The sequence below is a fragment of the Eumetopias jubatus genome, unplaced genomic scaffold (assembly GCF_037043125.1).
Source record: "Eumetopias jubatus isolate StellerSeaLion01/CBP00866 unplaced genomic scaffold, mEumJub1_p1.0 scaffold_2, whole genome shotgun sequence".
Classification (NCBI taxonomy): domain Eukaryota; kingdom Metazoa; phylum Chordata; class Mammalia; order Carnivora; family Otariidae; genus Eumetopias; species Eumetopias jubatus.
The window spans coordinates 141,645,012-141,909,214 of NW_028274808.1; the positions used below are offsets into that span (position 1 = coordinate 141,645,012).

At 41.3% G+C, this 264,203-nt stretch overlaps 4 protein-coding genes, 1 non-coding gene and 2 pseudogenes across 6 annotated transcripts; 5 read left to right on the forward strand and 2 right to left on the reverse strand.

Moving 5' to 3' along the window:
• Positions 1 to 10,734: 10,734 nt before the first annotated feature.
• On the forward strand, positions 10,735 to 102,799 carry CCDC158 (coiled-coil domain containing 158). Its single transcript, XM_028100695.1, has 24 exons — positions 10,735 to 10,776; positions 17,915 to 18,057; positions 22,868 to 23,085; positions 27,328 to 27,437; positions 27,551 to 27,878; positions 28,460 to 28,536; positions 29,340 to 29,450; positions 30,740 to 30,854; positions 37,166 to 37,285; positions 39,058 to 39,255; positions 40,358 to 40,840; positions 43,763 to 43,952; positions 45,916 to 46,068; positions 48,154 to 48,266; positions 50,257 to 50,415; positions 51,369 to 51,461; positions 52,285 to 52,410; positions 89,810 to 89,970; positions 91,514 to 91,573; positions 92,456 to 92,515; positions 96,220 to 96,287; positions 97,928 to 98,086; positions 99,821 to 99,928; positions 102,723 to 102,799. Exons 2-24 carry the CDS (start codon positions 17,988 to 17,990, stop codon positions 102,797 to 102,799), a joined length of 3,357 nt encoding a protein of 1,118 aa, XP_027956496.1. The 5' UTR covers positions 10,735 to 10,776; positions 17,915 to 17,987.
• LOC148164904 (U6 spliceosomal RNA) lies at positions 46,731 to 46,838 on the forward strand. Its single transcript, XR_015767815.1, has one exon. It is a non-coding gene; the product is annotated as a U6 spliceosomal RNA (small nuclear RNA).
• Positions 102,800 to 105,134: 2,335 nt separating the features above from the next.
• Positions 105,135 to 109,610, reverse strand: STBD1 (starch binding domain 1). The gene is made up of 2 exons (XM_028100744.2): positions 108,919 to 109,610; positions 105,135 to 107,050 (listed from the first exon to the last, which is right to left on the reverse strand). Exons 1-2 carry the CDS (start codon positions 109,121 to 109,123, stop codon positions 106,191 to 106,193), a joined length of 1,065 nt encoding a protein of 354 aa, XP_027956545.1. The 5' UTR covers positions 109,124 to 109,610; the 3' UTR covers positions 105,135 to 106,190.
• A 12,747-nt stretch (positions 109,611 to 122,357) lies between these two features.
• Positions 122,358 to 154,174, reverse strand: FAM47E (family with sequence similarity 47 member E). The gene is made up of 8 exons (XM_088021339.1): positions 154,131 to 154,174; positions 150,853 to 151,222; positions 148,603 to 148,742; positions 142,602 to 142,752; positions 140,505 to 140,708; positions 134,288 to 134,443; positions 124,802 to 124,879; positions 122,358 to 122,423 (listed from the first exon to the last, which is right to left on the reverse strand). The coding sequence occupies exons 1-8, from the start codon at positions 154,172 to 154,174 to the stop codon at positions 122,358 to 122,360; spliced, it is 1,209 nt and encodes a 402-aa protein (XP_087877465.1).
• An 8,498-nt stretch (positions 154,175 to 162,672) lies between these two features.
• LOC114206722 (centrosomal protein 15 pseudogene) lies at positions 162,673 to 167,802 on the forward strand (annotated as a pseudogene).
• Positions 167,803 to 183,204: 15,402 nt separating this feature from the next.
• On the forward strand, positions 183,205 to 262,882 carry SCARB2 (scavenger receptor class B member 2). 2 transcript variants are annotated; one of them, XM_028100698.2, is made up of 12 exons: positions 183,205 to 183,622; positions 204,438 to 204,595; positions 218,478 to 218,625; positions 219,768 to 219,956; positions 228,152 to 228,243; positions 237,317 to 237,436; positions 240,518 to 240,687; positions 250,999 to 251,117; positions 252,448 to 252,521; positions 255,196 to 255,247; positions 258,253 to 258,411; positions 260,121 to 262,882. In XM_028100698.2, the coding sequence occupies exons 1-12, from the start codon at positions 183,506 to 183,508 to the stop codon at positions 260,163 to 260,165; spliced, it is 1,443 nt and encodes a 480-aa protein (XP_027956499.1). In that variant the 5' UTR covers positions 183,205 to 183,505; the 3' UTR covers positions 260,166 to 262,882. The 2 variants fall into 2 exon arrangements, with proteins under 2 accessions (XP_027956499.1, XP_027956500.1); XM_028100699.2 differs by having other exon boundaries at positions 260,127 to 262,882.
• LOC148164905 (transcription factor BTF3 pseudogene) lies at positions 201,282 to 201,766 on the forward strand (annotated as a pseudogene).
• Positions 262,883 to 264,203: the final 1,321 nt, after the last annotated feature.

The window sequence follows — 264,203 nt, forward strand, 5'->3', positions numbered from 1 at the left end:
GCTCAGTTGGTTAAGCATCTGACTCTTGATTTCAGCTCTGGTCATGATCTCAGGGTCCTGGGATCGAGCTCCGCATCAGGCTCCACACTCAGTGGGGAGTCTGCTTGGGATTCTCTCTCTCCCTCTTCCTCTGCCCCTCCCCCTACTCGTTTTATCTCTCTCTCTCTGTCACTCAAAGAAATAAAAATCTTTTTTTGTTGTTTTTTAAAAAGAGTGACCACAAATTAACCTTCTAGGTAGGTGGAAATATTCTACATTTGATTGGAGAGCTTGATACTAGGTGTATACATTTCTCAAAAGTCATTAATCTGTATATTTAAAATGAATGAATTCCATTGTACATGATGTATATACCTCAATGAGGTTGATTTTTTAAGAAAGATTCTTTGAGAGAAAGATAGAGAGAGAGATTGAATGTGGGGAGGAGGTGATGCAGAGGGAGAGGGAAAGAGGGAATCCCAAGCAGACTCTTCAATGAGTGCAGAGCCTGACACAGGGCTCAATCCCAGGACCCTGAGATCATGACCAGAGCTAAAATTGAGAGTCAGATGCTTAACCACCTGAGCCAGCCAGGTGCCCCTCAATAAAGTTGATTTTAACCTCAATCAACTCTAAAGAGTAGAAACTTCCGTGCACTTAGGAAGGTATATGAAAGTCTTCTTTTACAGCTAGTTTCAAAAGAAACCCTTAATTAGAAATTGTTCATCTTCTTAGTCCACCCTGCTGAGAAATGTTCCTAGAAATCTACTCACATCTATTCCTGGGAAGCAGGGGGGTCTTCCCTCCTCTATTTCAATTTCCATCCATCCCACACAACCTCTTGCTTGCTTCCACAGCACTTAACCCCTTCTAATATGTTAACTAGGTTATCATGATTATTTATGACCTGTCTCTTGCAACTAGAATGTTAAGTTCCATGCGGGCAGGGTTTGGTCTGTTTTGTTCACTGATGTTCCTGATATAGAGTTGGTGTTTAATAAATATTTGTTGAATGAATTTAGGCTTTCTCATTAAATGTATTTCTTATGTTCTGAAGAATGTCAGAACATTAACTATATGGTCTTTAATATTCTATACTCTATCAACTTGCAAAAATTATTGGAGATGATTTGCCATTTATTTTCTCTCCACTGTATACTGAATCCCTTCTTTGTGTCCACATTGTACCAGGCACTGGGGAACTAAGGCTGTCAGATAAGACTTAACATAGAAAATCTTAAACCATAATCAGAAAGGGAAAATATCTACACTAAAAATCCAAGCTACTCTGTCACTCTGGTCTAGCACTGCATTTAGTTTTGAAAATCTTTTGCAAAGATCTTTTAAGTTCAAAGTCATAAAGGACCACAATGGTTAAAAAAAAATTAGATAATCTACACTACATATTTTTAACTATCACCTATTTACAAAACTGTGTTTTAGGAAACAAGATCTTTTTTTTAAAATATATTTATTTATTTATTTATTCATAAGAGTCAGAGAGCGAGAGGGAGAGAGAGGCAGAGGCAGAGGGAGAAGCAGGCTCTCCACCTAGCGGGGAGCCTGATGCGGGGCTCGATCCCAGGACCCCGGGATCATGACCTGTGCTGAAGGCAGACGCTTAACCATCTGAGCCACCCAGGCGCCCCAACAAGATCTTTTTTAAAACTAAGCAAATCATGAATTAAAAATTTTAAGTGACCCTACATATATATCATGATTATGATGTATGAAGTACTTTTCTGGTACAATTTTAATAAATGCTTTTTTTCAAAGATTTTATTTATTTGAGAGAGAGAGAATGAGAGAGAGAGCACGAGAGGGAAGAGGGTCAGAGGGAGAAGCAGACTCCCCGCTGAGCAAGGAGCCCGATATGGGACTTGATCCCAGGACTCCAGGATCATGACCCGAGCCGAAGGCAGCCGCTTAACCAACTGAGCCACCCAGGCGCCCAATAAATGCTTTTATACTAAGATTAAGTTCTTTGATTTTATAGAATCATAGTTCTTTTTTTCTTTTAGTTAGAAAAATGTCTTGCAATAATTTCTACATCTAATATTTGGCAGATGAAAATACTAATGCTCTAAAAGGTTAAATGGCTTGCCTAAGGTTATTTAGTTAGTGTCAAAGCTCAGACCAGACTGGGTTCCTTATTCCTGAACCATCCTTGAATCAACCCACCCTTCTTAATTGTACTTCATAAAGGCCAGCAGCCATTTGGATTGACAACAATAAGAAGGGTACTGTCTCCTTGAAGGCAGAAACTGGAGCTTTGTTATAAACCAACACCCCCCCTCACCCCAATGCCTAGCGCAGAGTCTGGTCCAGAGTAGGAAGCCAGTGAAGGGAGACAAATAACAACCCTGGACCCAGACATGGACTCTTACTAAAGAACTCTTGGTGACTTGGGCCCTATGTGACTAGAACCCCAGCCTTCTCCTGTTGGTGCCCTCTGCTCAGGCCTCACTGGCCTCTTGGCTGATTCTCCAAATACACCAAGCATGTGCTTGGGAAGTTCCGTCTACATTATACATATGGCTTCTCCCTCCAGTCCTATGTCTCTGCTCAGTGTCACTTTATCAATGAGGCACTCTTAGAGCACACTATGAAATGGCACCTGATAAAATGTTCAACTTTTCATGTTTGTGGGCCCTGCTCCTGGGCTCCCAGGGAAGCTATACTTTAGCATTACCAAGGTGAAAATGACTCGGCAAAACCTCAAAGCATGGGCTCTATTTCTGCCCCACACCACACACTGTACTTCTGTTTTGTTAAAAATATAACCATAAAGGAGCATTTCAAACCTAAAGATAAGAAAAAGAAAAAAGACTTCCTGGTTCCTGTAAGATTAAAGTCATACGGCCTTGCACATACTAAAAACATAACATAAAGCCTGTAACTTTCTGGAATGTCCTTCATCATGATGATTTGCAACTCTTTATGTGAAAAAAAAAAATCCATATATAACTCTGTACTAAGCGTTCTTTTCCTGGAGCACTCTCTTCTTTGTGAAGATGGTGCATCCCAGGCAGCTGTCTTAACTTGAGCTCGAATAAAATTCTTTTCCTTTCTCTTTATAATTTTAAAAAAGACTTGTTCATTTTGCATTGACACACCCCACACTCCCTAATTTCCTTACCCCGTCTCCATAACAATATCATTGTCAGACATATCTGAACTTGTCCCTTTGTCCCTTGGTGCATTGTTCATCTTCCTCTAGAAGAAGGTAAACTTCATGGGGCACCTGGGTGGCTCAGTCGTTAAGCTCGGCTTAACGTCATGATCCCAGAGTCCTGGGATCGAGCCCCGCATCGGGCTCCCTGCTCCGCGGGAAGCCTGCTTCTCCCTCTCCCACTCCCCCTGCTTGTGTTCCTGCTCTTGCTGTCTCTCTCTCTGTCAAATAAATAAATAAAATCTTAAAAAAAATAAAATAAAGAAGGTAAACTTCATGAGGATAGGGACTTTATCTGGTTCATGGCAATATTTTCAACACTTTCACATGGCATGTGACAAGTACTTTATGAATATATGTGAAATGTCTGAGTGAATGTTAAAGGAAATCTGGACACCTTCATCTTTAAATTCTCTATTTGAAAAGCTAAGAAACTTTTTAATTCAGCATAAAAAATATTGAGAAGTAAAACTTCAAGACACTTCAAAATGCAGAGAATTGTATAAGAAAATTCAGTACACATAATCTCCTACATATATGTGGTTTTAAATAGGGGTTTCTTTAAGTTTATTTATTTTTCTTAGTAATCTCTACACCCAACGTAGGCTTGAACTCAGGACCCTGAGACCAAGAGTCACATGCTCCTCTGACTGAACCAGCCAGGCGCCGCTAAACTGTTTTATACAGTTCTAATTAACAAATTATGTTAATTAAGGACTTCAAAAAGACAAGAAAAAGGAACTTAGTTCTTAGGGTCCGGCATACAAATATAAACATAAGACTCCAATGGAAATCCTGTATTAGTAACTAAAATATTTTCTTGCCATAACACTCATGCTTTGATGGAATAAGGATTAAGACAAAAAAATTTAAAATTGCTTTCTGTTTAGCTACAAAACTTAAAGCATTTAGGGGCGCCTGGGTGGCTCAGTCCTTAAGCTTCTGCCTTCGGCCCAGATCATGATCCCAGGGTCCTGGGATCGAGCCCAGCACGGGGGCTCCCTGCTCGGCAGGAAGCCTGCTTCTCCCTCTCCCACTCCCCCTGCTTGTGTTCCCTCTCTCGCTGTCTCTCTCTGTCAAATAAATAAATAAAATCTTAAAAAAAAAAAACCTTAGAGCATTTACCTTTCCACTTAATACGGCTGCATTCTCTATTAAAATACTTAATTCTACAGGTAATCTTAAATCTCTCTGGGTCAGTAAATGAAATAATTTAAATTATAGGTCTGATCAAAAGCAATCTTTAGTGGCACTTAATACTATTTTATTAAAATCCCTAGTTACATTAAGTAATGTAAGATTTATTATTTCCAATCAATTTAGACAGAAAAAGTTATTCGCCGTAGGTGTCTGTGTAATGTGACTGCTAATAGTATTAACAACACGGATTGCATCCATCACACTCAGGCCTTTTGGAGTCCTTCCGTTTGAGCACTGATTTGGGCAGGATTGAGAGGTTTGAGTGTGCAATCATTTGATCCCATAAATTCTATGTTAGAGATGACGACAGAGAGCAACTGAAACACAGCGGAGGAAACAACTCTCCGTAGGCCAGAGGGTCAGCTATCCTGGGAACACACTTGAACCTTGAAAGCCGTTCCAGACAGAGGATCAGCATACGCAGAGGCAGAGCTGCAAAATGTGAATTCTGTTAACTTGAAATGGCCAAATGGGAAATGAAGGGTGGGAGCGGAGAAAGGGTCAGAAGCTGAGGCAGGGTGAGGGTGAGGCCGGGTGAAGGCCTGACAGGCCCTACGGCAGGGCTGGGCTTGACCCTTAGCGATTACGCAGACGTAGGATTTGTGTGGGTCTGTAAGAATTTGAGATTTGCGGGACAACCGCGGGAATGGTCTGGGGGCGTTGGGGTGCACGTGTTGGGGGGGAACAAGAGGAGGACGGGGAGACCGGTTACGGGGCTGAAAAAAACAGTGAGAGGCCTTGAGTAACGGAGAGTACAGGTGGTGGCCCGAATCCAGGGTCGGTGCTGGGGCAGGACTGGCCGGGTTTGACGTACGCAGCCCCCTTAGTCAGGGCTCCGGGTGGAGGCGGCCCGGCGGGTGGGGGCGACGGCGCTCGGTTGCCCCGGCGACGGCCCCTGGGGGGCGGAGTCGGGGGGGGGCGGGAGGTGCCCAACGGTCGCCCGCGCGGCTCGCGTGGAGCGGGTGGAGGCCAGAGCCCAAGCGCCGCGAGGGGCGGGCGCGGAGGTGGGGCGGCAGAGCGCCCCGCGCCGCCGCCGCCGCCGACGAGGAGGAGCCGCCGCCGCCACCGCAGCCGCCGGGTCGACGCAGGTGCGGCCGCCGCGCCGCCGGCGCCCCCCGCGGGGATGCGGCCGGTCTCATAGAATGAGGTGTTGGTTGCAGGTACGGGGGCGGGGCGGGGCGCGGGGACGCGTGAGGGGTGGGTCGTGCTCCGGAGGACCCGGAGCAGCGCATCTTCATTTCTGGAACCTTCCAGGCTTTGTGCTCGTTTCGCACATGGCAGATGCCCAATAAATTGTTTCTTGAACGGAAGGCACTGCTGTTGTGTTCGGGGATCGCAAGACCTCCGGGGACAGCGGCTGTAACTCTGGGACCAGAGGGCCTTGTGCAAAAAGTATTCCACTCTTGGGGGTAATAACCGTGGATCCTGTCCCAGCATTACCCGCTAACTCTTGTTCCTACTCCGGTTCTCATAGACACGGGGATGGGTTGGGGAAGACATGGAGATAAAGAGGAATGTCTAGCCTTGGACAGGGATCAACCTGGCATCCACAATGGGATTGTAATAAATGTTGTGTAAGGGCTCTGTCCACTGGAGCCCTCCCTGTAAGTGACATTAAGAATTTGGCTCTGCCCCATTATCAGCATCAGTTAGAAACGCTGAGTTCGCAAATGAGTCCAGCCTTTTCCACAAAACTCTGTCCCACATCAGCACTCAAGCTGTTCCAGGATTTGTTCCTGCATCTTGGTGTACCTTAAGGTCAAGGGAAAGTAGAAGAAAAATGAAGTCTGTCACTATTTCTCAGGGTTTTTTGACTTGGCAACCACTTCTTGCTTTGTCTATCAGCTGATGATTCAGGAAAGAAAGGGCCAGTGCCCACCATGAATCACAGAGACTAGCTAGGCAGGACTGTTTCTGGGTGTAAAGTAATGGGGTGGGGGTCCTGGTCCCTGGTCCTTCCAACCTCCTACCACACTTACTGTTTTTAATCTTACACAGTTATCTATTTGTGTTGTGCATAAGATGTTTTTTATGCCATAGAGATATTATACTCTCCAAATAAATTGAGGGCAGAAATGGACAATTTATTTGGTATGTGCAAAGTGATTACTATTGTGTTTTACAAAGAAGACTTGGTGTTGTCTAGTATGTTAGAATCACGCACTTTAAAACTGCACAATTTATTAAATCGGGCCTCTGTGAACCACATATTCCCAAACCAGGTGACCCCAATCATATGGTATCGTAGGTTGAGTAAGAGCCACTCAAAAATATCAGGTCCTGGTCCCAGGAACCTGTAAACGCTCTAGGGAGAAAAGAGTCTTTACGTATAATGAAGTCATATAATGAAGTCAAAGATCTTGAAATGGGGAAATTATCCTGGATTATCTGGGTGCACTTTTTTAAATGCAGACACAAGTGTCCTCACAAGAGAAGGACAGAGGAGATTCGATACAGAAGAGGAGACTAGAGTACCACCACAGAGGTAGAGGTCAGAGTGATGAGACCATAAGTCAGTTTGTAATGCCAGCATCCAACAGAAGCTCAAAGAGGCAAGGAATAGATTTTTTCCTAGAACCTGCGGGGAGAGCACAGCCCTGCCAACAACCTTAATTTCAGTCCTATGAGACTGCTTTTGGACTTCTGGCCTCCAGAACTGTGAGAGAACAAATGGCTATTATTTTAAGCCACCAAGCTTGTGGCAGTTTGTTACAGCAACTACAGGAAACTAATCTATATGTTAATTGTTATAAATCACATAAAATCAATCCTGTATTGATGGAATTTTAAAGCTCTCCAGCTGGGGCAATGACAGGTGTAGTAGTGGAGACTACCAAATATCTTCCTGAACCCTGTAAATCTCAAGGAAAAGACTTGAATAAGGAATTTGGCTAGAAGTGAAAATAAATTAGGTGCATAGGAAAGAACTAGTCTAACACTTAAAGCAATTTTTGGACTCTCATTTGTATTCCTATTAATATATCACTGTATTTGCTCTGGTTAAGAGAATAAAGGTAACTTAAGCTTGGTTCTTAGCTAATACATTATTGGATATCCATCTTATGTATGTTAAATTACAGTTGCAGACACCTGGGGATTGAGGTCCAAGCCTAGGGAAAGTAGGCAATACAGTCGTGCTTCCATGGGTGGGGATGTTAAAATCTGGCTAAAAGTAACCTCTGGTCATCTTGAAATTAACACACTTTGAAGTTTTCATGGTGTAGGAAAAAACCAGTGTTGAGGTTTAATTGTTTGACTTCCAGGACCCAGGCAGCTAATATGCACCCCCACTCTTACTCCACAAAACATAATGACAATGAACCTACAATGAGTAGCCAATCTGCTTTCTTTCTGACTTGCTTTTCTGAGGTGTAATTTATATGCCCTAGCATTCACTAATTGTAATTGTAATAGCATTCTCAAACCCAGCACCAACCCACTTTTGACCCCTGGTGCACTCTGGAGTTAGGTTTTAGTCCTTCTGCTGGGCTACTCCAGTGGCCTCCTAACTGGCCTTTACTTCCCCTCAGTGTGTTTTTCACTCGCCCCTGATTAAAATCCTCCAGTGGCTTTCCACTGCAATTAAAATAAACCCCAGCATCCTTTTCAAGGCACCATGAGTTCTACCCCTTGCCAAACTCACCAACACCTTCTCAGGATAATTTAGGAAAGAAACTGATAAGAAGCACTCCTTCGGGCATGATACACATTTGTCTGTCCATAAGCAGGCCTCTCACCCCCCTTGTCTACGTGGTAGCCTCACTGCTTCCTTTCTGTCAGTCAGCAAACACTAATCCCTTTTCATCTCAAGGCCTTTGCATGTGGTATTTCCTCTTAGGAGCTTCCCCAGTCCCCTGTGGGGGTGACTCCTTTTTGACATTCAGCTCAAATATCACCTCCTCAGAAAGGCCTTCACTGACCTACCTTAACTAAAGTAGCCTCAACTCTCTGTATACCACTCCCTGTGCTATTTTCCTCATTGCACTGAATCCCTCTCCAAAATTATATTTTTGATTTGTTTGTTTTTTTTAAAGGTTATTTATTTATTTATTTATTTATTTATTTATTTATTAGAGAGAGAGAGAGCACACAATCGGGGGAGAGGCAGGCAGAGGGAGAGGGAGAAGCAGGCTCCCTGCTGAACAGAGAGCCTGACATGGGGCTCAATCCCAGGACCCTGGGATCATGACCTGGGCCGAAGGCAGACGTGTAACCCACTGAGCCACCCAGGCACCCCTGATTTGTTTCTTTAGTGTCTCTCTTTCCCCACTGTAATATAAGATCTGTGAGGGAAGAAATTTGATTGGTCTTGATCTTAGCTTCATCTCTAGTATTTACAAAAGCACTATTCATAGCAGCAGTACATTTTTAAGCTATCAGAATGCCAGCAATGGTAAGTAATAATTATTGAATGCTTCCTATGCGGCAGGCCCTGTGCTGAGTGCTTTGTATGCATGAATAATTTAAGTGAAGCTTATTACTTTTGATGTAGAAAGAGTAAGGAGAGCATGTCCTCCGAATATAGTAAATTATTGTTTTCAGAGGCATTAGGCAGTTTTCTTTCTCTTATTACTGAACACTGATTTTAGGGACTGGATCAATGTACATTGCTACCAGCAATATAGTATTGAACTTCCACTCCCACAACCCTAAAAACTGAAGTGGAGGTTTTTGCTAAGAAGGAGAGGAAGAGCTAAGAGAGGATTATAAATAAAAGCAGAATCCTAGAAGAGCAGTATACACTCAGGACGTAGCAGGTAGACTCTAGTGGAGGCACATTATGTGTCAGGGGAAAGGCAGGAGATGAAACCGGGAGGTTGGTTAGGCCAGATCCTGAAGGGCTTTGGGTGCTAGTTTTAGTTCAGACTTTAGATTTTGAGTAAGATAGGGTAAAAGGATCTGATTTTAAAGGAAATTCTTAAAGATTGTAAGAAACTGACACTAGAAAGATCCCTTTGAAGTATTCTGTAGTAGGTCTGGCAAGAGCTGATTAAAGCATGAAAGAATATAGAAGTAAAATTAACTAAATTTCATATTTGAGCACTCCTTCCTTGTGACTTGAGGATGACACTTAAGTTGTCTTTGCTGAGTTAAAAGGTATTACAGAGATAGATTCGACAGAATGTGGTGACTGATTGGATGTGGGGTTTGAATAGATGATGAATAAAGACATGGAAATGTCTTAACTTGGGAAGTTGGGTTTATGGTGTCTTTATCTGACAACACCTTAGAAAGCAGATTTGGTGGGAATATGAAGAGACAGATGTGGGATAAGATGAATTTAAGATGACTGTAAAAATATATGCAGAGGTGGTAAGGAACAGCTCTATTCATTAAAATTTATCCAGAGCCCCAATTTTTTTTTTACAAAGTTGCATGAAACCTGCTGGCAGGATTGGCCCCATCTGGCTCTGCTGTTGACTAAAATCACTTGTGAGAAATCATTATATTTTTGGTCCTTTCTCCGCTGAATGTTTTCCATAGGAAGGCATATAACGTCCAAGTTGGAGAAGATTTTAGAGATCTTCTAATCCAACCCTCTGCCCTTGAGAGGGTACCCAGTGTCAATTGTCATCCCAACAAATGCTCATCCCCTCTCAGCTTGAATACCTCACAAGGAAGTTCTCCACATATTCATTAAAGGTGCTGTAGCCTTTAGAAAGTCCATCTCCACCTTGTACTAGAACCTGTCTCCCTCTGTTGATTAATCCTAATTCTGCACAGAGGATATTGTCATTTATTTTTCCAACATGGCAACTGTTCACTTAGTTTCCCCTGAGATATGCCAAAAATTCTGGTTGTTTGTCATCTCAGCTTCACTGCTTAAAATTTATAGACCTATTTCTGACTCACCAGATAGGAATTCTGCCTAGCAACTTTTCTAACCAAGCTCAAGAGCTGTTGCCTGGTCAAAGCATCTCCAAGCATTGAAAATCAATTTAAATGGTCAGAAGACATTCAGGTGGTCAATTTAAGTCAGCTTGGACTATACCTAGAAAGGTCTGGTCTGGCAAGGTCTGGGCAGGGTTTTACTTGGTGTGTTATCTTGAATGCCAGTGAGATCTGTACCATCAAAATTAGCATTGGACCAATAGGGAGCATGTACTTGCACGGGTTCTGTTGTACAAACACAGCCTAGGTAAGTGCCATAGGCTATTAATTCAAATATACTTTCATATATAAGATAAGCCCAAAGGAAAAAGAACTTAAAGGCTTTTGTGGTGGTGGTGGTTATGTATGTGTGTATGTGTGTGTTAGGTATTGTCAGGATCTCAGGTGATGAAAATGAACGTGTGAACTAAACTTTAAAAAATAATACAATTTAGATAATAAAGTATGGTTATATGTTAATACACAAATTTTGAAATATTTTCTTTTGCAGGTGTTAATAGGATAAGTGAAAATAAGAATATCCATATATTAAGGTATCTCTTGTTTTACTTTGAATTATATTTAAGAATTGTGAACATATACAAATGATATACTAATTTATTATATCTATGCCTATATCTAATTTATTTTAGAGCCTGAAGCCTTGAGCTTGATGAATGCCTTGGCTGGAATATCTAAGATAATAAAGCTACAAGGGCTTTCTCTCTGTGGTTTTCAAACTCTGTTCAGCAGAGCATCTGCATTCCATAAAGGTGTCTCTGGGGCAGAGAGGAGGGTGTGTAGTTGGGGCTCTGATAATATAAAGAAAGGCTTCGTCTGCTTCAAAAAAGTTTGGAAAACAACTGCATTCTCATTTAGTAATGGTGGAAATTGAGGCTTAGAGATATGAGAAGATTTGCCCCTGCTCTCACAGGTAACCAGTGACAGAATTAAGTTTCCCAATTTTAAATCCTGTCCTTCTTTCATACTGCCTCTTTACAAGATAGTATTATGTACTGGTGAAGTATAGCTTAAATAGCTTACTTCTCTATTAGATGATAATAGTACCTGTGTTTACTCAATGCAGTTTAAACCCACTTTCTTTGATGTTAGTGGACCTATATGAAACTTAATAGCTTCTTTCTAGATGAATAGGAAGATATAGCCATTTATTATGGGAAAGTGAGTTAGTATACACTGCCTAAATTATAAAGACAGTATTGTTCATGTTTTACTATCCTGTTATATGATACTATATGCATACAGATTGAGGCAAGTACTATATAGTAAGGCTGCACACGAGTTATCTTTTCCTGTTCTTTTGAGGTGCACACTCTTTATTTCCATCTTACAGTCTTATAGGTTAAATACTGTTGTCACAGTCACAAAGCCAATAGATCACAGAGCTAGGATTTGAACCCTGATAGTCAAGGAACAACATCTAGAGAGAAAGAATGTGATTGAGAGAGCAGACATTAAGAGCCATGTGAAGTTAATGAGCACTTCACAGTAACTCGAGCAGGGAAGGCAGTGTTAGCATCAACTGTTCTCATTGCATTTCTGAGATTGCACCAGCGTACGTATGTTGTATTCAGGTCAATGTGGGAGTGCCTTAGAAATTCCTAAGGAAAACATATCTTCAGACTCGTTCTTTGAGAGTATGGACCAATTTTATAAAATCCCCAGTCTCAGGCTTCTGTGGAAAGTGGGATGGTTCAGCAGCCTAGGGGCTTGAGTCATTAGTTGAGAAATCTAGGAATCCTCCACAAAAGTCTTTTTGTGGTCTGTGGTTTCTAAGGCCTTTTCTGCAACACTCCAATCAAATAACCAGAGTAGAATCTTTACCTAGTTGTTACTTGTCAGAAATTCAAGGCTCTTTTCAGTGTGAATCTATTCATAATTTTAAATCCAGCAGAATTGTTGGTAGTAAGTGTTGGGCATACCCAAAGAGGCCAAGATCTCAGCTTTGTACTTAGAGATTTAATCAAACATATGTAAGTTATGTGTTATGATCCCCAAATCAACAAAATGCAGCATTTTAACAACTTTATGTCTTATTGTGGCCAAAAAAGCTTTCTTTTGCCAGAAATCCTTAATAATTTAATAAGCTTTATGCCCGAAAATAGGAAAAATGTTTCAATTCTTAGTGTCATGAAAGTAGAGAAACACTGAGTGATTTGACCAAATTGAGGATATGGTCAGTCTAAAATTATAAAAATGTGAATTGCAAATACCTTTTTAAAGACAGATTTCATTAACCAGCAGCATTGGCAAATTGAAGTACTAAACATCTTTAAAAAATAAATGTTCATTTAAAAATTCTTGCTTAAGTAAATAAACCTATGCTGTTTTCTTTAAACTAGTAATTTTCTTTTCTTTTTTTAAACTGTTAATTTTCTAAGAAAAAAATTTTTCCCCTGAAGGGCTGCCACTCTTCAATGGCCTAAAACCTATCAGGGGATACTGAATTAATGAGTTTATTACATTCATCATCTTATCCAAAATAAACAAATGGTTGGGTTTTTTTTAAGGATTTATGTATTCATTTTAGGGAGCGAGAAAGCACAAGTTGGGGGAGGGACAGAGGGAAAGAATCTTCAAGCAGGCCCCCCACTGAGCACAGAGCCCACATGGAGTTGGTCCCACGACACATGAGATCATGACCTGAGCCAAAACCAAGAGTCAGATGCTTGACTGACTGAGCCACCCAAGTGCCCCCATACTTGGTTTTTTATATCAGGTTATTCTAAAGTCAAATCTCCTCCTTTCTTCTCTTATCTATTCTCCAACTTTTAGTTTCAGTTCTGCTTACCTTACTCGTGGGTTCTGTTTCCCAGAAACTTTGGTATCTAGCAGAGCAAATCAGCGTATGACTCCCAACACTGGGCTGTGATTCTCCCGGTCCTGCTCATTCCTTCATATTTTTGATCTAGCTGTATTTTATAATATTAACAGTACTCAGTAATTTGAATTTTCTAAGTGTCTTTCATCATCCTGAAGAATCCCCAAATGCCATTTTAGTGTGTAAGTTATATCATACAGCAAACATTTGTGATAAAACTTGTTTAAATGAGAGCTTCCCCCCCAACACACACACCATAGCAATCTTCTATTGAGAACATTTGAATTGCCTAGCAATCTTGATTAACATTCCATTTGTTCTAATTCTATATGGAATGTCTCCCTACCTATTACTTATTTCCTAAAAATGATAGTATGAAACACGTTAAGGTAGAATTTATCTAACTGTAGTTTTGACAGATGGCATCTCAGTAATCAAAAGGGAGAAACTGTGAGTGAAATAAAAAGGAATTCTGTTCAATAAAAATTCTCTTTAGCTCACAGGGTTTAAAAAAATGTTTACCACTGTGCTTACAATCATGAATTACTATAAAAATGATAAGCAATATGTCATATGTGACCTTCCTCTTTCCATCACGCCTTTGGTTTTTTTAAAGAGAATCAGGATTCTGATTCATTACTTTGATTTATTGTTTTTCTGTTTTCTACCTCATTAATTTGTTTGTATCTTTATTATTTCCTACCCTGTGCTTTCTTTTACTTTTTTTTCTTTTTGTGTTAGAAATTTAGTTCACTTATCATCATTCTGTCATTTTTATTGAAATAGGTGTTTAAGGCCAGGAGTTTTCCTTTTTTCACTGCTTTACTGTCTCTCAGATGCTTATGTAGTGTGTTCATTGTCATTATTTTTTGGAAGTTCTTTAATTTCCCTTTATATTCTCTTTATCACACAAGTTAATAGGAGGTCTTTGAATTTCCAGGTGGAAAGGCCTTTTTGCTTTAGGGTTTTCATTTCAAAAATGAAAAATGGGGTTTTCATTTCTACTTTTATGACTTTGTGACCAGAAAATGTTTGTAACATTTTTACTTTATGAGCCTGCTGATCTCTTTTTTTTTTTTTAAGATTTATTTATTTGATAGAAAGAGTGCGTGTGCACGGGGGCGTGGAGGCAGAAGCAGAGGGAGAGGGAGAGAGAGAATCTCAAGCAGACTCTGTGCTGAGCACTGAGTGCAGAGCCTGGTGCCAGGCTCGATCTCACCACCCTGAGATCATGACCTGAGCCGAAACCAAGAGTCCCATGCTCAACTGAATGAGCCACCCCGGCGTCTGTGGAACCTGCTGATCTTTTATTTGTGTCCTAGAATATCGTTGGTTTTTGTCAATGTTCCTTCCATGTGTGCTTGAGAGGAAGGTATATTCTCTATCATCAAAGTGTTGTGTTTGATGTATATTGAGAAGTCTACCTTAGTGATGATTTCATCTAAATCTTTTATATCCTTTCTTACTTTTTGTCAGCGTGACTTATCTCATACTGAGCAGTCTGTTAAAGTCTCCTCATCACTGTATTTCTCGTCCTTAACGCATCTCCTGTAATGTATGTTTTATCTAAGGTGGGTGGTGTGTTAAATAGTACATAGAGTCAGTTGTATCTTTATTGTGGATCGTGGCTTTTAACTTTAAGTGTTCTTTGTCTTATTTAATACTCTGCCTTGAAGACTACCTGGTCTGGTATCAGGATTTTAACTGGTGCTTTCTTACTGTTTTCATTCTCCTGGCAAATCTTTGTCCATCACTTTACTTGCAGTCTTTTTGAATCAGTGTCTTTAAGTGTCTTCTTGTATAGAGACGGAGTTGAAATTTTTTACGAGCCAATTTGAAAATCTTTTTTTTTGAATAGGCAAGTTAAGTCCTGTGATGTTTATTGATATGACTTTTATGTTTGGTCTAAATTTTGTCACATTATTCTTACATTATCTTCTGGTGATAAAATTACTATATATTATATTTACTGTGGGGTTTTTTTATGTTTCTTCTTTTTCTTTAAAAAATTTTTTTTGTTGGGGCACCTCGGCACTCAGGGTTGTGAGATCAAGCTCCCAGTCGGGCTCCACCTGGAGCCTGCTTAAGATTCTCTCTCTCTCTCTCTCTCTCTCTCTCTCTGCCCCTCCTCCCTGATCTCTCTCTCAAAAAAAAAATTTTTTTTTGTCACTTGAGAAGGTTTGTATTTTTATTCTAGTGGTTTTCTTCACATTAATGCTTTTTGTAATACACCTATAGACAGACCCCTTTTCCTTTTACTTAACTCTTTGCTTTCTGTCAGTTTTAAATGATATTTTTTGACAACCAGTGGTCTTCTACTTTTCCTGTTTTTTATCACTTATCTTCCCATTTCAAGTTACATTTGTTCTCCTTTTTCACACATGTAATATTTATATATTATTCTTCAGTGTCACCTCTGTACCCATGTTTTAGTCTCAACTTTACAACTGACTAGGTAATGTTCACCATCAGACCTTTTGCACACTTTCCCCCCCTTTTTTTTTTTAAGATTTAATTTATTTGTCAGAAAGAGAGCGCACAAGCAGGCAGAGTGGCGGGAAAGGGAGAACCAGACTCCCTGCTGCAAGGAGCCCAGTGCAGGACTCGATCCCAGGACCCCGGGACCATGACCTGGGCCGAAGGCAGACACTAAACCTACTGAGCCACCCAGCCGTCCCATGTTTTTTTTGTTTGTTTGTTTTTAATGCTCATGTTCATCTTTTTTTACAAATTTTATTTTAGAAAATTTAAAGCCTACAAAAAAACAGAAGATTTTCACCAGTTGTTCACCCTTTGCCATATTTACCAGTCATCTTCTGGTTGGATGAAGCCTCACCTCCTCTTGCAGATTCCTCAGAAGGTGCACATGTATATAGTGTTCTGGCACATTCTAAACTGTTTTTCTATGGCTTTGACTCTTTCAAAAATCTTAGCAGGATATAGCTGGTTTGTACTTTCTTTCCTTGTGTTTCTTTAAAATGCTGGCTACTATTGCCTTGCTTTGTATGTTATTTTTGAATAATATGATGCCATCCTGACCCTCTTGCCTTTGTAAATTATTTCATCTTTTTTGCCTGAAGGCCCTAAGGACTTTTTCATCTTTAAATTCTAAATATGGTTTTATTAGGATATGTTTCAGAGTTGATCATTCTTGGTCGCTATTCCCTAGTGTGAAAAATGTGTAGTAGATTCAGGGCTTCCTTTATTCCTAGGAAAGTTTCTTGGGTTATAGTTTTAAATAATAGTTCCGTTTCAGGGTTTTGACTTTTTTTTCTTCAGGGACACCAATGATGTCCGGTCTCCTTTGCCTGTCTCCCCTCTCATTCACTTTCTTTTTCAGCCTTTTCACTGGTTTTCCTCCGTTTTCATCTTCTGTTCTCCTGATTTTCTTCAGGGCCTTTATTAAGGTTTCATTACAGTCTGCCCTCCCCTGGCCTCCTCTGTAATTTGGGCTTCCTTTCTGATACAATATTGTCCTTTTCTTCTCTTTCTTTCCTGATTTCGGCCAACTCTCCTTTCATTCCTTCCTGCTTGCTTGCTTATTTTACGTGTGTCTTGGCTTTACATTTCTGATTCAAGGGTGATTTTTCATATGCTCAAATGCTTGTTTGCGGATATCCAGTTTGGTTTGCAGTGTTGTGTTACAGTTTTCTTCGACCTCATGATTGTCAGTGCAGTGGGAGGGGGATACTTTTTATCAGCAGAAAAGATTTTATTCACATTTTCTGATATCTTGTAATAGTTTTGTGTGGATGTGGCCTGCTTGTATCTATTCCTGTTCATCTTGTGGACAGGATTTAGTTTGAGAATGCCCTCTTCTGGGCAGCTTCTGTCATGCGTGGTGGTGGAGGAGTGGGAGGGGTAGAAAGAGGGTTGGCATATCTTGCTGCTCTTTGTTTCTGCTGGTGCCTGAGTTGTCCCTACTCCCTCCTTTGTGGCCATGTCTGCTGGGGAGATCATCTCTTCTTCTCCAGAAACAGTGCTTCTCTGAGGCTGCTACTTCTGGCCCCCCTCACTTTCGAGCTGTTACCGGATAGCCAGGGCTGTGGACTACCTAGTTGCAACCGGAGCCTAACATCTTGGCTTCTCCTGCTCACTTTCTGGGGTGCATATGTCTGTGCTGCCTCCAGCCCTCTGCTCCCCCTGCTCCTTTTCAGTTTTCCAGTGTCTCCTCTCCCATTCTGCATACCTACATGCCCACAGGGCTGGCGGGTGGACGGTAGGAGCAACTTGGGAAAACATTTTCCCTCTGCTAACAGATAATTTGAAGGTTGTAGTAATCTCTGTCATCTAGGGATGCTGAAGGCATAGAGCCCATATGCTTCTATGCGTTTGTTCTCCTTGTTGATTTTATAGTTGTTTTCAGAGGATGAGGGGGAGATTTGGGATCAGGCCACCACTATTGTTCTCCAAACCCAGAAGTTTTCTTGGCCTAATCCAGAATTATGAGCACTGTTTGATATTAAAGAAGTTTTTCAGCTTTTACTAATGATTTCCGATTTGCTGATTTCTGAATTTTTTAAAACTAATTTGTGACTTTTCACTAAGGAGATACTTTCTACCATTATTTGACCATGTAACCAGAGTGCTAATCATCATCGTAATTAAAGTATTAGTTTTTGATTTTCAGTTTGTCCTTAATAAGCTACTTAGATATTAAAAGCAACAATTTCTACAATAAGATTCTATTCACTCATTAATTTTATGTAGTGATAAAATATTTCTGTATAAATATTTTCCTGGTAAAGAGTTATTACTAAATTTGAAATATGAACAAAGTCAGTTCCTCTTCTATGAATTTTGTTCTCATAATACCTTATTAATAAAGATTGAATCCCTGTCTTTTATAGATAAGAACTAAAAGAACCGAACAGGGAAGCACTCATATTTCAAGATCTCTAAGAAGAGGTAGCAATATTTAATATGGAACAAAAAGCTGGTGAATCAAATAATGAAGATCTTTTATCAAGTAGTGGTGTCACATCCAATGGAGGTGCGTATTCTTTATCAAACAAAATAGGAAAATTGGAATTAAGCAGCCTTCAGAATATTCATTCAGGCTGCTGGTTTTTAGTATGTTTTGGTTTTAACTGCCGGGCACAGACAGTGGTCATGAATGTTTATTGTTGAAAATTCTACTTTTTGAGGAAGAAACTGTTTAGTCTTTTAAAAATAACATATCTAGGGACGCCTGGGTGGCTCAGTTAAGCGTCTGCCTTTGGCTCAGGTCGTGATCTCAGGGTCCTGGGATCGAGCCCCTCATCGGGCTCCCTGCTCCTGGGGGAGCCTGCTTCTCCCTCTCCCTCAGCCTGCCACTCCCCCTGCTTGTGCTCTCACGCTCTCTCTCTCTCTGGCAAATAAATAAAATCTTCAAAAAAAATGTTTTTTAAAAAATAAATAAAAATAGCATATCTATTTTTTTTTTTTTAGCAAATGTTTACATTACTTTTTTGGTTTAAAAATTGTTTCCGTGTTGAGGGACTACAACGTGTTCCATGTTTCCCTAACACCTTCTCTTCCCTGGTCCACTCGCAGCCAGATTCCTGTGTCATTTTGACTCTTTTTCCCATGCCCACCCCATCCAGTCAGGCATGCTCCTTCTGGTGTAGGCAGTGGCTCTCGAGTCCATTCTTCCCTCTTCATCTCTACTGACCTAGTTCCGGCCCCCTCCCCTCTGCCCGAACCGATCTCAGTCCAAGGATAGCCAGCAGGAAAACGGTAACAGGTGGGATAAATCGGCGGAACAGTGCAGGGAATTGGCAAGGAGTTGGTGTCGAAAGAGCTGAGAAGCCTCACAGGGGAAGAGGCAACCCAGGGAGGCACAGCCTGGGGCTGGAAGGACAATGAGAAGAGGAAGTGTTCCCAGGGCAGGAAAGCCAGAGCTCACACCTCCAAGAGGGCTGCCCGGAGGGAGCGGAAACCACCACTCACAGCCAGCCAGAAGCCCAGCTGAGGCAGGTGAATGGTCGTGCCATGTGCAGCTTCTCTCCTCCTCCGGCCGGCCTCCAGGTCTTCCCAGCACCTCCCATGGTGACCTTCCAGGAGACAAGATGGGAAGGGAGCCTGGGAAAAGTAGTTCTCTGCAACACACTGCAGACTAGGGGAGAGCTAGGGAATTGACTTTCTGACCATCAGGCAAGTGGCCTGCACGGTCCCTGACTGCTTTCCCTGCCTGTCTCTCTCATCTAAAAGAATGCACCCAAAGTTTATTCACAATTACAGATCTGTTGTTTTACTGGTCTGCTTAAACACCTTTATTTCAGCACAATTACTTTGAGAAATCTGCTTTTTAGGATGCTTATGCCATTCTGAGATGCCTCTGTCCCTCCACCCTGCTGTACCCGTCTCCCCTGCCCACTCCACTCACCCACCTCCCCACACACTCTGTCCCTCGTACTCATTGGGGCATCAGCACTTAACTCCTGGGTTGTCTCTCCCTCCTCAGGCACATCATCATCCCAGGATATCATTGTCCTCATACATGACCCATCTGAGATCTTAGAGTTTCTCAACTTTTTTAGTTCTTTTCATCTCGACTTTGACTTTAGCCACCCCACTTCTCTTACTTGGATCTTATTACCAAGAACTATTAGACTTCTGAAATCCAACCTCCTGTCTTCCAGCCTTCTCACTCCCTTATTCCTAGAGCACCTGTTCTGCCTCATGAAAGGAGTGATTCTCAACCATGGCTCCATGTCAGAATCCCTTTTGAGATTTTAAACATTTATATGGCTTAGATCCACACCTAGAGATTCTGATTCAGTAGGTCTGGAATGGGGCTTAGGTACCACTGGATTTTTTTTTTTTTTAGACTCCCCAGGTGATACTGATTTCCAATATGGGTTGAGAACAACTGCTCTAGCTCTGCCATTTTCTCCTAAATCAATACCTCTTCTTATCCTCACTTTCTTCTTTGTATCATTTATTTTTTCAGCCAACCACTTGCCAATCTCTTCAACTTCCTTTTTCTCTTATTCTTCTGTTGCACTCTTACAGGAAAACCTCCATCTTTATCAGGCTGACCACCTTCTCCATTTTTGTACTGGGCTTCTGGAAGATTCTGCTAGAGAAAATACACAAATTGTGGATTTTCCATCCGTTTGTCACCTCACAGTCATAGTGTCCCATGTCATCTGTATCCTCGATACCGCTAGAGGAGCATTCAGTGGATAAAGTTTCAAAATCGATTTTTTTTTATCATATTCACATGGATAACTCAAATTCAAATCCAGAACCATGGAGCTCTTCCTCATCTTCTCTCATTCCATATCTGCATCTCCCCTACAGTGAAATTCTAGTTTCCAAAACCTTCAGCGTATTTGTTCATTTTCTCTCTTGCACAGTCCATACAAAAGCGTTTCAGAATTATAACCATGCTACCACCGTGAACAACTTCCCAGCTAAGTGAGGCTCGTGAAGACCACAGAGTACTATGTTCTAAAGTTATTTGAGGGAACTATTTTCTTTGTGACATTATTTTACAAACTTTCTATACCTTTAGGTTTATTTCTGTTAGTATTCAACTTCATTTTATTTTTTGAATATGTATAACATGTATATGTCTCAAAAGTAAAAACTTAATGAAAACACATATTCAGTAGAGTTTTGCTGCCATCCCTCTCCCTTCCACTCTATTTCTACCCATCCCTATACCGGTATAGCTAACCATTTTCATGAGTTTCTGTTTATTCTTCCAGGGTTTCTTTTTGTAAAAGTGAGCAATTGCTACCTCTCCCCCCAACGTACATGTGCACACGCTTAACACATTCACTCTTACTTCTCCTTTCTTAGAAAGAGGAGGGAAATTAACCTCTACCTATTAAAGGGAGGACTATCAAAGAATTTAGGAACATATTTTCAAAGCACCACAGTTTGCCCACCTCTGGTCACAAATTACTTACATTTCTCTCACCTACAAAGTACATTCACTCTCTCCCAAGAAGGCCTTTAACAGTCTCATCCCATTACAGCATCCATCCATTCAAAGGCCAGAATCTATTGAAATTAGATTCAGGTATGGATGAAGCTCCTCAGTTGTAAGTCCTTAAGTACAGCTCCCTGAGTCGAGCTCCTCTTCATCTGAAGACCTGTGACAGCCAGCGTACGGTGGCAGGCCCACATCTATCAAAACTCCCATTCCAAATGGGGAAAACAGGAGGCACATGGTCCATCACGATTCTGAAATCTAGCTGAGCACAGGTTTCCCATTCCCTGATTAGGACGCAGGCCTGGGAATAATTCCTCATGGTTCTTGGAGCCATTCTCTGGACTCTTGGGTCTAACTTTGAGACCTTCTTCTTCTTCTTTTTTTTTTTTTAAGATTTTATTTATGTAATTGAAAGAGAGAGAGAGAAAGTGCATACCCAAGCATGAGCAGGGGGAGGATGGGGGCAAAAGAAGGAGAAGCGGGTTCCCCACTGAGCAGGGAGCCAGATGTGGGGCTCCATCCCGATCCCAGGACTCTAGGATCTTGACCTGAGCCGAAGGAGGATGCTTAACCAACTGAGCCACCCAGGTGCCCCATGAGACCTCCTTCCTTTATAAGAAAGATAGCATATGTTTTCAGCTGAGGGATTTCTCAGCCTGCTTATGGGAAGGCCTCTTTTCATCTCACACTGTCTCTGTCCCTCAGTCCAAACCAGTGGTGTTTCTTGAATATAATTCTCTAATATCTCTGTGGTTCTTCTGTGAATCTTCCTGGGTTTTACTTTCTTATCTTCCCTTTAAATATTGGTATTTCTTCAGAGTACTCTTCTTGATCCTCTTTTTTCACTCTATACACTGCCTCTCGATGATCCCATTGACTTCAAGGATTCACTAGAATTCAAATGCTGATGATTCCCAAATCCTTATCTCTGAAGCAACACATACTCCTGAACTCACAAATCAAACAGCATTACTTGGATGTTGAAGCTCAAAACCCAAGAGAGATCTTTGACACTCCCCTGTCTTTTACTTACCACATATATTTCTCAAGTCCACACCCTTTGTGTCTGTCACCACTGTCTCCGCTCTAGGGTAGACGCTTGCCATTTCTTGCCTGCATCGTCGAAAGCCTTCTCTGACTCCATTCTCTACTTCAGTTTTATCCCCATCCAGTGCATTCTCCACACTGAAGCCAGAGAGCTTTTTCAAACCACAAACCTAGTTAACTACTACTCTCTTACTCTCAAATCCACTAGTGACTTCCCGGAGCTTTCAAGATAAAATTCAAGCTCCTTGGCATGACCAAAAGGTCCTTCAAGATCTGGCCTGTATCTTCATTCTCATATCTGGCTACTTCTTTCCTGTCACCTGGAATATCTGTGCTGTTTTAAGCCTCCTCACCAATAATTATGGTGCTGCCACTGCCTGCAATGCCCTTCCTCTTCTCCTTAATATACTTCAAGGCTCATTCAGCTCAGGTATCACTTGATTGCTATCAAGTAAAACTCCCTCCTCTTCCCTAATCTCCTTTTTACCTAGTGCTCATCTCTCTCAGAGCCCTTGCCAATCTTTTACTCGTCTATTTTCCCCCTGAGACCTTAAACATCTTCAGGGTTCATTAAAGAAATCACCTACGATAATTTTTTTTAAAAGATTTTATTTATTTATTCATGAGAGAGAGAGAGAGAGAGGCAGAGGGAGAAGCAGGCTCCCAAGGAGCAGGGAGCCCGATGCGGGACTCGATCCCAGGACCCTGGGATCATGACCTGAGCCGAAGGCAGACGCTTAACCATCTGAGCCACCCAGGCGCTCTAGGATAATGTTTACCCCAAAATTATTTTATTAGTAAGTTGATTGATTAATTCTTTAATATTTAGGTTCTTCAAGTCCATTTTTTATGTCATCTATTCGTGGTACAATAATTGAAAACACATCTTCAGCTGGGACATTGACACAAATTCCTTTTTTCCCCAAATATGAAGTGGAACTTGATTCTCCTAGAAAAGTCATCCCATACCCTGGAAAGGAACACATTGAACGTGTTTTGGAAGAATATTCACATCAAGTCAAAGATCTGCAGAAAAGACTAAATGAAGTGAGTTGCATTCTTTTGTTCTAGTACTTTATGCCATTTGGGAATGACAGTGAGGCACAGTGCCTTGGAACAGAATCTAAACTTATTAAAAGAAACACTTAATGATGGATTTATTGGTTAAACTTGTTAATTTGGCTTATGCCTTGTATTTCAGTATTAAAAATTGGGCACATGAAGTTTATATACCGATTTTTCTTTTGTTAATAGTCAGAATGCCCTGGTTTCATGGCTAATTTTAATTAAACTTGAATAGCTCAAAATGTTATAATTAATGATGTTTATCTGTAATTATAATAATTGGTTCAGGCCTGCTGTCCGGCTATCATGATACATTGTTTTTCTTTTTAAAAAAATGTTTTAAGATTACTTATTTATTTGAGAGAGAGAGCAAGAGAGCACACAAGGAGCAGGGAGGGGCAGAGGGAGAAGCAGACTCCTTGCCCAGCAGGGAGCCCAACATGAGACTCAACCCCAGGACTCCCAGACCATGACCCTAGCTGAAGGCAGATGCTTAACTGAGCCACCCAGGTGCCCTGATACTGTGTTTTTCTTTACAAAGCAGTTGTGGGGATAGGTTTTTAGATGTATGTGTATATATGATAACTAAATAGTATATTGAAGTTATTTGCTAAAAATTTTTAAGTAGTCTGTAGTCTGTCTAAAAGTGAAACTTACCATTGTACACGAAGCCTTTCATGATATAACCCCTCTCTGTACATGTTAGCTTCATCTACCTGTTCCCCAAATGTACCCTCCATTCCAGCAATATTTAGCTATTTGCTCTTCCCTGGAGATAGCATGTTTTTCTAAAGCTTCATGCTTTTGCCCAGGCCATTTCCTCTTCTTTAATTGTCTGCCTGGCAAATTCTTATTATCCATCAAGACTCAGCTCAAGCATTTCCTTGTCTGGAATCCTTTGCTCTAAGCAGCATGAGGTATATTCTCTGTACAGCTGCTGCCCTATGTGCACATGTCTACTGTAGTATTTAGTTCGTGTTGCTGTATTCATTAACACCTTGTTCTACCTCATTCAGACTCTGTAAACACATTTAGGGAAAAAACTACAACTTTATTAAGTGCTAAAAGTCATGTACTATTGTATCATGTACAGGGATACAGAGATGAATAAAGTAGGACTCATAAGGGGTTCACAGACTTGAGGATCTGGTATATAAACAAATAGTCATAATACCTTATGATAAGTTCACTAATAAAGAGGGTAGGTGGGTTGGGTGGATGGATGGATGGATGGAGCGAGCACAGAGATACCAGTGAGGGAAAGAAACAGTGTCTTAATTCATTTTCCCTGTCTATCCTCTGGCAGAGTATCTGATACTTGATTGGCTCCCAGTAAATATGTGTTAAATCTCTAAATAAATAACAGGGCTATTTGGATACTTGTAATATTTAGCATGAAGCTCGTATGTAACACGTGCTAGGTACTGGATATATAAAGCTGGAAAAGACACGGCCCTTTCTATGTACACATTTACAGTCTGTGGCTGAGATATTTATTTATTTATTTATTATTTTTAAATATTTATTTTTTTATTTTTTATTTTTATTTTATTATTTATTTGACAGACACACTGCAAGAGAGGGAACAGAAGTGGGGGAGTGGAAGAGGGAGAAGCAGGCTTCCCGCTGAGCAGGGAGCCCGATGTGGGGCTCGATCCCAGGACTCTGGGATCATGACCTGAGCCAAAAATCAAGAGTCAGATGCTAAACTGAGCCATCCAGGTCCCCCAAACCTCATTTATTCTTGATACCTCTTTCCTGGTGTCACTTTATCACCATGTCCATCCATTGTTCCTCATATGTATTTCTCAGATCCGTTTCCATTTCCACTGTTGCCATCCAAAGTTCAGACTATACTGTAGTCATTCTCCTGAACTATAAGAGGAAAAGATAAAGGGCCTTAACCTTATATTGGCTATATAAACATTGTCAATTGCAGAACCAGCTAGTATCCTATCACACTTCCTTTCCTGTGTAGTGTTTTTTCTGGTGGTTATTTTTTTCTTAAGATTTTATTTATTTATTTGAGAGAGAATGAACGAGAGAGAGAGCATGAGCTGGGTGGGGGAAGGTCAGAGGGAGAGGGAGAAGCAGACTCCCTGTTGGAGGGAGCCTGATGTGGGACTTGATCCCAGAACCCTGGGGTCATGACCTGAGCTGAAGGCAGACGCTTAACCAACCGAGCCACCCAGGTGCCCCTTTTCTGATGGTTATTCATTGCCTTTCTTTTTCCTAATGCTGTATGCCTTTATCATACGCTCTTTTTTTATTTTTATTTTTTTTAAAGAACCATCATGTAGATTTTCTCTCAAATCCTCCTTTGATCCTGGACTCTTCAGGAGTCTTCTGTCTTATTTTCCAGTCTAGGTGAGTTTCTTAGGTCTGTGTATAATTGTTTTCTTCTTCTCATTGCTTTCCTGATTGGATCCATGATTTCCAGAATTCCCTGTTTTCTGTCTTCCTTTTTCTTGATCTACTTCTTCATTTAGTCAAAGCATATCTTTAGAAACTTAAAGGGTATATGTGCATACATTTTAATGGATCTTTGCATCCTGAGAATGACTTTAGCTGGGTAAAGTTGAAAGTCATTTTCTCTCAGTCCTTTGAAAATATTGTGTCCTTGCATTTCGTATTGCTACTGAGAAGTAGATGTCTGTCGGATAACTTGCTCCTTTGTGGATGATATGCTTTTACTTAATTTAGCTGGGTAAAGTTGAAAGTCATTTTCTTTCAGTCCTTCGAAAATATTGTGTCCTTGCGTTTCATATTGCTACTGAGAAGTAAATGTCTGTCTGATACTTGCTCCTTTTTGGATGATATGCTTTTACTTAATTGAGTTTTGTCTTTGGAAGCTTTAGAGTCTTCTGTCTCTGAAAATTCACCATAATGTGCTTAGGTGTGGATTTTAGTTTTTTCATTCATTGTGCTGGGGATTCAGTGGATCCTTTTGGTCTGCAGATTTGTACTTTTCAGCTTTGAGGAATTCAGTTGTTTTTTCTTTGATAGTTTCATTCACTCTGTTTTCTTAGGTGTCTCATTCTGTGGCTCCTATTAGTCATATGTTATCTCCTAGGTTATACCTCTAAGTCTCTTACCTTTACTTTCAAAAGTTTTACCTACTTTCCTACTTTGGGGGGATATTTCTTGACTTCTAACATTTTACTGCAGCTTTTTAGCATGCAAGCATATTTTTAATTTCCAAGAACTCTTCTCACTTGGTCACTTCCTTGGCATAGTATTTCGTTCTTACTTTACAGCTGTGATGTCTCTCAAATTTCTCTGCAAATACAAGTTTCTGAAAGTGTTCTTCTTTGCTGCATTACTTTGCTTCTTTGGATCCTTTTTTTCTCATGTTTGCTTCTTTGTATGATCTTGGTTTCTGTTTTTTATTTTATAACCTTTCTTCAGGTGTCCAGTGGTGTTTGTTGGTTGGTTGGTTGGTTGGATCATTGGTTTTTGTTCATACTCAAGGATGAACAATAAAAAAGCTGATGGCAAGCTCTCTAGCAATAGGGAGAACTTGATGGCTTTGCTTTGGGATGATTACGTGGTATCAATTTTTATGCTGGGAGGTCTCACAGTGCCTGATTTTATTTTATTTTTTTTAAGATTTTATTTGAGAGAGAGAGAGAGTGAGAGAGAGAGCCCAAGAGGGGCTAGAGTCAGAGGGAGAAGCAGACTCCCTGCTGAGCAGGGAGCCCAATGTGGGACTCGATCCCAGGACTCCAGGATCATGACCCGAGCCGAAGGCAGTCAATTAACCAACTGAGCCACCCAGGCACCCTCGCAGTGCCTGATTTTAGAGATCTTAGTGAATTTCTCTGTAGTAGAACGCCTTGACTTTTGGGTGGTGGTTGTCTGCTGTCAAGTTTTTAAGTGGGTTGGAAGTGGGGATTCACTTTTCTGTATACAGAATTTTAACCAATTTTCCTGTTTTCAAAAATAAAACATTTCTATCTCTATCTTGAGGTAGATATCTGATTTGTTTTAGAAAGTGTTTTGGTTATTAAGTAAAGAATAGATTTGAAAGGGGCCAAGCTTGAGACAGTGATACAAGTTAAGAATGATTAATTAGACCCTGCAGTATGTTAAAAGAAGAAGGAAGTACACATAAAAATAAATTAGTAATATGTGGATTTTTGGAAATTATTAGGAATTTCCTAATAATTTAAGGAAATATGTTCCTCTGATAAAGGCTGATTTGCATGACATTTTTTTTTTCAGAGCAATGAATTGCATGAGAAACAAAAGTTTTACTTAAGGCAGTCAGTCATTGATTTGCAAACAAAACTTCAAGAGATGCAAATGGAGAGAGATGCCATGGCTGACATCAGGTTGGGCATCATTACCTAAAATTATTTTAAAGTTTTACTCTTTGTAGTATAAAACTACTTGTGTGAATATGAATTTTATCAATATTATTTCTTCTCTTTCATTTATTTCATAGACGAAGGGAGAGTCAGTCCCAGGAGGATTTAAGAAATCAGCTTCAAAATACAGTTCATGAACTTGAAGCTGCCAAATGCCTTAAGGAGAACATGCTGAAAGATAGCAATGCACAAATAGAGCAGCTGAGAAAGATGATGCTTGGCCATGAGGGGGTGCTTCAAGAAATCCGATCAATCCTAGTTGACTTTGAAGAAGCCTCAGGCAAGAAAATATATGAACACGAGAGCGTGTCTACTCTCCACTTCCGCAACATGGGCTCGGCTATTAGTAAAATCCTAAGAGAATTAGACACAGAGATTTCTTATCTTAAAGGGAGGATATTTCCAGTAAGTGGTGAGAACACTATTCAATTTTATATTAAAATTCATTAAGAGAATAGTATTAGGTATATAATTTTTTAAGTTCTTAAAAGTAAACCAGGTTCTCATTTTTGTTCTCTAAAGTAACAGTTATTTCTACAATGATGTCTCAATACATTAAGGGAACTAGCTTGATTTGCCTGTATGGCTTCATGAGAGTATAACCAACCAAAGTAAATAATCTAATAAAATACAGTGATAGAATGTATTCGGTTTCTATATTACTTTTATTTGCTTCTTTCTAAAGTGTTCCTTTAGGGATGCCTGGGTGGTTTAGTCGGTTAAGCGTCTGCCTTTGGCTCATGTCAGGATCCCAGGATCCTGGGATCAAGTCCCCCATAGGGCTCCCTGCTCAGCAGGGAGTCTGCTTCACCATCTGCCCCTCCCTGCCACTTGTGCACACAGGAGTTCTCTCTCTCTCTCTGACAAGTAAATAAATAAATAACATCTTTAAAAACAATAAAGTAGTCCTTTATTTGGAAAATCTCCAACGTTTCCAAGAAGTAGATTTACCAGTCCCTAAATCAGCACCTCTTTTTTATAACTAGGTAGAGGATCAGCTTGAAGCACTGAAGTCTGAATCACAGAATAAAATAGAATTGCTTCTTCAACAACATCAAGATAGGTGGGTTTCTGACCGAAGTATAGAAAGTCATAGTGAACTAAACCATAGGTTTACAGTCCCTCATCAGCAATTGTGAAATTGAAAATGTTCTGAAACAAAAGTTTTCTTCATTGGTTTGTGGCAAGTTCATGTGAAAGGGAAAATTTTTCCGACACTTGTTTAAAAGGTTCAGGAAGACTTTACTCAAGGCATTTGCAATAGGGATTCTGTGTTAGGGGAAAGAGGTGAGACTCAGCTCTCCCAATACAACCAAGGAAGTAGGAATTTACAGCCAAGGAGCAGGTGAGTGGGGCAGTGGAGACATCAAGGGTGGGGGGATTCTCATTAAACTGACTTAGCAAGATTCTTACTAAGCCTGGGCAGGCCAGAGCGGTTGGGGGAGGGGTTGATGGGTGCCAAGGTCAAGGCCTACAAGAGGACTCAGAGGAGCCTGACTATAGTTTGGTCAAGGAGAGAGTCTTGTCATTCATTTGTTGGCAAAACCTGACTTGAGCTTAATGTAAAGCTTTATGATATAAAGTCTTTATGATTTAGTGTGAATATTTAAAAACCTGTTGTATTTATAATATGTTTGGCTTATAGGAACTTCCCTACGTGTGTCATATAATATATAGTACTTGTAACTTATTACCATTGTAAAATTAAAAAAAAAATCCGAATTCCAAAACTTAAAATGAGAAGCATATTCAAAGTCAAAGCAAAATACTCAATTTGTGAGTGTTGAAAATCATTAACTTTTGGAATAACTCATAATCAAGGAAAATCTTATGTATCAAATAACAAACACCACATTCTTTTTATAGGATCGAGCAGTTAATAAGTGAACATGAAATCGAAATAACAGGACTTAACGAGAAAGCTAGCAGTGCTCGAAGTCAAGCCAGTAGCATCCAGAGTCAACTGGAAATTATTCAGTATGTATGTCCTGGTGGTTTGAAATTGGTATCATTTATCTTCATTTTAGAGATACTATTTTCATTAATGTTCTGTCCTAAGATCTTTTAAAATTGGCTTTAAAATCCCACAAGAAAGTAAAACTTCTCTAACATTTAAATGAATGGAAATGATTACTTAAAGATAATATTATATGATCAGATAAGTATTATTGCCGTAAGTGAGAATGTATTCGCGCCCCTCCACCCATCCAGCTTGTTGTGGGGGGGGTTAGGGTGACAAGGTTGGCAGCAGGACAGGGCTCCACGCGTGAGTCAGGCCTACCCTAGGAGGCCAGCCAAGCCCACGGCTGAGGCCCGTTGTGATGGGGGGAAGGGGAGCAGGAGGTATTTCCTTCAAGACCAGCAAATAGGAGAGTGACTAGAAGTTCTTTCTTTAGGCTTTTCTCCTCTTTTATGCAACAGTACTTTACACAGCAACTAAAGGGATGTCACTGTGGTGCCTTGTCCACGTCTCTCTCCCCCACTGGTGCACTGAGTATGTTGTGACTGCCTTTCTAAAGGCCCCAGTCACTAGGAGTAGCATGTCCTGTTGGCCCATAAGCTCATTGCCTGTCTGAGAGGACTGGGCACGGGCATGGTGGGCTCAGTCTTCCCTGATCCTTCCCAGGCAGCGGGCTCAGTGCGCACGTTGTGCTCAAGAGCAGTGTGACCGGAGGCCAGTACCGTCTGCACGCCAGGGGTCAGACACGTATTCCCTGTAAGGCTGTCCTCACTGGCCAGGGGGCAGACAGGAGTGCTGCGCGTGGGTCCGTGCTATGTAGCCAAGGCCTGGGGCAGCGGCCGCCACAACCCCCCTCCCCCCCCACCGACCGCCCATGTTCTCCCTTAGGGAAAAAAAAGTATTGCAAGTATTTAGGTCTCTTGAAATTGGATGTTTTAAATATTGTTCATATTACAACTGATAGGATCAATCAAAAACACATATATGTGTATGTGTAAATATATATATAAAATGTACATGTATACATATAAATAATTTTATAATTTGAGCTTATATGTATTGAAACCTTTTATTGGGACATTTTCAATCATATACCAAAGTAGAGAGAAAATAGTACAAATGAACTCCAATATACACTCTCTAGTTTCAGCACTTAACATGGTTGAACTGAAGCTTTTAAGAAGAAATTTTGGAAAATAAGACTTTTGACGTAGTTATGCCATATAAAAGAACTAGTGGCAGTTCTAAATCACACTTATTCTTAGTTTGCTGTTTGCTTTTATTCCCCCTTTTAAACTCTTCTTAGAGAACAAGCAAGAAACCAAAATTCAATGTATATGCGCCAACTCAGTGATCTGGAATCTACCGTTTCTCAGCTACGTTCTGAGTTAAGAGAAGCCAAAAGGATGTATGAAGACAAGGTGAGGTTAGATTTGGCTGCTCTGCCTCCCCACACTATTATACACAGATTTAATTACAAATTTTTTAATAGTTTATTTGAAAATGAGGAATCAAAGTAATGTCAAATTAAAAGCAGTTTTTAAGATGGAGTAGGAGGATGCCAAATATCTGTATGTTAAATTATAAAAAAATTTTAAAGGGGGCATGTGATGTAATGAGCACTGGGTGTTAGACACAACTGATGAATTATTGAACACATCTGAAAAAAATTATAAATAATTTTAATTCAAATGGTTTGCCCAGATTAATTGTTTGTAGAAAAAAAGTTTTGCATACTTCAAGTAAGTTTCTAAAAAAATAAGTTAAAAATAAGAGCACTTAAATTTTTTTTACAGGCTTAGCTCTAACAAATATTTTGGAACCAGGCAGTCTCTCCCTACCACTCAGTACTTGAGGGGCCTACCTCTTAGGTTTTACTTCAACTCCCAGTTATTAATCACTGTGTGGCTAGCAAACCGAATTAATAAGATTAGACTAAATAAAAAATAATTAGGAAGATAAATCTTCATCTTTCATCACACAGTTCCTCTTAAACCCAGATACTCATATTTGATATCCTGTTATTTTTATTCTCTCACTTTCCATAGCTAAAGAGGAGCTGTTCACTATCATTATCAACCATTTTTCCAGAGCTTATGTTTTCATTAATCTCAAGCATTTGTAAAGCAGTAGAGACCCTAAAAAACCAGCAGAGGGCTCCCATTCAGAGGAGTTCAGTTTCTTCATTCCCTGTGAGAAGGGGGGCCCACCATCCATGCCTGTTTGCCTGCAGCAGTCCAGTTTATACCTGCTATCCCCGCATCTTGTTTTGTGAACATCACCTTTCATCTCCAAATTGACTCAGTTTGGAAGACAAACTAATAAGTCATCCTACCTATAAGAGAACCTCCCGTTTTAACCATCGCTTTTAGCCAACTTCTCACGCCTTAGCTGATTGGGAAGAAGTAGAATATAAGGAAGTTGCCAGATTTCCTCTAAAAAATAGCCCAATTCTACAGGGTAACAGTACAAGAAAAAAAAAAACAAAAAAAACTTCACATGGGAAGAAGCAGTTAAACACTGCAGCTCTAAATCTTCCAGACATTTGCCCTCCTTTGGGCAGCCCCTCATTTAGTTACCCCTGTCACCCCTCTGTTGGCCACAGGAGGGGGCTGTTCCCCCTTGGTTCTGGAGTTCAAGTGCAGAATGTAAAAACCTCGACCTTAATTCCCTGTGGCACAGCTAAAATAAGAATAGAAAATTTAGACATGGCTTTACTAAAGTCTAAACAATAAAGAGTAACGTGAAACTACATAATCTCGGTTATGAGATTTGGATCCTTTACCGTAGTGGCTTTCAAACATTTTTGATCACTACCCACAGTAAGAAATAGCTTACTTTACGATCTACCACACACATATGACTGAAACAAGTTTCACAGAACAGTATTTACCAGTATAGTAACCGATAGTCATCACTATTCAACCTATTTTAAAAAGATTAAATATTCATTGTTTATTGACAAACCCTTTGAAAAGCTATGAAGTCCTAAGCAAAACTCAACTCACTTGTGTCTTACATAATTTGAAAGTGCTCTAGCTTTCCGTTATAATGTTGCTTGGAAAAATGACCCCGCCATAAGCTATCACCCGTTGTTTGCTAATTCACATACAGTCTATATACAGCACCATGCTGCTCAACTTTAAATTTGAGCATGGTGGGAAATTTTAACAAATACTGAATACAGTACATTTAAAGAATACAAAGAATACAAAAACTGCTTTTGAGTTTTTATAAATATTTATCTCTTTGGCATTGTAGAAGCATAAGCATCCAGATGAATGACTGCAGACTTTTTCATATGAATGTTCTGAGGCCGTATGGATATATAATGATACATACAGATATGATGTTAGAATCATTATCTTATTTTGCCCTAATGTAAATAGTGGATCACCAATAATTTTGTCAGTCTTAAAAGGTCACTTAATAAAAATCAGGGGGACATACTACCTTAGCTAATTTTAATCTAGATCAATGAGATTCATGACAACATATTGAAAATATGGAGTTGGCACCAAGATGGTGGTTAACTAGGCTCTCTTATTAGTAACTCCCTTTAGTCAGGGAACACTGAGAACTGATTGTCTTGTCATGTTAATACAGAGTTGAATGTACTTTGGCCTGAAATGTCATCAGTACATGGTGAAAAATCAAGCTAGTTAACAAAAGGATTTCATTTGGGGGTCATGAAATATTCTATTGTTATGAAACGTTTTTGTTGTTGCATTTGAACTCTAAAAACCACAAATCCTTGCTTTATTTCTTTCATTTTCACATACCTTGACTTTACATTGCTAAAGCCTATGAAAAAACTTTAAAATCAATTTTATTTTCTACTGTTTTTGTGAGCATATTACTATATCCTATCCAAATAACACTAAGGAAAAAAATCAAAGAAAATAATACATGAAAGCTATGATTAAAAGTGAGATTTTTGTGAGAAGAAACTTTAAAGAGTGTGTTGATACTGCATATCAGGATACTTTATGAGAAACAGTATTAGTATTTTCACCTGAGGTCAGACCCTTCAGAAAAAAGTCTATTATTTAAAAAATTTGATGACATGATAGGTCTGAAAAAAACTTTTCCAACTAGAAAGCATAAATTGTCTTTTAGGAGGACAGTGTGTGTCTTCAGATTAACAAAATATTTTCATACTGATGGAAATAGAAACTGTGTTTCAAAGAAAATTGTAGATGTAGTTTTGTAGCTTACAAAAGTGTTCTACTGTAATGCTTTTTTCTATTCTTCTCTTTCCATTTTAGGAGAACCTCCAGCATTCCCCTTTACGAATTTGGACCAGTAGAAGCTGTCATTATTGGCTCTGTAGATTTGGCTTTACTCTTAACTTTCGCTTTTTGACAACAAAAATATCTCATGATCTTGATTCTAAGTTTATTTTTCCTACTTTGAAAGCATTTGGGGCTGAATTTCATACTCAAAAAGTAAAGATTTAGTAGCACTGGCTGGAGCTCTATCCTGTGCAGGACGCGTCTGTGCAAACCTCTTTGCGCAGTTCTGCCAATGCACCCCCGTGCTGACCCACAGCACCCCTCAGTATCCAATGTCTGTGTCGTCTTTCTGAGCACAGAAAACCAAAGATAGAATTCGGCTTGATTGGTAACGTCTCTAAAATCATTGTAAAGATTCGAATGAGATCCAAGTACTTGTCCAGTGATCCAAAAGAGCAAGTAGATTCATAGATGGTGAAAGGGAAAACCAGTGCTGCTATTGGAAAAGAAAAGAAAAAGAGAAAACCTTTGATATATCTCTCGGATGTCAGTATTTATTCTGGACATTTCAGAAGGCTTTGTAGTGTTTTGTACAGCTGTTTGTTCAGCTCAGCTGCTACTTCAGTGGTTTTCCCTTTCACTCTCCATTTCTCTTCTTGATTGATTAAGTAACAGAAATATTTCTCCTGTAAAAAGTGAAAGGTAAAAGCAGAGCTATAGCAGCTGAGTCAGTACTGACAACTACAAAACCAGTGTTCCCGCAGGGCGCTGGGAGGGGGGGCAGTGGAGGCAGTACTGACAACTACAAAACCAGTGTTCCTGCAGGGCGCTAGGGGGGGCAGTTGAGTCAGTACTGACAACTACAAAACCAGTGTTCCTGCAGGGGCGGCGGGGGGCAGGGGCGGCGGGGGGCGGGGGCGGGGGCAATGGAGTCAGTACTGACAACTACAAAACCATTGTTCCTGCTGGGCTGGGGCGGGGGGCGGGGGGGGGGCAGTTGAGTCAGTACTGACAACTACAAAACCAGTGTTCCTGCAGGGGAGGGGCGGGGGGGCTTCTGACGCTTCATAGGCCTAGACGGAAACATGAGACTTGGCTCTTTCTTTTTTTGTGTTCTTTTCTTTCTTTTCTTTTTTAAATTTTGGTCTCCTGAAGTTTACCATCCAGTTTGATGTTATCAAAGGGTGATCCAGGATATTTAAAAAAAATGAAAACGGACAAAATTGCAGGTCTTAATTTAAGCTTTTAAAGCACATGAACAAATACTTTGCTCAAAGAGAAAACAGTTTATGCCAAGCTTGGACTAGAAAATGTTTTAGTCATATGAGTAACTCTTCACTTTGAAAGTGTTCTTATTAAATTTATAGCTCGGAAGGTTGTTTCTTTGACCATATTTTGTTTCCAAAGACAAGTGGAAATTCTAGAATTTCAGCTTTATTAATACTGTTCTTATGTGAAAAAGTATTAGACACAGAATTGAAAGGACTTCGAAAGATTATCTAGAATATTCTTTTCAAATTATAGATTAAAAAAAAATTGAGATTCAGAGAGGTCAGGTGACAGAACTGGACCAAACCTAAAGTGTTTGACTCTTAGCCTGATCATGTTCCCTCTCTGATTGCATTTGTCCACCCACAGTAAGTCTGTGGGCTTTCTCCTAAGTATTCCTAATGCCATTACTAAGTGTGTGCTGATTTGGTCTTTCCCAATAATAATAGAGCTGAAAAGATTATATCAACTGACACCATTCCTCCACTTTCCTTAGGAAGCTACTCATGCCACAGAGGTTGAGTTGTTGTATGGCTTTTTTCTATATATGCCCCCAAATGAGCACAAGAGTGCAAGAATTCCTTTATAGGATTATTAGAATCTTTTAACGTTTCTATTGGTAGCCTAATGTTCTATGTACATTTAGTTCTTATGAAATACTTGCTTATATCTAACATACAGTCAAATATAGTCATTTTTAAAATATGTCCAATGTAAATATTAAAATGTGTATTCCAATCCCTGTAGGCTGTGATTCTCCTCTGTAGGTAAATGTGAAACTGTTTGATGATCCTATATAAGTAGTTTTTAAAAGTCATATAGATGTATATGTAGTTAAAGGTATATAAATTCTATGCATTCATACTTAGCATTTATCAACCGGTAGTTGCATATATGTGTGTTTATATAGCTAGTAAATATGTGCTGAATTAATAAACGAAGGTCTTAAATGAACGTGGTCCAGAAAAAAATAGAGTCACCAAGAAAAAATTAGTCTTGCTCATATATTTTGTAAGAAATTTTCATCACAGTTTGTCCTCCAAACCAATCAATAGATTTTATTCTTGACATAGTAAATCTGGAAGCCTGTTGAAGTAAGAAGGAAATGTAGCATTTATGTAGATAGGAAGGATTTCTTATTACTGGTTGATGAAATAGTATTTTAGTGATCACACTGAGTATCAACATGTTCTCATTATTTTAATATCTCTGTATCTAAATTATGAATTTGTGGGGTGCCTGGGTGGCTCAGTCATTAAGCGTCTGCCTTCGGCTCAGGTCATGATCCCAGGACCCTGGGATTGAGCCCCGTATCCGGCTCCCTGCTCGGCGGGAAGCCTGCTTCTCCCTCTCCCACTCCCCCTGCTTGTGTTCCCTCTCTCGCTGTGTCTCTCTCTGTCAAATAAATAAATAAAATCTTTAAAAAAAATAAATTATGAATTTGTGTGGCTCAGCTAAAATCCAAACCTGGAGTTTCCATCATCTGAGATCCTAACCTCTTCGCCTACCTTGCATCTACAGGACAAGAGCTGTAGGGATGCTATTAACAGTGATGGGCCTTCTGGCATATTGACATACGGACACGCATAGTCACACAGGTCAAACAGCTGCCCTGTCAATGAGAGAAAAATGCACCTATACCAGTCCTTTAAAATTGGTATTCACCCATTTTATAGTTGAAATGAGGATTGAAACACATAATACATAAGTATTTTAAATTAACATATTTAATTTAAAATAATTTTAAATTAATGTATTTATGTACATGTAAGTTCATTCATCCTTTCCAAATTGACTAATAATGACAATAATGAAAAATTTGTTATTACCATTCATTCTTTTATATTCAATGCCTTTTGTTACTGAAACTCTGATAGTCTTAAACAAAATAGCTCTTCTACATATAGGTCTTTTGTGGGGGCTGTGCAGAATGTTATTTATGCCTCATCAAGCTTCCTTAAATACTGAATGACAACACATTCACAGAAGGTAAATCTTGAATAGTGTGAAAAGGATTACAGACAATGCCCATATCTAATGGTATCAAATATTTCATTTTGGCAAATTTCTCTGGCTAAATTAAATTCTATATAGATCTTAAGTTTAGAAAACTTTGCAAAACATAAGCTTTTATTTTTGCCCCCAAAATAATACCATTTGTTTCCCAAAGCCTATTTATTTTATACTCCCCACTAACATAGTCAGATTAATTTGTGCTTTTCTTTTAGATAGAAGAGCTTGAAAAGCAATTAGTCCTTGCCAACTCAGAGCTAACCGAGGCACGGACAGAACGTGACCAGTTCAGTCAGGAATCTGGAAATTTGGATGATCAGCTTCAAAAGCTGTTGGTAAGACTATGATCTAAATATGAATACGATTAATTCTGGGAAGTTTCTCACCAAAATATTTCACAGACTGGTTTTATTTATAAGATTACAAATTTTACATAATATTTGTGTATACATACACAGTAGACTGTCTTGACATTATTCAAGTTTTGCGTATAAATAATATTCTAAACTTTACCTATTTTTTTTCCTTAAGCAGTGATAGCTTGTAAGTTAGGTGAAGTTAGTCTTCAAACGACCCGTCTTTCAATTAGATAAATTTGTTCGACTAAATTGAGGTAGTACTGTTTATTTTAAAGCCAAATAACATTCAAAACACTGACAGTTTGAAAGGAAGTTTAAAAAAAATTTTTTTTTAAAGGAAAGAAGATTCCAATAATAGTGAAGCAGCCTGTGCCCTGTTAGAGGTACTAGAGGCTGAGAAATTTAGGAAAGGAAACTCCTGGCACTCTTTTGTGTGGTATTAGCGGTAGACTAGAATAAATGCCTCTCTCACCCCCAGCCCCTCCGCAGGGTGTAGCGCCCTCTGCTGGTAGAGCCGTCCTTCATAGGCTGTAGCGGCGTTTAAGGGGCAAGCGCTAAAGATAGAGCTGGCGACTGTGTGTGACAAGCTCCAAACCTTGGGATAATCCTTCACTTCTTACCCTCCCACTGGGTGTTTCCTAGGGTCCTCAGATCGAATCTGAAAATCTTGCAGATTGTCTGAAAGACCCTGAAAGACCCCCTTTCTTTTTCATCTTTACCACCACTACCCCTCTGACCAAGCCCTTCATTAGACCTGGAGCAGGGCAGTGTCTCCTTACGAGGGTTCCTACCTCCTGTCTTTCCCCTCTTCAGTCTGGCCCATAAAGTGCTGCCATGCTCGTCTTTCTAAAATATCACTCTGATTATGTCATTGAAATTCAAAAATTACATTCCCCGTAAAAGTCAGACTCCCTACCTTTCAACACTGTTCATGATCCAGCCCCAGTTTACTGTTCTAGCCCTTTCTCTCTACATATGCCCAACTAAACCACACAAATCCCTTTCCAGTCCCTTCTTACAGATCTCTGCACCTCCCAGCTGTTCGCAAGGTCCACTCAAATGCCTTCTCGAAGTATTTTGATCTCCTTAGCGATTTCTCTCCGCTGTTGCTTAGCTCTGTCTCTTTAATGAAAAACCACTTCCAGTTCTTTGTATCTGTGTCTTACCTTTCCCTTTGGGTGATAGGTCCTTTGCAGATCTGTGTGTCTTTGTTTCTCCTACTCTATTTAGTTTTTGCTAACAGTAAACACTCACTATGTTTTTGTTTTTGTTTTTTAGCTACTAAAGGGGGAGGTAATTCAATTCACAGCCAACCACTACTCCACTCCCAGTACCAAACACTATTCTGTCATTTCTGAAGCAGTTAACCACATTACTATTGCTATTCTTTCAAGCTTTTGAGCATTTCTTTATTACAGGAGCACACTTGATGCAAGGCATAATGCCTTTGCTAGAAAGTCCAAAATTTAAAAACAGGATGACTTTAAAAATCTATTGTGTTTTTCTTTTCATTTTATATTGTTTGGGGTCTAGTCCATTGAGATGTACTTGTAATGCAAGAAATTATAAGTAAGCAAAATGTTAACTTATTTATATAGTAAATAATTGTTTTTAAGCCATTAAAAAGTAAGATTCCAAAGTCAGAGGCTTCTCAAATCACATAAAACCTCCAAAAATGATATAAGAAAAATAAGAGTTTTACTTTAATTATTTAATACAAGTTGGGGAACATACCTCACTTCTTCTAGGCTGATCTACATAAAAGAGAGAAGGAGCTGAGTCTGGAGAAGGAGCAGAATAAGCGTCTGTGGGACCGGGACACAGGCAACAGCATCACCATTGACCACCTGCGGCGGGAGCTGGACGACAGGAACATGGAGGTGCAGCGCCTGGAAGCCCTCCTCAAGGCCATGAAGAGCGAGTGTCAGGGCCAGATGGAACGGCAGGTCAGGCAGGACATGGATGGTTTCTACCAATAGTGTCTTTAGAGGAAAAGTATATTTTATGTGTTATTGGTAGAGTTTTTTTTAAAAAAAAACATGTATGGGCCTAAAAATAACTTTGAGCAAGTTATAAAAACCTGTTATTTATTTCTGTATTTTTGACCACTGATTAAATAAAATGTTCAGCTTCATCTCAGTTTTGTTCGTTGTTGAGTGATGAAATTGCCATCCAATTGCCTTTTGGTTTTCACCTAGAAATTGGTAACCTAATAGTCACTTATTTCAGAAAAGCATTAAGCCATAGGGAGATCTGAGGAACAGGAAGGTAGAAGGTTTCCAACAGATGTTTTTTTTGGTTTTGGTTTTCCCCCAGACTGATTGAGACTGCTAGAAACACAAGATGGATGCAGTCCATTTTAGCGCACCAGTGGCAAAATGTGGAACGCTTTATTAACAGCCCTGAACCTTAAGTACGGAAAGGACACAGTTCCAATGCTAGGTGTTGTCACAGAGACATAAACAGCATTCCACAAAAGAGTAAGCTTCCCAAAATATGAAAGGAAACCAAAGGGACCAGTCTTGGCTTAGAATCCAGGCAAACCACTTTCCTACTCTTTGGCCCAACCTGGGCAAGAAGAAAGGTGAGAGGAGCAACTGGGAGTTAGATTCTTACTCTCTTCTGGACAAGGACCTGAGAATGTGAGTATGTGTTGGATAAAAGCCATTATTCACTTTTCTCTCAGAGGTAGAATTAAGGGGCAAGTTGGAGGGAAATAGGAAGAGCAGCTTCTTCAGTCTTGTCACACTTCTCCCTATCCTAATTTAAGTTGGTACAGAAAATACCCTCAGAGGAAACTTCCCAAGCTCTCACACTACAATGCCATTCTAGGGGAGCATTATTATTTAGTTAACGTCTCTCCACCTTGGTCTAATTAACTTAAGTGGGTCTGTGGTCTGTACAGAGATCTGACAGCAAAACTATTTGAGTTAGTCTAAGTGATATCAGATTCATGATTTCATGTTTGTGAGCTACCTTGTTAAACTCTTGAGGTTGCTTCTACCTAACTGCCCAAATCCATGAAATTTTCTTTTCTTCAACACTCAGATGGCAGCAATTCAGGGAAAGAATGAAAGTCTAGAAAAAGTGTCCTCCTTGACTGCTCAGCTTGAATCCACCAAAGAGATGCTCCGCAAAGTGGTGGAAGAGTTGACCGCCAAGAAGATGACCCTGGAGAGCTCAGAGAGGACCATATCGGACCTGACCGCTTCACTCCAGGAGAAAGAGAGAGCCATTGAGGCTACCAATTCAGAGATCACGAAGCTGCGCTCCCGGGTGGACTTGAAATTGCAGGAGCTACAGCACTTGAAAACAGAGGGAGATCACCTCAGAAATGTGCAGACCGAGTGTGAAGCCCTCAGGCTACAGATGGCAGAGAAGGACAAGGTGATCGAGATTTTGCGACAGCAGATTGAAAACATGACACAGCTGGTTGGCCAGCATGGACGAACTGCTGGTGCCATGCAAGTAGAAAAGGCTCAGCTCGAGAAGGAGATCAATGATAGGAGGCTGGAGCTACAGGAATTCAAGGTCTGTAGAGAGTTTTTTTGGCAGCTTAGCTTCTGCAAAATCTTTCCCCTCAGGAGGAAGTTGACTTAAGTCACTGAAGAGGGGCTCTGTGAACACGGTCTGTGGACCCCAGAGATTGTTTGAAAGTATCTGTGCATCTGTGTGTTTTTGTGAGATAGGATTCCTACTTTTATTAGATTCCAAAAGGAATGGGTGGCCCCAAAATGGTTCAGGACTAGTGATACGAAAGAGAAAAAATCAGAAAATCCAGTTTCCTCAGAAGTCATTTCTGATCCCACAGTTTGAAGTATTTTCTCCCTCTCTGTACAGACCTCTCATTGAATCCCATCTCTCACCACTCAGTGACTGTGAAACACTGCATTGTTGGCTCAGTCTTGGCTTCCGTATCTGTGGAAAAAAAGAACAGTTAACATAGTTTGTCATATTAGTTGCAGGTGTACAAGAGAGCAATTCAACACTTCCATACAACACCGACTTGGACTTGGACACATAGCATAGAGAAGACGCCCATCTTCAACAGGTGTTGGCAAGGAAGTGGAGAAAAAGGAACACTCGGGGTTCCTGGGTGGCTCAATCAGTTAAGCGTCTGACTGTAGATTTTGGCTCAGATCTTGGTCTCAGAGTCGTGAGTTCAGGCCCTGCATTGGGTGCTATGCTGGGTGTGGGTGTCGAGCCTACTTTAAGAAAAAAAAAAAGGAATACTCATGCACTGTTGGTGGGAGTGCAGCCACTGCAAGAGCACTCTCACCTTCACCCCTACCACTGTTTATGCTTCACACAGGAGCCAGAATTATATTTTTAAAGTGTTACATTTTATCACTCCCATATTCAAAACTCTCCAATGGCTTCTTATCTCACTCAGGATGAACTTTCACATCCTTACATTGCCTCTGAGGCCAGTCTTGCTCATGACTCCCTCCCTGACTTCATCTCTGACTACTTCCTCCCCATTCTCAGTCCACTCCAATGTAGAGGAGGAGAAATCCTTCTCCCTCTGTCTTTCTAAATTCTCAGTAACCAAGACACATCAACAAGAGAAGAGCAAAGAAGTTTATTAATATATCTCATAGTGGGTGCATGGGTGGCTCAGTTGGTTAAGCATCTGCTTTGGCTCAGGTCATGATCCCAGAGTCCCAGGATTGAGCCCCACTTCAGGCTTTCTGCTTGGTGGGGAGTCTGCTTCTCCCTCTGATTCTCCCCCCAACTCGTGCTCTCTCTCTATTTCTCTCTTTCAAATAAATCAATCTTAATCAATCTCATATATACAAGGGAGAAACCCAGGGAAATGAGTAACTCAGAGAGGTGGCTTAGAATTCAGGCTTAAATACCATCTTTAGCTGAAAGAAGGATGTGGGAGAGGCAAGTCATGGGAAGGTGACCAGGAAAACTATGAATAAAGGAATGAGGTTTGTTTTGCAGATTTAAGCCATGCTTTCCCCATTGATAAGTTTCTCTCATAATTTAGAGTCATCCTTCCTTTCAGAGGAGGGAGACATCAGAGAGGGAGACATCCTTATAAATGGAGACTTCCTTTATAAATATAAGTACCCCTTAAAGGGCACCTTCTGTTTTCAGACCTTCTCCTGTGTCTGCTATTTCTCAAAATAATCAGCTCAAAATAATCCTAATGCCAAAGAGGCATGTTTGGGGTAGCATGTTCTGGTTTCCACCAGCCATTCTGATGGACTTGCTGTTCCCTGAACACATTAGCTATGCCTAGAGCTGTCCCCAAGCCTGTCACGTGGCTTGCTCCTTTACTTCCCTCTTTGTGGTTTCTGCTCAGCAGAGAGGGTCAGGGTCCCCAGGACTACCCGCAGTTTCAGCCATTTGCTAGGATGACTCAGAACTCAGCATATAGTTATGCTCACGGGTATAGTTTATTACAGTGAAATAATGTAAAGCAAAATCAACAAAGGGAAAGTGTACATGGAGGAAGCTAGGCACAGGCTTTCAAAAGTCCTCTCCTGCAGAGTCATGCAGGATATACTTCACTCCCCCAGCAACAAACTATGACAGTACATGTCACATGTTGCTGACCAGGAAGCTCATTAGAGATTCAGTCCCCAGGGTTTTTATACTGGGGACTGGTCACACCGACACCCATTGCCTGGCAACTATTCCAGTCTTACAGAAGGAAAGCAGGTACTCTGCATAAATCATTTTGATTGCAGAACTGGTTTAGATACAGTGAGCTACTCTTATCAGTTGGAGTGGTGGGAACCCTCCCAAATCCAAGTTCCCAGACACCAGCCAAGGGCCAACCTCCTTGCAGGCTTTAATAAGAATAGCAGTTGGGCTCTTTTCTACATACCAACTGACTGACCTCTTACATGCAGAGCCCCTCCCCTGCATTCATCTTCCACCCCCCACCTTCTTTTATTCTTTGTTTTGGTCACTTATTATTACCTGACTATTAAATATTTGTTGTTGTCTGTGTCCTCTCACTGGAATGTAAGCCCCCTGGGGACAATGACCTCGCTTCCTGCTACTCATGCCTGGGACGGGGTAAGGTTAGTGAGGCACCTAGGACTCAGAACTCAGGGAGGCGCTCACCTGGGGTCTCACTTGCCTCACCCCAGTCCCTGCCCTGCTGCTCTGTCCAAACATGTAAAATAGTGCCTGGCACAGAGTAGGTGCTCAGTACCTTCCTCTTTGAAATGAAAAAAAAAGTAGGAATAGGAATAATGAGTTATTGCAAACAATACTAGAAATTGACATCTAAGGTTAAAGAAAGGTAAAGTATTCCATTTGCTTTCCCATTTACTCTTGAGGCTTTATAATAAAATAGAAATTTAATATTCTAGGAAATAGTGAAAAGATATTAAACACAGGGAGGACACTAATACAATGTCCACTATAAGTATTTGTACATATTTTTTTTTTACTTCTTACTCTGTCCTTTGTATTTATCCCTATATCTAGATTTTAAAAGATAAAAAAGATGCAAAGATACGGGAGCTTGAGGCCCGAGTAAGTGACCTGGAGCTGGAAAAAGTGAAGCTGGTCAATGCAGGCTCTGAGCGGCTCCGTGCAGTGAAGGACATCAAACAGGAGAGAGATCAGTTATTAAATGAGGTGAAAACTAGTAGGAGTGAGTTAAACAGTCTTACAGGTATGTTACTTCAGTTCAGATTCTGCTGACAACTCAGAGCACTGTCAGTGAAGTCCAGCATGGATGCTAGGACTGTTGCAAAAAATGGCCGCTCATCCCACATCATAAACAGGGAGAATTATGCTGCCCCAAAATCCTGCTTCTGCTTAGAGAGCTCCCATATCTTGTACTCATTAACTGTTAATTTTAGTCAACCCTCAGAGTCCATGAAATTCTTTACTGAGGTGTTTTTTTTAAAAGATTTATTTATTTATTTTAGAGAGAGAGTGCAAGCTTGTGTGTGTGTGTGTGTGTGTTTGGGGGAGAGGCACAGGGAGAGAAGTAGACTCCCCGCTGAGCACAGAGCCCACCAGGTGGCTCCAGTCTCACAACCCCAAGATCATGACCTGAGCTGAAACCAAATGTCAGACGCTTAACTGACGTAGCCACCTGGGTGCCCCTCTTTATTGAGTTTTCAAGGAAAGGGTGAGGGAAGTGGAAACCTTGAGTCCTTTAAGTCAGTTAGCTTGATTAGAGGTTTCATAATGAAGCAACATGTGTAAACAGACTTGTGTAGATTTCTCGAAAAATCAATTAAGATTTTAGATTTAAAAATAAGTTCTAGTTCACGATTGGTGTGGTGCAGGTATCATTTACTACACGCACACACACGCACACGCACATGCACACTGTCAAGGATTCCTGAGCATTTACTAGGCCAGATACTGAGATAGGCCCTAGAAACACAACACTCAGGTTCCCCGCTAGCTGGGAGCCAGAACTCTATAGAATGGGTCACAGGAAGTGGGTGAGGCACAGTGTGCTGGGTGCAATTGGAGGAGAGTGTAGAGAATCAGTCTCCTATAGGATTCACACGTCCTCTGCTAACTTTGAAGGAAGAAAAGGGATTTGGCAGGTAAAAAAGAGGTGGAAGGGCAACCCAGGCAGAGAGAACATTATGGGCAAAAGCACAAGGCATGAAATAACAATGTAAGCTCAGAAGTATGTGAGTAAAAGTTCAAAGGAACAAGGGCTAAGAAATGAGGCAGAGTAGATAGGCAGAGCCAGACAGTACGGAGCCAGCAAAGACATTAAGTAGGAGATTATTGTCATCAAATTTACATTTTGAAAGGACAGTGTCGGCAGGTAAATAGAGAAAGGCAAGACTATAGGGCCAGAGGCCAGCCAGTTAAAGAGGGTGTTGCAATGGCCCCAGGGACCTATGAAAACTTGAACAAAGGCAGTGGCAGTGAGAATGAGAGAAAAAATTTAAGAGTATTTTGATGATTGAACAACAGTACTTTGTGATTGTAGGAGTTGTATGCGGCCTTCAGGTTTTAGGTCTGTGGTATTGGGAGAACGGTGGTCACCAACAACTGAGAGGGGAAACCATTAGGAGGGGCAGGCTTGAGGGCCAGAGGGTGAGATATAGCCAGTATGAGACAGTTGGTGTGGGTGGTGCCGGGACATGCACATGGAAATGTCTGGGTAGATAGTTACATCTCAGCAAAGAGGTCTTGGCTCTGTTTGTTCCCTTTATATATATAAATCTATCATATATAAATATATAAAAATGTAAGTAGGTGTGTGTGTGTGTGTGTGTGTGTGTTTGTATAGAATGATGAATACACGCCAAGAATTTTAATAATTACTAGAAATAAAAAGAACACATGGCAACCTCAGGTTACTTATCATGTCTTGGAGATTCACCTACCTACAGATGGTGGTGAGATCTGTTGTGGTGCATATGACCATCCAAGAAAGATGCAGTTCATGTGAGCCAATTACACTGGCTGGAAAAAATCAGTGAAGAGTAAAAGGAGAGTAAAATGTGACTGTACATCTAATTTCAATAACAGCTGATGATGTAGATAAATGAAGCCTCTTCCAGCTCTGAAATTCTGTGATCATTAATTACAAATAAAATACACTTAATACAATGGGATAGACAAAAGTAACCATCTATTATTATCACATGGTACAGAGGACTATGAAGTCTTAAAAAGGAATTTTCGAAACAAAACTGAAGAAATGGAAGCTACTACAAATAAACTGAAAATGCAATTAAAATCTGCACAGTCTGAACTTGAACAAACAAGAAATACATTAAAGTCAATGGAAGGATCCGATGGTCATGGTATGCTTTACTGGATTTTATTCTTCTGTTTTTAATTCCATTGGTCTAGACTTATTAAAACACAAACCTGATACATCGCCTGCCACCTCTCTCAGGTGCCACCTGATGTGAGAGATACACAGTGATAGGCACCAAAGACGGGTGTTAGATAGCAGTCATTCTACTCAGGGCTTTTTAGGGAAAATGCCATATGCTTAATATAATCCCTAAAGTATCTGAGTTTTTCCTGTGGCTGTTTCAGTAATTTCTAACAGATCTCAATGTCTGTAAGTGCCAATTAATTATTCTTAAGGAAGTGTTGATAAAAATACAAATTACCAATGATTTTCATTCAACCCCTTATTTTTCACATGTTCATTATCTACATAAACCTTAAATTTCTGGTTAATTGTCAGTTCCTGATCTTTCTCTGTGATAAAAATGGGATGAAGCCCTGGGAATTCAACTGTCAGGATGAGTGGTCCCTTGTCACCACTTAGACCTGTTCCCTTTGCCCCTTGCTGCCCATATTAATTCTGAGAGAGAAGGTTATCTGCTGTTTTATATTAGTCATATTGTTGTTGGTATGGCTATATTAGCTGACTGTAAGAATAAATATTAATCTAAGTAAAGTCTATATTTTTTATTTCTCAATATTTTTTAATGTCAAAAGATTTATTTCTGTGCCCGCTTCAGCAGCACATATACTAAAATTGGAACCATTCAGAGAAAATTATTGCGGCCCCTTGTCCAAAGGCCACACACAGATTCTTGAAGCATTCTGTATTTTGTGCAGTTCTTGCAGGTTCAGCTCTTTCTTTTCTGGCTAACACCAAGAAAATGGTGGGGTTTGGAGAGGTCACTCAGGAGGCCCATTTGGGGTCTGTTCCCTCCCCCCACCCCCAGAGAGAGGGCTTTCCTTGGTTCCCTCCAGGCATTCCGACTGCAGCCCCAGTCACCTTACAGTGATTAAATTAACTAGGTAAACCTGTGTTTGCATTCAAATGCTTATTTTTATTAATTAAAATTATCTTAAAATAAAAGAGATTTAAGAAAATAAGCTTTGAAGGCCAGCCATGATGCACTTAATGAGACCAGAGTTTTTCCGAGTGCTTGGATGTGGTGACTGGTGAGCAAATGATGTCGGACTGTCGCTCTGTTAATAAAGCCCTGTGCTCTGCCTAATCAGCCCTGTTTTGACAGCTTCGCTAGAGGAACTGAATCTTGTTAGCAAGAAGTCAGACCTTTCATCCTCTCTGATAGTTTGTTTCTAAAGAATAGTACATTTTCTCTTTTTAACCTCTAAGCGCTATCTGGATCTGACTCAAAGCCATGGCATTTTCAAACCTCTTTCCTCAGCTACCTGTGGGAAACAACACTGGGTCTCTGGCTTCATAGATCTTTTCAATGGCCTGCCATGTCTGAAGTATTCGGTGTCTCCTACCTGCTTTGAACATTCTCATTCCATCACTAGTTTTACTAAAATAATTCCATATATATGCTTATGCTGCCAAAATGACTGTTGAAATAGTAATGAGTGCCAAACACATGCAATAACCATGGGAATAAAAACTGAATGGTTTGTAGTATCACCGGAATCTTCAAAAAGATCACTTAATAATAGATGTCTTACACAGTCACTTATGACATGTTCATAGGATATCATATAAACAAATAAGAGATGTCTTGGGTATTTTAAATATGAATTTCTAGAAAATCATTTTAGTAAAAATACTACATATGTTTTTCAGTATATGACTATGTTTATGTATATGTTTTCTATATGGGCAAGTATAAATTTGATCAGTATTCTATAACCATGGGAGATAGGGCAAATTATGATAGTCGATGAAATTAATACCAATAGGAAGGAAATCAAAACATCATCGATCTCAGCTCAACATCTCTGAGTAATTGCTGAAAATTGTTATATCCCAATATTGTGAAATCTGAAGACCTTTCTCCATGATCACTCTCTTGAAACTGCCCAAGTGCCCTGGAGAATCTTGTCGCCTTCTCATAATGTTTAACCATCAGTTTATAGTAGCCTCTCAAAATTTAGAAATTTTAAAAACTAAGGCAGTTTACTTCCTTTTTTTCCCCCAGCTATGAAAGTGGCAATGGGAATGCAAAAGCAAATCACAGCTAAAAGAGGTCAAATAGATGCCCTTCAGAGCAAGATACAGTTTCTGGAAGAGGCAATGACAAATGCAAATAAGGTGAGTCCCTGACCTGAGAGTGGAGGAAGCCAATCTGTTCACTCTTTTATAGGAGAAGACAGAGGAGTTACAAATTACAACAGAGACATGAGGTTATTTCCGACCAAGAGAATGAGGGAAAAGCTTCTGAAGGAACATTTGAGTAGGATCTTGAAAGAGCTAGTATTTTAAATGCAGAAAATGGGCAAAAGGACATTCCTGGTAGAGACAGGAAATGATTTTATGTGACGTGTGTGTTCTTAAAGTCACTGTGCTCTGCCAAACTGTGCAGTACAAGCCCCGGGGGTGCTGAGAACAGTGGGATTAGGAGTGCCCCACTAACAGATTTCATCAGTGACATACAAAAAATAGGAACGGAATGAAAATGGTAGCAGTTTTACACATGTCACATGTTAAATGGTGAAGAATACATAAATACTACAATAAATATTGTCCTTTAACTTGAAAAAGACCTGAAGTTTCCTTGTGGAAGTGTGCATCAGAGGGTTGCAGCTTGTGAGGTATTATAAGGGGGCAGAAGGGGGGTTTTCTGTAACACCAGATGTGCGTGGATGTGACTCCTAAAACAAGGTAAACTGAGGTAGTGGTAGATGGGTGTTTGAAGAGTGTGCATGTATGCTTTTTGTGTATTCCTACACAGCTCTGTTTAGCTGGGCACAGTTTTGTGTTGACTTAGTATAAATGAAACTGTACATAACAAGTGTGAAATCGGTTTTGTGCTCAGATGTTCCCTGATACACAGTCACTTTGGAACAATTTTCAAAAGAAGTTATTACATCAGAACTGACTGTAACGGAGGTGAGGCAGTAATGAGCTTGCGCAGAAGACAGGTGCAGTTCAAGTTAACTGCTCTCCCCGTACCCCAAAAGAGCTGCTGACATCCTTTAGAGTGAGGCTGAACAGTCCCGAGTATGGACAAATGCATGTGTTTGTGCACACCCCTCATCATATGGACTTAGTTATTTCCGTTTTTGGGTTCTTTCCTATTTTTTTCTTCCCTCCTTTTCTCTTATCCTAAATTTGTTTTTTTCTTTCCCTTCTTCCATTATTTGCCCATTTGGGGTGTAAAGCAGTGCTTATACTCATTCTCCCTGGGGACTCTTGGGGCATAAGGGGTCACTGCCTGCTGTCATCACAGGTGCCTGTCCCCACCCAGAGGAAGGGATGTATCAAAACCCATGGACGTTCCCTTCGAACAGAAAGGAGACAACTTGTAAAATTAATCTTTCTTTCTGAAGCCTTTTCTGTCTAATCAGAAAGAAAAAACAATTATTTCCATCCAAAAACTTTATTACAGTGGCAATACCATCTACCTTTTTTACATTAAACATTTTCTTGAAGAAAGAAATTTATAAAGAAATACAGACTCAGTAAGTTGAGGTAACTTGACTAGTATGCATTTCTTTTTGTCTCCCTGTCTCATGATGCTTTTTTAAAGGAACGTGAACAAATTTTAATGAAATTTTGTTGAATACTGAAGACTCTCCAGGAGTATATCAATAAGCTCATTCTTATCACTGGACCTTGAGGGCAGGAACTGTGTGTCCCATCTTTTTAGGGTCTGCAGTAGGCCTTTATGAAATGAATACTCAACCTTGAAACAAAATAGAAGCCCACAAAGCTTCCAAATAAAGCCATCTTCTTTAAATCTCTTTTGTCATCTTAAACAAATTTCAATAAAATTTAGTGTATGATTACTCAATCTCAATTCACCATAATGCCATCTCTTTTTATGCAACATAGTTATTACATGTTTTGTAGGTTTTATCAAGATTTAATAAGCCTAAGAAGAAGTAATAATACCAGTAGTGATAAAAATAAAAGAGTACGTGGTAACAATTCTAATAGCTCCCAGCTCCAACTCAAAAGCAATTAAATGACATATGAATTAAACTATAGTTCAGGTCTTTATAAAGTTTCATATTTCCATCACGTCTGAGCATCTACGTCAGCATATTACTTCTGATATTTTTTTCCTTTATAATTATAGGAAAAACATTTTCTAAAAGAAGAGAAGAATAAATTGAGCCAGGAACTGAGTACGGTTGCAACAGAAAAAAACAAGATGGCTGGAGAGCTGGAGGTCCTGAGATCCCAGGAACACCGTTTGAAAGAAAAGGTTGCTAATATGGAAGTTGCTCTTGATAAGGTAGTTATTAACCAAAAGTGTAATTATCAGCTAGATAGCTATGAAGTAGACTTGTTTTGAATAAAAGCTCCATGTTGATAGGAACCAAATCTCCATTACATCACAATCACCCGGCACAAAGAAAAACCGCATCCTATAGAGAAGGCTCTTCCAAGCTTTAAAACATAGTTATAATGCATACATTTTACAAAATTCTCTTTTTCAGGCTAATATAGTCACAGGAGCGGTAAGATAGATGTCAGATGCTCCTGATGTCCTTGGTGGACTGAATAAATTAAAATGTCTTCAGTCTAACTTACTGCCACAGAATGACTTGGACACTAGGTAGAATACAGTCTGTTAATGATATCAGTAAAATGATAGCATAATCCTACTGTCTGACATTTGTTGGGGTCCAGAAAATGCAGGCAGAAAACACAGCTTAAAGAATGAGAAGGATTAATAACCCTGGATTTGTAACTGCCATTTATCATAGAGGAATAAATCCTTCTTGTCACCCGAGAACTCTGGAAGGCTAAAAATGTACCCAGGCTAGTCCTTGATTCTTAAGAAATCAGAGCCTTTATGGTTAGGTAAAATGACCTGTGATCCCTCCTATGTCAACTTTGATTTTAAAACATGAGATACTGACTCAATGAATTTCAGTTGTTATTTCTCTGTATATTTTTCTTATATTGCTAAAGCTATGTGCTCATTTCATCCTTAGCTTCTTCATTCTCTTGAATGCCCTTCACGTACTAAATGCTGTGTAGATGCTGGGGACACAGAGAATAAAGATGGCCTCCAATTGTTCTAAGTTTACTGAATAAAATAAATTAATAGGTAAATGCAAGTTAGTGTGCTGAGAGTGGGGGAAGTTCCCTTGAAGAGATGGCAACTTGGTATTTATAGATTAATAAAATAAAATTGTATAGAGAATGGAGGATAAACCACATGTGGTTGCTTGATCGTAGGCATCTTTGCAGTTTGCAGAATGTCAAGATATCATACAGCGTCAGGAACAAGAATCTGTGCGCCTAAAACTTCAACACACTTTGGATGTAAAAGTGAGGTCTTTTTTTTTTTCATCATAGTTTGAGCAAAAAATAATGCCATTCTTTGATATACTTATATATTTTCTTCCTGTTCCTTAGATACATTCAAGTGTACTTTCAACATTATCTGATACTAGCAATTATAGAATCTGTATAAACATCCTTACATTCTGTACCTATCCTTTTCCTATGGTAACAAATTGAAGCACCGTACTTTGTATTAAGTTTATGATAAGAAAGGCAAACACCTTCTTCAGGAATGCCTTGAGGCTACCTGAAAGAAGAACTGTATATATACAGAAGGGGGTCAAGCAAGTGCAAAGCCCCGACATGCAAGCATGTGTAGCTTGTTTGGAGAATAGCAAAAATGATTTAATCTGCAAGACAGAAACATGTGTTCTTTAAAAACGGTACATTTTCCATTGAAATATATGTCTATGTTGCAAGTATATTTTAAAGCTTCAGACATTCATTAAAGTCTTAATAATAGATACTTTCACAGGCTAGAGCACTCATAGTTGTAGAGGATCTTTCTCGGTAGTTAGCCAGAACTATGGTGGAGTCTGCCAAAATTAGAAACCAGTTTACTGGCCCACCATCCAAGGTGTTTTCACGCTTCAAATGCTTTTTACAATTAGCAGTGTGAAGGCATCTTCCTAAGCATATGCTTCGTCTTCAAAGAGTAACTTAGAAGCATCTTGCTTGATACTTTGGTTTCTGACCTTGTAGACGTTCAACACCTGAGACTGAGATTATGTTTGCAAAATACACTTGATTTCACAATTCTAGGTGTAGGTCAACAATTGTTTTTGCTTCCCTCTGTATTGCTTTCTAGGAACTTCAGGGCCCTGGATACACTTCAAATACTTCTGTGAAGCCTCGCCTTCTACAGCCATCCTCAGCCGTGCGTTCTCATTCTAATGTACCGTCATCCCAGTCCACAGCCAGCTTCCTGTCTCATGTAAGCAACTAGCCTCATAATCCCTGAGGCAAATGACCTAATATGCAAATAATTTTAAATTGAGAAGAACTTTATTGAAAAATACATCTGTAGTTATGACATTTTCAATTCCTAGATTTTAGATTTATACAGACCAGATGAGTGAAAATGTTTACTTCATTATTTGGTGTTTCCTCTGGGGAAGACAGATGAAATGGTCAGTGGGATTAATGTTAACAATACTTGTTTTTTTTTTAAGTTTTCATTTTAATTCCAGTGTGTTAACATACAGTGTTCTATTAGTTTCAGGTGTACAATATAGTGATTCAGCACTTCCATATATCACCTGGTGCTCATCACAAGTGACCTCCTTAATCCCCATCACCTATTTAACCCATCTCCACCCCCCCAACCCTGGTAGACATCAGTTTGTTCTCTATAGTTAAGGGTTTGTTTCTTGATCTCTCTTTTTCTCCCTTTGCTCATTTATTTTGTTTCTTAAATTGCACATAGGAGTGAAATCATATGGTATTTGTCTTTGACTGATTTTCACTTAGCATTATACTCTAGCTCCATCCATATCGTTGCAAATGGCAAGATTTCATTCTTTTTGTGGCTGAGTCGTATCCCATTGTGTATATACACCACATCTTCTTTATCCATACATCAATCGATGGCCATCTGGGCTGCTTCCATTTCTTGGCTATTGTAAATAATGCTGCTATAAACATAGGGGTGCATGTATCCCTTTGAATTAGTGCTCTTGTATTCTTTAGGTAAATACCTAATAGTGCAATTGTTGGATAATAAGGTAGTTCTATTTTTAACTTTTTGAGGATCCTCCATACTGTTTTCCACAGTGGCTGCAGCAGTTTGCATTCCCACCAGCTGTGTACAAGTGTTCCTTTCTCTCCATATCCTCACCAACACCTGTCGTTTCTTGTGTTGTTGATTGATTTTAGCCATTCTGACAGGTGTGAGGTGATATCTCATCGTTTTGATTTATATTTCCCTGATGATGAGTGATGTTAGGCATTTTTTCATGTGTCTGTTGGCCATTTGGATGTCTTCTTTGGAGAAATATCTGTTCATATCTTCTGCCTGTTTTTTTCATTGGATTATTTGGTTTTGGGGTGTTGAGTTGTATAAGTTCTTTATATATTTTGGACACTAACCCTTTATTAGATATGTCATTTGCAAGTATCTTCTCCCACTCAGTAGGTTGCCTTTTAGTTTTGTTGATTGTTTCCTTCGCTGTTCAGAAGCTTTTTATTTTGACGTAGCCCTGATAATTTATCTTTGCTTTTGTTTCCCTTGCCTCAGGAGACATATCTAGAAAAAAGTTGCTTCGGCCGATGTTAAAGAAGTTACTGCCTATGTTCTCTTCTAGGATTTTTATGGCTTCAGCTCCCACATTTAGGTCTTTAATCCATTTTGTGTTTATTTTTGTGTATGGTATAAGAAAGTGGTCCAGCTTCTTTCTTTTGTACGCTGCTGTTCAGTTTTCCCAACACCGCTGGTTGAAGAGACTGTCTTTTTCCCACTGGATATTCTTTCCTGCTTTGTCGAAGATTAATTGACCATATAGTTGTGGGTTTATTTCTGGGCTTTCTATTCTGTTCCATTGATCTATGTGCCTATTTTTGTGCCAATACCATACTGTTTTGATCACAACAGCTTTGTAATATAACATGAATGCCAGAATTACGATGCCTCCAGCTTTTCTTTTTCAGGATTGCTTTGACTATTTGGGGTTTTGTGGTGCCATACAAATTTTAGGATTGTTCATTCTAGTTCTGTGAAAAAAAATGCTGTTGGTATTTTGAAAGGGATTGCATTAAATGTGTAGACTGCTTTGGGTAGTACAGATATTTTAATAGTATTAATTTCTTCCAATCATGAGCATGGAATTTCTGTTTCTTTGTGTTGTCTTCAATTTCTTTCATCAGTATTTTATAGTTTTCAGAGCAAAAGTTCCTTTCACCTCTTTGGTTAGGTTTATTCCTAGGTATCTTGTTATTTTTGGTGCAACTATAAATGAGATTGTTTTCTAAATTTCATTTTCTGCTGCTTCATTATTGATGTTTAGAAATGCAACAGATTTATGAGCATTGATTTTTGTATACTGAAAATTTACTGAATTCGCTTGTCGGTTCTAGCAGTCTTTTGGTGGAATCTTTCAGGTTTTCTATATATAGTATCATATCTGCAAATGGTCAAAGTTGTACTTCCTTCTTACTGATTTGGAGGCCTTTTATTTCTTTTTGCTGTCTGGTTGCTGTGGAAGTCAAAGACTTCCAATACTATGTTGAATAGAAGTGGTGAGAGTAGATATCCTTGTCTTGTTCCTAACCATAGAAGAAAAGCACTCAGTTTTTCCCCATTAAGGATGATGTTAATTCTGGGTCTTTCATCTACAACCTTTATTATGTTGAGGTATGTTCCCTCTAAATCTACTGTATTGAGGGTTTTTATCATGAAGGCATATTGTACTTTGTCAAATGCTTTTCTTACATTTTTTAAATGATTGTATGGTTCTCATCCTTTCTCTTATTGATATGATGTATCATGGTTATTGACTTGTGAATGTTGAACCACCCTGGCAACCCAGGAATAAATCCTACTTGATCATGGTGAATGATTTTTTTAATGTATTGTTGGGTTTGGTTTGCTAGTATTTTGTTGAGGATTTTGCATCTATGTTCCTCAGAGATATTGGCCTGTAGTTCTCTTTTTTAGTGATGTATTTATCTGGCTTTGGTATCAGGGTAATGCTGGCCTCATAGAATGAATTTAGAAGTTTTCCTTTTCTATTTTTTGGAGTAGTTTGAGAAGAACAGATTAACTTTTCTTTAAATGTTTGGTAGAATTTACCTGTGAAGCATCTGGTCCTGAGCTTTTATTTGTTGGGAGTTTTTTGATTACTGATTTAATTTCTTTGCTGGTTATCAGTTTGTTCAAATTTTCTATTTCTTCCTGTTACAGTTATGGTAGATTATATATTTCTAGGGATTTATCCATTTCTTCTATGTTGTCCAATTTGTTGGCATATAGTTTTTCATAATATTCTCTTATAATTGTTTGTATTTCCGTGGTGTTGGTTGTTATTTCTCCTCTTTCATTTGTGATTCAATTATTTGAGTGCTTTCTCTTTTTTTCTTGATAAGTCTGGCTAGAGATTTATCAGTTTTAATCATTTTTTTTTTCAAAGAACCAGCTCCTGGTTTCATTGATCTGCTGTATTGTTTTTTTAGTTTCTATGTCATTTATTTCTGCTCTAATCTTTATTTTTTTCCTTCTTTCTGGCTTTAGGCTTTGTTTGTTGTTCTTTTTCTAGCTCCTCTAGGTGTAAAATGAAGTTGTTTGTTTGAATTTTTCTTGCTCATTGTGGTAGGCCTGTATTGCTATAAACTTCCCTCTTAGAACTGCTTTTGCTGCATCCCAAAGGGTTTTTGACCATTGTGTTTTCATTTTCATTTTGTTTCCATGTACTTCTTTATTTCTTCTTTGATTTCCTGGTTGACTCAGTCATTGTTTAGTAGCATGTTATTTAACCTCCATGTGTTTGTGGTCTTTCCAAATTTTTTCTTGTGCTTGACTTCCTGTTTCATAGTGTTGTGGTCAGAAAATGTGCATGGTATGACTTCAATCTTCTTGAATTTGTTGAGGCTTGTTTTGAGGCCTAATATGTAATCTATTCTGAAGAATGTTCCATGTGCCCTTGAAAAGAATGTGTATTCTGCTATTTTAGGATGGAATGTTCTGAATATATCTGTTAAATCCATCTGTTCCAGTGTGTCATTCAAAGCCATTGTTTCCTTGTTGATTTCTGTTTGAATGATCTGTCTATTGATGTAAATGGGTTGTAAAGTCCCCTACTAATCGGTTAGTTCCTTTATGTTTGTTATTAACTGTTTTATGTATTTGGCTGCTTCTCTGTTGGGTGCATAAATATTTACAATTGTTAAATCTTCTTGTTGGATTGTCCCCTTTATTATTATATAGTGCCCTTTATTATTATATAGTGCCCTTTGTCTCTTGTTATAGTCTTTGTTTTAAAGTCCATTTTTTCCAGGGCGCCTGGGTGGCTCAGACAGTTGAGTGTCTGACTCTTGATTTCAGCTTGAGTCATGATCTCAGGGTCATGGGGTTGGGCCCCACATCGTACTCCATGCTGGGCATGGAGCCTGCTTGGGATTCCCTCTCTCCTTTTCCCTCTGCCCCTCCCCCCCCACTCATGCTTGCTTTTTCCTCTCTCTCTCTCTAATAAATGAATGAACGAATGAATGAATGAATGTAATCTGTTTTGTCTGATAATAAGTATTGCTACTCCAGCTTTCTTTTGACATCCACTTGCATGATAGGTATTTCTCCATACCCTCACTTTTCAATCTGCAGGTGTCTTTAGGTCTAAAATGAGTCTCCTCTAGGCCGCATATAGATAGGTCTTGTTTTTTTAATCCATTCTGTCACCTTGTCTTTTGTTTGGAGCATTTAGTCCATTTACATTCAATGTAATTATTGGTAGATATGTATTTATTATCATTTTATTATTTGTTTTGTGGTTGTTCCTGAAGATTTGCTCTGATTCTCTCTTGTCTTTCTTTCATGGTTTGCTGGTTTTCTTTAGTAATATATTTGGATTTGTTTCTCTTTATTCTTTGCATATTTATTAGTATTTTTTGGTACATGGTTACCATCAGGTTTGTATATAACCTCTTTTGCATATAACAGTCTATATTAAGTTGATGGTCGTTTAAGTTTGAACCCATTCTTTATTCCCCTCCGCCCCATATTTTAGGTGTATGTTGTTATATTTTACATCCTTTTATTTTGTGAGTCCTATGACTGGTTTTCTACAGAAATATTCATTTTTACTGCTTTTGTGTTTCCTACCATTATACTGTTATTTTTGGTCTCTTCTCCCCACTCAAAGACCCCCTTTAATATTTCTTGCAGGACTGGTTTGCTGCTCATGAACTCCTTTAGTTTTTGTGTGTCTGGGAAACACTTTATCTCTCCTCTATTCTGAATGATAGCCTTGCTGGATAGAGTATCCTTGGCTCCACAGTTTTCCCATTCAGCACTTTGAATATATCATGCCACTCCCTTCTGGCTTGCCAAGTTTCTGTTGAGAAATGTCCAGCTAGCTTTATGGGTTTTCCCTTGTAAGTTAAGGACTACTTTTGTCTTGCTGCTTTTAAGATTTTTCCTTTTATTACTATATTGCCAGTTTAATTACAGTATGTCTTGGTGTGGATCTGCTTTCGTAAATTTTTATGGGAGTTCTCTGCGCCTCCTGGCTCTGGATATCTCTTTCCCAAGATTAGGGAAGTTTTCAGCTATTATTTCTTCAAATAAATTTTCTGTCCCCTTTTCTCTGTCTCCTTCTTCTAGGACTCCTATAATATGAATGTTATTGCATTTGATGCAGTTGCTGAGTTCCCTAAGTCTATTCTCATTTTACATAATTATTTTTTCTCTCTTTTGTTCAACTTGATTACTTTCCATTACCCTGTCTTCTAGGTCACTTATTCTTTTCTTTGCTTCTTCCACCCTGCTGTTCATTCCATTAAGGGTGTTTCTCATTTTCTTTGTTATACCTTTTATCTCTGGTATGTTATTCCTTATCTCTGGGTTAAGAGTCTCACTCACGTCTTCCACTCTTGTCTCAAGTACAGTGAGTATCCTTATGATCATTGCTTTAAATACTCCATCAGGCATGAGACGTATCTGTTTTGCTTAGATTTTTGGATAAGTCTTGTCCTGTTCTTTCATTTGGGATAAATTTGTCTGTCTTCTCATTTTGTCTAAGTCTCTGTGCCTATTTCTGTACATTAGGAAAGTCAGCTATGTCTCATGTTCTTGAGGGTAATGGCCTTATGAAGAAGAGGTCCCTGTAGTGCCCTACCTTGTAGTATCCACACTCCCCCAGGTCCTGGTGCTTCCCGAAGTATCTTCAATGTGTCCTGTGTGTGCTCTGCTGTTTTGTCCCAGCCACTTTATCCTTCAGGCCAGTCATCTGCAGAGGTTCTCTTTTCCTATTGTGGGTAATATTTGGTCTAATGTGAATGTGGCGAGTATTAACTAGGTGTGCTCTGGTCTATTTGTGAAATGAGACTTGTTGCCACCACCGCCGGAACCAAGGCTCCACAAAACTCCCATGTTGGGAGACACTGTGTGAGTAGTGTTTGGGGCTGGTATTCTGGGGGAGGTTTCCCACCACACCAGGATTGAAGCAAGCATGACTAGGAGAGGTGGTTACACTGGAATGTGGAGGGGAGGGTGATGGGCTTGGTGTAAGCAAGTTAGGTAACAAGTGTTGGTACTGAGTTGGTTCCCACAGGTGGCCCTGTGCTTATGTTGAGGGGTAGGGAAAGGAAATGGCACCAGCCAGTTCCTTTGTTCTCAGAGGGTCCTCTCTGTGGATGCTGTCTCTGGGACACACTCTAAGATGAGCAGATGACATCCCCACTGTATGGCCCAGGTGTTCTTCAGACCACTGTTTCCATTCTGTGTGTCCATAGGTGGTTTGCCTGCCGTCTCTCCAAGAGCAGCGCAGTGCCCTCTGGTCTCTAGCCCAGCCAAGCCCATTGATCTTTAAAACTCCAGACTTTAAGCCCCACTAGTTGCTAGAAGTCACAAAATTCTGCCCCTTTTGCTTTTCAAGCCAATTGCTATGGGGATTCATTTTACCTGTGCACTCCCCTTTGTGTAAGTCTGTCACTCACCCTTTTCCCTCCCTCCTGCTGTGGCCAGGATCCATTTGTCTCTTAAACCATGTCTCTAGATTTTCTGCTTTTTTAAATGTGGTCTCTTCTCTACCTTTAGTTGTGGAATTTGTTCTGCCAGTCTTCAGGTCAATTTCTGGGGTATTTAGGATGATTTGATAGTTATCTTGTATTTGTGGGATGAGGCGAGCCTAGGATCCTCCTATTCCACCGCCATCTTCCAACCCACCAATAATAATTGTAAAGTATATTATTTAATAGTCTTATATTCAGTGTTTTCCATCACAAGCATTTCCAGATTACAAAGCGAATGTTGAGATGGCTAAAATAAGCATCACTTCAAATGCCAAAGGCAAATTAGTGGTATATTTAATATTCTACCAAGATGAAAATGATTTGCTGTATATTGTTTCTTCATGAATGAATTTATCTATAATCATAAAATTTTAGTAATCATAACATGTTTTTATTCCCTTTAGTTAAAACTTTAGAGACTTTGGAAAATTTTAGTTTTAATTTTTTATACTTTTAAAGCTCAGGGGAAAACATGTGCAATGAAAAATTCAGGCTTTGTCTCCTCTGAAGATATATATTTATGGAACCACTAATCCCCTGCAACCAATATTCAGCCCCAACTCCAAAGAAATAAAATTTACCCCATAAATAACATAAAAATCAATTTCATTAGTTAATAGTATATCAAGAGGATCACCAGTGATCTGTGGTTATCCCACCTGTGCTTTTAAATGAAGGCATGTACTGTGAAATGACTAAGAGTGGAAAAGGACTTCTCTCACACACTTCAGATATGTGCACTGAACAAGCTGTCACACAACAAATAAGAAAACATCCTATCAAACAACAGAATGATAATATTAGACGTTAAACATAGTTCTCTCTGGAGACTGGAATTTGGAGGTGGGCAAAGAAAGAGCAAGAGACTGCTGCTTTTTGGTTTTAAGTGTTATACAATTATCTTTAAAATTATGGACATGTTACATTGATAAAAATTAAATTAAACCACCCTCCCAAAATAATCAGAAGTCATTGGTGTGTCTCTCACTACTTTTGTAACCTTGGAAAGCCAAATATATTGTGCCTTGCTCTTTTCATCTCTAATGAAGAGTCTGGACTAGATGACATCTAGGGTCATCTAGAAACATCAGTTCTAAAATTACATGACTTTTTATTACCCAAAAGCCAGCCTAGGAGATTTGTCTAATTGAGCAAAAATAAACTCTCCTTGATTATAAAGAATCTCATTCATCACTGAGAAAGTACAAGTCATGTCTATTGAATCAAAATTTTAAATAATTCTAACAGCAAAAATGAACTATATTTCCTAAACAGACTGTCAAGCATGCTTTGTACAATTTCTTCTCTTAAAAATGTTTACTATATCATTTTATACAATAAAAGTAACATACATTCTTCGTTTTGTTCATTGATGTCATCCCAAAGTACCTATAACAGTGTCTAGCATACAGTAGATACTCAATAAATATTTGTCTAATGGGTGAATGAATTGAATTCATTGTAAAACATTGTATTCTGGATTCTATTGTTTCTACTGGTAAGTCAGTTTTAAGTCTTCCTATTGCACTTTTGGAGGTAATTTTTAAAATTTTGCTTATTTATGTGAGAGAGAGAGAGAGAGTGCAAGCAGGGGGAGGAGCAGAGGGTGAGGGACAAGCAGACTCAGCGCTGAGCTTGTAGCAAGCCCTGGGGCTCGATCCCACAACCCTGAGATCATGACCTAAGCCAAAATCAAGACTTAGACACTTAACCAACTGAGTCACCCAGGCGCCCCTCTCTGACCACTTTTAGGACTTTCTCATTGTTTCAGTTTATAGCAATTTGACTGTGATGTGCCTAGGTGTGGTCTTTGTATTTATCTTTCTTGAGATTCACTGATCTTAGTAGATGTCTGGATTGATATCTTTCATTAATTTTAGAAAATTTTTATCCCTTACCTTCTCAATTATTATTTCTGTCCCATTCTCTTATTTCCTTCTGGTACAATTAAAACATTATTTTTTTTAATTGGTATGTGATAACTCCATTATCTAATCCCTTATGGGCCTGTGACCATTGTTTCTCTCGGTTTTCAGTCATGTTGTCCAGTCTTTTTGCTTTTTTCCCCCCATTTTTTTTTTTTTTTTTAGTTTTAGGTTCACAACAAAATTGAGAGAAAGGTACAGAGAGATTTCCCCACTTGTGTACAGCCTCCCCATTATCAACATCTCTCACTGGAATGGTATGTTTGCTACCAAGGATGGATCTACATTGACATAATATTACTCAAAGTCCATGGTTTATGTTGAGGTTCACTCATGGTGTTGTGTATTTTATGGACTTGGGCAAATGTATAATGACATAATATCCATTGTTATATGAAGTATTTTTACTGCCCTCAAAACCCAAGCTCTTCTTATTTATCCCTCCCACTCACTTCCACACCGGCAACCACTGATCTTTTTACTGTCTCCACAGTTTTGCCTTTTCCAGAATGTCATATAGTAGGAATCATACAGTATGAAGCTCTTTAAGATTGACTTCTTTCACTCAATAATATGCACTGAAGTTTCCTCCATGTCTTTCCATGGCTTGATAGCTCATCTTAATGCTGAGTAATATTCCATTGTCTGGATGTACCACAGTTTGTTTATTCATTCACCTACTGAAGGGCATCTTGGTTGCTTCCAAGTTTTTGTAATTATGAATAAAGTTCCTATAGACATTCATGTGCAGATTTTTGTGTGGACCTACATTTTCAGCTCCTTTGGGTATCAAGGAGCGTGATTACTGGTCATATGATAATAGTATGTTTAGTTTTGTAAGAAACTGCTGAATTGTATTCCACAGTGGCTGCACCATTTTGCATTTCCACCAGCAATAAATGAGAGTTCCTGATGCTCCACATCCTGGCCAGTATTTGGTGTTGTCTGTGTTCTGGATTTTGGCCATTCTAATAGGAGCATAATAGTGTCTTGTTTTGATTGACATTATTCTAATGGCATATGCTCTCGAACATCTTTTTATATGCTTATTTGACATCTATATATCTTCTTTGGTTGAAGTGCTTGTTAAGGTCTTTAGCTCATTTTTTGTTTGCTTCCTTTCTAAATAATTGAGTTCTGGACATTGACTATGAAAAATTAGATAATTTTGGTTTCTAGGTGACATTATTTTTCCTTCACAGAGGACTTACATTAGCTTCTGGCTGGGAGCTAAAGTAAAAGCACTAACAATCCCACATCACCTTAATTCATTTGAGGATTGAGATGATTCAGTCTAAGGCTCTTATCCTGAAGCCTGAGGTTTAGCAGTTGCTTTATCTTCCACCTCTTGGCTAGAATTCCAGTTTTTATCCCTCTAGCATCTTGATTCTGCCAAAAGCTGATCTCATCTTCCCAGCCTCTCAGCTAGTTCTTTTAGAATTGATGAATACTTCTAGAGAAAATGGCTTTAAATGCCTCCCTTTTCTGGATTCTTTTGTTCCAGACTTTGGCCCATATTCTTTACTATGTTGATAGCTCTCTAATGTCAGGCAGACTTAAAAATTTTATGTGTATACTTTTCTACTGAATTTCTGAACAGAAGGATTGTTCTACCATTACTGGAAAAAGAACTCTTCTACTGTTACTCTTTGCCCATACAGTTTTAGATATTAACTATAAATCTATAATATAGAATATAAAAATTTACCTCTTTTAACCACACATACATGCACACATATACACCTTTCTTTTCCCTGCATATTCCCTCTTATATAATCATATCATACATTTGGTTAAGTTGCATTGTTCAGATTATTGACAATGTAAACATTGTTCTCTAACTGAACTGTACAGTGAACTGTGACTATATTTCCTTTTTGCCCTTAAATTTAATAATTATCTTGTTTTATTTTGGTTTGTTTTCTAGATATCTAGAACTAATTATCCCTCAAACATTCTCTGAAAAATGATTGTAAAATTCCTTTTAATATAAGCAGAGTAAACAGATATTTTATCAATTCCTTGTTCATATATTCATGTGTTATGCATCATCCTTCCAGAGACCTCCGTATTCCTGTTCTGATCTGGAATGTTCGCTCTCTAGGCTTGCCACGTAGTTGCCTTCTTGGATTTACCTTCTGTCACAATCCTGAGAATTCCCTTCACCCTTTTTCGGTTTTTTAGTTTTAATTCCCTTTCTTGGTTTCTTTCTTTCTTTTGGTGGAGCATATGATGCAGAGGCTAACTATGAAAGGGTGTATTTCCTCCTTTAAGTGTTTTAAAGCTTTTCATGTCTGAAAATACCATGTGATTGATACTCAAAGTTTTGTTGCTGTAGTGTCATTTTGACTCCAGGGTCTTTGCCTGTGACTTGTTTTTGTTCTTTTTCTTAAAGTTTGTAGGGTCTTTATCCCTCATAGATTCATTTCAAGATGATCCCTGCTGGAGGTCTTTTTCTTTTCATTGTGCTGGGTACTTAGCAGGCTCTTGCATTCTTTTGTTCTCAGAAATTTTCTTGTATCATTTATTTGATCATTTTCTCCCTCCATTTTTCTCAGTTCTTTTTCGAATTCCTGTTAGTCACCTAACTAGAGAGTTGGATCTCTCTGGTTATCTTTAATTCTGACTTCTGCGTTCATCTCCTTGTCTTTTATTCCCACCTTTTAGGAAATTTCCTCAACTCTGTCTTCTAAACATCAGTTGAAATTTTTTTCTGATATCATATATGTGTGTGTATATATATATATATAAATTTCCAGGAGCCCTTTTCTCTTTATATAGTTTTTTTTAAGATTTTATTTATTTGTCAGAGAGAGAGAGAGAGAGAGAGCACAAGCAGGGGGAGCAGCAGGCAGAGGAGAGGGAGAAGCAGGCTCCCTGCTGAGCAAGGAGCCCCAATGCGGGACTTGATCCCAGGGCCCTGGGATCATGACCTGAGCTGAAGGCAGACACTTAACCAACTGAGCCACCCAGGCGTCCCTCTCTTTATATAGTTTTATGCTCTTTTGTGATACAATACTTTCTCATTTCTGTTTAAAGATAACTTCAGTTCTTCCTGTCACCTGAATCATTGATGTTTTTTCAAATTCATTTTTTCTGTTTGTTTTGATATCTGTCATTCATGTTAAAGATTTTCCTTTGATGTTTAGTGGTCATTGGCTCTTCATTCATATTTAAGATTGAGGCCCTAAAAAGCTGCTTAAAAGGTCTTTGTAAGGTTGACAGGATTTGTCAACCAGTAGATGGTTAGGTATTGTTTGAGGTACCCCAAAATTACTTGGAGGTCTTTTTTCTTGGTCCTGTGAGTTCTCCTACAGAAGGATTCTCTTATCACTGACTTATAGGTGTAATTCACCTGCCAGTATTCTGAGAGGTGGGTTGGGTGGGGGAGTCTGGGGTGCCTGTCTAGCTATACAATCTCAATGCTCATGTTTTCAGTTCGCAGCCTTACTCTTGCTATGCCACATGTCCCTTTGGAGCCTGAAGTCCTGTGGTTCAACGTCATGCAGAAATTAAGCCTCTAAATTCATCTAGGGGAAAAGAATGAGTGATTACCTGACTATGTGGGGAGAGCATCTGGATTTCTAACAGCTTCTCCCATAGACTTTTAGCCAATCCTCCCATTTTGCCGCTCTTTCTCCTATCTTGGCCTTCAGAAGTACAGGAGGCCTCCAGTTCCTGAGCCTCTTTGGAACGCTCTCATGCCGAGCAGCTCGCTTCTTTTTTTTTTTTTTTTTTAAGATTTTATTTATTTATCTGACAGAAAGAGACACAGTGAGAGAGGGAACACAAGCAGGGGGAGTGGGAGAGGGAGAAGCAGGCTTCCCGCGGAGCAGGGAGCCCGATGCGGGGCTCGATCCCAGGACCCTGGGATCAGGACCTGAGCCGAAGGCAGACGCTTAATGACTGAGCCACCCAGGTGCCCCAGAAGTACAGGAGGCCTCCAGTTCCTGACCCTGTCTGGAACGCTCGCCTCTTGTCGGCTGCTTCTGTGCAGCTATTTTTCAGCTTTCTTTGTTCTGCTTAATCAGTTACAAATTATGCATCTGCTTTCCATCTCCTAAAATTTCATTATCCTTACTCATCTAATGTTATCTCTTTTTTCCTCTCTATCTTTATTAATTCCTTTAGTGTCCTTTCAGTTGGGTAGAGTAGATAGAGTGATGATAAATCGAAGTATCATGTTCAGAAGTGGAATATTACCATTTGCATCGTTCTGCATTGGCCTTTCATTTATCTTGCTAAATTCTAGTCTGCCTGTTCAGTAATTGTAATGGTAGCTGATATATACCGAACACCAGGTACTGTTCAAAGTACTTTCTGTAGATTATCTGATTTATTCCTCACAACTGTCCACATAAAGTAAGTGCTCTTACCATACATATTTTACAGATGAAGAAACTGAGGCTTGGAAAAGCTAAGGGACTTACATAGAGTTCACATGCCAAAAACACAGTTATGCCAAGACTTAACCAAGGCAGCCTGAGTCTAGATCCTGTGTTCTTAACCATTATTCTGTACTGCTTCTCTACAATACACTGCTGAATGCTGTTTATAAAAAAAAATTTAAATAGTTGATGATGTAAATAGATTATCTGTCTGAATCAATATTGCATTTCATACATGCATATATACATACACATACATACAAAAACACACATGTATTTGGTATCTTTACATAAGAATTTTAATGTTTCAGATAAAGGCCACTTTGCATATAAAAATAAAATATTTTCAGGATAATATAATTTGTTTTATTTGTATATCAGAATCCATGCACATGTACTATATGGAATGTGTATTAGCTATGCTTGATCTTTGCCACCAAAGTATCCACAATGTGGGCAAGATTTTTAGCACACTTTATTTTTGTCTTGTTTCCTACTCACCCATTCTCGTATACAATGTAAATAATATATTTATATTCTAAGTAGTATATTCATATTCCACTTTTATTATAGTCTTCTAACAGAAATACAAGTATAAGAGATAGATTTGGTCAGACATTCTCAAAATAGAATAGTCTAATTCAAACTGAATGAGATCAAGCTTTTATTTTTAGCTTTTCCATTTATCTTCTATCTTTGGAGAATGGAGCTAGGACCAGTTCAGAAGCACATAGTCTCCTTAGACATTACTTATCTTACATCATAACTCATACATTTGCCTGTAATGGACTCAAGGCCATTAGAGAGAACCATATTTGGAGAAGATGGAGGTGCATTAGAGATATAATTTAGGAATCATTTTGGCAACAAGTATAACATAAAATGTTTTCAAGAGTCAAAATGTAATAGGAAACTAACCTAATCACAAAATAAACCTTAAGTTTAACTGAAGAGTATAAACTTATATTCTTCCCTTGAAACCAAAAGCTTGTGGAAGTTTCAACCTGAAAATGTATATCCTCTAGAAATAGCCTTAATGTGTATCCTAAGGGTCAAAAGATTGGAGTCGGGGGAGAGCACGATTCTTTAGTGGGGTCCGGTAACTTCAGGAGGCACTAAGTTTAGTTATTTCTTTACCAGCCAGAAAAGAGTCGTACATACACAATGTTCCCAGCTATTTTCTAATTTTAAGAAGTACTTCACTCACATTGTAAATCAAAATATTTCCATATGAATTAAATAGCGGTGTATTAAAAATGAATCAATATAAGTATGGCAAGTTGTACAAAAGATTGATGATTTTGACTAAATAAAACTAATACTGACTATGACTCACAAAAATCACAAACCACCATAAACAAAACTAAAAGGAAATCACAAACTAAAAAATATTTTGAATAGATAAAAGGCTACTATCTATCATATAAAGAGATTTTACATATTTGGAAGAAAACAATATATACTCTAAAAGAAAAGTATACTGAAGATAAAAATTTTGTAGATACAAAATTCATAAATAAAGGCCAGTATCCAATAAACATGAAAAAATGTGCAAATTCATTTATAAACAAATAATAACGACATATAAAAGCAAAAACAAACTACCAATTTTGCATATAAAATGGTAAAGTGGAATAATGGGGAGGTTGTGGCATAATGGCCACTCTTGATCATACCCTGCTGATAAATGTATGAATTGACACAATTTTTTGTTATTTTCGCTTCCAAAGCCCACATCTCTTTCTTCTCTTTAAATGAATAGACTCGATATTTCTAAAGTAGTTTTAAATTTACAGAAAAATTGAGCAGAAGCTATAGAGAGCTTCCATAGACTCCCTTTGCCCCAACCCTACAGTCTCCCATACCGTTAACATCTTTCATTACTGTGGTACATTTATTACAAAGGATGAGCCGATATTAATACATTATCATTAACTAAAGTCTATAGTTTACATTGTAGTTTACCCCTTGTGTTGCACATTCTGTGGGTTTTGACAAATGTATAATCACATGTATCCACCCATTACAGTATCATTAAGAGTAGTTTTACCACCCTAAATTGCCTTGTTTTTGACCTAATCATTACTCCCTTCCTCTGCACCCCTGGCAACCAGTGATCTTTTTACTTTCTCCATAGTTTTGCCTTTTCCAGAATGTCACATAATAAGAATCATTTAAGATTGTAGTCTTTTCAGATTGGCTTCTATCACTTAGTATTATGCTTGCAAAATTCCATGTCTTGTCATGAATTAATAGCTACTTTCTTTTTGTCACTGAATAATGTTTCATAGTATGGATGCACCACAGTTTGTTTATCCATACACCTATTAAAGGACATCTTGATTGCTTCTAAGATTTGGCAGTTATGAATAAAGCTCCCATATGCATCCAGATGTAAGGTCTGCATCTACATTCATTTTTTTTTTTTTGCATGTGGATGTCCAGTTGTCGCACTATTTGTTGAAGATACTGCCACCATCTGTTGAAAATACCGTCCTTTCTCCATTGAGTTGCCTTGCTGTTTTGTTAAAGATCAGTTGACTATATTTGTATGGGACTATTTCTGGCTCTTTATCCTATTCCACTGATTATTTGTTTATTCTTTCACCAGTGCCACTCTTATCATGGTAAGATCTGACATATCTTGACATACAATTTTGCATAGCGTTGTCAATTCTCCAACTTTGTTCTCCATCAATATTGTGTTTGCTATTCTGGGTTTTTTGCCTTTCCATATAAACTTTAGAATCAACTTGTCAGTATCCACAAAATTTAAAAATTACTGGAATTTTGATTGGGATTGCATTAAATTCATAAATCAGATTGGGAAGAACTGACATCTTAACAATAGTGAGTCTTCTTATCCATGAATATGGAATCTCTCTCCATTTATTTAGATCCTCTTTGATTTCTTATGTCTGAATTTTATAGTGTTGCTCAAATAAATCTTGTACGTATTTGGTTAGATTTATACCTAAATATTTAATATTTTTGGTACTAATGTAAATGGTATTGTGTTAATTTTTAAATTCTAGTTGTTCATTGCTGATATGTAGGAAAGCAATTGACTTTTGTATATTAATCTTGTATACTGCCATCTTGCAATCATCTCTTATTTGTTTCAGGAGTTTTGTTGTTATTGTTGATTCTTTGATATTTTCTACATAAACAATCATGTCATTGGTGAAGAAAGACAGTTTTAATGTGCACCTTTTATTTTATTTTTTTCTTTTTGAATAGCTATGACTTCTGGGATGATTATTTTTTAAAGATTTTATTTATTTGAGAGAGAGCACACAAGCGGGGGCCGGTAGAGGGAGAGGGAGAATCAGATTCCCTGCTGAGCAAGGAGCTGGACATGGGGCTGAATCCCAGGACTCTGGGATCATGTCCCGAGCCTAAGGCAGATGCTCAACTGACTGAGCCACCAAGGTGCCCATGGGATGATTTTGAATATAAGTGGTGAGAGGGGACATTCTTGCCTTGTTTTTGATCTCAGCAGGAAAGCATCTAGTTTCTTACCATTAAGTATGATGTGGGGCACCTAAGGGGCTCAGTGGGTTAAGCATCTGACTCTTGATATCAGCTTTGGTCTTGATCTCAGGGTCATGAGTTCAAGTCCTGCATTGGGCTCTATGCTGGTTGTGGAACCTACTTTTTTTTTTAAAAAAAAAGAAAAAGTATGATGTTAGCTATAGGTTTTTTGTGGATGCTCTTTACCAATGAGGAAGTTCCTCCTCTATTCCTAGTTTGCTGAGAATTTTTATGATAAATTGGTGTTGGATTTCGTCAAATGCTTTTTCTGCATTTATTGATATGATCATGTGGGTTTTTTTTTTCTTTAGCCTGTGTTATAAGCTGCTTTAAGCATCTGTGTGCATGTTTTTATGTGGTTATAAGTTTTCAATATAATCTTATAATTAACTGATTTTTGAATGTTGAACTAGCTTTGTTACATGGGATAAATTCTCCTTGATTTTGTTATATAACTTTTTTCATAAATTGTTGAATTATATATGCTAATTTTTTGTTGAGTATTTTTCTATACATGTTCATGAGAGATATTGGTCTTTAGTTTTCTTTTCTTGTAATGTTTTTGGTTTTGGTCTTAGGATACTGCTAGCCTCACAGAATGAGCAAGTAAGTAGTCCCTGTACAGCTATTTTCTAGAAGAGACTGTAGAGAATTGGTATAATTTCTTCCTTAAATGTTTGGTAGAGTTTACCAGTGAACTCATTTGGGCCTGGTTCTTTCTGTTTTGAAAGGTCATTAATTACTGATTTAGTTTCTTTAATAGATTTAAGTATATTCAGATTGTCTGTTTCTTCTTATGGAATTGGTCTATTTCATCTATGTTATCAAATTCATGGGCATAGAATTGTTAATAATATTACTTTTTTTTCTTTTTTGAGGCAGAGTCCGATTAGAATTTTTTTATACTTACTTGAAACTCATATCTAACACAATGGGGATAGTTGTATTCTGTGTCTGCCTATTTAAAATTTAATCTAAGAACAGGCTCCTTAACAGATTTCCTTGGAGATCAATCAGATTTGAAAACGTGATCTAAGAGATAGATTGTTAAATCTAACCTAAGAGAGATTTTCTTAGAACCATTTTGGGAAGGAGACAATGTTTTCTTGTGAACATTCTATCTAGGAGGAATTAAGCAAAAAGTGAGTGGTTTAACATATTTCAATTTTTACAGTCTGCTTTAAAACTTTTATGTTAAAAATAAAAGAAGATAAAAGCATGACATCGGGGTGTGTGGGTGGCTCCGTGGTTAAGAGTCTGTCTTTGGCTCAGGTCATGATCCTGGGGTTCTGGGATTGAGCCCCACATTGGGCTCCCTGCTCAGTGGGAAACCTGCTTCTCCCTCCCCCACTCCCCCTGCTTGTGCACGCTCTCTCTCTCTCTGCCAAATAAATAAAATCTTAAAAAAAAAAAAGCATGACCTCACTTCCAAGCTTTTCTCTACACACACTCAAGCACTTACTCATTTTGTGTGTCTGGCAGGATGGAGTTTGGTTGTGGTCAGTCTCTGCCTTTTTCAACACCCCTGGCACAGAGGAGTGAGGGTAAATTAGTCAGTGAAATGCCACCCCACCCATGCTGCACTCTTCCAGAATGAAAAAAGACTGGAGATGTGACCACTACATGCAACACATGATCCTAGATTAGCTCCTATAAAGAAGTACTAGTCTTTATCTTTTTAATATTCTTGGGATTTGCAGTGATATCCCCTCTTTCATTTTTGATATTAGTAATTTGTATATTCTCTCTTTTTTTCTGAGTTAGCCTGGTAAGAGCTTTATTGATTTCACTGATCTTTTCAAAGAATTAACTTTTGGGTTATTGATTTTCTCTGTTCATTTCCTATTTTTAATTCCATTGATTTCTGCTCTAATTTTTATCACTTATTTTATTTGCTTACTTTGGATTTAATTTGCTCTTCTTTGCAAGAAGAGAATTTGCAAGACATTTGGATTATTAGCTTTAGATCTTTTTTCTAATATGTGCATATGTTATAAATCCCCTTCTAAGCACTACTTTTGCTACATGCCACAAAATTTGGTAAGTTGTATTTTCATTTTCATTGTGTCAAAATATTTTTAAATTACTCTTGAGATTTCTTCTTTGGTCCATGTGTTATTTAGGAGTGTGCTGTTTTATCTCCAATTATTTAGGAATTTTCCAACTATCTTTTTGTTGTTGGTTTCAGGCTCAATTCTATTGTATTCCTAGAGTAGATATTGTATGATTTTTATTCTTTAAAAATATTGTTAATATGTACTTATGGCCCAAAATGTGGTCTATCTTGAGGAATGTTCCATATAAACTTAAGAATATGTGTTCAGCTGTTTTTGGATGAAGTAGTCTATAGATGTCAATTATTCCAATTCATTGAGAGTGTTGTTAAGTTCGGCTGTGTCCTGACTGATTTTCTGCCTGCTGAATTTGTCCATTGTTGATAGAGAGTTATTGAAGTGTCTTCAGCTATAATAGTGGATTCATCTTTTTCTCCTTGCAGTTTTTTAAATTTTATTTTATTATGTTTTGTTCATCGCCATACATTACATCATTAGTTTTTGATGTAGTGTTCCATGATTCATTGTTTGCATATAACATCCAGTGCTCCATGCAGTACATGCCCTCTTTAATACCCATCACCAGGCTAACCCATGCCCCCACCCCCTCCCCTCTAGAACCCTCAATTTGTTTCTCAGAGTCCATAGTCTCTCATGGTTCATCTCCCCCCCGATTCCCCCCCTTCATTTTTCCCTTCCTGCTGTCTTCTTTTTTTTTTTTAAACATATAATGTATTATTTGTTTCAGAGGTACAGGTCTGTGATTCAACAGTCTTACACAATTCATAGCGCTCAACTATATGTAATCTTAAAAGACTCCTTCTTGCCTATCTACCTCCTATTGCAAATTGCCTCTTTTCAGGGTTATGAAGACTTAGAACCTTAGAATAAGAGAAAACCTGAAGCATCACTGAATCTGTTATTTTATAGTCAAGGAAACTGAGCCCACATCAGTTTTAAAATAGATGGTGGTGGGTACCAAGTTGCCTTTATATTAATGTGCCACTGGAAATGTAGATAATTGAAGGCCAGATGGAGAGGTAGGGGTAGGGTTAGGCATGCAAGCTGGGTGTCCTAAATCACTTTTCCCAACCCAAGGATGACCATAGAGCCTGTTGCCTGCAACAGTCCTGGTTTATTTACATCTGTTGTCCTGGCATAATTACTAGCACCCTCTTTTCTTTTAAAAGGTCCCTGGTGTGGACAATACGTTCTATCCTCACATACCACACTGTCCTCCACTTCTTAGCAATAAAGAGGAGCAAGGAGCTAAAGCCCACTCAAGCTGGCTTCAGAATGATTGGATTTTTTTTTTTTTTTTTTGTAAAGCTGGAAGAGGAAGCTCATGGGAGTCTAAGGGTGAGAACCACAGGCCAGTAAGGCCTCCTGAGAGGACAGTAGAAACTGGAGAGTCAGCAGGACCCAGGCATACTCTGTATCTCCCACTCCTTCCTCTGTTTTTCCCTACCAAAGTGTTTCCTCTGTTGACTCACTGTCAATTGTCTATAAAACCCAGTGCTCCATTCAGTACATGCCCTCCTTAATACCCATCACCAGGCTAACCCATCCCTCCACCCCCTCCCCTCTAAAACCCTTGTTTGTTTCTCAGAGTCCATAGTCTCTCATGGTTCATCTCCCCCTCTGATTTCCACCCCCCTTCATTTTTCCCTTCTTACTATCTTTTTTTTTTAAACATATAATGTATTATTTGTTTCAGAGGTACAGGTCTGCGATTCATCAGTCTTACACAATTCACAGCGCTGACCATAGCACATACCCTCCCCAATATCTATAACCCAGCCACCCCATCCCTCCCATACACCATCACTCCAGCAACCCTCAGTTTGTTTCCTGAGATTAAGAATTCCTCATATCAGTGAGGTCATATGATACATGTCTTTCTCTGATTGATTTATTTCGCTCAGCGTAATACCCTCTAGTTCCATCCACGTCATTGCAAATGGCAAGATTTCGGGTTTTTGATGGCTGTATAATATTCCTGTGTGTGTGTGTGTGTCTGTGTGTGTGTGTGTGTGTGTGTGTGTGTGTGTGTGTGTGTATATATATATATATACCACATCTTCTTTATCCATCCATCTGTTGAAGGACTTCTCGGCTCTTTCCATAGTTTGGCTATTGTGGACATTGCTGCTATAAACATTGGGGTTCACATAACCCTTCGGATCACTGCATTTGTATCTTTGGGGTAAATACCCAGTAGTGAAATTGCTGGGTCGTACGGTAGCTCTATTTTCAACTTTTTGAGGAACCTCCATACTGTTTTCCAGAGTGGCTGCACCAGCTTGCATTCCCACCAACAGTGTAGAAGAGTTCCCCTTTCTCCACATCCTCACCAACATCTGTCATTTCCTGACTTGTTAATTTTAGCCATTCTGACTGTTGTGAAGTGGTATCTCATTGAGGTTTTGATTTGGATTTCCCTGATGCCAAGTGATGTTGAGCACTTTTTCATGTATCTGTTGGCCATTTGGATGTCTTCTTTGCAGAAATGTCTGTTCATGTCTTCTGCCTATTTCTTGATTGGATTATTTGTTCTTTGGATGTTGAGTTTGATAAGTTCTTTATAGATTTTGGATACTAGCCCTTTATCTGATATGTCATTTGCAAATATCTTCTCCCATTCCGTCAGTTGTCTGTTGGTTTTGTTGACTTTCCTTTGCTGTGCAAAAGCTTTTTATCTTGATGAAGTCCCAGTAGTTCATTTTTGCCCTTGCTTCCCTTGCCTTTGGCGATGTGCCTAAGAAGAAATAGCTGCAGCTGAGGTCAAAGAGGTTGCTGCCTGTGTTCTCCTCTAGGATTTTAATGGATTCCTGTCTCACATTTAGGTCTTTCATCCACTTTGAGTCTATTTTTGTGTGTGGTGTAAGGAAATGGTCCAGTTTCATCCTTCTGCATGTGGCTGTCCAATTTTGCCAACACCATTTGTTGAAGAGACTGTCTTTTTTCCATTGGACATTCTTTCCTGCTTTGTCAAAGATTAGTTAACCATAGAGTTGAGGGTCCATTTCTGGGCTCTCTATTCTGTTCCATTGATCTATGTGTCTGGTTTTGTGCCAGTACCATACAGTCTTGATGATGACAGCTTTGTAATAGAGCTTGAACTCCAGAATTGTGATGCCACCAGTTTTGCTTTTCTTTTTCAACATTCCTCTGGCTATTCGGAGTGTTTTCTGGTTCCATACAAATTTTAGAATTATTTGTTCCATTTCTTAAAAAAGTTGATGGTATTTTGATGGGGATTGCATTAAATGTGTAGATTGCTCTAGGTAGCATTGACATTTTCATAATATTTGTTCTTCCAATCCATGAGCATGGAACATGTTTCCATTTCTTTTTGTCTTCCTCAATTTCTTTCATGAGTATTCTATAGTTTTCTGAGTACAGATTCTTTGCCTCTTTGGTTAGATTTATTCCTAGGTATCTTATGGTTTTGGGTGCAATTGTAAATGGGATCGACTCCTTAATTTCTCTTTCTTCTGTCTTATTGTTGGTGTATAGAAATGCCACTGATTTCTGTGCATTGATTTTATATCCTGCCACTTTACTGAATTCCTGTATGAGTTCTAGCAGTTTTGGGGTGGAGTCTTTTGGGTTTTCCACATAAAGTATTATATCATCTGCAAAGCGTGAGAGTTTGACTTCTTCTTTGCCGATTCGGATGCCTTTATTTTTCTTTTTGTTTTCTGATTGCTGTGGCTAGGACGTCTAGTACTATGTTGAATAGCAGTGGGGTAGTGGACATCCCTGCTGTGTTCCTGACCTTAGGGGAAAAGCTCTCAGTTTTTCCCCATTGGGAATATTTGCTGTGGGTTTTTCATAGATGGCTTTTATGATATTGAGGTATGTACCCCTATCCCGACACTCTGAAGAGTTTTAATCAAGAAACGATGCTGTACTTTGTCAAATGCTTTTTCTTCATCTATTGAGAGGATCATATGGTTCTTGTTCTTTCTTTTATTAATGTATTGTTTCACATTGATTGATTTGCAGATGTTGAACCAACCTTGCAGCCCAGGAATAAATTCCACTTGGTCGTGGTGAATAATCCTTTTAATGTACTGTTGGATCCTTTTGGCTAGTATTTTGGTGAGAATTTTTGCATCCATGTTCATCAGGGATATTGGTCTGTAATTCTCCTTTTTGATGGGGTCTTTGCCTGATTTTGGGATCCAGGTAATGCTGGCCTCATAAAATGAGTTTGGAAGTTTTCCTTCCATTTCTATTTTTTGGAACAGTTTCAGAAGAATAGGTATTAATTCTTCTTGAAATGTTTGGTAGAATTCCCCTGGGAAGCCATCTGGCCCTGGGCTCTTGTTTGTTGGGAGATTTTTGATGACTGCTCTCTCTTTTGTTCATGATTTTATTTATTTGGGTCGTTTCTCTTTTCTTTTTGATAAGTCTGGCCAGGGGTTTGTCAATCTTATTAATTCTTTCAAAGAACCACCTTCTAGTTTTGTTGATCTGTTCTACTGTTCTTTTGGTTTCTATTTCATCCATTTCTGCTCTGATCTTTATTATTTCTCGTCTCCTGCTGGGTTTAGGCTTTATTTGCTGTTCTCTCTCCAGCTCCTTTAGGTGTAGGGTTAGGTTGTATATTTGAGACCTTTCTTGTTTCTTGAGAAAGGCTTGTATTGCTATATACTTTGCTCTTAGGACCACCTTTGCTGCATCCCAAAGATTTTGAGCAGTTGTGTTTTCATTTTCATTTGTTTTTATGAATTTTTTTAATTCTTTAATTTCCTGGTTGACCCATTCATTCTTTAGTAGGATGCTCTTTAGCCTCCATGTTTGAGTTCTTTCCGACTTTCCTCTTGTGATTGAGTTCTAGTTTCAAAGCACTGTGGTCCGAAAATATGCAGGGAATGATCCCAAACTTTTGGTACTGGTTGAGACCTGATTTGTGACCTAGGATGTGATCTATTCTGGAGAATGTTCCATGGGCACTAGAGAAGAATGTGTACTCTGTTGCTTTGGGATGGAATGTTCTGAATATATCTGTGAAGTCCATATGGTCCAGGGTGTCATTTAAAGTCTTTATTTCCTTGTTGATTTTTGCTTAGATGATTTGTCCATTTCAGTGAGGGGGGGTGTTAAAATCCCCTATTATTGTACTGTTGTCGATGTGTTTCTTTAATTTTGTTATTAATTGGCTTATATAATTGGCTGCTCCCATGTTAAGGGCATAGATACTTACAACTGTTAGGTCTTCTTGTTGGATAGACCCTTTAAAGTAAGATATAGTATCCTTCCTCGTCTCTTAGTATAGTCTTTGGTTTAAAATCTAATTTGTCTGACAGAACGATTGCCACCCCAGCTTTCTTTTGATGTCCATTAGCATGGTAAATGGTTTTCCACCCCCTCACTTTCAATCTGGGGGTGTCTTTGGGTCTAAAATGAGTCTCTTGCAGGCAGCATATCCATGGGTCTTGTTTTTTTATCCAATCTGATTGCCTGTGTCTTTTGATTGGGGCATTCAGCCCATTTACATTCAGGGTAACTATTGAAAGATATGAATTTAGTGCCACTGTATTGCCTGTAAGTGACTGTTACTGTATATTTTCTCTAGTTCTTTCTGGTCTATGTTACTTTTAGGCTCTCTCTTTGCTTAGAGGACCCCTTTCAATATTTCTTGTAGGGCTAGTTTGGTGTTTGCAAATTCTTTTAGCTTTTGTTTGTCCTGGAAGCTTTTTATCTGTCCTTCTATTTTCAATGACAGGCTAGCTGGATATAGCATTCTTGGCTTCATGTTTTTCTCGTTTAGTGCTCTGAATATATCATGCCAGTCCTTTCTGGCCTTCCAGGTCTCTGTGGATAGGTCTGCTGCCAATCTAATGTTTCTACCATTGTAGGTTACAGACCTCTTGTCCCGAGCTGCTTTCAGGATTTTCTCTTTGTCTCTGAGACTCGTAAGTTTTACTATTAGATGTCAGGGTGTTGACCTATTTTTATTGATTTTGAGGGGGGTTCTCTGTGCCTCCTGGATTTTGATGCCTGTTTCCTTCCCCACATTAGGGAAGTTCTCTGCTATAATTTGCTCCAATATACCTTCTGCCCCTCTCTCTCTTTCTTCTTCTTCTGGGATCCCAATTATTCTAATATTGTTTCATCTTATGGTATCACTTATCTCTCGAATTCTGCCCTCGTGATCCAGTAGCTGTTTATCTCTCTTTTTCTCATCTTCTTTATTCTCCGTAATTTAGTCTTCTATATCACTAATTCTCTTTTCTGCCTCATTTATCCTAGCAGTTAGAGCCTCCATTTTTTATTGCACCTCATTAATAGCCTTTTTGATTTCGACTTGGTTAGATTTTAGTTCTTTTATTTCTCCAGAAAGGGTTTCTCTAGTATCTTCCATGCTTTTTGCAAGCCCAGCTAGTATCTTTATAATCGTCATTCTGAACTCTAGTTCCAAAATCTTACTAATGTCAGTATTGATTAGGTCTCTGGCAGTCGGTACTGCCCCTTGTTCTTTTTTTTTTTTTTGAGGTGAGTTTTTCCATCTTGTCATTTTGTCCAGAGGGGAATAGATGAATGAGAGAACAAAATGCTAACAGGGTAACAACGACCCCCGAAAAATATACATTAAACAAATCAGAAGAGACCCGAAACCAGGGGGAAAAGAAAGGGAAAGAAAGAAAAGAAAAAAAAGAAAGCAATATGATCAGGCTGGTGAAAAGATCAGTGCCACACACTAGATTTTGGGCATATTTTGGTCTGTTAGAAGAAACTGCCTCCCAAAATTTTAAAGAAAGAAAAACTTATATATGTAAAAAAAATAAGGGTAAATACGATGAAGGGATGGAATGTATTGAAATGTATGAAAAGAAGAAAATTATAAAAGGTTTTATAAAAGGAATTGATAAGTTGGTTGAAAAAAGAAGAGAAATTAAAAAAAAAACAAAAAGGGAGAGAATGTGATCAGGCAGGAGACTAGAACAAAGCCATACACTAGAGATTTAGGGTATATTTTGGTTTGTTAGAAGAAACTGTATCCCAAAATTTTAAAGAGAGAATAACTTATATACATACAAAAAATAAGGCTAACTATAATGAAGGGATAGAACATGACTCTAAAAACGAAAAATGAAAAATAAAAAAGATTTTTAAAAATGGGATTGATAAGATGTTGGTTGAAAATGGGAAAAAGAAAAATTCAAAAAAATAGAAAAAGAAAAAAAGAAAATTAAAAAAATTAACTTTGAAAGACTAAAGAATCAGGGGGAAAACCATGAATTCTATGTGCCGTATTCCTCTAGTGCTGGAGTTCTGCCGTTCTCATTGATCGCTAAACTTGGTCTTGGCTTGCTGTTCTTGCTGATCTTCTGGGGGAGGGGCCTGTTGCCGTGGTTCCCAAATGTCTTTGCCAGAGGCAGAATTGCCCTGCCCCTGCCGGTCTGGGCTAAGTAATCTGCTCGGATTTGCTCTCCGGAGCTTTTGTTCCCTGCAAGCTTTCCAAACAGCTTTGGAGGACGAGAGTGAAAATGGCGGCCTTCCAATCTCCACCCTGGAGGAGCCGAGAACTCGGGACCCCACTCCTCAGTGCGCCCCCAGAGAAAAGCAGTCAATCACTCCCATCTCCCCAGTCTCTGGCCGCACTCAGTGCTCCCCCGGCCTGTGACCGAGTCTTTCTATCTCTGGCGCCCAACCCCGTGTGGAGTCTCCAAACCCAGCACATCCCTGCGGTGTGCTCCTGCGCCGCTCCTTCCAGGGGAGGAAGGAGAGTCTCCCCGGATCTGCCACTTGTTGGGTCCCTGCTGGAGGGGCAGTGGCCCGACTGCATCGCGGATCGCGATTTATGGCAACCCCGAGCTGAGAGCTCACTCCTCTGCTCGCCAGCTTCCCCGCTCCAATACCTGGGAACTCTGCCGCACTCAGGCGCCCCCTGTCTTTCTGTGACCCCGAGGGTCCTGAGACCACACTGTCCCGCGAGGGTTCTACCCCCCGCTTAGCCACTAGAGCGACGTCCCTCAGCAGAGCCGACCTCTAAAAGTTCCGATTTTGTGCTCCAAGGCTCTATCACTTGCCGGTAGCGGCCGTCGGAGGCCCCCTCCCCCGCCGTCTATCCTCCCAAATATCGCCTCGGATTCACTTCTCTGCACACACATCCTACCTTCCAGAAAGTGGTCGCTTTTCTGTTCAGAGAGTTGTTGCTATTCTTTTCTTCGATCTCCTGTTGATTTCGTAGGTGTTCAGAATGGTTTGATCTCTATTCAGAATGGTTTGATCTCTATTCCTGACACCAGATGAAATCCAGGTCTCCTACTCCTCTGCCATCTTGCTCCTCCCTCTCTCCTTGCAGTTTTATCAGTTTTTGCCTCACATATTTTGATGCCCTGTTGCTAAGTGCATACACATTAAGGATTGTTATATCTTCTTGGAGAATTGATTCCTTTATCATTATGTAATGCCCCTCTTTTCTTTGCTGTGAAGTTTGCTCTGTCTGAAATTAATGTTAGCTACTCCAGCTTTCTTATTATTAGTATTAGCATAATATTCTTTCTCCATCTCCTTACTTTAATCTCTATGTGTCTTTATATTTAAAGTAGGTTTCTTGTAGACAACATATAGTCTGTCTTGTTTTTTGTTGCATCCTGACATCTCTCTTTTAATTGGTATATTTGGAGCATCAATACTTAAATTCATTATTCATATGGCTAGATTAATAATATCATGTTTGTTACTGTTTTCTTCTCATTGCTTTTGTTTTTATTCCTATTTTTGTCTTTTACTCTTTTTCTGTCTTTTGTGGTTTTAATTGAGGAATTAAACGTATGTTCTCTCCTTTCTTAGCATATAAATTATATTTTCTTTTTTCCTTTTTTAAGTGGTTGTCCTAGAGTTTGCAGTATGCATTTACAACTAATCCAAGTCCACTTTGAAATGACCCTATACCATGTCATGGGTAGTACAAGGGCCGTATAATAACAAAATAATCCTATTTCCTCCTTCTTGTCCCTTGTATCATTGTGGTCATTCATTTCACTTATCCCTAAGCATGTATATATACACATATATTTTGTGTATATTATTATTATACTATGTATACATAATTGGATGCAGTATTCCTATTATTATTTGAACAAACTGTTAGAGCAATTAAAATAAATTTCTTTATTATCCTCTGCCTTGTTTCTCAAATTCCGCGTATCAGTGAGATCACATGATAATTGTTTTTCTCTGATTGACTTATCTCGTTTAGCATAATACCCTCTAGGAAAGGAAGGGAAAAATGAAACAAGATGAAACTGGAGAGGGAGACAAACAGTAAGAGACTCTTAATCTAAGGAAACACACTGAGGGTTGCTGGAGTGGAGGAGGGTGGGAAGGATGGGGTGGCTGAGTGATGGACATTGGGGAAGGTATGTGCTATGGCGAGCACTGTGAATTGTGTAAGACTGATGAATCACAGACCTGTACCCCTGAAACGCCTGTACCCCTGAAAAAAACAATACATTATATGTTATAAAAATAAATAAATAGAACCATTTAACACTGCACATTTAAAAAAAAATAAAGTTCTTTATTTTACCTTCCTTTATTCCTTCTCTAAGGATCTTCCTTTCTTTGTGTAAATCTGAGTTTCTGACCTATATCATTTTCTTCCCCTCTGAAGAACTTCTTTTTACATTTCTTGCAAGGCAGGTCTACTGATAACAAATTCCCTCAATTTTTGTTTGTCTAAGAGTCTTATTTCTCCCTCATTTCTGAAGGGTAATTTTGCAGAGTATAGTTCTAGATTGGTGGGGGTTTTATCTCAATATTTTAAATATTTCACTCGAATCTCTTCTTGCTTGTGTGGTTTCTGAAGAGAAATCTGATGTAATACTCATCCTTGCTACTCTGTTTTTTCCCTCTGGCTTCTTTAAAAACTTTTTGTCCTTGATTTTCTGCAGTTTGAATATGATATGCCTATGGGAAGATTTTTTTAGTGTCTGTATTGTTTGATGTTTCATAATGTTCCTGGATATGTGTCTTGGTTCTGTCATTAATCTTGGAAAATTCTTGGCCATTATTATGTCTGTCTCTCTTCTATTTCTTTCTCCCTCTCTTTTCCTTATGGTACCCCCATTATGGGTATGTTACATCTCTTACAGTGGTCCCACGGGTCTTAAACATTCTCGTCCATCTTCTTCATTTCTTTTTCTCTTTGCATTTCAGTTTTAGAAGTTTCCATTAACATTTCTTCAAGCTGGGGCACCTGGGTGGCTCAGTCGCTTGAGCGTCCAACTCTTGGTTTCTTGGTTTCAGCTCTGGTTATGATCTCATGGTTGTGGGATTGAGCCCCATGTTGGGCTCTGTGCTCAGTGAAGAGTCTGTTGCAGATTCTTTCTACCTCTCCCTTACCCTCTGCCCCTCCTTGCTCACCTGCTCTCTTGTGCACTCTCTCTCACTCTCTCTCGCTCTCTTTCTCACTCTCTCTAAAATGAACAAATAAAAACCTTAAAAAAGAAAAACACATTTCTTCAAGCTCACTGATTACTTTCTTGGCCATGTCCAGTCTATTGATAAGCCTATCAAAGGCCTTCTTCATTTCTTTATAATTTTTTTCTAGAATTTCCTTTTCATTCTGCCTTAGAATTTCAGTTTTTTTGCTTACATTATCTGTTTTTGCATGTTGTCCACTTTTTCCATTAGAACCCTTAGATATTCATTATAATGAAATTCCTAGTCTAATAATTCCAAAATCTCTGCCATACCTGAGTCTGGTTCTGATGCTGGCTCTGTCTCTTCAACTGCATTTTTTTGTCCTTTTAGTATGAGTTTAATTTTTTGTTGAAAGCTGAACATGATGTACTGGGTAAAAAGAACTGAGATAAATAGAACTTTAGTGTGAGGGTTTTGTGTTTATTTGGCTAGGGGTTAGACTATGTGTGCTGCTGCTGTAGCTATCGGTGTCAAAGGCTAAAATGTCCTCTGATGTCCTTGTTTTCTCTCCCCTCTTGTCTTTGGGTTTCCCTAGAGACTTCTTTAAATAAGGTCTTTGACATACATTTTTTTCTGTTGTAATCTCATTATTCTACAGAAGCTTTATTGATGTCATGTGTCATAAAGGTATGGGGAGAGGGGAAGCATTCTATATAGTCCTGTGATTAGGTCTCAGTCTTTGAGTGAGCCTGTGCCACTGGGCTGAGGCCCTCCCAAGTTCTCAGTATTGTTACCCCCCACCCCACCCCACCACCTTTAGGTGAGACAGGAAGGAGCTGAGTTGGGTATTTCCCTTCCCACTTGGTCAGATTCTGGTATGGACCCAAGGTGTTAGGGGCTCTGGTTTAATAGTGTCCCTTGAGGGCTGGATTTGTTAAGAACAGAATGCTCTGAACATATTTCAAAATACTTTTCCCCTATTCTGCCAGAAACACGGGGGGTTTTTTCTCCGCCCTTCACCTTAAGAACCCGTTGGGCTCCTGGAAGTAAAACTCACGGAAGTATGTGGCCCCAACCTGGAGTTTTTAACTCTTATGTTTGTCCACACTGAGCCTCCAGCAGTTCATCAATTAAAATTTTTCTCCCCATTACTGGCTTAAATGAAGGGTTTCTGCTCCTGGACTTCTGCTCCAGTAAGCTGTGATTCTACCATTGACCTCACTTCTCAGATGAACTTAAGAAGAGTTGTTGATCATTAGTTTGTTCAACTCTTTTCGTGTTGTGAGGACAGAGGCAACAACTAACAAGCTCCTCACATACTGCATCGGACTGTTAGGACTTCTCTAGAAGATAGTTATCAGAAGTCCTAAAAATGCCCTTGGATTCAGTAAGATCATTTCTATAAACTGGTCTTCAGAAAATAATCAGGGGCGCCTGGGTGGCTCAGTTGGTTAAGTGACTGCCTTCGGCTCAGGTCATGATCCTGGAGTCCTGGGATCGAGTCCCACATCGGGCTCCCTGCTCAGCAGGGAGTCTGCTTCTCCCTCTGACCCTCTTCCCTCTCGTGCTCTCTATCTTTCATTCTCTCTCTCTCAAATAAAAAAATAAAATCTTTTAAAAAAAAAGAAAATAATCAGAGATAGGTACAAAGGTAAATACATGAAGATATTCACTGAACATTATTTATAATAGCAAAAATTGGAAATAATGCAACTGACAATAGGGCATTGATTTAAAAATTATGAAACATCAATGTAGCCATTAACAGTTATGGTTTTAACTAATGTTTAGAGGGGAAAACGTTCATGGTATATCAAATGACTAAAAATCCAGTGAAAAAGTAGTGTATACATATATAGATGGCCTGTCTCTCAGTTTTGCCTGAGGCCCCAAAGCCAGGAATAAGACACAGACATCCTAGAGCAAGGTACTAGACCACTTATGCAGCACCAGCTAAGATTGTGAAACCAGTTTTACTACTTTTAGCTGGTCAGTTCAAGGCTTTATAAGGAAGGCCAAGAGTTGACGAGGCCTACAGAGGAGTGTTTAGAAGAGACTTGCCAGTATGGTATGGTCCCCCTACTCTCCCACACCTCAAGCAGAGATGGAGGAGCTTCAGAGAATACTCTTCCAGGGCTGGGCAAGTGTCCCCTGGGGTTTGATTTCGAGTCTTTTTAAGAAAAATTCATAGTCAAGTGCCTCTCTCTAACCGGCAAAGTAGACTGCCTTGGTGGCATATGGCACTTCGCCTGTGGAGGGCAAAGATAAGGCATGTGCTTTCTATGTCCCAATTATAGGCCCTAGAGGGAGGGCCATTTTTAAAATGGACCTTAACGTGATCTTCATCAAGGTATAAACTGCTGGGAGACCAGGGCTGGGCAGGGCTCATAAGCCAGCTCACCTGCTAGTGAAGTCCCCAGACAGCACCCCAGGGACCACTCAAATGGGACCTCACCTCCCTCCTCTGCTTTCCTCACCTTCTTTTTGTCCCCAACCCTGGAGGGGCCCAAAGCAGCAGCTAACAAATGTGGCTAGAGTAAGGCAAAAAAGGAAAAAGACTTACTCCTCTTCACTGAAGTCTTCCAAGCCTGAAACAGTCCTCTCCACTCATTCTGTAATTTTATACATTGCAAAAAGACAAGAGAGAAATACCTCAAAATGTTAAAGTGTAAGCAGGGTTTATCTTCTGGCACACAGGATTTTTTTTTAATTTTTAAATGAAAATTTAATACCTATATAATCAGAACAAAACATGTATATATATTCAGAAAATATAAGTGGTTTTTTTTTTAAGATTTTATTTATTTATTTGAGAGAGAGAGAGAATGAGAGATAGAGAGCACGAGAGGAAAGAGGGTCAGAGGGAGAAGCAGACTCCCCGCTGAGCAGGGAGCCCGATGCAGGACTCGATCCCGGGACTCCAGGATCATGACCTGAGCCGAAGGCAGTCGCTTAACCAACTGAGCCACCCAGGCGCCCTATAAGTGGTTTTTTATAATAATCCTTCAAGAATTAATTTGTTGTCTATAAAATATATATATTAAGCTATTAATTCCTCAGAAATATGTTCTTGCATCGTATAATCTCATTTGAGGCCTTGTCCTCTAGAAGAAATCTTTTATAATTTGCCAAGTTAGGAATTTAAAATTGTATTATTTTTCATCAAAATGGTTGATGTCTTGATTAAAAAATAATTATTGATTTAATACTGACAATAGGCCATTTGCTTTACATACATTATTTCTAATCCTCACACTAATCCAGCAAGATAGATTGTATTGTCCCCATTTTTAAAATGAAGAATAGTGCACTTTAGAGAGGTAAAGTTGCCCAGGGTCCCACAGCTAGTACACAGAGGATCCAGGATTAGTACTCAGGTCTGTTTGTGCCATGCTGTTCAGAGTTCCCAGATAATTTATATGTCCTTTCTCTGTGCTCTTCTGTGTTTGTATGAAAGAAAACTTTTGGTTCACACACTGCACTTTTACAGAATTGGTCCATAGAATTGAATTAATCATAATCCTTGGTTGTATGACACACTCTTGTGGTTGATCCCTACATGGCTTTATTTATTTGACTGTTTAAAATAACGATGAACACAATTGAACACATTGCCCAGCCCAAGAATTAGCTTACCAGGGTGCTCCTCCCCATTCCACCCCCAAGAAGTAACCATTCTCCTATAATTTTGATACAGTAGTAATATATAAATAAATCTTCAATGTAAAAGTAGCTAAATACATGTAGAGATTTTTAATATAAATGAACTCATACCATACATATTGGTTTACAACTTGCTTTTTTTATACTTCATATTTCTTGGAGGTTTTTCTCCACAAGATACCCCTAAGGAACCAAATTCTCTAAAGTTTATTGATAAATGAGGACAGTGTCTGCTTTGGTTCCACAGCCTCTAGGGGATCTTTGCCACAGCCTTCAGATTCCTTGGTTTGAGCTAAATGTATGTAATATCTGGAGGTAGTTCCGACACCTCCGCATGTAGCAAAATCCTTTACATATTGCAGGACTTATGTATGCACACCGCCCAACCCCCCCCGCCCCCCCCCACAGCTGGACAAATATCATTGTTAAATGGTTAGCATTTGTTATAATTGTGTCAAGTTCCCCTTTCCTTTAGTTAAAAGTAACAGTGTAACAATGTTGTTTGCATAGAAAAGTAATTATACTTTTTAAATAATAGACATACTTTATTTGAACACACAGTTATAACAAAGAAATATTTTCTTTAAGTGGTAGTTATAAAATTTACTGAGATGTAACTTTCAGACTCTTCACTTTTACCCCAATTTATTAGCTATTTATTTTGCTTATTGCGTAAGTATTTAATTTTCTGGGATTTTAATTTGAGCCTCTAGAATCCTGTTTTATCCTGTGCCTAATATTTCTTTCCATGGCTCACTTATACTAACCTTACTGGGAAGACTCAAGAGAGAAAGAATTATCTTCTTCCAGGCTTATAGTAGGTTCAATTCTGGAGCCACCATATTACCTTTTTTGAATGTCAATGTTGAAGGTATTAGTGTAAAACCACGAAGGTAAATGCTTTCCTCCCTATATGGGTTCCAGAAAAAAACGTAAGCTATTGAACATGCCCCCCCCCCACCCACTGACAAGAAGCTGTTCAAAAAACTATTTGAAAACAAAAAGGAGATAAGTTTCTGACTGTGACCATGTAACTTTCCCCCGGCAACTTGAAAGAATGATAATATCTCTACTTATATCAAGGGGAGCATAGTTAGCTAGAATGCACAACTAACCCTGATAACTTCTTAGTAGTGGCTCTACCCGGGTACTAACATGCTGCACTATAAGTTATAGTACCTTTCTGGTGATTCTAGATCAGCAAATACAGAGCGTATAAAATATGTTTCTATAAATTTCTATACTAAGGGGAGACTGAAGGGGGAAACAGACTTTCTTGGTACTTACTGTGCACACATTAGTAATCTTGTTTTTTATACTATCCTTGTAAAGTAAGAGGTATTTTCCTCCTTTTTACAGATAAGGAAATGGAGATTAAAGTAAGCATTCCTCTTGTTATGAAATTATCTGTTCATCATGCATTTCCCTCCTGTAATGATCTGTATGGTCTCCACAGGCAGGGACCAGATATATTTGTCACTTTACTTCAGTTTCTAATGGAGTGTCTGGCACATAGTAGGTGTCCTGCAAAGTTTCTTGAAGTGTGAAAGGTAACTTGCTCAGGATCCCATGATGAAAGAGTGGTGGTGCAGAAGCTTGTGACCTTTTCCACTGGTACAGTGGTACCACCTGCCTCTCCCCTCCGGGAGGGTTTAGGGAATGGGCCTGGCATTGGTGTTCTTACCTCTTTAGTGGTTTTAAAGATTCCCAAGGTGCATTTGACTTATAAATCAATCCTTGTTTAAGGCTTCTGAGTTTAGGATAATTGCCCTCATGTGATTTGTGAGTTACTTTCAGTAATAACCAGACTGAATTACATCGAGGCCAGTTGCTCAGCTATATTATTTAATCTTTCTCCATATTCTGTAATTTTGTGATCTTAAATTTGGATACTTCATAGCATGCCGATCACATTTCCTAATGAATTTATCCAGTGAGAATCAGTCATTGTACCACAGTGGGAAGATCATGGGCTCTCAAGTCAGACAAATGATCATCTTTATTCCAGTTTGCCATTTACCCCTTTTGACCAAATTATTTAACCTCTCTGTGCCTTGGTTTTCTCATTTCTAAAATGGAAGCCATTATTTCTACCTTATTGGCTGGTTTGAAAATTAAAGTTCAGATGAGATAATATGTAGAGAGCCTGATGCATGGCAAGCACAAATAAATGGTGCTTCTGTTTATTCAGAATGATGAGCCAAGTCTATGAAGAGGAAGTTTAGTTAGAATAAATGTTGTCTAGAACTTGGTACTAAATACACAAAAATACAAAGTGCAGCAAATGGGAGATGTGGCTTATCAATAAGGGCCTACAGAACCTCAGTTGACTGCCTGCTCAGTCTGAGTCAGCAGTATTATGTGGCAGCCGAAAAAGGTTTTAAAAGATAGCATCCAGATCCAAGAGGGGGACAGTTCTCCACACTGCTCTGGTCAGACTCTCCCTGAACTTTGTGTTTTGATGTTTAGGCAGGGAGAATCACTGATTAAGCAGTCTGTCAAAAGAGACACTACCAGAGTGGTGAGAAATGGTGAGCCCATGCCACGTGAAAAGAGTAGATGGCTTGAGGAGATTTAGCCTGCAGTGTGTGTTACAAAGTGGAGGTAAGGGAGTGGAGGGTGAAGGGATAAAATAAGTATCTGTTCCTAAAGGGTTATGTTCCACTTGTTCCCTATGACTCTAGAAGGTAAAAGATGACCAGGGATGTAAGTTTTATGGAGGAGATTCAGTTTAATAAGGCTTTCTCTCAAAAGATTAAAGGTGTATAAAAATTAAACTGCCTTCCTTGGTTTTTGGTGATCATGCAAAGGCCAGATAAGTCTATTGCTAGGGTGCCATAGAGGAAATTCATCATCACTTCTGTTTGGAGATTGGACTAGAACCAAATGATCTTCAAGAACCCTCCAACCTTGATATTTTTGTGATTTCATACCCAAGCCAAGTGTACCTTATTTGTAAAGGAGTATAAAAAGAGTGATAATCAAACCAAGTCCTTGCCTCTATAAAGCAGCTTACATTTTAATTGGAGGAGAAACACACATTTCAACGGTTCTTAAAAGTATTACGATGAAGTCATAATATGAGAATGTCATAGGGCTGATTATAATTATTTGCTAAGTGAATGTTGGAATTCAATGCTTTTCAACCTTTTTTTATTATTTCAAATTTTTATTTAAATTCTAGTTAGTTAACATACAGTGTAATCTCAGTTTCAGGAGTAGAATTTAGTGATTCATCACTTACCTATAACACCCAGTGCTCATCACAAGTGGCCTCTTTAATACTCATCACCCATCTAGCCCATTCCCCACCCACCTCCCTCCAGCAAGCCCCCATTTGTTCTCTCTTGTTCTCTATCATTAAGAGTCTCTTGTCGTTGGGGCACCTGGGTGGCTCAGTCATTAAGTGGCTGCCTTCGGCTCAGGTCATGATCCCAGGGTCCTGGGATTGAGCCCTGCATTGAGCCCCGCATCGGGCTCCCTGCTCTGTGGGAAACCTGCTTCTCCCTCTCCCACTCCCTCTACTTGTGTTCCCTCTCTCGCTGTGTCTCTCTCTGTCAAATAAATAAAATCTTAAAAAAAATAAAAATAAATTTAAAAAAATGAAGTCTATTAAAAATTGTTCATGTCTTTATGTATTTTAAATTAATGGAGCCAAACTTAATAATTAAATGGAGTCTAACTTATGAAACTCTGAACTCTTGGCAATTTCCATCAATAAACTGGAAAGACCATACTTAACCACACATTCAGTCAGAACTCTTGACATCTTCAGCTGACTGTTATCTGTGGTTTGTCCACAGGGTTAGGAAGGGAAGGGGGATGTGAGGATTATATCAATAACATCAACACTTGTTTGGAATAGACCCTAGAAAAGCAAAACCAATGTTCATTCAACAACCAATGTATATGGCGGGTTTAACTCTACATTGGGACAGACACCTTCAGCTAAAATAGCTTGGTGATGATTGATGACTTTCTAGCCATGAGTGTCCTCCAACTAAGACCACCTGCTCACCAGAGCAACTGCTAACTATCAGTTGGTTTCCCCTTTTGAGGTGCCTATTGGGAACATCTGTAATTTTTATTATAAATATTCATAAGGGAATACTTATATATCTGAAAAGCATTTAAAATTATTCTCAAATACCAACTAACCCAGTTTGAAAATATTGAGGGTCTCTTTCCTCATAAGTAAAATGGGGGAGTAAATTAATTCATCTCTAAAGAGTTCCTTACTTCTAAAGTTCTGTAGCTTTATAAAATTCAGCCCTTAAAAAGTACTGGAATTATTTTGCCTGGACATAGTTGTAAATATTTAATGACATAGTACACTATTCCTACTCCATTGTTAAAATTTTTTTAAAAATGATTTAAAAATAGATGTGTATGGTTTGATCCTATGTGTGTATCCTCTAATTTATAAATATGGATATATAAAGAAGTATACACACATTTATAAATTAGATACAGCACTGTGTTCATTATTGATTGGTTGTTATTGATTATCCCTGAGTAATAAGATTATAGGTGATTTTTGTTTTTTCTTCTTTCTCCTTCATAATTTCTATTTACCAGCTGAATTAATTTTACAATAGGAAATAGCATACAAATCTAAAAAAAAAAAACTAAGGTGTTTGTTTTGTAAATTGTTTTAAATACAGCACTCTATGAAACCTAACACATTGAAGGAAGATCCGACAAGGGACCTGAAACAGCTTCTCCAAGAGTTGAGAAGTGTGATCAACGAGGAACCAGCTGTGCCCCTGGGCAAGCCCGAAGAGGAAGGGAGAACACCATCCCTGGGGGTCTCCTACGTAGCTGTGTAAGCCTGGGTGTACTGCAGGATGGGAGAGCTTCTCTCAGCATGGTTCCCTGTGGGAGGGGGAGGTTTAACTAACTTCGGAGACGATCTGACCTTACCAGGGAAAACAATATGAAAGTGAAGGAACTAAGCAAAAGTCAAACAACTTGGTATCAAGAGCAAATAATACAGTTATTCTGTTCAGAAAGAAGTCGTCAAAGCAAGGTGTTACCCAAAGTTACATTCATAATTTATAGGTCCCGACAGATTTTACATCCATAATCTTTTTTTTGATTATCATAATAACTGTTTGAAACAAGACAGGGCAGGATTTATTTAGCCCATCTTAAAAATGAGAAAAACATAAGTTTCAAAAGGCTGACTTGCCTGCAGCCACACAGTTCAATGGTGGAGCTAAACTAGAACCGTGAGAATTACATGACTCTCCAGATATAATCTAGTAGGAGAGTCCTTGGTTCTGTAGGTATTCATGCCAATGACATATACCAAATTAATAAAAGATCACACCCAAAAAAGATTCAACAAGTTCACCAGCCCTTCCCTGTATATACCTGCAGAAATCAATGAGATTCTCATATTCTTCTCAAATACTGTTTTAAAATTTTATTGTGTTTTATTATTAAATTCACAAAACATTTTAATACAGTACACACTGTATTTTTAGTATTATAATTCTAATTATATATTAGTTGTTAGTATTACAACAACCTGTTGTAATATTCATTTTCTGGTTATATGACAAATATCTAAAATTAATACTCTCTGAAATAATACCTATATATAAACAATCTCTAGTTTTTAAGATGTTCAATTAGTATATGTTAACCTGAAGTGGCTAAATATTAGCTGAATATATTTAATGTTTATTAATAATATTATTAATAGTAATAGCAAAATAGTAAGCGCAGCCCAGTTACATAGCATAACATTGCATTGTCTGAATCACATGTTGGAAACATTCCATTGGCCACCCCAGTGAGGAATGCATATATGTGCAAAGCACTTTCGTTTTTATGGGAACTCTATAATAGGCCTTCTAAGCCAGGACAGCACTGATTATTAAGCTCATTTGACAGATGAGTAAATTTAGGCATAGATTGATTTGTCGTCTCCTATGAAGCAAAGAGGCAAAGCCAAAAGTAAAAGTTAGCGCTGGCTCCCAGCACTAATCATTCCACAAAGATTACTATGACTTCTCTGGTCAGGTGATTTCCATCACTTTAGCCACTAATCGTGGGCTTAAATTATATTGGACTGTATTGAACATGAACATATTTGGTCCCTGCCTTTAAAGAATGTATGTTAATTTGCTATAATCCTACAAATGACCTTGTCACCAAAGTCTAAATTCGGCCTAAAGATTTTAAGGGTCTATGAAAGCATTTCTGAGTTGATGAATTCCAGGGGCAGCCTTCTGCAAAATTTGCTTGGAGGCCTAAAATCTACTGTTGTGCTTTAAAGAGCAATGGATTATTCTAAAAATACATGGAATCTGGAAATTGTTCTTTGTATAAGTAACTGAGAGTTATATTTATCTATATAGAGATGATAGAGTAAGAGGTTGCATTACTGAATCAAGCCTGAGATTAGAGAGATGCCTTAGGTAAGAAGAATCTGAGATTCTGATCTAATTAATTGTCCAAGAATTTTTTGTGTTTCCAGGTAATTTGGGAAGTCTAGACAGTTTACATAGGAATCAATGGGCATTTGGGCATTGAAGGAAAGCTGTTACATTAACTAAAACTAAAGTGGATTTCAGTGTAATGTATTTTCTAGAAATCAACAGGAATCTTTTTGGCTTATTTTAAATTTTGCTGCTGTTTACCCATAGGAAGATTTTTACATGGTAGGCCATACAAAAATGGAAGACTTTTTCTACATTTCACACTCATTTATAATGGCTTACCTAACTTTTGAGAGGAAGGTAGTCCAGAAGGAAAGTCTAACACCCTCAATACAGGATTATAAGAACCCCACAGAGAACAATCCTATTTCCCTCAGTAACTGAAGAGCTAAGTTTTTAAATGAAGTCCTAAAAAGAGCATAAAGAAATGAAATCCATAACCCCTCAACAGAAACAACCTCTTTTATTTTTAGCCAAGAAGGAAAAGCTAATATTAATCTGTTATCCATGTAAGACCCAGAGGGCATTGCTCTCAGGCCTTCATCAGCTCCTCACTGTCTGCTGTGTTAGTGACCTGGTCTCTCAGTCTGAAGTTGAGGGAGCTCCCTAACTTGTCACCAGCCCGCTTTACTCCCATAGTGTGCTCTAACCAAAACAGACTACTCCTCGTTCCCAAAAGGAGTCAATTCCTTTTGTCTTCAGGCTATTCTTCACATTGTTTCTCCACCTGGAAAAGCCAGTGCCCCAGTCTCGCTCTGAATCAGCGCTGGTGTAAAGCAGTGTTCAGAGGAACAGGCACTTTTATCATTAAGTAAAAATAACACTGTGTACTCTTTGTTTCTCCCACCCTTCTGCCAACAGAAGCAACAACTCATTAAGGGACTCCACTGAAGGTAGTAAATCCAGTGATACTCTCAGCAGGTAAGAAATGATCTTACCAGTCCCTGACTGCATGAGTCCCCATTTCTACTCTTTACTCACTAATTCAGTAGATGGTTAGCTGCCCATTACATGCTGCACTCCACGCTAGGTCTGTAGAATGTAACAGTGGGCAAGACAGACATGGGCTTACAGTTTTAACATGTTTATTGACTGACTGCCTGGAAAAAAAAACTTACTTTTATCTTTTCTATTTTTACCACCTAAAAAAAAAATAGAGATATCAGAGCCTTTCTTATATCCTAAGACTATGAAAATGAATTCTCTTTAAATCCTGTTAGGTGGAGGCTAATTCATTGCTGTATATTCAGCACCAGAGTAGTCATTCAGTAAACATTTGTTTAGTGAATGAATTAAGATAGTATTATAAATATTTTCTTACTGTCTCCACTGCTTGATCAATATATACAATGAACTTGAATCTTTCTAAAATGTATCTTTCTTTTAAATGAGTTTTGATTTTCTTCTCACGTAGGTATGTGACACTATATAGAACCTATTAATAATATCTATAGCTATTTACTGCATATTTTTATTTTTACATTTTCTGGATGCTTTAGACTTATTTAGTCTATCTAACTTAATCTTTGACTTAGGCATTATTATGTCCATATATGGGTTAGAAATGAAGACTCAGATTGCTTAAGCAACTTGCCAGAGTCATACAGCTTGTAAACAGTGAAGTCAGATTTGAACTCAGGTCTTGCTGGCCCCTGAGCTCAGGTGTGTGACCACGTCTGTGTACCTAGACCGAGCTCCCTGGGAAAGAGCCCAATCCTAGGCGTGGAGCACAGAGGGGCTACTCCCCTAAGATATGTAATGCTCTGCTCTAGTTTTCCTATGACCAGAAAAACCTGTTTCTTTCAGCCATGATGTGTTTGTGAAGAGAGAGATTGGGGAGGAAAAGCTGGACCTGTCCCCTTCCTGTGTTCAAATGGGAAGAAGAGGCTGGCTTGCTTGCTTGCTTGCTTGCTTGCTTTCTTTCTTTCTTTCTTTCTTTCTTTCTTTCTTTCTTTCTTTCTTTCTTTCTTTCTTTCTAAGATTTTATTTATTTGAGAGAGAGCATGCACGTATGGGAGCGGGGTGGAGGGTGGGGAGGGAGAGAGAATCTGAAGCAGACTCCCCGCTGATAGTGTAGCCTGAGGTGGAGTCGATCTCATGACCCTGAGATCATGACCTGAGCCCAAACCAAGAGTCAGATGCTTCACTGACTGAGCTGCCCAGGCGCCCCGGGAAGAAGAGGTTTTCAGATATTTTATAGAAGCTCTGAAAAGTGTGAATCATACTAGAAAATTAAAGAAGCATTTGAATGCTCTCTACTGTGGCAAATTGGCCATTTTTAAAACTCACACGTAAAAGAATGAGAAAGAATACCACAGTTGCTGTTTTACTACAACATTTCACTGTCATTGCGGCATCTTTGCTTTACTCAATATCTTATGGCAATGTTTCTTCATTTAGAAACTTCTGCAACCTTTTAAGTTAAATCAGTATAGTCCGTATACCTGGAACGGAATAAAAAATTAAAGACATGAACACTTCTGTACGTGGATTTGTGCTTGAATTACTCTGAGAGCCACATCTCTCAGAAGTTTTATAGAGAATTGACTTTTCTTATTTTATGTTATTATAACAGTGAGCAACATTATGCCCTAAGGGAGGTTTCCAATAAAGGCTTCAAAACATCTAGCTCCCTTTTACACATCTCTAGATGGATATTTCAGGAGCTGAAACATACTGACCTGAAGATCATAATGATCAAGACGAAACAAAGGCCATCATTCCACAAAACCATCCCCCCATCTCATCTTCTGTTTCTGTAAATGGCACCCTGATTTCCAGGGCACCTCTGCTTAAACTCTTAACATTATCTTTGGTTCTTCTTTCTCCTTTGTCTCGTTTCTCTAGTCACTAAATCTTATTAATTTTGACTCTAAAGCAGGTCTCAAATCCATTTTCTTCTTTGTACATCCTCTCGAACTGCCTGTATTAATTCCCTATGGTTACTGTAACAAAATTAGTGGCTTAAAACAACACAAATCACATTTCCAAGGAGGCGCAAAGTCCTCAGTCAGTTCCGTTGGGACAAGTCATGATGTTGGCAGGGCCACACTCCCTCCAGAAGCTCTTGGGGTGAATCCATTTCTTACCTTTTTCCAGCTTCTAGAGCGTCATTCCTTGCACTCTGGCTCATGGCTTCTCCCGTCATCTTCAGATAGCAGCATAGCATAGCATCTTCAAATCTCTCTGTCTGCTGAGATTGCCACATTGTCTTCTCACTTCCGAATGAAATCTCCTTCCTCCCCTTATAGATGCTTGGGCTAACCTCCTGGATAACCCAGAATAATCTCCCCATCTCAAGACCCTTGATTTCATCAGATATGCAAAGTCTCTGTAACACTCGTAGGTTCTGGGTATTCAGAAGCAGATACACACGGCAGCCATGCGTCAGCCTACCACACTGCTTAGGCCTCACTCCCTTTCCTACTAGGCTCTTGTGGTGGCCTTGACAGTGTTTATTGTGGATGTTTTGAAATCTCCAGTCTCTTGCACATTCCAGTCACTTCTGTACATCATTTTCAAATTGATCTGCCTAAAAGCACACCTCAGCCTATGTCCATTTCCCAGCCCCAAAACTTTCAAAGGCACCCCACTGCCTACTGCAGCAGGAACAAACTGCCCTGAGAATTAAGGCTATGCATAATATAGCCACGACCTTCCTTTCCACAGCTTTTCTCCTAATACAGCTATCCTTAAACTTTTTGGTCTCAGGCCTCCTTTGTAGTCACAAATATTGAAGATTCCTAAGAACTTTTGTTTGTGTAGGTCATTTCTATTGCTATTCTAAATATTGGAAAATAAGTTTTTATATTAAGCATTTTAAAAATTTAAAACATTGTGATACACATTTAGAAATAACTAAGTTTATTACATGTTAACATAATGGTTCTTTATTATAAAAAATAATTTTTCCAAACAAAAAATTGTTGGGAAGGCATTGTTTTACAATTTAACATGTGGCTTAATAAAAGACAGCTGGATTCTCATATCTGCATCTGCATGTAATCTGTTGTGACATCAGATATCGTGGAGCCTCTGGGAAACTCCACTGTATACTTGTGAGGGACTGAACATTAAAAAGCAGATAATATCTTAGTAGTATTATAATGAAAACAGTGTTGACATCACAAACGCCCTCCAAGGGAACCATTACCATCCTATTCTTACACCATTACCCAGACCACAGGGAACACTGTGGTTGATTTCAACTTGTTGATTTAAGTAAGTCTGATAGTTTTGTAAAGTGATGCTACTGTTGCCAAGAGAGGTTCCTTTTTTTGTCTTTTCTTTTTCTTTTTAAATAAGTTACTAGGATTGTGTCTCTTAGAATCCATGAGAGAAATATTTGGGTTTTATAGCTATTATTACAAAAAATGAATCTTCTAACCAATATTATTACATTTCTATTCTGCAAAATGTTCATGGGTACTGAAGGCATAAAGATAATGTAACTTTGGATCTCCCTCTTAGGGTATTTTAGGATTTCTGCAATTTAGGATCATAACTGCCATCTTTAGTTTATATTTTAAGTTATCACTTTTATGTGTGTTAGCTTGCTTCTTCCATAAATCTTAACACTGTGTTTGTGGAATGGAATGTTTGCATGACCATCCTTATGCTTCCAGAGAGCCCGTCACATTACACACAGGAGAACTGGAAGATCCATCTAGTTGCTTTACATTCCCATCCACAGGTGAGTATTCACTGAAAGTACAGAAATTGCACCTGTCTAAAATTCCAGTGGCTCCTCATTTTCATGAGAGTAGAAGGCAGGTATTACAGTAGCCTGTAAGTCCCCATTAACTCTTCAGGCTCACTTCCTCCCCCCCCCCCAATCATCTGCTTCATCCTCCCTTGAATTGTTCCTTGAACATTCCAGGCAGCTTCTATACTAAGGCTTTTACGCCACTGTTCCTTGCATGTTGCTAATCTCTCAGCTCCGTTAAAGCCATTGATTAGGTGTCACTTACTCAGTGAGACTACTCTTACCACCTTCTGTAAAAATTGTAACTCTGCCGTACTCCCAGTCACCCTGTTTCTTTTTTTAAATCACACTTAGTATTTTTTTAATATGTAAATTGCTAATTTATGTTGTTCATAAACATGACTGTGTCACCTCCTGCTAGACAAAAGCTGCACGAGGGCAAATGTCTTTAATTGTTTGGTTTCCTGATATATCCCAGGGACATAGCAAGTGCTCAGTAAATATTTATTGAATGGATGAAAAGAGAAGAAAGAATGGAGACAGATGGTTCTTTTCATAATTTCCAAAGACATATAATCCTGTCTGTAAAATAGGAAGATCAAGGAAGAAAATGGAAGATACCAGAATCTGTTGAAAAACAAAATGGCATAACAGACTAGAAATGGAAAAGAATAATAAAATCATTGCAGGGGAAAGCCCTGGAGAAAATATAAATAGGATAGGCATGACTGAAATCACATAAACTTGATGGACTTCCTAGAGAAAATTACACAAAAAGAAAGATGAAAAATAATTACAGAGAGTATATTAGATTTGAAAGGTATAATTGGTCTTCCTATAGAAGAGAATAAAATGAATGGGGGAAAGAATGAAACTAAAAATGATAGTTATTCAACAGAAGTTTAGCTATAAATCTGGACAATAATAACATAAATAGGGAAAAATGAGGTGTGAAGTAAAAGAGATAGGAGAAAGATAAGTTTCTGTGGTTTCTTGTTTTTAATGGAAGATTATCAATCTATATCTAAAATCAAAACAATAATTTTAAATAAAATAAAAGCAAATTCTTAATTTTTAAATAATCTTTAACCTGAGAGAAATCTTTACAAACTAATATTTTGAAGAAAAAGAGAATTTATTTGAAGTTAATGCTTTTTACTTCACTTACATGTTTCTACTGTGGTTTTAATAATTACAAGAGAATACAAACATATATCCTTGCCTTATTAGATTAAATGAGTGCTTTTACTTTTTTGCCTGCGTTGGGAGTACTTTAGAGCATGTTAATTCCATTCACTATCCTTTCAAATTACATACAATTGTTGTCACATATGTATTTTAATTATAAAGGTGAATACCACAGTGGATAATTTGCATTGTTTTTATAGTTAATATCCATTTAGATATGCCCACGTATTTATACTTTACTTTCTACCTGGTATCATGTTACTCTTATGCCTTGAATTTTTCCTTCAATGGAAGTCTGCTGGTGATATATTCTCTCAGTTCCTGTTTTTCTGCAGGAACTGTTTGGGAACATTTTCTCATGAAAGTTTGACTTTTTAAGAGGTGCAATATACTATTTTTAGTTAATTCTGTCCTTTACTTTTGTTCTTGCCAAATTTTAGCAAGTCCATCTGTGAAAAATTCAGCTTCTCGTTCATTCCATTCTTCTCCTAAGAAGTCTCCAGTTCACTCACTCCTAACTAGTTCGGTTGAAGATTCAGTGGGTTCCACATCACAATATAGATCCACCAAACCTGTTCATTCACCTGATCCTGTTAAAGGTAAGAATGATTTGGTATCACTGATGAGATTAATTGATTTCCTGCTCTGGTGAATTGAAAGTTCTTTTCCATAATCAGAATTAATAAGATTTTACATGGTGTTCTTATGTGCAAGCTCTAACTGATGCTGTGTAACTTGAGTCTTATTTAAATAAAATAGCTATTGTGCATGCACACGTGCACACACACACACACACACACACTCTCACACACTCTCTCCTTAATAAATATGCAGAAATATTATATGTGAATATTTTCTCTTTCTTTCTCTGACATGAGTAATTAACTTCCCCCCCCTATTTTACTATAAGGTTTTGGGTCTTTTGTTTTAAATGCTGTGACTTATCTTATTTACATTCTTTAAAACCATGGCTCTCTTCAGTCTCTGCCTTTGTAAGTACAAGTATCAATCATACAAACTTGTCAAAATGTTCTCATTTTTAAATTTTTAAGTTCATTTGTTATTTGCTCAGACAGATGAGAAAAATGGTTTGATTTAGATTTAAGTGGACATTAGATATATGTATGTATATGTTGAATTGAATGTGAAATGTTTTTCCATCTATGAAAGCAGTGCAGGCAACCCCAGTGCTCTCAGGCAGCGTCCCCTTTGACAAGGGATAAACTAGGCAAATTGTTGCATCACTAGTCAGTCAGCTTTTAGTCTTTAGGAATTCTCTGCCTCACACATTTCTAGATTCCCCCCAAAATATGAAAATCACAACCTAATCACAGATTTTAATACATTTTCTTTTTTACCATCTTTTTTCTGCATTTTGTCCTCCTTCGTCTCTTACGTTTCTAAGTTATCCTTTAGTATTTTTAAAAACTTTAGAGCAGCAAATTCTTTAACTATTAGAGCAGTGACTTGTGGGAGTAGAACAATACTTCTGGTCACCTCATTATTAATTTGTGATTACATAATAGCATGGCATTTTTTTCTATTGTCAGATACTCATCAAACACCATATATTATTTATGTGAAAACTATCTCTCTCAGGAACTGTTTTTCATCCTCTTGAACTAGAATAATTCTTAGATGATTGCCTTTAATACTAATATCTGCACAGAAAAGGGGTTTGTTTTTTTTTATAGGAAAATGAGCCACCAAAAAATATTTTCAAGATTATACAGCAAGTCAGGGACTAAGATCGAAATTAAAACTTCAAGATGACCAATCAATCTCTTTAGAGATTGGCAAAACTGAGCACACTTATTAGAGTTTAGCTGGCATGCTTCTAGCCCCCGTCACCTGCCACTGCGACGTTCATTCTAGGCTCACTGCGGCCATGTCAGCGTCCGCACCCTCTCCCCCACCATATAACACTGTCCTCACTCAGGACACAGCCACCAACACAGGCACTTGGTCTCATGCACATTCAAAACTGTTGCCAGTGTCAGTATTAAATCCTGCTCTTCCAAACCCTAAGTTAACGGAGCTACTCAGGTTTGGTATGAAGAGCTGTCATTTATAATGCAGAACATATCATTAAATTTAAAGTATTCCTCTCACTCATCCCATTTAATGCTACGTAGTTAAATAATAATAAATCAGATTGGTTTGAAACAATCAAATAAACTAGTATTGCAATATTTAGTGAAAACATTTTTTTATTTTTAAATAGTGTTTTAAAGTTTCCATTATTTTAAAGGAAAGGTTGCTTAACCTGTAATTGGAAGATTTCTAAAATACCGACAGACTTTTAATATCACATCTAAGCAATTTTCTAATAGCTTCACAGTCTCAGCCAATAGAAACAACAGGAAAAACATGCAGGAAGCTTCAGAACAGACTGGAAAGCTTGCAAACTCTGGTAGAAGATTTACAGATGAAGAACCAAGGTACTGTGTCCATTTCAGAGAGATCTTCCTTGCTCAAAAGAATACCCACCTTCCCTTCAGGTTAATCCTCCTATCTATAGAGCCGCTGAAGAGGATATGGAATAAGCAATTCAGAAACCTTAGTCAAAATATGAAGGTCTTAGCCATGACTAATCCCTGAATTAATTATTATTAAGTAAGTACAACCCTGGGCAGGTCACCTAAGCCCCACTCTACTCTGTCATCTAATAGGGACAAGAACACTGCTGACCAACCCTCAGTAGCACACGTTTCAAGCAGTTTTTCACATGAGACTTTCCCACACACTGTCTTTCTTGTCCCTGTGAGGTCTGTACCAAGCATTTGTATGACAGTAGTGAGGATAAGATTGCAGTTGATACCTAGAAGACAAAATAACCTTATTTCACCTTACACAGGATTTAAATTAGCATAGGCTAGAAGAGACTGTGCCACCCAGTGAATCACTAAATAAAAAAGAGAAACTACTTTTAAATGTACTAAAGCTATTGGATTGAGAAACTATAGTACTCTGCAGATGGGAGGCAACTTTTGGGGCATAAGTTCTAAGTGGGTGTTCCCATGGATGTGGGAGGGCTATCATGTTTTATGCTTTTCTGGTATAAATTCATGAATCCAGGAGCCTTTGTCAGAGAGAAATAATTTTGGAGTATACTTGTTATTCTTAGTCCATCTTCCCATCTCTAGGGAATATAAGTTGCTAGATGAAGGATAATAAATATTTTTCTAAGAACAATTCCTTCTCAAGTAAATTTAACCTTAGTAATAATAACAGAAATAACAGCTGCTATTAGTATTTATTGAGCACTTACCAGCTATGTGCCAGGCGCTGTACTCTGTGCTTGACTTACATTTTCTTTATGTGAGCCACACAACAACACAGGGAGGTGGGTACTAATATCAGGTCATTTGAAAAGGAGGAAACTGAAGATCACATCACAATCAGTAAGTTCAAAGTCACACAATGTGTAGTAGAGCTGGACTTGATCTCTGCAATTGCTGATTCCAAAGCCCACTTTTTTTTTTTTTTAATATGTTAAGGCTATACCAAATTGTTATTAGGGAAAACTCCAAATCCCTTCTGATAATCCCAGATCCCTATGGATATACATCAAGAAAAACATTCGATTTTAAGTTTATTGTGATTTTTTTAAAGGATGCATTATCTTATTGGCCCCGTTTTTATTCACATTTTGACTTCATTTCTGAGTATATATCTGAGTATACACTCAGTATAATAATATAATAACCTAAGTGGGAGACATGTTGTATCTGTTTAAAAAATAAAGAGACCTTTTTATTTGATGCATTGTCTGGATGGAATGTCTCTTGGAAATTATGAAACAGATATTCTGGAGAGAATTTTGGTAGCATTTATCAAAATTTAAATTGCACATATGTTTTGACCCAGCAATTCCACTTACAGCAATTAATTCAAGAGAAGATTGTACAAAGGGCGCCTGGGTGGCTCAGTCGTTAAGCCTCTGCCTTCAGCTCAGGTCATGATCCCAGGGTCCTGGGATCGAGCCCCATATTGGGCTCCCTGCTTGGCGGGAAGCCTGCTTCTCCCTTTCCCACTCCCCCTGCTTGTGTTCTCTCTCTTGCTGTGTCTCTCTCTGTCAAATAAATAAAATCTTTAAAAAAAAAAAGAAGATTGTACAAACACATAAAAGCCTGTTTACAAATGGCATTGTTTATGAAAATTAAGAAAGCAACTTTTTTATTTAAATCTAATTAGCCAACATATAGTACTTTATTAGTTTCTGGTGTAGTATGCAACAATCCATCAGTTGCATGTAACACCCAGTGCTCATTCTATCACGTGCCCCTCTTAATGCCCATCACCCAGTTACCCCATCCCCCCACCCGCCTCCCCAGCTTGTTTCCTAGAGTTAAGAGTCTCTCATGGTTTGTCTCCCTCTCTGATTTCTTCCCATTTAGCTTTCCCTCCCTTGCCCTATGATCCTCTGCACTGAGAAAGCAGCTTTTTCTACTGAAGTGTAGTTGACAATGTTACATTAGTTTCGGGTGTACAACATAGAGATTCAACTTCTCTGTACTTTATGCTGTGCTCACCACAAGTGTGGCCTCCCCCCTGTCACCCACCACACAACACGATTACTATACCACTGACAATACCATTCCCTGTGCTGTACCTGTCATCCCCATGACTGATTCATTCCAGAGAAGCACGAGAAATCCACTTTTTAAAATTTTATTTACTAACATGTTGGTACATCCATATAATGGAATACTGTGCAGTCGTAACAAAACATGAGCTGAACTGGAAAAATGTTGACTTTTTTTAGGTGAATAAAGCAAGCTACAGAACAGCTCATACCACATATTTCCATTTGTGTAAAGCAAAATGTGTGTGTGTGCGCGTGCGTGCGTGCGTGCACACGAATATATTCACCAAACTGTTTTCCGTGATGGCCTCTGAGGGGGCTTCCGCAGATTGGGGGAGCAGAGACAAATACTGACCTTCACCTTCGTCTCTCTTTGTGCCCTTCTGAGGGGTTCAAATTATTTACAGTTAGTATGTCTTACTTCTATAATAATTATGTTCATTTAAAACAACTGAAAGAGTAAAGATTTACCCTTAGCTATTTAATATCAGTCTTTTCAAAAATATGCTACTTTGAAATGTTTAAGAACTTCCTGAGTCAGAACGTATCTATTCTATAGTAGCAAGCTGACCTTTTAAGAAGCACTTATAGAATTTAAAGCCAGAGCAGATGTTGCTAATCTAACTTTATTTTATCAACATTTTCAGCAATGTCTTCAATGATCAGAAATCAAGAAAAGAGGATACAGAAAGTGAAAGACCAGGAAAAAATGTTACTAAAATGATACATTGCTTGCCTCTTCTTTACAGAGGGATGAGGCCCAGTTAATTGTGGTGGTGCTTATAGTTAGTGCCCTGTGTACTTTTTTCCTTTTTATGTGAAAATTTAATAAAAGATACCCTGTCCTATAAACTCTATTTTGAAATAAACTATTCTTGAATGCTCTCACAGTAAAACTTTAAACCGTTCTAGCTAGATGTGAAAGAAATGCATATCTTATAAGGTATTAATTGGTGCTAAGACTAGTGTGCTGGAATAATTATATGTTTTTTATTATCTTTACTGGTGCTTAAGCAATACTCTTTTCTGCTTTAAAAAACAAAAACAAAAACTTCACATGCAAGTAAAATTTGTGGTATAATGCCCAGAACAAAAGGACAAACTCCAACGTACTAACAGGGATTCCTTTTGTGACCCTGAACTCACTGTTCCATCTTTACCAATGAATGTCATCAGATAACAGAACATTGGGGCCCCTAATTAAAACTTTTGGAAAGGTTTCTCTATTACAGGTTAATAACTACAAAGAAAGAAAGGAAAAAAATGTGTTCTTCAGCCTGTGGGTAACTTCTAGATTGAATGGATAAAGTCTGCCTTGATTAGATTTTCTTAGATTAGGGGGTTTTTGTATGTGGAGTGTTTTCTAACACCAATAACCAATTCTCTGTGGACACCAGCTAGGTGTCCTAGGAGTCGATTAAATTCTAACATTAACTACCTGGTGTTATTATCAGAGTTTCCAGGTTTAAGGGTTCAGTCCCACAAGACTGCCCCCACTTCAGATGCAATTGCATATTCTGGGCTACCCATACTTCTAACTGACCAACTATGAATTGGAGTTCCCCCCAACCCCTCCTCAGTGTCACTAATTTGCTCGAACAGATCACAGAACTCAGGAAAGTGCTTTACTTACTATTACCCATTTATTTTCAAAGAAACAGCTCAGGAACAGCCACATGTAAGAGATGCACAGGGCAAAGTAGGACATTGTGGTACATGAAGCTTTCATGCCTCTCAGGGCACATCACCCTCCCAGGACCTAGATGTGTTTGCCAACCTGGAAGCTCATCCAATCTTCTTCTGTAGAGCTTAATCTGCTGCCCCCCACTCCCCTTCTGAGATCGGTGGATGGGGCTGAAAGTTCTAACCCTCTAATCTGTCTTTCTGGTCTTCGTGCCGGAGACAACAGGACAATGTGGCAGGACAGCTGTCCAGAAAAGTCCATACTCCTGTTGCACAGTACAGATGCCCCTGTTGCATGGCTGCCCTGCTCGAGGCTCTCTCCCAGCCCTGCCTCCCCCACGCCTCCTGACCGGTCCTCACTAAAGACCTGCAGATGGAGCCATGTGTGGCACTTTCTGGCCAGAATAGTAAGCGTTTGTGTCCTTCCTCACGTAATTTCCTCTTCCGTGAGCCGGGTATGGTAGACAGTGAGGTCCTGGGGGTGGCAGAGCCCCAGGACAGAAGCAGCCTGGGAGACAGTCTGCAAGGAGAGCCGCCCTTGTGCCAGAAACAGCCACTGCGGGTATTTAGTGAGCATGGAACAGGCTTCTGGTGCAGCCTTCTCAACTGTATGGTGTCTGTGAGAGCAGATGGCCTTAGGCCCAGCAGCGCTGATGATCAGCGAAGTCCTCCGGTTTCTCCTCCAAATGGCAGCATTACACTCTAAGCCTGTCGGTCTTACAACACTCTTTTAAAATACAAAGTTTGATATTCTATGTATCTCTTACATCAGTTGGTTTTACTGAAAGATTAATTTTTATTTCATCAGGTAATGATAAGATTGCTAGTGAAAGAACTCTAAAGATACTTTTATTGTAAACTGTTTTACCTTTAATTTTACCAGATAGAAATGTTGGGCATTCTGTGAAGTAACAGTAAATGCCCTCTGAAGACCTTACTGGTAGAATGTGAAATTCATTCTGAAGAATATAAAAAGTATATGTGAATTTAACATACAAGTGCTGCATGAGCCAAAAACTGTCCTGTTCTTTTCAGTACTTCCTAATACCATTTTCCATTGGGTTTATGCTCTTCTCAGCAAAGACCACCTGTAACTAGGCTTAAACGCTGTGTTTCGCCAAAAGATGTTATACTTATTACAAGTTGTTTTAACATAAAAATTCAAGTACAGGCACGCATAATGTCCTTCCAAACAAAGGCAAAGTTTGTTTTTTTAAATCTAAAATGTTTTCTCCAAAGAGAGGAGAAAAATGGACCCCTCTTGCCTCTGATGTTTGCTTTTTTTCTACATGTCTGTTATTAGTGGAGGAAAATATTTTATTTTACATCTAAGCTATTATAGTACTAAGGTTTAGACAAGTAATTCAGACACTGAATAAAGATAGTAAAACTCAGATTTTATTTGTTCAGTTATAATAAAGTTTAAATATTTTATTTCTTCTCAGAACAAAGATGTACTTCTGTATCACTGTCCTGTTATAATTTTGTTGCCCAAGATAGCTACTGGTCTGAAAGGAGAGGGCAGGAGAAATGACTGCTATGGACCAGTCCATCTGTCAGTCCAGACCCGTGAGAGAGGAGGGGCAAAGGGAGAGACGGTCCTACAAAGGCCCTAGACATAAATTACAGCTGTGTCCCCCCCTGCAGTCAGGCTGCACCTGGACCTCCCAGGCCTCTAGGAGCATCACGCAGGACACCTCACGCAGCCTACACCTTAATGGCATTCCTGTTCCCTCTACTTGTGGGCTCCTCCCAATGACCGACTCTGACTAGGCCTCTTGTTTCTACACCAGTTTGCCATCATTAAGACAAAGACTTACTTGCTACCTTCAAACCACAGCTAGCAGGTAAAATCAAGCAAAAAAAAAAAACAAAACAAAAAAAACACTGGGAAGTCTTCACATCCTTGCTATTCATATTTGTGACCAGATATTTCTGATCACAGTTGCATATGGCATTAATTATTTTTAAATATAAAGTGTGCATGTAGTAAAGAGAGAGTTTCTCCAGTTGTACCAATAGGAAAGCAGCTCTTTTCAAATGAGGCTTGCTTCACTCCCTGGGCTTAAAGATCAGCCAGAGGCTCAAGCTTGAACCCTGTGCAGCTGGGTGGTTTGTATGTGTCCTGGCCAGTCCACACCTGAGGTGTGGCCAAGTCATGCCCCAAGAGGACCAAGCCCTGAAGTAATGATGGATCAGCAAAAATCCACCCATCAATGCCACGGGGGAAAAAAAGGCCACGCTCACTGAAAGCATTACCTACATATATATATACTTCTGCACATTAGACAAAAACCACTGGCAAATTTGAAACAACGCCGATGGCTAAATTTGGAGTTCTACTTCCTTTATTTAAAATTATTCAGTGTGCTCTGCAAACTTAGCTTTTTCCAGATTCTGCAACAGCCTCTCTGGTACTTTGAAACACTGAATCAGTGAATCCCCCACCACTTCTGAACCATTTTATCCTCATGGCCAGTGTCGAGGAACCTATTGTTGCATTCTTCCCAGCGGGTAATCTCCCCATTGTCTACCACTACAAACTTCCATTCCACCACCGTATCTGCGGGCAGGGGCACAGAACGAAACCAGAACCCATCCTTGCTACGCTGCAGTATGATGTAGGCCTTCCACCTCCCAAGACTCTCGTGGTCTCCGGTTATTGCAACGAATTGCGTGCCAGTGCTTGTGATATAATGCACCTGGAACCCGACACTGACTCGCTGAGACCCTGAAGACACCGCTGCTACCTTTTTTCGGCTCACATCCACTTTCGGACCTCTTGGTTCCATAATAGTGCTTCTGCCACAGTCCATTCCCTGGTTTGGGCTTAACACTGGAGCCTCAAGACTGCCACCCAAACCAGCATCTCCCCAAGATGAGGGCCTGGACACCGTTTCCCAGTCCTCATTGTCGGCCTGGTCCTGATTGCTCAACTGTGCAAGGCTCACTTCTTTGGCTCTGTCAATGACCAGGTTGCTAGAATACAACTTTTCTGCAAAACAGGAAGCTACTTTAGCAAGTGCCTCTTGTCCTTTCTGGAATCCCCATCCTCCTATAGGAGATTCAAGGCTTTCATTTCTTGAAACTTCAGAGTAACCCCGAGAGTTACCAGTCTCCGATGTAGCTAGAGATTCTGTGTCTGGAAACTGTCCAGAAGGAACATGCTCTCTTGAACTGTCACAATCACTGTCTTTTCCAGAAGGACTCTGCAGTCTCCATGCTGCATCCTGCAAGTTACCATGGCCTTTGATCTCCGAAACCAAACATCCATTGCTTTCTTGAAGATGCTCTAAAAAACCAAAGGGAAAATGTCAATAGTGTTAGGCAGTTCTTGTGAGAAACAAGGCTGCGAAAATAGGTTTAGTTATTGAAGACTTTACCACTAATCTAGCTGCAGCTCACAAAATCCGTCTTGATTCAAAATAAGTACTTAATTACGGAGTTCAGACACTAACTGAACCAACAGTGTACTCTGAGAATATGCATGCATACCCAGCAATAAAAGGCACATCAGGGTGCCCCACAAGAGTGTAAATGAAGTGGCAAGTTGTGGAGGCAGCCTTGTAACCCTGTGCTGGTCCTCGATCTCCGCAGTCCAGGCCATGTTGGCATGAGGCCATGTTGTTCAGCTTCCATCATCAAAAAATGCTGTTCCACTGTGGGGCAAAGGTCCTCATGGCTACCCCACGGACCCTAAGAGTACACTTGTACTCCTAGGAACTGCATGCAGACCGGGGATCAGCTCTCACACATGTGGGCAGATACAAAGCACGGCAGCAAATCACTGGGTAAGAATTGGGAGTGATGGTGGGAAGAGAGGGCTGGTTTCTCCTTGCCAACCCCATATGCAGCAGGAACCTCTTCAACAAAAGGTAGGCTTTTTACATCGCCTCCCATTTTACACTTTAAAAAAAAAATGTTCTTACAGTGCACAATCCAAGCTCCCTAAAGGGTCAGTTTCCTTCTTGGCCACCTTACCAACAGTCCGAATAGCTCCCTACAAGATCGAAATCTCCAAAGTCATACAGTCAGCACAGATGGGGGTTTTCTCTTGGGGTTGGGGGTTGGCCTTGTTTAATATATTACCTCTTTTTAATGGTGGCGTTGTGAGACATAAATATTACCCTGAATTCCCAGTTTTCCAACCTAAAACATGAGGCTGGCTTTCAGAAGAAGATAAATGAGCTCTTCGCTCATCTCAAACCAATCCCAAGAAAAGCACAGAAGCAGATTTTCAAATGGTTACACGTGAACACATACTCCACTAAAAATAAAGTTCCCAGATGTCATTTTCACCGTTCGGCTGGAGTCCAGGCATGGGCAGCTGGCCAAGGGAGGGCACTGGAAGCTAAGGGTTTCTGCCAGTGCTCTTACTTTGGCTAGTACACAGTCGCTGACATGTACACACATAAACCTGGATGTCAATTCTACTCATCGGTGTCGGGTCCCCTAATACGTAGGTCCCTTCCCGGGGTATTAGACAACCCTGCGCTGTCGGGGCCCACAGCTCTGAAATGGGTGGCCAGCATGCAGCCTTAAGGCTTCAGCTGAGGCCGTCATGACCAGAGTCCAACCTGAACTTCCTGACAGAAGCGTCCAGATAGCGGGAGGTGCTCACAGCCTGGGTGTTCCCAAACCGGGCTCTTCCAAGGGGTGAGGGATGGGAGGACGTGAGGCTATGGGATTGGGACTGAGAAAGTGTCCCTGCTCGGTCGGAGACTGAAGAGGGTTGTAGGATCCCCCAGAACCTAAGCACTCCTTTTGTAAGGCCCGGAAGGGGCGCCGCCGCTGCAGCCGCCCGCACTGCGCCAAGCGCCGCCAAGCGCAGGAGCCCATCCCCCCCCCGCCCCGCCCCGACCCGGCCGGAGGGGCAAGACAGGTCCTCCTGGGCGGGCGCCGGGCGCAGAGACTCTGCCGGGCGCTGCCCTCGGACGATGGGCCAGGGAACCTCCGGGGCTTCCGTGGAGGGCGAGTAACCTGCCCGGCGCGTGCGCTCCGGGGAAAATGCGAGGCGTGGGGAGGGTCGTGCCCCGGGCAGGGGAGGCTAGTCCGCGGGGAGGGGCCGCGAGAAAAACTCCAGGTGGGTTTTTTTTCCTCTCTCGGTGAACTTCAAAGCTCCCTGGCAGATCTGCCCTCGAGACGTGGGAGGAAGAATACCTGGTTTGGTGACCAGCTCCCGCCTGGAAGGTCCAGGGCTCAGTCCCCCGGCGCCACCCTGATCGCCTCCCGGAGCCGCAGCGTCCCCAAGAGGGGCGTCCTTCTGCTCCGCGTCGCTCTCCTTCCCCGTGTCCCGCAGCAGCCACACGAAAATCGCTCCGGCCAGGCCCCCTCCGACCAGCAGGGCGGACCAGACGGCGCCCATGGCTGAGAGGCTGCAGCTGCGGGAGGCAACCGCGACCGGGACGGGGGCTCGGGTCACACAAACAGAGCCACACCTACCCCGCCCGCCCCAGCCTTCTACGGTCCCCGCGGCCGGCGCTCCTGCGCGGGGCCCAGCCCTCGGCGACTAATACTCAACTTTCCCAGCCCCGCCCCACTGCCCGCCCCGGGGCTGCAGTCCCAGGCTCCCGCCGGGCGGAGACTCGACCGCCTCCTTTTCCAGCATGTTCATTCCCGACCCCGCCCGTGGCTGGCGGGTGCGTGGGTGCTCCGTTCCCCGTGTGGCCCGCGCGCGGAGAGAGCCCAAGTGCGCCCCGCTGCCGCGCGCCCGCCGGGCCTTGCCCCGCCGCCCTTCCTTCTCGCTCCAGCTGCCCGTAAGGCCGGCTCCGGCTTCGGCCTGCGCGGGGCACCTTGGCGCCTCCTCCCTGTGGACTGTCAGCCGCGGCGCGGCCAGCGACGGACGGAGGCTTCCGGGAACTTAGACGCGGGAGAGGCCGACGTGCGTCGGGGAGGCGCGGGCTTGGGCTCTGGCTGGAGGGGTGGCGGGCCGGGTCGGGTGGGGCAGGCGGGGAGCGCAGCGGACTGCGGGCGGGGAAAGCCCTTTTGGCCGCGAGTTAGCTGCGCCGAGCTTCCCCCCCAGCCTCCGCCACTCCCTGGTAAAATGAAAGGATTGGCCTGAGACCCAGCCATCTATCCGTGCCAGTCACCTCAACCACATCCAGCCGTTGCTTCTTCCTCGACCTCTGGGGGGGGGGGGGGGTTGCAAAACGCGTGCCCTCTTGTCTGGACTGGATGTTGCCCAAAGACAAGCTCCTACAGATGGGTTTATTAATAAAAACAGCAACCCGTTCTGTTAAGCGCTGTGTGCCAGGTAATGTATGTGTTTCATTTGATCCTCACAAGTCACCCAACATGGGAGCTAAGTGAGAATTAGACACAGCTCCTGACCCGGTTCCCGGAGGGCTGGTGCGAGCCTCCCTCGGGTCACAACTCCTACAGTCCTAAGGGAGGGGGGAGGGGGACGGGGCCTCTCTTCCTGGGCGCTAACAGATAGCTCAACCCCAGCTCCCTGAGGCCTGACTCCCTGTCTTCTCCCCAGGCCCGCTGCTTGCCCTGCCTCCCTCATCTCGGAGGAAGTGGCGACCACATCCTTCCCCAGGGCTGGCACACCAACAACTTGGAGTCGTCCTCCGCTCTCCTTTCTTCCCCTCTCCCAGTAGGCAGAAAGTAGCAAACTCACACTCCTTCTTCAAACTACTGTATGAAGAATTCTACTACTCTTCTGTGACACCCTGGTCTGCCACCAGCATCTCTCACTTGGATTACTGCCTTCATCTCCCTCTGCTCTCCCTGCTTCCACCCTGGAGACCCTACAGGCTACTTTCCAAAGCAGCAGTCGGGATGATTGGTAAAACATCCCCTGAGCCTCTGCCCAGGACCGTCCAATTGCTCTGTAGCTCATGACAAAAAGACCTTGTTAGTTCGAAGCTTCCTCAGGAGCTTCTCAAGTGTGATCTGAAGCCGGCGCTAGTGTGGCTTGGAGACCCAGGCAAACCACTCCAGATTGGTAGGTGGCAATTTCAGTAAGCAGGGGAATTGGGGGCTTGTCTTGGGCCCCGAAAGTTGAGTGGATGAGTCTGCAGACATGCATCCAGATAGCTATCCTTTCTGGCTCACCCTCTCCAGGTGTTTGCACAAGGCTCATCTGCCCTGTGAGCCCTTCCCTGATAATCCCAATTTTAATTACAACCCCCTCCCCCCATAACCTTCTTTGCTTTATTTTTCTGTAGCATTTAGGGCATCATTTCTTTTTTTTTTTTTAAGATTTGATTTATTTATTTGAGAGGGAATGTGAGCCAGAGAGAGCACAAGCGGGGGGAGGGGCAGAAGGAGAAGCAGGCTCCCCGCTGAGCAGGGAGCCCAATGTCGGACTGGATCTGATCATGACCTGAGCTGAAGGCAGACGCTTAACCGACTGAGCCACCCAGGCGCCCTAGGGCATCACTTCTAATACACTGTAAAATCCATGATTTGTTCTGGTTGATTTCTTTCTTTATCCTCAGATAAACTACCTGAAAGGAGGGTTTATTGTCCTTTGTCTTCTGCTAAATTCCTGGCACCTAGAGCATTCCCAGAGTGGTCCCTCAAAAAGTACAGGTTAAGTGAATGGATTAAAAGCTCCATGTATTCCCAGGCTGGAGCTTAATGCCATCTTCTTCATATAGGTTCTATTTGCATTTTTTGGCACAATGTAGATGCTACTTCTTTTCTGTCAAGTAGGTTTCATGTCTTAAACTAATTAGAATCAATGATGAACTTTTTAAAGACCTCGAAAATTTAAAAACCACTAGCAACCACCCATTCATCTCAATCCAGGCAGCTTTAAGATAAAAAAAAAATCTTGTGGTAAGTTGAAAATAATAAAAAGTGGTATCAAAGGTATATTTTTAAGAAAGTGAATGTCTTACTAATTCATTCGTAAGTCATAAGACTATTATAGATCTATTTTTAATAGAATTTTGTAGAAAATTTTAGAATTATTCTATCTCCTTTTGTCAAAATAAAACTTGATGTCATAGGACATGGGACAAGGACGTAGGACGTCCTTGAATTTTACAAATTCTAAAGCCAATAGAGTGGTTTTATGAATTGTATGAAAATTCTTGAACATTTTATTTCCTCACTGATAACTTTATGAGCTGCTCATTGGTCAAAGTTTCTTTATCAATGTGCTCACAAATGAAATCCCAGAGGATCTGTAAAATCATAGAGAGCAAACCCCACTATCCATTTCTAATAACTAGAAGGTTCTTAGTAAAGATTTACTGTTGTCATCAATTGCTATTTATTAAACATATAACCAATAAATGATGCAGTTCTTTCCACCCATCATAACTCTTTTTACTTTGTATCAGCTTTCTCATGCAACATTTTAAAAGAACATTATTTGGCCTTCCTTTTGGCTTTTCTAAACTTAAATGTTGACTCATTGATCTCTGTGTTGCTCCTTTAAAAAGAAAAAAAAAAAAAGCAGTACTCCACTCACTACCGTATTTCTTGGAAGTCTGTGGCTACATAATCTAAAAACATGCTTCCTGCACTAATAGTACCATGTTTATCACTATACGGGTGCAAATAGTGTTGCCTTTATGTGGAAGTCTTTGAGCCTAGGGAGAAAGAAACAGAAAAGGAAAGCAGATTCAGTAGAAGCGGGAGGAAGATGATCCATTCTGCTGGAATGTGTTAAACTTGAGCCAAGAGCAGGCAGCTCGAACTGGGGGCATGTTGTTTAATGAGAGATTGGAAATTCCTCACAGAGAGGGGACAGTGAAATCTGTGGTAGAGATTAACGTTACAAAGGGAAATCAACGTGCTTCAGCCATTGGCATAATTTCAAGAAGACAGATTGGAAAGCTGCCTCCCTATGGCTACTTACATTGCTATTATGTCTTTATATTACATTTTAGGGGTCATAATGTAATGCCCATTTTCTAATTGGTTACTATTCTATTAAATAGAGTAGAAATAGATAGATATAGATATGGATGGATATTTGAAGGTTTTATATATGTCATATATATATATATATCTCATATATATGTAACTTAAAAATGTCCAATATGCATATTAGGGAGGCAGTGATGGACTTCTAAAGGCCACTTATATTTATATTTATTTTTACTTATATATAATGTTAATATTTATATCTATATGTATGTGTATACTTTTATGTAACATTTTTTTCTTTAACTTCATGCAAGAAAAGATTTCTCCCTCCTGTGTGTGTGAAGACAAAACAATTAAAAGCAGCTTTGTCTGCAAGGCCAGGGGATTAAAGAGGTTGGGAGGGAAGAGTTAGGGAAGAGAGAGAATAAGGAGACTTGTTTCCAAAGTCCGTGCAAGAAGGTGGTGGGGAGGGGAGAACAGGGGTGGTGCTCAGCAGAATTTAAGGAGATAGAGGACTAAAAAGAAATGGTTGGATTTGACCTATACGAGGTCTTCGGTGACTTCAGTATTTGTGAGGGTATGCACTCTGTTTTGGAAGGCTGAGGTATAAATGGGGGGAAGGCTATGAAGTCCAACCGTCATAGGTTAGCCTTCTCTCAAGAAATCTGGAGGCAAAGGGTAGGAGAGAAATAGAAGTGTCCCTTAAGACCAGAACAAGGTCCAAAGGAAGTTCTTTCAGACCAAGAAAGACCTACCTGGGCATGACTGTAAGGAGGAAAGAGCCAGTGAAGACTGAAAATTAATAAAAGGAAACTTCCTTTAAAATGGAGAAGCAGGAGCTCTCTCAGCCTACCACCTGTGGTCATTCGCGGACCCAACAGGAAGAGAAGGACCCAGCAGTGATTCTACTTGAGTGCCTACTGCACTAGCCCAGCAGGAGGAAGAAATGTTTCTCCTTCCGCAGCAATAGTCCAGCCAATGAGAGACTGTCACAACTCAGCCAAGGAAAAGCCATTATGCTTCCACTTCCCAGTTTCCTCCAATGGACCTTTTGTTATTAATAGACCTCCCAGCTGCCCCCCTTTCCTCTATGAAAGGGTGTTTCTCTTCTTTGTTCTTTAGACCAGCCTCTGGTTTTGCTGGCTTTGATTGTTTCACATTGCAGTTCTCGACTATTCCAGAATAAACCCATTTTGCTGGTAAAGTAACTGGCAGTGTTGGTTTTAAGGCTAAGACCACACCCGAAGATGTGAGGACAAGCTTCATGGGAATCGCATAAGGGAAGGGGAAGCTGGTTCCAGACCACCAGGGGAAGGGCTGGCCTGCGATGAATGAAGGAGAGGAAACAGGCATGCAAAGAGGAAAGAATGAACAGAAGAAACATTTTGAGGTACACAGGAGGCAGGGAGTGACGTTATCAGCTGAGTGAGAGAAAGGAGGTCCAGCTGAGGTTTGAAGGAAAGCAGAGGAAATCACCACTGGGAGAAGAGATCACCTGTTGGGAGACCTGTCCCTCCTGGATCGTGTTGAGTCTTCAGTCCTGGGCTCTGCTGTGCTCCCTTCCCCAACCTTCCAGGGCCCTCACCCCCACCCAGGCCCCACCTAACTGTCCAGCCGACCAGACAACCGCTTCCCAGTTCCTGTCTGCACCTCCCTCTCCTCTGGCTGTGATCCACTCTGCAGCCACTCCAGACTTAATCCTCCTACAGAGCAGCTCCCCACAGGGCATCTCCTGGGTCTACCAGATTAACTTCAACCCCACTGTAGCCTTCAAGGTCTCTATGACACAGTCCCAAGGACCACTCCAGGCCATTCTCTTACCATTGATCCGCACTCCAGCCAAACTGGGACTCTACTGCTGGAACCTTCACTCATTGGTCTAGAGATTTCCTAGAAGCCCCTTAACTTCCATGAAACCTCACCCCAGTCCACAATCCCGTTCCCCACCCCCAGCCCTCAAACTGATATGTCGGCAGACTTCAAAGAAAAGAATTACATATTGTAACTGTCTTAGAAACAAAATAGGTTTTCTGTGTTGGTATAATTATTTTCGTAGTTTATCTCATCCCCATACTAGATCATACATTCCTTGAGGGCCAGAGTTCATTTGTTCTTTGTGTTCCCTGGAATGCAAAGTCTATTATCTAAGAGGCCTTTTAATTGTCCTTCTTTCATTGAATACCTCATGTATACTGGCACTAGGCTAAGTGCTTTATAAGGATGATCTCGTGTAATGCCCCGAGAGATGTAAGCTACCCAAGGTCACAAAGCTGCTGGGTGACTGAGCTGGGATTTGAGCCCAGTATTTGACCTCCCAGGACCCAGGCTCTGAAACTCTAGCTACACTGAATCCTCACGGCTGACTACTAAACCATCTCCAAATTTCAAAGCATACATTTTAGAGGTGAGTGTGCGAACGTGGATGTGTGACACCAGAGAACGCCTCTGGGTGGTATTCCAATATTTACAATGAATTTCAGCCTTGTTCCTAATTTATAATTGCTCTCTCTGCAAGCCATCGTCTCCTCAGGGAACGGTACTCACCGCCTCCAGCACCTGTCCACTGCTGTCAAGCCTCCGGCTTCTGCTCCTCCCCAGAACATGAACCACAAGCCAAACCTCTCTGCAAAGCAGTCACATGGGAGCTGCCCAGTTTCAGATTTCACAGGGACATTTTCTAACTGCAAATGTTTGCAAACCTCTGACTCATCTTAGTTCCAGAATAGACTCAATGAGGAGATCTCTTCCGCGAAATGATGAAGCTTTCAGAGAAAAGGGAAATCTGTGTTGGGATATCCAGCTCACTGTACTGAAAGAAAGGTGGATTACAACTTTGTACACATATAAGGGTGGACTCTGGATAGAATAAAGCACTACCTGTAAATGGTAAAACTACTACAAAACTACAAAAACCACTAATAGCTAATTGAACAAAATCCAGGAGACTATCACTGTGATATTGCATAATATAGGAGGCCAAAACATTTCTTGACCTTATGAAAATAAGGCTAATCATTGAAGGATGCCATAGACGAAGGTAGCAGACAGATCCAGATGAGGAGATTTTTGTGTTATTAAAACTGACAAGGGATTAATATGTGGATCTATAGGGACTTCTGGGTGGCTCAGTAGGTTAAGCGTCTGCCTTCAGCTCAGGTCATGATCCCAGGGTCCTGGGATGGAGTCCCGCATCGGGCTCCTTTCTCAGCAGGGAGCCTGCTTCTCCCTCTGCCTGCCGCTCCCCCCTGCTTGTGCTCTCTCTCTCTCTCTCTGACAAATAAATTTAAAAAATTTAAAAAAAAATGTGGATCTATAATGAACTCCAACAGATTGCCAAAAATTGAAAACAAAAACTAAACTCCAATGTAAAATGAATAGGGGATGCTTTTCCCTGGGGTCTAGAACAGTGCCTGGAACATAAAAGGCATGTACAGTAATTTTTGGTTAAATAAATGAATGGCTAGCAAAAAGGTGCAGGAATACTGGTAAACAGATAAATGCAAATTCAAACGATGATATTATACCATTTTACATCCAAATATTAGAAAGAAGATGTGATGTTGCCAGTGAGAATAAACAGGTAGAAACAATCTGGAGAATAATCTGGAAGAATTTTGTGAAATTTAAGTATTCATATACCCCATGACACAGTAATCCCACTCCTGAACATGTGTGGCCCAGGGAAAATTTTGCACAAGACACACAGTGTTATTTGGGGCAACAGTAAGTTTAAGGCCACCGAGCTGCCCATCATGGGGAAATAGCTAAGTAAAACATAGTGGATGCCTATGAAATATGATGCAGTAGCCAGACCAATGAACTAGAACTACACATTGCAACATAATTAAATCCTAAATACATGAGGGTGACAAAGGGTAAGAAACAATAAGATTTCTAGTACAATAACATTTATGTAAGTTGAAAATAAACACTCAACACTACAGAGTTTCAAAACCATATGCATATTTAAGATCAAGTATTGAAACAGATTAGAGAGAGTAACTTTGGTGGGCAAAAGGATAGGAATCGTCATTGGAATAAAAGGAAAATGAATACATAACCAGAGAAAGGTCTTACACAGACATGTGAGGATAATAGCTCTGAACCAGGGCTTCTCAAACTTAAATCTACTAAATGCAGATTCCAATTCAGTAGATCTGGGGTGGGGCCCGGGGCTCTGCTTTTCTACTAAGCTGCCGTTGATACTGACCCCGTAAAGTTAACTGAGATCTGGAAGATTGTTTATTTTTTTTTTTTTTTTTTTGAGAGAGAGGGAGAGTGCATGTGTGGGTATTAGAGGGTAGAGGGCAGAGAGACAGCCTTAAGCAGTTTGGCCTGACCAAAACTTTATTTGAATTGAGCTGCAGCTCAAGATTCTTCTTCCCCCAATCCTCCTGCCTTCCCTCTCTCCTTCCACTGGCATTACACATGAATCATAATCTAAAGCCTCTCCCTATGTTCTCCTGCTCCCTCTCGTAGGAAATCTCTTGAACTTCTAATCCCATTGGTCATCTGCTCCTTGGCAGACCCAAACTAATGCAGCCTTCCTCGTCAGACAAATTCTCCCTATTCCCCTATGTGCAAGGCTTTTCTCACCCTGCACTAAGACTCTGTAATGACCTTTGTGGAAATAATCTGGCAGGAGGTTGGGGTAGCCAATTCTCTTCATTCTTCAAGCTGGCAGTGTTTATGCCAATATAATTCTTCAAAAAACTTTGCAGGTCTCCTGTGGACCCAGTAAGTTGGGTCCACACCACAAACCCACACATCTCTTTGAGATAAGCCCTTCTCTGCCTTGAGATTCTCCTGAAAATCAACATCCTTCAGTTTCTTAGAAGCCCTATTGTTTGAGCGAGAGAATCTGTGAGGCAACCTTAAAAATTTTAGTAGAACTTTTGTCTGACTGAATGGTACTCAGAAGCATCACCGGCAGTCTTTCTGAGGTCTTAACAACGGATTTAACAATTACATCCTTGGGTTCACCTTTAGATCATGTTTTCCTGGAAATGTCCTTTTCTGTGTCCTTTTGGATTTAATCTTTGCTACAAATCATTTCTTAAGTTAAACATCATTTGTCATCTAAAAGGCTAGGAATTTTCAAAACCATAAAGTCCTGGTTCCTTTTTGTTTAACTGTCCTTATTTCAGCTTATCTATGTCCTCTTGCATTTTACTATAAGCAGCAAGAAGCAAGCAGTATCTCTAGTACCGTCAACACTCTGTATAAAAATCTCCTTAGTTTCATCACCCAGTTCATTACGTACCTTCTCTACTTCCCACCTTACTTCAGGTGACAGTATGGCTACACTTCCTGCTATTACATAACAAGGAGACCATTTCTTTCAATTTCCAAAGTGTTTACTTCATTTTCCTGCAAGCCTTTACTCACCAGCTCCTCAAAGTGCATGAGGCTTCTGCTAACAATTTCTTCAAAGCTCTTCAAGTTTTCAGTAACACTGTCCTCAAAGTTCCTCTAGCTTCAACCCACTACCCAGTCCTCCTGCTCCCTTCCACATTTCAAGTTCTTGTCATAGCTGCATCCCGCTTCCAGGCATTAAAATCTATATTGTTCTTCTATCGCTGCATAACAAATAATCCCTAAACTTAATGGCTTAACACAAGAATCATTAGAGTCAGGAATTCAGAAGCAACTTAGTTGGGTGGTTGTGGCTCAGGATCTCTCATGTCAGGATGTTGGTTGGGCTTCCACTCTCATCTGAAGTTTTCATGGGGCTGGAAGTTCCACTTCCAAGATGGCTCATTCACATGACTGTTTGCAGAAGACTCCCATTCCTTTCCTTGTGGGTCTTTCCATAGGTAGGATGGGTGTCCTCACAACATAACAGCTGGTCTCTCCCAGAGCAAATGATCCAAGTGAGAACAAGGAGGAAGCCACATTGTCTTTTGTGATTTAGTCTCAGAAATCACATGTCATTACTTCTTCCACATTCTGCTGCTAATAATCAAGTCTAGATACAGCCCATGCTCAGGGGGAAAGGAGTTACACACCACATTTTGAAGAGAGGAGCATCAAATAATTTGTGAACATTTAAAAAATAAACACAGACCACCCCCCCTCAAATCAGGGACTCTCTAAAGGACTTTCTAAAGAATTTCATGTCTTGCAGCTGTTGAACTGAGAGAGAAAGAGGGGGGAAATTGGACCCTTTTAATTTGCTGACTTAAAATATCATTTGAATCCACAGCTTTGCCAGATCTCTTTGGTGAAGATAGAGCATTCCTTGGGAAAGAGTGTGACCCTGAATGCTAAAATGTGAACACATGGAAAGATTCAGATGGCTTCTAGTTCCCTGAGCTCCCAAACCTATGGAAATACACTATTCAGATCTCCTGCTGCATGGAGTATGACTGACTGACACTCAGCAGCTGCCCACCCTTGCACCGAGGCCATGCTCCCGGGCTGCTCCCAATGGGGGAGCACGTGAAGTACCAAGGCAGGCCAGTTTTGGCAAGATGTGAGAATCCACCTTTGGCAACTTTGCCTTGAAGACTCCCCATTGGCCTGGCCACACCTTTATTTGAATTGAGCTGCAGCTCAAGATTCTTCTTCCCCCAATCCTCCTGCCTTCCCTCTCTCCTTCCACTGGCATTACACATGAATCATAATCTAAAGCCTCTCCCTATGTTCTCCTGATCCCTCTCCCCCCTTGAAATCTCTTGAACTTCTAATCCTGTTGTATCATCTGTTTCTTGGCACACCTAAACTAATGCAGCCTTCCTCGTCAGACAAATTCTCCCCATCCCCTGTGTGTGAGGCTTTTCTCATCCTGCACGAAGACTCTGTAATGACCTTAGTGGACATAATCTGTCAGGAGGTTGGGGTAGCCAATTCTCTTCATTCTTCACCCCTAACATCTTTCCTAGCCTTGAATCATGCCATCAGTAATGTGCTAGAGACAGTCTGTACCAGATCACAAAAGTCAATTGAGAAATTTTCAAGAATTTCGTGAGCTGGTTGGTAAACACAGTCATTATTAAAACTTAAATGTACTTATAAATAAATTACATTAACAACAAAGGTAATAAAAACTCAAAAACTTATCACTCTCTAGTTATTAACAATATTTTATTAGTATCTATGCTCTTGAAGTTACATCTCTTATGTCTGGGTGTTGGAAATAATATATAATGGTGTGCTGCTTGCACTTCTCTTTGGAGTTTGAAGGCCAGATTTAGATGTGCTGTTTCAGCTCATTTCTTCAGCCAGCTGAAAGGTGACAGCTTTGAGGGCAGCTTGAAGCAAGAGAAGGCTTGTAGCCGGTCCAGGAAGCTCTGCCCTCTGATCCAATGAATCCAGTGTACTTGAAACACCTGTGGCAGATTGGGCTGCTGCATGGAGCTTTGGCACGTCCAGGAAGGCAAAGCAGAGCACAGGCCCCCAGGGTTTTGCAGCCCAGCCGTGAACTCTGTGGCATATAACTGTTCTCCTTTTGAGAGGCCAATCTTGGTTTGTTGCTTGGCACCAATAAATACAGCAGCCTGATCATGAGGCATTAGGTAACCAAGTGACTGATGCCCATTGTAAACTCAGGGTCATCTGATCCACCAAGCCATAAAGTCAGCTAACATTTAGTGTGTCTGAACAGTGTGCCAGGCACTGTTCCATGCACTTTACTTGTAACATTTCTTTTCATCTTCACCACAATTCTGGGAGGCACTTCTGTTATTATTGCTATTATCCCTGCTTCAGCTGAGAAAACCGATAGAGAGAGAGGATAAGTGATTTGCCACCTAGTCATATAGCTCATAAGTAGCAGAGCTTGGTTTGAACCCGGACCCTCTGGCCCCAAAGTCCACATGTTCAATACCAAATTATATGGCTTCCTGTGATCGAGTGGAAGTTCTCTGTATAAGATTGGGCTTGAGCAGAAATTGAAGACACAACAGATTGCATGGTGTGCTCAGTCCTCGCATACTGCTGCTTTTCCTCCACCTACACATCTGACCCAGGGATGCTCGCGAAGTCCAGAGGACTGAACAGACAACCTGCACAAGATGATGGCAGTGCCACAAGTGGATGCCACAACACTCTAGTCCAACTCAAGGCTGGCCCTGAAGAACAACTGAGGAGAATTCTCCAGTAGGCAGAATTTTTAACATTTCATCCTGTTGACCACTTTGTCTGAAAGGAGACATGGCCTGAGGTGCATATGTCACCTGTACTGGACAGTAACTGATGGTTTAGCTGGGTGGCCAGACTGGGAAGGTCACGAATGCAAGGCTGATGGTAACAAAGATGTCTGGGGAAGAGGCATTCAGGGGGTCTCTCAGAACGGATCCTCTAGAGTATGAAGATATGTGGTTCTTCATGAATACCTGCCGAAGGTCTCCACTGTAGAGGAAGTGCTCAATAATCACATAAAAAGGCTAACCTAGCCTTAGCATGTCAGCCTACATCTTTCCCCAGGCACTCCAACGGTGCCTAGTGATCTCATGAACAAAGTGGGCATGTGCGATGCGTTGAAAACATCAAGGAATTCTGAGAAAAGTGGTTTTACTGGAATAGCTACTTTTTCTGGATTTGGATTTGTGTTCCTGTTTAACAAACCTCTGGCCACACCAACATTCATAGATTTACTGAATGCTTTTTCACCACCATGGTATTCCACCCCACACTGGCTTTCACTAAGTAACGAATTTTACAGGAATGGGCTGACACTATTGGGTTCATGCTTCTATCATGTACTCCATCACCACAGAGGGCATGGCAAAGACTTGTTTCCAGCACAATTGCTATGTAGTCAGTCCAGCAGATTACTGAGATGAAATTGTGACATACCCAGAGGATGAAAGGTCATCACCCAGAGATTTTGTATTTGAAGACAGATGCAGTCACTCACAAAACTTTGGGACTCAGCATTCTTTTAATAAATTCCCTTTTTGATTAAATTTTACAAAGTGGGTTTCATAGAGAAACATCTAGAAGGATGTATTCCAGTGAGTGAAAAGTGGTTATTTCTGATTCTGTAGGAATTAGTCACAATTTCTATATTCTGTTAGTTTATATTTTCTGATTTTCCTAACATGGACATTAACCTTTTTAACAAGAAATAATTTTTGGAAAATTAATTTAAAAATATATATCATCTTGAATTTCCATTAAACTTTATGACTTATGACCTTATCTTTAGGTATACATTTATTATCAAGACTAACATGCCTAAAAAGGGAAAAAACTTGAGTAAGCTTTATTCAAAGTTAAAGAAAATAATATTCTAAAGAAAGAATAAAGGTGGTGTTCACTCAAGACCAGGGAAAATAATACTATGGGAAAATGCAATAGGGTAATTCTGCCTTTTTTTTTTTTTAAGATTTTTTTAAGTAATCTCTATACCCAACATGGGGCTCAAACATGCAACTCTGAGATCAAGAGTCCCATGCTCCACCGACAGAGTCAGTCAGGTGCCCCAGAGTAATTCTGCTTTTATTTATGGTTTTATTTATTTTTTACAAATAGTTGATATAACTATGTAATATTGACAATGCTACAAAAGTGTGAGAAGACTATGTGTGACTATTGATCTCACCACTGATAGGATATATAAGATATTGATTAACAGAAGCAGACAGCCATTGTGAAATGTTTTTAAGTATTAAGTATGAACTTTATGGATGTTGCCAAGTCAAAGTTGTATGTTCATGAGACACTCATAAATTCTTTTTAAGGTTTAAAATGAGACAGAGAAATAGCCAAGTATGTAGTAAATACAATTGGTCTAATCATCTTCCCAAGATTCTTCTATGCTTGAGTTATTTTACAGAAGTCTTATTACACTCACATTTATGTTCCTTCCTGATATACATCTTCTCAAGGAACTTTAAAAAAAAAAAGTAAACCTTCATTAGATTGGCAAACAAATATTGTACAGTCCTTCCTACAATCACTACCATACCCAAATTCACAATTTCACACTCTGACATATATCCTTCTAGTACTCAAAATCCCGTGTTGACAATTGGCCATGATAAATGTGGGACTTTGGAAGCTGTTTGTACAGCATCAGAAATACCTAAATCTAATTCCCATTTGTTCTGTGCCCAAGTCCAGCCCAGCTCAGCTCAGCAAAGCCTCGTGCTGCTCATCCCTTCTATTAAAAACCTGGGACCCATCTGTGTAGCAGACAGAATGAAGCTGACGGTAATGAATAGAGTAGATAATCCAGCAGCAGATACTAGAATGTGTATAAAGTACCTGTGCTCATGTAACATATATGAATGTGTATGTACAGAGTACACAGACCTCACGTGAATAAAAAGAGAATGAATGTTTATATCTGTGTGTGTGTGTGTATACACATATACGCATATATATTTAAATAATGACATATTGAAAACATACAATATATATATTAAATACATTTCCTCCTCTCTTTTAGTTGAAATGTTATTGATAAAATAGAGGATATAGGATGTAAGAATAAAGGAAGAAAATATATTCCAGGGTTTTGAATGACAGGCGTTCTCAGAGGACTCAGCTGTAGTCAGGGGCATTATCTCTCTCTAGTTAATGCAGCCAAAAGAGTGTAGCCGGTGTGTCAGGCATGCTTCTCTTTGCCCAAAATCGAACTAAATGTTCGTGAACAAAATGGATTAAACCAACAAGGAACAAATCAAAATTTTTTTAAAAAGTGTTCTGCCACTAAAAAAAGGTTAAGACAGACCTGAATTATTATAACAGCAAACAAGGAGATATATATATATATATATCTCCTATATATATGGTCCTTGGCAAGAGGAATATATGTATACATTTATATATACACATATATCACATAATTATATTTGTGCTCAAGTATATTTACATATGTTGTAAGATATATAATATGTGCAATTAGGTAATTAGATAAAACATAATAAACATAGGGGTGCCTGGGTGGCTCAGTCAGTGAGTATCCAACTCATTTTCAGCTCAGGTCATGATCTCGGGGTCGTGAGATGGAGCCCCGTGTCAGTGGGAGTCTGCTTGGGATTCTCTTCCTCTCCCTCTGCCATTCATGGAAAAGAAGAAATCCAGGATTGCATTCCTGAACTTCATGTTGGCTGCACGGCTTCCTAAAGACACATGGGATGTGCACACAGAGGACACTGGATAAATGCATGACTCAATAGCTACAACTTTGGCAGCCTGGCTAGCTGGTTTCTTGCTGTGGTGACAGGGCTGGGCTGGGCACAGAACTCTAGGCTCTGAGGCCCTCCTGCTAAAAATGGTCTGCTCTGCCAGCCTCCCACCCCACCCATGTGGCACGTGGCCTTCCAAGCATGGCCACTCCACGTGGGAAGCAGCTGGGGCTAGCTTTACAAGTTAAGAGAGGGGAAACTACAGGGAGGTAAGAAAAACTGGGGAAAACACAGAAGATACTGGTGGGCCCCTGGGAAGTGAACTTTTGCCCTGTTCTGTTTCCACACAAGGCTGACCCCATAGTACAACACGATTGCGAATCTCAATTCCATTTTGTCCTGACCCAAGCTGTAGCTCTTTGTCCTTAGATGTGGAAGTAAAAGACACTCAAAGACTTTCTGGAGACTTCAGAGTGTTCGAGTGACAGAGTTTGCAAGGCACATGCCCTGCACATGACCCCTTTTCACTTTGGTCCCATTAAGGCCAAATTCAAGGCAGGTAAGTGAATAGGAAGACAGCACCTCTGACAGCAGACACCAAATAGGCAGAATAAAAAAAGCAAAAGCCAAATCATATCTCTGGGCCTTTGTCTGGGGAAAAGCATGCCCTTTCTTCCAGGGGCCTGAGTCCTGGTATAAGAAGTACAGTTGACCCTTGAACAATATACTACAGGAGTTAGGGGCACCAGCCCCCCCCAATTGAAAATCCATGTATAAGTTTGACTCCCCAAAAACTTTACTAATAATCTATACTGTTGACCAGAAGCCTTACTGATAACATAAACAGTTGATTAACATGTATTTTGTATGTTATATATGTTATATACCATCTTCTTACATTAATGTAAGCTAGAGAAAAATGTTATTAGGAAAATCATAAGAGAAAATACATTTATAGTATTGTACTGTATTTATCCAAAAAAAAATTTTTTTTTCACATGTAAGTGGACCCGCACAGTTAAAGCCAGTGGTGTTCAAGAGTCAACTGTATTTGGCTTTTGTTGGGGCACTGACCCTGTCCCATCAACACCTGTGAGCCCCTCAGCCAGTCTTTCTGAAAGGACGCTTTCACTCACACTTGGCATCCTGTAGCCTCTGCTTAGAATGAAATCCTTAAAGGCAGTGGTTCCATGAAGGTCTGCAAGTAACTCCTCCTAAAAGAGGATCCACATTAAAACAAAAACAAAGACAAAAAAAGACCCAGTCAGCTGTTAGAAGTTTGATTCCATACTTGTCCTAATAAAAGCAGTCGGTTCTTTATAAAGTACCTCATTTTAAATCACTTCCTTCTCATCTGGGAGTAGTATATGTGTAGATAACGTTCACGAGTTGATGAGTATAAAAGGCTTTCAAAAGATGTCCAACTTTCTCTCCTTTCCCAACCCTTTTTTTTAACCCTTGTATTAAGGAGAAGCAACACTTTTTAGCAATTAGACAATTATTAAGCCCAGATGTCTGGAATCTAACCTATTTGAGATTAACAAGTATGATACTGTGATTTTTAATAAGACATATATATTTGGTCTTCTTCCCGTTCCTGACACAGAGCTCCTAAAACCATTGCAATTCCCTAAGTGATAAGAGCCACAAAGGCAAAAGGAGAATTTGTTGTTATTCGTAACTAGCCCCTTTTAACCACAACAGAGATTATGTTAACAACGTGATTTTTGGAAAGCCCTTAGAGAGCCACAGGATGGGGTCTGGTTGCCTGAGGAAACAACCACGTAAGGAGAGGGTTGGAACTTTCAGCTCCATCCAGCAATCTCTGGCTGAATTAATCGCAGATGACCAATGATGTAATCAACCGTGCCTATGTATTAAAGCTGCCATAGAAGCCCAAAACGACAGGGTTCAGAGAGCTTCCAGGTTGGTGAATAGGTGGAGGTTTTGGGAAGGTGGTGTGCCCAGCGAGGGCACAGAAGCTCTGAACCCTTTTTCATATACCTTGCTCTGTGCATCTGGCTATTCCTGAGTTCTCTCCTTTTATAATAAACCCATAATCTCGTAAGTAAGCTGTTTTCCTGCGTTCTTCATGCAAATGACAGAACCCGAGGAGGAAGTGTGAGGACATCCTGGTCAGAAGCACGGGTGAGAACCTGATTTGCGATCAGCATCGGAAGTGGGGGCAGGGTTGTGAGACTGAGCCCTTACCCTGTCAGGTCTGATGCCAACTCCAGGTAGATGGTGGCAGACTTGAGTTAAATTGTAGTAGGACACCCAGCTGGTGTCTGGAGAATCAGACAATTGCTTGGTGTGGGGGAAAAAAATCCTGACACATTTGGTGACCAGAATTGAGACTAATAGAGCGAGAAACAGGAGCGTTTTTTTCACTTGACAATATATCCATAATTTTGAGATCTGTTAAAAAGGAACAGCAGGCCCAAAATGGAGTCAATTCTGTTAAGCCCCACCAAGATTTAATACCTAACCTAACTGTCGGTTCAGCCTGTCCCAGGAGTGGGATTTTAAACCAGTACGTGTGGAGTTTCCTGATGAGCATTAGCGAGGTGCTCTGCAGAAGAACCACAGCCTTTCCCCCTAAGGAAGGTGACCTTGCCTACAATAAGCCTTTCTTTCTTTTGCTAATAACTTCCTTATCCCACCCCACTTCTGCCTATAAAAGCCTTCCATTTTATAAAAGTCCTTGGGATGCCTTTCTATTTGTTAGATGAACTGCTGCCAATTCAAGAATCATTGAATAAAGGCAATCAGATCTTCAGATTTACTTGGTTGAACTGTTGTTCTTTAACAGATTGGGTGGCAGCAGTGGGACCCAAGGAGACTTCCAGTGACTTTGGGGACAATAAGAAACAGGCGTGGTGCCTGAGGACACTTTGAGTTCTCTTTCTTGCTGCTTCTGAGGACCACTGGGAACTTCCTCTTAGTTCTGAGCTCCACACTCTGCTTCAAGCTCCTGATCGGATTGGATCTCCACAGTCCCCCAGCCCATCGGAAACCCAAGCCCTTGGTTCGATCACCGGATCTGTGTTGGTGGCTCTAGCTCCCCACTCGTTTGGGATCAGTCCATACCCCCCATTCTTTGGGGTCTGCTAGTTCAATCCTTTTTCTAATCTCCAGATTCCACACAGGGAACTGCTGGTTACTGGGTCCAACTTAAAAACCAGACTGGATTGGATTTGGGACTGGACTGGGTCCGATTTGGGCTGATCTGGGTCTTCTTTGGGCTGGACAGGCCCGGTGGGAGGCCTCAGGTATTCAGTATTAAATAAGGGCTAGCTGCTAATGATAATCTCAGAAGTCAAGCTGAAGACTGGTGGGCAGAAGTTGAGCATTTAAAGGCTGTTAGAGTGCTTGCCACTTTGAGAAGACTCACATGAGAGGCTCTCTTAGGTACTGGTTTGGCTCCAAGAAACCCAAAGGCCTAGCTAAAAGAAATGGGATCCTTTATATGCAGAGCTCTGCCTTCCCACATGCTTGCTTATTTTATGTTTAAGAACTCTGGTCCCAGAAGCTTCAGGGATCTAGCAAAATGGCAAATTTTTACTAAAAAATAACCTAGAATTACAATGACCATTATGGGGAACGTTCAAGTCAGAGAGATCACTCATGTAAGAAATGCACTTGAGAGGAAGAGGGTCCCAAGTCCAACAGACAGAACGGGATGCCTACTTAATTGGTACGCAGAAGCCTCCAAAAGGTTTATAGATTCCAAAATGGCTTCATTGAACTACTTCATTACAAAAGGCCAATGAAAAATTAGAGACACAAGAGGTACCTAAAATAAAAGACAATAGGTCTGAGGTTCCTCCAACTGCTCCTATCCTTTTTTACCTAAGAACTCATGTTGTATTAATCCTCTGTCCAAACATCCTTTCCACTCTGAAGAGACTATTGGACAGTTACCTTTTAAAATAAAAAGACTCAAGGTTGCAAACAAACCTCTCAGGTATCTGTCTCCCGTTGGTCAAAGACTGAACTAGTGGCCATAATTAAAGAACTTCCTAAACCTACGGAGGAAGACCAAATGTTTTTTGAAGAATCTGAGTCATCATCAGGGCCCCTGACCCCAGCTGCCAGGTCTTCATCAGCATGTACACGTGTTGGTAGGACTGCTGAAGTCCAAAAATGGAGGCGGGAAGCAAGACAGCAAAACCCCATGGATGGTATTCGAGACCCTTGGTCTTCAACATCCCAGGGACCACAAGAAGCTCACAAAATAGCAGCCAAATGTTGACAAGCCATTCCTAGAGACTTCAGACAGTTATAACTAAACCTCTCCCTAAATTACCTCACTAACCATTAAAGCCTGAGACTGTACAAGGCCTCACATTCACAGAAGACCTAATTGCCCCGGGGCTAATCATCCCTTGTACCAGTTCCTGCCACACCCGACCTCGCCAGTCTGGAAACCTCATGGACGGGATGCTGATTTTTCCAGGATTTCAGAGCTATTAATAAGACAGTGATTCCCCATCCCAGTCATTCCAAACCTCAACACCCTTCTGTCACACGTTCTACCAGACTCCAAAAGGTTCACCGCGGTGGATCTGTTCAGCCTTTTTCGACACCCCTGGTGACCCCTGTAGCCATATCTATTTGCCTTACTTGAACTGTCAACACTCTACCTGGCCAGTCATGCCTCAAGAATTCATGAGGTCGCTTCTTACTTCTCTTGAGCACTTCACCAAGATTTAAGCAACACTCCAGTTAATTGGGAAATCCACCCTTTTGCAATATGTAGATGACCTCTTGCTACTTTCAGCCTCCAAAACGGAGTCCATAAAAGATTCCATCTATTTGCTAGAGCAGTTAGCTGAAAAGGGACACAAAGTCTCTAAGAGAAAATTACAGTTACCTCTAGACACGGTTCATTACCTGGGTCATTACCTAAGCCCTGAAGGACTTCAGCTGTCTCCCAAAAGAATTAAGCTAATCCAGGAATTTCCTACACCCCACAACTAGGTGACAGATCCGGGGATGACTAGGCTTGACTGGTTATTGCAGATGATGGGCTCCTAATTTTTCGCTATTAGCTAACCCACTCTATGAACTTACTAAAATTTCAGTCCCTGAACACTTTTCTTGGGAAGACAAACGTGAGCAGGCTTTCAGGAGACTGAAAGAAGCACTGTAAGAACCGCCTGCCATAGGGCCACCTAATTGTGCAAAACCTTTCACCTTATTTGTGCAGGAAAGGGATAATCAAGCCCTGGGAACGCTCACTCAAGAGCAGGGTAGTAAACAGAGGCCTATTACCTAGTACAGCACACACCTTGATTCAGTTGCTCTTGCCTATCCCAGCTGTCTTAAGGCCACAGAGGCAGCAGCAAAATGAGTGGCAGTCTCGTCAGATCTGACCCTGTCCGAAGTCTTCTTAAGTCAGAATTGACTCAGCCTTTCTTGCAGGTAGACTAACTTCCTATGAGATCCTTCTGCGTCCACCGCCTCATCTGTGTCTTAAACATCGCAACACTCTTAGTCCTGCTACATAACTACCTCTATCTGAGGAGGTTGAGTCCGTGACTACAAGGTACTAATGTCCTGTTTTGTGATAGCAGGTCCTGATTTATGAGATACTCCTTTAACTACTCCTGATCTAGAATCTTTGTGGATGGGTCATACCGTAGAAATGAAAAAGGGGACTTTCAAGCTGGCTGTGCTACTCCTACCCAAGATGACCTACTCGAGAGAGGAAACCTTCCCTAAGCTCCATCCACACAACAGACAGAGCTCCGTGCCCTTACCTGAGCATGCCAGCTATCAGGAGGACAAACTTAGTATTTATACCGATAGCCAGCATGTCTTTGGGGTCGTCCATGACTTAGGGATGTTACAGAAACAAAAGGGCTCTCTTATGTCCTCTGGGACTCAGACAAAAATGGGCAACAGGTAAATGATCTTCTTACTGCTAGTCTCTTACCTCCTGAAATTGCTGTCATCAAAACTGAGGCTCACACTGAGAGACTGAAACCTGAGTGTCAGGGAAATGCCCCGGCTGACTTTTGTGCAAAGGCAGCAGTAAATAAATCTATAAAGACTGTGGCACGTGGATGAAATCCATTCTGCTTCTGCAAAAAAATGCCCCCTCCTCGCCAGATTTTGGCCATCCTGGTATCCTTGTAACATGGCAACAGTCTGTACCTGAATCAGAAAGTAAGATGGGTAAACAGGGGCTGTAAATGAAATGAAAAGTTGGGGCTATGGGAAACTCAAGACAGCGGCTTGGTTCTTCCTGGCTCCCTGACAAACCCCACTCTTTGGTTTTTGCATTACTGAACCCATTGCAGGGCTTTTAAGATGAACTCAGATTACAAACTGACATTGGTGGGGAAACTTCTATAAAACTGCAAAAACAGTCTGCAGCAATGTCTGACGGGCCAGGTTCATAATCCTAGAGAAACTATTTTTGTTTCCAAAGGCCTCAGACCTCCTCCCTCTGGACCCTCGGGACACCTGCAGCTGGACTTCATTCAACTGCTGCTTAGCTCGGGTTTTCAATCTGTTCTGTTACTTGTGTGTGTTTTCTGGATGCGCGCAAGCCTTCCCCTGCTACGAGGCTCATGTCTCATGATGGCGAAGAAACTGTCAGAGAATGTGTTTCCCACTTGGGGGATACCTTCCACAACCTCCAGCCATCCAGGCACCCACTTTACTTGGAACATCACAGGAGGCTTAATGAAAACCTTGCAAACGTTTCGGAATTATCATTGTCTTTATCACCTGGAATCATCAGGCGAGGTTGAGAGAACTAATGGGATCCTCAAACTTAACATTTCTGAACTTGCTGAAATCATGGGACTCCCCTGGCTTAAGGTGTTACTTTTGCTCTCCCCGTTTGCAGCACCCCCTTTGGGAAACATAAACTCAGTCCACAGGAGATAGTCACCATCAGACCAATGTCTTATACAACCTTCTGCTGATCCCTTGTCTCATGCTAGTATGACCAGCTACTGTACCTCTTTACTGTCTGATGTTCAAGCATATCATCAACAGATTAAGGAAGATTTAATCTGATCCCAGTTCAAGGCCACAGTCTAGAGTCTGATGATTGGGTATTCCAGAAGCATCATCAAAGAAAGACAGCCCTTGAGCCCCATTAGAAGGGCTGACCACTCCTGACAGTGGTACTTCTGACCACTGACACTGCTACAAAACTAGAGGGTATTGAGCCCTGGATACACAGCCCACAGCTAAAGAAGCCTCCACTTGTCATCTGGTCCTGTACAGATGCTGGAGAACTCTGGATCACATAGGTGAGGAAGAGAAGTAGCTGGCACCAAAGTAGACTGCTTCTACCCAAGACTCTGATTAATACCTCATACTTTGACTAAACATGAAACCCCTTCTTCTTCTTTTTTCATTAGTCTAACATTGGCCAGGAAAGATAATTCCATCATCTGTATCTCCCAATCCCTTGCTAAGGGAGGCAAACTTGCAGATTACTGGATTCGTCATGATGCAAGAGACCCCCTGGTCCTCCCTGTGACCAATTTCTCTTATATTCCCATGTCACCACAAACTACAGTTGACCCCTGCTTAGAAGCAGGTACCCAAGTAGACACATCTACTCATGTGCATCTTTGTATATTTGCACCCCCACATGCCCATGATTATATCGAGATCAGATCTGCCCCCACTCACCAAGAGATCTCACCAGCAGGAACCATCTTTGTCAGGTACTTAGGATGACTTTTTATTTCAGGTTAGACGGTTCTCTTCCCATATGCACTAAAAACCTGACTGACCTCTGGTGTAGGAGTAAATACAAATGAGACTATGATCAGAAACTTCTTAACTCTTGGAGACATTGCAGATTCCATTGCTAAGACCCTAGTTGCCCAGCAAAGATCCTTAGACTTTCTGGCCACAGTTGTCCTTGATAACAGGATTATCTTTTGGCTGGGCAAAGAGGTGTCTGTGCTATGGCCAACACCACATGCTGCATGCACCTAGATTAACACTTCTGGGGAAGCTGAAACTCAGTTACATAAAATCACTGAGCAAGCCACTTGGCTTAAAAGGATGACTCTTACAACTGGGTCATTCTTTGACTGGTTTGGTCTCGGGAACCATGGCTCCAAAGTGCACTCCAAACATTGGGAATGATCCTGCTTATGGTTATCGTAATAATCTCCCTGGTGTGTTCCGTTCTCTCAAAAGCTTGAAATGCATGTTTGTAGCCGCTTATCACCAAGCAAATGATCTCCCTAAGACTGGAACATCAAAAAAGAGACGAAGAGAATGGCTGGCTAAATGACTGTGAGCCTGAAGTCACGACCTGTGAACACCACAGCGATTCATCAAAAGAAATGAGATCAACAGGAGCTTTTAGGACAGACCGCCAGCTGAGAGTAGTACTAATGCCTTCAATTTTGATCACACCTCTCAGTTCAGCTGACAGGTTCATGAAGGGGACCGGGGGAGGGGGGAGTGTTGAAAAGAAACAACAGGTCCAAAATGGAGTCACTTATGTTAAGCCCCACCGAGATTTAATACCTAATCTAATTGCAGTTTCAGCCTCTCCCACGAGTGGAATTTTAAACCAGTCAGTCTAGAATTTCCTGATGAGCACTGGGGAGGTACTCTGCATAAGATCCCTGCCCTTCCGCCTAAGAAAGGTGACCTTGCCTGGAACAATCTTTTCTTTTGCAATAATTTCCTTGACCCACTCCATTTCTGCCTATAAAAGCCTTCCATTTTAAGCAACTCCTTGGAGCACACTTCCAGTTATTAGATAGGATGGTGCCCAATTCGAGAGTCACTGAATAAGGCTAATTACCACCTTTAAACTTACTTGGTTGAATTTTGTTCTTTAATAGATTTTAACTTCAAAGGCCATGACAATCAGAAAAGATTTGATCCAGTCCCAACATCTTTGGGGTATTTATGTATCCTTTTGGTTTTACCTTTCATTTATTTGAATTTTAAAATTGGATGGATAAGTTTATGTCATTGTAACTCAGTTCTTTAATACCATTTCACCTTCCAAATGAACTCAACTAAGAATAGAGAAACTCATGTGTTCCCAGCAAGATAGCCATGTCATCATAGTGACTGGCTATCAACAACCCATCACTCCTGTGTCTTTATCAGCAACCCATCACTCCTGTGTCTTATGAATTGGGATGCCATAGTCAGGTGCAACTAAAGTGCACAGGGTAATTCAATCTTCAGGAATTACAAGAGTGTGATTTATAAACATCATTATGGAACAATCCCATTGTTTTGACTCCTCCCTGTGCCTAAGCTGTCAGGTAAATAATCTTTTACTGTAATATATAACCATATTTCCAAAATCTAAACATTACTTCTTTTTCATGAGCTTACTGTCACCATTCTGGCAAACATCTTTACTCACTTTTGCCATCAAAATGGAATATTTCTGTAAAATTCCTTAAGCCTTTAAGAATATATTTCTTAAAAAAGAACTTCTAAGACACCTTAAAACAATAAGTTTTGTAACCATTTTTGTTTTTCAATATTTAATTCATTGAGAATTGTTCATTCGTTTTGTTATTTTTTAAGTACAACGGTAATAGTTTTATGTTATGTATGAAATTCACATAAACTTAGATATTTTGCTCCAAAAAACATACACCAAGAAATTCTACTGAACATTATTTACATTATTTATAGGCTTATATAAGTATCTTGTGCTTATAAATTTCTGTCATGCCCCACATCTGAAAACAAGAATTTCATACCCACTACTAGAAAAGATAAAAATGACCATCCTTCCCGTCTCAGCTTTCCAATCTAAAGGAGGCAATCAATGAGTGATTACTGAATGAATGAGTAGGCAAATTTGAACAGCATTTTACTTTTTTCCAAAGCGTTTTCACATCAGTATCTGGGAGAAGTTTTGGACCTGTTGTAAAAGAGAAGAGGTTCACAAATATTCTTATCAGAGTTCTGTTCAGGTGTTGCATCATTATTTCCAAATTTCCAGGACTACGGTGAGTATCTTCTTTCTGTTAGGCACTTGTACACAAGAGTTGGGCAGACACAGAGTTTATCTGCAGTAACATTAGAGAACATCCTTGTTACCTGTGTTTGCTGCTTTGTGATATCAATCAGTGCTTATTAACCTTTGCCCCTTTTCTTTCAGCCAGACTCTACAACTCTGCTGAACTGCATAAAGACGTTTCCCGAATGTAATTCTGAATTCTTTAACATTCATCCGTTGCTGACAAAAACAAGCTTCACATTTAGTTACTCAACGAACCCATGATGTTATATCCATTCTAAGCAGAGAGGTGGTCCTAGCGGGTCACATCACCCTTTGAACAGCCAATTTATTCATAGAATTAATTGTTCCAAGAATGCTAGGAATACAATGAGTGGTTGTCCCATCTTTAGAGACGGTGTGTCTACCACAAAGCCAGGAGATTCCAAGTCTTACTTATTACACATACAATGTACTTATTACACATACATATACAATATAATGGCTTGGCTTTCTCATTGCTGAGGTCAACATGCAAGCTGGAAGACCTTCTGGAGCCTATGTTTCACCCAGAGACTCTGGTTTCAATATGAAATACCAGGTTCACTGTGATAATCTTTAGATCAGATGATCAAATCTCAGTATATACACATACCTGTTCCTGCAGCTCCTTTTTAAAATTGTCGTCTTGAGCTTTACACGAGACCTTGGGGTCAACCAAAGGTTCATCTGCTCTTTGCCTTTTCCACAACTTGGTGTTCAGATACCATGCTCCATACCTCATCTTCACACACTTTGGTTTATGAGGATTCTACAGAAAATAACATTATTCCCAATTTCATTTGTTTTTTATGCTTGTCATTTCAATACGTTGAAGATTTAGCTTATGAAAGCAGTAGCATTTATTTTTAGCTTATGATTGATCCTTGCCAAAGTATTTTATGAAGTTTCAGTATGCTTTGATTTACAAAGGTACCTTGAAAAGTTCATGAACGAGAAAATAATGTGATGGTTAAGTATGGTCTTTGGACTTAGACAAACGTGGGTTCAAAACCAGCCTCCCCTACTGAGTAGCTATGAGTCCACAGGCAAATTATTTAATTCTTCATCTGTAAAATGGAGATAATAGTATCCACTCCATAGGGTTGTAGTAAAGTTAAAGGAGAAAGTTATGTAAAGCAGCTAGAAATCATATAAAAATCACATATTTCACTGAAGGATAATGACCTTAAACAATACTGAGCCAACCGGGGCGCCTGCGTGGCTCAGTCGGTTAAGTATCTGACTCTTGATTTCAGCTCAGGTTGTGATCTCAGGGTCGTGGGATCCAGCCCCATGTCAGGCTCATCGCTCAGTGGGGAGTCTGCTTCTCTCCCTCTTCCTCTTCCTCTGCCCCTCCCCCTGCTCGCAATGGTCCCCATCTCTCTGTCTCTCTCTAAAATAAATAAATCTCAAAAAAACACCAATACTCAGTCAACCAAAATAATGAGTTATAGACTTACTATGAGCCCAGCACTGTGTTCAGCCTTGTAAATGCTACACTACTTACAAAATGCTATCCAGCAACAGCAACAACAACAAATATGCTATCCAACACTACTCTCTTGCCTCCAATTGGAAGAGAGAAAGAGAAGGAAGAATAAATGTCATTTCTTTCTTTCTCCCGTTCCTCAGTAGTGAATGAAGGATGTAAAGATATCATAGCCTGAGAGTGTGGATGTAATGCCCACACACTCAGCAAGGCAAAGATGTGAAACCACAAAGATTCTGCCCCTCTCTCTTCTCACTCACACTGAGGCAGAATGTGTGAGTCATTCTAGAGTCAAGGCAGATATTCCTTATCTAAACCAGAGAGGATGGGACAGAGCAGAACGGGGGGGGGGGGGGGGGGGGAGTGAGCCCTTCTCAGAGCTGAATTCAGCGTTTTGATGCCTCCATTTCAAGCATATTGTTTAAAAATTGTAACCACCTCAAAACACTCCTTGTTTTCCTTCCCTGCCTCACTTTTCTTAACAGTACATATCACCAGTTGATATGCTATATAGTCTTCCGATTGCTTGTCTCTCCTTTCATCCTCTAAAATGTAAGCTTCAGAGATTGTTCCCGGATACAACCCTCTGGCATCTAGAACAATATTTTGGACATAACAGGTGCTCAATAATATTTGTTGAATTAAAATTTATTGTTTAACTTGGCATTATTAATACTTTGAGCTGGATAATCCTTTGTTGGGGGGTCAGGGAGGGTGCTCTCCTAAGCATTGTAGGATGTTTATTTTTTTTTTTAACTTTTTAAAAAAGATTTCACTTATTGGGGCACCTGGGTGGCTCAGTCGGTTAAGCGTCTGCCTTTGGCTCAGGTCATGACCCCAGCTTCCTGAGATCAAGCCCCGCCTCAGCGGGAAGCCTGCTTCTCCCTCTCCCTCTGCTTGCCTGCCTGTCTACTTACTTGTATCTCTCTCTCTCTGTCAAATAAATAAATAAAATCTTTTAAAAAAAGATTTCACTTATCTATTTGTCAGACAGAGAGTGAGCGCACAAGCAGGGGGAGTGGAAGGAAAGAAGGGAAAAAAGAAGGAGGGGATGAAATCTATACCACTGTTACACTACAGATCTGAGTTCTGAAATATGTTATGTTGTTGGGTGACTAGTAATCTTTCAAGACTCAGTACAAACATAATTTTTTCTGTGAGGGCTTCACTGAACCCACCCTCACCCCGTGCTTGCTGGAATTGATTACTTCTTCCTAGGTCTCTATGAACCATGACATCACTTCATTATAGTTAATCGTTTACCTGTTGACCCAACTAGCTGTAAGCTCCTTAAGTGCAGGAAACAAGCCTTTGTCTCTGCTCCTTCATTTGTTCCCAGCACTTTTTGGCACGTAGCAGTAGAAAATCAGAAATGTTTGTTGAGGGATTGCATAGACAAATGGATGAATGAATACACAGGGCAAAGAGAGATATGCTGCAGCAGGGACACAGACTGCTGGGAGAGATTAGAAGTAAGAATGAATGCATGTCAACCAAGGGACCTGAAAAATCTCCATGGAAAAACTGGCATATGACCTGGGTCTAGAGGGAGATACGAGAAGGTAGACATGGGAAGAGGGGCACTTCAGGCAGAGAGAATACTATGAGCACAGGTAAGGTTGGGGAAAAGCTCAGAGTTTTAAAGAAGACCAAAGAGCAATGTAGCAGGCCTAAGAGTATGTGGGATACAAATAAAGATGGGGATTTCCACCTCTGGAATAGGGATCAGATTTACCGTCCCACATGCAGCAGCCAAAAAGTAGAAGTCAGTATAAATATAAATATAAATAAAATATACACACACATATAATGGTTTATAAGACACTAGACATCAAATAACAAGTAGGATGTGCTCTCTGTCACTATCTCTGTCTCTCTCAAATAAATAAAATTTATTTTTATTTAAATTAAAAAAAATTTTTAAAGATTTTATTTATTTGAGCCAGAGAGAGAGAACACAGAGGGAGAGTGAGAGGGAGAAGCAGACTCCCTGCTGAGCAGAGAGCCTGACACGGGGCTCGATCCCAGCACCCCAGGATCATGACCTGAGCTGAAGGCAGATGCCCAACCTAAGCTGACTGAGCTGCCCAGGCACCGGCCCCAGTTCACTGTCTTGAGAGACTTTCCAGGCCACAGAGCAGGGAGACACTCAGGAGGAGACCAGCAGACTCTCCGAGTTGAGGAGACAGAATTGAGAGACCAGACCAAGGCAGGGCAAGTTGGCAGCAAGGAGTAACAGAAAGGAGGGAAGTGCATAGAGAGGGCACCCAGTGGTTTGCCCGTGTCCCCCTCAGCATGTGTATGAGAGGAAACTGCCTGAGTTTAGGGAAAGAACCACCCAAAAGCATTAGAAGCAACAGGGCCCAGCATGTACACAGGGCCAGGGACAGTGCCTGTTCCCTTCTGAGAAACCTGAAGACTCACAGGACACTCACTCACAGAGAGAACACAAAACATAATTTGTAAAAAAAAAAACCTGAAGGGTCTTGTCCCAGTAGTAGAGAATTAGCCATAGACTGAACATTCCTTCAGTCCTTCCTAAAAAATTTTAAGAGCTGACCCAAAAGGATCAAACTTTTCCAAGTAAGTTTAACTACATCCCAGAACAAAACTCAAGTTTACAGGAATACACAAATACCCTGCCCCCAAAGGTAAACTCCACAGTGTCTGGCCTCCACTAAAAAATCACCAGGCATGAAGAGAGGCAAGAAGACATGATCCATAATGAAGAGACAAATCAATTAATGGAAACTTACACGGAACTGGTACAGATGTTAGAACTAGCAGACACGAACATCAAAAACAGTTATTATAACTATATTTCATATGTTTATGATTAAGGAGAGACATGGAAATATTTTTTTAAAACTCAAGTCAAACTTTCTTTTGTTTTTAAAGATTTTATTTTTTTATTTCAGAGAGAGAGCATGAATGTGGGGTGGTGGGGGGAGGAGGGCCAGAGGCAGAGGGAGAAGCAGGCTCCCCACTGAGCAAGGAGCCCAGTGTGGGGCTCGATCCCAGGACCCTGGGATATGACCTGAGCCGAAGGCAGACGCTTAACGACTGAGCCACCCAGGTGCCCCTCAAGTCAAACTTTTTGAAATGAAAATTATAATGTATAAAATTGATGAAAAATACACTAGAGGGGATCGATGGCTGATTAGACATTGCATAAAGAACAGATTAGAACCTGTAAGGACAGCAACTGTAGCACAGAGAGGAATAAACAATCCCAAACCCCAAAGTGAGCTGTGAGACAACCCCGTGCAGCCTAGTTACCTGTAATGGGCATCCTCAGAGCAGGGAGGGGGAGAGACAACAACATTTTTGAAGAAATAATGATCAAAATTTTCCAAATCTGATGAAAACTATAAACACATGGATCAAAGAGGCTCAGCAACCCACAGGCACAAGGTGTATATAATAATCCCACTACTCACAAGCAGTGACAAAGAGAACATCTTTAAAGGAGCCAAGGGAAAACACACGTCCAGAAAAACACTGATGAGGAAGGCTTAAGATTTCTCATCAGAAACAATACAACCAAGAAGGCAGTGGAATACCATCTTTAAAGTACTGAAAACAAACAAAACACTGTGAGCCTAGAATCCTATACCCATAACAATAGCTTTAAAAATGAAGGCAGAATAAGGATATTTTCAGACATACAAAAGCTGAAGGAATTAATCACTGGCAGATCATTACTAGAAGCAGGGTTAAAGGAGGTCCTACAGGCAGAAGGGAAATGACACCATATGGAAATGTATTTGAACTTTCACATAGTGACCCTCTGTCTGCCAGTCAAAAGGTCAGTTTTGGCAATAACCACAAGGGCCTATAAAGCAGCAGTTGTGCAATGATTTGTACATACGGGGAATTGAGCAATTTGATTCAGCCCAGATTCAGGGCAAGCTGTGGTTCAGGCCTCAGGTGTGATGGACATAATATGCCTGTCCAACATCACTGTGCATTTTACGCTTTAGAAAGATGAGGAGCAAATGGAAAATTTTAAGCGCTGATATTGGTGTTGGAATGCATAGTTTTCATAAACCTTATGCAACAGAGCCAAGGATGGAAAACATCACATGTAAAAACAGGTCAGTCCACTGTGTTCAGATATAAAGGACAAAGTTACTATGGTTAGATGTTAGAAATATAGTATCAAAGATCACATGTAAAAGACAGAGGGTAGAGATAATATATTCTTTTTCACTTTCAGGGAAAGGAACTTCCTCACACCCACACCCACCCCGGACCACCACTTAGGTACTTAAATCTGTTGTTGGACTTGGGGCATGTGGGTGGCTCAGTTGGTTGAGCTTCGGACTCTTGGTTTTGGCTCAGGTCAGGATCTCAGGGTCATGGGATCGAGCCCCATGTCAGGCTCTGTGCCCAGCACAGAGTCTGCTTCAGATTCTCTCTCCCTCCCGCTCTGTCTCTCTCAAATAAATAAGTGAGTATGTAAATAAATAAATAAATAAAATCTTTAAAAACAATGTGTTGTTGGACTGATACAATTTGATCCATGTGCATATGTATTTGCAGCCGTATGTCATATAGGAAAGTAGAAAAGCACTTAAAAGTCCATTCTGCTTCCCTTTGGAACACAGCTTGTTTCTTCTCCTCTGTTTCCTTGTTCTTCTACCTCATGGGCCAGTGGTATTGAAAAACTGAGCAATTTGTTAATAATTGGCAAGCATGTGCTCAAGAATGCGGTCAACACGACTCCCCCCAAAATTCATGAATTCTTTGGACAAAGAATAAACAACTTTAATGATCATTAACTGCAGCATTTAACTCTTGGACTAATAAACTTTCATCTATATTTCCATCAACTGTTAGAATTTCAACATATAAAACACAGAGAGAGGATTTCAACATATAAACACATAGAGAAAACAATGAATATTCAGATACTAACAATAATGCTGGGGGCGCCTGGGTGGCTCAGTCAGTTGGGCGTCTGCCTTCGGTTCAGTTCGTGATCTCGGGGTCCTGGGATGGAGTCCCGCATCATCGGGCTCCCTGCTCAGCAGGGAGCCTGCTTCTCCCTCTGCCCCTTCCCCCTGTTTGTGCTCTCTCTCTCATGCTTTCTCTCTCAAATAAAAAATAAAATCTTAAAAAAATTATGCTGAATGGCATGCCTTGTTTATATAACTAGCTTATTATGTATATCAAATATTCATAGATTTAACAAATATTTATTAAACACCAAAAAAAATTCAAGAATTCTACTGAAAAAGGCCAGTGCCCCCCCCCGAAATACCAGAATTCAAGAACATTTAAGATTTTAATCCAACTTAATTTTCTTTGATTTTCAGTCTTCTCTTTCGTCAATTACCTGTGGTTTCTGGTGTTTCTGCTCATAGTCGTCTAGTTTCTGGAAAAACTGTGGCTCCTGCAGTTTCTTTGACCCCACTCTCTTCTTTAGCTCTAGAGGAGTCTGGTTGAGTCTCATCGTGTGGAGCACATCATGGCTTGGTTTGCTCTGATAGTCAATGTCAAACTGTTTCAGGATGAATTCTTCATCAATGTTTGAACTTCCCTGGAAGAATATCACATTGCATGAATCAAGGACGAACGGTGAAATTCTTCTTTAATCTAAAGGAGGCATTTTACTATGGCTAGAGAAGAGGTAGTTTGGAGGAGAGGTAGAAAATGCTCAGACAGCATTCACTGGGGACAAGAAGTATTTGGTTCTGGAGAACTTTGTCAGTGTATTAAGGAACAACTTAGGACCAGCCAGAAGCAGTGAGTCCCTGAGGGAATTAATGGGCTGAGAAAAATTCAGTCTGTTTAATCCTAAACAAACCTGAGTGCATAAAGATGTGGTATACACACACACACACACACACACACACACACACACACACACACACACACTGGAATATTACTCAGCCATAAAAAAGAATGAGGTCTTGCCATTTGTGACAACATGGACAGACCAAAGGGTATTGTGCTAAATGAAATAAGACAGAGAAAGACAAATACCACATGACTTCACCTATATGTGGAATCTAAAAAACAAAACAAATGAACAAACAAACAAGAAAACAGAAACAGATTCATAAATAGAGAACAAACTGGTGGTTGTCAGAAGGGAGTGGGGTGGGGGAATGGGTGCAATGGGTGAAGGGGAGTGGGAGGTAAAGGTTTCTAGTTATGGAATAAATAAGTCACGGGGATAAAAGGTACACCATAGGAATACAATCAATGGTATTGTAATAGTGTTAAATAGTGACAGATAGTAACTACACTTACAGTGAACATAGCATAATGTATAGAATTGGAAAATCACCATGTTGCACACCTGAAACTGGAGTCAGATAAATGGATTCAGATAGAGAAGAGCAGCCAAGAGACAGAGAGAACACAAAACAACATTTTAACACCTAGATCTAGCTATACCTGAGGTTCCTAGGACCTCTGGATCGTTCCCTTACCTCCCTTAATCTAGTCTGAATTATAGTTCGGTCACTTTCCAATGAAATAGTCCTAAATAATACATTGGACAGAACTGACTAATGTTTTCAAAAAATGGGGGAGGAAGATTACAAATCCTAGTGGGTCTTAAATCCAGGAAAAACCTAAGGAATTAGACATCTACAGAGACTCGAGAACACAAATAGGTATTTAAATAGGTTCTTGAAAGGAGGGCAAGGAAAGATTTTAAGAACTAACAAAAGTCTACTCATGTCAGAAATACCTTTTGTGAAGGTTGTGGTTAAACATAGTTGCCTGAGTACTTACAGATAAATATAACTGAGAAAAATGAATTGAAGGAGTGAAGGACACAGAAAAAAAAGGACATTGAAATGGAAAATAAAAATGTGAAACAACAGGGTGGGGGAAATGAGTAGTTATTGGCCAAAATATATAAACTTTCAGTTATAGGATGAGTAAGTTCTGGGAATCTAATGTACAGCATGGTGATTATAGTTAATAAAATTGTATTTATACTTGAAAGTTGCTAAGGGAGTAGATCTTAAGTGTTCTCACCACACTCAATAAAGGTAATTATGTGAGGTGATGGATGTGTTAACTAATCCTATTGCAGCAATCATTTTGCAATATACATATATATATATATATATATACATGTATACGTATGTATTGAATTATCACATTGTACACCTCAAGCTTACATGATGTTATGTCAGTTATATCTCAATAAAGCTGGCAAAGAAAAAGAGCCACTAAAAAGAAAGAAAGAAACAGCAATGTGACATATAAACAATAAACACTCAAATAGGCTGCAAGCTTGCAAACTTTCCAGAAACATCATCTACAGGAAACATTTGTAATCATAAATGGTGGAAGAATCATGATTCCTTTATGACTTTATTTGACTTAGATCATATCCTAACATTATTTTTTAATAATAGCAACTCTGAGCTTGACTTTAAAAAGTAGGTTGTAAGTATGACTACTAACTTACAAAAGCAGTAGCCCAGCTGCAGAAGTCCCTAACTCCTTTGCGCACATTTTCATAACAAAGAGGACCATCTTCATGGAGCAAATCTGTTTTGCTTGGCTTCTTTTCTTCATAAAGCCATTGACCTGGATGTGACACGGGAGTCTTCTTGGGACTAAGGATAATGAGATCATCGAAGACTTATAAGATGAGACACCATGAATCCAAGTAGATTTCAAACACTATCTTTTTTTTTTTAATGTTATGTTAGTCATCATACATCATTAGTTTTTGATGTAGTGATCCACATTCAAACACTATCTTGAGGAAAGAAGATGGTAATGTGTGCATTTCTAAAGTCTCTCACAAGCTCATGCAAGGTGAACGTTAATTTTCCAAAATCACATTCTCATCCATATCATAAAGGCAGGTATATCATGATTAGTTATAATAATTAAAATGTATATAGAATTTTCCAGTATAAGTTGATTTTTTGAAATTATGAGTACCATTTATTAAGATATGTACCAAATTACTGTGCTTGGAGTCTGCTAAAGCTGTAGGCAATCTTGACAAGCAGGAGATGTCCTTGACTTCTCTCTCTCTCATCCCTAAAATCCAGCCCATTAACAAATCTGGTAGGTTTTAACTCTGTCTCCGTCTCTGGACTGTTACAAATGCTCCTCACTGGTGTCTCTGATCTTCTCTTAGTGCCCCAACCCCCAACACCTAATCCATTCTCAGCACTGAAGCTAAAACAGTCAATTTCAAAATATAAATCTGGTCATAGCAAATGAGGCCACCCTTCACCCTCAATTAAACTTCTTAATAGCTTCTTTTTAAATTGAGATATAATTCACATAGTATAATATTTACCATTTCAAGGTGTACAATTCAGTGGCTTCCATACATTTACAAAGTTATGTAACCACTACTATTATCTAATTCTGGAACATCTGCATTAACCCCAAAAAGCAGCTCCATAACCACTGACAGTCACTCTTCATTTCCCCCATTCTCTCTGCTCCTGAAAACCAGTAATCTACATTCTGTCTCTATGGACTTGCCTATTCTAGACATTTTATCTGAATGGAACCTTATAATATATGGCATTTTGTGTCGGGCTTCCTTCACTTAGTATCACATTTCAAGGTTCATACATGCTATAGCATGTATCAGTGGTTTACTCCTTTTTATGACTAAGTCACATTTTCTGAATGGACCACATTTCATTTATCAATCATCAGTTGATGGACATCTGGGCTATTATGCTTAGTGCTGCTATGAACGTTCAGGTACAAGTTTTTGTGTTCAATAGCTTATTACTCTCCCATTAAAGACCTAAGTCTTAACTCAGCTTCCAAGGCTCTTCATGGCCTGATCCTTGCCTGTATCTCCCGATGCTTCTGGCATTACCACCCTCCCTCACTCTCTGAGCTCCAGTCATCGTGGCCTTCTTTCAGTTCCATGAATTCATCATGGTCCCTTCAGCCACAGGGCCTTTGCACATATCGTACCATCTGACTGCAATGCCTTCTGCATTCCCTCATCCCCCTTATGTTCCAACATACATATCCCTTCCTCAGGGAGGTATTCCCGGCTGTCCCCAGAACCCATACTTACTTCCCAGCACCCTGTACCTTTTATTTGTAGCGCCCATATATTAATTCGTCCATCCATTCATTCAACAAACATTTATTAAACACCAACTAAGTACGAGGCACAGCTCCAGGCATTAGGATTCAGCTGTAAATAAAGTTTAAACCCTGTTCCCATAGAACTTAAGATTAAGACAGATAGGAAAGAGGTAAGCCTATGCCAGGTGATTGCCAAGTGATAGAAAGAAAAATAAAAGAGGGCAGGAGGGATGGATAGTGTTGACAGGGGACTTTTTATTTCTACAGAGAAGGCCTCGCCACCAAAGTGATAGTTGAGCAGAGACCCAAAAGAAGAAGTGGATCACACCATGCAGAATCAAACTGCAGACACCAGGCAGAAAAGAAGAACATGTACAAAGGTCCCAAGGCATGAGCGTGCTGAGCGTGGACGAGGAGCAGCAGAGAGTCTTGTGTGACTGGAGGACAGAGTAGAGGAGGGTGAAGTCTGACGGGTAATGGGGCCTGATCGTAAGAGACTTTAGAGGCAACTGTAAGACTTTGGATTTTACTCTGAATAAGCAAGCAATTGGAGAATTTTTTAAAATAAAAAACATAGCGTTTATTGTCATCATATGTATCCTGCAGTACATTTTTTTAAATTGAAGTATACTTGACACATGATCATGTCACATTAGTTTCAGGTGTACAACTTAGTGATCCGACAGGTCTATATGTTACCCTGTGCTCACCACAGATGTAGCTGCCATCTGTCACCCTATGAGGCTATTACAATACCATCGACTACATTCCCTATGTGTACCTTAACTGGAGAATTTTGAGCACAGGAATTGAGGCTGACGTAATTTTTAAAAGAATCATTTTAACTACTGTGTGACAAATACACTGGGGCAGGGAGAGGGGCTACGTTGGGTGGAGGCCATGAGACCACTTAGTAGACTATGGCAATAATTCAGGCAAGAGATGGTGTTATCTTGGAACAGAGTGACAGTCATACCGTAGGTGAGAGTCCGGATATATTTCAAAGATAAAGCCATTAAGATTTGTTGGCAGTTTCAAAAGTAACTGGAAGAATGAAATTGCCATTTACTGATCTGGAAAAGACAGAAGGGGGAGTAGGTTTGGGGAAGAAATCAAGAGTTCAGTGTGGACTTGTTGAGTTTGAGATGGCAAGTGTACATCCAAGGGCAAACAGTGAACATCCATATAAAAGGGGCAGGATGGGGTCCCCTCGGTAGGTGTCCGAGACTGATGCACTTCAAGGTTAAAAGGAAAATGAGAAGGGACCAGCAAACGAAGACTGGGGAGAAGTCATTGAAGGAGGAGGAGAAGCAAGAATGGGGGCTGTTCCAGAGGCCAGGTGAACAAAAGTGTTTCAAGGAAGAGGACAGCATCAATTGTGTCAACTGCTACTGGCCCATCAAGCATGATGATCACTGAGAACGGACGAGGTGACATAGAAGTCAATGGCAACCGTGACCAAGGGCAGATCCATTGGAGTGCTGGTGAGTTAAAGAAAGAAGAGGAAGTGATTATGGACTCCCCTTTCAAGGAGTTTTGCTCTAAAGGAAAGGAGAGACTCTGAGCTCAATGAAAATTGTTTTGAAGATGGGAGATATTACCTCACGCTGTGGTGGGCTGATAATGACCCCCAAAGAGATCAGGCGCTAATCCTTGGAACCTGTAAATGTTACTTTACTTGGAAAAATCGTCTCTATAGATATGATAAACTTAAGGAGCTTGAGATGGGGAGATTATCTTAGATTATCTGGGTGGGTCCTAAATGCCACCATGAGTGTCCTTGTAAGAGAGGGGCACAGGGAGATTTGACACACACACACACACACACACACACACACACATACACACACACACACAGGAGAAGGGGAGGTGAAGACAGAGCAGACAGATTTGAAGATGTTGACCGTGAAGACTGGAGTGATGTGACCACAGCCACGGCCACAGTAGTCACCAGAAGCTCGAAGAAGCAAGGACTGCATTCTTCCCTAGAGCCTCTAGAAGGAACATGGTCCTGCTGATACTTTGATTTCAGCACAGTAATACTGATTTTGGACTCTGGCCTCCAGAACTGTGAGATAATAAATTTCTGTGGTTTTAAGCCACCAAATTCATGTTACTTTGTACAGCAGCCGCTGTATAAGAATATGCTAACAGAATGGGCTAAGGCTATGCTGAAAAACTTGCCATTATGTAATTATACATTCACTTTGGGATGATAATTTATTAAGATACTAGTTTTGTTCACTTCCTCTATACTATTATTTTCCCCCCTTTTGAGTAGATAACACATTTGTTTTGAATTCCTTGCCCTGGAGATTTTTTCAGGGTTGCTTATTTCAGGAAAACTGCCTATAGTTAAAGGCAGAACCTATATTGTGTAGAAGCCCAAGCTTATTGCAGCAATTATGCTAGATATTGTGGGTGACATGAGAAGAGACAGGTGTGTATGAAGAGTGTACCACAAACAGCAAGAGAGAAGAGTCTCAAAGACCAGAAAGAAGTTAAAGATCAGTCCTGCAATTACTGGGGACCCATCCCACCTTCTTATAGTACAAATAATGACCATGATTGGTTTGCTGTTCAGTGGGATGAGGGCTTGGAGTTAGATATAAATAGAAAGAGAGAGAGAGAGAAGTAGTATTTTATAAACACATGGCTTTGTGAACTAAGATGCATACCTTCCTTAGGTATTCACTTCTCCCTTCCACACCATGCTGCGATCACCATGAGGACAGGCTCCTAATCCGTTTACCACTATATCCTCAGAACCTAACATTGTCTATGACCCATAGCAGGTACTCAGTAAATACTGTTGTTTTGTTTTGTTTTGCTTTGTTTTGCATAAAGAGAACTAGCTAACAGTTCACTGAGGATCAAAAAATTCAAAGATGCTCATAGGGCCACAGTGACCCACACTGTTGGGGTCTCCAAGGGGATCCCTACTTATAACACTCCTCCCTCTTCCCCACCCAGGTTCTGAGCAAAATAACATAAAGAGCAAAGATGAAAGCCAAAATATCACCTTTACTGCTGACAGCAGCCATGTTGGAGCACACGGGTTTAGGTTCAAAAGGACTTGTTAACTGAAACCCAGAAATGGGCAGCCTGTCCCATGCAGGCCCCAGTGGTGCTGGGCCAGGGTGGGGCTCCCCTCAGGGAGGGAGGAGCAGAGGATTTATGTTTCCCATGGGTCATCCTGCTTCCTAGGGGAAGAAGGACAGAGCTGAGAGGAGTGTGCCCGGTTCTTCTCCCCAATTTTATGAGGGGGTACACTCAGGGGCCAGGATGGTTGGGTTCCTGTCACCTGTGTCTCACATCAGCAAACATGTATAATTTAATTAAAGCTCTGCATGGCCCCTTCCACACACCATGGGCCTGGGTCCTCTGTAAGTGGTCTGGGGGCTGTGGATCGGTTGCTCTCTCCTTCACCCACACTGCTGAGGGCTCACCAGTGACATCATTTAAATTCACAAGTCGAATTTGTATCCAAAAACTATTTTTTTAAAGATTTTATTTATTTATTTGAGAGAGAGAGAGAGAGAGAGAGAGAGAGAGAGAGAGAGACCAAGTGGGGGGGAGGGGCAGACAGAGAGGGAGATGCAGGCTCCCCACTGAGCAGGGAGCCCTACATGGGGCTCGATCCCAGGCCCTTGGGATTACAACCCAAGCCGAAGTCAGATGCTTAACTGACTGAGCCATCCAGGTGCCCCCCAAATCTATTTTTGTATAGTATACTTATCATTACATTAACATTTCAGATTAAATATTATGTGAACTGGGAATACAAGGGTGTGATACAAAAGAAGGAAGTTTCTATGAAAATGAAGCTTAGAGCTTTGCAAAGGGTCAATGAAGGTGGCGTTACTGGTATAGTTTATGCAAAAACAATGACTGGGAACTTCAAGCAGACACATACTCCAAAACGGCTTGACATTAAAAGATGAGCAAGTGAATATACGGTTATGTTTTAGGATAAAATAAAATGTTTCAAGTACTTAAGTATCATCTTTTCTGATTCCCTGTGTTAATCTTTTTGTTTTGTTTTGTTTTCCAACCAACTACTGGTCCCAATCATGTTGAGTAAAAGACTTCTGACATAGATAATTCAAAGAGTCATTATGGGCCAATTACCCAGGTTTTCTGCAGTTTTCCTCCTCCCAAACAGCTGTGCTAGAGTCAGGTAACCATGTCGGCTCTATTGCTAGATAATTCACAGCCATTTATGAAACAAACACTACTCACAGTAGGACCCAAGCCTCCTTTCCTTTCTCCTTGGGCACTTAAGTTATTTTGCTTCTCAAAATTATTCAAAAGGAGCTTTGAGAAGGTAAGTCCTCAAATGTTTCATCAGGTGACAGAACCAACAAGGGGTTAAGAACAATACTTACAGTCCCAGGTCGACTTGGGTAGAAGGCTTTTTTAAAAGTTTGGCTGGTTCCTTTTTTCTTTTCCTGACGCCCTGACAATAAGCCCATGTGTCCTCCAGTTTCCTGTCGGGATCCAGCACTTCCAGCACCTTTAATAAGAGCTACAAGCAGAAAACAGCCTTTGAGGGAAGAAAAACGTGCCGAGAAAGAAAGCCCCTTGATTCTAAAACAGAACAGACCAACATGCCCCTTTGCTTTGCTTTTCCAGCAGTTATGCCATTCCTCGGTTTCTGCGCAAGTCCTGTGCCGGGCGCTGTAGGGAAGTGTCCCCCACCTAGACATTAGGGATGCGGCTGTTGTGCTGAGGTTGGGTCTCTAGACAGAATAGTGCCCCTGGGCCTACCCTAGTCCCTCACTGCCCCCTTGAGCCAAGTGCCTCTAGAGGGTTTCTATAGTTTTTGACTGCCCAGCATCCATTCTTCCTCCCATACATAACAGTGTCTAGATTTTTCTTTGGGACCCCATCCTTGCTCCACAGGCAGGTCAGGACAATCCAGTCTAATGCAACCAGTGACTGGTTTAGGAACAGGCACATAACCCAAGTTTTACCCATGAGAAGTAGGCTATGGGATTTTGCTGGAAGCATGCAAAAAGGTGTTCTTTTTCTTGGCAGAATTTAAATCTAGAGCAGCCTGTGGCCATCATATTACCATAAGAAGAGATCCTGCCTCAGAAAGAAGCCAACACACCTCTCTCGGGGAGGTGAGACATGGAAATAAGGGCCACCATCCCAAGTGCCATCTGAGGGTATGTGGAGATAATCTGCTTGTCATGGGCTCAGAAGCTCTGGCCTGCAGGAGGCAGTGGAGGAAAGCCCCAAGTGGAAAATAAATGATTAGAAATTCTAGTTGTCTTTTCTGCCACTAATCATTTATTCATTCATTCGTTATGCACAAATATTTATTGAGTGTCTACCATATGCCAGGTATTAGTGGTACACAGTGAAAGAGGCAGATAAAGTCCCTGCCCTTCTAGAGATTTTATTCCAGCAAGGAGCCCAGTGGTGACAAGAGCGACGATGAAAAATAGATCAGGGTGAGGGTTAGAGGAGCGGGTGGAAGGGCAGTGTTATTTTATGAGACATTTGAGCAAGGATCTGAAGGTGTGAAGGAGTGAGCCAGACAGACACACAGGGGCAGGTGTCCTGGGCACGGAAGAGAAATCTGAATTGGACATGTTTGCTCACGTCCACAGAGCAGCAGGAGGCCAGCGCGGCCGGGGCCGGGTGAGAGCAGAGGAGTAGGCGGTGAGGCTGGAGCGGGAGTGGAGCAGGGGTGGGGCGGAGAGCAGACGGCACAAGGGCCTTTCCGACCAGGGCGGAGACTTGACTCTGACTAAGAAAGGGCCCTGGAAGGGCTTTGCAGAGAAGTCAGCCGTGCTGACTGACCTAGGGGACAGGCTACGTTGGGGGGAGTGGGTAGCAGGTACTGTTAGGTCCCTGCCCAATATCCATTCCGCCTTTTTCCTCGAATCTAACGGAATTGTATTCTAGATTTTGTTCTCCGTCACAATGCCCAACCAAGAAACTCAATTTTCTAGACTCCCATACAGTCAGCTGGCACGGACCCTTTAACTTTTGTTCCCACTACCCGGCCCCCTGCCCCCCCCCCCCCCCCCGCCCTGTTGTTTGAAAGACCCAATGCGGAGGCGTGGAAGCCATCTTGAGATTCAAGCCAAGAAAGAGCCAGATGCTAAGGATTATGGCGCTCAGAGTCAAAAGCAGCCCGGGACACTGGAGCTGCCCTCCAAACCCAGCCTAATGATGCAGTGACTTTTCCCCCACGACCTTTCAGGTCCCCCCATGCCGCCTACCCAGCCGTTAGTTAAGTACGATGGACCCCGGCTGACACCAGGCTATAGTAACAGAAGCAAGACTGGACAATTCCCCCTTGGTTTCTGCCCTCCAAAAGTCCCAAGCGAAGGAGATTGGTAGACCTTCAGGGGAAAAGAAGTCGAATGTTTCGGTTTACTGGACCTTTATGAGTTGTGTGGCTTCACAGCAAACAAAAGGAGTGGCGAGTGCGTTGCTGCCAATGTCCTTCCCGGGCGCAGAGAAAAGAAGTCTGCGCCAGCCCCCATGAGCACTCTCACCCTGGGAGGCGTTCCTCATCCCCCCAACCATGCAAGCATGTCACCCCCTCAAAGGAGCTCCCACACGTCCAAGGAGAATTCTTTTCAAGGCCCTCCCACAACCCTAGGTCAGGAGGTCACCTCGACAGGCATGTCTTCCCCCAGATTAGGGTAGAGAGCCAAAGGGTGCGGGGTTAGCTGGGCTTCAACATCCGCCAGGAATGCCTTCCGCGCCCGCGTCGCTGGTGACAGCTTGGGAAACAGGGCTGCTTCCTTGGGCCGCCTGTGTTGCCTCTTCCTTGGGGCAGGTCGGGGAGCTGTGTGACGGATCTGCGGGAGAAAGGCCTCCTGAGGACCCCGAATGAGCAGCCCCTCGCAAGGCGGGCAGCCCCTCCTGAAGTCATCCAGTCCCTTCTTCACAAACGTCCACCGCAGGCTGTTCAGGGAGGTGGGACACGTCAGCTTGTGCCTGTGCTTTGTGAAACACTTGGAAGGTAGACTCTCCTTGTACCTGGAAGACAACATGCCTGGTTGTATGGAGCACAGGGATTGGGGCGGGAGACAGAGGTTGTAAGGAGGCTGGCCTCCACCTTTCTTGAGGAGGTGAGGTAAGAGAGGAGGGGTTCCGAGGAGAGGGTTGAGCTAATAAGACTCCTAGTTCACCGCGCATCATCTCTGGCCTATGCAAGGCCCTTCTCCTGTTTCCTTAGGCTGTTACCCCGTATCCCATTCTAATTGCCCCCCCCCGCACAGGCAAAACCCCTCTCACAGATTTAAAATGTACCCTTTTGCTTGTATACTCCTTGTAATATCTGTATCATTCTTTTACGTGCATGTATCCTTAATTTACATAAATGGTAATATTCCATTTCTTACTGATTTGCCAAGTACCATATTATAAAGGCCCATCCATGTCACTAGGTGTAAATCTAATTCATTATTACCACCTGGTTCATCTACGCATGCTCCTCTCTCACAAGTTGCAGCTCCTCCAGGGACCTTTTCTTATCCTTTAAAAGACCACAGTGCAGTGGGAAGAACCTGCATCCCAGGGACCACTCATGCCTAACTAGCCAAATGACCTTGGCACTTCATTTAACTTCTGTTGGCTTCAGTTAACCCCTTAACCTCAGGTCAAAGATTTCAAACTGGCAGTCCATGGGCTGCATGGGACCTACAAACCTGTCATTTGGTCCCTTTTCTGTTTGAATAAGAATTAGAACACCTAACATATATCAAGGACTTCTTATATAACAGGCATGTTCTAAATGCTTTACATGTATGAACTTATCTAAATCTCATAACAATCCAATGAAGTAGGTACCGAGTACTGGCATTATTCCCACTTATAGATAAGGAAACCGAGGCACAAAGAAGTTTGAGAACAAAACAAACACTTGTGAAAGATCCCACAGCTAATGAGTGGTAGAGGTGGGATTTTAATCCAGGTAGTGTGACTCCAGAGAAAGGTGCTTAAGCACTACACTAGAGCTTCTGACATAGAAAAAAGTTCACATACATAATCTAGAACAAAAATCAGGCTCTCTGGGAACACTGGGTCCACCTTTTCATGGAGCCACCAATTAGTATAATGGTTGCCCTCTATAGACAAGTCCTATGCTCCCTTAGTCAGGGTCTCCACCCCTCCCTACTGCTTTATTCTACCCAGGCTGCTTCACCCAGTTTCCTTACCCACAAGGCCCCTGTCTGCACTGAGTTGTTAGGATATAAATATGAGATGGAAGCAGTTGATGGAAGGAAAATAAGACCAGTTCCTGGATAATCTAACACATCCAGCCATTGCCTAAGTCAGGACTTGGAACCTGAGCAGCTGAAGGGCAGGTCACTCATTCTCTTACTACATCACTGCCTTAGTCAGATGTTTCTATATTATTGGTGTCTTTTCCTGAAGCCTCTTCCACCTCCAGGCCCCTTTCATCTGTAACGGCTCATTACACCAAATCTACTCCTTGCTGCACTCTTCTTTATAGGCACAAAGCGTTTCTAAGAGGTTCTAGTTTAATCCCTATTCTTTCCTTATGAGTCCTAGAAATGTCTTGCTTGCTATATGTGCATGCTGGGAGGGGGGGCTTAAACCAGCTCTACTGTGAAGATCTAGATGAAAGGATACAAAAAGTTGCTCTTTGAAATGAACAAATCACTCTTAGATAGCTAAGTGGCAGGGTGTTGAAATTACATCTAACCTTAAGATTTGATGACCCATTCAGCATGACCTACTAGTAAGTAACCTTCTATAATATTAGAAATCTTTACAAAGTTTATTTTCTACACATTTACAACTAACTCAAACATCCAAGCACTTCATGAAATCCAATCTGATGACTGATATTTTTGCTTACGGACAGTTATACCCCTCGAAATGGGGAAAGTATGGCAGCTAGCTCAAGCCTCAGAATGTTAGAGCTGGCAGAACCTGAAGGAAATCTAGTCCACCTCCTCCCCTCCAAGTGAAGAAACCAAGTTCTGAGAGATGAACAAGCAACCACTATAGCAGGAGGGCTTCCCACTACCCCACTTTCCCTCTCGTAGCTAATAAACTTACCTCTGCATTTTGTTAAGTTTATGAAAAATTTTGCTTGACCCAGAAAATAAAACTGAAAATATTTTTTTCTAAACATTTACTATTTTCACAGTCATTAGCATATGCTACATGGATGGATAGCTCCATCCGTAAGAATTACAAAAGAGTATTGGTCATTTATCCTAAAGAAATGAAAACTTATGTTTCTACAAAAACCTGTATACAAATGTTGATAGCAACAGCAAAACCCAGAAACACCTGCATGTCCTTCAATAGGTAAAACGAATAAACAAACAGTGGTACATCCATACCAGCAATAAAAATGAACAAACTACTGGGGCACCTGGGTGGCGCAGTTAAGTGTCTGCCTTCAGCTCAGGTCATGATCTCAAGGTCCTGGGACTGAGCTCCACATCAGGCTCCCTGCTCAGTGGGGAGTGTGCTTTGCGACAGGAGCGTCGGGCGCTGGTTATTTTATATTTTATACTATAATCATTTAGGTGCCGGGGCACTTGGGTGGCTCAGCCCTTAAGCGTCTGCCTTCTGCTCAGGTCATGATCCCAGGGTCCTGGAATTGAGCCCCGCATCCAGCTCCCTGCTCCGCGGGAGGCCTGCTTCTCCCTCTCCCACTCCCCCTGCTTGTGTTCCCTCTCTCGCTCTCTCTCTCTGTGTCAAATAAATAAATAAAATCTTAAAAAAATAATAATCATCATCATCATTTAGGTGCTGAGAGGTGGGGAGAAAAGGGAGGCGGGACCTCCAGCCGCGCCCCCCCCCAGCCATCTGCCCCCCCCCCCCCGCCGCCCAGCAAGCACCGGGTGCAGGCGCCCCCACGCGGCACCCACCCGATGCGCCTCCCGGGGCGCGCCGAGCTTACCGGGGCCGCGCCGCCGGCCCGCACAGCCGCCCGGCCTCGGCCATGGTCTCCCCCGCTCCGGGACGACAGCCGGGCCTTCGTGCTGTGTATTCCCGGCCGCCCGGGTCGCTAGGAGACCGCCGAGCTGTGCGCGGGCCGGCCCAGGCGCCCCCTTGCGCACCCCGCTTTCCCCCAGGAACGCGCCGCCCTACCCCCACCGCACCCGGGCCTTCGCCGCCGCTAAGAGCGGCGGGCAGTGGCGGGCCGAGGGAGAAGGAGCAGGTCCTTGGTTTAACCGTGTTGTCACCTGTCGGGAAGGCATCGTCTTCCCACGGAAATTTGCGGTAGGCTGGACCACGCCTGTTTTGCTCACCACCGTTTCGAAAAGGGTTTGTTGAAGGAAAGGAAGAAGCGGCTGGATTGATAGCAACAGAAGAAGAGTGAAAAGGGAGGGAAAGGCATAGACTGATTTTGGGTGGTAGGAAGGCCTTTTAGCGTGGACTGTTTTTTGGAGGTCTTGGAAATCCCTAGGCCTCACCGCCTCCGTAAACTGAGGGCTGAGTACTAATACTTGGTCACCGGCTGATTTCCAGAGTCCCTTCCCGCTCTTGTGTTATTTGATTCTTTTGCCTGGACCCACTTCTAGCAGTGACGTTCCCATCCACTTGGTCCCCATAAGCAGAAGCCCATGGGAGTATGGCTGGCATGAGGATGTGTGTTGGGTTTTGCTAAGTTCTCTTACTACTTCCGAGTGTTCCTGACTTAAATATTAAGCATTGCTTCCGGAGGAAAAGAGCAGCAAAGCATTCTCCTGTCCCCAAATGTTAAATTGTATTTAAATTGTTTCTTTACAGTGGGATAATTCTCCTAGTCATTTAAAGATGAGTCTTCTCATCTTCAAAATCTCTGGGAATAAATTAGCTTCACCTTTGGGAATCTGTTAACTGTCTGGATACTATTCAAGTTGCTCTGACTGGTACTAGTGTTATGGGACAGAACCAGTTCCTAAGGCAGGTTTGGTTGCCCGAGGCTGGAAAGTCAACAATCTAGAGACAAGTGGTGGTGGTAGGAAAGGAAAGGTTGCTTTATGCAAGAAGCCAGCAACTTGGGAAAGTGGTGGACTAATGTCTCAAAGACCATCTTCCCCATCCAGGTGAAGCTGGAGGATTTTTAAAGGGGAAGCTGTGGGAAAAGGGGGTGGGAGGGGAGCGCTGTGTGCAGGAGAAGCGGGTGCCCAGGCAGTTAGTCATCTGCCGTCATGACCCTGAACAGACTTGTTGGCATCCATGGCTGCTGTTTTCTAATGTAATCAGGCCTTATCTTCTGGGAAAGTTTGGTCCTTCACTCCTCAAGGCCAGTGGTCTGCAAATCTCAAGGACAGTCAGTTCGTTCTGCTACAGATCAAGGGACTTGGGTCAGCAAGCAAGGAGTGCATAAGCTTGAAGCAAGTTAACCCTTCAGGCTGGCTGGGGTGCTGATACACTAGTTCCAGCATCTTCATTTGCTGTCTGTGTCCAGCTGCCTTTTCCATGCAGTGTAGAGCCCTGGGTCCCACCACCTGAGATGAATCCTGACTCAGCTACTTAATAATTAGGCACCCCTGGGCACAATTACTCAAACTGTTGTAGCTCCATTGATCTTCTAGTCTGAAATGGAGGAAATAATAGTATCTCCGTATAAGGGTTACTGGCGGATCAAAGAGATAATGATGTAAAGCACTTAACAGTGCTGGCCATTAAGAATCCCTGCTAGTAAGAGCAGTAGTAGTATCTCAGTTGGGGGTGGGGGGGAGAGTAATATTTGCCCTGCCTGCTTCCCAGAGCTGTTTTAAGAGTCAGTTAATGGAGAAAGCGACAATTGTAATGATTATAAGGAGTCTGATCCATTGTTTTCATTATCTTTGGTAATATCTTTCATGTTCATTTGTTTGCAGATTCAAGCTCCTATTACTTTGAGGAAGTAGGATTTTTTCATAAGACTGAGGGGAAGGGTTTTTATCTCTTGCTCCTAGTGCTGGGCCTGGAGTGCAGTAGGTACTCATTCAACAAATATTGGTTGTTATGGTCATTCTCGGCACTAAGGATGCAATGAGGAATAAAACAGACGTGGTCTTTGTCAGCTTGAGTCTTGGTTTCTGGTGTTTGTTGCACGAATTAATAAGGATCCACCTGTTTCATGACTTTTGCATCCTCACAAGTTGATTACTTGCTCCATGTAGTAACTTTGACTCCATATCTAGTAAGAGACAAACAACTTCTTTTTACTTCATCACATTCTAAACCCAAATTATAGTCATTACTCAGGGAATCTCTCATTCATTCTCTCTCTTGTCTGTCTCTTTTGCAACACAAAGGTAAAATGTGTTACATATATGAGTAGATGCTATTTAAGAATGAGGATAATGAGGTTCTGGGGGTCTTTTCTAGCTTCACTACCAGGTAGTGTGACCATTTTATTTCCCAATAGGATTACTCAAACACCCATAACAGGGTTGCCAAACACTATTACTGCATCTTTCCCGCTCAAGGACTAATTACTGTTTCTGTAGCATTCTACTCCATACGCAGCAATACTTAGTTCATGGTACTTTCCAGAAAAAAAAAAAAAAAAGCATTTGAACAACAAACACAACAGAACTTTAAGCTGAGAAATTATAAAGTGGTCCTGGACTGGTAGAAACCTTTGGTGTCTTTACAAAATATTACCAGTCATCCCTGCAGGACTACAAGGAGTCTAGACCACTGTACCCCCAGCCAGTTCTTACAGCATTCCTACAGATAAATTTACAGTGGACATGAGCTCACCAACAAAAATAAAACCCACCAAGAAAAAAGGCACAATGACTAAGAGACAGCAGAAACAACAAAGAACAGAATCTGATCACAGAGACTTTATGTATTGGGATGTTCAGATACAGAATATACATAAATAAGATTAGTTTTGTATAAATATGTTTACGTACATAAAATAAGCATGTTTCCTGTGTTTCGGAAGTAATAGAGGGATTTGGAAATCTGAGCGAAGTACAAGAAACTTTTTAAAAGATTTGAAAAAGAACCGAACAGAACTTACAGAAATGAAAACTATAATCATTTCCATTGGCCTCGAGAGGTTATGGTCCAATGGATGGGTGGGTCCCTGAGATCCAGCAGGCTGGTAGATTTGAGGGGATGCCTGAGGCATCTGTAGTAGGCTAGACTCATTCAAAGGAAGTTGGAAGAGATCTCAGCTGCTACCTTTTGGAGAATGGTGGGCCGTGAAGAGTGGATTACATGTAGAGATTTGCTGGTGGTAGGAGGGGAACCAGTGCTGTTACTATGGAGAGCAATCAAAAGGACTGAGTCAAACCAAGTAAACGGCGTGTTTACAACAGTCTGTAATCTCATTTGCCCCCGCCTGTCCCTCCTGGCTGCATTTGGGGGTGGGGTCAAATAGCAGAAGGCACTGAAAGGAGATCCGAGCGGGGTGGGGGGTGGGATCAGGGTATTTTTCTCTCCCTTTGTCTCCTAGGGTGTATATATATTTCTGCCTTCACTTTCAGCTCCCACCAGGCAGCCCCGATACGATTCCAACTCCCATCCGACTCAGGCTCCAGTTATAAGTAATTCCTGTGGTTTGGATGTGGTAGGGGCTTTCCTGCTACTGATCTCTTGGTTACCTCATATCCTCTGTTTGGCTCTCAGCTCTTCCATCACCTCTGGAACCTGTTGTTGCATTTAAATCCCTCAGTTTTAATTCACTTAGTGTGGCTGCTGCTTTCCTGGTTGGACCCTGATACATATGTTCCTTATGACCCAGCATTTCCCCTGCAGGGATAGGAATCCAGAGGAATTCTCACCCATAGGGAACATATGTATGAGGATATTTGTACAGCATTATTAGTAGTATCAGTGAGTTGAGGGTGATGTGTGTGTGTCCATTTCTGTGATGCAGATGGATGAAATGGATAACTAGGCATCGGTTAGAAGGAACAGTCTAGACATATATTCAGCAACATGGTTAGACTTTTGAAGATGTAGTGCTGGGTGAAGAAAGAAACAGTGAGATTTTTTTTACTACAATATGATTTATATAAATTAAAAATGCATGCACACGAAACAAAAATATACGTTTTACAAGAACTCCCACAGAGAGAAGGATATACTTCAAACACTTAGGAATGGTTGCTTATGGAGAAGGCAGAGGTATAGAAGTGGAGAATGGAGAAGAAAAGGAAGGTATGAATGAATGAATAAGAGGGGGCCTTGCACACCCAATTGAGAATGGAGCATCATGGATTAAAGAGTAAGATTAACCAAGGGGCTACACCTGAGGTTGAAAAAAAATGTTGCCAGAGAAATAGTTAGAAGGTGGCACTGAGACGTAATTTCAAAGAACACCTTGTGGATTATGGAAGTTTGAAACAATACCTGCTCCAAAGCCAAGTTAGTTTGCAGTTAAAGAGCAAACACACGGGACAGATGGTGAAGCAAGGAGCCAGGGCTAGTGACAAGTCCTGTATAATGCAGGGGTGTTGTTGAAATTCCATGGCAGTGTTATGTATGCCCGGCCTGAAGAGGATTCTAGGTCTTCTGATTTTCTTGTCATTTGCATTCAGACCTGAGCAGAGATTATGATTTGGAGTCTCACAACTAAATAGAAATGTTCCCCCAAAATCCTGCTTCATAGCTTTTTAGGGTCAACTACAGCCTAAAGCCTGGGCTGTTTCTCAAGTGGGGCTCAGATTATGATCACTATATGCATTAAAAAATTGGAAACAAGGAGCATTTGGAGTGTGTTAGGGGGGACTTGAATCCTCGTCCAGTATAGTTTAATTAAAATATGACAATAATAGAAAAGAAATATTTAACCATGACCTTAGGATTTACTTTCCTTTGCTTGTATTTTTAGAGTTGGTATGCCTTTCTTGGTTCAAAAGCATTCAAGTTCTGGAAGATTCTTTGCATAAAAGGTTGCAGGAGTACTTGAAAAATGACCATATGTAGAGCCTCCAATATAATCAATATCAGTTAAAAACAATATTATATCTGTTTTTCATTAAGCTTCAAGTGAGCATGGCTCTTCTCTTTACAAATGGAGACTTTAAAATGTGTTTTGCTCATTAATTCTGGTGCTCCTCCAAACATAATTAACTCCCTCTCAGCAATTAACATATTTGATAGTGTTTATTTGGGCTGTTTCTCATTTGTACATAATGATGTTAAAGAAATATTTGTTAGGTTGAGCTGAATTTTTGTTTTCACAGTTTGTGAAGCCAAAGAAGCAATTCAAATAAAACAGTAATGCATTATTGACTCATTAGACTTACTAAGCTCATGTCCAATGACATGAGGAGATTAAGACAATCACTCAAACTCATGCAACCAATTAGTGGGGGAATCCCATCATAACCCAGAGCTCTACACTGAGTCACCCAGAAAAAGAGTTGATTCATAAACCAAACTAAAGAGTCAATATAATATAGTGGCTAATTTGGGTGACCAACCTGGGTTTGAATCACAGCCCCACCACTTAATAATGCTGGGCAAGTCTCTCACAGCCTCTATACCTCAGTTTCTTCTTCAGGAAAAAAGACCTACTAATAGTCTACACCATATGGTTGTTGTACGGGTGCAGTACAGAAATAATCTAAAACTATGCTTTCCAATAGAAATATAATGCAAGCCACCAGTGTGAGCCATATATGTAATTTAAAATTTTTTAATAGTCATATTTTTAAAAAATTTTATCTGTTTATTTGAGAGAGAGATAAAGAGAGAGCACACGACGGTGGGGGGAGGGGCAGAGGCAGAGGGAGAAGCAGACTCCCGGCTGAGCAAGGAGCCTAATGTGGGGCTCCATCCCAGGACCCTGAGATCATGATCTGAGCCAAAAGCAGACACTTAACCGACTGAGCCACCCAGGCATCCCCTAGTAGTCATATTTTAAAAAGTGAAAAGATAACAGATAAAATTAATTTTGATAATATATCTTACTGAACCTGATGAATCAAAAATATTATCTTAACATATAATCAACATAAAAATATTAGTGAGATATGTTACATTTCTTTTTTTTCATACTAAGTCTTTGAAATGTAAGCACATCTCAGTTTGGACTAACCACATTTCAAGTTGCTCATTAGCCACGTGGGGATGGTGGCCACCATATTGGACAAGACAAAAATTAAGTATTTAGCCAAGTGCCTAGTACAAAGGAAGCACTCAAGCAATATTGGCTCAGAAACATTCCCTGGGTTTACCCGTAGGTCGATTGCATTTGTTGCTCAGTTATAAGGATAGAAAATACATGGTATTAATCCAAGTTTGAAATTTCATACTTTTATAAGTATGTGCCTCCATTTCAGTTATTTTTGTTCTGTTTACTCCAGAGAATAAGATGTTGCCCTTTTTTCCTTCTACCGTGAGCAGAGGTTGTTAGTCCTGGAGCTGTTCGGATGAGGGACTTTCACTGAGAACTGAGATGAAGAGTGTAGCCCCCATAAAGAATTTCACAGAATTTTTGTCCTAGTGAACAAACTCCATCTGGCTGGGTAAATATTTAACGTGCTCTTATTACCACCGGAGTATACCTGGAGACAAAATTATAATTTTGTTCTATAATTTTATAATATTTTATATTACAATGTTATTTCTTTGAACCTGAGATGGGTAAGCACTCTCCTTTTCTCCTTCCCATCACATCCTTCCTAGACTTCCTTGGGAATCTGGTCCTAAACAGGTGCAATAAATTCATGTGCATAGCCTCTTTGGAGTTGGCCCTATGTTGGCCTCAGAGTTGCCTCTACCTGCTGAATCCTTGGTGATCAGAGCTGAGCTAGGAACCCTGCCTTCTGCATGTGGAGGTCCTGAAGCTAAGTGTGGGATGAGGAGCCGAATTCCCCAGGGCCCTGGCAGAATCCTTCAGCCCGTCCACAGAGCAGTGACCAGCTGTCTCGGAAAGACCAGACTCATATATGTAGAATGGGAGAAACAGGGTCGCTGAGCTAGATCAAAATCTGATGAAACAGTGCAGGTAAAAGAGACTCTGTCCCTAGTCCCTGAAGGCTGGGCCAGGCCAGGAAACACTAGCCTAACCCAAGGTGACTTGGAGGCATTCAGCCTCAACCCTGATGCAGAAGAATCTTTAGAGTCTTGGCAAGCATATACCTAATAATGCCATAACCTTCCTTAAAACCTTCAACAGCTCCCCCTTAGACATGGAGTACATTCCGACTCCTCAGGCCAGCATTTAAACCCTGCAGCTCTGGCCTGCTCACGTATTTCCCTTCTTCCTCACTCTTTCTCCTCTCCGATTATATTATTCTGCTTTCTAGTCTTCCCTCCCATACTCTTTCTTTATGTTGTTCATGTTGTACACTTTGCCTAAAAATTCCTTAGTCATGGGTCTCCACCACTGTCTTTAAAGTCCCCACTCCAATCCCACATCTTCCAGGGGTAGAATCTTTGCTTCCCCCTCACCTCCAAGAGGGCTCCCTTCAGTCCTCCTTCTATTAAGTAAGCATCAAGCATTTAGCATTTTTAGTGGACATTACCACTGCTTCTTCGGTGATTATCCTACCCCTTCCCCATTGTGCAGCAGTCACTCATTTTGGGAGAATGACTGCACTCAACTCTCATGATGGACTCTGACTAGTGTAACCACTGTAATCTCATTCCACCTGTGACTGGTTCAGGTCCCGACAGTAATGCAGCCCCAGTCAATCAGTGCAGGGTATTCCTTGGGGATCTGGCTCAGATTGGCCCAGGGTTCAATGCAAGTTCAATGGCTGGAGGAGAAGAAGACTTCTCTCATGTTCTCAATGGTATTTGTTATTATGATTTACAATTCATTTTTTATTCACCAAAAATATTTGAGGTAGTTGACTTTACCAGGGTATTTGAGCCACTGGAGGGGAAAAGATCATTTACCATCCTGCCTAGCTCCTAAAATGGTACCTTACAAGAAGCTCTCCAAATTTTTCTTGAATTTATGCTCAGTCTCTATGGACTTGGAGGACACAAACCAAACTCATCCATGGGCCCAAACTCCTGGGTATGTCCTTAGAATGGCTGGACTTTACTTTCTGTGATACTGACAATATATGGAACAGGACTGGGACAGGCAGACATCTAAAATAAGTCTGAATCAGAGATACCTTTGCTATTATTCATACCAAGTCAAGCCAACTTTTACTTAAAAGTGGACCCTATCGGGCCATGGCAGTTTCTAACCTGTGTTTTTCACATCACTTTTATTCATCTCATTACCTGAAATATATATGAACAAGTTCCACACTTGGTCAAGGCCATAAGACATCCTAATTACTACAGAAACGAAGGAACCTAAATAATTGTGCTTATATTGGTGTAAATCCTTTAATGTCTGTCTTCATTACTTTTCCTTTAAAATTCCTATGATAACTATAAAGTGACTTAAGCCTGAGTAGCCAGCCTGACAGGTTTCTGTTGGTTTGGGATAGTTAATTAAAATGTTCTTTAATCTCTCCAAACCACTTCATCATATATGTACAACATTCAAGCCCATTTTGTTTTGGTGTATGAGCTTAAAGAGTATTAAGAGCATGAATGTCGGTGTCGGCTGCCTAGATCTGAATCCTGGCTCTGTTGTACAAGATGTACAAGCTCAGGAAAGTGATCTAACCTCTCTATGCCTCAGTGTCCTCATCTGTAAAAACGAAAATAGTAATAGCACTTACCTCGTTGGGTTTTGTGAAGATGATGTGAGTTAGCACATGAAGAGTGCTTAGAACAATGCATAGCATGTAGTTAAGCTCCCAGTAAATATTGGGGCTATGATTCATAGGATTTCTGAAATGGAGAATCTAAATAGAACTACTCAATGCATTTTAGGGACCTGTGCTTCTCGAGATTCCCAGACCAGCTTTGTTAATGGCGGGACCTGGTGATGAGGTGGTAATATGAAAAATGAAAACCAGTTTCTTTTCTCTCAATTGGTTGACAATCTCTCTTGAGCCCTTAACTGGGAATCCATATCTGTTGTGTCTAGTTACTAGCTTCATGATCTTGGGCAAGTTATTTAATCTCTCAGAGATTCCCCCAAGTTTTTTTTTTTTTTCCAAATGTAAAATGGGGATATAATCCCTACCTCATAGGATTAGTGTAAAGGAAGGAAAATATGAGCATGCCTACCACTGTCCCTGGCATATGACAGCGGCTTCCCTCCTCCTAATGCCCACCTGAAGTTCATCAAGAACAAATAGTTTGAAATTTTATTTTAAAAACAATTGCCCTGAGAGGGAGGAGCAAGAAGTAGCAAGTAGACCTGGATTTCGTCTGGTCCCAGGAATTCAGCTGGATAGGGATTAAACCATTCTGAACACCTACTAACTCAAAAGGAGATCGAAGAAAAGAATAGCAATAACTCTCTGCACAGAAAAGCGACCACTTTCTGGAAGGTAGGACGTGTGTGGAGAGAAGTGAATCCAAGGCGATATTCGGGAGGATAGACAGCGGGGGAGGGGGCCTCCGTCGGCAGCTTCTGGCAAGTGATAGAGCCGCAGAGCACAAAATCGGAACTTTTAGAAGTCAGCTCTGCTGAGGGACGTCGCTCCAGTGGCTAAGCTGGGGGTGGAACCCTTGCGGGACAGTGTGGTCTCAGGACCCTCGAGGTCACAGAAAGACCGGGGGTGCCTGAGTGCGGCAGAGCTCCCGGGTATCGGAGCGGGGAAGCCGGCTGCAGAGACGGAGCCGAGGCGCGGGCTCTCAGCTCGGGGTGGCCATAAACCGTGATCCGCGGCCCAGTCGAGCCACTGCTCCTCCAGCAGGGACCCAACAAGCGGCAGAGCCGGGGAGAGTCCCCTTCCTCCCCCGGGAGGAGCGGCGCGGGAGCGCACCGCAGGGATCTGCTGGGTTTGGAGACTCCACATGAGGTCAGATGCCAGAGATAGAAATGCTCGGTCACAGGCCGGGTGAGCACGGAGTGCGGCCAGAGACCGGGGAGACAGGAGTGACTGACTGCTTTTCTCTGGGGGTGCACTGAGGAGCAGGGCCCCGAGTTCTCGGCTCCTCCAGGGTGGAGATTGGGAGGCCACCATTTTCACTCTCCTCTTCCAAAGCTGTACCGAGAGCTTGCAGGGAACCAAAGCTCCCGAGAGCAAACCCGAGCAGATTGCTTAGCCCGGACCGGCAAGTGTGGGGCAATTCTGCCTCCGGCAAAGACATTTGGGAACCACGGCAACAGGCCTCTCCTCCAGAAGATCAGCAAGAAGAGCCAGCCAAGACCAAGTTTACTGATCAATGAGAACGGGAGAACTCCAGCGCTAGGGGAATACCGCACATAGAATTCATGGCTTTTTCCCCCCTGATTCTTTAGTCTTCCAAAGTTAATTTTTTAATTTTCTTTTTCCTTTTTTTTTGAATTTTTTTCTTTCCTTTTTCAACCATCTTATCAATTCCTTTTTTACAATCTTTTTTAATTTTCGTCTTTACAGCCCTATTATCACTTCATCGTATTTACCTTTATTTTTGTATATACATAAGCTTTTCTTTCTTTAAAATTTTGGGAGGCCGTTTCTTCTAACAGACCAAAATACACCCAAAATCTAGTGTGTGGCTCTGTTCTATTCACCGGCATGATCATATTTTTTTTTTCCTTTCTTTTTGCTCCAGTTCTGGGTCTCTTCTGATTTGTTTAGTGTATATTTCTCTGGGGTTGTTGTTGCCATTTTAGTATTTTGTTCTCTCGTTCATCTATTCTTCTCTGGACAAAATGACAAAACGGAAAAACTCACCTCAAAAAAAAGAACAAGATGGGGTGCCTGGGTGGCTCAGGTCATGATCCCAAGGTCCTGGGATCAAGCCCCACATTGGGCTCCCTCCTCAGCGGGAAGCCTCTTCTCCCTCTCCCCCTCCCCCTGCTTGTGTTGCTGCTCTCGCTATCTCTCTCTGTCAAATAAATAAATAATCTTAAAAACAAAACAAAACAAGAGGCAGTACTGACTGCCAGGGACCTAATCATACGGACATTAGTAAGATGTTGGAACTAGAGTTCAGAATGACGATTATAAAGATACTAGCTGGGCTTGAAAAAAGCATGGACGATATTAGAGAAACCCTTTCTGGAGAAATAGAAGAACTAAAATCTAACCAATTCGAAATCAAAAAGGCTATTAATGAAGTGCAATAAAAAATGGAGGCTCTAACTGCTAGGATAAATGAGGCAGAAGAGAGAATTAGGGATATAGAAGACCAAATGATGGAAAATAAAGAAGCTGAGAAAAAGAGATAAACAACTACTGGATCACGAGGGCAGAATTCGAGAGATGAGTGATACCATAAGATGAAATATTAGAATAATTGGGATCCCAGAAGAAGAAGAAAGAGAGAGAAGGGCAGAAGGTATATTGGAGCAAATTACAGCAGAGAATGTCCCTAATTTGGGGAAGGAAACAGGCATCAAAATCCAGGAGGCACAGAGAACCCCCCTCAAAATCAGTAAAAATAGGTCAACACCCTGACATCTAATAGTAAAACTTAGAAGTCTCAGAGACAAAGAGAAAATCCTGAAAGCAGCACAGGACAAGAGGTCTGTAACCTACAATGGTAGAAACACTAGATTGGCAGCAGACCTATCCACAGAGACCTGGCAGGCCAGAAAGGACTGGCATGATACATTCAGAGCACTGAACTGAAGTAAGCAGCCAAGAATACTATATCCAGCTAGGCTGTCACTGAAAATAGAAGGAGAGATAAAAAGCTTCCAGGACAAACAAAAACTAAAAGAATTTGCAAACACCAAACCAGCCTATAAGAAATATTGAAAGGGATCCTCTAAGCAAAGAGAGAGCCTGAAAGTAACATAGACCAGAAAGGAAAAGAGACAATATACAGTAACGGTCACCTTACAGGCAATACAATGGCACTAAATTCATATCTTTCAACAGTTATCCTGAATGTAAATGGGCTAAATGCCCCAATCAAAAGACAGAGAGTATCAGATTGGATAAAAAAATAAGAACCATCGATACACCACACACAAAAATAGACTCAAAATGGATGAAAGACCTAAATGTGAGACAGGAATCCATCAAAATCCTTGAGGAGAACACAGGCAGCAACCTCTTCTACCTCAGCCGCAGCAACTTCTTCCTAGAAACATCACCAAAGGCAAGGGAAGCAAGGGCAAAAATGAACTATTGGGACTTCATCAAGATAAAAAGCTTTTGCACAGCAAAGGAAATAGTCAACAAAACCAAAAGACAACAAACAGAATGGGAGAACATATTTGCAAATGACATATCAGATAAAGGGCTAGTATCCAAAATCTATAAAGAACTTATCAAACTCAACACCCAAAGAACAAATGATCCAATGAAGAAATGGGCAGAAGACATGAACAGACATTTCTGCAAAGAAGACATCCAAATGGCCGACAGACAAATGAAAAGGTGCTCAACATCACTCAGGATCAGGGAAATCCAATTCAAAACCTCAATGAGATACCACCTCACACCAGTCAGAATGGCTAAAATTAACAAGTCAGGAAACGAGAGATGTTGGTGGGGATGTGGAGAAAGGGGAACCCTCCTACACTGTTGGTGGGAATGCAAGCTGGTGCAACCACTCTGGAAAACAGTATGGAGGTTCCTCAAACAGTTGAAAATAGAGCTACCATACGATCCAGCAATTGCACTACTGGGTATTTACCCCAAAGATACAAATGTAGGGATCCGAAGGGGCACCTGCACCCTGATGTTTATAGCAGCAATGTCCACAATAGCCAAACTATAGAAAGATCCAAGATGTCCATCGACAGATGAATGGATAAAGAAGAGGTGGTATATATACACAATGGAATATTATGCAGCCATCAAAAGGAATGAGATCTTGCTATTTGCAACGACGTGGATGGAACTGGAGGGTATTATGCTGAGCGAAATCAGTCAATCAGAGAAAGACATGTATCATATGACCTCACTGATATGAGGAATTCTTAATCTCAGGAAACAAACTGAGGGTTGCTGGAGTGGTGGGGGGTGGGAGGGATGGAGTGGCTGGGTGATAGACATTGGGGAGGGTATGTGCTACGATGAGCGCTGTGATTTGTGCAAGACTGTTGAATCACAGACCTGTACCTCTGAAACAAATAATACATTATACGTTAACTAAATAAATAAAATAATAATAAAAACGATTGCCCTGACAGGAGCAGCGCCTTTACAGAAGAGGTCCAAGCACAGTAGGGCAGTGTGATAGTCACCTTCAGCTTTTTCACCCAACCAGAAGATTTGCCATCAGGCTCTGAGCCTTCGAAGCACGCACTTCACTTGATCTTTATCTGTACTGGTGCAGGCTCTTCAGTCAAGAAAGCTTACAAGGCAGCTTTGAATAAAGGTGACTTCCTTCTTTGCTCAAGAGATTCGCCTTTCTAAAAGACATGAGGAAATAGTCTCACAAAGATCAATATTACTTCAACAAATGGAGAGTCAATCTGTAGATGAAAACGAGGAAAAGGCATGTTAGATGCAAGCAGCTGAGACTCCTTTTATAAGGAACCTTAGTCTTTTAAAGGATATAGAAACAACAGCAAAGTCTCTACAGACCCAGATTCACCCAATTCCACCACCAGAGGTGGTTTCTCTTGAGACTCTTTACTGGGTATCAATAGAAGACTATTTTCCCAAATGGGAACAGTTTCTTTTAGGAAGAGGACCATATCCTATCAGTGTTGAAAATGGAAATAAAGCAGAAAATACCACTCAAAAGGGGGCACAGTGATAACGTCCTCACATACTCTTTCAAAAAAAAAAAAAAACCTGTTTGGTACAGCTGAATATTAAAGAATACACAGGTCATTTCAGGAACATAGGAATCGAACATGTTCATATCATCCCATTACCTCCTCAATGACAGTGAAGAGAGGAGTATCTGCTGACAAGTCTCAGGTTATCACTTTGAGACCTACTACTACTTCGAGGTCATGAATTTGCTTTCTGCCAAACCCATGGACGTGTTAAGAGCTAATATTGAAAGGTGTTCTGTTTATCAAATATGTTGCTAAAAATAAATAAGAAAAAGAAAAACTTTTTCCCTAAAGTGAAATTTATCTTAATTTTACTATTTAAATCAGCCACAAGACAATTTTAAAGAAAGACTAACATTCCCTAAAATGAAATGATGGGGCATCATTTAAATAAATCCCAGTGGTCCATTGTATATAAATGAAACCTACTTACATATACATACACAAGGATTTTAACTACTATCTCACTGAATTTATAATTTAGCATTTTAAAAGAAAGTTCTAAGTTACTTCATTTTGTGCATATCAAGCATTTCTGCCTGTCAGCTTTTTAGGGAGGCATAAAAACGACTTGTCTTATCTGAGTGAGACTTCTTGCCTTTTGTAAAGTCTGATACGAGAGCACTAGCAAGTTTGGTCCCTCCTTGGAAACCTAATTTCTGTTCTACACAGAATGCTTCAGAATGGTGGTAACATTTACAGAGCACATCCAGTGGCAGGCACTCTATACACTTCATCTCATTTCATCCTTAAAACATCTCCATGAGGCAAGTCCTATTTATTATTTCCATTCTATACATGAAGAGACTGAGACACACAGAGGTTAAATAATTGGCCTAAGGTCACACAGCTACTGAGTAAGGGAAGCAGGATTCAAACAGGAGTGGGCTTCAGAGTCCACTGACATTGTTGAACTTTATCTGAGCCCTCTGCTCCCAGAAAGCAGCTGAGATGCCTCCTGACCTTCTTGTGTTCCAGCTAGCCTCAAAAGACCCCCTGCCCAGCAGAGATAAGACCTGTCTTCACCACCTCCTTTCAGGACTCTCCTTTACCTTCCTCAACAAAACCCCAGACCCTCTTTTTTTCTTTGAGACATTCATTCCTCCTTCATGAGTGAGCATTTTTCCCTTGCAGTAGCTGGAGTAAAATCATCTCTTTAATCGTCCTGTGCATTTTCACACCAGAAACTTAACCGCATACAGACAAGTTTGCTAATACCCGAGAAAATAACATCCGATTCAGAGGTTCCTACACTGTGGTCAGGTAATGTCTCTTTAGGTGGAGTGGCCCACATACATTTTATCCACCCTCTCATAAGCATTTCAGAATTTTTTTAAAGATTTTATTTATTTATTTGACAGAGAGAGACACAGCGAGAGAGGGAATACAAGCAGGGGGAGTGGAGAGGGAGAAGCAGGCTTCCCACGGAGCAGGGAGCCCGATGTGGGGCTCGATCCCAGGCCCCTGGGATCATGACCTGAGTCCAAGGCAGACACTTAATGACTGAGCCACCCAGAGAAGGCAGATCCCTGAGAAGATAATGTGGTATGGTCCATTCACAGAAAACTAAGACTATTTTTTTTTCAAAGATTTTATTTATTTATTTGAGAGAGCAAAACAAGAGATCACAGAGGCAGATAGAGAAGCAGACTCACTGCTGAGCGGAGAGCTCGATGCAGGGCTCTATCCCAGGACCCCAAGATCATGACCTGAGCCGAAGGCATAAGCTTAACTGACTGAGCCACCCAGGCGCCCTGAAAACTGAGACTCATTAAAGTTGATTTGACAGATTTGATGTTTTGAAAATAGAATTTCTTTGCCCAAATCAATCTCTCTCCAACCTCCCTCTTGCCACTCTCTGCTTCCTTCTCTCCATCTCTCAAAATGTCATCAAATGTGAACGTTCTCAATAGAAAGCTTTAGCAAAATCCCCCATCAGCATTTATGAGCATCTGCTATGTACCACTGTACTACTTCCTAGGGTATAGAAACAAGTAAAACCCATGGCTTGCTCTCATAGAGTTGACACAGAATTGGAGCTCAAATCTAGTTGCACTCTGCCTGAGAGCCCTCTGTACAGGATGGCTTATTGAAAACACATTGGATGAGGGCAGCTGTATAGAAAGTGCCCTCGAACACTGACATCAAGTACGAGATGATCGTGACAAAAAAGCTTCCTCCTCCCTTAACTAGCACCCCTAAATTCCTCCCACTTTAGTCAAAGGTTTGACATTTAGCTGTCAACAAATATTAAGAACCTACCAAGTTCTGGGAACTCTTCCAAGCACTGCAGAAATAATCTCATGGTTGGATCTCTCTGTGCTTGGTTTCTCCGTTTTTATACAGTGTCAGGAGTCAGGCACACATTTAACGCAATAAAAAGTTCTCTACCTTCTGCATGACACTTGCTTTCATTTTCCAGGAGGGCAAACTTCAGGACATACAGTAAGGAGGTCCGTCCCATTCTCATAAGTTCACCATGTCTGATACTGCTGGGATCCAAGACTTTCCTTCTTTTTCTCAAGATCCAGAGAAAAACTTTCTTTTTGCTTCTAATATTACCATAGATGGCAAACAAGACATATCATTTTTACAGTGTTCTTTGGGGCAATTTTAATAAACCTTCATTAAAATAAATTTGAGAAATGTCTGGAAGAAGGGAACAAATATTGGTAAGGTCATTAAATGGAGTAGTTATGTCATCAAAGATAATTATCTAGGTTTCTGTCATTGTCTCTCCTTTATTACTGAAATGATGGCCCACTTACAGGACATGTGGCATTTCTTAGCAAGGGCTTTACCTTCACGCAGCATTTGTATGGTCATGATCGTTGTCATATTGCTTTAAAACCTTACTTGAATTAGCGATGAGTTATTTTTGTCAGAAGCTGTGTCTGCTTCTTACAAGGCAGTTACTGATAGAAGACAGCTGAGATGGAGGGCTAGTGCAAACACCTGGGGCAAGCAAGCCTCTACGGTCTCGCTCCACCCCTGGGCTGCCTGGCTCACCTGTCTGCAGCCATCTGCTTTCTCCTAGGCTCACCTGCCATTCCTTCCCTTGGATTCTACTCCTGCCTCTAAGGCTGTTTAGTCAAATTAACCTCTGAGAGGGTAGGTGCAGCTTCACTGGTGCTGAGGGAAGGGTAAAAATAAATAGAAAAAATAAATAAATTTTCCCCAGTGCAGCAATGGAGAGAGACCCCCCCCCCCCCCGCCGCACCACCACTACTTTTCTTAGAGAGCGTTATAGACAACTTGTAATTGCAAATTCTTCTCTGTCCCTTTGAGGTGTATGTATGTCTTTTTCAAAGTGAAATAAGTCCTTTGCCATCTTTACAATCCAGGAATGTCTTTCTTAAGGGCCTGGGCGCCATCTCTTTGATATGGAATCATCAAGAAGATAGCATTCCTCTCTCCCAGTTTCTGTAGGATGGTAGGAGCAGGTGTGTGGCTCTAAGCTGTAAAACTCCTACCTGTCCTAAAGACTCAGGAAGTCTTATTTTCCCTTTGGGTGAAGGCAACTGCTAACACAGATGGCCACTCAATTGCCAAGTGAATTTAGGCTGTACTATGTGTGACAAACAGTGCTGCCAAGTCCTCTTACTTGAGGAGTAGTTATTGTTCATCTTGAGGACATGTACAGAATAGGTTCTATCCGCCTGGGTAAATAAAAAGGTGAGATTTTTTTTCTGCCTTTGCCATATCTTTAGCTGATAGCCTGTGATGCACATCTCATTCTGGCTTAATGGTTATTCAATTCATAAAACTGTTTTCTTTCTCTTCTCCTTGGTTGGCAGATTTCATTGTTAATGACATTCCCCCAACATCATCAGAACCTGGGAATACAAGGCGTGACTGAGTTATACACCGTGGGGGGGCAGGGTCAGTCATCCCAAGATGGAAAGAGTTTTATTTACTGAAACCCCTTACAGGCAAAGCACTGTACCTATGTTAGCAGAACTCTTGGATAAGCCACTTGTAGTTGGGGATGAGAACCCCAAAGACTAGGCTGGAGTTAAAATAAATTGCTTCCAAGGAGGTTGGTTTCATTAACAACTATAGGATTTTTTTAAATACTGAATACATGTGCAAATATGGTCCCAGAGCTGGACTTGGAAAGAGGCTGACCTCTGCGACCAGTCCCCACACAGCCTTATATTTGATGTTAAACAAATCTGTAAAATCATGATTTTGAAGGGGTGCAAAATTATTGTTAGTCTGAGGCACCCACCTGTCTAAGTCTGATCTAACCAGACAGCTCTCACACCTAGGGGGTCCATTTGCCTGCATTAGCCCTCACCTGGAGCCTCCCACCTGCCTTCCTCCCGAGCTCCACGTTAGAACTCCTCCTGACCAAGACCCAAACCAACCGCTCAGCTGAGGCTTGAGCGTCCTCTGTGACGGGAATATCCATGGACAAATGGGGTTGCTTCCCCTGTTCAGCCCTTCAAAAAATTATTAATATCTGTAAATGCCCTTAAAACAGAGTCTGGCATATAGCAGGTAATGTTTAACTTTTGATAAGACAGAGTAAATGGAGTTTTTTTTTTTTTTTTAAGATTTTACTTTTAAGTAAACTTTATATCCAACATGGGGCTTGGAACTCACAACCCTGAGATAAAGAGTCACAGGCTCTTCCAACTGAGCCAGCCAGGTACCCCAAGTAAATGGAGAATTTGAAAGGCTTCCAAAATTAGCAAGAAAAGGACGGGGTTATGTTGTAAACCCCCTAGAGAATCTGGTGATTACACAGGACCTGAGAGGCCCCAATAAGACAAAAGTGGGGTTGAGGGCAGGAGGTTAAGGAAAAAAACTACGATTAGAGAGACGATCCCTGGAGGGTTGCGAGGTGGATGCTGTTCAGAAGGACAGGAGACTCAATTTTTTTTTTTTTTTTAAGATTATTTGAGAGAGAGAGAGCAAGAGCACACAAGCAGGGGTAGGGAATGGCAGAGGGAGAGGGAGAAGCAGGTTCCCCGCTGAGCAGGGAGTCCAAGGTGGGGCTGGGATCATGACCTGAGCCAAAGGCAGACGCTTAACCGACTGAGCCACCCAGGTGCCCAAGGAGACAATTTAAAAAGTGATATTTTGCACCATCAAATATTAAGATTTTATTTCAAGGAAAGTATTGGGCCGGCTCAGCCTCTGGAATTTCTATGTAGAACTCTGGCATTATATTTGGCTGGAACCCTCATTTTTTAAAAAAAACCACTTTAGGGGCACCTGGGTGGCTCAGGCAGTTAAGCATCCACCTTTGGCTCAGGTCATGATTTCAGGGTCCTGGGATCGAGCCCTGTGTCAGGTTCCCTGCTCAGTGGGGAGTCTGTTTCTCCTTCTCCTTCTGCCCCTCCCCTGGCTCATGCTCTCTCTCTTTCTCAAGTAAACAAAATCTTTAAACAAAATAAAATTAAATAAAAAATTAAATAAAACCACTTTATTGAGGCATGATTGACGTTAAAAAGCTGTACATATATAATATACACAACTTGATGAGTTTGGAGAGAAGTATATACCCACAATCACCATGATCTATGTTATGGCACCACATGCCATAAACATATCCATATTCTACAAAAGTTTCCTCAACCCTTTTTATTATTATTATCTGTGTGTGCGTGTATGTGGTAAGAATACTTAACATAAGATCTACCCTTGTAGCAAAAACTTTTTTAAGATTTTATTTCCTTATTTATCAGAGAGGGAGAGAGCACAGCAGGGGGAGTGGCAGGCAGAGGGAGAAGCAGAGTCCCCACTGAGCAGGGAGCCCGATGTGGGGCTCGATCCCAGGACCCTGGGATCATGACCTGAGCCGAAGGCAGATGCTTAACCAACTGAGCCACCCAGGTGTCCCTGTAGCAAAATTTTAAGTATGCAATACAGTATTGTTACCTATAGGCCCTATGCTATACACTAGATCTCTAGCACTTATTCATCTTGCATAAGTGAAACGTTATAGCCCTTGACTAATACCTCCCTGTTGCCACCTCTCCACAGCTCCCAACAACCACTCTTCTACTCTTTGCTTCTGTGAGTTTGACACTTTTAGATTACTCACATTTAGATATCACAAGTGGTATCATGTAGTATTTGTCCTTCTGTGACTAGTGTATTTCACTTAGCATAATACCCTCTAGGTCCATCCATGTTGTCTCAAATGTCAGGATTTTTTTCTTTTTTAAGGCTGAATAATATAATATTCATTGTGTGAATATAACACATTTCTCTATCCATTCAGGCATTGATGGATATTTAGATTGTTTCCATGTCTTGGCTATTGTGAATAATGTTGCAATGAACATGGGAGAGCATGTATCTCTTTGAGATCCTAATTCCAGTTCTTTTGAATATATACCTAGAAATGGGAATCCTGGACCATACAATAGTTCTATTTTTTTATTTTTTTGAGGAGCCTCCATACCGTTTTCTACAGTGGCTGCACCAATTCACATTCCCACCAACAGTGCACAAGGACTCCCTTTCTTTTTTCCACATCCTCGCCAACACTTGCTTTTCTGGGTTTTTTTGTTTTTGTTTTTGTTTTTGATAAGGACCCTCATTCCTTTTTTTTTTTTTTAAGATTTTATTTATTTATTTGTCAGAGAGAGAGAGAGTGCACAAGCAGGGAGAGGGAGAAGTAGGCTCCCCACTGAGCAGGGAGCCCAATGCAGGACTTGATCCCAGGACCCTGGGATCATGACCTGAGCCGAAGGCAGACCCTTAACTGACTGAGTCACTCAGGCATTCCCAAGGACCCTCATTCTTATTATTTATTTATTTATTTATTTTATTAGAAAGAGAGAGGGAGGGAGGGAGGGGCAGAGGGAGAGAGAGAATTTTAAGCAGGCTCCAACCCCTGTGGAGCCTGAAGTGGGGCTCCATGCGGGGCTTGATCCCACAACCCTGAGATTATGACCTGAGCCAAAATCAAGAGTCAGATGCTTAACCACTGAGCCACCCAGGCACCCCTGGACCCTCATTCTTAAGTGTGCAGTTTCTTTTTTAGTTCTCACACATAGATATTAGTTCCCTCAGGGTCATCACCTATCGTTAAAGAGTTTGGAACTGATTCCATAATATCACCCAGCATTAAGTTAAAGAGTAGGTTTTATTGGTGAAAAAGAAAACTCACAACACCAGGGTCAAGGGCTGTGGACAGTGTGTAGGTTGTGTTCCAGAGGAGGAAGCTTTTCCCCACCACCCCTTCTTCCTCTACCCTCACCCAGTCCCCTCCCCACCAGAATAAATCTCCCTTTCTGTAGAACAAGTGTGAGACAGTGGCCTTGTTTGTAAGGAGTAAACACACTGCATGGTGCCAGACATTCTGGATTTAGAGCTTTCTCTCTCTCTCTCTCTTTTTAAAGATTTTGTTTTTAAGTAATCTCTACACCCAACATGGGGCTTGAACTCACATCCCCAAGATCAAGAGTCACATGCTCTAACCACTGAGCCAGGCAGGCTCTACAGGGTTTTGTCTCTTTATAGGGGTTGATTAGGAATGCTAGCTGCCCTGTACCTGGGGACCTTCAGGCCTGTGGGGTACACAGTCTCCCATGAGGAGATAAGGAAAGCTGAGAGGAAGTTGCCAGTCCCATGGGCAACTCTGCTGAGAGAATGAGGGAGCTTCTGGGGTCCCTGCTGACCCCAGGTGAACACACATTCTTGGATAGTCCTGCTCCTTATATTAACAGAGAATGTACTTCCCTTTTATCTTCACCCTGGGGAAAAAAGGTGGTAGAACTTTCTAGAGTTGTTTACCATCACTGAATTTTCAAAAGATCTTATTCTAGGAGTGATTTTCACTCAAATCAAACAGTATATGAGAAAGAAAAAGGGGGGAAAAAAACCCTTGGGAGCATCTGATATCTATACATCTCTTTCTTATACTCTCCCATCTTCTTATAAAATTCCAATGTGATTTGTATTTTTTTACTGAAGTGCAATTCACATAACATAAAACTAATCATTTTAAAGTGCACAATTCAGTGACGTCAATATAATTATATTGATGTACAATGACCATCTCTATCTAGTTCCAAAACTTCATCATCCCAAAAGAAAACCCTATGCCCACCAAGCAGTCACTCCTTATTTTCTCCTACCCCTGTCCCTGACAGCTACCAATCTTGTTTCTATCTCTATGGATTTACTTATTCTGGATATTTCACGTAAATGGAATCATACAATAGATGACCTTTTGTGTCTCTCTTCTTTCACTTAGCATACTATTTTCAGGATTCATCCATGTTGTAGCATGCATCAGTACTTCATTCCTTTCTGTGGCTGAATAATATTCCACTGTATTTATATAACACATTTTGTTATATAAATAGTTCATCAGGTAAGACATTTAGGTTGTTTTCCCCTTTGGCTATTGTAAACAGAATTGCTATGAATATTTATGTACAAATATGTATTTGAGTACCTGTTTTCAGTCCTTTTGGTATAAATTAGGAGTGGAATTTCTGGAACATATGTTAAGGCTATGTTTAACTTTTTAAAAAAGTATGATTGGTATCCTTGTCTCCTCTGGCTTAATTAGAAATGCAGGAAAACAGTGCTGCTCAAGATAGATTGCAATGCAGTTGAAGCAATCACTAGTCATGAATATTCTAAAACATTCTTCACTGAGGCTAAAAAGAGAGAGTGTTGGCTATTTATCAAGGAACTGGAAATGTTTCTAAACCAGTAGTTGTAAAGTTAACTGAATAACAATCTTTCCTGATGTTGTATTCACACAGGAGGCTTCTGGGTAATAATTTCAAAGAGGTTCAGCAAATGTGGCTCTAGGTAAGAGGTGAGGGACAGGTCTTATTTTTACCCTTTCCAGAATCTAGCCCCTTAACCCCAATCCCAAGCTCGTTCCACAGCCCTGTCTCCAGTCAGCCAGACACATCCTTTCTACCACTCAGGGCTGCCAAGGACTGCCCTGACCCTAAGGCAGAACCCTCTTCACTCCCCGTTGCCCCCCCCAACTCTCCTCCTCCTCCCCACCCCCACCCAGAGATAGATATTGAGTACACCTGACTTTTTCAGCTAAAACAACTTCTACCCATGGAATAAATCCTAAAATAGTAACTGTAAACTCTTATGTTGCTTATTTAGCCCTGATTTCATAATGTGCAGGACTCAGACAGCCCTGATATTTCATCATATGCCACACTGAGTTGAACAGTATCTAAACACAACTCGAGGGGCACCTGGGTGGCTCAGTCAGTTGGGCGTCTGGCTCTTGGTTTCTGCTCAGGTCATGATCTCAGGGTCCTGGGATCAAGCTGCAAGTCCGGATCTGCGCTCATCGAGGAGTACACTTGAGGATTTCTCCCTCTCCCTCTGCCCCTCCCCCTGTGTGCAGGCATGCCTTCTTTCTCTCTCTCTCAAATAAATAAATAAATCTTTTAAAAAAGGGGATTAAGAGAAATAAACACAACTCAAACTTCATTTGCTTCCAGAAAGTACCATCAAACTACCTCAAGTGAGAACAGATTATAATACTTTTCACAACAGAACATACATTGGAAATTTATTTCTAGCTACCTTGAGGCTGAGGGGAACCTGCAGCTCATTCCTGGCTTGCCATTCTAGTCCAACATCAAGTCCAGGCAGGCAGAAATATTCTCTCTCTCAAACAGCTAATGCCAACCCCACTGCCCATCCTGGTTGCCCACGTCACTGAGAATGTTGGTACTGTCACAGCTTTTTTCTTTTTTCTCCCTAAATCAATTGTCACTGCTTTCCTTTTGCTCTTAGAAAACCCGAGGCTAAAAGTCCTAACCAGGAGTTAAGCGGCTAAGAGCCTGGCATAAGCCTGGCATAAATGTCTGACGGACTTGGGTTTCAGCACCAGCTTTGCTTCTTACTGGCCACATGATTTTGAACTACTTTGTCAACCTCTCTGTGCCTCAGTGTCCTCCTTTTTAAAATTGAGATACAGTATTACTTCACAGGGCATTGTGAGTATTCAATGAAGTAATGCAGGTCCAATGTCTAGCACAGCACTTGGCAGCAGATAATACCACTGACATATTAACCATTTTTTGCCCACTGTTTCTTTTTTTTTCTTTTTTTTAAGGATTTTACTTATTTGAGAGAGAGATAGCAAGAGAGAGAGAGAGAGCATGAGCAGAGGGGAGAGGGAGAAGCAGCCTCCCCCACTGAGCGGGGAGCCCAATGCGGGACTCGATCCCAGGACCCTGGGATCATGACCTGAGCCCAAGGCAGATGCTTAACCGTCTGCGCCACCCAGGCGCCCCATTGCCCACTGTTTCTTTTCTCCTCCTCACTCCTCTGCCTCCCCATGCTCCCCACCCCCACCCCCACCCCCACACACTCTGTCAGAAGAGACTGTGCTCCTGGCTTCAGCGGATGGAAGAGAACAAAGCAAATAGGTTGTGGCTTCCCAGGTGTCATGTTTCAAAAACTCCGCATCCTTAGAGCAACCAGAAAAGAAACACAGATTTGAAGAGGGGGGGTCTTATTTCTGCACAACCCCGAACAGAATCAAGCCAAAGCCAAAGCCAAACAAACTAAAAAAGATTCCCCTAGCTTGGGGTGCAAAGACGGTAGTCGGGAAGCCACAGGGTTTCCTGGCTGGAAGAGGTAGCCGACCGGGCCAGATTCCTTCTGCTCTGCCATGCTCCGAGTGTGATACACAAGGGATAAAGAAGCTCTAGTCCAGGGGGCTGTCACTTGTCTCATAAAGGAATTCTGTAAATATTAGAAGTTTGGGTTGACCGGTAAGATCAGAACGATGGAGCCAGAAATTTTTTCTTATGCATCCTGAATTGCTCAGGGTTAAGGACACTCGACAAACACTTAGACATAACAAAAATCAAATCACTAGGGCATGTTGGTGCATTTTATAGATTGCCTTCAAAGAGGAGGAAGAAAGCCAAGAACTTTAGAGAGCTCTTGGAGCCAGGCCTATCACAAAAGTAACGAAGGCCTAGGGCCACTTCCATTCTTTTTTAGGCTCCTGGAATATTAAAATAATTAATAAATAACAGAAAATGGTGTTTCAGTTGTCTATCATGGCCTAGCCAACTACCCCCAAACTGAGTAGCTTACCACACAGCCATTCATGTGCTCACAACGCTGCAGTTTGGGTAGGGCTCTGCGGGGACAGCTCGTCATCTCTATTCCATGTAGCATATGGGGGTTTAGATGGGCTATGACATGTCTGATGGTCTGTCATTCTCCAGAGTCTCTCTCCACGTGGCCTCTCATCGCCCAGGGGTCTACCCCAAGCTTCTACCATGGGTGATGGACTACAAGAAGGTAAAGGAAGGGGCTGCCAGGCCCTTTAAGGCCTAGACTGGGAATTGGCACACTATCGTCAGTTCCATCACATTCTATTCGTCAAAGCAGGTTACAAGGCCATCCTGGATTTAAGGGATGGAGAATAAACTCCACCTTGGATTCTAGGAGCATCAGGAGCCTACAAAGAAAGAGTTGTTCACAGTCACCTTTGGAGGTTGTCTACCCTACCTATAAAAATTGTGGTGTACTTTAAATGTTTACACTTGGGTTCCTGGGTGGCTCAGTCGTTAAGCGTCTGCCTGCGGCTCAGGTCATGATCTCAGAGTCCTGGGATCGAGCCCCACATCGGGCTCCCTGCTCAACGAGGAGACTGCTTCTCCCTCTGCCTCCGTGCCTATGCCCTGATCATACTCTCTCTCTCTCAGGTAAATAAATAAAATCTTTAAAAAAAATAAATGTCTACATTTAACACATTAATACTTTTAACATAAAAGTACACAATGATTATCCAATAACCTCCATTGAAGATACCAATATTCTAGATTTCAGGTGGGGCCCTAAGAGCCCTTCTTGCTTCTCCTGTCTCAGAGTCTATTGTCCCGGAGCCTTTCTCAAGAGTTTGTGAAGGAAGTTTGTTCTCTTTCTGAGTCCTGAATGACTGAGTTTTGCAGCAGGCACCTATAGTCATTCATTCACAAGGGCGCTTGTTCTTCTCAAATTCCTGTTCTTCTGATTTTAGGTATAGAGAGATCACTGGGAAAATGCCTGCTTGTCTCCCTGCCAGGGCATCAGCCTCCACATCTCACCAGTAGCAGCAGTAATTTCCTCCCACACCGTCTGACCCTGAAGAGAGTGATTATCAGGGGATTATTAGTCTGTGTACCTGCCATGTAGCCACCACTCCCTATATGTAGAGTTGAGTCTCACCTGTAGAGTGAAATGATTCTAGAGCACCAGAAAAGATTTAATTATGCCAATTAGCAGCAGCGGTGACACGTCATATAGATCAGAAATAAGGAGGATGGTCCAAGGGGCTTTGGGAAGCTTGTAGGAGAATGTGGGGGCTTGAGGCATAGTCCCTATCTGTAGCTGCCATGGGGTGGAGAAAAAGACAGAACTGAACCGAAAGCCAGCCAGGCCAGGTGCTAAAAAGCTGTGTCAGCTCTTTATGATATGACAGAAATTACTGTGGGATTACAGACTGCTATTTGGGGAACATGGGTTCTTTTTTTTTAAGCTGTTTATATTGTCTGTAATTAGGTCCTTTTGTTAGTGTTTAGTGCATTTTTTAAATGCTAGTCTGGTCAGCTGTGCTAAGAGGAACCAAGAGAGAGGTTTTTGTCCAGCTTGGATGAGAGTTTTAAAGGGGAAGCAGCTTACCAACCGCCTGACATAGTGGAAACAATGGAGTGGTGTTGCCTGAGTGAGAGAGCCTCAAAGGGAAGGTAAATTGAGGGCAACGGAGTTGGAAACCCTTGTTCAGGATTCCTCCCCACACCAAGATGCATTTCTCAAATCTGGGCCCATCGCTCCATCAGCACAGTCTGTTACTGCCCTAATGGACCAGACAAGAGGCAAAAAGGGATCTCAATGAACAATGAGAAGGAAGACTGCCCTGTGATTGGTGGACTAGGGCCACCTAAGGTGTTAGCTGTGGAGTTTGCACTCAAGATTGGGCTAGCAAACAGAAAATCTAGTCTGGGGTATGGGGGAGGAAGGGTTCCACTTGAGCATGAACTGCTGGGAGCCAAACACTCAGGAAGGAAGGTTACCAAATCTTTTTTCTAGTTAATGAGGGAGAGGACACACACAGGCTGCAGAGGACCCCAACCATTGCCCAGGCACGGAACAAGCAAGGTTTAGTGGGCTAGCATGGTCCCTTAAGCAAAGTGGGGCACAGGGAGAGCTAAGGGAGATAGCTGGAATCTAAAGCAGAGATGGGGGCAGAATACAGCATTACCATGGCAGGAGTAGGGGTAGGGAAAGGCTGCTGATAGTGGGGACATGAAGACTGGGGACCACCCAGGCACTGTGGACATGAGGCTTGGAAGAGCTGAATCATTCCAGACCTCCTCCCTCCAGCCTGCTTCGGGGCTACTGCTCGGTAGAGCTGGGAGTGGGCATCACTGTCACTGTCAATGTCCCAAGTTCAGGACCACTCGGCTCCATATGTCTGGGGCCCATGACTCAAATGGCTGGGAACAGCAAAGGGCTGGCAGTGCATCTCTCTTCCTGCAGGCTCAGGCCATCTCCCTATGGTCTCTCCGGTTTCTCTCCAGCACAGAGGTCTCAGGGTAGCTAGACCTAAAGGTGGCTCAGGGCTCCAAGAGCAACAATTTCCAGATGCCCCAGGCAGAAAGAAATTGCAAGGCATTTATGATCTGACTTCAGAAGTTCCAGGATACGTGACTTCTACCATATTCTACTGGTTTAACAAATCACTAAATCCAGCCCAAATTCAAAGGTAAAAGGTATAGACCCCACTTCTCGATAGAAGGAGTATCAAAGAATCTGCCACCATTTTAAATGCATCTCACTGAGTCCTTAGTTTAAAGTCTCCCCGCTGAACTGCCTGTCTGCAAATTCTCATTGACGGCAGCTTGGAGGCAGCAATGCACAGGGTAGAAAAAGCAGGGGCTTTGGAGGACACCAGCCTGCATTCCTGTCTAGGCAAGGATCCACCATTCAGCAACTGGTTGAGCTTGTTAGGTTACCTACCTTTCAGAGCCACGGTTTCCTCTTGTCAGACAGGAAGAATACCATTATAGCGACCAAGAAAATGTACTTCTCAGATCTTCCAGTGCAGAGCATAACTGACCAGTGGATCTGTCCCGGAGACTGAGATCAGAAATCTCTCCTCTGATACTCATTGCCAGCTTGGTGCAGAGGCCATCTTGCTGCAGCTCCTCGCAGCCCATGACTAAGTACAAGAGGTCTATTCCTGGGAGGTGCTGGACTCCTGGGACAGGCCAGTGTGGCTTGAGGACCCCCCACAGCCTTGCTGAACTTTCTTGGAGCTGCACTTTAGTTTAAGAAGCTTCCTTCCATACAACGGTCCTTCCTTGCTTCTCCACATAGCTCACACCTGCATCCCAGGTCCAGCATCAGTCTCTTGCAGAATGTTCCTGTCTGACACTGCATTTGGGGGGCGGGGGGAATGGGACAAACAGCCACCAAGTCACAAGGTTGCTGTTAAATAAATGGGGGTGTGTAAGCACCTAACCAAAGGCTGGCCTATGGTTGACATTCATTCAACTAATACCAAGTCCCTGCTGTGTGCAGGCTTTAGCCTGTTTGCCTGGGACATAATGGTGAGCAAAGCAAACGGGAACAATGTCATGGCCACCTGCTTGACGCTTCTTCCTGAGTCTCACTGCTGAGGGATAAAGTCCCAACTCTTTTATGGGACACAAAGAGCCTTTCAAAGTCTGACCCCAAGGGACCTCCACATAGTCTGCACACCTGAGCCTAGAAGCAAAAGGAACTTCCTCCTTTCCTCTTTCGATCTTACTCTTTCATCCCCAATGTCTTAGCACATTTTCCCCTCCCCTTGAAATGCCTCCCTCCCTTGTACACACCCCTTACATGACAAACCCTTACCAATCCTCCAAGATCCAGTTCAATTGTGGGGTCTTAGGTCACGCGTACAGAATACGCCTGTGGGCACAGATCTCAGCATGCACCTCATAAAAGCACCTGTAACATTGTGCAGTAATTGCTGTAACAGTGTCCCTGCTAACCGGGGAGCTGGTCTAGAGCGGGGGTGGGGGCAAGGTGGTATCCACCCCGAATCCCCAGTGCCTGGCACTCGGGAGGCCCGCAGTTCACCCCTGCTGAGCGGGTGAGTGAATTGGCCGGGGAGCACAGGCGATTTTCCGGGGTGACCGGGGCCCGCGCTGAGGAGGCGGGGGCGCAGCTGGGCCGGGCCGCGGTCGAGAAGCCGCAGGGGCCGGGTGACCGCCCGTGACGCGCGCGGCTGGCGAGGGCCGAATCGCGGCGGTGGCCGCGGGGCACATGACTGCGGGCTCAGCCTCCGCCCCGCCCGCTTCCCCGCGCAGCTGCTTGCTGGCGGTCGCCTCCCGGGGCTGCGGCGAGCTGGGCCGGCGAGCGTCACCGCCCTGCGCGCTCCCTCCGTCCCTCCCGACTGCGCGGGGCGGGCGCCCGACTGCCCGAGCTAGGGAAAGCGAAAGCGAAGCGGGTCGTTCCCCTTCCCGGCGGCCAGCCAGGTGCACGGGAGCCGGGAGCCCAGCCGCGGAGCCGGGAGCTGCGGGCGCCGCAGGGTCGCGGGTGTTCAGGCCGCTGCAGCGGCGGCGGCCGCTCCCTTCTTCCTGCGTCGGCGCCGGCCCGCGGGGCCCGGCCCGGGAGCTGCGCGCAGAATGGGCAGGTGCTGCTTCTACACGGTCGGGACGCTGTCCCTGCTCCTGCTGGTGACCAGCGTCACGCTGTTGGTGGCCCGGGTGTTCCAGAAGGCCGTGGACCAGATGATCCAAAAGGTGAAGCGGGCGGGCTGTGTGTGTGTGTGTGTGTGTGTGTGTGTGCATGCGGGCGGGCTGGTGTGCGCGCTCCCGTGTTGGGCGGGGGACACTTCCAGACCACCCCCCCCCGCCCCGATGCTGAACCTCGTACAGAGAATCAATGCACCCTGGCAGACCCTCCGGATACAGCCCTCCTTTCTTAGTTGTCTTGTCGTGGTAGATAGGTAAGGGTTAATGATGGAGAGGAGTAAGATCAAACTGTGGATCTAGACTTTTTAGAAAGGCTTTCACTTACATTCTATCATTTGTCTCCCCGTGTACGCCCTCCCTACGCCCCAGTCTGTCTTCGGCGCAAACATATTTATTTCCCTCCCACTTCATGAAAAAACAAAACTAAACGAAAAACACCACAGCCCAGGCAGGTTTGTTGGCTGCTTGCTGTGGCCTTTGAAGTGGTGTGGGGCAGGGGATGCAAAGAGGCTGTGCGGTCTATTGTGTTCTTGTCTTCCTGGACTGGGCAGGTCTGTTGGTAGGGAGGCCAGGCCTCTGGGCTGGGTGACATTTCAGTCCATCAAAGTCTGTGCTGGTTTCCCTCAGACTAAACATGTGGTATCTCATACCAACAGTCTGGGTTGCTTTGTCTCACCATGAATTCGTGCTCTTCTTAAATAACCATAAGCTTCAGGCAAGGATGCATTTAGATTCTTGAAAGAATCTGAACCTGTCTCTTACCCTAGATGAGCGGGTTGGAGAGCTGGTCATTTCAGAAGACTTCTGAGTCATTTGACTTTCCCAGTGCTCATTCCTTCTGCTTTTCACCCACATCCACCAATCTGTGTGGAAAAAGGAACAAGAGAGAGTTACTGGGATCACTTTTTCTTTAAAAAAAAAAAAAATCATTGGAGCAGCCTTTCTTGTTAGCCCCCATAGCCCCATGGTTTGCACTTGCTGTGGCCTGGACTAAAAAGCCAGTTTGATCACCGAACTCCCAGTTAGTCAGGTTGTCTCATTCCGGTGGCAAGAGATATATTCCTTTAATAGAGGTTGCCAAAAGCCATCAATTACTTGAAATCTGGCAGTTCAAGTCAAATTAAAAAAAAAAAAGTCATGGTAAAGCATAATTTAATTTTAAAGTTCACGTTACTGTGGGAGGATGAAGCTCACTGTCTGAGCTTCTCAAAGACCACTGTTTTCCCTGAGCACCTGTGTTCAAGGAGAAAACCAAATATAATCTTCTCTATTTCTGGCCACCTGTAAATCCATGGCAAGATTGTTTAAGGATATAAACTCTTGCTTGGATGACCAGAGTTAAGCAATCCAATTATAGTCAGTATGTGAATCTTCTTGTGTGGTTTTAAAAGGCTGTTTCCGGAGAGCCCCATGAGATGAGTGGTCTCCCTGGTGCCTCAGATATTACCAGCCCTCAGATGCTCTGTGGGTCTCCATTTCATGGGCAGGTAGGGAGGTGGCTGTAAGGCAGCTTGCCTGGGCCTTGAGTTTGCACTGATATTTGATGATTGACTTTTTTATGTGGTCTTCTCTGTGAGGAATGCACTCTGATCAGACTAATAAATCATAGTACAGGGGAAGTGGATTTTCAGAATTGCCCCACCCTATTACAGAACACTGAACAGCATGGCATATGAAATTAGATGACAGGGCTAGTTTCAGCAGACAGGAATATTGTAAGTGAGCCAGAGGTCACGCATTACCATCATTACCATTCCCCTCTCCCGGGTCACCTGTAGTGTGGTAGCATGGGAGAGTGGAACAGAGTAAGTAAGGACTCTGCAGTCCACAGTCTTCCACGTGAATCCTGGCTCCACCATGTACTAGCTGGGTGACCTTGGACCAGGTGCTTAACCTTCCTTGATTCTGGGCTTCCCAGAATTCTATAAATGGGAATAATAACAACTCAGGAGAATAGAGAGGTTATAAGAATTATTAGGGAAAATGGGTAATTTTCATGGGATATAGTTAGTGCTTTGTAAAGAAGTTTTGTTTTTGTTAGAAGCCACGTGAGTACAGACAAAGTACATGAGATTTGAAGTCAGACACCCTGTGTTCAAATCCCGACCTTACCATTTGCAAGCTTTTTGATTCTGGGCAAGTTACTTAACTTCTCTGAGCCTCAGTTTTATTACTTGGGAAAGTGAGGATGTTAGCTATCTTAGGCACAGTGGTGCATTTACTGGGAAGCACACAAAACTTACGCTTCAGGTCCTCATTTGCACAAGCCCTTCCAACACACTGTACCTAATTCTGTAACCAAAATTTTCTTTTTCTTAGGAAGGGTCTCCTCACAATGTATAAGCTTCCCACGAACCCAGGACCTGTCTCTGTGTGTGCCGTTGGGAGACTGAGTGAGCTAACCTGTGTAAAGCACCCAGCACAGTATCAGGCAGGGGATAGCTGATCAGTCATGGCTGCCTCCATCATGTCCAGAGGTGTCATCACAAAACAATTCCTTTATAACTTGACCTTAGTATAGTTGTAATGAAATCCACTCTGATACTCCCAGTTCTTAGGGTTTTTTTCCATTTGAAGATTATCCATGCCCTGGCTGGTCTATATCAAAAAAAGAGAAGAGAGGAAAGGGATGCCATTCAAATGAGTAGGTTTGGCTAATTGTGAGAAGCATGGTAACATAATTTCTATTAGGATAATTTGCAGGGAAGATTTTAAGATTAAAGGGAGATTTACATTTTGCCCACTGAATGGAGTGGAAGGAACCACGACAGTTTGTTTCCATTCTTGGCCTCACTGGTTACCACCTTGTGTTGGGCAAGCCCTACAATTTGTTCTGCTTCAATTTTCTCAATTGCAAAACAGGCATAGTAATGTCTCCCTCTTTGTTTTCTCACACCCACTTCTTGGGGGATATTCTGAGCAAGTGTTCGTTTTGGGGTTTTTTGTTTTTGTTTTTTTAAGATTTTATTTATTTATTTATTTGAAAGACAGAGGGGAGGGGCAGAGGAAGAGGGAGAAGCAGACACCATGCGGAGCACGGAGCCAGACACCAGGCTCGATCTCAGGACCCTGAGATCATGACCTGAGCCAAAATCAAGAGTTGGAGGCTCAACCAACTGAGCCAGTCAGGCATCCCTGAAGCATTTTGACTGCCCTGAACACAGAGCTCTGCAAAAACCATTCAATCTCTGTTTCCTCCCCAGAGCCTGGAAGGGCAGAATTTTATGTTCTGTCTCACTTGGTAAGGCCACTAATTGTCCTGGCATCTAGCACAGTGCCTGGTCCAAGGTAGGTACACAGTAAATGCCTGTTGTCTCAGTTTTGGTCATTTGAGTTGGAAGAACAGTGTTCTAGGAATCAGCAGACCTCAGTGAAAATTCTTTTTTTTCTGTCACTAGCAAATCTTTGGATTAAGTTGAGGAAGCCAAGTAGCAAATATTGAACCCCTCAAAGGCTCGGGTTTCTCACTTTGAAAATGGGAGTGATAAGAATACCTGCCTTAGGGTTGTTCCAAGAATGACATGAAAGGATTGACGTAGAACATCTAGCACACCACCTTGCAAAATGCCCAAATATTAACAGTTGTTATTGTTTGTGGCTATTATTTTGTCATCTGTGAGCTGAAGCTTATGTAGTAGATAAGTTTCCTTCTCCTTCCAAACTTCTGAGCCTCTGTGATACAGGCATGTGAGCTTTGTTCAAGAGCAGCTTTGCAGCTCAGAATATTAAATTTGCCCCTGGACTCACCGACAGTGTGAACATCTCCTAGAAATGGGAATGCAGAGCCAGCCAGAGTCCGGGCTGGCTAAAAAGAAAAGGGCTGGCAAGGGAACCAGTAGAAGGAAAGAGACTGTTCACATGTTTTGCTTCCTAATCACAGGCCAAAGAAGGATGATAGCATTAGGTGTCAGGGACGAGGCGAACGGGACAAATATACTTATCCTTGGCCAGGACCTGAGACTCTGGGCACGCAAGAACAGCCAGCCTCTTTTGGGAGTCATAGAACTTTGGAGCTATTCTGCCGAGGCCTCAAGAAATAAGATAGAGTCATTGATAATTTAACCAAATAACATTAATGGTGAATATGTGGGGGTCTTCTTTTTTAAAGTAGAATTAGTTAAACATCTTCATGTATGTTTATGTAAAGATGATCAACTATATGTAATCTTTTATTTTATTATGTTATGTTAATCACCATACATTACATCATTAGTTTTTGATGTAGTGTTCCACGATTCATTGTTTGCGTATCACACCCAGTGCTCCATGCAGTACGTGCCCTCCTTAATACCCATCACCAGGCTAACCCATCGCCCCACCCCCTCCCCTCTAGAACCCTCAGTTTGTTTCTCAGAGTCCATAGTCTCTCATGGTTCGTCTCCCCCTCCGAGTCCCCCCCTTCATTTTTCCCTTCCTGCTGTCTTCTTTTTTTTTTTAAACATATAATGTATTATTTGTTTCAGAGGTACAGGTCTGTGATTCAACAGTCTTAACACAATTCACAGCGCTCAACTATATGTAATCTTAAAAGACTCCTTCTTGCCTATCTACCTCATCCCCCCAAATTGCCTCTTTTCAGAGTTATGAAGACTTAGAACCTTAGAATAAGAGAAAACCTGAAGCATCACTGAATCTGTTATTTTATAGTCAAGGAAACTGAGCCCACATCAGTTTTAAAATAGATGGCGGTGGGTACCAAATTGCCTTTATATTAATGTGCTGCTGGAAAGGCAGATAATTGAAGGCCAGATGGAGAGGTAGGGGTAGGGTTAGGCATGCAGGCTGGGTGTCCTAAATCACTTTTCCCAACCCAAGGATGACCATAGAGCCTGTTGCCTGCAACAGTCCTGGTTTATTTACACCTGTTGTCCTGGCACAATTACTAGCACCCTCTTTTCTTTTAAAAGATCCCTGGTTTGGACAATACGTTCTATCCTCACATCCTCACATACCACGCTGTCCTCCACTTCTTAGCAATAAAGAGGAGCAAGGAGCTAAAGCCCACTCAAGCTGGCTTCAGAATGATTGGATTTTTTTTTTTTTTTGTAAAGCGGGAAAAGGAAGCACATGGGAGTCTGAGGGTGAGAACCACAGGCCAGTAAGGCCTCCTGAGAGGACAGTAGAAACTGGAAAGTCAGCAGGACCCAGGGCATACTCTGTATCTCCCACTCCTTCCTCTGTTTTTCCCTACCGAAGTGTTTCCTCCGTTGACTCATTGTGCCCAGGCTGTTTACTCATCAAGGGCTTCCTCCGCCCCAACCCTATGTGATGCTTCAGCTGCTGAGCCTCCCATGAGCAGGCTTTATCTTGGTTTCTCCTTTCCAAATGTGTAACAGAGTAACGTGATTGGCTCAGCACAAGCAGAAATCACAGATCCTTAAACAGAGGCAGTATCCTTGCAAGATTCTTTTAACTCCTAAGCAAAATTATCCAACTCCTCCCTGGCTTTTAGAAACATGATCTGGTGATATCAAAATCATATTACGTTTCTTTCAATATCTCACTAATTCATGGTGACCATGAGTGCATTCATTATTAATGGTTAAGGCAATGGAGTAAATCGGGAGGTCTCAGTGTAGTCCCTAGACTCTAGGAACTGCATCAAAATCACTTACAGAGTTTCAAAAATGCAGATGCTGCCAGCCTTGCTGAATCAGACTCCTTAGGACTGGCCCCCAAGTTAAAAAGCTAACCATGAAGCCCATGACTGGTTTGGATGGTGATTATGGCAGCCTGCATCTTTATTCCTTGAGATGGCAATTCCTTTTTTTTTAACCTTCGTATTTTATTCTTTATTTTTGTTTATTTTTCTGATAAGAAATACATGCCATTATAAAAAGCCAGATACAACAAAAAATAATAAAACATAGATAACTACTGTTAACCTAGTGTTAACTATTCCACACTTCTATTTATGCATATATAGTAACAGATACACTTTACAAAAATGGGGTGCTTCTATTCCCACTCTTTATTTACTTTTAATTTCATCTGGTATAGTTGACATATGAAAGAGATGATAATTCCAGTTGAGGATGTTACTACTAGTGGTTACTATCATTTTTCAAGTTTACATTAAAGGAAGGATTTGGGTAGGAGGAGGGGAAGGGTGTTGCTTGTGAGAACCGTTCTTGCTTTCTTAATAAAGTGCAAGATTTCATTCTGTCAGGCCACGGCAAAGGGGCCATCTGTTCTGCCAGACTTTTGCTTGTTTCCTGGGGGAGAATCAGCAGGTGGCATTGTAAGATCATTAATGAAAACATAGGATGTTGGCCAAATGACTAGGCATTTATGGCCTGTGTCATCAGGATATATGCTATACATACATAGTGTACTAAACGCGGGGACCATTTTTCATCAAAGCTGGTAACCAGTCAAAAGCAACTCAGGAAAATAAGGCCACTTTTTGGTGTTTGCTGTCTATATCTAAAAGTACTTTTATGTATATGCTTTGGCAGTCTTTCATTTATTTAGCAGATATTTACCGAGTGTGGACCATTTGTGCGGCAATGTGCTAAGGAGCTATGGATCCACGAATAAAGTAGACATAATCCTACCCTTGCAGAATTTATGCTCTAATTCAAATTTGGGGGGCTTGGGCCCCTTTACACTCTTAAATTGAAGACCCCAAAGAACTTGTGTTTCTGTGAGTTATAGCTATCAGTATTTACAATATCAGAAATTAAAACTGATAAATTTTTAAAGCACAAGAGTACACAAGCACGTATTAGCTGTCAGAGCAATGACATTGTTACATGTCTGCCGGCCTCTAGAAAACTGCACTCTACACTCATGAGAGAATGAGCGTGAAAAGGGCAGATAATGTTTTGATATTATTAGGAAAATAGTTTTCACCTTGTGGACCCCCTGAGAGGGTCTTGGGGCCCCCCCGAGGTCCTCAGACCACACTTTGAGAGCTGCTGATCTAGTTTTCATTTAATTAATTACGCTGATTTTTAGAATAACTTGAAAAAATAACATAGTATCTCTGTTATATTTCTGTAAGAACAATTCGGAAACTATGTTATTAATGTTTTCAAGCCACCAGGACTTTGTTTAGTGTGTTGTATACCTTCCTTTAGTTTCCACGCAAGTCCGTGGTTAAAAGCAGTAGTTTGGGTCCTCGGTGATGCAGGATCAGTGAATCATTGTCTTCCCTGTGTGCTAATCAAACTAGACTGGACCATCAGCATCTCTATAATTGAATCATTTGAAAAGTCCCCTCTGGCGTCAGCCCTGCCTATGACAATGTCAATCCCTAGGACATAATTTAGTACTTAAAGCTGGCTTGAAAGCTGTCTTTGAAGGTGGGGGCCCTGCCATATTTAGCTTTGTATCATCTTCCCATTCCAGCAAGTGCAATGTCATACATAGTAGATGTTCAGTAAGTATTACTTGGATGAATGCAAGGATGCGTAGATGAAAATTTACATACTCGGGGATGATCTTGTTTGCATATTATTGTTCATGTTGTTGTTTATCTTCACATTTTTATTATGCTCTGTAGGCCAGTGGTCATTGCCTTACTATATACCTTTTAAAATCTAGAAACTTGGGCGCCTGGGTGGCTCAGTTGGTTAAGCGACTGCCTTAGGCTCAGGTCATGCTCCTGGAGTCCCGGAATCGAGTCCCGCGTCAGGCTCCCTGCTCAGCAGTGAGTCTGCTTCTCCCTCGGACCCTCCCCCCTCTCATGCTCTCTCTCTCTCTCTATCTCGTTCTCTCTCTCAAATAAATAAATAAAATCTTTAAAAAAAAAATAAAAAAAGGAAATCTAGAAACTTCACCCAACAATGCAGCTTTCCAGCTTCACTTGAAGCATGTGGATGCCCTGCGTGCTAGCCTCACCACAATCCTGTGTGGCAGCCGTCTGAGCAGAATGAGGCTGCCCTTCAGAGGGGCGCCCCCTCCCTGTGCCCACGGACCTCACATTCCTGCCGGCTCCCTAGCTTGGAGGTTCAGGGAAGGTGCCCTCTGTGTCCTTGTGCCTGCTCTGTTGTCTTTCTTAGAGTAGAGAAATATCGGTTTGTACCCAAACCTCTTTACCAAAAGAAAGGAAATGGAAGAGGCTGAGAGAAAAAAATGAAAGAGGGCATAGTTCTATGGAGAAGTGAATATTATCGCTAGGGTTTGACATCAAACAAATGGGCAAACTCGCATCCACTTCGCTCACCACACCCACCTGGCCCCATCAGCATCTGAGTTTCACACTCTTTCTAGAGAAATAGAGGCAGAATGCCATTGTTAGAAGAGCATAATCACTCATGCAAGTCCCACTTTAAGGGGAGTTGCTTTTAATGCTATACTTCTGATAATCAGTGGTAATGGAAGGAAGAGGAGCCCAAGATCGAAATAAGTGATGAAAGCTTCACTTATATTAACTCAGAGATATAATCACAAGCCAGCAGGTTGTAAAATAATAAGAGTAGCTCCACAAGTTCCACATGGAACCCGGGTATTGTTTTCATGGGCGCCCTTCTTCTTGATTCACATCTTAAAAATCATCTTTTCTCCTCCACTCCTTCAACCACTCCCTCTGCACACACATCTGGCCACCTGGTCCTTTTGATTCGGTTTCCATCTGGTGGCTGCTTTCTCTCTCCCTTTGGGCTGGCAGTTCTCAGCCTTGGTTTCACATTTATTATTATGTGGAAACATTTAGAGAGTGGTCTAGTGGGTGTTCTGTAGCAGGAGCTTTTCAGGTTAGCTGGTCCACCCCGTTGTCCCGTCTGTCATTTATAGACAGAGTAGCAGCCTTCCACGTGAACGAATGTTGGAACATCAACTGTCAGATCTCATTAGCTGAAATTATTACAATTGCAATTAAAGCAAAATGAGCTCATCAACAGTGACATAAAAAAAAAAAAAAATGCCAGTGCATTTGTTCCTGAGTGAAAATAAGGTCAGAGAATTAGGGTAGAATGTTAATGGCAGCTTATCTCTTTTACCAATAAAATAAGGTAAGCAGTGCAAAGGGCTTACATTACTATGAGAGTCTGGATTGGGTTTGCTTCATTTCAGGGAGAAATTTTATTTATTTGTTTGTTTATTTATTTTTAAGATTATTTATTTGAGAGAGAGCGCGCGCGCACACACCCACACACACACACGGGGTGGGGGAGGGGCAGAGGGAAAGGGAGAAGCAGGCTCTCCGCTGAGCAGGGAGCCTGATGCGGGACTTGATCCCAGGACCCTGGGATCATGACCTGAGCCGAAGGCAGATGCTTAACCCACTGAGCCACCCAGGCGCCCCTCAGGGAGAAATTTTAAGAAAACAAAGCAAACCACCTGGTATTTTGGTATTTGGTGAGTTTTATCAACCTGGAGTCTAGTGAGAATCATTCACGTGCGATTAGGGCAGGTTGTCAGCGCTGGTCTGCATTATCTCTGGGTGAATGTAGACCGTGTAGGTGGCTCTGTGGATGCTCAAGTTGTGTTTAATTATTAAGTAGCACTCTGTGGAACTAAAAGAACAACCAGCAGCGCTCTTGAGTCCCAAAAGTTGCCTTAATAGTTTTACCTATTCCCGTCCAAGCTTAATGCAGGTCCCCTGGTGCTTATTCTTAACATTTGCAAGTGGCTTATACCGGGACAGCTGGTTCAGCAACCCTCCTAGTGCTGCCTTCCCGAAAGATCTCTATCTGGCTGACTTGGATGTGTTGTATCTTGTGGCTGTATCACGTCATGTCAGCCCCCACACGAAGCAGCTAATCCAGCTTCTACCTGGGAAGCGGCGTGGGTGGTTGAGTGTCACTGGTGCAAAAAAGTGCCTATGAGGGAGTGACAGACAGTGGCAGGTGACAGGCTGCGTCCCCTGAGTGGGGCAGGGGAAGGACCTCGGACTTGATCCTGTGAGCACTGGAAGGACCTCGGACTTGATCCTGTCTGCTCCCATAGGCCACTTTTGATAGAACTCTCTGGAGGCTGAGGTGGAGAATGGATTTGAAAGGAGCCTAGAGAAGAGACCATCGATGGTATTTTTGCCGCCCAGGCCACCTCCGGAATCAGGAGTAGAGATGTGTATAGGAGGATAGGATCTAGGATGGATGAGGGGAGAAAAATCAAGTCCGTTTTTGGTCACATTGACTTTCCGCAGCCCATGGGATGTCCAGATGGGGATTTTAGGATGGATCCATACAACTGAGATGACCCAAATGATTACCCCCTTTGGGCTGAATTCCTGAGCCTCACACATCATTGTTCACTGGCTGCTTCGTGCGTGCCAATTTTGTGTCCTTAGCTAAATTTCTTTGCGAGAACACGGCCTATGGCTGTTGGGCACCTCAATCTACACATATTGGCTAATAAACCGAAAATAAGTTTTTTCATTTAAATGATTAATTTGGTTGTTGACACTGCGGATTCACCACCGACTCAATAATCTTTCCAATATTTCTTTTGGTAGTAGTACTACAATATTACGCCTGGAAAAATCCATCATGTTCTACTTGGCTAAAATTTATAAGCAATATCCAAAGTCACCTGGTAAAACTGATTTAGGACCTTGCGTTGAGGTTTCATTTAGTGTAACTGGAAAACTCGGTTGGATCACAGGGTTTGTGTGGTAACTGTCACTACCGCGGCAGAATCCTCCGTGAGGACAATCAGTTGTTCCCAAGCCACACCTTCATGTCTAAATTGTGCAAATGGGCTCCTTGTGACCAAGGGAACTGGTTTGTTGCCTTGGGCAGAATTCATGACTTCTTGCGCCAGACATTCTCCGGACTTGAGGTTAAGGTTATTACTTGTTCCTTTCTGAATCCATCCTTTGCAGGGCAAGCCCCTGGGAGTGTACAGTTGAATGCCCTGAGGATCTGGGGGTAGAAATTAGAGGTTTCAGGTCAAAATGAAGCCCTCTTCTGGACCATCCTCTGGCAGGAGCTTGAGGGGCTTTTTTGGACTCATTAGCATGACGAGGCAGAGAAGCTACCTGGACACAGTGGAGCTCAGTTTTCCCCTCGTCAGCCCCTTGTGTGTCTGTTCCAGCCTGGGAGTTTACCACGACTTCACACAGCTGCCTAGTTTCCTTTCCTCCAGAGGTAAGGCCTAACTCCCCAGGAAGCTCTGGGAGTCTACATCAGGGTTTCTCCATAGTTTTACAGTCTCCCCGGGGTGGGGTTGCCAGATAAAATATAGAATACCTAGTCACATTTGATTTCAGATAAGCAGTGAATAATATTTTGGTGAGTACATCTCTTGCAATATTTTGATTCACTTCAGTTTATCGGTTGTTAACATCCTGCCGTATTTATTTCATCTCTCTGATATACTTTTTCTTAAATTATTTGAATATAAGTTGCAGACATCACAGTGTGTTGGTCCTGAATCCTGCAGCATGCATCACCTAAGAATTAAGGTACTTTGTGACATAATCCGTGCAATACTTGGGATGCACTCAAGCGAGTGGCCTCAGTTTTTATTTGCTAATTCTGGCAGCTCTCCCCTGGGGGATGTGGTCTCCCAGCAGCTGCTAGAGGGGCCAAGCATGGGGTTTGCAAACCCACAGACCCGGACTTGGTCAGATTTGACTTGACTTACTGGCTCTGTGAACTTGGGAAGGCCAGCACCACCATTTCCTTATCTGAGAAATAGGAATTCTTACCTTGCAGGGTCCGTGTCAGGCTTGGAGATGGTGGCATAAAGCCCTAGCAGAGCCCCTGCCTGACTCCTGACTGTCTTCCTGATTCAGGAAATAGTAGCTGGCCCTGGTAGTTACGGTACCTGAAGTGAATGTCTCAGGAAGGAGATAAAAATGAGGAGGCTACTGTATTTATGAACTTCCCTCTGTTCTTTCATTCCCCTTCTCCTTCTCTACTTGGTGTGTGTACACACACGACAAGCGGTCCACTCTGGGACTTGAAAAACATCTAGCACCGTGGTGTGGAGGAAAAGAGACACAGTAAAGGTGCAGGAAAAGCCAACACTCTCGAGGGCAAGACTTGGATGGAAGAAAAAGTGGTGTGAGACTTGTGTGGGTGTTGACTCCACTAAGAGTGGCCGGGGAGAGGCGGGTGATGGCGATGGGGGTGGAGGCAGGAGGCAGATGGTGAGGAGGACCCCAGGTTGTGACAGAATCTGCTATCAGTGTGACTCTGGCAGGCTGTCAAGGATCCCTTCCATTGTTAGGCTTTGCATTTGCTCTGTTTAGTTAAGGACTCTGGTGTACTAGATGTTTATTTCTATCCTGAGAAACTGTCTTAGTCGACTTGACATTTGGAGAAACAAGTTCAAGTCAGACTGTTGTAAAAACAGCCAGTTTTACCCTCTCTTCTGGGAAGGATTTAGCCCTCCTTTCTGGAAACGCTTCTACTTGTCTTTGGATTTTTGGTTGCCTAAGAAGCTGGATGCAAACCAAAGGAGATAAACTCGGGCCGTTAACCCATCTGTCCATTCATACTTGCTGGTTCTTTCGAGGTTTATAATTCTGAGGTGATTTTCTTTACTTTAATAAATACGTGAGACTGTAAGTCCTTTCCTACTCTGAAATTTGTCACACACTGTGACGCGTGTCAGGAAGAGTTAGCAAGGAATACAGCCTGCTCAATCAGCCATCCCGGCAATAATAGGGAAAGAAATACTGTGAAGCCGAGGGTGGGGGATGGCAGCTCCTGGAGCTTTTGTGGGAGAGCTGACCACGGCTGATGCGGCATCAGCCTCGCCTTTGTTTTGCAAGGACAGAGGAAAAGCCTTGATGAAGTTGGTTCTCTGTGGATCCATTACTCCTTTCCCTCAGGCCCTATTAATGACATTTTGTAGAATCTGAGTTTCTGTCGTAGATTTTCACTTAAAAAAAAAAAAATAAGGGAATGATTATTTTTTCAGCTTCCAGAAGGAATTTATTTCTGTTGTAAAAAAAAATCTGAACAATGCAGAAAAATATGAGAGAGAATGGAAGACCCCTCCTAATCCTGTCCCACAGAGATGTGTGTGATTAGATGGTTGGCATAGAGGCTTAGAGATGTGACAGCAACGAAAACATCAAAATTTTTAAATTATCTGGATTTTACCCCCCTGATATTTTCATGTTTGCATTTTATCTGCTAGTCTTCTGTATGTATATACAAATTTTACATTGTCTTTTTCCATTTAACATAGATCGTGAGCATGTTGCTTATTTCCCTGTAGTCTTTATCATTTTAATGGTTGCTTTCTACTCCAGCCTGTGAATTATCATAATTCACTAAATCATTCTTTTCTGCTTGACATTTTGGTTCTTTCTGATTTTTTGCTAATTCCTTGTTGTCTCAGTCTAAACTGAATTATAGATAGAGCTACAAGAGAGGATTATGACTAAAGACTTTCTGTGTGGTTTCTTTTCTCTTTTATCGTTTAACATTTGCTGGACTGTCGATATTTCAACAGACATGATTCCTTTTTTAATTTAAACCGAGACCTTTGATTCCCCACCCTGAAGGTGGCAATAATCAAGATCACAGTTACCATTCATTGAGTGTTTTGAGTGTGGCCTGAGATAAGCATTCTGCGGAAACCTCATACCATCCTTACAAAAATCCTAGCCAAGCCACCCTTCCCACTTGTGCCCGTGTAACCTCCTAAAACACCTCTCGCCTGCCTGTGTTGACTCAAAATAGGCAGCGTGGCACAAAAGTTAGGAGCCTCAAATAAGAACAAATCCAGCCTAGGTGAGGAGAGACTATTTGAAAGGACTAGTGCAATAGGGAGCAGGGGATATGCATTAGGGAGGACTCTTGACAGTGATTTGCTGGAGCCTCTTTTATAGGCAGGGAAGGAGAGTAAACAAGGCTGGGAAGGAGAGAAACTTAACCAGTTGGGCTAACAAGCATTTTTTTCCCACCTTGATGAGGTATGATTGACAAATACAAATTATACATATTTGGTGTTGAGTTGTGTAAGTGCTTTGTATATTTTGGATATTAACTCCCTATCAGATACATCATTTGCAAATATCTTCTCCTCTTTCGTAGGTTGCCTTTTTTGTTTTACTGATGGTTTCCTTCTCTGTGCAGAAGCTTTTTACTTTGGGGTAGTCTCAATAGTTTATTTTTGCTTTCGTTCCCCTCGCGTGAGGAGACATATTGAGAAAAATGTTTGCTTTGGCTGATGTCAGAGAAATTACTGCCTGTTCTCTCTTTTAGGATTTTTATGACTTTAGGTCTCACATTTAAGGTCTTTCATCCATTTTGAGTTCACTTTTATGTATGGTGCTGGAAAACAAAATAAGCGAAGGGGAGTGGGAGGTACAGGCTTCCAGTTCTGGAATGAGTAAGTCCCGGGGATGAAAGGCCCAACATAGGGACTATAGTCAGTGGTATTGTAATAATACTGGAGGGTGGCAGACGGCGGCGGCTCCACTATGGTGAGCACAGCATGTATAAATTTCCTGAATCACTGTGTTGTGCACCTGAAACTAATGTAACACCGTGTGTCAACTACACCCAAATGAAGAAAATGTTTTTAAACTGTATACATTTAAGGTGTACAACCTGATGTTTTGAATAACATATACATTGTGAAATGATTATTATAATTATACTAATTAACATATCCACCACTTCACATAGTTGCCTTTGTGTGTGTGTGTGTGTGTGTGTGTATGTGTGTGTGTGGTGAGAACACTTGAGATCTATTCTCTCAGCAAATTTCAAGTATACAATAAAGTATTATTAACTATAGTCACCATGCTGTGCATTCATAGGCATTTTGTTCCCGTCAATCAGTGGGAATGTGTGGTTCAACTGATTGGTTAGTAGGCAAAAAATGGGAATGTGGAGGGTCTGTGTCTGGCCTGGTCAGGTAAACGGGGGGTACACAATGGGGGGGAACTTTATCTAAGTTATATGGGGAAGGTGTTTCTTTGCAGTAAGCCATTTCCTGGAACACAGAATGGGGGTTCCTGAACCATTTACTGTTTTCCAGGAATGTGAGGCTCTGGTAAATTCAACAATGCCAGGAGCTCAGGTTTGGAGTGAGCCCTGGGGTGGAAGGCCGACTCCACCTTGCAAACCTTAGGCATTCTCCTAACCTTTGAGCTTTGGTCTCTTGAAGTGTAAAACAGGGAAAATGATTTTCACTTTGTAGGCCATTCAGGGAATGAACTGAGAAAAAGGGCAATATAGTGCCTGGCTCTTGATAATGCTCTGCAGCTCAAAAACCTTCCATGGCTCCCCATTGCCTATCAGATTAAATCTAGGCTCCTATGACCCTAACCTATCTCACTAAATGAATCTCCCTGCTCCTTATAAAATCCACACATAGTCACACCTGCTACTGCCCCATCTCTGTATGTTTTATTGTCTCATTCTCCACATCCACCATCTTTCTGATCAAGTGGAGGGTTCCAAGAGAGACGGACATGGAAAGCACAGAGGAAGGGCCCACTCTGCCAAGACAGAGAAGATAGTTGAATCAACCCTGGCTGTCCATAAGATGTCCACCCTCATGACCTCCGTCTGCTTGCTAAACTTTTATTCATTCTCCCTGGCTCACTTTAAGGACTGCCTTTCTCCATCTCAGTTCTTAGAACCCATTCTCTGAACACTATTGAGACCATTTTCTGGCCTATATTGACCATATATCACATACTACCTTATATTGTGGATTAACCTGCATGTGTGTGTCAGTATTTCCCTAAATAGAGGGCAGTCTTCTGGAATGGGTATCTCTGACAATGCCTAGCACAAACACAGTGTTTTGATGATTTGCATTCGTGGTTCTATGCTTTGCAAGAAAACCAAGGGTATAGCACTGCTTCACATAGTTGTTAGGAAGAAGGGTCATGGAGGAACACAGATTTTTTTTTCCACCCACAAAAGGAACTGGCTGCACTTAGCTCTTTAGGGTGCTGGCTTACTGATAAGATGCACAAACTGATAGGTGATAGATTTCCCATGTTTATGTGATCCTAATGAAGCTATTGCTTTCTCGTATCTGAAAGGGACTAAAATGGCCAGTGAGCAACCACCTCCTCTGGGTTCACTTTAAAGTTTCCCTGGATTTGTGGCTTGGGAGCTGCTCTCGCAAGATCTGGCACTGTGACTTTGCATGTGACCGCCCACGCCTTTCTTCGGCGCCTCTCCAGAGGCCTCCTATCAAGTACTCCATATGGTGCCACAGTGGTGGCACCTCCTATCAAGTACTCCATATGGTGGCGCAGTCCTTGCAGTGTCCGACTCTTGATTTCAGCTCAGGTCATGATCTCAGGGTGATGGGATCAGGCGCTGTGTTGGGCTCTGCGCTGATGCTCTCTCTCTCTCAAAAAAGAAAAAAAAGAAAAAGAAAAGAAAAAAGTTCTTCTTGCCCAGCATCTTACAAGCGAAGTTGGTAGAAGCTAGTGTCTAAGTGTTCTCTCTCTCTCTCTCTCTCTCTCTCTCTCTCTTTTTAAGATTTTATGTATTTATTTGTCAGAGAGAGAGAGGGCACAAGTAGGGGGAGTGGCAAAGGGAGATGGAGAAGCAGACTCCCCACTGAGCAGGGAGCCCGATGCAGGACTCGATCCCAGGACCCTGAGATCATGACCTGAGCTGAAGGCAGATGCTTAACGACTGAGCCACCCAGGCGCCCCATGCCCAAGTATTCTAGTACTATATTTTGTTGATTGAACAGATATTTCTCCAAGAACTGCATCGTTCTAGACACTGTGGGGAAGATCAAAGGGAAAAAAAACAGACCCTTTCTTTGTAGGTCAGCACCTTCTGTTTGAAAAAGCCAACAGTTAACCTCATATATTACCATATTGAGTAGATGCACTGTCCTCATTTTTGGTTGCTGGTATGGCCTGCTTCATGTTGATTCCTGTTAACTCTGATCTTTAGAAGATGTTTTCTGTCCTGACGACGTTTTCCCTAAGAAATTCCAATGTAATGTGTTATGGGGTTCAAAAGAAGGGATGGTGCATCCAATGAAAGGGGGATACTCAAGGAATTCATAGAGGAGAGGACGTCATTGCCTTGCCCTATTCTGGAAGTTTATGGACAAGAAAAAGAGGTCCTCATTTTAATGAAGTCAGACAACTTAAAAAATATCTTTGGACCTTCAAAATCCTCTAGAAGACAAATTATTATTTATACGTTAGATTTCTCATAGTTAATGTATTAGCTTTAGGTAGGTTAAATTCATGTTACTAAGCTGTTTCTTGAAGCTACATGTATACTTTATGGTGGAGAAACTCTACCATATAACTTGTACCACTAAATGTGTAGTATAATTTAAACTAGGTACCAAGTTTTTGATCCAAGTTGTGCAGGATAAGTTAAACTTAAATTTCATTCTGTTAACCAATATGAGTGTATTTCTGCAAGCATAGTTATGTTGAAATAAAGATTTAAAAAGAAAAAAAAAATGGGTAGTATATTTCTACCCATTTTTTTTTAAATGTTATATGCAGAAGTAGGGTCGGAGGGTAGAGAAGAGCCACACAGGATTCCAGCCCCAGCTCTGACCCTCAACACACCCCCTTACCATTCCGGAGCCCCTGAGTTCTGTCTTGTCAACCTCAGGACCTTTCCAGTTCCGCTGTTCTCTCACTTTCTGAGCTTGACTCTCTCTCCTGCTCCTCTTCAGATAACTAAGATAGGAGATAAGATAAAAGATCACAAGCTTCTTAAAAAACGCCAGAGATTACCTGCTATCATGCATGCCCGCGTGTGTGCACCTAATCTCAGCTGGTCCGCCCCAGACCCCTGAGCGCCAACCCTATTGCCCCGCGCGGTCCCATTTCTGCACCAACAAAATGAAAGAAACTATCACAAACCAGGAGAAACTCACCAAACTGCAAGCACAAGTGCGCACTGGTGGGAAAGGAACTGCTCGTGGAAAGAAGTGGTTCATAGAACGACTCCAGCAGATGATAAAAAACTTCAGTTCTCCTTAAAGAAGTTAGGGGTAAACAATATCTCTGGTATTGAAGAAGTGAATGTGTTCACAAACCAAGGACGAGGGATCCACGTTAGCAACCCCAAAGTTCAGGCATTGCTAGCAGCAAACACTTTCACCATTACAGGCCATGCTGAGACAAAGTGGCTGACAGAAATGCTACCCAGTATCTTAAACCAACTTGGTGCAGACAGTCTAACTAGTTTAAGAAGACTGGCTGAAGCTCTGCCCAAACAATCTGTGGATGGAAAAGCACCACTTGCTACCGGAGAGGATGATGATGATGAAGTTCCAGATCTTGTGGAGAATTTTGATGAAGCTTCCAAGAATGAAGCAAACTGAATTTAGTCAACTTCTGAAGAAGATAAAACTTGAAGAAGTTACTGGGAGCAGCTATTTTATATTATGACTGCTTTTTAAAATTTTGTTCATGGATCTGATAAAATCTAGATCTCTAATATTTTTAAGTCCAAGCCCATTGGACACTGCAGCTCTCTTTAGTTTTTGCTTATACACAATCCATTCTTTGCAGCTAATTAAGCTGAAGAAGCCTGGGAATAAAGTTTGAAACAAGGTTAATAAAGTTCTTTGCCTAGGAAAAAAAACCCAACAAACACAAATGCCTGAAATTAGTGATTCAGTTGCTCAGGTGCTGGGCAGAGGAAGACCCATGCATGCAGGGTGGGTGGGGAGGGCTTCACCCAGGAGAGTCTGAGCTGAATCCAGAAAGTTGGAGGAAAGGAGTTTCATGGTTTGTCTTTAAATTTTTCTGTCTTGTCAATCTGATCTCATCTCAGAAAATCAGTACTGATAGTAAAGGCCAAAAATATTTCAATGATGTGTTGTTTGAAGAGAAATCTGACAATTAGACATTTTGAGCAGAGGCCAAACCACAAATAATCCCTAGTTCTATGGCATGGCCAACTCATGGATGTAAATTTACATTCAGCCCTCCGGATCACTAGCTTGACTTCGAAGAGCTTAGGTTTTCTGCATTCATTTATCTCAGAGCCACTTTGTTTTTCCCTGCAGAGATTCTTGAGATATTTTCTATTCAATAATAGAGCCATATCAAGTTCCCTTGCAAGATTCCTTCTATTAAATCAGAGGCCTAGACTACTAACATGTGACATTCTGTTGTGTGCTGCATCACAGTACCTTTTAGCGTGTAGTATCGGACATGTTTTGAAGCTGGTTCCTTTCTCTGTTGTCACTCAGAGCCTCACTGCAAGAGATGACCTCAGAGGATGCTTCTTTTTACCATGTAGTCTTACTGTTTCACCACTGGCCTTACGTTGTCTGTACCAGTCAATCCCATTTTCCTCTTTTGGTTTTCTTTTTAAAATTGTTTTCCTCATTTGATTTTCTTTTAAAAATGTTTTCAACGTTCATTTCTTCATCAGTTATAAAAAAGTTGGAGAATACCAAAACTCATAAAGACGGAAATAACAATGATCCAGATTCCCAACACTCAAGAGTTAATGACTGTTCATACTTTGGGTTGTTTATTCTCAGTCTATCCCTTTATCTTTCTTGGGTACTTCAATACCCTAAAAAATGCAGATTTTTCCCCACTAACAAGTTGAGGATGATTGAGACTACTACAAAGTAAGTTTCTGTCTCTTAACCTTGAGGGCTAGATTAATCAGGCTTCCATTGCAGTGCTGCATAACAGACAATTTCCAAGTCTCAGTGTCTTATAACAGTGACATTTATTTCACACTCGTGGTGTGCAGGGTGGCTGAAGTTTGAGCTTGGCTGGCTCAGCTGAACTAGGCTGGACTCCAGGCTTCATGTCTAGTCCACACATCACCATTTTAGGGTCTTGGCTGAAGGATCCACAGCTACCTGAAGCATGCTCTTCTCTTGGCAAAGGGTGATTGGTGGAAACCAGCCATGCTTTCTAAGGCCTGAGCTCAAAATTGGGGCATTGCCATCCCACCCACATTTCATTGGTCAAATCAAGTCACTTGGCCAAGCCTGGAGTCAATAGGGTGGAGAAGAATACTCCTCCCATGGGGGGACCAAGGAGTATTAGTTTGTTAGGGCTGCCATAACAGATACCACAGACTTGAACAAGGAAAGTTCATTTTCTCACAGTTTTGGATACTATAAGTCTTGAGATGAGGGTATGATCAAGGTTGATTTCTTCTGAGGCCTCTCTCCTTGGCTTGTCAGTGTTGTCTTCTTCCTCTGTCTCCACATGGTCTTTCCTTTGTGTGTATTCAGTCCTAAGCTCTCTGTCTTATAAGGACATCAATCATGTTGGATTATAGCCCACCTGAATAATACCATTGAACCTTAAATTTCTCTTTAAAGACTCTGCCTCCAAATGCAGTCACATTCTGAGGTACTTGGCACTAGGATTTCAATATATGAGTTTGGGAGGGGGCCCATAACACATAGTAAAGGTGGGAAATGAAGGAAGGATTGTAGGTAAAGAACCCCAAGCACTTAACATCAGTGAGGCTCAGCTTCCTCATCTTTAAAACAGGGATAGGCATCTCTATGTTATGGGTTTGTTAGGGACTGAATGAGAAAATTCCTGTGAAGCCCCTGCTGCAGGAGGTGGTAAGGATGGGTGTGGTTCTACTTCACGTGGAAGGACCAAATCCAGCCTTCTCGGGCCTGTCACCTTGTTGTTCTACCATGGGGGCAAGCTGGGGGTGTTCAGTGCTTCTCAGAATGGCCTCCACAGCAGCTGTACCATCTTCATAACAAAGTCAATAGAGCCTTTTGGGTACTCAATCTGTGACCTTGGTTTTGGTGACACCATTTCTACCCATGAGCTACTGTCTTTCCTTTACTACAAGTAGTTATTGAAGACCTTTTATGGCTTAATAGGGCTGTGGACTTCATATTGACCTAAGGCTTGGCCCTCCACCCTAAGGACCGCAGTTGAATGCCTATGGAAACAGTGAGCCAGGAGGTCGGAGCAGGGAGTGTCCCTCTCTCTGCCTCTGTGTTCAAAGCCAACAGCCTCACACAATCTCCTTTTGGTTTTTTCCCCTAGAATATTGTGTTAAGGAATGGTTCCGAGACCTTTGACTCCTGGAAGAAGGCCCCTGTGCCTGTGTATGCCCAGTTCTATTTCTTCAATGTCACCAATCCAGAGGAGATCCTCAGAGGGGAGACCCCTCGGTTAGAAGAAGTGGGGCCATATACCTACAGGTGAGTCCTGACCACCTCCCTGCCATACCAACCAAAAATATGGAGTGACCCCACTGTGGGCTGAGTCCACCTCTCTTCCCACGAGCATCCTTTGTGCGTTGGGTGGGGAGCACATGTTTGGGTGACATCTGTCTGAAATGTTGCTGATGGTTGGCACACACCTGTGACACCTCAACAGAGAATGGCTCTGTGGAGTAGGGCCAGTCTCAGCCTGTTATATTTAGAAATGCAGCTGCTTCCTCCTGAGTTGGCTGTACGTGATTTTGAGCCATGAAGAGCTGTTCCCTACCCCCAACCCTTTTAAGGTTACCCCTTGATTCTCTTAAATGACTTATAGGGCCTTCCTCTATTTCCGTCCCCCACATACTGTTTTAGACCAGGTCCTACAATTTGTTGTTTGTAGACAGGCCTTTCTGTTTCTTATTCACTCCTTTTCCCCACCCCTCCTGGCTATGAGAGATAACTAAGTGGCAGGGTAGGTTAGAGCCTTTGGCAGGGATGACCAATTCCAAACACGGGGGGAAGTAGGAGAATCACTTTAATCATTTTTTAGAAGATTAGTAGAGGGAGGTGCTCAGGAATCTTATGATCAGAGCATTTTCCCTGTTGTTGCAGTACCCACCTCTCCTACCCACCCACCCCCAATAATCTTTCCAACAAAATTTCTCCTTACCTAGTTTAAGAAAAACTAGAGGGGGGCACCTGGCTCACTCAGTTGGAGGAGCGTGCAACTCTTGATCTTAGGGTTATGAGTTCAAGCCCCAAGTTGGGTGTAGAGATTACCAAAAAAATAAACTAAAAAAACAAAAACAAAAACAAAAACAACAGTAGAAGCAGACAGCAAGATCTTTTTTTGTATAGAACTGCTAAATGGTAAAAATACCTCACAATTCTGTTGTAATCTATTGCTCAATAAATGGTTGCTGACTAATTCATATTATAAATCAGCGCTATTCCCTTCCAAGAATTCAGAGATAAAAATCTTGGTCCCATGGGGCACCTGGGTGGCTCAGTCGGTTAAGTGACCGACTCTTGGTTTCAGCTCAGGTCCTGCGCTCAGGGTCCTGAGACTGAGCCCCTGGTCAATCTCTGCACTCAGCGGGGAGTCGGCTTGAGAGTCTTTCCCTCCCCCTCTGCCTCTTCCTGCCATATATGTGTGCGTGCACTCGTTCTCGCTCTCTCTTAAATAAATATATAGATTGAATCTTTAAAAAAAAAATCTTGATCCCTGCCTCAGGTGTTCATGGTCTAGCTCTGGAGTTGAATTACCTGTTTTGAATCTCACCTCAACCACTTACTAGTTTTCTGTGTCTCTGTTTCCTTACCTGGAGATAAAAATAGGACACCCAACCCAGGATTGTGATCGGAATTAAATGAGCCAATGAGTCAGTATTTAAAAAGTGCTTAGATGAATGCCTAGCACATACTTAGTGCTAATTGAGTGTTTGATATTATTATTTGTCTTAGCGGATTGTTTTAGTCTATATAAACCAATATCCAGATTTGTAAAGATGAACTTTGTTGTCATATAAAGGAATTTTAAATAAATACTTGGGTCTTTATTTTTAAAAGCAAAGTTTTGTATGGGTTTAATGCCTACAGAAACTATGTGCAGGGTAGAGCAGATCTGTGTTTGTGGCTAGCCTGCTCAGGGATATTTAGAAGTTGAACTAAAATTAGGATCTGAATGTCCTGTTTATCTGCTTTTTTGTTTTGCAATTTTAACCATTTTCTATTGCGATTAAAAGAAAGCAATATAAAATGCGTAACCATTTTTAAGTGTACAGTTCAGTACTGTTAAGTATGTTTTTACATTGTTGTGCAACAAATCTCTAGAACTCTTTCATCTTACAAAACAGACACTCTGTAACCATTAAATAACTCCCCTCCCCTTGCCCCCTAGCTCCTAGTAACCACCATTCTACTTTGTTTCTATGAATTGGACTGTCTTAGATACCTTGTATGAACGGAACCATACAGTATTTGTTTTTTTGCTGTTTGTTTTTTCACTAAAATTTTTTGGGTGGGGGAGACTGCCTCCACGTAAGAATGAACTCACCTGAGAACTAAGGAAAACAATTTGCCCTCGGAGTCTCCTGGACCTGTTCCTATGGTCATTATCCTCTTTTGAGAAAAAGAGATGCGTTGTAATCATAACCCAGAAAAAAACTAATATTCCATTAAAATGTCTTCCAGGCCATTGTGTCCGCCGGCTTAATGTGCTATTGTAGGTGTGGTCACGGGGATAAATAAATCCTAGAAGTAGGGCGCCTGGGTGGCTCAGTTGGTTAAGCGACTGCCTTCGGCTCAGGTCATGATCCTGGAGTCCCAGGATCGAGGCCCCTGTCGGGCTCCCTGCTCAGCAGGGAGTCTGCTTCTCCCTCTGACCCTCTTCCCTCTCGGGCTCCCTATCTCTCATTCTCTCTCTCTCAAATAAATAAAATCTTAAAAAAAATAAAAATAAAAAAAAAATAAATCCTAGAAGTAAAGCAGTGTCTGACTGTTAACCAAACTCCCTCCATGTTCCCGTTTTAGAGGGACCAAGACTTACTCCTGACAAAAGCCCCAGAACATCTTGCTAGGGGTTCTTAACCCTGGGTCCACAGATCCCTAAGGCCCATGGATAGAATCCAAGGTGGTCTGTGACTTAGGTGGGGAAAAAAATGATAATTTATCTTCAATAACCATTCACTAAAATTTAGAATGTCCTTTGAGTATAAATGTAGGCAACAAACTGCAGTGATGTAAGCAATACCCGTGGCTTCATCACCCGTGGAAACACAGATATTGTTGTGTCTCATGATAGATGTTGCTCAAGATATCGTTCATTTTCAGAAATGTCTCAAAATTACAGTAACTGTTAGACTTGCAGCTGCATCTTATTTAAAGTGTCAATAAAGAAGTGTGTATATTACCATATCACAGATTTTTAAAATGATACCTGTATTTCAGTAATTGGCTTCCTTTGTAATCCTGAGTATTTTAGTCTCCGTATGTAAAAACATTTATCTGAGAAAGGGTCCATAGACTTGACCAGACTGCTATGGGGGCCAATGGCCAATGGCATAGATGAAGGGTCCTGAGAGCAGATCCAGGCGTTTGGAAGGCAGGTTGGTCACTCACTGATTGCTTCATATTTCCTTCCTCTGGCTTTTCTCCCTGCCCTGGTTTTTCTTCCGTTCCACTGCCAAAGATGATTTCCCAAAGGGAAATCTGCCATTTCCTTCCCTTCCCTGCTCAGGGCCCTAGAGACTCTTCCTGTGTGATGTTCCAGGCATGAGCAATCTGGCTCCTTTTCTATGTCTAGCTTCTTTGTTTTATTTTAATTTTAATTTAATTTTTTGGTACTCTGACCAGAGCTATCCAATAGAAATTAGCTCTAAGCCACATATGTTAGTTGAAAATGTTCTAGGAGTCACATTTTAAAAAGGTGAAATTAATTTTAGTATTTTATTTACCCCAATAAGTATCCCAAACAGTGTCCTTTCAACATGTAATCAATATCCAGAATTATTAATGAAATGCTTCACATCCTTTTTTTTTTTTTTTATAAAATACTAAGTCTTTCAAATCCATAACACATCTAATTTTGGACTAGCCAAGTTTCGAGTGTATAATACAGCCACATGGGGCTGGTGGCTACCATGTTGGACAGCACAGTTCTAACTGTATTCCAGTTGGTTGTTTGGTCCCCGGACAGTGCTCTGCCATTTCGAGCTGTTCCCTCAGTCAAGAATGAACTCACCAGGATGCCTGGGTGGCTCTGTGGGTTGAGTGTCTGCGTTCAGCTCAGGTCATGATCCCAGGGTCCTGGGATTGAGTCTCGCATTGGGCTCCTTGCTCAGTGGGGAGCCTGCTTCTCCCTCTACCTGCCGCTCCCCCCTGCTTGTGCTCTCTCTCTCTCTCTCTGTCAAATAAATAAATAAAATCTTAAAAAATAAAAAAATAAAAGAATGAACTCACCACTGCCTCTCTCAGCTCAAATGGTGCCTCTTCCTGAAACTTTCCCTGACTTTGGATGAGCTCTCCCTGGTATGTGTGTCTGTTACAAACTGACTAAATGCATTTTAACAATTGGTTACATATCTGTCTTTCTTCCCAGTGTACTGAAAGCTCAAGGAGGGGCAGAAACGAAGTCTTTCGTACTGGACTATCCAGTGGCCGGTGAATATTTGTGAAACAAGTGAATGAAACATCCTCAGCCGTGGTTTAAATCCATAGGGACACAAGAGGAGAAATTGTGGAAATCCGCAGAACACAGGTAGCTCAGCTGGAACCACAGGACTTAATCAGGGAAGCCCAGGAGCCAAGGATAGGTTCAAGAAAGAGGAGTAGGGTCTTGAAAATGAATGCCTTTGTTTAGGAACAGACGCTCACGTGCACAGTGCAAACTGCAGAGCCTTCCTGGCAGGGTTGAGTGGGTTGTGAGCTGGAATTTGCAGAACAACATGGCTTTTTAGCAACACTTGTGGCCCTTCCAGTGAGCCTTTTGCAGTCATCTAGTGGATCTGATTTCTACCACTCGTGATTTAATTATGCTATTGTTTAGGCAAGAGAGACAGAACATTCCAGTAACTCCTGCCCCAGTGCTAGATAGTTCCATGGGTTCCCTCCCAACTGAGTCAGCTGACCTGATTGGGTCCACAAGGGCCTGGGGCAAAGGAAGGGGAAGGCATGCTGGCCTCCCACTGGTCAGTGTGGATTGGTCTTGCTGGTGGGAAATTTTTGAGAAGGGGGAAAGGACATGCCCTGATTAATTGGACATACAATTTACAGTGGCACGTTCCCCCAAACTTTCACATACTGGTAAGTTCAGTGTATTAATGTTTTTGGAAAAAGATGATGGCAGTTCCACCCTTAGATACAAACCAGTCAGTCTGGTTTAAGGAATGTCGTGCGTTATTTACATTTGTATAAAGCTGTGGGTTGAGCAGCCCTGGACCGGGCCTGTTAGCACAAAGCTAATTGGCCTCATGATCTTGTCGCTTACTGACATATTTGCCTAAAATGTGTATCCGATTTATGATGTGCTCTGGCTTCTGCAAGCTTCTGGAGATCTTTTTTTCATTTTGTCAGATTTCTTTTTCTTTTTTCCCTACTATTTAACATATCAAGAATTAAAAAGAAAAATCAGTTTGTCCAAGGGCTCTTTCAACTAACTCTCATATTTCTAAGACATACTTGCAAAATTTACAGTACCCCGTTAAAATACCTCCCATTTGAGTTTCTTAGTTTTGCGGTTTGGATAAATTTCTTTCTTAGGCTCATATTACTGTTTTGATGGTAAAGGAAAAGACGTCAGGGATAAATATCTCTTAAGAGTATTTTTACTATTCATTGACCATTAAGTAGTATTGGATTATGAAATAATCAATATATACAATGTCATATGTAGCATTACCTTTAAAAGTATAAACTGTGTCTTATATTGTTGACCTTAAAAATAAAAGAGCCATTATTTTACCAGCAAAATGGGTTTATTCGGGAATAGCAGAGGAATTACAATTCAGGACCTGCAAGCCATAGCAAACCAAAGGCAAGTCTGAAGATCAAAAGAGAAGAACGTTACTTTGTAGAGAAAAGGAGGAAGTTGGGCGGGGCTGTTGGAAAAATGAGAATTCAGGGTGGTGATGGTTTCTTATTGGCTGAGCTTGTTCCCGGCAAGGAGAAATTGTTTTGGTTGCAGTCTGCAACTGAGGATGAGTTGGTAAGGTGTAAGAGCTCCCCCTTCTGGCCTCCTGACTATTTTGAATGAGGGTTGTTTTACTGGGTTTCACATTATAAAAATAACATATATAAGCAGTAAAGATAAACTTGAAAATAGAGTAAAGGAGAATACGGCAAACTGCTACTATCCATGATTACAGTGTCTCAGAGATAACCAATGCTAATATTTTAGTGGGTATCTTCTCAGCCATTTTTCCGTGGGTGAGTTTGACTTTTACGTGGTTATCATACTATATATCTACATATGATATGCATGTATATACATAATATGTCTATTCTGTTCATTTAATATTACATTGTAGGTATTTCCCCATCTTATGTCTTTGTCATGTAACTGAACCCAAGTTCATATGCCCAGCACGCAGGAAAGCTGGTCACCCAGACCGGGAATGTGCAGCAAGGAGAGGGTTTATTGGAGAGGCATCCAAACGAAGAGACAAGGGGAGGGGAGGCCTCAAATCTGCCTCCCCAAAGGGTTTGGGTTGCATGTGTTTAAGGATAAGGGGTCAGAATGTCGGGTATATACGTTGAATGGAATATGCTGACTGGATGTAGGGAGAAAGGAGGTGTCCTCCTTTTCTGAGCATGTGTGTGCATTCAGGAATCATGTCCCTTCCTGGGCTCCGTGTTCATTAAATGGCAGTGGAAGCATGATATGCAGGGGAGAGGCAGATCTCAGGGTGTGTCATCACAGAGGTTACTTTCATTCACTGTTGGTCCTTTCTGCCCAACTACAGAAATTCTTCCCCATTTGTTCCAGACAGTCTCGGCTACTCTTACTGGTAATGAGTCAACTTCTGCAAAACAAACTCCTAAATCAATCCAGTTAACCGGAGTTTCCTTAGGGTAGAACCATCAAGCATTTGTTAACTCAACATCTTGGGTTCAGTCTTTATACAAATGCATTTTAATGTTGATAATCTTAAGGAACTAGAGTGAATGTATTACAACACTTTGCTTAACCATTCCCTTCTTCTTGGTCAGCTCTCCTTTCATTCTTTGATTACCACATGGAATGACCATTCTCCCCATTTCTGAGCTTTAAAAGTCCTATTCCCTTCAAAGGTTTGATATGCAAGTCTATTTTCTTGTAGTTCTGTTGTTTTACATTTAATTTCTCAGGGATCCAATTATCTCCTTACAATTTAGGAAAGGTAGGAACTTTGTTTAAACTTTTGAATTCTGCCCTATTAAAGCCCTTTGATCATTTACTCATCTCCAAGACGAGCTGTATACATTTTTTTTTAATGTCAAAGAGATGATAGAAAATTTAGAAATGCCATGGTTATTGTTTCATTATAAGAGAATACTTATCTCGGGCGCCTGGGTGGCTCAGATGGTTAAGCGTCTGCCTTCGGCTCAGGTCATGATCCCAGGGTCCTGAGATCGAGTCCCGCATCGGGCTCCCTGCTCCTTGGGAGCCTGCTTCTCCTTCTGCTTCTCTCTCTCTCTCTCTCTCTGTCTCTCATGAATAAATAAATAAAATATTTAAAAAAAAGAGAGAGAATACTTATCTCTTTCTCTAACCCTTACTCAAACTCTTCTCTGATATCACATTTTTTTCTCAGGATAGAAACGGAAGTGGCTTTAGATAAATTAGTTTTTTTTTTTAAATCTTTTAACTGCTTGAAAGTAAGAAAAATAGAAAACGATCCCTCCTGCCCCCCTTTCTTATCTTGTACAAAAGGTGGTGACCAGGTACTTGTGAGTTTTAAATGTACATGGCAGCCCTGGCTGACTTACCTGCAGGAGATAGTTGGGTCGGGGTAACGATTCAAGGATGGGGGACCATTTCCATCTTCAGGAAGGAAACTGTTTCTTGCACACCCCCAACAAATGCAGGTGGTGTTCTCCCTGCTGACTGTCCCCCATCCCCAGCTTTTTCTCAGTATTCTGCTTTGGGCTGTAGGTTTTTCAGTCTTTCTCTTGGTTGACAGGGCAGTGGTAACAGAAAGTTAAATACAGGTGCTACTCAGCACTGTTGGGAATGGAAAATATTCTTCTGCCCTTCAGGGTTCTTCTAGCTGGTCTAAGAATTAAATTGACATGAGACAAAGATTAACAGGAGAAAATCAAATTTAATTACCCACAAGAAACCCATGTAAGCATGAGATTCCAAAGACAGTCAGGCAAAGTGAGGGTGTATATGTCATCCTGAACTAAGGAGAAGAGGATGGGAGTCTGGGACTTCAAAAGGAAGGAAAGCAATCCGCGGGAAGATGAAGAAGAGTAAATTTTTGGTTGAATGTTTACAAGGCCAATAAAGGACTTTGGTCAGAGACCTTGCTAGATGTCTCCCTGTCTACCATGCCTAGTTCATATTCTTTTTTCTTTTTTAAGACTTTTATTTATATATTGAGAGAGAGAGAGAATGGTAGAGAGAGAGCATGAGAGGGAAGAAGGTCAGAGGGAGAGGCAGACTCCCTGCTGAGCAGGGAGCCCGACGCGGGACTCGATCCCGAGACTCCAGGATCATGACCTGAGCCGAAGGCAGTCGCTTAACCAACTGAGCCACCCAGGCACCCGCTTAGTTCATATTCTAATGTGAATTTGTGGTGATGGCTCTCTCCCTGGAGCAGGTTCTCTATCTAAATTCTTTAAGGCAGTTAGCATGAGGCCAAAATTTCTTCCTCAGTGGTTTGGGCCGTGATTTTTTTCAGCGCAAAATAATCAACATGCCCAAGTGGCACATCCGGAGGCAGTTCGTTCTGAAGCCCTACAGCACCCTGCCTTTGGGCCGCTTCCTTTGCTCTGCCCTTTCTTCCTTGGCAGTCCCGTCCACTGTGACTTCACTTCTCCGACATGGCTCTTCAGCCCACCTGGCCCGGAGCTGCAGGCTGCTCTTCCTGAAGCCCCTCTGTAGTGCGTCCTCCTCCATGGGACCACAGTTTTCTCCCAACTCCATTTAGGAAACCCATCCTACGGTTCATGCTGTGCTCTCTCTGCCTCTGTTTGGAAGCCCCTCCCCTCTCCCACCTGGAAGAAGCCTCCCCCTCCCAGAACCCGCTCCTGCACGATGCCAACCTCAGGACTCCCATTCCAGTGGCCATCCCTCCCTCCTTTGGGTATCCGGCTAGCGCCTTGAGTCAGCATCAGAGCACTTTCCACATGTGAAATGGTGTTGGAACGGCAGTCCTCCTATGCCGTACTGTGGAGTTCTTGCAAACAGGAACCAGATCTTTACATCTCTCCATCTTGAGAGCTTTGCACAAACCCGCTTGCACATGGTATTAGTAACTAATGCTTCCTAAACACTTAGTATGTGCCAGGCAGTATTCTAACTGGATTACAAGCCCATGTGGATTTAATGCTCACAACAACCCTACAAAGAAGGCATCTTATTATGTCCATTTTAGAGGTGAGGAAACTGAGGCACAGAATCAAGGAGTAACTTCTGAGTCACAGAGCTAGTAACTGAGGAAGCCAGGGTCGAACGCACAGCCTGGCAGTCAGCACCCGTGCTCCACCCAGCATGCTTGTGACTTCTGACAGTAGTTCTCAGCAGACAGCAGTGGCTGGGTGGAGAGCCTGAATGGCTGAAAAATGAGGATTATATGACAGTCCTACATGTAGCTAATTTATCCAGCAGCTCTGAGGAATTAGATATTGCATAGATGTTAATTTTCCAGCTAATTAATTTCTTTTGGTTTCCTTATCTCAGGCTATTGGTTGCCTTCTGTGATGGTAAGATTTTATTTAATCATTCAGGAGTTTAAAAACTTGTTTGTTTTAAAAAGTAATAACTGTTGGGCACCTGGGTGGCTCAGTCGTTAAGCGTCTGCCTTCGGCTCAGGTCATGGTCCCAGGGTCCTGGGACTGAGCCCCGCATCGGGCTCCCTGCTCGGCGGGAAGCCTGCTTCTCCCTCTCCCACTCCCCCTGCTTGTGTTCCCTCTCTCGCTGTCTCTCGCTCTGTCAAATAAATAAAATCTTTAAAAAAAAAAAGTAATAACTGTTTTAACCAAAAATAATTTTAAATGAAATAGCTCTAAAATCAGTCTTGTATTTTCCTGCCTAATTAAGTAGTTCATGGTGTATAACTCAACCTTTTATTAATGTCTAGGGCCATCACTGTGATTGAAAAAGTAAGCCAGGGGCACCTGGGTGGCTCAGTCAGTTAAGTGTCTGCCTTCAGCTCAGGTCATGATCCCAGGGTCCTGGGATGGAGCCCTGCATCAGGCTCCACTTCTCTCTCTCCCTCTGCCGCTCCCCCCTGCTTGTGCTCTTTGTCTCTCTGTGAAATAAATAAAATCTGTATAAAACAAAACAGTAAGCCATAATCTGAGCCTGTGATGTCCTGGGGCCTTGAACATCAGTAAGATTTATTAGCATCTACTAAGTACCAGGCACTTCAACTACAGTTCCTTAATTAATTGTCTAGGCATAAGATTTGCTTTGCCATTTTTTTTTTAACTCTTCTGTCTCTTTCTGGAAGTTTCTTTAGTGTTGTTGGATCTGTAGAGCAGTAATGGCTCACTTCTTGCTCTCTGTCTGCTGTTCCCCAGGAGACCACCCTGCTTCTGGTTGACTACTGTTGAGGAGCTGTGGGGGAGGTTTGGGTAACCAGACTTGTTGGTATTATTATTATTAAAATCCCTCTCCTTCCCCGGTGGCCTCCCTGCAGTTGCCAGCTGCTAAGACGCTTGGGAGGGGAAACATTCTAGGTTTCCTCCATCAGTTGCTGTTTCAAGAGGGAGCCCCTCACCATCCCTCCCCTTGGCCTCTGAGGAGGGGAGGCCCCTTCTGACAGCCAGTAGCACTGTCTTCCTTCAGTTAGAACACAGGCCATATGTCAGTTATGTCTTAGGGTGGCTGGTGGCTACAGGAAGTCATGTGGTTAGCTGTGAGTGACCTGACATAGTCCCCTCATGCCTGCCAAGGGAATTAAATATTTCTGTGGTTTGGGAACCCTTGGCTTTGACCTTTGAATTTATTGAGAAACCAAGTCAAGTTACCAAGGGCTTAAAGTGATTGGAACCACCATGCTCAATTTCCCTTTAAAATGTTAGGTTCTTGCAGGGTAAACAATAAAGAAAAATTTGAAAAGCCATCTTCAGAGTCAGTAAATATAAACAAACATAAATGAAGCAGCCTCCAGGCTTGGAATTATTCCATACTCTAGGTTTGTGACATCTGGGTTCAGTGAAAAAAATGTTAAAAGCCTTAGCGAGGTTATCAGTTTTCATCACTAGTCTGAAAACTTGGCAGAGTTCAACCCTGGGCTTCTGCACCGGGGCGGTTGCGGGGGGGAGGTGTCCCAGCTCTTGGCTCCTTGGCTCGGCTTTCTCTGAGCGCAAGTTGGTGTTCACCCTGGGGTCGCTTTTTCTATTTCTAGTTCCTTAATGCTCCGTCCAGACCACTGTGGGGTCCTGGGTCACAAATACAAGGAGCTACACCTAGAGAAGGCTGTCCCCCTCACCTTCCCTGCAGGAGGCTCTGGGACTAGCCAGTGGCGGAGGGGTGCCCCTCTCTGTAGGCAGAAGCCTTGGCTGAGGTCCTCTTCTCCAGCTCTAACAAATCACTTTGCATTCACTTATGTGTAGAGTCAAGGAAAACCTTGGATGTGGAGTCAGGTGACCAGGATTCCAAACCTGGTCCTGACACTTGCTGGTGAGTCTGGGGCTCCTACTTTATGCGAATCTCCATCTTCTCACCTATCAAAAGACCGGGTTGTGGTTTCTATATATGGGTCTTCGGTGGCAAGCAAGACAGACCATCTCTGGCTAATTTAAATAAAAAGGGAAATTATTTGAAGGCCATAAAGTGGGTTACAGACTCCAAGGGGCAGCTGGGGCAGCTGGGAAGACAGGGGCAGGATCTGGGGCAACTTTATAGGTCCAGGTCACAGGGGTGCACGGGTCCTCACATGCCATATGCACCCCTGCCAGAGGAAGCCGTCTTTCTACTGGGTTTTCCATCTTGAGGCTCTGTGCTCAGGAACAGAAACCAAGGGAATGAACTGGTTGAGCTTGGGTCCCTCACCACTGCCCAGTGCAGGAGAGGAAGGAGACCAGGGCTCTGAGCAGAAAAGGAAATGAATGGGCGTCGGACAGCCAGAGTCTGCAGCTAACTGCTGACCGACCGCATGAGCATTTGACGCTACATACAACCTCTGTCAGGTTTTGTACTGATTCCTCGTAACTGGAAGTGTGTGTAAGTTTTCTCTCTCTCCTATTTGGCATTTGTTAGAGGCATTCATGGGTTTCATCCTGCAGATAATTTATTTGTTATTTATTTATTTTTAAATTTTTTAATAGAATTTTTTTAAAGATTTTTATTTATTTATTTGACAGAGAGAGATACAGCGAGAGAGGGAACACAAGCAGGGGGAGTGGGAGAGGGAGAAGCAGGCTTCCTGCTGAGCAGGGAGCCCGATGCGGGGCTTGATCCCAGGACCCTGGGACCATGACCTGAGTCGAAGGCAGACGCTTAACAACTGAGCCACCCAGGTGCCCCCCTGCAGATATTTATTAAGCACCTCTTAAGGGAGGCCAGGACTGACTCCGTTACTAACGCCCGTCTGTGCCCTGTGTCCCCTTCTGTAACACAGTGGGGCAGAAACTCTCACCTCCGTATGGGCCATAGCCTTGCCGTAAGGACTAAATGAAATCAGATAAAATTGTGTGGTTAATCCTTTGAGGAGCCATGCAGGCTCCGATATTTATTTATTGTGCATAGCTTGGTGCTTAGATAAAGAGCAAAGACACTTATTTTGATGCATCTCTGTATATAAGTCTGTTTATTTGCTTGTCTATTGTTATTTTAAAATTCGAGAAATTGAGGTTTCGGTAGGCTTGCCTGCAGTCTACCTGAGGCATTAAGATAATCCCTTCACAATCTAAATGATGTCACTAAGCAGTTTAGTGCCAAAGACATGGTACCGACAGCCCCCTCCGTAGGTGTTAAGGGGTGTGGCTGTGGTCAGGAAAGGTCTGGGAGGAGGTGGGGGGTAGCCTCTGTAGCTTTCTCAGAATTATAAACTCTTATTGATTAGCTCTGTCCAATAGAAATATAATGTGAACCACATACGTAATTTAAGATTTTTCCAATAGCCACATCTGAAAACAAAGCAAAAAGAAACAGGTGCAATTAATATGAATAATATATTTTTATTTTACCTATTGTATTTAAAGTAGTATAATTTAAAAGCAGGTAACCAACATAAAAAATTAAGGAGATATTTTACACTCCTTTTTTTGTGCTGTTTTTGAAATCTGGTGTGTATTTTACCGTGACAACACGTCAGTTCCGATTAGTCACAGTTCAAGGGCGTAGTAGACACGTGGCTACCGGGTCAGACAGCTCATCCCTAGACAGAACAGGAAGAAGACAAGGCAAGGAGCAGAGGGAGAGAAGCAGTAGACGCTGGAATTTAATGAACATCGACTATGGACCAGGCAGGGCCAGCACTAGTGTAAACCATTGGATGAACCAACTATCAGACCCTGTTTTTATTTAGAATTTGATATTTTGTTCATCATGAATGTTTTCGCCATTAATTTTGACCTTAAAAAACACATTGCAATATGATATACCTTCATTTCAGAGTGTTCTGACACCTCTGGTATTTTGCACGCAAGGCAAGTGCCCCCCGCCCCCCCAACCCTAATGAGGCCCTGGCTCCAGGCACTTTCTGTGAACTTGATACTTCATCGGGGGCATGAACCTGAACTAAACTGAGCTATATTACCAAAACCAGGAGCAAACTCCTCTAATTTACTAAGTCTTGGTCATTTATTTTGTTAAATGGATTTTCAACTGAATTCAAATTAGAAATAAAAAGACTTTGGAAAATAGGTTGAAATTCAGACTGAATCTGTGAACTGAAAAGTTTGAAAATTTTTCAGGAGCAAACTGTAACACGGAGAGTTCATTGGCTTTGATTTCTTGGTCAGGGTAACCCTGGGCCATCATGTTTCCTCTGTTGTAGGGGAAAAGAATGAAAAGGACAGTGTTTTGAGAAGACTATCCGAGGCCTTATTTCCTTCCCACATTCTACTTTAGTCTCCGGTGTTTAGGAGGTCGGCATCTGTAGGCTCTCTCATTAATGCTTATAGTGGAATGTTGTATTGGAAATAACTTTGACGCTAAAAGAAAGGTCAAGTATTGCTTTTTTAAAGTGGTACCAATTTCAAACAATCCTTTTCTTTCTTTTAGGGAACTCAGAAACAAAGCAGATATTCAGTTTGGAGATAATGGAACGACAATATCTGCTGTTAGGAAAGAGGCCTATGTTTTTGAACGAAATCAATCTGTTGGAGACCCTAAAGTTGACTTAATTAGAACATTAAATATTCCTGCGGTGGTAAGTAGGCATTTTTCGTGTCATTATTGTGGATTTTAGAAGAAAGGAAAAAGCTAAGTTAAGGCTATTACGTTTTTACATTTAGGAGTTATTATGTTAAAAATATATGTATATAAAAATAGAAATAGATGTTTACACTTCCCTCCCTTAGAGTTCATCTAAGACTTTTTTCTGAGATTTTTCAAATGGTGACATAATCTTTTCAAAGATGTTTTCAATGGTTCAAAGATAAGATCTTTTCAAATGGTGACATAATGCAAATTTTAGGATTCTTCCCCCCTGCCACACACACACACACACACACACACACACACACACACACACACACACACAGAGCTTCTTGCTGTGTGTTCAGGATCAGCTCTTGTGCAAATAAGTATGTCCCGAGGATTTTTTTGAGAGGGTGGGGGTGGATAGCAAATGATTTTTTAAAGATTTATGTGCCCCTTGTTTTGGTTCAGAAGGTCCCAGCAACAGAATTTGCATACCACTTCTTAGTTTAGATTTCAACCTTAGATTTTTTAATTCTCCAAATATATACTGACTTTCCCCCCCTTAATAAGTAGCAGAGACTGGGTGCTGATTACAGCCTAGCAGGATTTCACTGGGCTCAGTTATGACAATCCCATCTAAGAAAGATGCCAGAGACCCAGAAAACTTTCCTATTCACCTACAGCAATCCCCTCTGAGGCTCCCATTCCATGACGACACATGAGCTGGACACTCAGTGGTGGACCCAGGACTTAGAAATTACTAGATCCTAGATTTGACCTTGCCCTGCTGCCTACGCCAGCAGGGTTTAAAGTGAGGGGCCAGCGTCTGGCTTGGATCACAGGGACAGTGGCGCCACCTTGTGGCTAAAGATGCCAGTGTATTTACAAGAGTTTTTCTCGTTCCACTGGCAGTGTGGAGAGAACTCAAGAGCTAGCTGCAGATGGGAATGCTAAGCTCAAACTTACAATATATAATACTGAGAAAGGACAACAACTGAAGAGTCTTGTTCTTGCACACGCATCCAGGGAGGATCTTTCTGGCTGATTTTGCAGCTATTCAGTCTTAACATTTACTTTTAAGCCTCTTTGCCAAAGGGGCAGTAGGAGAGTGGGGCAGGGATTCTATCTGAACTTGCCTGTCCTTCTCAGACTGCCATGGAATGGGCCCAGGTCCGCTTCCTCCGGAAGCTCATCGAGGCCCTGTTGAAGGCCTATCAGCAGACGCTCTTTGTGACCCACACCGTGGACGAACTACTCTGGGGCTACAAAGATGAGATCTTGTCCCTCATCAACATTTTCAAGCCAGAGATCTCTCCCTATTTTGGCCTGTACTATGGGGTAAGTTGACTTTTCTTTTCAGAACCTCTTTATTCAGCTGATGGGGGCGGGGGGTGCGCTCCAAGCCAGATTTCTCTTCACTTCGGGTTTCTTCCAGAAGAAGACCAAAATTGCCTGGAATTCTAGATGTCTTGTAGAGCTTGTGAAAAATAAGAAAGTGTTTTAGTTTTTAGAAAAAAAAAATCCTTCTCCCACAATTTCAACATGCTACTAGCACTGACTTTGAATGAGAGCAGCTATGAAAAATACAGAGTGTGACTGTGCCATTAATCGGGTGTGATCTTTGAAAGTGTCATCAAGTCTCCACTGAACCCACACATCAGCCTGATAGAGACAAATGAGAAACTAAATAGGAACATGTAATCCATTAAGGGTGGTAGCTACACGTTACATTTTCACACATGTCATTCACGAAAGAGACTGGTTGATTTGAAACTCTGTGTCGCTCATCTGTGATTTCTTATGCTAGTAAGTGGAATTTTGTGTGGTTCCTTGCAGATGTTATTCACTTTGGCTTGAAATAAAAAATTTTCAGCCTTCGAGTAATTATTATTCAAAGCAAATGTTATTGCTGCCTGAGTTTCAAATGCATTAAAGTTAAAAGGAATTTTAAAAGTCTGTCTTCCCCCACCAAAAAAACCAACAAAAATAAAAAACAAAAACCTGTGTAAAATGGATAGTGAGATGTGGGTAATGACAAAAACTCAAAAGTTAAGTGTTAGATGAAAGGTGGAGTCTGAGATTGTGATGAATTTCTTCATCTTTAAGTTTGTAGTTATTCTCTGGTTGTCACTACTCAAGAATCTCACCCTTACCCTGTCATCTCCTAGCATGTTCCTCTGTGTCTGTGGCAAATGGTATACATTTGTGCCTTCGAGGGTATACAAAACTTGGACACCATCCAGACAAAATAGTAAAAAAGTTTTTAACATGATATATGTAAGAGGTGGGGGGTCCTAGGAATAGGGCTGGGCTGACCCTGAATCCTTCACTCTGGGGGAGTAGACTTGATAGATGTTCCCTAGAAGATCCCATCTGATTGGAGCCCAGGTTCCACAAGACCAGAGGAAGCACTGATTTCTTGTTAAACTGTGACTAGACCTCCCTTCTCGAAAAAATTTCAGGAGAACTTCTGAGATAAAGACAATAAAGCTTTTTTTAAAGAATTATATTTATTATACTATATAATGTATATTTTTAGAGGGGGGAGGGGCAGAGGGAGAGGGAGAGAGAATCTCAGGCAGGCTCCACGCCCAGCACAGAGCCCGACTCAGGGCTCAGATCTCACGACTCCTTGATCATGACCTGAGCCAAAATTAAGAATCAGACACTTAGCTGACTGAGCCACCCAGGTTCCCAGCAAAGTTTTCCGTAAGGCCCTTTGGGTCCCGGTGGCTTCCATCCACCTGCCAAGTAGATCCTGTTCCTATGGCCTCAGTATTTTTCAGGTAACTTCCATTGTATAGCCTGCTTTTTTTGTTTTGACATCATTGACTTCATCAGACTTATAACTAAGATCCTTTTATATCTTTTTAAAATGTAACCCACATTTATGGACTGGTTAAGAAATTGGCATTTTTGCTTTCCCAAGGCAAGAATGTGTTGTTTTATGTATTTATTTACTTCTTTCTTCCTTTCTCTGTCCTTGCCCTTTACCACTCCTTGCAGACACCACTGTATCTCCACAGGGCCCCACTAGTAAAAAGCCCTGTGCCATTGCTTAGTTAAATTAGTATGTTGAGTGGATTTCCCACAAGCCAGGAATAGAGCATAAGACCTGGAAACAGAGGCCCTGGATTTACGTTCTGACTTTTTCACTTGATAACTGTGGGGCTATTTCTGAACCTCGGTTTCATCATGTGTGACTTGAGGCTGAGCGTATCCATGCTTCCAAAGCTGTTTTGCAAGGCTGAGAAGTCCATAAAAGTGCTTTGCAAACTATAAATCTCAGTATGCATTTCAGGAGCCGCTATTCTTTCCCCCCATGACTGGCTCCAGAGAGTACCCTGAATTCATATGAATGACTGGTATATCTTTCCATCTGGGACCCAAATAAACTACCTGTGGTGTTGTTGGTTAAAAGGCAGTGTTTCTGGTCAGTTTGTCATCTGCTCTGGTCAAATACTGATTCTTTAGCAACAGCACAAAAGTTCACACTTGAGCCGCCATTCATTCAAAGACCGGGACAGGCTGTGCAGGGGGCACACCTCCCTCGGCACCCACTCCTCTGCCCCTGTCCGAGCCTGGCCGAAAATCTTTCCTGAATCCTGGTGATCTTGTGCGAGCATTCCCCTCGGATGCACCAGGGTTGCATGCCTGCCCCACCTGCTCCACGACACATGACGAAGAGAGAAATCTTGGTGAATGCCATTGAGCACTTTTCCTTCAAAGACTCTAATGATGAAACAGCCAAACAATTAATGGGGAGGGACAGGGTGTGAGAATGAACAGGATGAGTGAATGTAGAATATCGGCACAGAACTTCTGAGAAGGGACCTGGTTAAATATCAGATGCTCACATTTGCATCTTGCAGGGCCAATCAGCATATTTTTACCCTGTGATTTTAGGGCGCCTCTGTTCTCCTTGGTGTTAGAGTGCCAGCCCCTCCCACTGGATGTGGGTTCTTGGGTGTATAAAATCATAGTTGCCGGAAAGCATCTTTGAGAGATCAGCCAGTCCAGCCCGTCCTTCGGGGGCGGGGGTGGGGATCATGCTTAGGTTACAGTAGTGGCAGGACTGTGGTAGTCCTAGCTCAGGGCACCTCTCCATCTCCTGCAGTAATATGTTCCTTGTATCCCGCACACATCCCTGCCATCATGACATAAGACCTCTTGATTCCTGCTTGTTGTCAAGGAGGTTCTAGCAAGAGACAGGGAAGCATGCACATGCAACGTCTGACTCTTGGGTGGAAAACGGCTGGGAAGAACCCTTTGTGAATTACTGTGAAACATTTAAATGCTTCTCTACTTTGCTTAGCCCATGTCTGAGTTAAGTAGAGGACTTTAGGAAATAGCATCCATTCATTTTTAAAATTGGTGGTTCAGCATTTTTTACAAAGAGTATTTGAATTTTCAATAAGTTGGTGTAGTATTCACATTGCTGCTCCTAAAGAGTTCTTTGTCATATCTTAAAGTCACATGAAGCTTCATGTGGGGAACACGACATGACCATTATGTATGTGGACCAAGTTGATATACTGACATAGTTGGCGAAATAATGTTAAGTGACAGAACGAAGAACCAAAGTAGGCAAAACACATGAGAAGAGAATTCACAAAGGGTATGAATGTTTTTTAAGGCAAAGAGCTGAATGATATGAGAAAAGGGTTCAAATTCCGGGAATATAGAAATGCAAAAAGAGATAAGAAAACTTTTACTTTTTTGGTTCATCTAATTAGCAGAGCTTAACAAAAGTAACTTGGGGAATGTAAACTGATTTACCCTGCTATTTCCACCACTTTCCGGCTGGACAACCTTGAGCAACTTGATAATATGTATCAAAAGGCTTAAACATGTTGGTGTCCTTTTCTCTAGTGATTTTACTTTGATGGGTCTGTGTAGAAAACAAAAGTACTGACAACGCTTTTAGGCATAAAGATATTCATACAGCATTATTTGTAGTAGCAAAAAAAATTCAAAATTAAATATCCAATAATAAGAGAATAATTATTATTTCTACATAATGTTGTAGAATCATTAAATTACACCTGTGAAGAACTTTTGGTAACATGGGAAATATGTTAAGTAAAAAATTGTGTGTGTGTGTATAAATATATCTATATATGCACAATTACATATGTGTATAAAAATTATGTGTATATATATTACACATATATAATTTATCTTAGTTCAATAAACAAATCTTGTATAGAAAAGACACTGAAAAGAAACAGACCAAAGTTCCCATGGTTAAGAGAATAATGAATAGGGCGCCTGGGTGGCTCAGTTGGTTAAGTGACTGCCTTCGGCTCAGGTCATCATCCTGGAGTCCCTGGATCGAGTCCCACATCAGGCTCCCTGCTCAGCAGGGAGTCTGCTTCTCCCTCTGACCCTCTTCCCTCTCATGCTCTCTATCTCTCATTCTCTGTCTCTAAAATAAATAAATAAAATCTTTAAAAAAAAAGAGAGAATGATGAATAACGGGCACTTTAAAAAAATAGATTTTAGATTTTATTTAATTATAAAGAGAGAGAGCACGAGTGGAGGGTGGGGGTTTGCAGGCAGAGGGAGAAGCACACTCCCACCAAGCAGGGAGCCTGATGCGGTGCTCGATCCCTCATGACCTGAGCTGAAGGCAGACGCATAACCGACTGAGCCACCCAGGCGCCCCTGGGCACTTTTTTTATACATCATTCTGTATTTTCTAATGAGATTTTGTTACTTTTATAATCAGAAAAAATGTATTACTTCTATAATCAGAAGAAAAACTATTTTATTTATTTATTTTTTCCAAAATAAAGCAGAACACAAGTCCTGTGCATCACCAGAATGCATCTGTGTTAATACGCAAAAAGCTATCTGTGACAAACCTCCAAAGATAGCTTAAAGCAATGGAAATAGAACAGTCTTTGGTTATTGTCTTCTTCTTAGCTTATCTACCAAGTGCCTGTCACATAATAAGCATTTAAAAGAATGAAAACAATTATAATAATAGTATTAGAATGGACGCACCACGAAGGCCGTAGTTTTGTTCACTGATTTCCAGTGCTAGACACATGGTAGGCATTCAGTAAGTGCTCGCTAATAGATGACTGAGTACCACAGCCTGGTCAGCACATCAGCCCATGGAGTGTGGGGTTCAGTCCTAGCTCCACCATTTGCTGGTTGAGTGATCTGGGCAAGTTATTTAACTTCACTTTGTTTCAGATTTGTCATCAATAGAATGAGGGTGAGAGAGTGCTTGTCTGTGTTTGTTTCCCATTGCTGCTATAACAAATAGCCATAAACCTAGGGGCTTAAAACAACACAGATTTATTATCTTACAGTTCCAGATGTCAATAGTCCTAAAAGCAGGGTGTGGTCAGGGCTGTGTTTCTTCTGGAGGCTTGAAGAGGAAATCCCCCTCCTTGACTTCTACAGCTTCTAGAAGCAGGCTTCATTTCTTTGGCTTGCAGCCCTTCCTCCACTGTCAAGTCCAACAGGGAAACATCTTCACTCTCAGTCTCTCCAGCTGACCTCTGCTTGTCATCACAGTTACTACTCTGACCTGGCCCCTCCTGCCTCTCTTTGTAAGAACCTTTGTGATTACCTTGGATCCACCCAGGTAATCCAGGATAATGTCCCCATCTCAAGATTCTTAACTTAATCACATCCGCAAAGTCCCTCTTGCTATATTAGACAACAGATTCACAGGTTCTGGGGACTAGAACGTGGACATATTTGGAGGGCCATTATTCTGTCTACCACGCTATCTTATGTGATGGTGATGAGGATTTCATGAGATAATCCATACTACAATTTTAGAGCAGTACCAGGAATATTATAAATACTCAATAATTGTTAGCTCTTATTACTTTATTATTATAGAGGAACTAGTACCCATGCTATTTCCCAGAAATCAAAAAGCTCTATCTTCAGATAAAGAATCTGTAAGGATATAGGTTGTCGGCATGTACCCTTAAGAAGTGTAACTTGGTGGGGCACCTGGGTGGCTCAGTCAGTTAAGCATCTGCCTTCGGCTCAGGTCATGATCCCAGGGTCCTGGGATTGAGTCCCACATCGGGCTCTCTGCTCAGCGGGGAGTCTGCTTCTCCCTCTCCCTCTGCTGCTCCCTGCTTGTGCTCGTTCTGTCTAATGAGTAAATAAAATCTTAAAAAAAAAAAAAAAGAAGTGTAACTTGGAGAGAATGTACAGCTGGAGAAAGCTTACTTGAAAATGGGACTATATTAATACCACTTTCTTCTGTTGCAGCTAATATATAATAGTGTCCTGGCCTTGGACATATGCTTTCTTATTTTTTGTTATTAAGCTATAATTCACTTATAAATTTCACCATTTTAAAGTGCACAATTCAGCAGTTTTTAGTATATTCACAAGGCTGTGCAACCACCACCACTGTGTAATTTTAGAACATTTTCATCATCCTCCCCAAAAAAACCACATACTCAGTAGTCACTTCCATTTCTCCCCTTCCACTAACCTACTTTCTGTCTCTATGAATTTGCCTGTGAATCTATAGAAATTTTTTAATAGTTAAAAGGTTTGTGTCTTTTTTGGTTTTCTTTTTGCTTTTGTAAAGAAAAGTAAGATTATGCTTTTTGTTTGAAACAGAACATAAGTAATCCCCCCACATACCTGCCCAACTCTCTACAGCCCCTTTGGGGTGCTGGGACCTCTGGTGCCGGGGAGGAGAGGCCAGGCTGGCCCAGGCTGAGAGGAGAAGAGTCAGCGCTCTGTGTGGGAGCTTCCTCAGAGCCAGAAAGGAAGGGCATTTGGGAATGGAGCTTGGCTTCTTTAGGCAAAAAATAATATTAAAGAACTCAGCATACAGGGGCACCTGGGTGGCTCAGTCGTTAAGTGTCTGCCTTCGGCTCAGGTCATGATCCCAGGGTCCTGGGATTGAGCCCCGCATCGGGCTCCCTGCTCAGCGGGAAGCCTGCTTCTCCCTCTTCCACCACCCCCTGCTTGTGTTCCCTCTCTCACTGTCTCTCTCTCTGTCAAATAAATAAATAAAATCTTTATTAAAAAAAAAAAACAACTCAGCATACATGCCCACTCTACAAATGGGGGCCAAGAGGTACCACCTCTGAGTTGGACCCATCTCTGGCAGTTGAACATTCATATGCAAGATGGACATTTCTGTAAATGGAATCATACAATATATGACCTTTGTGTCTGACTTCTTTTATTAGCATAATGTCTACCAGGTTCATCCAGGTTGTAGCATGTATCAGCACTTTATTCATTTTAGGGCTGACATAGTCTATTGTATGGAGAGACCATACTTTATCTGTTCATCAGTTGGTGGATGTGTGGGTTGTTTCTACTCTTTGGCTATTATGAATAATGCTGCTCTGAACATTTGTGTACAGGTTTTTATACGGACATTGGCTATATACCTTGGAATGGAATTCTCCTGGGTATATAGAGAGGAGTGGAATTTGGGGTCATATGGCAATTCTGTTTGACTTTTTGAGGAACCGCCATAGTTTTCCACAGCAGCTGCACCATTTTCCATTCTCACCAACAGTGTGTGAAGGCTCCAATTTCTCCAGATCCTCACCAATGCTTGTTATTTCCCCCCCTTTTAAAAATATTTATTTATTTTAGAGAGCGAGCCTGAATGGGAGGGGCAGAGGGACAGGGAGAGACTCTCAAGCAGACTCCCCACTGAGTGCGGAGCCTGACTCAGGGCTCCATCTCACGACCCTGAGATGACGACCTGAGCCGAAACCAAGAGTTGGACGATTAACCGACTGCACCACCCAGGCACCCATTTTCCTTTTTTTTTTTTTTTTAATCACCGTCCTGGTGGGTATGAAATATAGTACTGTGGCTTTAATTTGCATTTCTCTGAACACTGATGATGTTGAGCATCTTTTCCCGTACTTGTTGGCCATTTGCATATTTTCTTTGGAGAAATGTCAAATCCTTTGTCCATTATTTAATTGGGCTCCTACTTTTTAAGTAATAATATGGTTAATATGGTATTTGGTCAAAGAGTCGCTGTATTCCTTAGTTCTGGTTCAGTCTTTGGTAGCACTTACGCCCAACTAGGATAGTTTCGCAAAGCTTAAGTTTCTCAGTTACTGTATCAGTTAGGGTTCTCCAGAAAAACAGAATCAGTAGGAGATCCAAATCTATATCTATCTGTAGTATCTATCTGAGAGACTTATACATACTAAGGAATTGGCTTATGCAGTGGTGGAGGCAGCACGTGGCCAGTCTGAAATCCATAAGACAGGCTGGCAGGCTAGAAACGCAGGCAGGATTTCTATATTGCAGAATTGAGAATTCCTTTTTGTTCAGCAAACCTCAGATTTTGTTTTTAAAACCGTCAGCTGATTGGATGAGTCCACCCACATCAGTGGTAATTTACTTAAAGTCAATTGATTTTAAGTGTTAATCATATCTACAAAATGCAGCAACATCAAGACCAGTGTTTGACCAAATGACTGGGCACCGTAGTCTACCAAGTTGACACATAAAATTAACAATCACAGTTTCTTAAAATGATCATATTCACTTCTTTTCAGAAAAATGGGACTAGTGATGGAGACTATGTTTTTCTAACTGGAGAAGACAGTTACCTTAACTTTTCAAAGATTGTGGAATGGAATGGAAAAACGTAAGTGTAAACATTTACCAGTATAATTATTTTTTAAAATTTTGTTTAAATTGAACGTCCACTTATGTATTATTTCAAAAAAATTATCACTGTCATTTTTTGCATGAAAAGTCTATAAATATGTAAAATATATTTATAATTACTATTGTATAAATCAAGATTGGGGTAACACACTTTACAAAATTAAACATCAGAGCTTTGTAGACTATTCATGGCTAGGTATGAGTTATAAGCAGTGAAAAGTTTCACTCTGAATGATGTGTAGCCACAACACAAATACTTTAAAACCACTTGTTTTGGGGGGAGAGGGAAGAGCTTCTCTTTTTAATCTAATTTAGTGATTGTGGATTGTTCACGTGTTTTTCTTTAAAGATAAAATACATTTGACTTCACTATCATGGTATTTCAGAAATATTTTTTAACATTTGTAATTAAAAACAAACTACTTCCAAAAAGGAGCTGAGGGAATTTGGAATAAGGCAACGTATAATCCAAGATACTTTCTTTAAGTCAGAGGAATTAGAAACCTTGGAGAGAAAAGGAGGGTAGTTCTTCAGGGACTGAGGTAAGAGGAATTCTGTTCTTGAACATTAAATTTACATCTAAGCTTCCCAGAAATATGGGCAAAAAAACTGGTGTGGAATATAGGGGGAAACCCTCTGTACTACCTTTGCAACTTTTCTGTAAATCTCAAACTATTTTTAAATAAAAAGTTTATTTAAATTTTAAAAAGCACACATATCCATGTACACAAACATACATTTGTGCATACACACCCCAAAATAGGTAAGATCCCTGAAAGAATATATGAGAAGCTGGTAACAGGGTTGCCCCTGAAGCGGGGGACGTGGGTGGCCTGGGGGGTTGGCCACACGGAGATTTACTTGTACACAGGATAAAGCTGGATTTTGTTTTAGATTCAATCTGTTATTTTCTTTCTAATTTTTCAATAGCACAGGGTGATCCTTTTAAATATATAATTATTGATACAGTTACAATATAATGATACAGTATTTAATATATTGGACTTTTTTCTGGTTTACATCTATTCTACCCTCAGATTTTTTTTTCAAAGATTTATTTATTTATTTGTCAGAGAGACAGAGATAGCACAAGCAGGCGGAGGAGCAGGCAGAGGGAGAAGCAGGGTCCCTGCTGAGCAAAGAGCCTGATGCTGGGCTTGATCCCAGGACTCTGGGATCACTACCTGAGCGGAAGGCAGATGCTTAACCGACTGAGCCACCCAGGCATCCCTATCCTCAGATTTTTATGGTTCATATTTAACAATAGTTTCCTGACAAAATTGAAAGCTGTCTATTGTCTCTTCTCCTCCCAAACAGGACACTAACTTTACCAATTTTGTAACACTTTATGCCCATCTTCCAAGCTATTCTTGCCTTCAACTTGTTTCACATTCTTTGGAAGCCAAATATAGCAAAATGCTTATTATTTTTATAGTATACTCAATTAAATGTTCCAACATATTTTATTAAATGTTCTCTTTTAATTTTCCATGCGTTTTGGGCACCTGGGTGGCTCAGTTGGTTAAGCGACTGCCTTCGGCTCAGGTCATGATCCTGGAGTCCCGGGATCGAGTCCCACATCGGGCTCCCTGCTCGGCGGGGAGTCTGCTTCTCCCTCTGACCCTTCCCCCTCTCATGTGCTTTCTCTCTCTCTCATTCTCTCTCTCTCAAATAAATAAATAAAATCTTAAAAAAAAATTTTCCATGCGTTTTATTGAAATTCTAGTTAGTGAACCTACAGTGTAATATTAGTTTCAGGTGTACAATATAGTGATTCAGCGCTTCCATACATCACCCAAGTGCTCATCACAAATGCCCTCCTTAATCCCCAGTTAAAGGTCTCTTCTGGTTTGCCTCCCTCTCTTTTTTTTCCCTTTCACCTATGTTCATCTGTTTTGTTTTCTTAAATTCCACAGATGAGTGAAATCATATGGTATCTGTCTTTCTCTGACTTATTTTGCTTAGCATAATACACTCCAGCTCCATCCACATCGTTGCAAATGGCAAGATTTCATTCCTTTTATGGCTGAATAATACTCCATTGTATATATGTATGCCACCTCTTTATCCATTCATCAGTCAATGGACATTTGGACTCTTTCCTTCATTTGGCTATTGTTGGTAATGCTGCTATAAACATTGGGGAGCATGTGCCCCTTTGAATCTGTATTTTTGTATCCTTTGGGTAAATACCTTGTAGTGCAATTTCTGGGTGTTAGAGTAGTTCTATTTTCAACTTTTAGAGGAATCTCCATATTGTTTTCCAGAGTGGTTGCACCAGCTTGCATTCCCACTAACAGTGTAGGGGGGTTCCCCTTTCTCCACATCCTCACCAACATCTGTTGTTTCTTGGGTTGTTAATTTTAGCCATTCTGACAGGTGTGAGGTGGTATCTCATCGTGGTTTTGATTTGTATTTCCCTGATGATGAGTGATGTTGAGCATCTTTCATGTGTCTGTTGGCCATCTGGATGTCTTCTTTGGAAAAATGTCTATTCATGTCTTCTGTCCATTTTTTAACTGGATTATTTGTCTTTTGGGTATTAGTTTGATAAGTTCTTTATAGATTTTGGATACTGACTCTGTATCAGATATGTCATTTGCAAATATCTTCTCCTGTTCCGTGGGCTGCCTTTTAGGTTTGTTGATTGTTTCCTTCGCTGTGCAGATGCTTTTTATCTTGATGAAGTCCCAACAGTTCATTTTTGCTTTTGTTTCCCTTGCCTCAGGAGATGTGTTGCTTTGGCTGAGGTCAAAGAGGTTTCTGCCTGTGTTCTCCTCTAGGATTTTGATGATTTCCTGTCTCACATTTAGGGTTTTCATCCATTTTGAATTTATTTTTGTCTATAGTGTAAGAAAGTGGTCCAGTTTCATTCTTCTGCATGTTGCTGTCCAGTTTCCCTGGCACCATTTGTTGGAGAGACTTTTTTCCATTGGATGTTCTTTCCTGCTTTGTGGAAGATTAGTTGACCATAGAGTTGTGGGTCCCTTTCTGGGGTCTCTATCCTGTTCCACTGATCTGTATGTCTGTTTCTGTGCCAGTACCGTACTGTCTTGATGATTACAGCTTTGTAATAGAGCTTGAAGTCCAGAATTGTGGTGCCTCCAGCTTTGCTTTTCTTTTTCAAGATTGTTATTCAAGATCTTTTGTGGTTCCATACACATTTTAGGATTATTTGTTCTAGCTCTGTGAAAAATGCTGGTGGTATTTTGATAGGGAGTGCATTAAATTTGTATATTGCTTTGGGTAGTACAGACATTTTAACAATATTTGTCCTTCCAATACATGAGCATGGAATGTTTTTCGATTTATTTGTGTCATCAGTTTCTTTCATAAGTGTTCTATAGTTTTTAGAGTACAGGTCTTTTACCTCTTTGGTTAGGTTTATTCCTGGGTATCTTATGATTTTTGGTGCAATTGTAAATGGAATCGATCCCTTAATTTCTCTTTCTGCTGCTTCATTATAGGTTTATGGAAATGCAACAGATTTCTGTACATTGATTGTGTTTCCTGCAACTTTGCAGAATTCATGTATGAGTTCTAGCAATTTTTTGGTGGAGTCTTTTGGGTTTTCTACATAGACTATCTTGTCCTCTGTGAATAGTTTAAGTTTGACTTCTTCCTTGCTGCTTTGGAGGCCTTTTATTTCTTTTTGTTGTCTGATTGCTGAGGCTAGGACTTCTAGTACTATATTAAATAACAATGGTTAGAGTGGACATCCTTGTTCTTGTTCCTGACCTTAGAGGAAAAGCTCTCAGTTTTCTCCCAATTGAGAATGTTATTAGCTGTAGGTCTTTATGGTGTTGAGGTATGTTCCCTCTATCCCTACTTTGTTGAGGGTTTTTATCAAGAATGGATACTGTATTTTGTCAAATGCTTTTTCTGCATCTATTGAGAGGATCATGTGGTTCTTATCCGTTCTTTTATTAATGTGGTGTATCATGTTGGTTGATTTGAAAATCTTGCAGCGCAGGAATAAATCCCACTTGATTATGGCAATAATTCTTTTACTGTACTGTTGGATTCAATTTGCTAGTATCTTACTGAGAATTTTTGCATCCATGTTCATCAGAGATATTGGCCCTTAATTCTTCTTTTTAGTGGGGTCTTTGTCTGGTTTGGAATCAAGGTAATGCTGGCTTTGTGGAATGAGTTTGGAAGTTTCCCTTCCATTTCTATTTTTTGGAACAGTTTGAGAAAATAGTTATTAATTCTTTAAATGTTTGGTAGAATTTCCCTGGGAAGCCATCTGGCCCTAGACTTTTGTTTGTTGGAAGATTTTTGATTCAATTTCTTTGCTCGTTATGGTTTTTGTTCAAATTTTCTATTTCCATTTCAGTTTTCATAGTTTATATGTTTCTAGGAATTTATCCATTTCTTCCAGATTGCCTAATTTGTTGGCATATAATTTTTCATAATATTCTCTTATAACTGTTTGTATTTCTGTGGTGTTAGTTGTGATCGCTCCTCTTTCATTCATGATTTTATTTATTTGGATCCTTTCTCTTTTCTTTTTTATAAGTCTGGCCAGGGGTTTATCAATTTTATGAATTCTTTCAAAGAACAAGCTCCTAGTTTCATAGATCTGTTTTACTATCTTTTTTTGTTTCTATATCATTTATTTCTGCTCTAATCTTTATTATTTCCCTCCTTCTGCTGACTTTAGGCTCTATTTGCTGTTCCTTTTCTAGCTCCTTTAGGTGTAAGGTTGTTGTGTATTTGAGACTTTTCTTGCTTTTTTTTTTTAAGATTTTATTTATTTATTTGAGAGAGAGAGAACACAGGAGCAGGGCAGAGGGGAGGGAGGGGCAGAAGGAGAGGGAGAAGCAGACTCCCCACTGACCAGGGGACTGGATGTGGGGCTCAATCCCAGGACCCTGAGATCATGACCTGAGCTGAAGGTAGACGCTTTACTGACTGAGCCACTCAGGCGTCCCAAGACTTTTCTTGCTTCTTGAGGTAGGCCTGTACTGCTATATACTTCCCTCTTAGGACCACTTTTGCTGCATCCCAAAGGTACTGGGCTATCATGTATTCATTTTCATTTGCTTCCATGTATTTTTTTTATTTCCTGGTTAACCCATTCATTCTTTAGTAGGATGTTCTTTAACCTCTTTGTATTTGAGGTCTTTCCAAATTTTTTCTTGTGGTTGACTTCAAGTTTCATAGTGTTGTGGTCTGAAAATATGCATGGTATGATCTCAGTCTTTTTGTACTTGTTGAGGCCTGATTTGTGACCCAGTGTGTGATCTATTCTGGAGAATGTTCCATGTGCACTCAAAAGAATGTATATTCTGCTGCTTTAGGATGAATATATAAATATATATATATATTCATATATATATATTTATATAATATATATTAAGTCCATCTGATCCAGTGTGTCATTCAAAGCCATTGTTTCCTCGTTGATTTTCTGCTTAGATGATCTGTCCGCTGCTGTAAGTGGGGTGTTAAAGTCCCCTACTATTACTATATTGTTATCAATAAGTTTCTTTATGTTGGTTATTAATTGATTTGTATAATTGGGTGCTCCCAAGTTGGGGGCATAAATATTTATAATTGTTATATCTTCTTGTTACATAGACCCCTTTATTATGATACAGTACCCTTATTCATCTCTTGTTACAGTCTTTGGTTTAAAATCTAGTTTGTCTCATATAACTATGGCTAGTCCAGTTTTCTTTTGACGTCTATTAGCATGATAAATGGTTCTCCATCCCCTCACTTTCAATCTGCAGGTGTCTTTAGGTCTAAAATGAGTCTCTTACTCTTAATTGTAGGAAACAAACTGAGGGTTGCTGGAGGGAAGGAGGGTGGAGGGATGGGGTAACTGGGTGATGGACGTTAAGGAAAGCATGTGATGTAATGAGCACTGGGTATTATATAAGACTGATGAATCACTGACCTCTACCTCTGAAACCAATAATGCATTATATGTTAATTAAAAATAGTAATAATAAATAAATAAATATAAATATACAACTACAGAGGAAATAAATAAATGTCACATGCATAGAAAAAATAAAGTAAAACAAAATAAAATGAGTCTCTGGTCAGCAGCATATTGATGGGTCTTGTTTTTTTCATCCATTCTAATACCCTGTGTCTTTTGATTGGCACATTTAGTCCATTTACATTCAGACTGATTGTTGATGATATGAATTTAGTGCCGCTGTATTACCTGTAAAGTTGGTGTTTCTGGAGATCTGGTCTGTTCTTTTCTAGTCTTTGTTGCTTTTGGTCTTTCTTTCCCACTCAAAGAGTCCCCTTTAGTATTTCTTGCAGGGCTGGTTTAGTGCTCATGAACTCCTTTAGTTTTTGTGTGTCTGAGAAACTCTTTGTCTCTCCTTCTATTCTGAATGACAGCCTTGCTGGATAAGGTATTCATGGCTGCATATTTTTCCTTTTTAGCACATTGAATATATCATGTCACTCTCTCTGGCCTATCAAGTTTCTGTGGACAGGTCTGCTGGGAACCTTATGTATCTACCCTTGTAGGTTAGGGTTTTTGTTTTTTCCCTCACTGCTTTCAGGATTTTTTTTCCTTATCTCTGTATTTTGCAAATTTTACTATGATGTGTCTTGGTATTGGCCTGCTTTTGTTGATTTTGGAGGGAATTCTCTCTGCCGCCTAGATTTGGATGTCTGTTTCCTCCTCCAGATTAGGGAAGTTTTCAGCTGTAATTTGCTCAAATAAACCTTCTGCCCCTTTTTCCCTCTCTTGTTCTGGGCCTCCTATGATACGCATGTTATTATACTTTATGGAGTCAATGAGTTCCCTAAGTCTACATTTATGATCCAACACTTTTCTTTCCATCTTTTCAGCTTCATTATTTTCCATAATTTGATCTTCTATATCACTTGTTTGTCCCTCTGCTTCTTCAGTTCTTGTGGGCATTACATCTAGTCAGTTTTGCATCTTGCTTATGGCATTTTTAATTTTAGCCTGACTAGTTTTTAGGTCTTTTATCTCTGCGGTAAGGGACTCCCTGATGTCTTCTATGCTTTACTCAAGCCCAGCTAGTATCCTTATGGATTGTTGTCTTAAATTCTGATTCAGGCATATTACTTACATCTATGTTGATTAGATCCCTGGCCATGACTGCTTCTTGTTCTTTTATTGGGGATGAACTCCTCCATCTTGGCATTTGGTCTGGGTCTCTGTCTTCTGTATGTTAGGAAGGCCTCTTATGTTTCCTGCTCCTGAGAGTAATGTCTATATTAAGAAGAGGTCCTATACTGTCCAGGGCCTGGCGCTTTGGAAAGTGTCTCTGGTGTGTGCTGCGTGCACTCTGCTGTTGTGTTTTGGCCGCTCTATCCCTCAGGTCAGGCCTCTGCAGAGTTTCTCCTTGCCTGCAGTGGGGAGTGTTTGGACCTTGTCCAGTGTGTGGTGAGCTTTAACTAGGTGTGTTTTGGTCAGCTTGTTAAAAGAGACTAAATACTATTTCCCCTAGAACTTAAGGTTTGCACACTCAATGGTCAGTAGACTTGGTGTGCAGGTGTCTTGTGCTGGCCTTCTGCGGGAGGGGCCTGCTTTCTGCTCTCTGACTTTCAGGCACCTTTGCCCTGGTTCAGAAGCACCTGCAGAGTCCAGGGAGGTGGGGCTTGGTGTAAGCAGCTCAAACCTCCTCTGTGGGAAGCTGTGCTGCTCACTGAAGTCCGTCTGTGCTGATGAGCAGGGGTAAAAATAGCGTCAGCCTGCTCTCTCATCCCCAAAGGGGAATTTGCGTCCGCCATTGTTCAGGAAGCCCTCCCAGAAGAGCAAACACTCTCCCCTCATTTGTCCCAGGCTTCCCTCAGACCCTTGCTTTCACCCTATGTCTGAGCCATCTGCCCATCTGATGGCGCAGTACTCCTGTGTCTTAGCTCAGGCCCGCCAGCTGGTTTTCAAAACTGCAAGTTTTAGGGACCCCGCATGGCATCGACCTGCGCTGATCCTCTGGGGGAGGGTCTTGCCACACTGTGGCTGGTGCCGGTTTGTCCCAGAAGGGCAGTCACACGAACACACAGGGGCTTGGAGTTTATGGTAAAGTGCAGCAAAAAGCCCACAGCTGGGTTAGTGGCCCGCACAGACATCTCTGCTCCTATGCTAATGAACGGGACAGCACATTGGCACCGCCGGCTCTTTTGTCCCTGGAGAGGCAGTGCCACCTCTCCCAAGTGCACTGCAAGAAGGGGGACTGGCTCTCCCAGTGGGACCCAGAGGATCTTCGGACCACACTGTCTGCTCTCGGGCCTCTGCCCTCCTTCTCCACAGGAGCACCCCTGTACCCACCAGGCTACACCCAGTGATCGCATGGACTGCTAAAACTTTAGTCTCTGAGCTCAGCCACTTGTAAAAACTTGCAGTAATCAACCACTCTTGTTTTCCACATCAGTGGTTTTAGAGGAGCGTTTTTCTTGTGTGATAACCTGCACCCTGTGCCCTCTCTCTCTCTGGGATCGGGGGCTCCCTCCCCTCCATAGCACTAGAGATTCTTTTCTCCCCCAAATCACATCTCATCTCCTACCTTCCACGACATGGCCTCTTTTCTCCCTCTAGTTTTACAGTTTTGTTCTCTCGGTCCTCAGATTGATTTCCTGGGTGCTCAGAATGATTTGATATTTATCTAGCTGTGTTTGAGAGACGAGGCAAACATAAGGTCCTCCTACTACTCTGCCATCTCAGCTCCTTCCTCAAGACCTGAACATACCTATCCCGAGCTCTTCTGTCAGTGGGCTAGCTCCGGACAAGGCTATTGTTCATGCTACATTGAATCACTATTTTAATAAAATGGGCATTTCTAAACCTCTACATAGGAAACTCTTTTTTGCAGGAAGGAAAGAGGGATTTTTGGACGTTGCCTCTATCAGAATTGATTTGGGGATCAGGTGCCTACTCTGACCCCTCTTGATCTAATTCCTAACCAGCATCCCCCCTGTGTCTGCATATGAATAAGATTCTGTGGGTAGCTGGCTCCCAATTAAGGCCTGAAAAGTCCCAACCATCTGAAAAGATGTAAAATCAAATGTGATAGTCTACTCTTTCTTGTGCTTATCAATTACAGATCCCTTGACTGGTGGACAACAGACAAGTGCAATATGATTAATGGAACAGATGGAGATTCTTTTCACCCGTTAATAAACAAAGAGGAAATTCTTTATATCTTCCCATCTGAATTTTGCAGGTAAGAACTTTCCACATAAGTTATTTGACTGCAAGACGACCAAAAGGGTGAGGAATATAAGGAGCTACCCTTCATAGCCCTGGACATTTCTGCTTAATCAGTGACAAATGCTGGGGCTCCTGGGTGGCTCAGTGGTTAAGCGTCTGCCCTCTGCTCAGGTCATGATCCCAGGGTCCTGGGATCGAGCCCCGCGTTGGGTTCCCTGCTCGGCGGGGAGCCTGCTTCTCCCTCTCCTGCTCCCCTTCCTTGTGCTCTCTCTCTCTCTGTGTCAAATAAATAAATAAAATCTTTAAAAAAAATCAGTGATGAATGCTGATGGCATATTGAGAGACAGTGTGACATAGTGGTTCCAGGCACGGGCTCCAGAGCGTGACTGCATTGGTTGATTTAAACACCAGCTCCGAACACACTTACACTGTGTGACCTTGGGAAAGTTATTCAGCACTTTGTGCCTCACTCTCCTCATTTGTAAAATAAAGATAGAAATTGTTGCCTACCCTGGGAGCTGTTATGAGGACAAATGCGTTACTGTTAGTAAAATACTTCACCCAGGACTTGTCAAACAGTAAACAATATTAAATGATGGCTCTTAGTTATTATGATAAGCTCTGTCAAGCATAATACTTCACCTGGTCTTCCAGTCGACAGGTAACCTCTACACAGGATAAATCAAACTGTTGTCCCTAGTTCAGAGTTTGCAGGCATTTGCTGAGCTATCATCTTCCCTTAGATCGTACCTGCTGCCACTTGCCTTGTGAGCTCTCCCTCTCTCCCACCTGCTCCTTCATGATTATGGCTCCTCTCTGGGAAGAAGGCATCCTGCTCTCCATCCTGATTCCTGTCCCCTCATCAGCTACTGCCCTGTCTCCCCGCTTCACCCTCAGACTGCCTGAGTGAATGGCTGACTCACACCACCTCCACATCCTCCCCACGTACCCCGCCAAGACTTTTCATGAAACTCCTCAAAGTCCCAAGTAACTTAGTCACATTTGACACTGTTGATTCAATATTCTGAAGAATGGCTGTTCTTCTGGTGTTTCATAGCTCACATAATTGCACCGCCTACCCAGTCAGCCCTGCCAGGAATAGTGGTGGCATTATAAATCTCCCTGCTCTCCTGCATCGACTCTGCTACCAGGTGCTGGGATGCCTCCTCAGAAAGACCTCTTGCATCGGCCCCCACCTCTCCGTCCCTGCTGCCGGGCCATGGTTCCCAGCCGTCCCAGCTCCCCCACTGGGGGAGCTGGGAGGGCTGGGTGCCCTCGCCCATACATATTTGTGGAAGGACAGAAGGGTCAGAAAATGCATTTGAATGCAGTGAGTGAAACAAGGCAACCTAGAAGCACCACAGGAGGCTTTTTGAAAGATTTGGTGCGGAGGAAACATGTTCTTATCCGACACAAGCACTTTTGAAGGGCCATTTGGCAATGTTTAGTAAAGCTGAGGATGTGCAAATGCCACGGTGCCTCACTGTTCTGCATCAGTTCCCTGGCCCAAAGAAGCCTTGTGTAGACATGTAAGGAGACGTAGATGGAAAAGTTCATTGCAACGTGGTTTTAGTAGTGGAAAATTGGAAGCAACCTAAGTCTCTGTAAAAAGGAGAACATAAATAAATCATGGTGTATTCATATGACGGAATACTGCATAAGATTTAAAATACAAGAACCAGACAATGTCATGTTTAAATCTTAATAATGTAATATTGAATGAAGAAGCAAATTATAGGAAGAGAACATGGCATACTGTTTTATATAACATTTAAAAATAGCAAACCATGCCACCCATTGTTTATGAATGTGCACATTTGTGAAAGGATTAAGACCTGCAAGGGAAGGATAAACCCCAAGTTCAGGACAGTGGTTACCTCTGGGGACTCAGAGAAGGACTGTAATCAGGAGTGTTATACAGGGGCGCCTGGGTGGCTCAGGTGGTTAAGCGTCTGCCTTCAGCCCAGATCATGATCCCAGGGTCCTGGGATTGAGCCCCACATCGGGCTCCCTGCTCGGCGGGGAGTCTGCTTCTCCCTCTCCCTCCACCGCTCCCCCTGCTTGTGCTCTCTTGCTCATTCTCTCCTTCTCTCTCTCAAATAAATAAATAAAATCTTTAAAAAAGAAAGAAGTGTTATACAGAGGGCTGCAGTTGTACCCATACTATACTTTTTATTTATCTGAGTAGTATTTGTTTTGAAAGGTATTTATTATGGTATTTTCTCTACTTTTCTGTTTGCCTAAAATATTTTATTCAGAAAATGCTATAGGGGTGGGACGTGAGTAGAAGGCAGCTCCCATGTGATTCACAACCCTGCAAGAGACGTCTCCCACCTCTGGTTCAAAGATGAAAATAGCCAGACCCAGAAAGCAGTTCGCTTTGGCCTTCAGCTGAAGGGCTGAAGGATCACTTGCGACAGTGCATGTGAAAGTGCTTCACCTGTCACTCAGGATGTGCAAATACAAGGGTGGTTAGTAGTACATGGGACCACTGTGTGAAATTCCGTAAGGACTGACGGCAAAATTACGTCAAACTCCATTGAGATAAATGACTGAAATAATAAACATTGTAATAAATTCCAAAATATGGAAACTATTTTTACTTGAGGGAAATTGGTATCAAAGTATACATTCAAATCAAATGTCTGGCTAATGGGGCACGTTTCAAGCACTTAAAAATCTACCTGGCCAAGCCCTTTGCCACCTTTTCTGCTTTTGCTTCACCTCTGCCCTACCCTCGCTGCTGCTTCGGCCACACTGGCACATGTCTGTGCTCGTCTGGACGACTCTTTTCTTTCTTTCCCTGGGAGTCTCCGTCCTAAATGTCCTCTTTATTTCCTACCACACATTGTTTTCCCTTGGCCTGGTTTGGCTGTTACTACAGTTGCTGCCTCTTAAACATCTTTCATGATAATTCCTCTCCTGCACCAAGTGGTGTGAGTTCCTTTCAAGCTTTCTTTTGCATCTTCATTTCCCACCTATACCCCATCAACTTTAGCCACGTTGTGCCTGAGAACAGTTGTTAACTTACTGGTTCGGGGCAGATTACACTGACCAGAGCCCACACTGACTTTTCCTCCTTACTTCCTACCAGATCAGTGTACATAACTTTCAGTGACTTCCAGAGTGTGCAGGGACTGCCTGCCTTCCGGTATGAGGTGCCTGGAGAAGTACTAGCCAATACCTCAGACAATGCCGGCTTCTGTGTGCCTAAAGGAAACTGCCTGGGCTCAGGAGTTTTGAATATCAGCATCTGCAAGAATGGTAAGAGCTCAGGGAAGGGACAGAATTCTGTGTGTCTAGAATGCAGGATTAGTGTTCTTCAACAAAGAATGCTGTCAGCCCAAATCAAAGAGTGATTCTGACTTTTCAAGAATAATATTTCACAATATGGTTATGGGATGGTAAAAAATTAGTGGCTTTTCTGTATTGCTTGTTTTTTTAAACAATTTAAGGTATAATTAACATATAACATTATATTAGTTTCTGGTATACAATATAACAATGCAATATTTGTATATATTGTAAAATGACCACTGCAGTAAGTATGGTTAACATCCGTCGCCATACATAGTTACAAAACCAAGTCTTGTGAGGAAGGCTTTTACTTGCAAAGTCTTGTGATGAAGACTTTTAAGACCTATTCTCTTAGCAACTTGTAAATATGCAATGCAATACCATTAACCATAGTCACTATGTTGTAAATTACATCCCCGTGACATTTATTTTATAACTGGAAATTTGCACCTGTTGACCCCTCTCATCCATCTCTCTCATACCAACCCCACCACCTCCGACAACCACTGATCTGTTCTGTATCTATGAGCTTAGCTTACAGTTGCTGTTGTTTTTAAATTCCACATGTACCTGAGATCACAGATATTTGTCTATGTCTGACTCATTTCACTTAGCATAATGCCCTCATGGGGCATTGTTGCTGTTGTTTGGCATGGCAAGATTTTCATTCTTTTTATGGCTGAATAGATTCCACTGTGTCTGTGTGTGGGGATATATATATACCACAACTTATTTATTCATTCATCCATTGATGGACAGTTAGGTTATCTCCATATCTTGGCTATTGAAAATAATTCTGCAATGAACATAAGGGTGCATATATCTTTTCAAATTAGTTTTTGTTTTCTTTGGATAAATTCCCAGAAGTAGAATTGCTGGCTTGTATGCTAGTTCTATGTTTAATTCTTTTTAGATTTTATTTTTATTTATTTATTTATTAGAGAGAGAGAGGGAGGTATGTGTGCGAATGGGAGGAGGGCAGAGGGAGAGAGAGAGAATCTCAAGCAGACTCCGCCCTGAGCCTGGAACCTGATGTGGGGCTTGATCTCACAACCCTGAGATCATGACCGAGCCAAAATCAAGAGTGGGACACTTAACCAAGTAAGCCACTCAGGCACCCCTATTTTTAATTTTTTCAGGAATCCTTACTTTTTTTTAACAGTGGCTGCACCAATTTACATTCCCACCAACAGTGCAAAAGGGTTCCCTTTTCTCTGCTTCCTCACCAACACCTGTTGTTTCTTGTGTTGTTGATTTTAGCCATTCTGACAGGTATGAGGTGATATCTCATTGTGGTTTTGATTTGCATTTCCCTGATGATTAATGATGTTGAGCATCTTTTCATGTACCCATTTGCCATTTGTATATCTTTGGAAAAATGTCTATTCAGATCCTCTGCCCATGTTTTAATTGGATTGTTTGGATTTCTTGCTGAGTTGCATGAGTTCTTTATATATTTTGGATGTTAACCCCTTACAGATACATGATTTGCAAATATTTTCTCCCATTCAGTAGGTTGCCTTTTGGTTCTATTGATAGTTTCCTTTGCTATGCAAAAGTTTTTTTGTTTGATGTAGTCCCACTTGGTTTTGTTTGTTTGTTTGTTTGCTTTTGTTGCCTTTGCTTTTGGAGTGAGATCCAAAAAGCCGTCACTCAAGACCAATGTCGTGGAGCTTACCACCTATGTTTTCTTCTAGGATTTTATGGTTTCAGGTCTCATATTCAAGTCTTTAATCCATTTTGGGTGAATTTCTGTGTATGGAATAAGATAGTGGGTCCAGTTTCATTCTTTTACATGTGGTTGTCCAGTTTTCCTGACACCATTTATTGAAGACTCTGTTCTTTCCCCATTGTATATTCTTGGCTCCTTTGTGATAAATTAATTGACTGAATGTGCATGGGATTTATTTCTGGGTTTTCTATTCTGTTCTACTGACGTATGTGTCTATTTTATGCCCATACCATACTATGTCTTTGTAATATAGTTTGAAATCAGGGAGTGTGATACCTCCAGCTTTGTTCTTCTTTCTTAGGATTGCTTTGGCTACTTGGGGGTCTTTTATGGTTCCACACAATTTTTAAGATTGTATATTCTATTTCTGTGAAAAATGCCATTGGAATTTTGATAACGATTGCATTGAATCTGTAAATTGCTTTGGATAGTGTGGGCATTTTAACAATATTAATTTTTCCAATCCATGTCCATTTATTTGTGTCTTCTTAAATTTCTTTCCTCTTATAATTTTCAGCATACAGGTCTTTTACCTCCCTGCTTAGATTTATTCCAAGGTCTTTTATTCTTTTTGATGTTATTGTGATTGGGATTATTTTCTCTTTCTTTTTTTTTTTTAAGATTTTATTTACTTATTGTCAGAGAGAGAGAGCATAAGCAGGGGGAGGGGCAGAGGGAGAAGCAGGCTCATGCAAGACTCAATCCCAGCACCTTGGGATCATGACCTGAGCCAAAGGCAGGTGCTTAACTGACTGAGCCACCCAGGCGTCCCTGGGATTATTTTCTTAATTTCTCTTTCTGAGAATTCATTATTAGTGTATAGTAACACAACTGACTTTATATATTGATTTTTTTTTTATCTTGCAACTTTACTGAATTTATTAGTTCTGGCAGTTTTTTGATGGAGTCTTTGGGGTTTTCTACATATGATATCATGTCATCTGCTAATAGTGACAGTTTTACTTCTTCTTTACCAATTTGGATGCCTTTTATTTCTTTATCTTGCCTAATTACTCTGGTTAGGATTTCCAATACTATGTTGAATAAAAGTGGCAAAGGTACGTATCCTTCCCTTATTCCTGATTCTAGAGGAAAAGCTTTAAGCTTTTCACTGTTGAGTATGATGTTAGCTGTGGGCTTGTTATATATGACCTTTATTGTGTTGATATATGTTCCCTCTATACCTACTTTATCATGAGTTTTTATCATAATGGATATTGAATTTTGTCACATGCTTTTTTCTGCATCTATTGAAATGATCATATGATTTTTTATCCTTCACTTTGTTAATGTGGTATATCATGTTGATTGATTTGCAAATATTGAATCATCCTTGCATCCCTGAAGTAAATCCTACTTCATTATGGTGTATAATACTTGTAATGTATTGTTGAATTCAGTTTGCTAATATTTTGTTGAGGATTTTTGCATTTATGTTCATAAGAGATACTGGCCTAGGGGCGCCTGGGTGGCTCAGTTGGTTGGGCAGCTGCCTTCAGCTCAGGTCATGATCCTGGAGTCCTGGGATCAAGTCCCGCATTGGGCTCCCGGCTCGGCGGGGAGTCTGCTTCTCCCTCTGACCCTCTCCCCTCTCATGCTAGTTTTCTCTCTCTCACTCTCAAATAAATAAATAAATAAATAAATAAATAAATAAATAAATAAAATCTTTAAAAAAAAGAGAGAGATATTGGCCTATAATTTTCTTTTCTTGTGGTGTCCTTGTCTGGTTTTGGTATCAGGGTAATGCGGGCCTTGTAAAAATGAGTTTGGAAATGTTCCCTGCCCTTCTATGTTTTGGAATACTTTGAAGGATTGGTGTTAATTCTTCTTTGAGTGTTTGGTAGAATTCACCAGTGAAGCCATCTGATCCTGAACTTTTGTTTGGTAGGAAGTTTTTGATTACTAACTCAATCTCCTTACTAATAATTGATCAATTCGGATTTTCTATTTCTTCATGATTCAGTCTTGGAAGGTTATGTTTCTAGGAATTTATCCATTTCTTTTAGGTTGTTTATTGGCATATAATTGTTCATAGTAGTCTCTTATGATCCTTTGTATTTCTGTGGTATTAGTTGTAACATCACTTCTTTCATTTCTGATTTATTGATTTGAGCTCTCTTTTTTTTTTTGATGAGTCTTAGCAAGGGTTTGTCAATTTTATCTTTTCAAAGAACTAGTTCTTAGCTTCACTGATCTTTCCTATTATCTTTTTAGTCTTTATTTCATTTCTTTCCACTCTGATCTTTGTTATTCTCTTCTTCTTCTAACTTTGGGCTTCATTTTTTTTCTTCTGTTTCTAGTTCCTTGAAGTATAAACTTAGGGTATTTGAGAATTTCATGTTTCTTGAGATGGGTATTTATCACCATGAATTTCTGCCTTAGAATTCCTTTTGCTACATTCCATAAATTTTGATATGGTTTTTCATTCGTCTCAAGGTATTTTTTGATTTCTCCTTTGGTTTCTTTTTTGACTCATTAGTTGCTCAGGAGCATGTTGTATAGTTTCCACATATGTGTGAATTTTCCAGTCTCCTTCCTATAATTGATTTCTAGTTTTATACCATTGTGTATAGAAAAAAAATGCTTGACACGATGTCAATCTTTTTAAATTTTTAAGACTTGTGGCCTAATATATAATCTATCCTGGAAAATGTTTCATGTGCACTTGAGAAGAAGGTATATTGTGCTGCTTTTATATAGAATGTTCTTTATATATCTAAGTTCATCTGGTCTCATGTCATTTAAGGCCAATGTTTCCTTTTTGATTTTCTGTCTGAATGATCTATCTGTTGATGTAAGTGGAGTATTAAAATCTCCTGTTATTATTGTTTTGCTATCTATTTCTCCTTTTAGGTCAGTTAATATTTTCTTTATATATTTAGGTGCCCTATTTTGGGTGCATAAATATTTACAAATGTTATATCCTCTTGTTGGATTGATTCTTTTGTCATTATATAATGCCCTTCTTTGTCTCTTATTACAGTCTTTGGGTTTTTTTAAAGATTTTATTTATTTATTTGAGAGAGAGACAGATAGTGACAGAGACAGCGAGAGAGAGCACAAGCGGAGAGGAGAGGGAGAAGCGGCTCCCCGCTAAGCAGGGAGCCCAAGGTAGGGCTCCATCCCAGGACCCTGGGATCATGACCTGAGCCAAAGGCAGACGTTTAACTGACTGAGCCACCCAGGTGCCCCTACAGTCTTGGTTTTAAAGTCTATTTTGTCTGATGTAACTATAGCTACCCCAGCTTTCTTTTGATTTCTAATTACGTGGAGTGTTTTTCCCTCCGTTTACTTTCAGTCTGTGTGTGTCTTTACATCTGAAGTGAATCTCTTTAGGCAGCATATGGGTGGGTCTTATATTTTTATCCATTTGGCCACTCTTTTAATTGGAGAATTTAGTCCATTCATTTAAAGTCATTATTGAGGGCCACCTGGATGGTGCAGTTGGTTGAGCATCTGACTCTTGGTTTCAGCTTGGGTTGTGGTCTCAGGGTCGTCAGATTGGGCCCCTCTGTGCTGGGCACAGAACCTGTTTGGGGTTTCTCTCTCCTGCCCTGCCCCCCACCCCAACACACACACTCTGTCTCTCTCTCGAATAAATAAATCTTTAAAATATAAATAAATAAATAAATAATTATTGGTAAGTGTAGACTTAATTGCCATTTTGTTCATTGTCTTCTGGCAGTTTTGTAGTTCTTCTGTTCCTTTTTTCTTTCTCTTATGTAATGCTTCTTATTCCTAGAATGTCACGTTGTGTTCTTTCTGGGTGGTAGTTAAGAAGTCTTAATAGTAAAAATAGTTCGTGTTTACCAAGCAATCATAGTAGTCATTGTTCAACTAGTCATTATTCTAAGTGGTTTACATATATACATTTAGTTAATACGTGTAAATCATTAACTGATTTCATGTTCATAAAATGCTAAAAGAGAAAGTGGAGAACTTGGTAATGAGAAAGTACATATCTTGTTAAAAATTTATGATGAGGGGCACCTGGGTGGCTCAGTTGTTAAGCGCCTGCCTTCGGCCCAGGTCATGATCCCAGGGTCCTGGGATTGAGCCCTGTGTCGGGCTCCCTTCTCAGCGGGAAGCCTTCTCCCTCTCCCACTCCCCCTGCTTGTGTTCCCTATCTTGCTGTCTCTCTCTGTCAAATAAATAAATAAAATCTTTAAAAACAAAAAAATTTATGATGATTTCAGGGGTACCTGGGTGGCTCAGTCTGTTAAGCCTCTGCCTTTGGCTCAGGTCATGATACCAGGGTCCTGGGATGGAGCCCCATGTCGGGCTCCCAGCTCAGCGGGAAGTCTGCTTCTCCCTCTGTCTCTGCCCCTTCCCCCACTCGTGCTCACTCTCTTGCTCATTCTCTCTCTCAAATGAATAAATGAAATCTTAAGAAAAAATTTATGATTTCAAAACAGAGTTAGTTTTATACCCTGACTGCAAATTTCCCAGTGTCTCTAAATGTCTGAGCTACCCTGCTCCTTTCCATGAATGAGGCAGAATTATTGGGATGCCTGGGTGGCTCAGTTGGTTAAGTGTCTGCCTTTGGCTCAGGTCATGATCCCAGGGTCCTGGAATGGAGCCCCACATCAGGCTCGCTGCTCAGCAGGGAGCCGCTTCTCCCTCTCCCTCTGCCTGCTGCTCCCTTTGCTGTGCTCTCTTGCAAATAAATAAATAAAATCTTTTAAAAAAATTTAGGCAGAATTATTGGTGATACAACTGACAAAAGCATTTTCTTCATCTTGAGAACTAACTTTAACAATCCTATGTTGCATAATTATTCAGAGTGCTCTTACTAGATAGGCATCCAGAGGCCTCTTTTTATAATTGTGGAAAGCAGGGCTCAGAGAGGGAAAATGATTTTTATAAAATTCTTATCTCTGAGCAAATCCCTGCTAGATTGCTAGGGTCTGCTGTGATACTTCTCAGGCTATACTTCCCCTTTAAAGTGTCTTTTGAGAAATTTTGTAACCCCTCTTTCCTGAATAAAGTTGTCTTTACTTCCTGAATAAAGTAATGTGCTAGCTTTCGTCCTCTAATTTGCTTGAAAAAAAAAAATCTCCTTTTGGGGTAATCTGAAGTCAGCAGTATACCTCCCTATTCCTTCTCTCCCAGGGCAGTGGCTCCTAAACCTGGCCCTGCGTGGGAATTATCTGGAGAGTCATTAAAAATCTATGTCCCCAGGCCCACATACCAGGGCCCCAGAACATGTATTTTTAACATGAGCTCCAGGTGATTCTCATGAAGATGGTACCTACTATTTGGGAACCACTGTGCCAGGGGACATGGCACCCCTCCCTGGAGATAAGAGCAATGGCAAATGGGAACAAGTCCCTGTTTCTGACCTCTCCTGCTTTCTTAGTAGATGAATGGTCCTAAAATAGTGCCGGTCCACTCAGTCCAGCTGCCTCTGGCTCAGGGCACTACTGTGGACATATTTTTTCTCATTGTTTTGTTAACATTCTGCTTCCTCAAGAAGTTGATGTCAGAATCAACGAAGATTCTATTTGGCAACTCAGCCTCTTGCTACAGTCCTTTTCCTCCTGCCTGTTATGTACTCCCAGGTGTGGACTGAAAAGTTCGACTCTCTGGAATTATCCTCAAGTGTTTTGAATTTCCCTGGAGAACATTTTAGATAGTGGGATGAGCGAGTGTTCTGGAGTCAGGTAGATCTGGGTTTGATTCATATTCTGTTTGGCAACACATTAGCCAAGTTGATTAAGGAGGTAGACCTCAGTTTTCTCATCTGTAACATGGGGGTTGATGATAACTTCCTTGGAAGATTGTGTGAAGGTGAGAGACTATGTATATAAAACACTCGAGACAGTGTCTGGTCCTTATTATGTTCCCAATAAATCTTTAAAAATAACACTTTAAAGATCATTGTAGATCACAAAGAAGGAAAATATGGCTTTGTGAAACTGTTTAGTGAACAGTTTCTTCCTAAACAAAATACATGGATGTGACAGATGATGTGTATCTTGAGCATGGCTGGTAGATAATGTAAGCAAATCTAAATTATTTGGCAACAAGCTCATTTCTCCAAATGTATGTTTCCCTGGTAGCAATTATTGGATCTCTCTCTCTTCAATAGCACGATCTAGAATAGGTTTCTTTTAAAAACTTGTTTCCCTATGTATTCCTTTTTAAAAAAACAATCTTATTAAAGTATATTTGACACACAGTGTTCTGTTAGTCTCAGGTGCACGGCATAGTGATCTGACAATTCTGTATGTTAATACATTCACCACAATAAATGTAGTCACCATCTGTCACCGTACAACATTATTACAATTATTGGCTGTATTCCCTATGCTGTGCTATTCATGTCTGTGTGACTCATTTATTTTATAACTGGAAGTTTGTACCTCTTAATCCCCTCCATCTACTTCACCCAACTCCCCCAGTCACCTACCCTCTGGCAACCACCACATTGTTCTCTGTATTTATGAGTCTGTTTCTGTTTTGTTTGTTCATTTGTTTTGATTTTGATACCACAAATAAGTGAAATTATATGGTGTTTGTCTTTGTCTGACTTATTTCACTTAGCATAATACCCTCTAGGTCCATCCATGTTGTCACAGATGGCAAGATCTCATTCTTTTTTTTATGCCTTAGTAATATTCTATTGTATATAGATACCACATCTTCTTTATCCATTCATCTGTCAATGACACTATTGTAAGTAATGCTTCACTGAACATAGGGATCCGTATTTCTTTTCAAATTAGTATTTTCATTCTCTTTGGGTAAATACTCAGTAATAGGATGACCAGATATATGGTATTTCTATTTTTAATTTTTGGAAGAAACTCTACACTCTTTTCCACTGTGGTGATACCAATTTACACTCCCACTAACAGTACACAAGGGTTACTTTTTCTCCACATTCTCACCAACATTTGTCATTATAATTGGTCTTTTTGATACTAGTCATAACAACAGGCATGAAGTGATATCTCCTTGTTGTTTTGGTTTGCATTTCTCTGATGATGAATGATGTTGAGTATTTTTTCATGTGTCTGTTAGCCAACTGGATGTCTTCTTTGGAGAAATGTCTGTTCAGATCCTCTGCCCACTTTTTCAACAGATTATTTGTTTTTTTCAGTGTTGAGTTGTATAAGTTCTTGATATATTTTGGATAGTAATCCCTTATCAGATATACTATTTGCAAATATCTCCTCCCATTCAGTAGGTTGCCTTTTTCTTGTGTTGATGGTTTTCTTTTCTGTGCAAAAGGATTTTGTTTTGGGTCCCAATAGTTTATTTTTGTTTTTGTTTCCCTTGCCTGAAGAGACATTTCTAGAAATATGTTAAGGGCAATGTCCAAGAGATTTTTTTTTTTTCTAGGAGTCTTGGGGTTTCAGGTCTCATAGTTAGGTCTTTAATCTGTTTTGAGTTTATTTTTGTATATGGTGTAAGAAACTGGTCCAGTTTCATTTTTTTACATGTAGCTGGCCAGTTTCCCCAACATGATTTATTGAAGAGATTGCCTTTCCCCCCATTGTATGTTCTTGCCTCTTTTGTCATAGATTAATTGACCATGTAAATGTGGGTTTATTTCTGAGCTCTCTATTCTGTTCTGTTGATCTATGTGTCTGTTTTTATGCCAGTACCATACTGTTTTGATTAATAAAGCTTTGTAGTATATCTTGAAATCTGGATTTGTGATGCCTCCAGCTTTGTTCTTTCTCAAGATTGCTTTGGCTATTCACTGTCTTTTGTAGATTCTACAAATTTTAGGATTATTTGTTCTAGTGCTGTGAAAAATGCTATTGGTATTTTGATAGGGGTTGCATTGATTCTGTAGATTGCCTTGGCTATTATGAACATTCTCTGTTTGGTTCTTAAAATGAATAGGGAAGAAAATTAAAGAAAAAGATCATGTGGGCAGACGTTGATCTAGTCAAATGCTGGGCAGATAGCATGACCAGGCAAAGTCTTAAAAAATTCTGTATCAACATAGTCAGGAGAAGGAAGCCTGTCTTATGTAAACCAAGAAAAATAGAAAAACAGAAAAGCGGGCAAAAAGAAGTCCTTTTACTGGTAGAGATCTGCAGTTGAAACAAGTGCTTTCAGATGAGGTATCTCTCATTCAGTTAGAATTCTGCCTTCATCACCTTACAGCTGGATGTACCTGGGTCTTTTTTTTTTTTTTAACTCCTTTGAACTTCACTTTCCTCAAAATCAAAATTAAGTTAATAGTTTTAACTTAATAGGACTACTGGGAATGTTAATTAAAATAATGTGTGTAAACCTTTATATTTCATAGGTGCAGTAGATACTGAAGAATATATAATTTGGCCATGACTTCAATATATATGGTGGAATAAAATAATGTTAGGGTAAATGAGATGTCAGAAAATGAAGTAAAAATCCCAAACTAGGAGGTGTCGCATGGAATTTTAGCCTGCCTCTCTCCCCCACCCAAGTTTACTTACGTATAGAATTTCCCCCTCCGTAGGAACTAGGTTTGTGGGCAGGAACTTTAATTTCATCTTGGACTTTCAAGAACCACATCGTTCATTTCTGTTTTCCTTAAAATGCAGGTGCGCCTATTATTATATCTTTCCCACACTTCTACCAAGCAGACGAGAAGTTTGTTTCTGCCATCCATGGTATGCATCCAAATAAGGACTCTCATGAGACGTTTGTGGACATTAATCCTGTAAGTACACACATCTTCCTGGTAAAAGCATGGATTTTATTCTGTCTACACAATGTTTATCGGTTTAGTCCTGAGCACTGTTAAAATACTGTCTTCTTTTCATATACATATTCAAGGAGAGAAGACTCAGCTCAGTGCATGTGATACCTAGTCGCATGGCCTTACAGGCTGAACTCTATGGCTCTAATAGGCAGATATAGCAGCAAACCTGCTTTAACAAAAAAGCACCTGTAAACATTGCATCACTGGAACAACTGAGATTGGACCCATGTAACCTGGTCAGTGTTCCATTGCCAGCCTTGGACTTGAGTGTATATGCATTCTCCCAGGGGCAGACAGATCAGCAAGGTTGAAGACATACATTCTTTTTTTGCTTACTGCCGGGAAAGTTTTGGTTGAAATTTAAATATATGTATTAGCTTCAGTTACTTTTGGCAAGCCTCGTTCTTTTGAGAGTTTATTGTATGATATTAATTTAAAAGGCATTAGATATACATATACTTTAATCCTGTTTTCAAAGAGGAGATAAACTAAAATCACGTGAAAAAGGACAGGAATAGCATTTCATAATGTGAGAGAGCCTCTCACTGTGGGAACCGAGGTAAAGGTCAGATATCTTCATTCTGGGGATTTTGAACACATGGAGCAGTAAAGAAAAAGCGATAACAGTCTTTTAAGCACAGCAATTTATGGGCACTTCACTCTTGTATCTGAGAAATCAATGGTCTTATCTTTTTGTGAAAAAGATCAGGTGTTTCTTCCCCCGCCCCTTTCTCTCTTAACCTTCAGTCAGTTCCTCTTCCTCAGCGGAACTGTGGGCAGGTGCTTGTCCCCGAGGGCTGGGTGCAGTCCCTTAACCTCAGTGCAGAGGCGAAGCGACCCTGGGGAGCCAGCAGCCGCAGCTGCTTTCCCAGCTTTGGGCCGGGGAGGTCCTGACCATCCTGGGGACGACTCTCTGGCTAGAGCTCCCTCCTGCCAGGGTCGCCTAGGGCCTCGCTCTCCGAAGTTGCGCATCCTGGGTGCTTGCTAGAAATACCCAATGTCAGGCTTCACTCCAGACCTGCTGAATCAGAATCTGCATATTCACAAAGTCCCCAAGAGCTCACACGCATATTAAAGTTTGAGAAACACTGGTCCAACAGGCACCCGACCACATCCGCAGTTCTCATTCTGTCGGGGGTCAGGGTTTCCTTGTCCCCCCTTCCTCTCAGACATGGCAGTGGCCACCCTGGCTGTGAGCACCACACAGAAACGCTGCCCTATTGAGAAAAACTCTGTTTGTGGTTTTAATAAGCCCTAATGTTTCCTTTTTTGCTTCTCTGATTGGCAGTTGACTGGAATTATTCTCAGAGCTGCAAAGAGGTTCCAGATCAACGTTTATGTCAAGAAGTTAGACGACTTTGCGTAAGTTTTACTTCTTTCATCAGAGGCAGCGCGTCATTTTGCTGCATTGACTTCCTGGTGGGGTCGACGTCGGGAGACAGCCCACTAGGTCTGCTCACTTCTGCCCTACAGGGATGAGGCTTAACTGGCATTCGCATAGGCTGCCTTGGTCTTGGAATTTACTTATTCTATGTCACCAAACATATATAGCGTGCTTTCCATGGCTACAGAGTCTGCATCTCCCCACACTGTGCAGCATTGCCCTTGCCACGACTCCGGTCACCTCCCTTCCTGTCTTCCCGCTGCGCCCACCCAGGGCCAGCCACAGGCTCCCAGTCGGGCAGTTAAAATAGGCTCCTGAGTCCAGCCCTTCCTCCCCACACTCCATCTAAAAACCACCGCTTAATTAGGATTACTAATTAAGGATTATGAAATTAGGATTACTAAAAGTCCTGCTCAGACTTTTCTGTTTTTTTTTTTTTTAATTTTTATTTATTTATTCACGAGAGACAGAGAGAGAGAGGCAGAGGGAGAAGCAGGCTCCCAAGGAGCAGGGAGCCCGATGCGGGACTCAATCCCAGGACCCCGGGATCATGACCTGAGCTGAAGGCAGAGGCCCAACCATCTGAGCCACCCAGGCGCCCTGCCTAGACTTTTCAATGGGAATTTTTTGGGTATGAGAAAATGCTTATGACTTAATGTTAATGAAAAAACAAGTTGCAAAACTACACATAATATCATATATCTCTTCTATCTATCTATCTATCTATCTATCCATCTATCTATAACACTTGGCTCCCCCATCAAATTTGCAGATTTAATCCCACATGTCATGGATCTTTCTAGAAAGTAAATGTGGTTTGCAAGAACGCATTTTGCCACCCCTGTGCACATTCCTGAGGCAGTATAAATTAGTAGTTAAGACCTAGAGCCTTAGAATCAAAATGAAATTACAATCCTGGCTCTACCTTTTACTCATGTTGGTCCTGGGCAAATGACTCTGAGCCATAATTTCCATGTCTTAAACCTGGGACAGTGATATGTACTGCATGCGATTAGTGTGAGAATTAAATGAGATAGTGTCCCCCAAACACCAGGCACAGAGCTGGTTCTTGGTAATGTGCTCTGGGCTCTAGTGAAGACAATACTTAGTGGCCTGGTCATAAAACATTCTGAGGAGGGGCGCCTGGTGGCTCAGTCGATTAAGCATCTGACTCTTGATTTCCGCTCAGGTCTTGACCTCAGGGTCATGAGTTCAAGCTCTGCGTTGGGCTCCACGTGGAGCCAAAAAAAAAAAAACATTCTGAGGAGTGGCAGCATTGTTCAGCTGGCTGTGGCCATCCTTCTGATAATTCTTAAGAGAATAGTAATCATTTTGATGAATTTGCTCTCAGCATCTTGGGTTTTCATAAAACTTGGAATTGTTGGCCTGACAGATTGGAATCTAACTTCTGATGGATAAGTGTTTGCAAAGATAACTAAGAAGTCTTTATAAGTTCTGGGTAATTTAATGAAGTAAGTGTGCTGGAATTTTCATATAAACTTCTCTCTCCAGGGGGGCACCTGGGTGGCTCAGACGGTTAAGCATCCATCCGGCTCTTGATTTTGCCTCAGCTCTTGACCTCAGGGTTGTGAGATCCAGCCCTGCATTGGGCTCCGCGCTCAGTGGGGAGTCTGCTTGTCTCTCTCCCTTCCCCTCTGCCCCACCCCCCGCTCATGCAACTTATCTCTCCAGGCCAGTGTGCTATCATAATGAGGATGCCTATAAAATAATCTCAGATATTGTCTTTTTTTATCCAGGTATGATTGACATACAACATTATATTAGTTTCAGGTATACAATATAATGATTCAATATTTATATGTATTGCAAAAGGATCAGCCCAATAAGTCTAGTTACCCATAACCACACTAGGTTCAGATTTTTTTTTCTTGTGATGAGAACTTTTCAGATGTACTCTCTTAGCAACTTTCAACTGTGCGTTACAGTATTATTTACTATAGTTGCCATGCTGTATGTTACATCCCTATGACTTACTTGTTTTATAACTGGAAATTTGTACCCTTTGACTCCCTCCACCCATTTTGCCCCCCCCAAACCCCAACTCTGGCAACCACCAATCTGTTCTCTGTGTCTGTGGGCTTGGTTTTTTTGTTTTGTTTGTTTGTTTTAGATTCCACATATGAGGGAAAATATACAGTATTTGTGTTTCTCTGATTCACTTAGTGTAGCATCCTCAGGGGCCATTCTTATTGTCACAAATGGCAAGATTGCATTCTTTTTTACGGCTAAATAGTATTCCAGTGTGAATATATACCATGTTTTCTTTATTTATTCATCCATTGATGGACACTTTGGTTGTTTCCATATCTTGGTTACTGGAAAAAATACTGCAATGAACATAGGGGTGCATATATCTTTTCGAGTTAGTGTTTTTGTTTCCTTTGGCTAAATATCCAGAAGTGGAAATGCTGCATCATATGGTAGTTCTCTTTTTAATTTTTTGAAGAACCTCCATGCTGTTTTCCACAGTGGCTGTACCAATTTACCTTCCCTCCAACAGGGCACAAGGATTCCCTTTCATCCACATCCTTACCAACAGTCACTGCATTTTGCCTTTTGATACTAGCCATTCTAACAGGTATGAAGTGATATCTCGTTGTGGTTTTCATTTGTCACCTTTTGTCTTTATAGTGAAACGGGGAACATTAGAACCCTGGTTTTCCCAGTGATGTATATTAATGAGGTAAGTTCTGGGAGGGAGCCATGGGTATATTTTACTTGTGAAAGCTTGGGAAACTTCCATTTTGATGTCTACTATTGTAGCTATGTAATTTAAGACGTGAGAAAGGGGGAAAGGTGATTTTTAACAACCTGTTTGTCCTCAGAAAATGTCTGTTTATATATTTACATGAGGCTGCCTGTGTTTGAGATTTGAAAATGACAAAAAATTTCCTTTCTCAAGAATATATTTTGGGTGAAACTCTCTTTCTGGACAGCTGGTTATGTAAGAAACAAAATGCAGAGGTAAATGATCACCTGCTGCCTCTGATGAAAGAAGTAAAACTTACGCAAAGTCGTCTAACTTCTTGACATAAACGTTGATCTGGAACCTCTTTGCAGCTCTGAGAATAATTCCAGTCAACTGCCAATCAGAGAAGCAAAAAAGGAAACATTAGGGCTTATTAAAACCACAAACAGAGTTTTTCTCAATAGGGCAGCGTTTCTGTGTGGTGCTCACAGCCAGGGTGGCGCTGCCATGTCTGAGAGGAAGGGGGGACAAGGAAACCCTGACCCCCGACAGAATGAGAACTGCGAATGTGGTCGATTGCCGGTTTTTTGTTTTGTTTTGTTTTTGCTTTCTGATAAACCAACATATATCACGAATTATAGGACACAGATCCTGTCAGAGTTTAAACAAAAAGAATTTCCCTAACAAAATACTTCTTTCTTTCACACTGTACCCACAGAAATTTTATCCCTAAGTATTAGGTATAAATTAAAGTTTTGCAAATAAAAACATTTTCAGAAAGCTCAGAAAAACCAGCTATTTAAGACACCTGTGATAAATTCTTTTCTGAATCACATGCATTTACTGTATAAATCTCCTCAGTTTCCCTCTTTCTTCCACCCAGTTTTGAGGGGGAACATGCAGGGGTTTTCCCTCTCCGATAAATTCTTGATCGGCTTGCTTCTATTGTTAGCGGCATTTTTAAAGTTTTTATTATTTTTCTCTCTTCCCTAAAAACAAACAAACAAAACAAACAACAACAACAACAACAAAAAACTTGTTCTGTATAGAAAATTCAGTAACAGGGATTGGCAAGAAAAAGGAAATTACAATAACTTTCACAAAAACTGGGCCAGACTGACATTGTTCTTAACTTGCTTATTTTACTCAGCAGCGTGTTGTTAAATTGTTTCCAATAATAACTTTGTAAAAAGTAATTTACACTTTGTAGAACTAACATATGCTCTTTATAGAGCTCTTGAAAACTAAAAATATATATTTTAAAAGTGAATCACCATACAAATATTAAATCATTATATTGTACACCCAAAACTAATCTGTTTATGTCAATTATACCTCAATTGAAATTTTTAAAAAATCTTTAAAAAAGCCCATCACTGACGACCTGTCCCTCAGAAACAAGTACAGCTGACATCTGCTTATGTTGCCTCTTAGTATTTTTCTGGTTTTGATATGAGGTAGTTGAGACCATTCCATAGATACGGTTTTATAACCTTTTTTTGATTCGGCATTACTTCATAGCCATATTTATAAACTTTGGAAGGATTTGCGATTACAGTTCTAAGATGAGGCTTTTATTGTTTCAGAGGAAAAATGTAGGCAATATTTACCAACTTATAGGATCTATTTGCAATTGCTCCTGAGTCATCATTGTTATTGTTTGTGGAGAAGGACACGAAAGCAGGGCTTTTTGAAAATGAGGAAGGACCCTGTTCTGCCAACTTATGTTCATAGTTGTGTTCATATTTGAAGTCCCCTCCAACTCAACCTTTGCTTTGCTTTGCTTTTTTGTTGAAGACTGTATTGAGTCCAGGGAATTATGGAGTAAAACCTTGTGCTTTTGGTGCCTTCTAGAAAGAACTTGGCTTTACTCTAGAAAAAGGAAACATTAGACCTTGAAGTGACCTTGGAGACTGCTCTCCCACCTCCTTTTTCCAGAGAAGGAGACTCAAACACTGATGGATCTTGGCCAGTTATTGGAAGCACCAGCCCTAGAAACCCATCCTCTGCCTCAGTCTAGTGCAGATTCAGCGTAAATTAAGCCCAAAGTTCCATTTGTTACTCATAATTTTTATGAAATTAAGCTCTCCAGACACCTCACCCATTACAATTTAAAGAGATAAGATCTTTGTTCTGCATCCAGAAAGTGTTATTCTAGAACATTTTCTTGGTTATCAATACCCTCTGGAATTCTAGTGAGCCTCAAGACTTCTTCGGACACTATATTGAGACCTCTGGTCTTTTTAAGAAACATTTTTTTTAAGGTTTTATTTTTAAGTAATCTCTACACCTGATGTGGGGCTCAAACTCACAACCCAGAGACCAAGAGTCATGCACACTACTGACTGAGCCAGCCAGGGCCCCGAAACCTCTGGTCTTGATTACTAGAGATTTAACCAAGACAGTAATTATACTTTCCACATACCATTGTTGGAATATTTCATTCTTTCAATCACTGGCATTAATTTAGCACCTACTATGTGCAGAGTGCTATTCCTAATGTTGAGGTGACAGAGATATATAAGTCTTGCCTTTGGAAACCTTACAGTCACAAGGAGACCTACAGATCAACAGACAGTTACAACAGAGTGTTGGGGGGTTTTAGGGAGTGATACGGAAGCCTAGTAAAAGGACCTTTAACAGGCCTGAGTTGGCCAGAGAAAACTTCTGGATAAAAGTTATGCTGAGTTGGATATTAAAGGATGAGTTGGAGTTGTCTGATACAAAAGATGGTATTATCTCATTATTTTTTAATACTTTTCCTTCCTACTTCCAACCTAATTTGAAAGGAAGACATTTTTTAGGAAAAAAAATAAGATGTTAATGAATAAATGCCCCCTCTGCTTACTCTAATTTATAAATGAATTTTTGGTATCTTTGGTTTGCTAACAGGAAGACTCACCCAAATTGTGTTTAATGATTTTGAGGAAAGATGTAGCAAAAATCTCTATACCCTGAATATTTAGTAATCAGGGGAATACTATTTTCTTGCCTTCCAGAGTGTTCTCATTGATAAAGAGACTGCAAGTCGACTGAAGTCTGTGATTAACACTACTCTGATCATCACTAACATACCCTACATTGTCATGGCCCTGGGTGTGTTCTTTGGTTTGATCTTCACCTGGCTTGCATGCAAAGGACAGGGATCCATGGATGAGGTAAGTGGTGGCTGGAGGAACTTCTCTCTTACTGGGTAACTTTACCTGTGGGAGTCAACTCTGCTTCATTGAAGGGCTGTCAGCTGGCTCCATCACCCAGTTGATGGAATCCTCAGGGTGGATTCTGAGGTTTTATGCTGGGCACAGTGATTTCATGGTTATATTACTCTTAAACCAAATGAGAAGCAAGGGGAGTGTGTCAAAAGGGAGGAGTAATACAATGGTATTGTCCAGGATTTGGGGCTGGCTTGGTGGGCATGGAATCCCTGGGAGTAAGCTTAATGTTTCTGAAAATAATGGAAAGGAGAGGAAGAATATTTAACAGCTAAACATCTGGGCTTTGGTGTCAGACTGCCTGCATTCAAATCCCAGTTCTGCCACTTAATGGCTGGGCGGCACTAGAAAATGTGCCTCAGTTTTTCATCTCTCATTATCCCACTTTAGGAGTTTTTTTGTGAGGATTAGAGGATATAGTAAACAGAAGGCACTTGGCCCGGTGTTAGCATTTTGTAGGAGCTCAGTAAGCATTAGTTATGTGATGAAACAGTTCGAAGATTATAGAGCAAGACAACCAGAGACCTGCTTGGAAGGAATTGTAATATATCAGAAGATAGCTGTCACTGAGTCATCATTGCACACGAAATGACTGGCACAGGAGAGCAGTAACTTTCGTGGAGAGAAGGGCACCCCCTCAAATGGATGCGATAAACAGGGTTAGGTTGGCTTCTCTAAGTGACCAGCCGGCCAACCCAGCTCAGCCGTCAACGAGCCTTTCCTGTGGGAGCCCTTCTTAAATTCTTCGCAATGTCCCTTTTTGCAACAAAGGCTTTTTCCCCCCTTCTAGCTGCTTCAACTAAGTGTCTGAGGCAAATGTGAAGTAGGAAATAGGTTGAAACCATCTGAATAGTATTAGCTCAGATTTCCCTGTGTTCTGCATTCTTCCATGATTTCTCTTAACCTGTGCCCATCAGGTTAGCGTGAATTAAGCGTGAGGTAATTATTTTGCCATTTCTTTTTTTTAAGATTTTATTCATTTATTTATTTGAGAGAGCGAGAATGAGAGAGAGAGAGAGAACATGTGAGAGGGGGGAGGGTCAGAGGGAGAAGCAGACTCCCTGCCGAGCAGGGAGCCCGATGTGGGACTCGATCCCGGGACTCCAGGATCATGACCTGAGCCGAAGGCAGTCGCTTAACCAACTGAGCCACCCAGGCGCCCCTATTTTGCCATTTCTATGTACGGCTCTCACTTCCAGTCTGACGTTGCGCAGTCACTGAGATTTTCATAAGCACAGGTGAGAGCCCAGGTAAATGTTATTACTACTCCTACGATTAAGCAGCTTTGTGTAGTCGACAAGCAAGCAACGGCTGAGCACCCACCGCCTCTGAGACATTGCTCTCTGGTAGGTTTCAAACCAGGCAGGAGCAAATGCCGTGGAGTGTGACGAGGGTTATGGTCCGGGTGGACGCAGGGAAGGGCGCTGCTCTGGAATCGGGGGTGCGGCTGGGAGGGCTGAGAGCGGGCCTCACGAGAAGGTGGGGCCTGAAGGGCAAAGCAGCGGCAGGCCAAGCCAGAAGAGAGGCGAGTGTGAGAGCCGCCCTCCTGTCAGTCTCCCCTCCTTGCGTCTTCCTCCACCACCCTGCCCCACAGCGTTTCCCATCCTGAGAGAACTTTCTGAAGTGACTGACTCCTCTGTCCCCTCTCTTCTGAGTCTCAGGGAACTGCAGACGAAAGAGCACCCCTCATACGCACCTAACTGAGGCCCGAGCTCGGTGGAGGAGCCGTGTGAGCTGTCCTGAGCTGGACCCGCCGTGAGGAAACTAGCCGCGTCCTCACAGGCATGTCGCCTGTTGCAGAGAGGAGGGAGGAGACCCCGCGCTGGCTAGTGAGGAGAGCGTTCCGGCAGGAGGTTAAACAACAGACTGACCTGGTTGGCCATTAGGCTTTATAAAATTGTTTTGTTTTCCATGTGTCTAGCAAGTATTTAATAAACTCTTGTATAGTAATTTTTTTTTTTTTTTTTTTTTTTTTTTTTGTTATTGGGTGCTGGTAGCTCCAGAATTTTGTGACCACTGTTGTGGTTAAAATGTGTCTGCATTGCTTGTTAACGTTCCTTGGTCTAACCTTATTCAGTATGCTTCAGTCACCAAACTTGGAGCTCAAAATATATAAATACTATTTTATGTTGTATTCCTCCATTCATTTTACCCCCAAAACAGAAGTAAATAAGAGTTCGGAACCCAAGGTAAAACGGTAGCCTCATTCAATACATCATTAAAATGCATCTAATTTCCTCTTTTAAAAAAGTGATATATTGTATTTCATGCTAATCTTCAGTTCATAATTCCTCCAGGAAAATAATTCAGCCTTTTGACTGCTTTCAAACCGGCTGAGAACCCAGCGGGGAAGGGGTGGGGTGGGGTGAGGTATGCGGTGGGGCGATACCTGTGAGTTGATTGTGATTAAGCACCTGAGGATATTTTACTTGTACTTCTGTGAATTGAGAGGATGCACAAATAATGTTGGTGAGGGCAAATACAGATATTTCATATGGAGTAGAAGTAAATGCTAGTTATGACATTTGTGGGTAGTTGGGTTTTTTTTTTTCAGTCAAAATGATCTTGATGTGGAAAGGTGCTTCTGGGAGTTGTCATCAGTGACTGATTTTTTTCCCCCAGTCACCCTTGCCAAATATGATACTCTGTCAGTTACAATATTATTGAGTGGTTCTTTGTAAAATTATTTATGAATATGGGAAATCCATCCCTCCACAGCCTAGGATACACATACATTTCAGGAAGTCTGACTGCACTAACAAGACATTTCTTCAGGCAGTCTTCTTGGGAACTTTGAAATTGTTTTTGTAAGTTGGCTTTCTTTCCTCAGATTTGGTCCCTTCCAGTGTTCTGTGGTTCACTGTCACTCACTGAAGAGAGAAAAATGTGCCCTACGCTTCCCACGACAATCACCTTGCTGACAGAATGAATGATGTCTTAAAATATTGCACAAAAATGCTTTAAAGGAAGGTCCCTGGGGGCCCAGGAGCAGGGCCGCCTCTCCTCGGAAGACCTCTTGGCTTTCAGTCCTACCTAAATCAGAGGATTAGGAACCATCACATGTCACAAATTCAAGCATATTTAAGGGCATTTTCTTTGTTCTCAAAATTCACTATTCATTTTTGATCGAGAAACCTATATAGTTACCCAGCAAAGTGTACATAGAATTTCTTAACAACTGAATCATCTTACAGGATTTTGTGTTTAAAACTGGAGTTCAGTGTAAGCAAATGAAGAGAAAAAGCCATGGATTTCACAAATACAGCTTTTGATCCCTGTGTGGAGGTAATAAATCCCATTATTTGCCCCAATTTCTTTCTCTCTACACTAAAGCAATATGTGACATGTTCCCTTCTTGAGGGGGCAATTCATTCAACTCTCAACTTCTCTGTGAATGAAGATAGAACTTGTAGATATCCCAAATCACCAAAAGGGGAAAAACTAAATTGAAAATATTTTGTCTTCAAGAATGCCAAATATCTAGATTTTTTTGAATTTATCAATATTTAACTATATAATTGGCACACCTTATTCTTTTGTTTATCTACTTATCCACATGAATAAAACTGATAAACCAGTACATATTCATTGGTTCATCCTATTATCAGGGTATAGTCATCTGTGAGGAGGAAATTTTTAAATACTACAAATGATTTAACAGCTGATGTACACTTCTGACTGACTCTCACACAGGCAGGGAGACCAAAAACATATTACTGCCATGTGATTCTTAATAGTTATTTGGCTTAACATCCCGTTTGATATTCTCTCTCTGAAAAATCTGTGGCAAGCCCATACACTGCAGTCAAGATTATAGATTGGTTAAGAAGAACGAATGTGCCTATTTGGCTTTAGGGTGAAAAGAACAAACTATTCCTCATGCTGATTCTCTTGGAGCCATTATCCTGGAAAGGCCTCCAAAGTCTTTGTGATTGTCATTATCACAGAATATGTGTGTCCTGTACTATGACACTCAATTTAGGGAGAAACCAAATAGAGGTGACCTCGCTTCTCTCAGGGAAAATTGAGAGTTGAACACAGGACAGGAAATGGGCTTTGCCACTTTTAGCTCGAGGCTTTTCCTACTGGACTTTATTTCCTCATGTTCTAGAAAGATACTAATGGTCAAGTGGAGCAAGTACTATACGACTAACCCCTATTGGGGTTTTTACTGAAGGGAGGCTGGTTTTTTTCTATTTAAATAGCTTGAGATACAAGTTGTGCAAAAGGTAACCTTCACACTTGGCCCTCTGGGCATTATTTCTGGAATTAATTGCTCGTGGCTATCAAACAGAATACTGACCAGAATGCTCTTCCTGTAGCTTAAATAATTGGTTCATTTCATGTGATTCTTGACCTGTTTATTTCTACCCTTAATGCAATGAAGTATTTCACTAATAAAACTGTTTCTAGGAAATTGCACTGGGAATTGTATGTTATGTCATCAGATGACCAGTTGTCTCTGGAGTTTCATTTGAAAGATGCTCTTTGCCCTCTTGACAGATTGGGCCACTTGTGATTTCTGCTCAGCTGTGGTGGCCACTTCTAGGCAGCCTGACCTGTTGAGCTTGAAGCGGGCCCCACACTGTGTTCCTCTGCCCCAGGGTTTTCTCCAGAGCCCGGGGAGCCCCTCAGGAGCACTGGGGGCCAGTAGGCTCAGGTATCGACCCTTAACCAAAGGGGGCAGGAGCAGGAAGGAACATGTTTACAAGTGACAGAAGATATTTGCTTGGAGTTCAGAGAGGGAAGAATAGTGGAGATAAGGTTGGAGAGAAATGCAGGGTCCAGATCAACTTGGGTCTTATTAAGCCATGTTAAAGATTTTGGTCTATTTTAAGACCAACAGGAAGTGTTGCAAACTGGATTGAGGGGGACGGGGGAGAAATGGGAGACATGGCAGGCTTGTTCAGAAAGGCCTACTCTAGCTGCAAGGTGAATACATTGGAAGAGTCTACGTGGACGCAGGGAGGTCAGTTAGGAGGCTGCCATGTTAGGTGGGTCCTTTGGGGTCTCTGTTGGCATGCAAGATGGATCTTGTGTGGGTGTCATGCACCAGCCTCCAGGGTGAATTCCACAAAGCTGCATAGCAGGGGTTAAGTCATGGGTTTTATTGGGGAAAATAAAAATGTTCAGGGATATAGGGCCAGGAAAGCAAGAAAAAAGGCACAGACCCTCCATCCTCCTGTCATCCCATGGAGGCCAGCCAAGGGCCAGAGTACTGTTTGGTCTCACTAAGGAGCACATACCTGCCTTCTAGTCCCCCTTTTTAAGGGGCAAGCGTGAAGAAGCAGTCTTGTCCATGAAGGAATGTACAAGCCACTGAGCAACAGGCAGTTTGGATTTCGGGTGAATGGTTTATAGAAACTGTCTGGGACTGCCAGCTGCCTATTTCCAGAATGTTACAATCTCCATCACTGGGGTAAAGAGGACCCTGGTTCCATGGGACCTGAGCTTGGGTGTAGCTCCTTCTCCCAGCAGGGCAACCCAGAATGAGGTCACAGTCCAACAGTCCAGCGCACCGCATCGCAAGGGCTCCTGCAATGTCTAGGTACAGGTTGGCACACCTTTTCTGTAAAAGGGCCCGATGAAACAGTTTTGGCTCTGCAAGCCTCTCTAGTCACAACTACTCAGTTTTGCTCTTGTATCATAAAAGCAGTCCTGGGCAACATGTAAACAAATGGATGTTTCTGTGTTCCAATAAAACTGTATTTACACAAATACATGACAGTCCACGTTTG

What these genes read in the sequence shown, in the direction of transcription:
- STBD1 (XM_028100744.2), bottom strand. Translation starts at nt 109,123, where the DNA reads ATGGGCGCCGTCTGGTCCGCCCTGCTGGTCGGAGGGGGCCTGGCCGGA. An exon ending in GGAGCTGGTCACCAAACCAG is followed by an intron (nt 107,051 to 108,918) that starts GTATTCTTCCTC and finishes TTGGTTTTTTAG; the next exon opens with AGCATCTTCAAGAAAGCAAT.
- FAM47E (XM_088021339.1), bottom strand. Translation starts at nt 154,174, where the DNA reads ATGGCCGAGGCCGGGCGGCTGTGCGGGCCGGCGGCGCGGCCCCG. An exon ending in GGGCCGGCGGCGCGGCCCCG is followed by an intron (nt 151,223 to 154,130) that starts GTAAGCTCGGCG and finishes GTTGTCTTCCAG; the next exon opens with GTACAAGGAGAGTCTACCTT. An exon ending in GAGGCTACAGGATGCCAAGT is followed by an intron (nt 122,424 to 124,801) that starts GTGAGTGAAAGC and finishes TTTTTTTTAAAG; the next exon opens with TTCCTTGAGAAGATGTATAT.
- CCDC158 (XM_028100695.1), top strand. Translation starts at nt 17,988, where the DNA reads ATGGAACAAAAAGCTGGTGAATCAAATAATGAAGATCTTTTATCAAGT. An exon ending in AAAGGATGTATGAAGACAAG is followed by an intron (nt 30,855 to 37,165) that starts GTGAGGTTAGAT and finishes CTTTTCTTTTAG; the next exon opens with ATAGAAGAGCTTGAAAAGCA. An exon ending in TTTACAGATGAAGAACCAAG is followed by an intron (nt 99,929 to 102,722) that starts GTACTGTGTCCA and finishes CAACATTTTCAG; the next exon opens with CAATGTCTTCAATGATCAGA.
- SCARB2 (XM_028100698.2), top strand. Translation starts at nt 183,506, where the DNA reads ATGGGCAGGTGCTGCTTCTACACGGTCGGGACGCTGTCCCTGCTCCTG. An exon ending in TGGACCAGATGATCCAAAAG is followed by an intron (nt 183,623 to 204,437) that starts GTGAAGCGGGCG and finishes TTTTTCCCCTAG; the next exon opens with AATATTGTGTTAAGGAATGG. An exon ending in CATTAAATATTCCTGCGGTG is followed by an intron (nt 218,626 to 219,767) that starts GTAAGTAGGCAT and finishes TGTCCTTCTCAG; the next exon opens with ACTGCCATGGAATGGGCCCA.